This window comes from Momordica charantia (genome assembly GCF_013281855.1).
Source record: "Momordica charantia cultivar OHB3-1 chromosome 5 unlocalized genomic scaffold, Mcharantia_2.0 BLBB01000005.1, whole genome shotgun sequence".
NCBI classification, from domain to species: domain Eukaryota; kingdom Viridiplantae; phylum Streptophyta; class Magnoliopsida; order Cucurbitales; family Cucurbitaceae; genus Momordica; species Momordica charantia.
In genome coordinates this window covers 24,634,642-24,912,221 of record NW_028275163.1, presented here as the reverse complement: position 1 = coordinate 24,912,221, position 277,580 = coordinate 24,634,642, and the positions used below count along the sequence as shown (strand labels likewise).

The 277,580-nt window shown below is 32.9% G+C and overlaps 35 protein-coding genes, 3 long non-coding RNA genes and 2 pseudogenes across 77 annotated transcripts in view; 20 read left to right on the top strand and 20 right to left on the bottom strand.

Annotated features, from left to right (window-relative positions):
• Window positions 1-886, top strand: part of MSFC1 (Mitochondrial substrate carrier family protein) — a 3,716-nt gene extending 2,830 nt beyond the window's left edge. Inside the window, exon 2 of the mRNA XM_022290032.2 lies at window positions 1-886. This exon is cut by the window's left edge and continues 34 nt beyond it. Coding sequence (XP_022145724.1) covers window positions 1-503 — 503 coding nt within the window. The 3' untranslated portion in view covers window positions 504-886.
• A 989-nt stretch (window positions 887-1,875) lies between these two features.
• Window positions 1,876-5,295, top strand: LOC111015067 (ERBB-3 BINDING PROTEIN 1). Its single transcript, XM_022289982.2, has 8 exons — window positions 1,876-2,150; window positions 2,296-2,380; window positions 2,530-2,679; window positions 2,769-2,922; window positions 3,787-4,139; window positions 4,223-4,314; window positions 4,400-4,579; window positions 4,977-5,295. The coding sequence occupies exons 1-8, from the start codon at window positions 2,060-2,062 to the stop codon at window positions 5,057-5,059; spliced, it is 1,188 nt and encodes a 395-aa protein (XP_022145674.1). The 5' UTR covers window positions 1,876-2,059; the 3' UTR covers window positions 5,060-5,295.
• A 1,220-nt stretch (window positions 5,296-6,515) lies between these two features.
• On the bottom strand, window positions 6,516-10,158 carry LOC111014959 (UvrABC system C protein). Of its 3 annotated transcripts, none has more exons than XM_022289839.2 (6): window positions 9,997-10,158; window positions 9,874-9,924; window positions 8,844-8,981; window positions 7,088-7,149; window positions 6,925-6,983; window positions 6,516-6,845 (listed from the first exon to the last, which is right to left on the bottom strand). In XM_022289839.2, the coding sequence occupies exons 3-6, from the start codon at window positions 8,918-8,920 to the stop codon at window positions 6,828-6,830; spliced, it is 216 nt and encodes a 71-aa protein (XP_022145531.1). In that variant the 5' UTR covers window positions 8,921-8,981; window positions 9,874-9,924; window positions 9,997-10,158; the 3' UTR covers window positions 6,516-6,827. The 3 variants fall into 3 exon arrangements, with proteins under 3 accessions (XP_022145531.1, XP_022145532.1, XP_022145533.1); XM_022289840.2 differs by having other exon boundaries at window positions 9,874-9,919; window positions 9,997-10,156; XM_022289841.2 differs by lacking the exons at window positions 9,874-9,924; window positions 9,997-10,158 and adding an exon at window positions 9,197-9,325.
• An 829-nt stretch (window positions 10,159-10,987) lies between these two features.
• On the top strand, window positions 10,988-13,226 carry CXIP2 (CAX-interacting protein 2). Its single transcript, XM_022290060.2, is given in 3 exon segments — window positions 10,988-11,063; window positions 11,066-11,388; window positions 12,561-13,226. Coding segments are annotated over 3 exon segments (888 nt in total). The 5' UTR covers window positions 10,988-11,002; the 3' UTR covers window positions 13,065-13,226.
• Window positions 13,227-13,795: 569 nt separating this feature from the next.
• SAC8 (SAC domain-containing protein 8) lies at window positions 13,796-21,752 on the top strand. Its single transcript, XM_088123989.1, has 20 exons — window positions 13,796-14,111; window positions 14,912-14,986; window positions 15,310-15,437; window positions 15,537-15,628; window positions 15,783-15,840; window positions 17,088-17,144; window positions 17,230-17,261; window positions 17,618-17,700; window positions 17,791-17,897; window positions 18,169-18,255; window positions 18,341-18,418; window positions 18,769-18,833; window positions 19,805-19,903; window positions 20,017-20,116; window positions 20,216-20,324; window positions 20,443-20,515; window positions 20,600-20,693; window positions 20,778-20,864; window positions 20,979-21,045; window positions 21,433-21,752. The coding sequence occupies exons 1-20, from the start codon at window positions 13,958-13,960 to the stop codon at window positions 21,558-21,560; spliced, it is 1,773 nt and encodes a 590-aa protein (XP_087980115.1). The 5' UTR covers window positions 13,796-13,957; the 3' UTR covers window positions 21,561-21,752.
• A 4,057-nt stretch (window positions 21,753-25,809) lies between these two features.
• Window positions 25,810-27,118, top strand: LOC148211583 (protein ZW2-like). The gene has a single exon (XM_088124079.1). It carries the CDS (start codon window positions 26,075-26,077, stop codon window positions 26,774-26,776), a length of 702 nt encoding a protein of 233 aa, XP_087980205.1. The 5' UTR covers window positions 25,810-26,074; the 3' UTR covers window positions 26,777-27,118.
• A 711-nt stretch (window positions 27,119-27,829) lies between these two features.
• ACX4 (acyl-CoA oxidase 4) lies at window positions 27,830-32,981 on the bottom strand. 2 transcript variants are annotated; one of them, XM_022289909.2, is made up of 13 exons: window positions 32,753-32,981; window positions 32,140-32,244; window positions 31,527-31,633; window positions 31,269-31,346; window positions 31,068-31,191; window positions 30,859-30,932; window positions 30,716-30,775; window positions 30,496-30,605; window positions 29,699-29,858; window positions 29,023-29,099; window positions 28,757-28,928; window positions 28,582-28,674; window positions 27,830-28,236 (listed from the first exon to the last, which is right to left on the bottom strand). In XM_022289909.2, the coding sequence occupies exons 1-13, from the start codon at window positions 32,763-32,765 to the stop codon at window positions 28,099-28,101; spliced, it is 1,311 nt and encodes a 436-aa protein (XP_022145601.1). In that variant the 5' UTR covers window positions 32,766-32,981; the 3' UTR covers window positions 27,830-28,098. The 2 variants fall into 2 exon arrangements, with proteins under 2 accessions (XP_022145601.1, XP_087980204.1); XM_088124078.1 differs by lacking the exons at window positions 31,269-31,346; window positions 31,527-31,633; window positions 32,140-32,244; window positions 32,753-32,981 and having other exon boundaries at window positions 27,830-27,958; window positions 28,056-28,236; window positions 31,068-31,210.
• A 5,733-nt stretch (window positions 32,982-38,714) lies between these two features.
• On the top strand, window positions 38,715-42,138 carry LOC111015058 (immune-associated nucleotide-binding protein 9). Its single transcript, XM_022289971.2, has 4 exons — window positions 38,715-38,957; window positions 39,247-39,450; window positions 39,577-39,836; window positions 41,773-42,138. Exons 1-4 carry the CDS (start codon window positions 38,765-38,767, stop codon window positions 41,968-41,970), a joined length of 855 nt encoding a protein of 284 aa, XP_022145663.1. The 5' UTR covers window positions 38,715-38,764; the 3' UTR covers window positions 41,971-42,138.
• Window positions 42,139-42,923: 785 nt separating this feature from the next.
• On the top strand, window positions 42,924-52,157 carry LOC111015012 (uncharacterized). The gene is made up of 24 exons (XM_022289914.2): window positions 42,924-43,151; window positions 43,752-43,882; window positions 44,220-44,304; window positions 44,399-44,452; window positions 45,187-45,278; window positions 45,396-45,499; window positions 45,766-45,847; window positions 46,454-46,913; window positions 47,305-47,643; window positions 47,743-47,946; window positions 48,030-48,128; window positions 48,214-48,286; window positions 48,821-48,948; window positions 49,029-49,326; window positions 49,423-49,658; window positions 49,741-49,862; window positions 50,052-50,169; window positions 50,280-50,335; window positions 50,429-50,522; window positions 50,604-50,793; window positions 50,878-50,940; window positions 51,034-51,137; window positions 51,206-51,268; window positions 51,629-52,157. The coding sequence occupies exons 1-24, from the start codon at window positions 43,107-43,109 to the stop codon at window positions 51,734-51,736; spliced, it is 3,348 nt and encodes a 1,115-aa protein (XP_022145606.1). The 5' UTR covers window positions 42,924-43,106; the 3' UTR covers window positions 51,737-52,157.
• Window positions 52,158-53,574: 1,417 nt separating this feature from the next.
• On the bottom strand, window positions 53,575-56,121 carry LOC111015112 (selT-like protein). Its single transcript, XM_022290035.2, has 4 exons — window positions 55,854-56,121; window positions 55,683-55,756; window positions 54,092-54,407; window positions 53,575-54,024 (listed from the first exon to the last, which is right to left on the bottom strand). The coding sequence occupies exons 1-4, from the start codon at window positions 56,025-56,027 to the stop codon at window positions 53,908-53,910; spliced, it is 681 nt and encodes a 226-aa protein (XP_022145727.1). The 5' UTR covers window positions 56,028-56,121; the 3' UTR covers window positions 53,575-53,907.
• A 1,571-nt stretch (window positions 56,122-57,692) lies between these two features.
• On the top strand, window positions 57,693-59,238 carry ACI1 (ALC-interacting protein 1). The gene is made up of 2 exons (XM_022289961.2): window positions 57,693-58,673; window positions 58,744-59,238. The coding sequence occupies exons 1-2, from the start codon at window positions 57,830-57,832 to the stop codon at window positions 58,974-58,976; spliced, it is 1,077 nt and encodes a 358-aa protein (XP_022145653.1). The 5' UTR covers window positions 57,693-57,829; the 3' UTR covers window positions 58,977-59,238.
• A 5,825-nt stretch (window positions 59,239-65,063) lies between these two features.
• Window positions 65,064-66,268, bottom strand: LOC111014958 (trihelix transcription factor GT-3b). The gene is made up of 2 exons (XM_022289838.2): window positions 65,900-66,268; window positions 65,064-65,805 (listed from the first exon to the last, which is right to left on the bottom strand). The coding sequence occupies exons 1-2, from the start codon at window positions 66,221-66,223 to the stop codon at window positions 65,230-65,232; spliced, it is 900 nt and encodes a 299-aa protein (XP_022145530.1). The 5' UTR covers window positions 66,224-66,268; the 3' UTR covers window positions 65,064-65,229.
• A 9,069-nt stretch (window positions 66,269-75,337) lies between these two features.
• On the top strand, window positions 75,338-79,159 carry CPK13 (calcium-dependent protein kinase 13). The gene is made up of 7 exons (XM_022290036.2): window positions 75,338-76,241; window positions 76,979-77,122; window positions 77,273-77,425; window positions 77,651-77,766; window positions 77,845-78,012; window positions 78,397-78,627; window positions 78,731-79,159. The coding sequence occupies exons 1-7, from the start codon at window positions 75,620-75,622 to the stop codon at window positions 78,878-78,880; spliced, it is 1,584 nt and encodes a 527-aa protein (XP_022145728.1). The 5' UTR covers window positions 75,338-75,619; the 3' UTR covers window positions 78,881-79,159.
• A 13,501-nt stretch (window positions 79,160-92,660) lies between these two features.
• On the top strand, window positions 92,661-95,054 carry LOC111014978 (jasmonate-induced oxygenase 2). Its single transcript, XM_022289863.2, has 3 exons — window positions 92,661-93,207; window positions 93,865-94,198; window positions 94,631-95,054. Exons 1-3 carry the CDS (start codon window positions 92,714-92,716, stop codon window positions 94,871-94,873), a joined length of 1,071 nt encoding a protein of 356 aa, XP_022145555.1. The 5' UTR covers window positions 92,661-92,713; the 3' UTR covers window positions 94,874-95,054.
• Window positions 95,055-103,506: 8,452 nt separating this feature from the next.
• Window positions 103,507-106,243, bottom strand: LOC111015091 (PHD finger protein ALFIN-LIKE 1). Its single transcript, XM_022290006.2, has 5 exons — window positions 105,916-106,243; window positions 105,797-105,829; window positions 105,091-105,313; window positions 104,579-104,699; window positions 103,507-104,062 (listed from the first exon to the last, which is right to left on the bottom strand). The coding sequence occupies exons 1-5, from the start codon at window positions 106,004-106,006 to the stop codon at window positions 103,811-103,813; spliced, it is 720 nt and encodes a 239-aa protein (XP_022145698.1). The 5' UTR covers window positions 106,007-106,243; the 3' UTR covers window positions 103,507-103,810.
• A 1,280-nt stretch (window positions 106,244-107,523) lies between these two features.
• LOC111015114 (uncharacterized) lies at window positions 107,524-110,420 on the bottom strand. 2 transcript variants are annotated; one of them, XM_088124119.1, is made up of 4 exons: window positions 110,145-110,420; window positions 109,571-109,989; window positions 107,949-108,396; window positions 107,524-107,795 (listed from the first exon to the last, which is right to left on the bottom strand). In XM_088124119.1, exons 1-3 carry the CDS (start codon window positions 110,307-110,309, stop codon window positions 107,955-107,957), a joined length of 1,026 nt encoding a protein of 341 aa, XP_087980245.1. In that variant the 5' UTR covers window positions 110,310-110,420; the 3' UTR covers window positions 107,524-107,795; window positions 107,949-107,954. The 2 variants fall into 2 exon arrangements, with proteins under 2 accessions (XP_087980245.1, XP_022145729.1); XM_022290037.2 differs by lacking the exon at window positions 107,524-107,795 and having other exon boundaries at window positions 107,803-108,396.
• Window positions 110,421-111,906: 1,486 nt separating this feature from the next.
• On the top strand, window positions 111,907-114,608 carry LOC111014985 (uncharacterized). Its single transcript, XM_022289872.2, has 6 exons — window positions 111,907-112,487; window positions 113,056-113,184; window positions 113,279-113,399; window positions 113,482-113,563; window positions 113,926-114,079; window positions 114,175-114,608. Exons 1-6 carry the CDS (start codon window positions 112,185-112,187, stop codon window positions 114,289-114,291), a joined length of 906 nt encoding a protein of 301 aa, XP_022145564.1. The 5' UTR covers window positions 111,907-112,184; the 3' UTR covers window positions 114,292-114,608.
• Window positions 114,609-114,759: 151 nt separating this feature from the next.
• Window positions 114,760-116,363, top strand: LOC111014986 (Rhodanese/Cell cycle control phosphatase superfamily protein). Its single transcript, XM_022289873.2, has 2 exons — window positions 114,760-115,266; window positions 116,070-116,363. Exons 1-2 carry the CDS (start codon window positions 114,821-114,823, stop codon window positions 116,269-116,271), a joined length of 648 nt encoding a protein of 215 aa, XP_022145565.1. The 5' UTR covers window positions 114,760-114,820; the 3' UTR covers window positions 116,272-116,363.
• Window positions 116,364-116,395: 32 nt separating this feature from the next.
• Window positions 116,396-117,756, bottom strand: RSR4 (Aldolase-type TIM barrel family protein). Its single transcript, XM_022289871.2, has one exon. The coding sequence runs from the start codon at window positions 117,608-117,610 to the stop codon at window positions 116,684-116,686; it is 927 nt and encodes a 308-aa protein (XP_022145563.1). The 5' UTR covers window positions 117,611-117,756; the 3' UTR covers window positions 116,396-116,683.
• A 4,145-nt stretch (window positions 117,757-121,901) lies between these two features.
• LOC111014943 (GDSL esterase/lipase WDL1) lies at window positions 121,902-125,129 on the bottom strand. Of its 5 annotated transcripts, none has more exons than XM_022289818.2 (8): window positions 124,962-125,121; window positions 124,738-124,871; window positions 124,251-124,328; window positions 123,754-123,894; window positions 123,592-123,668; window positions 123,339-123,485; window positions 123,084-123,239; window positions 121,902-122,205 (listed from the first exon to the last, which is right to left on the bottom strand). In XM_022289818.2, the coding sequence occupies exons 2-7, from the start codon at window positions 124,846-124,848 to the stop codon at window positions 123,101-123,103; spliced, it is 693 nt and encodes a 230-aa protein (XP_022145510.1). In that variant the 5' UTR covers window positions 124,849-124,871; window positions 124,962-125,121; the 3' UTR covers window positions 121,902-122,205; window positions 123,084-123,100. The 5 variants fall into 5 exon arrangements, with proteins under 5 accessions (XP_022145510.1, XP_022145511.1, XP_022145512.1 ...); XM_022289819.1 differs by having other exon boundaries at window positions 124,738-124,864; window positions 124,962-125,117; XM_022289820.2 differs by having other exon boundaries at window positions 124,738-124,856; window positions 124,962-125,116.
• An 8,743-nt stretch (window positions 125,130-133,872) lies between these two features.
• LOC111014944 (vacuolar cation/proton exchanger 3) lies at window positions 133,873-138,822 on the top strand. The gene is made up of 13 exons (XM_088124452.1): window positions 133,873-133,876; window positions 134,894-135,039; window positions 135,107-135,190; window positions 135,279-135,346; window positions 135,456-135,484; window positions 136,004-136,200; window positions 136,805-137,020; window positions 137,214-137,345; window positions 137,512-137,628; window positions 137,764-137,817; window positions 138,025-138,141; window positions 138,433-138,514; window positions 138,624-138,822. The coding sequence occupies exons 1-13, from the start codon at window positions 133,873-133,875 to the stop codon at window positions 138,662-138,664; spliced, it is 1,287 nt and encodes a 428-aa protein (XP_087980578.1). The 3' UTR covers window positions 138,665-138,822.
• Window positions 138,823-141,781: 2,959 nt separating this feature from the next.
• Window positions 141,782-144,548, bottom strand: LOC111014946 (GDSL esterase/lipase WDL1). Its single transcript, XM_022289825.2, has 7 exons — window positions 144,363-144,548; window positions 144,035-144,164; window positions 143,121-143,198; window positions 142,662-142,790; window positions 142,471-142,544; window positions 142,224-142,367; window positions 141,782-142,135 (listed from the first exon to the last, which is right to left on the bottom strand). Exons 1-7 carry the CDS (start codon window positions 144,476-144,478, stop codon window positions 142,006-142,008), a joined length of 801 nt encoding a protein of 266 aa, XP_022145517.1. The 5' UTR covers window positions 144,479-144,548; the 3' UTR covers window positions 141,782-142,005.
• A 6,482-nt stretch (window positions 144,549-151,030) lies between these two features.
• Window positions 151,031-153,899, bottom strand: LOC111014945 (GDSL esterase/lipase CPRD49). The gene is made up of 7 exons (XM_022289824.2): window positions 153,720-153,899; window positions 153,388-153,517; window positions 152,485-152,562; window positions 151,812-151,940; window positions 151,571-151,644; window positions 151,337-151,480; window positions 151,031-151,237 (listed from the first exon to the last, which is right to left on the bottom strand). Exons 1-7 carry the CDS (start codon window positions 153,833-153,835, stop codon window positions 151,108-151,110), a joined length of 801 nt encoding a protein of 266 aa, XP_022145516.1. The 5' UTR covers window positions 153,836-153,899; the 3' UTR covers window positions 151,031-151,107.
• Window positions 153,900-169,683: 15,784 nt separating this feature from the next.
• LOC111014947 (GDSL esterase/lipase CPRD49) lies at window positions 169,684-172,291 on the bottom strand. Its single transcript, XM_022289826.2, has 7 exons — window positions 172,110-172,291; window positions 171,782-171,911; window positions 171,463-171,540; window positions 170,700-170,840; window positions 170,452-170,525; window positions 170,207-170,350; window positions 169,684-170,103 (listed from the first exon to the last, which is right to left on the bottom strand). The coding sequence occupies exons 1-7, from the start codon at window positions 172,223-172,225 to the stop codon at window positions 169,926-169,928; spliced, it is 861 nt and encodes a 286-aa protein (XP_022145518.1). The 5' UTR covers window positions 172,226-172,291; the 3' UTR covers window positions 169,684-169,925.
• Window positions 172,292-174,523: 2,232 nt separating this feature from the next.
• On the bottom strand, window positions 174,524-177,978 carry LOC111015107 (uncharacterized). 2 transcript variants are annotated; one of them, XR_015790923.1, is made up of 4 exons: window positions 177,765-177,978; window positions 175,832-175,875; window positions 175,182-175,307; window positions 174,524-175,003 (listed from the first exon to the last, which is right to left on the bottom strand). It is a non-coding gene; the product is annotated as an uncharacterized LOC111015107 (long non-coding RNA). The 2 variants fall into 2 exon arrangements; XR_002601982.2 differs by lacking the exon at window positions 175,832-175,875.
• Window positions 177,979-184,520: 6,542 nt separating this feature from the next.
• LOC111014934 (GDSL esterase/lipase CPRD49) lies at window positions 184,521-187,550 on the bottom strand. The gene is made up of 7 exons (XM_022289805.2): window positions 187,334-187,550; window positions 187,010-187,139; window positions 186,194-186,271; window positions 185,448-185,576; window positions 185,183-185,256; window positions 184,940-185,083; window positions 184,521-184,841 (listed from the first exon to the last, which is right to left on the bottom strand). The coding sequence occupies exons 1-7, from the start codon at window positions 187,447-187,449 to the stop codon at window positions 184,664-184,666; spliced, it is 849 nt and encodes a 282-aa protein (XP_022145497.1). The 5' UTR covers window positions 187,450-187,550; the 3' UTR covers window positions 184,521-184,663.
• Window positions 187,551-190,457: 2,907 nt separating this feature from the next.
• On the bottom strand, window positions 190,458-193,163 carry LOC111014935 (GDSL esterase/lipase CPRD49). Its single transcript, XM_022289806.2, has 7 exons — window positions 192,977-193,163; window positions 192,730-192,859; window positions 192,423-192,500; window positions 191,467-191,607; window positions 191,162-191,235; window positions 190,916-191,059; window positions 190,458-190,812 (listed from the first exon to the last, which is right to left on the bottom strand). The coding sequence occupies exons 1-7, from the start codon at window positions 193,090-193,092 to the stop codon at window positions 190,635-190,637; spliced, it is 861 nt and encodes a 286-aa protein (XP_022145498.2). The 5' UTR covers window positions 193,093-193,163; the 3' UTR covers window positions 190,458-190,634.
• Window positions 193,164-198,742: 5,579 nt separating this feature from the next.
• On the bottom strand, window positions 198,743-202,796 carry LOC111015064 (GDSL esterase/lipase WDL1). Its single transcript, XM_022289978.2, has 8 exons — window positions 202,730-202,796; window positions 202,492-202,624; window positions 201,542-201,671; window positions 201,265-201,342; window positions 200,413-200,547; window positions 199,879-199,952; window positions 199,631-199,774; window positions 198,743-199,541 (listed from the first exon to the last, which is right to left on the bottom strand). Exons 1-8 carry the CDS (start codon window positions 202,755-202,757, stop codon window positions 199,373-199,375), a joined length of 891 nt encoding a protein of 296 aa, XP_022145670.1. The 5' UTR covers window positions 202,758-202,796; the 3' UTR covers window positions 198,743-199,372.
• A 5,869-nt stretch (window positions 202,797-208,665) lies between these two features.
• Window positions 208,666-213,314, top strand: LOC111015093 (putative envelope ADP,ATP carrier protein, chloroplastic). Of its 3 annotated transcripts, none has more exons than XM_022290008.2 (10): window positions 208,666-209,168; window positions 209,491-209,547; window positions 210,189-210,251; window positions 210,458-210,514; window positions 210,594-210,677; window positions 211,533-211,601; window positions 211,717-211,829; window positions 211,911-212,080; window positions 212,575-212,653; window positions 213,081-213,314. In XM_022290008.2, exons 1-10 carry the CDS (start codon window positions 208,797-208,799, stop codon window positions 213,229-213,231), a joined length of 1,215 nt encoding a protein of 404 aa, XP_022145700.2. In that variant the 5' UTR covers window positions 208,666-208,796; the 3' UTR covers window positions 213,232-213,314. The 3 variants fall into 3 exon arrangements, with proteins under 3 accessions (XP_022145700.2, XP_022145701.2, XP_087980605.1); XM_022290009.2 differs by having other exon boundaries at window positions 208,667-209,168; window positions 213,105-213,314; XM_088124479.1 differs by lacking the exon at window positions 208,666-209,168 and adding an exon at window positions 209,289-209,379.
• Window positions 213,315-214,251: 937 nt separating this feature from the next.
• LOC111015061 (uncharacterized) lies at window positions 214,252-235,055 on the top strand. 9 transcript variants are annotated; one of them, XR_015790825.1, is made up of 9 exons: window positions 214,258-214,872; window positions 214,979-215,101; window positions 215,207-215,555; window positions 215,704-215,788; window positions 215,869-215,967; window positions 216,046-216,154; window positions 224,837-224,903; window positions 232,527-232,651; window positions 234,719-235,055. It is a non-coding gene; the product is annotated as an uncharacterized LOC111015061 (long non-coding RNA). The 9 variants fall into 9 exon arrangements; XR_015790822.1 differs by having other exon boundaries at window positions 214,265-214,872; window positions 215,207-215,427; XR_015790819.1 differs by having other exon boundaries at window positions 214,267-214,872; window positions 215,207-215,427; window positions 215,582-215,788.
• Window positions 226,166-229,240, top strand: LOC148211582 (uncharacterized). The gene is made up of 2 exons (XR_015790826.1): window positions 226,166-226,991; window positions 227,115-229,240. It is a non-coding gene; the product is annotated as an uncharacterized LOC148211582 (long non-coding RNA).
• Window positions 235,056-236,440: 1,385 nt separating the features above from the next.
• AIRP2 (RING/U-box superfamily protein) lies at window positions 236,441-238,880 on the top strand. 6 transcript variants are annotated; one of them, XM_088123879.1, is made up of 6 exons: window positions 236,441-236,656; window positions 236,725-236,862; window positions 237,740-237,872; window positions 238,043-238,109; window positions 238,208-238,442; window positions 238,562-238,880. In XM_088123879.1, the coding sequence occupies exons 2-6, from the start codon at window positions 236,798-236,800 to the stop codon at window positions 238,770-238,772; spliced, it is 711 nt and encodes a 236-aa protein (XP_087980005.1). In that variant the 5' UTR covers window positions 236,441-236,656; window positions 236,725-236,797; the 3' UTR covers window positions 238,773-238,880. The 6 variants fall into 6 exon arrangements, with proteins under 6 accessions (XP_087980005.1, XP_022145746.1, XP_022145745.1 ...); XM_022290054.2 differs by having other exon boundaries at window positions 236,442-236,624; window positions 237,722-237,872; XM_022290053.2 differs by having other exon boundaries at window positions 236,442-236,656; window positions 236,734-236,862; window positions 237,722-237,872.
• Window positions 238,881-239,030: 150 nt separating this feature from the next.
• Window positions 239,031-242,035, top strand: LOC111015126 (chlorophyll a-b binding protein CP29.1, chloroplastic-like; annotated as a pseudogene). The gene is made up of 3 exons (XR_015790792.1): window positions 239,031-239,215; window positions 239,327-241,024; window positions 241,515-242,035. The product of XR_015790792.1 is annotated as a chlorophyll a-b binding protein CP29.1, chloroplastic-like (transcript).
• Window positions 242,036-243,117: 1,082 nt separating this feature from the next.
• LOC111014939 (Peptidase S24/S26A/S26B/S26C family protein) lies at window positions 243,118-245,310 on the top strand. Of its 2 annotated transcripts, none has more exons than XM_088124657.1 (5): window positions 243,118-243,411; window positions 243,544-243,779; window positions 243,852-243,924; window positions 244,544-244,709; window positions 244,966-245,310. In XM_088124657.1, exons 2-5 carry the CDS (start codon window positions 243,614-243,616, stop codon window positions 245,068-245,070), a joined length of 510 nt encoding a protein of 169 aa, XP_087980783.1. In that variant the 5' UTR covers window positions 243,118-243,411; window positions 243,544-243,613; the 3' UTR covers window positions 245,071-245,310. The 2 variants fall into 2 exon arrangements, with proteins under 2 accessions (XP_087980783.1, XP_022145503.1); XM_022289811.2 differs by having other exon boundaries at window positions 243,120-243,411; window positions 243,561-243,779.
• A 624-nt stretch (window positions 245,311-245,934) lies between these two features.
• On the top strand, window positions 245,935-253,992 carry LOC111015002 (cold-responsive protein kinase 1). Of its 6 annotated transcripts, none has more exons than XM_022289895.2 (11): window positions 245,935-246,138; window positions 246,278-246,329; window positions 246,461-246,554; window positions 247,594-247,656; window positions 248,599-248,664; window positions 250,703-251,107; window positions 251,458-251,573; window positions 251,694-251,904; window positions 252,143-252,380; window positions 252,963-253,113; window positions 253,438-253,992. In XM_022289895.2, exons 6-11 carry the CDS (start codon window positions 251,020-251,022, stop codon window positions 253,795-253,797), a joined length of 1,164 nt encoding a protein of 387 aa, XP_022145587.1. In that variant the 5' UTR covers window positions 245,935-246,138; window positions 246,278-246,329; window positions 246,461-246,554; window positions 247,594-247,656; window positions 248,599-248,664; window positions 250,703-251,019; the 3' UTR covers window positions 253,798-253,992. The 6 variants fall into 6 exon arrangements, with proteins under 6 accessions (XP_022145587.1, XP_022145589.1, XP_022145591.1 ...); XM_022289897.2 differs by having other exon boundaries at window positions 245,935-246,329; window positions 250,703-250,835; window positions 250,967-251,107; XM_022289899.2 differs by having other exon boundaries at window positions 245,935-246,329; window positions 250,967-251,107.
• Window positions 253,993-255,427: 1,435 nt separating this feature from the next.
• Window positions 255,428-259,649, bottom strand: LOC111015001 (Carbohydrate-binding-like fold). Of its 8 annotated transcripts, none has more exons than XM_088124650.1 (8): window positions 259,327-259,648; window positions 258,650-258,689; window positions 258,411-258,571; window positions 257,502-258,308; window positions 256,330-256,745; window positions 256,162-256,221; window positions 255,578-255,708; window positions 255,428-255,488 (listed from the first exon to the last, which is right to left on the bottom strand). In XM_088124650.1, exons 1-5 carry the CDS (start codon window positions 259,546-259,548, stop codon window positions 256,488-256,490), a joined length of 1,488 nt encoding a protein of 495 aa, XP_087980776.1. In that variant the 5' UTR covers window positions 259,549-259,648; the 3' UTR covers window positions 255,428-255,488; window positions 255,578-255,708; window positions 256,162-256,221; window positions 256,330-256,487. The 8 variants fall into 8 exon arrangements, with proteins under 8 accessions (XP_087980776.1, XP_087980779.1, XP_087980781.1 ...); XM_088124653.1 differs by having other exon boundaries at window positions 255,578-255,666; XM_088124655.1 differs by having other exon boundaries at window positions 255,428-255,708; window positions 256,316-256,745; window positions 259,327-259,649.
• Window positions 259,650-260,607: 958 nt separating this feature from the next.
• LOC111014928 (uncharacterized) lies at window positions 260,608-264,157 on the bottom strand. Its single transcript, XM_088124648.1, is given in 6 exon segments — window positions 260,608-261,289; window positions 261,387-261,623; window positions 261,626-262,334; window positions 262,336-262,759; window positions 262,761-263,866; window positions 263,868-264,157. Coding segments are annotated over 6 exon segments (3,099 nt in total). The 5' UTR covers window positions 264,066-264,157; the 3' UTR covers window positions 260,608-260,864.
• A 3,022-nt stretch (window positions 264,158-267,179) lies between these two features.
• Window positions 267,180-267,767, bottom strand: LOC148211581 (putative receptor-like protein kinase At3g47110). Its single transcript, XM_088123791.1, has one exon. The coding sequence runs from the start codon at window positions 267,732-267,734 to the stop codon at window positions 267,345-267,347; it is 390 nt and encodes a 129-aa protein (XP_087979917.1). The 5' UTR covers window positions 267,735-267,767; the 3' UTR covers window positions 267,180-267,344.
• LOC148211580 (uncharacterized) lies at window positions 267,740-271,605 on the bottom strand (annotated as a pseudogene).
• A 1,419-nt stretch (window positions 271,606-273,024) lies between these two features.
• Window positions 273,025-277,106, bottom strand: LOC111015046 (uncharacterized). 2 transcript variants are annotated; one of them, XR_002601974.2, is made up of 3 exons: window positions 274,009-277,102; window positions 273,444-273,915; window positions 273,025-273,359 (listed from the first exon to the last, which is right to left on the bottom strand). XR_002601974.2 is itself a non-coding variant. In XM_022289955.2 (3 exons), the coding sequence occupies exons 1-2, from the start codon at window positions 276,698-276,700 to the stop codon at window positions 273,497-273,499; spliced, it is 3,111 nt and encodes a 1,036-aa protein (XP_022145647.1). In that variant the 5' UTR covers window positions 276,701-277,106; the 3' UTR covers window positions 273,025-273,359; window positions 273,474-273,496. The 2 variants fall into 2 exon arrangements, 1 of the variants encoding a protein (XP_022145647.1); XM_022289955.2 differs by having other exon boundaries at window positions 273,474-273,915; window positions 274,009-277,106.
• Window positions 277,107-277,580: the final 474 nt, after the last annotated feature.

Below are 277,580 nucleotides of genomic sequence, written 5' to 3'. Positions count from 1 at the left end.
TAAGTCCTGAGCTTCTCAAGTATAAGGGTCCAGTGCACTGTGCTCGAATGATCATTCGAGAAGAAGGCCTCCTAGGGCTTTGGGCTGGGGCTGCCCCTACGGTCATGCGCAATGGAACAAATCAGGCTGCCATGTTTACTGCCAAGAATGCTTTTGATGTTGTTCTTTGGAACAGACACGAAGGAGATGGGAAAGTCCTCCAACCATGGCAGTCTATGGTATCGGGATTCCTAGCAGGCACGGCAGGGCCTATATGCACGGGTCCTTTCGATGTTGTGAAAACTAGGCTTATGGCCCAGAGTCGAGGAAGGGGTGAACTCAAGTACAAAGGCATGTTCCATGCTATCAGAACGATATACGCAGAGGAGGGACTTTTAGCTTTATGGAAAGGGCTGCTGCCCCGACTCATGAGGATTCCACCAGGGCAAGCCATTGTGTGGGCAGTGGCTGATCAAATTATTGGCTTGTATGAGAGGAGACAACTTCATGATGTTCCCATATGAATACTAAGCACATTTTTTGGGTTGCTTTACTATAAAGTCCACTGCAGATACAGTTTCAGCAATCATCTAAATAACCATGAGTTTGGCGACTCTTGTCTTCAAATGTTGGAAAAATATCATAGACTGGTAGTTTCTTAGAAATTTTAGTGCTGTTTACTTTGTGGTAGTACTAATTCTTTGGTTACAATTATTGGACTTCTTTAGGAGTATAATGGCTTCTTTCTTGATGATGATATAATTCCTTCTGGGTCTGCCTGGAGGCTGGAGTAAACATTGTCATTGAAAGGAATTGAATTTTGAGAAAAGGGAACTGTAATTTGATTTGTTGAAAGGTGTTGCTTGTGTATATAATCATCGCCATTTAAATCATTTCATCCTTCTTATATATGTTGTTAGATGACAGTATCAGATTTATGGTTTGTATGGGTGCAAATCCAATCCCTTTGATTTTTTATGAGAAAAGAATTTTCCAGCCAGCTGGATGGTCAAAGTATAGATGAGATTTGAATTATAATTTTGTTAAGTAAAGAAAATTGGATTGGACGTGTAGAAAAAAAAATGTTAGAAAATTTGCACAATTCACTAAAATTCGGTAAAGGTCAAATTTTGGTTTATGCTATTATATTGGCAACCATTGGTAGTAAATTTAAATAAAAATTTACGAGGCGACTAAGATGATTTAGTTCATTTCACAAAATTTTAATAAAAGAAAAAATATAAATGTATATATATAATTTTTTGTAAAATATAAAATTATGTATTAAATTTTAATAGTCTAAGTTTATACTTTTCAAGACTAATATAGACAGTATTAAAAGATATGAAATTTAGAGATGGAAAAAGGAAATTAATTTTTTATTTTTATTTTTTAGACAAGGGAGAGAGGGTGTTGGATAAAATTAGTATAACATATCTAGCGTATTTATAGTAAAGTTTTTAAAGAAAATTTGAAAGGTTTTAATTAGAAAAGAATAACAATGAAAGGAGGTTAATATAAAATTGAAATTAAGGACGAGTATTTTCTTTGTGAATTTTCCATACATATATATTAAAATATTACATATTATATTGGGAAAGATTCACCCAACATGTATTTAGGCCGGCCACTACTTAGACATATTTCATGACTTCTATTCAGTATTTAAATGTAATTAAAAAATTAATCAGCTTTAAATATTATTTTGGGAAACATGTGATTGAAAGAGAAAAAAAAAAGTGAAAGCAGAATAAATGGAAAAATAGACGCAAATACAAAATATGTTTTACATTTACCTTAAAATCTCCATAAGCGGTGGGCCCATGGCACCATCGCGAAGAAAAAAACACATCACAACCAAAACCCTAGACCATAATTGGAAACGAAATCTTATATAAGTAAACCAAACGCGGCCTCTCCGATTGTAACCCTAAATCCTTCTCGTGCTGGGTCTGAGCCACTCTCATTCCTTCCTTGTCTTCTCTTTCCAGCTTCAAACCTTTATCCGAATTAGCTTCACTTCTTCTCTCCGCCGTTTTCAGTCTTCGCCGGCAGATTTTCTTTCGAGGGTTCTTGGAAGATGTCGGACGAGGAGAGGGAGGAGAAGGAGCTCGATCTTACTTCTCCTGAAGTAGTCACCAAATACAAGAGTGCCGCTGAAATTGCCAACAGTAATTCTCTCTCTCACTTATTTTTTTTCCCTTTTAATGTCTGTGATTTGGGTAATCGAGCTCTGATTCAGTAGATGTTTCTATTAAAAATTGGTGTATGTTACGTGGAAACGAGTTTCTAAGTGATCAAATGATAATTTTGCAGAGGCATTGCAGTTGGTAATATCGGAATGCAAACCAAAAGCTAAGATTGTTGATGTTTGCGAGAAGGGCGATTCGTTCATCAGAGAGTAAGAGTTTTGTTTTCTTAAGTCAAAGAATTTATTAACTTTTCAATGGCATTAGCCATTAGTAGTTCTTTGCTTTCATTGCTATTCGTATTTGATTCTGATTCTAATTAATAGGGTCTTCCCTCTATGTATCTGTCTTTGGCATATAGACAAACTGGCAACATGTACAAAAATGTTAAGAAGAAGATTGAAAGAGGCGTTGCTTTTCCAACTTGCATTTCTGTGAACAACACTGTTTGTCACTTCTCACCGCTTTCTAGCGACGAGACCCTGTTTGAAGAGGGCGATATTCTTAAAATGTAAGCTAATTCGCCGCCTTTTGATAGTTTGGTTGTTGTCCCATTGATGATGGAAGAATAAACCATATTGGAATTTTGTGTTAATGCAGTGATTTGGGTTGTCATATTGACGGCTTTATTGCTGTAGTTGCTCATACTCATGTGCTGCAAGAAGGTCCCGTTACAGGAAGAGCTGCTGATGTAATTGCAGCTGCAAACACTGCAGCCGAAGTTGCCTTGAGGCTTGTGAGGCCTGGAAAAAAGGTAACCTGTTAAGCTGTTGTAAATAAATTTGTTTATTCGTTTCGACATTTTATCAACATTTGGGTCTTCTATAGACATGATCTTTGTTTTAATATTTGGAATAGATATGATTTTCTGTTATATGAATGATTTGTTTTTCTGCTTGAAATGGCAACTTTGCCGAGGTGATCGTTTGCTGATTCTTTTGATTTCCTCTTTTCCCTGTTTCCTACATGGACTGTGGCCATACTTGGAATAACTTTAGGTGCGCGTTATTTGTAGTCAAACCTAACGTTCAACGTTGGCCCAAATAATTTGCTTTATTGTTCCTGTTCTCTTGATGTAAAAATTTCATCTGTTATTAGAACACTTTTTCCTACATTGTGTTTGTGTGGCAACATGATCTCTACTTGATGATAACTATAATGGCTATGGATTGTATCCGGTGATGCCTTTTCATGTCATAGTTACACTGATAGAGCATCATGGGCTTATGGTTATTTTGTTACAATGTTTTGGAACCTGGGAAAAGTAGAGTTTTTTTTCCATCTGTTGTTAGAACTTCGTCTACACTGCCTTTGCAGCGAAACATGGTCTCTACATGATGATAACTACGATGGCTATGGATTGCATCCGATGAAGCCTTTTCATGTCATAGTTACACTGATAGAGTACCATAATTTTATTACGAGGTTTAAGAACCTTTGTATACAAATGTATGCATGTTTATAATGCTGCTTTACTCGTTTTATTTCAAAATGTGCCAACTTGATATAACCATGTGTATAATCTTATGAAAAATTAGGGTAAATGGCGGTCGTTTTAATTCCCTGTTATTTTTCTTTCCCATTTCTGTCACTTATTTGTTGAGGCCCTATTTTCCAGAACAAGGATGTTACAGATGCAATTCAAAAGGTTGCTGCTTCTTACGACTGCAAAATCGTTGAAGGTGTTCTTAGCCATCAGATGAAGCAGTTTGTGATTGATGGGAACAAGGTTGTACTGAGTGTTGCCAATCCTGAGACAAGAGTTGATGAAGCGGAGTTCGAGGAGAATGAGGTGTACTCGATAGATATAGTTACAAGCACGGGAGAAGGAAAGCCTAGGTTGTTGGATGAGAAGCAGACAACTATTTATAAGAGAGCTGTGGACAGGAACTATCATTTAAAAATGAAATCTTCTAGATTTATTTTCAGTGAAATAACTCAGAAGTTTCCCATAATGCCATTCACGGCAAGGTTCGTTACGCTTCTCATATTGTTACTATTGATGTTTTCCGTATTTGGCTTCTACTGTTATGTTTATAAATTTATACTAGCAGGGCTTTGGAAGAGAAAAGGGCTCGGCTTGGATTGGTGGAATGTGTTAACCATGATCTTTTGCAGCCATATCCTGTTCTTCATGAGAAGCCTGGTGAGACTAATAATGTCTGAGCTTCATTTTGGTCTAAGCTTTTCGAGTCTGCTTTTGCTGCATGACTGATTTCTGTGTTTATCAGGCGATTATGTTGCTCATATCAAATTCACCGTGTTGCTGATGCCCAACGGATCGGATCGAGTCACATCTCATCCTCTGCAAGAGCTGCAGCCCACAAAAACATTAGATGATCCTGAAATCAAGGCGTGGTTAGCATTGGGCACGAAGACAAAGAAAAAGGGCGGTGGGAAGAAGAAGAAAGGTTAGCTTTTAAAGGATGCACATTTTTTAAAATCTTGATATCAGGGGTGCACATCCGTGGCAAATGGCGTTGGTTTTGGGTTACATTTGAAAACGAGAAAAATCAGTTTCCAAAACCAACCAATTGGGTTTGGTAAGGTCAATTTTGGTCAACCATTATTTTGCAACGACGTCCTATTAGGGTGCACTAGAACGATAGTGTTTTTAAAAGTAGTCAGTTGGTCAGACTTCAGAGAATGCTCTTTCGACCACTCCGATTAACTGGCATATCAGTTTTGCGCAATGTCGGTTTGGTCAGGTTTTCAAGGTTGGATGTGAAGTCGCATTTGTTAGCAAACATTTAGCCAGAGTAGGTGATATGTTGTTTCTCATAGAATTTCAACCCATTGCTGTTGCAGGTAAGAAGAGCGATAAAATAGAAGAGCCCACTGATGGCGAGCCTATGGATGCCACAGCCAATGGCGCTGCATCCCAAGAATGAACTTCCACACTCCCAAAAAACAGAAACACAAAAACAAAGAAAAACAGAGAAATTGTGGTGGGTTTTGTTTTTTCTTCGAATCTGGCTCTGTATCTCATTTGTATACGATGAGGATGATGCCAGAGTAAAGTGGTGAACGTTCCTTATTGGGTATTTATTAATGAATCCCTCTCTCTTTTATGTATGGTCGTACACATACTTCTTCAAATTGATCTTTTGAATGATTTTTTTTTTCATATGTTTGGAAATGATACTTTTCATCTACATGGTATATTGGAGATGTTGATTTTTTTTATTTATAGAACTATATTTTTTAGATAAATATAGAAAAATATTGATATATATTTGATGGCAATATTTCTAGGTAGCATTTTGTTTGGATTATAATTTTTATTCGACTGTATTGTAACGATTATTTCAAACGGTAGGATTGGAACTGGCAGTTGTTTAAAGCTTTAGATGTTTATTAGTTAAAATTAAATAAAATTTTGCCAAATAAATTTGAGGATAAGTTGGTTCATTTTACATTACCATACTAAAATGATAAAAAAAAGGGTAGTGGTGCAGGAGATTTGGAGGGTAAATTGCAAGTGTGAGGGCCATCACTTTTTCGATTGGCTGGACCAAAGCCCATAATTCTGCTAGCGATTATTGGACGGAAAGCTCATTATTTACTAACTGGAAGAAACCTATAGTTCAATACTTCTTGATATACGTCATTTTTTATATTTTGAATAATTCTCAAGAAAAAGAAAGTATATTTTTAATAGTTTTCATTCTGGCTTTAGATTAATGTTAAAGTGTTCGTTCTTATTATTATTATTATTTTGAAACAAGAGTTTTTATTGTTTTTTTTTTTTTTAATATTTTGACCACATCATGTACAGTGTGCATTAATTAACCTTTGGATATTTCTCAGAAAAAAAAAATCTTTGGATGCACACACTAGTATTCTTGTAAAGCGTTGGTAGTAACTCTCAACTCTACAGTAATACCTATATGAATGGTGCAAATATTTTTCCTTTCGCCCCTCTTCTCTCTAACATCGATCTCGAATTAAACAATTAAAATGTTGGACGATGAACTGAAACAACCCAGGGTTTTGGTACCAACTGTGTTCATATTTTGCTATGCATCGATTTGAAGAGGTGAGAAGCGATCTTAAGCATTGGTCATCCAATATGGTTCCTATGAATGATCTTTTTTTTCTTCTTTTTTTTTTCTGAATGCCTTTAGAAATCTACTATTTCCCTAAGAACAAGAAATGAATGTTCCCATAATGCAACCCCACGATCAATCCCGTTTAAAACGAATCTCTTCAACGTGGGCCTAAGTAAATTCCGATTTTGATCTGCTACGAAATTTGATAAGCTCAGATCAAAATGGCAGAGAAAACGTGTTTCGTTTCACGATTGAAAGCAGAACATATTGAATTGCTACGCTTAGTTTCATGACATGCTTAAAAGTCTGATCCAATCCAATTGTGTTAATAGAGCAAAGAAGCAGGTTACAGAAGCATACGTCACGGCATCACTAAGTTTTGCAAGAACGAAGTTGGTCGTTCAGGCACCGGTGATCACTGATCAGGCTCCAAGTACATATCTAAAGTTCTGTTATAAATAATATTATTCAATAATACATGGAAAGAGATGGCTGTAAACATTTCTCCGGGTAATCTTCAACTTCATCTACAAGAGCAAACGGATTTTGAATTTTGGAACAGGATTTACATCATGTTGCAGTAACAGTTAACACATTCCTTTCTGCATTACTGGTTCTTGAAAGACTGCAAGAAAATCAAACAAGCATTAGGAAATCCCTAGCTGTTCAAAGGTTAAAAAATAAAAATGTAAGAAGCAGCTCACCTCGAAATTTTTAGACAGATCTTTCACCTGTTCCGCAAGTTCTTGCTTCTTCTGTGCAGCTGCAAGACAATTCCAAATTCTCGTTGCATAAGTTAAATCAGCTCAACAACCAACAGGAGGAGTTAAATCGACACGAATGAAGCGAAAACAGTAACGTTTCTACCCTTGTTAGATATATCCTCGATTTGTTTTGATGTCCTCACCGCAAACCTTTGAAACGAACGGCTGGAAAAGGAAAATGAGATAATGAAGAATTGCTCAACAATGAACGGTTTAGTAACCACTAAACAACGTTGCGAGTATAGTTATGTAAACAAATGTGACTTTTCAGTTTTCACTAAGCTTGAACGTGTTCGATTCAATGGCAGAAATGCAAGGGAAAGAATGCCTCAAAGGCTCAACTCTTAAAAACATAATTGATATGATCTACTCCACAATCATTACGAGCCTACGAAGTCAACTTAGCTACAGTTCAAACAGGTGAGTAAGAGAGACCATCGTGGTGAGAACAGAGACACTATTCAGTATTCCAGAGGCCAAAATAACAACAGTTGGTTGAAGCCGCTTGATACAATTTTGAACAGAACAAAGAACGACATGAATATAAATAAAGGGGACAGTGAATAAAAGGAATTGTGTAAACATAATATATAAAAAAAAAAGAAAAAAATTCAGTTACAGAAGTTAAAATCCAAGGTACTGGCAATCTAAGGTAGTGCGACCCAGATCACAGCCCTTCTATTCATAATATACACATGACATAAGAGTAATTTAAGGACAATGAATTAACAAGATTAAATGGCATAGTCTTTACAACATTTGCTACTGTGGTCATCCCTACAGTGGTTAAATACTTAAATTATATTATAGCTTTTCTATTGACTAATTGGTTAGAATTAACATATAATTTTTCTTATTCAAGAGAGAGCTTTTCTGTTTTGTGGGATCACATTGTGTTAGTGGCTCTATCTAGGTATAAGCTTTCTAAAAAGTTTTCTACCTTTGAACTTCTTTTCTTTTTCTTTTTTTTTTTACGATATTCATGAGCGTCCGGGCCAACTTACGCGTAGCTCGACTAATCTCACGGAGCAACCGCATGACCCTACAACATTTGGTGTCGGGAAACACATAGGAATTACTAATTCCTAAGGTACTTCCTTATCTTCAATGAAGCTTTCCTCCCCTGCTACTTTAGCATAATGTATGCTTCCAATAAAATAACCTTCTATGAAAAAAACAATACCACTACCCAATGGCTTAAATTCAGCTCGATATTGATCTAATATGATACCAAAGAAAAAAGAGTCTGAGTTCAAATCTTAGTTATGTTTTCTTTATTCCATTCTATATTACTAATAACTGAACTGACCACGCACATGAAAAAATATGAAAGGATTAAAAAATTACACCAACCCAACTGCTTAGCTTTCCATTCTAGCAGTGATTTAACAAACATAGATCAGAAATTAAATATGAGAAATAGAAAACGGATCTGCAGCGAAATTTTCTGAAATCTCCTAATGTGCACGCACAGCCATTTTAGCAGCAGATAAACCAACTTCTTATGTTTATAAGATTAAATTTTCTCTAAGCCTAACCGCTGAAGTTGCCCCTTCTAGCAGTTCTTTAACAAACATATATAATACATAAATTCTATAGAAAACGGGGAAAAAACAGAAACAAAAAATTGTAGCAAAAATTTCTCAAATCTCTACATCTGCACGGCCAACCATTTCGGCAGCAGATGAACACATAAGAAAATTTGAGTATGTTTTGCTTCAATGGAACGAGCCAAATAGGAACTAATTGGTCCCTCTGGCCAGAGAATGAAGCTTCTTATCAAATATCATCACATCTAATTCAAATACAAGCATGAGGAGAAACATCCTGTAATGCAATTAAGCCTGAAAACTAGTTACCTGTTCGCAAGACTATCGACGAGCAGTTCATTCACGAGATAAGAAACTACTCTGTTTATGAAATTTCCACCCGCCATGCTCTTTTCCACGGATTAAAATAAATCAACAGCAATTCAGAAGCTTGCTTGATGTGTATGCCTGTTATGATAGAAGAAGATTACAGAAACTGATTTTAGCTTTCTTTTAGAACCAACAAAATTGGCATAGACTATAAAAATTCGTAGAACGTAAAGCAGATAAAAGCAAGCAGAACAGGTTACGCAAAATTCTTCGATCGATGAAATATAATGCATAAAAAGGGATTTGCAATCAAATAAAGTCGATCGAAACGGATAAATTCCGGAAACTGCTACCTAAACAATGTTGTCGCGCGGATGATGGTTCGATACCCTAGTTCTTCGATGATTCTTCCTACGCGGGAGCAAGATATCTCGTAGTCTTATTTTAGGTAAAATAATAAATAAATAAAAACTCAACATTTTTCCAATATTTCAAAAACACCATTATTCTTTAAAAGAATATTCAACTATCAGGAGTTGATTGGGTTTGGAGCTATTTTAAGTTCAACCCTATCTCTTTTAGTTCGGTTCTATCGTAAACATGCAGTTTGAGAGATCAAACTTCCAACTAAAGTTGGAGATATATATCAATTACCGTTTAATATCCATGGAAATAACCATATTTTTATCTTGCCATGACAGGGGAAAAAACATATACTCACATCAAGCACCTACTTAATATCCATTGAAATATAAAAGAAGACATGAAATCAAAGATTCAGCCATCTAAACATTAAAACATTAATAATATTCATAAATCACAATCTAAGAACAGTGACATAATGTAAAGTTTTTTTTGTTGTTGTTGTTTATCTTTCTCATTAAATAAAAAAATAGAATCTCACAAAGATATTGCTAGGGGAAAGGGGTCAATAAAACAATGGTGCAAATGCAGAATTGCAAATAGAGACGACATATGCAAGTTCAAAATAAAATACCAAGTAATTCAAATGAAAAGGAAAAAAAGTTACCAATTTCAGATTCCGAATCTTGAAGAATTTAGAGTGTGAAGTCGGCCTACTCTGCATAAGAAACAGAAATTTAGATTTTTGTGAGAAAAAAAGAATTATTGAAATATTAGAGAGAGAACTTACCGAAATAGAAGCACCGAGTGCTCGCTTTGAAGAAAGAGGAAGAGACGAAAATGCGAAGAAAAGAACGTGCTGTGCTGTGCTTGCTGTTCTGTGTTTGCTGAGAAGACGAAGATGGCGGGAGACGCTGAGTGCTGAGAAATGTGAGTCGTGAGAAATCAGAAAAATAAAAGGTTAAGTTTGTAATAAACAAAATTAAAAAAAAATTAAAAACCCTAATTTAAATGGGCTGGGCTTTTCTGTTTAGTTACACCGGTTGGGTCCAAGCCGAAAAACCATGTGGGTTGGGTTGACCGATTTTTTTCAAGCCTTCAGCTTATTTGAACACTTTTTTTAAGTACATGGAACACTCTTAACTTCAACACTACCTTTTATCTTTGTTCAAAAAATACCTATAAGCAAACATAGAGTATTCATCTTTATAGGTTAGGTTGGGGCACTTTTTAGACTCAACCCGATCGCTTGATTATAAACTTATTCGATCCAAATAATTCTTATTAAATAATAAACTCAATCCAATCTAACTACGAAATATTTGGGTTGAGTTGGTTCAAGTTATTCAGGTCACTCATTCAAAGTACTGTATTAAAAAGAAAAAAAGCCATAGCTTAAGTCACTAGATATCAACATCTCTCCTCTACGAATTATAGATTGAAATCTTATATCTTAGTTCACCTCGAGCATAACTCGAGGAGTTAGGTAAATCCAAACATAATTTATTAGATAAGACATGTATCATAATTTTAAAATCAATATTTTGTTTGTCAAAAAAAACGAGGAAAAAAAAACCCTCCTCACAGCGTCACCGTTGAAGTTGGGCCAAGGGCCACTGGCTACCAGTCATTCCCTATGTTGGGCCGTCCAAGGCATGACTTGAAGTTGGGCCTAGGACTGGGCCCACACGTGCTAAAATTTCGTACAACGCACAATTTCACCGACAGCGTCACCGTTGGATTAAAAACAGTTTTCTCTGAAGCCCGGCGTGGCAGCTTCACCTTTGATTCTTCCAATGGCTGCCATCAACCTTCCTCTAATCCACACCCCTCCGTCTCTTCAGATTTTTCAGCAAAATATTCTCAAAATACTTCCAAATTATCGACGCTCTCTCAGCCTACTCCTCCTCCTCTCCTCTCCAGTTCCCCCAAGCTCTGCAGTACAGCCAAATCTCGCGCTTCTATATTGATCGCTTTTGCTGCCAAGAACCTCTCGGAGACTGACCGCATCTCCGTGCCGGAGACCGCCGGCGAAATTGCCGGAGAATTTCCTCCCGATGCTGGTGTTTATGCCGTTTACGACAAGGACGGCGACGTTCAGTTCATTGGCATTACGCGGAACATAGCGGGAAGCGTCGTCAGTCACAGGAAATCGGTACCGGAGCTTTGCGTCGCCGTCAAGGTAGGAGAGGTCTTGTGGTTGTCTGAATTGTTCATTGTGTTTGCCTCTTTCTTTTTGCCATTTTCAGCCCTAATTGTCTGGTGGGAAGGTTTATTGACGTTCAGTGGCATGTATGATGAATTGAAAATTAGTAATCCGGAAAAGGTTTCTTTTGGTGTAAGAAAAAGTTTTGTGTATATCTTTCGTTATAGTCTCTAAGGGAGTGATGTCTCAATTTTTTTTTCCAATCAAGCCTTGGAAATTTAGTCTAGTCTAGGCTTCTTAATTTTCATCTGGCTTGTAATGATACATCTGCATCCTAATCAAGTAGTCTTACTCGGGCTCTGCTGCTGGTAATTGCTGCATTACTGACCAACTCAAGCTTCACTCATCAGTTCATTGGTTGAAATGGTGTAAAAGATAGCTGGATTGAGGGGAATCCATATAAATTGTAATTTAGGGACGGGAGATCGATGATTGCTGCTTAACACAAGAAAATTTGATTTTCACTTGCTGCAGTTTAAAAATCTTGTAGTTCTTTGCTTGGGCATGTATTTCAATGCTTTATGGTGTGGTAGCTGAAAGTAAGTACTGCCCAGCGTCCTGTCAACTACACTTCATCAAATTTTCTTGAAGGGGATTTCATCAGCTCTTTGAATTACAACCATTTGAGTGGCAGTTGCCTTTGCCCCAGTTGGTAAGGGCTTGGGCTTGGGGTCTCTTAGTCATACTGACATAGAGGTCTCAAGTTCGAATATTCTAGTGAGTTTAATATCAAAAACCCTTGATGTCTTGCAGGTCTGTGCCTTGGGGTGGGCACGGGTGCCTCTAGGTATGGGGGAGGAGTGTTTCAATTCCTAGTTATAAAATGAAAAAAATATGAAAAACCATTTGAGTGGCAGTTACATGTTGACTTGATCATATTTTTGGGCAATTGGTTAATGTGTATAGGAATGATACTCAATACTTATCGACCTTATTCTCCACATTCTAATGCTTGCCATTCTCCAGTGATTTAACTTCGTATGCTAGGTAGGTATTGTTTTGGCAAGCACATTAGAAATGAGGCATACTGTGTTTTTTTTCCTTCTGTCTTGATGGGAGTTGTGATAGAATTCAAGTTTTCTATGCAGCTACGGAACTCAATGATCTTAGTTAACCTTTCTATTTCTTGATTGTGCAACTCTGTGCAGTTTGGAGTAGTAGATGAACCTGATAGAACAACCTTAGCACAAGCATGGAAGTCATGGATGGAAGAACACATAAAAGCCACCGGTAAGGTACCACCAGGTAATGAATCTGGTAATGCCACATGGACAAGGCAGCCACCGAAGAAGAAGCCGGATCTGAGGTTGACACCCGGTCGACACGTTGAACTTACCGTCCCGTTGGAAGAACTCATCGACAAATTGGTAAAGGAGAACAAGGTTGTCGCATTCATCAAGGGTTCGAGAAGTGCACCATTATGCGGTTTCTCGCAAAGGGTAATCGGCATTCTTGAAGCTGAAGGCGTAGATTATGAGAGCGTCGATGTACTCGATGAAGAATACAACAACGGGCTGAGGGAATCTCTCAAAATATACAGCAACTGGCCTACATTTCCTCAAATCTTTGTGGGTGGCCAATTAATTGGAGGTTGTGACATTCTTAGTTCTATGCATGAACAAGGTCAACTTGCTGGGCTGTTCAAGAATTGACTATCAAACTTTTAACTTTCAGAAACTAATATTTTGTTTAAGTGAGAGTTGAAAGGAGATGAGATTCTGCTTGTTTTCATGCTTTCCCAGTTGCTCCATAGAAGTGTAGTTTAAAGTTTTCATCAAGTTGAACAACTATAAGATAAGAGCTCTTTTTTCTTATTCTATTTCTTTTATTTATATTTCCTCTCCAAGTGGGAGCTCAAGTTTTGGGGTATTAAATTATGTATTTTAACTCCAATTTAGTAAATGGTTGAAGCTAAAATCATCAAAATGTGAACCCGTCAAAGCGAGCATAGTTCAGTTGTAATTGATATATATCTTCAATCAAAACATTGTGAGTTTGAATCTCCTCCCCCACACATTGTAGTAAAAGATAGGCGTCTTAACCACTTAAGTTATGTTCGGTTTGACTGGGTATTATTATTAATGATAAAGAAATTTATGTTGTTTCATGGATTTTTCAGCAGTGTTGCATTAAACTGTATATAAACAAAAAAGAAAACTCTACACGGTAGCCAAATTTTTACCTATGGATCTGCGGCTTAGTGGATTCCCAAATCTTATGAAACAATAATAAATTATGTAAATAATAAAATTTCTTTTGACAATTTTTTTGAGTCAACTGATGGTCGTTGAACTATTCAACGAAATGAAAAATGATGATCGTTAAACAAAATTATACATTGAATCAATAAGTTTATGGTCGTTGAATTTATTTGGTAAAGAGATATGATTAAAATTTAGAATGATGATATGACCGTAAAACTGCGCTGACATGACTCGAGCTTTCTTAAATGGTTAATCCATTTTCTGTATACCAGATGGGTCAAAATCAATCTCCCCATGGTTTTTCTGTATAGATTTTTCTTCTGCTTCTTTCGATAAAGAACATGGACGGCGGATCATCTTCTTGCGAGAGATTCAAGCTCTACGATCAGCTGGAACTGCACGAATTTCAGGATAGGTTCGTTGTAAGGTCTGTGGAATTGGCCAGTCGAGGTTTCTCGATCAATCGCGGAGATGGAAATATCGAACCGCTTAATTGTAAGAATTTTCTTTTTTCTTTTCCCTCGATGAATTCAGGTTCCCGAAGTAGTTTGGTAGATGAGGAAATAAAGTATTAGGAAAATGAAGATTCTGAAGGATTTGTATAGTTAATGATTGGCATTCTAACAATGAATTGGCTTCCGAATTTTGTGTCCGATGCCGAAATCAAGTTTTATGAGATACCGAATTTCAGGTCCTCTCTTCTTTCAGTTATTCGTTGCGACAAAAATGAATTCCATCATATTTATATGTTGAACTCTTTGATTTATTCGGGTTTCCTGCCTGAATTACTCTTAAACGTGTTTCCAGTAAGCATTTCACAGCTGTTTTGTTGCTATCTTTTGATATTCGAACAGTATTGGCACTTGAATGTCCCAAATTCATCAGATATTTCCATAAACAACTTCCTTTTCGCATCAGTCCGAGAAATCTTGAAGGATCCGATGCGAAATAATTGAACTCATTCACTTCTTTCTTCTACATTTGTTGTTCTTAATATTCATAAATGACAATAATGATAATTATCTGGCGGAAGCTACTCTATCTAAATCTGAAGCAGGTCATAGAGTGACATAACGTTTGTAAACTAACTTCATTATCCACAAGAACTCAGTTGCTATAAGTGCAAACCTAACCATCTAGCTCTTCTTTGTAAGGCGTGAGAAATATTCCTGCCTATAGTATCTTAATCATATAAATTTTTAGCTGATGTTAATTTATAAAACTTCTCAAGAAACTACCAATTTTATGCCCGTTTGGGTCATACTAAGAATAGTTTGAATGTCTCATTGTTACAGGTGATACTTGTTCTGGCAATGCAACAAAGATCTCCACAATTTATGGGGTGGCTGGGACAATAAGATTAGTTGCAGGTAATTGCTTGTGATGAATGTTGGATTCATGTTCTTGTCTGTATGATTTTATTGTTATAATCTGTTCGGGTTGGAAAAGGAAGCATATGATGCTATCTGCATGATCATGATTTAATATTGTATCTGCAGCCATGTTCTGCATTTTACTAATATAATTCAATGCGCTTAGCTTCACAAATCTTGTTCATTTAATTTTTTATGAACAAAAAGCGAGTATGAAGTAGCTACCAGCTCACTTGATGAGCAGCCTGACATTCTTGAGAAGTAAGAACATATGATATTTTCTTTGCTTCCTGCTTTCGATTCTTCACGTCGTTGTGTAGGAGTATACATGCTTGTGATAACTTCGAGGAAAGAAGTAGGAAACTTCCTTGGTTTCCCTGTTTTTCAAGTAACGTCTATGAAGTTCCTCTCTTGTGACGAGGCTTTGAAGCTTTCAACTTCTCAAGAAGTAAGCTTCTTCTTTTAGCCTTCGATAATAATTATTTGACATCTCTTCTTGTGCAGTCAAAATCACATTTAAATCCTCACTATCGTTTCTTTTAAGCAGAAAAGAGATGAAGCTTATTTCCTGACTTTGTTGAAAACAGTGGAAACGACTCCGGGGTTGTACTATTCCTATCAAACAGATATAACGTTGAAGTAAATGCTTCTCTCCTCCAGCAGCTTTTTAAATATTGTCTCTTAATGTTATCATTATGGATTCATGGTTTGTGGTTGCTCCGGATCTTAGTTCTGCTTCAGACTTTGTCATTTATTTCTTATGTTGTATGATGCCTCCAATTGCTTGTATCAGCTTACAGAGAAGGTGTAAGTTCACTGAAGGATGGACGGCAAAACCACTTTGGAAGCAGGTAAGTTGGGATGTGGAATTTGATTACTATTTGGAAAGAAAAACATATATCTTGTTTAGTAATCTGTGAATTTGTTAAGGACAACGGTATCCCTCGTCCCCACGTATCTCCACAATGGTATGATATTGTCCTCTTTGAGCATAGCTCTCACAGCTTTGTTTTTGGTTTCACCTAAAAGGCCTCATACCAATGGAGATAATTGTCCTATCTTATGTCCATGGTCATTCCCTTTCCTAACCAATGTGGGACTTTATTTGCAATCACCTTACAAACCCAATAATCCTCCCCTCGAACAAAGTACCACCGAGCCTCTCCTCAAGTAGTCACTCATCCATCTACTCTCGAAAACCAAACGAGAGCTTGCTCTTATCCAAGGCTCCAGGCACACCTTGATAGAGCACACTCACGGATTACACCATGACCACACCTTCCGAGACTCACAACTTCTTTGTTTGGCACCCGACGATTCACCGACTCAGTTAGGTTTAGACCATGGCTCTGATACCACTTGTTAAGGACAACGGTACCCCTCGTAAAACACGTATCTCCACAATGGTATGATATTGTCCGCTTTGGGCATAGCCCTCATGGCTTTGCTTTTGATTTCACCCAAAAGACCTCATACCAATGGATATAATTGTCCTCTCTTATATACCCATGATCATTCTCTTCCCTAGTCAATATGGGACTTTGTTTGCAATCACCTTACAAACCCAACAGAATTTCATTTCAATATGCAATGAGCTTTGGAAGACTTAAAGCACTGAATAGTGAATGATGTTTGTTGAAAAAAAAATTAGGCATATTTTATTGATAACAATTCTTTGGAATTTCCAAGTTTCCAACTCTCTCTCTCTCTTTCACACGCACAAAAGGAGCAGCTCTGCTAGCTCACACTGTTCCATACCGAGTCAATGGAAGTTACATTTTTCTTACCTTGAACGGCTTTCCTCAATAATGTTGCTTCTATCCATCCTCTGATGATTCCTGTATTGTTTATTTATTTTTCTTAATTAGCTAGGCAACCAATGAGTTTCATATATAATCATACGCAACTTTGATTTCTATAATATCTGTCATTTCCAATTGTTTCTTCCTCCTGCTATCATCAAAATCAATGTCTTTTTGCATTTCTTTGACTTTGATGCATTTGCCCTTTTGTTTATCATCCCCTATTTAATTTAGATTGTGATGAATTTTTTATTTGATAATAGAATTGAATGCTTACTGTTTTCTCTATATTTCAGGCTGACCCTCGATTCATTTGGAATAAAAACCTTCTAGTGGACCTTATTGAGTTTAAGGTATGACTTATTCACAAGTTCTCGTGACTCATTAATTTGTTTATTATTCTTTTTATTGATGACAAAATGTTGTTCTTCTTTGCAGCTTGACGAGTTCATCATTCCATTACTGCAAGGAAATATCCTAAATTTCTAATTCATATGCACTTTAGAGGCTGTCTGGGAGACTGTTTTCAACTTTCTCTCTTGCTAGAAAACATTCGGTAGAAATATGTCTAGAGGGTTTTTGTAGAAGTTGTTTCTCTCATATCTTCTTTTAGTTCATTCTCACGTACGACCAGTTTTAACTTGATTTTTTCTTCCAAAGCTATAGATTTGTAAATGATTAACTTCATGTTTTAAATAATCTTGACCTTTAGAAACATTCTCCAAAAAATTTATGCAAATATTTCGTTAGAGGAAATTAAAGGTTCTATAGAAAGTTGAATTTTTTTCTCTTATTGGAGCCATAAACCAAACCTTAACAAAACCGTAAGCTTCCAGGCTGTACAGCTGAAGCTAAAAGAGTCGCCTGCTCAACTAACGTTAGTTTCAAGGCGCTGTACTCGTCGGCTAGGTAAATTTTAAGGAGATTGCTAATACTTAAACAGATTTATGGCTGTTTGAAAAATATTAATTATTTTGTGGATGATTATTGATTATATAGGAACGAGAATGTGGAGAAGGGGAGCCAATCTTGAAGGTGACACAGCCAATTTTATTGAAACTGAGCAACTAGTGGAGCATGGAGGTTTCAAAGCTTCACTACTGCAGGTATTTCTTCTTGCCGAATATAATTGGTCAACTTGAAACTTCTGCTTTAACGGTAGTTGAACTATCTTCAAGTAATAAACCTCCAATTGACAATACTATGATGGATGCCTTAGAATAGGTTTATTTAGATATGCCAATTAGGATTTAAAAAAATGGGTTTTCCTTTTGATAAACATGAATAATTTTTTTTTTTTTTTAATTCATAAGTTCAATATCTTTAAGCTCAGTCCAACTAGTTTATCTTTACCAATATTTTCTCTCTATTTTTCAGATTCGAGGTTCAATTCCTCTACTTTGGGAACAAATTGTTGATTTAAGCTATAAACCTCACCTTAAAATTGTGAATCATGAGGAAACGGTATATTTCAACTTTTCCGCTTCTTTCTTTAATTGAATGCATAAGAGTTTCCCTCATCAATGCCCATTACTTTTCTTACATACAGTCGAAAGTTGTGGAACGCCACTTTTTTGATCTTTCACAACGATATGGAGAGACAATAGCAGTCGACTTAACAGATAAAGTACCATTTTTCTCCCTTTCCTTTCATGCTAATAAGATACATCCACATGCATCAAGATTGCCTTTGTAAGCTTCAGGAAGTCACACTTTCCAGACGCATATATTTCCTAGTTGTTTCCTTCTAATAATTTGGAGAACCAAACGGTATTACTTAGAATTTTCTTCAAATTGTTTTTCTAATTATGTCTGGTTATAATCCATAATTTATTGTTCCAGCTGTTTAAGTTATATCATCTACATTTGCCAAAATACACACGTTTTAATCTTTCTTTTACAAGCCTCATGCTGTAACTCACATTTCTGATTTTCCAACGAACTAATATAACTTTCTTTAATAACTTGCTATTTCAGCATGGTGAAGAAGGTCAATTGAGTGCAGCGTTTGCTGCTGAAATGCAAAACCTGCCAAATGTGAGGTATAATAAATATATGGAATCTAGTAAGTCAAGTGTTGCACCTGGACGAATCCAGAGGATAGAAGTCAGGCTTCTAGTAGGCCCCTATATATACAGATCTATTTTTTTCAATAAATAAGAAACTAAATTTTTCGTTAGTGCGATGACAAGTGCAAGATGGGAACATAAAAACATTCCCCTCAAATTTAGGAGCTTACAAGAAGCCCAAGACCTATGCAGCTTAGCTCACAAAATCAAGTTCTTAGTAGTTAACTTGTTCAATATTTCTGTTTACGATCTTTGTTTCTAATTAGTTTCTGTGTATGCCCCTCGTGTATTAGATTTAATTAGCTGAAACATTCCTTCTACCTTCCCAATTATCGTCCTCTCTTACCTCTATCCTACATCACAACATCTAAATATCTTTATCACGTCACTTATAGAGCTTGAGCATTAGTTGCTTGATCCACAATTTGATCCTTGAGTTTGAAACATATTGACGAAAGTTGCGTCATGTTAGGGATTCAGTTTTCTTGGTTGGCAATTATCGAAATTATTGTTTTTGAGGGGGACGTGACCACAGTTGTACTATATTTTCTGGATATGCAGGTCTTCCCTCCATCCTTCACCACTTCTAAACATCTCCGTCCAACCACTTCCAGAGTTAAAGCTGTTTCTTGTTCCCACAATTTGTCGGATTACAGTCTTGCGTTTTAAATATATTGAAAAAGTTAGCCTAATCTTATGGATTCAGTTATTGGTTGTGGAGGTTTGAAATTTTTGTCTTTTGACGAGGTGGTGGCCACCACACATAATGATATATTTTCTAGATATGCGTGTGTTTTAGTACTCCAAAGAATGTAGTATCAATTTACACCAGATGTGGTAACCATTTGAATGGCGTAGCCATCACAACATCTGGTTTTATATGCATGTATTTATTTTTTATTATTTGAGAAAATGAAACAGCGCCCCTCGTATATCTGTTGCAGATATGTCCCCTTTGATTTTCATCATATATGTGGCAGCTCAAAGTTTGAGAACCTGCAGCTTTTATACGATCAAATCTCAGAGGATTTTGAAAACCAAGGGTAATATGGATGGAAATACCGGATACAACTCCTTAATTATTAAGAATGCAAAAACCCAGGTATGCTGGCTATCCATAATTCTGTTTTTAATCGTTACTGTTCCAGCTGAGCAGATACCTCCTCATAGATCCAGAGGGGAACATACTTCAGGAGCAAAAGGGCGTTATTAGATCTAACTGCATTGATTGTCTGGATAGAACAAATGTTACTCAGGTGTGTGAGAAGAGGATGTACTTCACTTCAACCGTTTTACAACATGTGCTAAAATATAATCGTGTTCATTATCTTACATTGTTTCACTCTCTTTAACAGTGTTTCCTGGCTCAGAAAACTCTTACTAAGCAGTTGCAGAGGATCGGACTACTTACATCTGCCGAGTGCATTACGACGTTGGATGAAGATTACACAAAGTTTAGAACATGTATGCCTTCTGTTTCATTAGATCTGTAGACTTAGAAGCCTGCATGACTTCATTAAACCTTCAAGTCTCATCTACATAAAGTCACGCATATCTACTAATCTCTGTATTATCTTCATAGCGTGGGGTGAACAAGGTGATGAGATAAGTCTCGAGTACGCTGGTACTCATGCTTTGAAAGGAGACTTAGTGAGGTGAACCTGACTTGAATTCATTATTATGAAAAAAAAAAGTAAACTGTTTAAGTACTTACAGTAAATGGAACTTTCGTTGTGCAGATATGGAAAACAGACTTTTGCCGGAGTAATCAAAGATGGGATGAGTGCTATTTCCAGATATTATCTAAATAACTTCCACGACGGAGTTCGGCAGGCAAGTTTCGGTAGATCTTATGAGTGTCTGTGGTTTGAATGAATATAACTCCATTTCTAAAGAAACGCTTCTTATCTTGTCCAGGATGCACTAGATCTTATATGTGGTCACTATAATATCATCAAGCATGGTCCTTCACCATTCCAGCTGAATGGATTTGAATCATTATCTGTAAGTATTATATCCTATTCTGTACTTTGATTTGCCCGCTACGTATCAGTGTGGGTGATGCGATTATTTTTTAAATCCATCTCTAGATATTAGTTTGTTTACTTGATCATGCAGTATCTCCCAGTAGCATCAGCTCTAGTGGTTGGAGGTTTGACTCTTACATCACTCACGCTTCAGCAAGGTATGAATATTATAGATTTAAACACTATTTCGGTCTTTGTACATTTGACATTTGTTTAGTTTGGTCTTTGTACATTTGACATTTGTTTAGTTTCGTCAATGTTCTTTTAAAACGTTCATTTTAATCTCTGTACTTTCAAGTTTTGTTCCTTTAGTCTATTACTTTCAAAACGTTTGTTCTGGTTCTTGTAGTTTTAAAGTGTGATTTATTTGGTTAATTCAAGAAATTTAGCGAGTTTTATCGGGTGAAGTGTTAAAATTATGATGAAAAGAAGTGAGATGAAAATGAAAATGAAAAGATCAAAATAGACGTTTTAAACCAATACTATATTACTGTCTATCATTTCGTGAAGCATATTCTTACGAAGATTAAAATTTTGTGTTATAGCGGGAAGAAACGCCCAGCAATTCATGTCATCTGTGCTGTGGGCTGGCGTTACTGCTGGGGTGATGGCAGTGGTTAAAGCAAATGGCAGACAGTTCTGTTCTAGGCCTCGCTTGTGCAGCCTCCGCTGAATTCAAAATCCATCCTTCAGTTCCACTATTCAGACAACAACAAACACCAAAAACTCCACGTCGGCGTCACATTATCGTAGGCTTTGTAATTTATGAACACACAAAATTACCGCTGATTTATTGTAACTCAAGAAGTCGTGAGTTTGAATCTTTTACCCCTATTTGTTGTATTAAAAAAAATAAATTTACCTATGACATGGCCTAGATTTTTAAATAGGAGTAAGATTCTTAAAAAGAGAATTGTTTTTTAGTACAATATATTGAAGAAGTGATTCGAACCCACCACCTCTTAGCTAGAGGTATATATCAATTATCGTTGAACTATACTCACCTTGACTTAAAAAAAAAATCGTTAAATTATAAAAGAGCCCTAAAAGATTAAAAAAAAAAATTGAAAAGAATAATAAAATAAATTGGGAGTAGGGTCGGTTCCGTTGGCATCTCTTCGTTGGTTTTGACCGGTGTGTGTGGTCCTTAGCAGTTAGTATAAAGCCACATACATTGATACACTTCATTCTTCCTTATTCAATGTATAGGTTGGCATCATTTTTCGTGCTAAATTTAGTGGACGAACAGTTGCCCACAAATGTAACCCTCTCTGCTCAACTGGTGGCCAACGCAAAAATAAGAAATATCATCTATTAAGACGCTTGCAATTTAATGGTCAATTTTATGGGTCAAATCGAACCTAGTTTAGCAATAATTGATATATGTCTCTAATAAAGAGGTTGTGAATTCGAACTCTCGCCCCTACACATTGCTAAAAAAACGTCATTTTTATTGTTAATTTGAGTATAGTTCAGTGATAATTGACATCTACTACTTTCTTTGAAGTCGGAGGTTAAAAGAAAAAAAATTATCATTTTTATGGTCGTTATTTACCAAATTAAATATATTTTTCTCTATCTCTCTTGTAAATTTTTCTTTTTAATACAACTTGTAGTGTAGAGATTTGAACTCACAACCTTTTGATTGGAGATTAATGCCTTAACTAGTTGAACTAAGCTCGAGTTGACTCTCTCGTAAATTTGACCGTTGTAGGAATAGTTATAATATTGATTTTTTCTTTTTAGTTTAACAAATGTGAAATGGTGATAAAATAATATATGCATAATCTATTAAATTATATTCAAATTAATTTCTCAAGCTAAAGACTTGTTAGATATAAACTAGCTAAGTATTTATCTCGTGATCCTCATCTTAGTTGTCTCAAAAAATATAAATACCTATAGTATTCTGGAAAGCCAGATATTTGAACTTACCACCTTTAAAAAAAATTACTTATATTTAACCAGGGGTAAGAGTATATATAGAACGAAAAACTGAAGAATACAACCCAAATTGGCAAGTAACCAGGTTGATATTTTCATAACCAAAATTTTACCTTGGTTCGCAAGTTGCGAATTGACCTTGTCAGATATTAAAAAAAAAAATTATATATATATATATAGGTTTTATTTGTTTTCACACGTGTCAACAGCCCAAGCCCAACAAGAACATGTTTCATGGGCCCACAAGTAGTGTTTCTGTTTCATGAGTTTTGCTTCGAGTGTTCCAACTTTCTCACAACTCATCTCATCCTCTCACCGCAACCGCACAAGGTAGGGTTTCATAATTCTTTTTCTTCCTTTCAATTTTCACTTCTCTCTTCTCTTTTACTAATCTCATTGTTGGCGTTTGTTATTGTGTTCATCTTTGATCTCGATTATTCACTTTAATTTGCTATTTGTGTGTTCCTTTCGAAAAATATTTGGCTTTTTAGGAGGAATTTTGTCCACTCCACTATTTAATATTTGACAACTCATATTTTTTAAAACATTTTTTGTTTTTTTGTATTTCTCTCTCCTAGTTGTCAAATATTTAATGGTAGTGTGGACAAGATTCATCTAAGTAATGAGCCAAATATTTTTCGTTCCTTAATTGTAATATTTTTGCATGTACGATGAGAAAAGTTCATCTTGATCTAGATGTCTTACTCAATTACTTTCCAGAAAAATAAAATAAGAGAAATAAAGCACTAAAATAATCCATAATTATTCCGATTCATGCTCGAATACAATCGAATGTTTTATCTAATTAAGCACAAAACAAAATTCATAACTGATTTGAAATATCTTTTTCAAGTGAACTCAAAATATAATTCAATGCTTAAGCCAGCCACACCAGGTAGCTCTCATCGCTTCGACAATCCAGAGTGCTCCTGTTCTACAAGACCTCAAAAATATTATATTTGGTTCCATCCTATGAACAATTCTAAAGTATGAAATTTCATAATTTATTCTTTACATTCTTTTAAGTAAAAGTTAAGAGGATAGAAATTCCATTTAATTTTAGCAAAGAATAATTAAGTCAAGTTGGGTGAAAAAAATCTCAGAGTTAGGTGTAATAAGGATAATATTTAACTTATTTAATGAGAGTAAGAACAAGATTAGATCTAATATTATCTCTGGTTGAATTATATTTTTAAAATACTATTGTTACGAGTAGAATTAGATCCTATTTTTAGTTTGTAAAGGTTGTGTTTATCTGCTCCTTTCACGTGGCCATCAGTAGTTCTTCCAATTGTCGTTGAAGTTTGGTGTAAGCTTCTCAGCCAAGTATTCTCCCGGATCCTCAACCTCAACGTACCCGACGGCTCCACCGCTTGTTCATCTACAGAATTTTAATTAGTTGTCTTTAAGATTAATATATTTTATTATTAGAATAAAAACTAATGGTGCTTGTTTATTTTCCTTTTTCGTTTTTCCCCTTCTTGATAATTTTTAATTTTCGCCGATTTCGATGGTTAAAAATATGATTTGTTTGGGGAAGGAAATACCCTGTACACGTGGAAGACCCTCATTGGTGCTCCAAGATGGCTCATGAGTCATCCCAGCTCGGATAGCCGAGATGGCTGCCACCAACGCCGACGAAAGCTAAGTATGAGGGCCGAGGTGAACCTGGCCCAGGTCCGACCTACCGGGGAGCTCGGTAGGGGCCGATGTGAGCAACTGTCTGCGGCGTGATTATCGGGCGTAACCGTCGGTCCCGAGATCACCGGGTGTAACCGACGGTCCCGAGATTACCGAATGTAACCGTCGCGAGATTAGCGGGACCACCACCCATAAATAGAGGACCACACTCCCCCGATCAGGTACGATGATCTCTGGCTTCGAACTAAACTTGGAATCCGACCTATACTGACTTGATCGTCGGAGTGCTCACCTTTTTGTGCAGGTCCGCCCGAGTGTTCAGGTCGGTCCGAAGGTCGAGTTCGAGCTACAATCAGGAACACACTGCTGTGCAAATCCTTGCATAAACATGATTGAATAACTACGACTGACTCAGAAACTGGTATTTGACACCAAAAGTTGTCGATATCTTTTGGTTTTACCTCAAAATTTTCGAACGCGAAAGATTGTAATGTTGATGAGGTTGTACCGACGAGACTCGCAAGTTTTCGGCCAGTGGTACCGTCGCAGCCGATTGGACCTCCACTCGTGGGAGCTGCAACGACACCGTTTTGCCAAATCCCCGGGCAGTGGACAAAATATAAACACTTTCTTTTGAAAATATGATATATATATATATATATATATAAACACTTCGCCACGTGGCGTAAAGATTGACCTGTTGAATTTCTCTCTCCTAAATTCCACTTGTTTACGTTTGTCCGTTTTCTTCGTTGCTCTAGACTTGCCCTCACCTTAGTATGATTAATTAAAGCAATTAATTATCGATCAACGTTCATCTTCTTGTCTATCGTCACCAATCATGGTATTACCGAAGGTAGTGAGTACCTAACTTTCTTGTATTTATACTTGAGTACTCTTTATTTTTTACAAAAACAAAAGTGGTATATTTTTTAATCATATTTGTCAAAAATTTAACGAAGATCAAAAAGAAATCTCAAAATGAATGGTAACTGTTAAATATTATTCTTAAAGTGCATCATTTAGGGGTAGAGAGAACATTTACTCAAACTCTAACTACTTAAATAGTTAAAAGTGTAAAATCTATCAGACTACTTAAATGGTTAAAAGTGTAAATCTATCTGTTTCTAATAATCAGAAAAGATTTGAAATCTGTCAACGTCAGAATCTTTAAATACGAGTTTAAAACTACGTAAGTATGCCAACTGTAATCTTTACTTTGACGTATAGGTGATCCATTTAATAGATTAATGGTACAACAATATTGAATAACAGTATAGAATAATCAGCCACGTTGTTTCAAAAAGAATAAATTAGATTAGAGCAAAGCAAAACCCACCTGAAAAACTTCCTCGGTTCCACCGTAGGTTGCTCTTTTTAATCATAAAAATTTCTACGTACACAACTCGTTTTGGTATAAGAAACTAAAAACGAAAACCCAAAGGGGAAAGTTTCCTCCACAACTTGAATTTTGCATCCACACATATCGTCCTATATATTCAAAATTCTGTGTCACTCTCTTTCTTTCTCATTCTCTCTCTCTCTCTCTCTATCTCTAGGCCATCAACCGCCACCTCTTTGTCTCGCTGTCTCTCTCTCTAAATGTCAGGAGACCAATACAATGCTGACTCATTCCATACGTTTTTCGAAGGCTGGCTCCACCGTCAACAACAATATCTCGACGAGCTTCTCTCCGCCGCAAGCCGCCGCCACGTCACCACCGACGACGAGCTCCAAGAATTGATCTCTCGGATCCTCGGCCACTACGAGGAGTACTACGAGAAGAAATCGAGAATTGCGCTGAGAGATGTGTTTCTGGTGTTCTCCCCGACCTGGTTCACCACCTACGAGAGGAGCCTCCTCTGGATCGGCGGCTTCCGGCCGGGGCTTATTTTCCGGCTCGTCGGCGACTCGATAGACGACATGTCGGACGAGCAGAGGCAGAGAATAAGGCGGCTTAGGGACGACATGAAGATCGAGGAGCGGGTGCTGAACAATGACTTGGCGAAGATCCAAGAAAGAGTGGCGGCGCCGCCTTTGCTGGAGATTTTCCGGATGGGTGACCGCGACGGAGCGAGCGGCGGCGAGCCGGAAATGGCCGCCATGAAGGCGGCGTTCCAGTCGGTGCTGGCGAGTGCCGATTTTTCGAGAAGAGACACGGCATTGAAAGTGGTGGAGATTCTTACTCCGCCGCAGACCGTCAAATTCTGGGCCTCCGTGGCTCAGCTGCAGCTCAGAATCAGAGCCGCCGGCTTACAGAAAGACGCCGATAGAAGAGATCCGAGTTGTGGGGGTGTTCAGTAAGTTTTAATTTGGGGTTTTTTTTTTCTTTTTTTTTTTTGGGTGCAAGATTACAAGATTAGATTTGGTGTGGGTTTTGCTTTTGATCTGTTTCGTTAGGAGTTGAGTGTTGTAGGTTAGGGGATGGATTTTTATGAGCTTTTTTGGTGGCTGCATGCGACGTCGTCTTGAGTAGTCAATGGATTATATCTCCGGCGCCACGGTGGCGCAGTTAGATCATGGAAACGGCGTCGTCTTCGCAGTGTCAGCTGTGTGCAACATTTTCGCCTGCTTTCTCATCTAAATACCGTACAAGTGATGGTTGGTTTGGTTTTGCCTACCGCCTCAGTCGTCTTGCCTATTTCACCTTCGGATAAAATTTAGGTGCTTACGGTACCCAAAATTTGACGTCACCCGTAAGCACCTCAATTTTATTTTTCATTTCTTCCCACTTTATATTATGTTTTAGTATCGTAAATTTTATGAGAAAAATACTAAGATATTTATCATCTTTAAAAAGTTGAACAACTCTTTGTTTTAGGAAAAAATCTGCCCCAACAGAACAGTGCTAACCAATGTGATAAATATCTAAAAATTTTAACAACTCTTTTGTTTTAGAAAAAAAATCTGCCCCAAAAGAAGAGGGCTAACCAATGTTCAAGTTCATGGTGCTGTTTGAAAATTGAAATTATTATTATTATTATTTTTACACTATATAAGTACTTTTTCTTTTTCTTTTTTCTTTTTTTAAGTTTCTATGAATTTGTACATAGTTTGGTTTTTTAGTTTTTTTCTTTCATTATTTGAAGCTTTGCATGTACTGTTTCATGATATATGTTACAATTTTTCATTAATCATGATATAAATCTAATTTTGTTTTGAAACCAAATCAAAACAAGACCTTCTTGTACATATGCTTTTCTGGACCATTAATTTAAATTCATTATCTGAAAACCAGGTGATTTTCTGGTGACATGAATATTAAATTTTAGCATCTATGAACAGAATTGAATATTGGTATTTATGTCAACTTCATACCCTTTCAAACAGCTTTATCTCTTGTTCTTGTCGCTGTAATTCTGTAGGCAACTCCAAGAGCTCTGCCCTTATTGCGAAAATATATTGAGAATTTACGTTCAGGAGTTGTTTCTTTACAGAATTCAAATGGTGGAAGTAAATAATATCCGATGTGATGACCGAACCGAACTTGGGTTGCCATTTTATGCACCACAAAGAACAATTAATCAAAATTTAAACTAAATACTTACTATATTTACTAACTAATGTTTTATTGTAGACTCACCAGCCAGTGTGCTCAGCAAATTCACAATTTAGGAATACAAAGATTAAAGGCGGCTTCTTTTGGTTAGAGCAGCAGCAGCTGGCTTGAAACTGGCAAGACCAGTGATTTCCCTGCCAGTCACCAAGCTGTTGATGTCGTAGGTACCCTCGTAAGTATAGATTGGTTCCAAATCACAGAACGCCTGCGGGGTTCAGAAAAATGAGAAATTGACCTTCTAAGACCGATAATGATTCATTCTCTTAAAACTTCGTCAATCTCATTCTCATTCCGCACTCCTCCACGTATTTTCAATAATTACTTCACAATTGCCTACCTCAATCCTTTTCCACTCATTATATATATGACAAATCTCCCTAACAACTTTTCTAACTAATTACTAATATACTTGATATCTTAATAATATCCCTAATTCTATCCCCATACTCTCAATTTACAAGTAAATCATTTTCTATCACATACTAAATACACAAGTAAATCGTTTTCTGTCAATATCCAACATATAAATCAAGAGGTGAACATTGCAAACCTTTGCAACGAGAAAGTCTGATAAAATCCCATTGCCTCCAAGCAACTCACGTCCAAGAGCAACGGTTTCCCTAGCCCTCAGGGTGATCCATGCCTGATACCAATATAAGAAACAAATATTAATTCAATATAATTAAATATTCATCAAGTTATTTAGGTTTAATCCAAGCTCTAACCTTCCCCAAGCTAGCTTGACCTGGAGTCATCGTGCCCTTCTCGTATAATTTGCAAAGTCGCCAACCAACAAGGAACATTGCCTGAACATTTCCCAGCATGAGGACAAGTTTCTGTTGGTTAACTTGAAAAGCTGCTAATGGTGCTCCAAATTGTTCCCTCTCCTTCAAATATCTGGATTCCTTAGATATTAGATCACATAATGCCAATATCTTGCAGTAATAGATCAATCAGAAGAATAGTGACAAAAAATGTCTGTTATACCTACCTATGACACATGTCATAAACGCCCATTGCTATGCCAATGGGTTGCCAAGCAACCATTACACGTGAGACGGCTAGAACCTGTCCCATAAATAAAAAAAATATAACAATAGAACTAGTAAAAATGTTGATAAAAAAAAAAAATAATTTCAATCAGGGTGTAAAGATGTTGATAAAAAGAAAAACAATAACTGACTTTAAGATTTTCCATAATGTCAGTGAGGTTCATGATGTATTGCTTTTGGTCATATTTCGAATCATACACGAGCGTCCAAAATCCTTTACCGAGTATGGGCAAATGAGTAGGAAAATCTTAAGCATGAAAATTTTTATACAACCAAAAATGTGGGGCAGACAGTAAAATCTGAGATTATCAACTGAACCTTAATTTCCTTTTGCCGAGCTAAATTAAAAAAATCTATAACTCCAAAGGACACAGTTGTACAACCGGTAGAAAAGATCCTGTAGCCTTACTAAACTAAAAATTAGAATGTAATAAATTCTTGAAGCCACCGACAATGATATATCCTTTTTCATCAAGAGCAATAAAGACACGACTGGTAAACGTACCCTTGCAGGTATGACTTACTTTCTAACACGTGCATACAAGTTGAAGTGTGGAACAAAACAAGAACAAAATGAACATAAAAATTAAAAAGAATTTTTTAAAAAATTATTACCTTGTTTGTATCCTTGAAAGAATTTACACCAGGTAATCTATCTTCGTCAGGCACAAAAACTTTATTCATCACAATGTCTCCATTTTGAACAATCCGCAAACCAATTTTATTTTCTATCTTTGTAACCACCAGGCCAGGGGCATTTTTCTTCATTATAAATCTGGAGGGGGGCAAAAAAAAACACCCAGAGTCCATGAAGAAAAATTATATGGGTACAAATGATTGCAAATGTAAGAGCAAAAATCTCATCAAAATTAGTTAGAATAGTTTATATGTATCAACTCAAGAATTTAGAATCGTCCAAATGATATGGCCCAGTGAAATTACTGTAAAACACATAATCTTGTAAGTAAATTTTGGATTTCTGGTTTCTCCTAAATGACATTTTTCAGGCTAATTCCAGCATGTGACATGTAACAGAGGGAGGTATGAGTGTAAAATGAATCTGCAGAAGTCTTAAGTACTACTGTGCACTTGAGTGATGAGGAAACTGCTGATCATGGGAGGGGGGGAAGAAAAGACATCCTGGAAAATGGAAATCTTGTGGGCAGGACACAGAAGTTAAATATTTATGAGTACCACAGGGAGGATAAAGAAATTAACTGCAAAAGATACGTGATTACAGATAATAGGAAAGCAAGTAATGCAAAAATGTTCAAAATTTATTAGTTTTATTTTACAATCAAGTTGAGAAATGGGGACTCATCTGCATGTCTCATACATGCTTTATGTAAATACTTGGCGATCACTCCAATAAGTGAAGTGAGGAGCATTCTTTATGTAAACCTTGTACTTACCCATTTATTTCATTTGTAATTGTATTCCTGGCAAAAATAATCAATAAATCAGCAAAAGTACTGTTCCCTATCCAGCGTTTTTTGCCCTCTATCAACCAACCTCCTTCAACCTGGTTGTCTCAATGTCGCAGAAAGGAACACAGAAAAAGTTTTAAGAGGGGTTAAGAGCGCCATTTCTAGAGTCAGAAATGTACAGACAAGAAAGTGAAGAGCGCTATACCTTTGTTGCTGTTGTTCTTAAACCACTGGCATCACTTCCATTTTCAGGTTCAGTCAAAGCCTACAGACGTGGGAAGAAATCATTTAATTGACGGAAAATTAAGCACGTGCTATGAAATTCAAGCCCAACAACGAGCTCCTTACCCAACAAGCAATAGTGTCTAACTTTGCCAAGGAAGGTAAATATTTATGCTTTTGCTCCTCCGATCCACAAAGAGCTATTATTGAGGAACAATAGAAATTATATGAAGTCTTGAACACTTAAGCATAAATGTCTATTAAAAACCAAGGGTATTAATGTACAGTTCCTCAGTATGACAACTGAGAGTGAGAGGTAACTCTCAAATACTAACCTATAGTGAGCATTGCCAGGGAAGAATGCACCAGAATGAAAGTAGAACAACTTGCATCAACTCTAGCCACTTCGGCAGTAGCAACAGCACTTCCAGTAATGGAGAGACCAGGACACCCGTAACCCTGATAGGCCAAAAATTCAGCTACTAAAACAATTTAACATAAACTTGAGAGTTGACACAGAAATGAAAAGTAAGTACCTTGATCGTACCGCCGGCAATGCACAAGTTACCAAGTTTCGGGACGACATGAAATGGGAACTCTGCCTTCTCCCAATACTGAAAAGGTAAGACCAGATCAACAGACTTGTAGAGTTCTAGTTTATACAAGCAGAGAGACACAGACATATACAAATAATAAAACTTGAAGGTGAATTAGCAACCAAGGCTTAGTCCACGTTTTTTAGTACACAAACATGTTTCATTTTCTTCAAAGAGTTGAGAGCACAAAAATAGCACCTGTGTCATAATTGGAGCAATTTCTTTTTCCACGCACTGTCTCACTTTCTTTCTGAGAGCTTGCTCCTCGGGAGTCAATAGGCCGTTGAACTGATAGTAGTCCGAGACTGTAATTATTCAAAACCAAAATTCAAGGATGGGAAACAAAAACAAACAAACAAAACCGGTAAACCCTTGCTACTCAGATCCTAAAAGTGCAGTGATTATGGATCCTTTTTTTTCTTTTTGATAACTGGGAGTCGGAGCTTGCTCCCTATACCCAAGGGCACCTGCACTCGCCTCAAGGCTCAGACCCGGAATACATCAAAGGTTTTTAGTATTAAGCTCACAAGGAGGTTCAAACTTGAGACCTCTAAGGACCAAGAAACTCTAAACTCTTGCCAAGGGGACTGGCCCTTGGGGACATTGACTGTGGATATTTAAAAAAACGTGTTTTCTTAAATGCAAAGTGCACGGCATAAGAGATGTGTAACAGTGGTAGCAAAAGTTCCCCAGTAAATGTGCATTCTAATACACTGTAAAGAAATGGATGGAGTTAGACAAAATGTAAATGCATGAGCTAAAGCCTTTCAGAAATAGAGATGCTACGAGCAGTGGAGATCAGAGTTATAACCGGAAGGAGGAAAAGCAGATGCAGAAGTTGCTTGTGGGAATGCAACAGAAACATCCAGAGCCGGTAAACCGAAGTAAGAACTTCTTGAATTCTTGTCGTTATCATCTGCAATATTTCGTCAATTTTACAGAAGAATAAAATGGTCAATAATCATAGAAGAAAATCCAAACTTCAGACACTGATAACCATTGAAGAACTCGACTGCACGAATAGAATTAAAAGGAATTTGACAGTAAAATTATTAGCAGAGACAAAATCGCAATTACGGCAAAGCTAAGAAACTCAACGTGAGGCAAAGTGTAAACTGAGAATTTGAAGCGTCCGGCGAATAAAAAATTCATCATTCGTCCCGCGAACAAAATCAACAATCACATACAAACTTCCATCTCACTCCCAGGTTCTTGACAAATCAGAAATCAATCAAATAGATGAAATGAATCTTCATTCTGAATATGTCTAAATCCGCCATAACACAACAGCAGCGAAAACAAAACTAGCTATATTGCACTGATCAAGCGTCATACCATATTTAAACAAAATTTCCGATAACGCATCATAAATTCTTAGATCAAACTCATAAAAATCAGACTCGGAGTCAACAAATCCACCGCACCTTGGCGATTCATTTTCGCTGCCGATCGTCGTGTCAAAAGTAGAGGCTACTGAGCTGGAGTGAACTGAAGAATTAAAACCCACCTCGTATCTTGTTACTCGAAACGCGACGATGGAATGGAGAAGAACAGAGAGATGGAGGGAACCGATAGCTCTCTCTCTCTCTCTCTCTCTCTCTCTCTCTCTCTCTCTCTCTCTCTCTCTCTCTCTCTCTCTCTAATGCCGCGAGGAAATGGCGGAAGCGCCGATTCGAACCGGCAAATATACGCGAGGTGGACCAGGTGGCTGCTTACCTGCGAATGGGATGGGAGTTATCGGCACGCAATTCTAAGCTCTTTCTAAGTATTTTATCAAGCTTCGAAATTTCGCAACCAAAAATATCGATAAAATTTTAGAAATTAGAATTTATGGAAATTATTTAAATTAATTAATAAATTATAATTAATATTGACCATTTTTAATTACCATACATAAAAGTAATAGTAATAATATTTAGATGTAAATGTTAAAGTTTGAGCAAAATGATGGCACCTTTATTTAATTAAGTGCGGAAAGTGATATAACGTGATTTGGTAAACATGGTTTAGATATGGTCGGATAAAATACATTTTGCTTTAAATTCCATATTTAGTAATACATGGATGACGACCATAGAATTTAAGTTTAAGTATCTTTTTTTTTTATTTCCTCATCATGCAATTGTAATGTAGTTTAAAAATTTTTAGAAAAAACCTGAATTGATCAAATCGATAAAAATAAATTTTGACCGAATGGATCAACATTACTTCTATTATCGTATAATTGAGAGAATTTGACTTCAAATATTTTAAAATATTTTTTGATATAAAGTATTAAAAAATAAAAATATATATTTATATGTTGATATGATTTTCTTTATCTTTTTTTTTTTACTTGTAAAAAATTTATTGATGGCAATAAATGTTAGAGATAATATCTTCGGATGACTGTTTCAGAAACTTATTTACATAAATGTCTAAATTTTACACTTTTAGATTTATGCCGTTAGGTTTTTAATTTAATTTCATATTTACCCCTATTGATTGCATTTTCATTTATTAATGAATTTGGATTTTTTGAAATATAAAATTGTTATTTCCATAAATTAATATCATGTGGGCCTCAATATTATCCCAATTCAAATTCCTTAATTCTCTCCTCCAAATCCCTCATCCATTGTTTCCGATTTTCTTGTTCGTTCACTTCCAAGTTTTCTCGTTTTTTCTTCCGTTTTTTCTTCTTCGTCCACTGCCCAGCACGTCCTTGTATAAAGTATAACATATTGAATATATAATATACCCGATATAACATAGACTAAACCTTATGAGATATAAAATTTATCCGATGTAAATCCTTAACGGTATATATCCAATAGATTTTTAACTTTGAATCACCATTAGTATATATCGACATACATCTTGAGATATAATATATATCTTTATCTAAACACTATATATCACCACACATACGTTACTCATAACAAACAAATAAAGAAAAATATACTCGTATATACCAATGTAATACCAAAAGTCATATATAAACTTGAGATATATTATATATCCTAATACATTTTCCATGGAAATTGTTTCACCGTTATATATGGAAATATTTTAATCTAGATATATATTATATATCATAATCAGTATGACTATATTATATATATTGAAATATACATTGTTATAAAGGAACCAAAGAGTAGCAGATAGAAAGAGATAGAAAGAGATAATGGGAACCAAAGAGTAGCAGGTTCTGTAAAAAAAAAAAAGAAACCTAAATTGAGCATATACAATAAGAAATATATACCTCGATTCTGTGCAAAATTGAAACGATGTTGCCCGATAAATGCGACGGAGGCCGCCGGAGATGAGAAACTTGGGTACGTAGCCGGTGACGAAGAAGTAGCCGGTGACAATAAAAAAGGAAGATGTTGCCCTATAAATGCGATGGAGACGTAGCCGGTGACGATGTTGCCCTATAAATGCGACGGAGGACGCCAGATTAATCTTCTGAAAGAATGGAGATTGGAAGCTTGAAGATGAGAAATTTTATGAAACAGCCACCGGAGATGCGAACGTTGGGTTTGAGTCGAAGCGGTGAGGAGGGAGATGAAGTGGTTACGAAAAATGGGTTTCTAAAAATAGTGGGTTACCAAATTCGTGGGTTGTAAAAATCTCAATTAGCTTAATTTTAGTGATTTTGGTATATTTTAATAAATATTAACCAATTTCATATTTTATTAATGATTTAATATTGGGATGGATATATTAGTAATTTCTATTATGGATACCATCTATTTTGGAAATTATGTGAGAGAAAAGTGTAAATTCTTCAACTTTCAATCCTTTTATGTAATTGGTTCTCTTAAATAAACCATCTATGTACTAATCCCTAAATGTTACCTATAGAAAATATTTGTGCAACGATATTGCCGTACTTTCTTATTTTCTTTTTTTTAATATTCCAGCTCACGATTTTTTGTGGGAGATAATGAATATTTTTAGTGTTGGTAGATTCTATGCTAGTTTTAGTACGATGCCAAGTCGACATGAGTATCTATATTGATAAAATGAAGTTAATGATAAAAACAATTTTATTTTCTTTGAATTTTTTTAATACAGCTGGAAATTCACGACTTTCCGGTAAATATAACTGCCTTAAATCTACTCAATTATGCTTCACTTTGGTCTTTTCTTTATCCTAGAAGACTTTTTCTTATTTAGGATTTTGGACGGAGATGAAAATAAATTCCATGCGCCCACACTATATGTCCATCCTTATCCTTATCGTACACCTCATCCACGATTTTAATGACAAAATTAAGGTTCCAGGTTCGCCCGACCCTTAATAAGTATGCCTGTGCCATAAAAATAAATGATATCTTTAAGTTTCATTTATGAAGATTTATCAATTAGTTTTCCAAACCAAATCATACTTATATGATTACAATTAAAGTGCGTATAATATCTGCTGACCACAAATATAAATTAGATAATTTTTTAATTTTTTTAGAAAATATAAATAACATATTATTTTTTTCTGCATTTCTATCTCCTAATTGTTGAAGCGAGCATAACTCAGTATTAATTGGAATATATCTCCAATTACGAGGTTGTGAGTTCCACCCCCACATGTTGTATCAAAAAAATTATTAAAAATTTACTCGTGTTTATCAAAAGACGATGAGTATTGACAGATAAATACTAAGTAACAAAAATCTCGCTCTTTGAAAAAGTAGAGTGTTCAAATGAGTGGTAGATATGGTAAGACTACGAGTGTCCGTGGGTTGAGATGAGGTTGAGTAGAAGAGTGTTTTTAGACCTAACTCAATTGTTGAGGTGGTAAATTTATTCCATCCAAAGAACTCTTATTTAATAATGAAATTCAACTCAATCACACCATTAAATTATTTGTATTTAGTTTATTTAAATTATCCATGGTCACTCAAATAAATACTAATATTATAAAATTGAGTTCAAGTTCCCTAAATCAATAGGTTATTTATGGGGTGAAAATTACACTAAAAAACTTAAAAAATTATGTTTAAAGTTGTTGGATTATAAGAATCAAATTATTTAATAAAATAAATATATCTAAATATTAATAAGGTATAATAAGTGAAATAAATGATTTAAATTAATAATAAATTCGGATTGATGATTCAACCTAAATTTAATTTATGTTAGTAAACTGTTTGACCAATCCAACTCGTTTTCATCCTAGTTTTTGACCATCTCTACATAAAACCATGAAGAAAAAAGGTGATAATTTAATGAACCGTTTGATCTAGTCATTGTGAGTTGTGAGTAGTGGACTGGTAGTGCAAGTCCTCCACCAGTCTGGCAATGGAGGTTAAGAGCTTTTTATTTTTCTTAAAAATAGTTTTTAGATGTTTATCAATATTAATAACTAAAAAGAAATGAATACATAGAAAGAAATATATATACACACACAATATAGCTATCCATTTTTAATTGTAATAACTAGGAGAATATTACATACCACACACCTAAACATTATTCTTTTTTTAAGAGCAAAAGTGAACTTTGGATTTGGTGTTTATTTAGTCTTGAAAAAATACTTTCGGTCTTTAAAATTTGAAAAATAATTATAAATAATTCAGAGTAGTCATGAAAGTACGAGAACCACTCCACCAATACATTTTCCTCCATCATCATGTCCGTTATGGTACCGTTTTTCTTTTCAAATATAAAACTATTTTACATATGGAGAGAGAGGGAAACACGACAAGTAGTGAGAGATGGCGGCAGGCATCACCGTAGGAGAGAAAAATGAATAACAACATGTTTGTGAGTGATTTTATCAGGTTTACAAATTACTCCCATTTCAAAATGACATGTTTGAAATTAATTTTCTAAGTAATTTAAAAAGAGAAAATCTAAAATCACTTGTACTCATTTTCAATCAATCATTTGGAAGGTGATTCTCAACCGGTGTTGGACCCTGTCCTCGAGAAATTCAGCACGATGAGAACTTGGAATTGGATACTGGAAAACAATCGTTATTGGAGTCAACATTTTCGTAATTTTTTTTTGTCTTAGAAAAGGAAATTAGTTTTAAAATAGTTATTGTTTTAAGTCTCAATTTTGTTCATCTATTTCACATTATTTTCATCTTAAATTTTGGGAATTCTTTTTATTTCTATAATTTTTGTCTCTCCTCTCTAAACTTTTTTTTTTCTAATTTCTTTGTAATATCTCTCTAAATTTTAGTCCATCGTCTATTTTTTCTAAGTTTATTTCCCTTTCTAAATTGTTGTCTTTTTTAAATTTCACTCTAAGAATTTTGTTATTCTCTAAATTTATTCTCTTTCTAAATATTAATGGCTGAAAATCATTTTTAATTATATGAAAATTATTTGATAAACGTGTAATCAAATAATGTTAAAATAATATATAATAATCCCTTCACAATCATTAGATCTCTATTACTAATTGCGCATTATAAAATCAATTCTCAAACATATATCCTAGGAGAAAAAGAGAGGACGGGCCCTTTGAATTAAACTTTTCCTTGCCATAATGATTCAGCCGGTGCACAGTCGGTGCATGGCGAACGAAACGGTTCATCAAGCCATTTCTCGCCTCAACCCCTAAATAGGAAGTTGGAAGATGGAGAAGAAATTGATCCAATAAGAGAAATATATATAATATAAAAATAATATTTTTTTGACACTTCATCTATAATATTCACATGTCACTATAATCAAATGGAAAAATTAGAGTATACATACTTCTTTTATTCACTACTTGCCACATCAACATCTTGTCAAACATGGTTTGGAGTCTACCAATATTAAAAAAATTATCTATAAATAAATCGTTGGATGAATAAATAATGTATGATACTCTCTTGGTACTAGATTTTTTATCAATCAAATAAGGAAAAATTATAGTACGGAGTACTGTACTCCTTTGTTCAGATTAGGAAAAATTATGGTACTTAAATAGGTCGTATTATATAATATAAAAATATTACTTAAGGACATGTCAAAATGTGAATGAGATGAATTTGTACCGATTGAATTATATTGAGATGGTACAAAAATTTAAAAGATGGATGATGAAATATATTAACAAAATAATAATTTTTGTCACCTCGTTGTTAACAACTTTTAATAATTTTTCATGAAATAATCTCATCATTGAGATTTTTTTAGTACATTAAACAGAAATTAGAGAATAAAAACACTAAAGGGCAAAATTGGGAATTACTTGACACACATTAGGGATAGTTTTGTATTTACCCGTTTGACCTGTGATTCCTTACCTTCCTTTTATTCTTTTGGAGGAAATTCCTTAATTATCTTATCCGCTCCATTGGGATATATACCTTGAGTGCTTTCACTCTGCTTTCATTTCAATTTACTCATCAAAGTGACAATGACCGCGAAGCTTTATGGCTGTATAAAAGCGGTAAAAAAAATATAAGAAATTCACCATAGTAAATTTGGGCTTCAAATTAATTAAGTAATTAAATGGCAGATGTTGGTGCCCTAACTCTTGTGTTACTGGGTCGCACTGGGAATGGAAAAAGTGCAACCGCAAACAGTATTGTGGGAAAGAAGGTGTTCAAGTCACGCAAAAGTTCTTCCGGCGTTACCAGAAGTGCTGAGTTGCATACGTGTGTGCGGAAAGATGGTCAGGTCATCAATGTCATCGACACCCCCGGTAACAAATATCTGATTAATTAATTGCTTTAACTTATATAATTTTGCTTCTCTATTTTGTTTCTAGACAATTACAAAATTAACCACACACATAATCCTTAAATTAAATAATATATAATTAAATACGGAGGTAGTTACATAAATCGAGTATAAAATTTTATAAAATTAAAATTCGAATAGAGATAGGATAAAACATAAATATAAAAAGTTTAAGGAAGGACCAAACAAAATTAAATATACAAATCTCTGAGGTTGGTCTCTCACATGCAAGTATGTAATGCAATGTGCAGGAATATTTGATCTATCCTCAGGAGCAGATTACACCGCGCGAGAAATCGTGAAATGTATCGATCTGGCAAGTGGGGGAATTCACGCGGTTCTTTTGATTTTCTCGGTCCGAACCCGGTTCTCCCAAGAGGAAGAAGCCACCATCCGAATCCTACAATCTATATTCGGAAGCAAAATTGTGGACTACGCCATTGTAGTCTTCACAGGTGGAATATTTATATCGAGGTTCTATCTTAAAATTAAAGTTAATTGGCTATGAAATTAGTAGTTTATATACTTATATAAACATTTTGTTTACGTGATTTGATTTTTTCAATGTGAGATTTTGGCAGGTGGTGACGAACTGGAAGATGATGACATCACGCTAGAAGATTACTTGGGCAGCGACTGTCCTGTGGCTTTGAAGGATATTCTTGCAATATGCAAGAATCGGTGTGTTCTTTTCGATAACAAAACCAGAAGTGGAACGAAGAATGCAGAACAAGTGGGAAAGCTTTTGGCAATGGTGAAGGAAGTGGTGGTGCAAAATGGAGGACAACCCTACACACACGGCTTGTTTTCTGATCTCAAGCTTCAGGAGAAGTTGAATGAGGTAACTAGGTGGACTACCCACCTTGTATTAAAATTTTGTAAATATGAATTAAAATGATCATTTTTTTAAACTATGAGATTAAAACAAATATTTATACTAAAATTAACTGAAATTTTATACTAAAATGAACTTAAATTAAAAGTATAGAAACAAAATGAATAGTAACCTTAATTCTTTCTTCTTCTTAGTTTCTAAAATTATAGGTATAAAAATTAAATTCCCAATATATAATCATTTCCTTTTTTTATTTTTTATTTTATATTTTTTAAAAACAAGCTTAGAAACGCACCAAATAAAAAAACAAGCTTAGAAACATGCCAAATTTTTGAATATATATATTTATATAGTTTTCAAATTTTTCTTTTCGTTTTTTAAATTTAAAAAAGAGTTTAAATATATTTTCAAGAGAGGTGTTTACCTTATTAATGAAATGGTACAAAAACAAACAATAATTTATAAAAATAGAAAACGTTATTAAACGAGGACACGTTTCATAACCATTTCGTTTTCTATTTTGATTTTTTTTTTTTTTTTAAAAATAAGATCGTTCCATAACCAATTCAATTTTCTGTTTTTTGTTTTTCAATCAACATTTTGAAATTCGATGTAACTTAAAAAAAAAAGTTTTAAAAAACATGTTTTTGTTTTTTTTCTTCTAATACTCAATTTTTTTTCCTTTCTCATATTTATCTCTAAAAAATTTATTTCTCTCTAAAAAATTTTTATTTTTAAATTTCTCTCTACAAGCTTATTTCTTTTCTCTCCAAATTTTCATATTTTGAATATTTATTATTATTTGTCCATTTCCAAACTTTTTTGTATTTTTGTTTCTTTTTCCAACCTTTAAAAAATTTATATTTTTCCCAATTCTTTTCTCTCTAAAATTCCATCTTTTATAACGTTTCTTTCTATTTGTAATCTATTTTTTCTTCTTAAAATTATATATTTTATTTTATTCTTCAAATTTCTTTTACTATAACTTTTATTTATTTTTGTATTTATTTATTTTCTCTAAAAATTATATTTTGAATCTTGTTCTTATCTCTAAATTTGTTTTCACCGTAATTTTTCCCTTTCTTTATAATTTCTTTTTTTCTATAATATATCTTTTCCTCCCGATTTACTTTTTTTCTCTAAAATTTTTCTCTTTGTCTTTAACTTTTCTTTCACTATTTTTTTTCTAAATCTTTTTATTTCTCTCTAAAATTTATCTTCCAAAAGTTTATTTACATTTATCTAAACTGTTATTTTCATGTCTCTACATTAGGAGATGACAAAAATTTCTGCAGGATTGGGTTCCAAAAAATAGAAAATGCATATCCCGACCCCGTCCCCACCCCCGATTCTATTTTTTTAATAATTAATATATATTTATTACACTTTTTTATACTTAAATTCTAAAACTAATTAAAAACAGTAATAAAACTAATAATTTTTCTCGATAACATCTCTCGGACCCAAGAACGAGGTGGAGACGAAGACTGAAAATTTTCACGAGCATGAGAATGGGGGAGAACATCCTCACTCGCCTCCACACTATTGTCATCTCTACTCTACATAAAATTTCTCTCTCTAATATGTATTTTCAATTTTCTAACTTTTAAAAAAAAAAACAAAAAATGGTTATTAAACATATTTAAAAAAAACAAAAAATGGTTATTAAACATATATGATTTTTGTTTTTTAAAATCATAAAACTAAAAACCAAAAACAAAAAACAAGAAAAATAAAAACTAAAATGGTTATCAAACGGACCTTTGATATTTTATGATTATTGTGTCGTCTAAAACTTTATAAAACCATCTAATAAATTCTTAAAGTTTTTTTTAAGTTTTATTTTTTTGGTCTAATAGGACGATATTAGCTACGATTTAAAAAATTTATGAGTTGAATTTGTAATTTAAGTTATGACGTTAAGTTTTGAGTTTTTTGTTAGGTAAAGGGGAAGCTTGAACAACAGTTAGTAGAAGAAAGAGAAGCGAGACTGAAAGCGGAAGAAAGAATGCAACAAATACATAAAGAAACTGGGGATGAAATTCGAAACCTCAATGAGTCTCTACGTCTCGCCCTTCAAAGGCCGATAAACGTAAAGGTTGAGTCGAGTCCTCCTCCATCTACTTGCCGTATTCTTTGAGTCCCAAAATCATTATATTGAAGTGTGACACCATTAATTAATATAATTATCATATTTGCATAATATGTATGTATCAAATGCAATTAAACAAAGGGTTGAATAAGGGCAGCTACTTGTGTTGTAATGTCCAAAGATTGTTGTAATAAATTATTACCGTGTCTTATATTATAGACGGATTTATAATTTGTCTTAACAGACAAGCTTGCCATTTAAGTCGAACTTGGTTAAGATATTATAAAATTTAAAAATATTACACTATTAATGAGGAGAGTAGACTCAAATATTTGACCTATAAAAAAAATTGACGAAGATGAATTTAAATTATTCTAATTCTGTAAACAATTATTTCACGATAATCATCCAAATTATAAAATAAAACTGTTTTTTCAGACTTCTGATGGACTATTGAAATATAAATAGTTGAATTTTTGCAATTTTGTTTAGTAAGGCATTTAATAATCTACATAGGCAAGTCGTTGTCATATTGAATGTCACGTTTTGGTTTACAAAAAAAAAAAGTCACCATTTTCCTTACGTGGCAATAGATAGATATTTTCCCATTGAACTAATTTATTTTAAAGTGGAGTAAAATAATGACAGATTTTGAGGTGAGTAAATGTAAAACATAAATTAAGTACAATTTTACTGTTTAACTAAATTACAGGGACAAAAAATTAAAACATTTTAAATTATAAAAATAACTAAAATTAAATCTAAATCATAGAAATTAAATTAATAATTTAATTTCATGATTGGAAGTACATGTCAAATACCGTCAGTTATGCCCCTTTGAAAAATAATTTCAGATTATCATATCTATAAATCTAGTGAGTATATAGATAAATATGAGTATATTTAACAAAAAAAAATAAATATAAATATAAAAATTAGCTCAATTGGTTAAAAAAAAAGAAAAAAAAAAGAGAAAGTACAGATGGCGTTCCGCGCGCAAAAATTAGAAATCAATAACGATAAGCGTTCCCGCAGAGAATATTACGAAGAAGAGAGTGCGAGTGGAATGCCCATTGACTTGAAAGTTAGGAGTGAAAACCGATGAATCCACGCGTTCAGCCATCATCGGAATGATTATCGGCCATATTCCAAGGAAGAAATCGACGGAGTGAGGTTGATCAATCATGTTTGCCAAGAGATTGTTGCAGAAGGCCATTCACCATACTCAGGTATCGTCTTCTACGTTCCCTCCTCGCAGTGGCCGTTGTTTCTTCCATCAGTTTCTACTTCTAGCTGCCTGATTCTATTTCGACATGGATAGCGATATTCGAATTCATCAACAATGCTGATAATCTAGGGTTTTCTTAGCTCAAAATTGATGAAATCCACAACCTGTAGAGGCTTCGAATATAATCGTTTAGGGAGCTAATCTTAGCGTACATTTCAGCATCTCGTTTACCTCACAGACGAGTAATGGAAGACATATTCCACTTGATGAAATCCGCAACCCACAGAGGCGACGAATATCATCGTTTAAGGAACTAGTCTTAGCGTGTATTTTCAACGTCTTGGTTAAGTCTCAAGCTTTGCACAATATAGGTATTACTGGTCAATTAAGAAACGAGGAAGAGATATCGTGTGTAACAACTCTTTTGCATTTTTTTCGTTACTGCTCTTGGCGGGCGATCTTTGACGTCTTCTTTTTTACGTTGTGGCATCCTTTCACGTGCAATGCTGTTAGCTATTTTTCGTTTGATCACGGAGCCGTACTCAATTTTTAACTAATCAGATACACCATGGCCATTTGTTTTCATATTTTCTCCGTTCAGCATGCTGTACAGCGTGGTAGTTTAACACCGGAGGACTTGGATCTCAGAGTTGCGGTTCACTATGGCATCCCGTCAACTGCATCCATTCTTGCTTTTGACTCCATCCAGCGGCTTCTGGCCATTGGAACACTGTGAGTTGGTCCTCTCTGTTACTTGTAAATTGTGTTGAAGCGAGTAGCTTGTCACCTGCATCTTAACTATGAATAGCGTGTTCTCCAGCTATTCAGGTTTTTTTCCCTTTCTTTTTCCTGTTCGATGTGGTGATCTCATTACGGGTATAAAAGAATTTGCCAATAAGTTTTTGGCCTATCTTATATGTTATGCAAGATCATCGTGATTTTATCCCATGGAATCTATGGCACCTTGAAGTTGGAGGAGTGAGGGTTTGACTTTGATACGTGTATTAGTAGAAATCGATAACAGGAAAATTGAAGTCATCTCAACTGAAAGATGATGTTTTCATGTCAGGGATGGAAGAATAAAAGTGATTGGTGGAGATGGTATAGAAGGGCTTCTTATGTCCCCAAACCAATCGCCTTACAAGTACTTAGAGGTAAAAATTGTGCAGTTTTTAAAAGTGAGTTATAAACTGATCACTTCTTTCCCATTTAGTTGCAACGGAACTGATAGTGCATTTATTCTTACAGTTTCTACAGAATGAAGGTTATTTAGTCAGCATCTCCAATGACAATGAAATTCAGGTATTGAATCTTCACTAACCAAGTAGTTTTGAATTCTTGATAACCATGATGAGATACTAGCCTTCACATCTATATCATGAATCAAATCAATAACAATCTTGAACCACACTATCTTGTTTACTCCTACATTGCATTCTTAAGTTTACACATTTCAGCGTCAATAAAATTGCCAAGACAGTGAGTTAATGTTGGTTTTCTGTTTATCTATAGCAGTGTTATTAGATAATATCAGCAAACTCTCCTCTCCAGTCTCATCATGAAAGTAGTTGACTAGGATTTGCAAGCGTCAAAAAATTGTATTCCTTAGTAATGAGGTTTTTCAGATTACTTTTTTGGATGGCAAGATACTGCTGTGCATCAAAAGTTTCTATAAAAGCAGAATAGAAAAACTCTTCCTTGCCTGCATTAAGATTTCAAACATGTTGTCAAACTTAGTGGGGATGCTCCCTCCAGTATGAGCGAACCTTTTCGGAACTGGTGAGGAACGGGCGCCATGAGACTAGCCCGAATCCAACCATGTTCTATTTCTCACGCCCTTCCCAACAATTGAACCTTGTCTTGCTGTGTCTAAACCTTCCTCTTTGGAGAAGAAATGGACGTTGCGAAAATATACCACGATTGGCGTAGTCGCTCATAGGGACATATCTATCCGTCTCGAGTTTACATTTTAAGTGGATGCAAATTTGTCTATGTAGGAAATGTTTCAGTATTAGTTGTTTTTTTTTTCATGGCAGGTCTGGAATCTGGACAGCAGGTCTATAGTATGCTGTTTGCAGTGGGAATCAAATATAACTGCTTTTTCTGTTGTTGGTGGCTCCCACTTCATGTATACCAACTACTTATGCACCATCTTATTCAGCTTTCAATTGACCAATAGCTGGAAATTGATCTGTTAAAAAAAAACAAAAGAAAAGAAAATAAACAATTATTCGATAACATGCAGGTATATCGGGGATGAGTATGGTTTAATGTCAGTGATCAAGTTTGATGCTGAAGATGAAAAACTTCTGCACTTGCCATACCATATTTCTGCAACTTCTATCAGCGGTAATGTCTGCTGTTTTATTCAGTCAGAGACATTATTATCTAGTTCATAGAAATGCATGATGTATAATTCTGCTTCTGGTTCAATTTCCTTCTTGATGGTTATTCCATATTGCATGGGCGACTTTTTGAAAAAGGAACAAAAGTAAAAATAGTGGGGGATAGTTGCATGAGCAAAATGCGGTAACTCAGATGTTCAGTGCATTTTACTTTTACTTCAGGCGTATTCCCATACCATACTAACTTTTCAACATCTTTTTTGGCCATAGATGTTGCAGGGTTTCCATTTCCTGATGATCAACTCTCACCTGTTATTGGAGTTCTTCACCATTCTTCTTCTATTGGGACTAGGCAAGAAACTTGCACGGAATGCATTAACTTTATTAATTTCTGTTATCTTCTTTGATTTTGGATTAGAAACATTGGTACTATAGGTTATTATTTTTTCTATTGCCAATAATGAATGGTCAGTTGTTAAACCATGTTCTTAGATTTAGTATGTTGCCTGTGAAGCAGTCTCATGAATATGGGACAAACATTACACGAATATGATGATTTATCATTTCCTAAAAAGTTAGGACACAAGTATGGACACGTTGAAGATACATTTATAATTGTTTCTTTTTCACCATGTTTAATATTTGAACGCACTTTAATTTTTTAATGTAATATACTTAAAATTCATATTTAAAGCATTCATATTTGCACTTAAATAAATTATAAGAAACTAATTACAAAATTTTATTGACGCAACATTTTATTACAGAAATTTGCTCATGGTTACAAAAAACTATCTTTAAAACATAGTCTATAGAAGCTGTAATTTTATCCTTAAATAATAATTCCAATATTTCTCATTTAGATACCATTTGATTTCTTTATTATTACATTTTTTTTTTCTCTTACGTGAAGTTCGGCACTTTCTTCTTCTAATTTTAGTTTGTGTTGTTCTTTCAGTGTTTTGATAGCATATGCAAATGGCTTGTTTTTACTTTGGGACATCTCAAGAGGTGTAGTTCTTTTTGTTGGAGGTGGAAAGGATCTACAGTTGAATGATGGACTTGATGAATCATCAAGCAAAGTGGATGATGACATTCCAATTGATATTCTGGAAAATAGTTTAGCAGACAAAGAGATAAGTGCCCTCTGTTGGGCATCCTCCAATGGATCAATTCTTGCTGTGGGATATATAGATGGAGATATCTTATTCTGGAAAACGTCAATTACTGCTTCTAGTAGAGGTCAACAAGGTTCGCCATTATCTAAAGGTGTTGTTAGGCTACAATTATCATCTTCAGAAAAAAGACTTCCTGTTATTGTCTTGCATTGGTCTGGAAACTGTAGAGCACCTAATGATTGTGATGGGCAGTTATTCATCTATGGCGGTGATGAGATAGGATCTGAAGAAGTTTTAACGGTGTGTTATTTCATTCCAACTCTTATACATTGCTTTGTCATTTCTATGGTTCCTTTGTATACTTGGATGTGGTTAATGAGTAAAAGGATAATCTCCGACGACATTCACATCTCAAGCAGTAATTAAATTGCAAATGTCTTCTTCACTTGTACTGTCATTGGAAGGCTAAATTTTGAGTAAAAAATGACAATTCTCAATTATTTGACAGCATTGTTCTCTAATGAGATTTATGCAGGTAGATAGTGAAAACATTAATTTTCTCGCTATTTTCATCTTTTTTATTAACTTTCTATTGAAGATTACAATATTGACCTTTTTAGTAATGGTCTGTATTATGAAAATGCCTTTTTTGGAATCGGGTATGTTAGTTTTATGTTTTGACTTTCAACAGGTTTTAACCATTAAGTGGTCACCTGGAATGGAGGTTTTGAGATGTGCTGGTCGTACAGAGCTCAAACTTCATGGCTCTTTTGCAGATATGATCTTGTTGCCAAGTCCTGGTGCTGCCGGGAATGGTCCTAAAGCAGATCTTTTTGTGCTTACAAACCCTGGGAAACTGCACTTTTATGACGAAAGTACACTGTCAGCAATAATAGGTAATACAGACAGCAAACCATCAATCTCCCCACTGGAGTTTCCTGCAACGATACCTACAGCAGAGCCATCCATGACCACATCAAAGCTTGTTAAGTTGCCCACTGGGGGATCCTTGACAAAGATTTTATCTGAGGTATTGTATTTACTGCCCTTTATATGAACATCTCTCTCTTCTGCTCTGTTTGTGTGCCCTCAATTATACTCCCTTGACTTCAACAATTTGCTTTCTTAGCTAGCCCTGACGAAGCTTAGTTCAGCAGCAATTCAAGCTCCTAGTGCAAAGTGGCCGTTGACTGGAGGAATACCCTGTCAGTTGTCTACAGTGAAAGATGATAAAGTTGAGAGGGTTTACTTAGCAGGTTATGCTGATGGTTCCATACGCGTTTGGGATTCCACCCATCCTGTCTTTTCCTTTATGTGCCATTTAGATGCTGAGGTTAGAGCTCCAAATAAGCTCTGTTATTTTTCTGATGGAAGGAAATGATTTAAGCCTTATTATTAATGCTATATATTTGGCAGTTGGAAGGTATAAAGATTGCTGGTTCATGTGCTCCTGTATTAAAACTGGACTTCTGCCGTGCTACTGCTTGTTTAGCTGTTGGCAATGAATGTGGTCTGGTTAGAAATCTTTTGTTTTTGGATAAGATCGGGCTTCTAATATTCTTTTGTACTTATTGTTTCCTTGCTGAACTAACTTCAATAGGTGCGGGTTTATGACCTTAAAGGCAGTGCTGATGAGAAAAGCTTTTACTTTGTTACTGAATCTAGACGTGAAGGTAATCTAATTTGTAAATTCTTCCCCTCCCTCCTTTTTCTTCAGGAAGGGGAAAAAATTACCTTCGCTATACATGCTAACAATCTCACATAGAATTTGGAAACTAGGACCTCAATATTTATAGAATGGATCCTGCATGTTTAACTAAAATTTCATGTGATTTATTATTCTTAAAGAACCAAATGTTTTGTCGAGGTTAAAGTTTGGATTGGTTGAAGGCGAGCCATTGATATTGTGAACAGTTTAGCCTCTGCATTAAAACTTCAACCTTTTTCCAGGTCGGGAGTACAATATCAAAAAATTACAAGACAGTTTGCAAATTAGAGCATAGATAATCATTTTGTTAAGTTAATGCCAGCTTGTAAATTATTGTAAGAGGTTGAATCTAAGATTGCTATGCTTCTCGTAGTATTCTTCATGTCCTTGTTTCAATGGAAAATGGTAGGCCATGTATCTGGATTATCTTTGCTACTTAATTTTAAATATTTTTACTAGAAACCTATGTACTAATAAATATGGTCAACTTGTTCCACAGTTCACAGTCTGCTTCAAGGGAAAGGACCTCATTGTAGAGCTGTTTTTTCTCTCCTAAATTCCCCAATTCAAGCGTTGAAGTTTTCTAAATGTGGAGTTAAACTTGGTGTGGGGTATGGAAGTGGTCGTGTAAGGATTCTCCATAACTGAACTTTTTAACTTTACTTTCTTATATGGGGACTGTGAGCTTGTGTTTTTTTTTTTTTCAGATTGCAGTGCTCGACATTTCTTCATCATCAGTTTTATTCTTTAAGGAAGGCATATCTAACTCAAGCTCTCCCATTATTTCAATGATTTGGGAAGAAAATTCTGCTGCTACTCAAGGCCCTTTAAAGAGCCCCAGGCACTCAGGAGCCAAATCTGCAGTCAACTATGCAGAAGAAACGTTATTTATCTTAACCAAGGATGCAAAAATCAATGTTTTCGATGGTACTGCCTGTGACGTGATCAGCCCTCGCCCGTGGCATTTGAAAAGGGAATCAATTGCAATTTCAATGTATGTTATAGGCAAGTATTAAATCCATCCTGACAAGATAATAAGAAAATAGAAACTTTGGGCATGTGTACCTTTGTCATTTCAAGGTTTTTCATTCTTGTATCCAGAGGGTGGTATTTCTGTATCTGGATCTCCCGATGAAAAGTATACCGAGGCATCCCAAAATCCTACTTTCAAAAGTGGAGCTGTTCCAGGCAGTGGTTCAGCTGGATCAAATTTGCATGAACACCAACATCACCCTTCTGCAGAAACACCATGCTGTGCCGAAAAGTTTCTTGATTCATTTGTTCTACTTTGTTGTGAAGATTCATTGCACTTGTACTCAGTTAAATCTATAATTCAGGTTCTTCTATGTCTTTTCATCTTTTCTATTCTTTCATTGTTGTTTTGCTTCAATTGCTAACTGAAGGCTCTTATTATAACAGGGAAATAACAAACCCATTCGTAAAGTGAAACATTCAAAATGTTGCTGGACTACTACTTTTATGATCAAAGAAAGAGATCTTGGAGTAGTTTTGTTGTTTCAGTCCGGTGTTATTGAAATAAGGTAAGGAGCTAGCCTTTTTCACTTAATTTGCTAATGTTATTAGATGTTGTGTAGGCTTGATTACTTTATTTATGCCAGAGCAACCCTACCAGATTGGATAAATATAAAATTGTTCATTTATTAGTCATATACATTTAGGTACTATTGTTGTTTATTTGATTGTTGATGCTGATCTCAAATTTTCACTAGATCGTTGCCAGATTTAGAGTTGCTGAAAGAAAGCTCCCTTCAATCGATTCTAATGTGGAATTTTAAAGCAAACATGGACAAAATTTCAAGTTCTTCCGAACATGGGCAGATTGTGCTGGTATGCTTGCTAGTATATATTTTCAGTCAGAAAATGACATGCTTTTTAGAATATTTAGCAGGCTTCGTGCTTTTAAAGACTTATTTGGAACATCCTCCTTGAGTTTATAGGTCAATAGGGGCGAGGTAGCATTCCTCTCTCTGTTATCTAATGAAAACAAGTTCAGGTACCGTACTGTGACGTTCTTTTAATTGGCATGATGTAATATAAGTTAAATCATGAAAGAGGAATAGACAACTAAACAGTTTGCTGTTTTTAGGATTCCTGATTCCTTGCCTAGTCTTCATGATAAAGTTCTTGCTGCTGCCGCTGATGTTGCTTTTAGTGTTTCATCGTATCAGAAAAAAAATCAGGTTTGAAGATGATGTTTCCCTTTTTCTATTAAAGCATATATGATTTTCATCCAGCCTCAAGTTATAAGTGTGTTGCTGCAGCATCATTCAACGGGGATATTAGGTAGCATTGTCAAAGGCTTCAAAGGGGAGAAAATGGCCCCTACTGTGGATTTTTGCACTACTCGTGAATCTTATTGCGCTCATCTGGAAGACATATTTCTGAAGCCTCCTTTCTCAGATTCATCTTCGGCTCTTAAAAATACCAAGGAAGTTGAAGAACTCAGCATAGGTTCTGCTCTAAACTAGTCTCATAAGCCAGATTATTGTTTCTTGCTGAATTTTTTCAGTTACTGTTTGCTTTCTTTTGAATTAGATGATATTAAAATAGATGATGAACCACCGCCAGCAGCATCTACTTCATCCAATGAGGTTAAAGGTATAACCCAACTGAATCCGGATCTCACAAGAGTATTTTAAGTTACAGTTTCGTCTTTATTACAGATTAGTAAATTATGTGCTTTTTATGCAGAAGAGAAAACAGAAAGGCAAAGATTGTTTGGAGATGGGAACGATGACTGGAAGCCTAAAACTAGAACAACTGAAGAAATTTTAGCTACATACAAATTTTCCGGGGTAATTACAGATGAGAACTACTTTGATTCAAGTTTTTTTCCCCCCTCTAATGTAACAACGAAATGTAGGATGCTTCTTTGGCTGCTGCACATGCAAGAAACAAACTTCTAGAGAGGCAGGAAAAACTAGAGGTACGTATAAAGCTGCTATTTCACGCAAGGCGTTTTATGGAATAGCAAAACTCATATAATAGAGAGGATCAATTACCAATTTGGCTTGCTCCCTTTTAAGAAGGAAATCTGTTAAAAGGTAATTAAAAGCCCAAGTGGCATGAACGTTGGCGCTTATTTGAGTAAAATTTAGGGCAAAGTCATGATGTGAATACGTATGTTACTACGTGCTGTGATTAGTGAAGGAGCTAAAACTCAATTGTCATTCCCGCTCTTCCTTTTTCTCCCCTTCAGCATTCATTAGTTGTTACGCATATGTTCAACTTTCAGGATACACACACGTCACAAATCGTGCTTCACTTTAGTTTTTTTGTTTTGTAGAAACTGAGTAAGCGCACAGAAGACCTGCGAAATGGTGCGGAAGACTTTGCTTCATTGGCAAATGAGCTTGTAAAGACGATGGAAAAGCGAAAGTGGTGGAACATATGATAAACATATCTGGGTTCATAGGTATTTATCTCTTCGCAACTCCTCTGGCCCTTGAGCATGAGCTACCAATACCAAGTAGTCAGCAAGGATTAGACGTGCAGAAGGCGGCGGGTCGATCTGAGTGTCATAGTTTATTGTGAACTCGAATCAACACACACTCATTAGTGGAAGTGGAGTTGAGTTCTGTGGGTGAATATGGAGTTTTGGAGTTTCTAAGATGTGCATGTAATTGTTAAATAAATATTTTTACCATCGTGTGAGTAATTCTATTACGAGGCTTATTTATTTATCATGTGAAGCCGGTAGTTGCAGAGGTCGTAAAAATGTTGTGGATGATGATGCCAAAGCCAGAGGTTCACTCCCATCACCGGGATAGGTATGGTGCCATCCCCTTTCATTGTTATATGTGTTTATTCTTAAATTGGCTTGCTTCCTCATTGTTGTATGTTTAACGACTTAAAAAACTTCTCTTAGTTTTTAGAAGTTAGCTTTAATTTTGATAACTTCATTAGGTAGTAGCAGGTCAAGAATATACTAGTAAAAATAGTGTTTATAAGCCTATGTTTTAAAAAATAAAAAACAAAATGGGATGTTGAGATATAGAAAATAATACTAATAAGTCTTCGGATTACAAATTGTTTAGTAAGAATGATCAGTCAGTATATCGCAACTATGAAATAATTTCTGCTCAATTTCTCTATAAAAAATAATATAGTAGTGCTCTAAACATCAATTTATTTATCTTTTAAATATTATATTATTACTTGTATTTTCATTTTTCTTAGTTTAGTCCGCGTAGCCTCAAATTTTCATTTTGATCTAAGATCATTCTAGTTCATTTTCATTTCTTTTTGTTTTTGGTCAAATTTTTATAAATGTAGCAGTAAATTTATCAAAGTTGAAATTACAAGGCCAAAACGAATCAAAGTTAAAAATAGAAAACCAAAACAGTATTGAAAATGTAATATGATTTTATTGTAAATAAGAGACTATTAATTTATTACTAACAAATTCTGGCCGATTTCAGATCAAACTAATTTTAACAAAAATCATGAATTAATTCAATAAAATAAAATTTATTTGAACTCAATTTTTCTAGTTTGAACCCTTACTGCTCAAACATTGCTGTCATCAAGTCATTGAGTTAGTGACATCATAAAAAAGTCGACTGTCTATATTAAATAATGATGTCATAATGCATGTGATCGATTATAAAATTTATTTAATCTCATAACCCTCTCCCATCGTCAAGCCCCCTCTACTTCTCCCATCCCTTCCCTTTACTCCTTTCCTCTTGCAGACTATAATATAAAATCAAGAAACCTTGTCCTATCATCGAAAGGTAGACCAAAAAACATCACATCATCATTGGTTAATGGATTAGGACTGTTTAAACCCATTTCCTATAGACTACGAAACAAAATGGAGATTTTAGACTAAAATGACAACTGAAAAAAAAACAATCTAACACCAAAAACAGATTGGGATAATCTAATAGAAACTTAAAAGAATGGAATATCATCTAGCATTCTGATTAAGATGAAGATTTTGAAAATTAAAGGCCAAAGAAAAGGAATTCTTCTTGCTACCAATATGGAGATTAGGATGGGCATTATAAACCAAGATGACTGTTGTAACAAATTTAAAATTCCTAAATGAAGTCCAACAAACCAATCAAACTTATAAATTTGTCATTATGAATTAAGCAATTGAAGATATAATATAGAATTAGTCGCAATAAAAGCAAACGTGTAACCACACATTAATTTTAAAACAGCTTGCTCTAATTATTCGAGCAGAAAGTCAAAAGTCTACTGTGAATCTTAACTTAAACTATCTCTGTCCAAAATCTCATGAAGTGTTTTTATGTAAAGGAGAATTACTTTCAGGAGAATTTTTCAAACATATTACAGACATGTCCATTGCTATTTTGGGGTAAAAACTCAAAGGCCTTTTCTTCTTTTTGAGAGGACATGAATTTGAAACTTTAAAATTTTGATTTCCTAAGAAAGGTAATAGGGAGTAATGTTTAGTATATGACGAATAGACATATAGAAACTGAATCTCTCTCCATATACAGCCTCCCTTCTTAGCTATTATGAACTTGGATTAGATTGTCTAGACTTCACCGGTTGCTAATTTGATGGCAATGATCACAAGAAGTGACATACCTATGACCAAACGCCTCCAGAATTGTCAATGATTCTGGACTCGGAAAGTTTCCTTCCAATAAGATCTCTCAACTCAATCTCACCCGGAAATCTCTGCTCCTTCAACTTAGAGAAGACCTTCAGACAAAAGGATATTATCAATAAACAGTCGTCTCACCAGAATAAGCTTTCAAAAGAATCTTACCATTTCACCATCACAATATACTTCGAAGGCTCCGGAACTTTGTAAGAATGACTGGATAAAATTTCCAAACAGCCAAGTGCTTGCAATGCTTCCAAACCTATTTGCACGCAAGGAGTAGTACCAAGGTGGTGGTGCCATCCCCAACCTAGGAAAAATCTGTTCGCCAGCCATTATTGTTGCAATAATTCCAAATTGAACAACGGGTACTACTTTGCTAAGAAGGCGCTTTGGGAGTGGTGGGGGGTAATTTGCCAAAATAACTTCAACTCCAGGAAATGATGACTCCAGCATATTTTTCATGGTTATTGCAGTACCTCTGCCACAAGAAGTGTAAAACCGTTTAACATCAAGCATTTCCACAAACCGAGATAATATGATCGAACCAACTACATTTAAGAGAGCAAACCCCAAAACGTATGGATCAAATGCATGCACACAGCTTCTTATCATTTCTTGTAGGGAAAAGAAAAATCTCTTGAGCACATATCAGAGTTCACAGACTGAAAGACAATTATGGTTACAAAATAACTAACACCTTCAATTAGTGCCTGTTAGATGTTTCTTTTGTACAATTAGGGAAGATACAATATTTACTCCATGGAGAACATTGGCATAGTCTATTGGCCCACTTGGAATCACGAATGAAATTCTCTTCCATATTATCTTGGGTATCAACGATAAAATTATGAAGTAAATTCTATCATAATAAGAATAACTCTTGTTCATGTTTTATCCCAGACCCAAAGCTAAGCGAGCATGCAACATTAACCTGCTTTTCAGCCTATACGAAATTGAGCTTGCAAAACATAATCTATTGAAGTTATAAATAAGTTCGTTCAATTAAAATCTCAAGCAGCAGGTGTCAACTATTGAAACATTGGAACTTCCATTTCTCTGTCTTGTTCCAAATCAGATAACCTAACACAGTAAAGTTGGCTCCAAATGGAATTATTACAAATTATTTCTGAATTGAGGTCTGCAACTGTGTTCGTTTAAGACTCGTGTCTTTAACAAGAAAAATACATTCATAGAGGAACAACAGTGAAGATTCAAGAGTTCAACAAGTTTTTTTTTTTTTTTTTTTAATTATAATGACACTCAACAACCGCTACAGAGTAGAAAAATTTTAATATCTGTTCAATCGAGGAAGTTAACGATGATAAAAGAAACTTGCGCTAAAAAAAACTAAGAAATCAAGTTTAAAGGAACAACAACAGCGAAGATTCCAAAGTACAACCAATTTATCATCATAATCAACCACTAGAGAGTAGAGACCCCGAAATGATTGTTCAATCGAGGAAGTTAAAGATAATAAAAGAAACCTGTGCTTAGGGAGAGAAAAAAAAAATCTGAGGTTTAAAAAAAAACAACAATAGTGAAAATTCAAGAGTAAAACCATTTTTTCGTCATAATAATTCTCAACAGCCACTAGAGAGTAGCGAAATTGAAATATCTGTTTTACTTCACTGTTAGTTCACTGCAAATTCAGCTAGCGAAATAAGAGTCGATGAGAAAAAAGTAGGAAAGGAAAATCACATAAACGTTTGATTCACTCGCTTTCCGCACAAAATGAAATCAAAGGAGGAACTACCTGTAAGAACAAGAAACACAGAAGTTGATATTAACAATGCTGCCGTAGCCAATTCCTCCGTTTCCGCTCCGTTTCTGCATTCCAAAACGAGACGACAAAATTAAGTCGCTGAATTACCACAAAAGAACAACAAAAATCAAGAACAGTTCAATCAAACATGAAATCATTCACCTCCGTAGGAAATTCAGGCGGTTCCTGGATGACTGCTTGAGATTTAGGCTGGTAGTGAACTCGAGCTGGAGGGCGATGGACGGGTTTAGGAGGCGGCGGAGTGAAAAGGTTCACAATATCAGTAAAAAGCAGAAAGATCGGCAACCCTAACAGAACTACCTGAGCGCGATCCATGGAATCAACGATTCAAGTCTCGAGAACCAGAGGATTTCGAGTCCAAGAAAGACGAAGGGAAAATGTTAGAGGAAGTGAAGAACTCGCCGACGAAAATATGAAGCCAAGTGAAGGCTAAAATTGTCCTCCAGAACTTCCTTTGCCGGGCTTTCGGAACGGTTATACAGCTGGGCCGTAACACGGCCCATCCGGCCCGATAAACATTCCAAAGTGAGGCCCAATGCAGTACGGGCTTGAAGAAAACAAAAGGCCCAAGTTTCCGCCAGGCCAAAAATCTAAATGAGAAAAGGCCCAATCAAGGAACGCGGGTAGTCAACAAAGTCGGCAGGTCTAATAAGATTCTGCGTGAGTCTCCGTCTTCAGACAGGAATGCCAAGAAGTCAATAACTACGGCACGTGGTACGGACAATAAATCAAAATAGGAATAAATGTTATTTAATTTGAGGAAAAAAAATATCCAATCAATGGAATAAACAATTTAACATCAAAGACTCATGCACCACGCTATTCCCATTCTTCTAGAAAGAGTTTCCTATATTTAGATATAAGATAAGAGCCTTGTTAAAAGAAGAAAAACAATTAATTTCATTAAAATTCAATCGTTGAAATAGCTTTTTCTTATAGAATAGAAAAAGAAGGAGTGAATTATCTTTCTTTTTTTTTTCCTGAGTACAACGTGTTGGGGAGAGGATTCGAACTCATAATTCTTGAATCTTGATTAGGGTTTTATCCTCTCTTAATTGTCTTGTACTAAAAAAAATTATTTACAAAAATTAAGATTTTAAAATTTTCCTAGAATTCTCATCCTAAGCATACAATTCATATACATCATATTTATTGAACTCAAAAGAAAAAGAAAAAAAAGAAAATTTATCCTCTAATTTTCCCCCTCTTTTCACTCTCTCTCTCATTTAAATTCATATACCTCATATTTATCAAATTCGAAGGAAAAAAAGATATTCTCCTCTAATTTATCCCCTCTTTTCAAATGTTTAAATCGAAAGGTTATGCACACATATATATAATTAGAAAAAGTGTCCAAATTTAAGATTTTGCCTTAAATATACATATTTTGTTTGTTTTACCTTTGCTTTTAAAGTATTGTTAATTCAAATCATCCTCTTCGTTTTAATAAATAAGTAAATTTAGATTTTTCAACCTCAAATTTATTTATTAAAAGTGATGAGGAATAATATTATTATCATATGAGTAGATGGCAACTAGGATTTTGTTTTTATATATTTTGTTGACTGTAATTAAATTTGTGACTAGAAAAAATTTTGAGAATAAAATTATCATAGAGGTGTCATTGGTCAAGAGAAATTATAGTTAATTGAGAAAAAATAAGTTTAAACTCCATGATAACCATATATCTTAAGAATTAGTAATTCTTATATATTTTCAGCACCAAATGTTAAAGAATATATAGTTTTGAATTCGTTAAGGAGAAATATTATAACTATTTGTTATTACTTTATTTACTTTTTAGTAGTGAAAGGGTTGATGAGATGGGAGACAAAAGCCATGAAAGGGAAGTTTGTCTTAAGCTCTTGATTAGCTCTATTGTACAGTGTATGCGGTAGCTGATAGGCTGGTCAGGCATTGGCGCTACCTTTAGCCATTTCTTTTACCCTATTTTATGGTGTGAATTCAACCACCTAAAAGCTCCTCTATGATCCTCCCTTGTCTCTTTCTACCGACCCTACTCTTCATAATCCCCACTTCCAAATTTTCTCCCTAAATTCTCCTCCAACGTCGCTTTTCCAAATTCTCTCTCTTTGTCCCTCACTGCACATTTCACAATGCCCAACTCCGGCCAACCCAATCCCGGCTGCTTTTCCGGCATGCTGCGGCGGCTCTTATGCACCGGCAATCTCCCCACTCACCCATCCGACGCCCTGAACGAACCACAGTTAGAAAAGGCCGCCGAGGCTAAACCCGGGCCGGGCGTGGTGGCTCGGTTGATGGGCTTGAGTTCGCTGCCGGACGCCAATTGGGTCCCGAACCACCGAGCCCCGGGTGCGGTCCCGCGCAGCAAATCCGTGAACTTCGCGGATTATCTGCTGCACTTTGACTCGAGTCAAGCCCACCACCGCCGAGTCCGAACCTCCGCGTCGTTTCGTGAGGTCCCACCGTTGAATCCACACAACGATTTCTTGGTTCTGTACACGAAGGATTATTTCGACGGCTACGAAGCGGAAATTGAGTCCAATTTGAAGGAACCCGAAACGCACCGTTTGAGAGAAGCTAAACAGGGGAAGGAATTGCAGAGCAGTAATGTGAAGAAGAAGAAGAAGAATTCGAGAAATGAATTCAAAATTTCGAAGCTGAAAAACGAGCCAAGAAGGGAAGTTGGTAAGGATTTCTCCAAGAAGAACAGAAAATGCAGCTCCAATAAAGATTCGGTCTCTGTTTTACCGTCGTGTAAATACAAACAGAGTGTTACTAAAAAACTTGGCGCTGCGAATTTGAAATCTCCGCAGAAGAAGCCACCGAAACAGAAGGAAGTAGCCATTGGAACAGAGGTAAAAAAGAAGATAAAGAATAATTCTCTTCGACATGTCGGAACGAAACCCGACCCGGAATCCGACCCGGACAATTCCAGCCCGATTTCGGTCCTCGATGACGGCGGATTCGATTTCTCGGGTAATACTTCTAAATCCAGAGTAATTAATTATTATTATTACCTTTTTTTTTAACGCGTGAATTTCTGCAGATGAGCGGAGCTCGCCGAAGACGGAGGGGGGATTAGAGAAATGTCAGACCGGCGGCGACCGGAGCGAGGAGGAGGTGGGAAGGAGCTGCAGGTTGGCAGATGAAGATATAAGAGAGGCGAATTGGAGTGTGAAGAATGTGTGGGAATATGAAGCGTTAGAAGAATTATGCATGGAGCTTGAACGACATGTCGTCAATGTATTGTTGGTTCAGACCCTAGATGACCTTGTGTAGGCTGTTGATATGTACCTACTGCAATTCCTTAATAAAGACAACACATCTGTAATCTGTAAATAAGCCCATCTACAGACCTTCTTAGGGTTCACAGTCATGGATTTTTCATTCTTTGGATAAAATGTCATATTTTTTTTTAATTTTAATTTTTAAAAAATTTCTCAAACATATTAGAATAGTATGGTACTCTAAGTAAAAAAAGAATTGTTTGTTCAAAAGATGGATTTCACTTCCTATAATAGAGCATGATTGTTTGGGTTAATTTTTTTGAACCAAACTAGAATGTATGTGTTGTAAATTTATCAAAAATTTGTGACCCAGCCATATGATATATCCAACCCAACTCGACTATGAAACACAACTGTTTGACAAACTCTTCGTATAAAGCTGCTATGGTGATCAAGCTATTCACATTTGGATGACGTAATAAATGTCTTATCCACCTAAACTAGGTTCAAATTGATGTCTAATTGTTGAGTGAAATAGTATCCAAATAGATATATTTGTATATGGAGTTTTAAATAATTAATATAACATATTTTTAATTGATTAGTTTGATTAAATGGATTTTAATTATTTGGTTTGTATAAGTCCAAATTTATGTTAGATCACACAACAATCTCGATACTCTTTTAATTTCTAAATAAGGTGTTTTCTCACAAAAAAAGTATTAAAAAAAAAAGCCTTGCGGTCATTTCTCAGTCCTCTCTGTTGCCAGCTGGTTATTCCAAATTGCCACCGACTTGGCCCATGGGCCTCATTTAACAACCGGTCCATTGTTTACACCCTGCACAGGCCCAAACTAAAGAATTGTTTAAAACTGAAATTTTTATTTTTATTTAATGAAAACATAATTATATTTGGTAACTGTTTATTGTTTTTTACTCTCTCTTTACTTTTTTCTATTGAAAAAAAAAAAACTAAAACAAGTTTGGTAACCACCAATTATTTCTCCTCCTTCAAATTTCAAGTTTTAAATCTAAATTTTTTTTAAGTTTAATTTTTTAAATTAAGCCTTCAACATTTCTATGTTATATTTATTTTTTTTAATATCTATTATGTATTTGATGCATGAACCCGAGACAATAATATTGTTTTCAAATTTAAACAATTTTAGAAAGAAAACAAAAAACAGTAACGCAGTATTTTAGCGTAAAGGTTGGAATAAGATCAATCCCACTTAGTTTACTTGGAAATGGATAAGTTGAAGGTGACAATTGCATTTTTATTTAAACAAAAACGTACTAAACTAAATAGAAAATTTTGTCCAAATAAACATAACTTAACAATAATTGATATAAATCTACACCGAACATATTGTGAGTTCTATTCCTACCAAACATATTGTACTAAAAAAATTAGAAAATTTTATCTTAGAATAAATAAATGGAGAGAATCTTCATCTAAGAAAAGAAGAGAGAGAGAGAACAGACAAATACACAGAAATCAAAATGCCACAGTACATTACTGATTTTGTACAGCCAGCTAGATTATGCCTTTCCTTTTCTTTCTACTTTCTAATTTTGTTGCTTAGTCCTTTGAAAATAGAAATTAGGCTACAGACAAAATAAATGACCAGTAGAGTACATTACGTACAGATTATTACCTTTTTTCCCTTCTAAGTTTCAACATTCCTACCAGCTAGTTTTTCCTTTATGATTTTTAACATTTCTTTTTAGTTTCTAATTTTGAATTTTTAATCCTAAAAGTTATGTTATAGAAAAATATAGTACCACGCTGATCAAAATGAGATGGATTCACAATATATTAAATAATAAAAATGAATTGATAATATTTCTAAATTTTCTAATCATTTTAGGTGAAACAAAAAATAATCCTAAGATCTAACTCATATTATTACGAATCTTTGTTTTTTTAACTAACTACTTCGCTTAACTTCTTGATTGATACTATTTTCATTCATTAATAAGTAAATCCTAAAATACAGTTGTGCGGTGGGAAAACTCATCCAATAATTATCTAATAATATCAAAGTTCCTATATGATTATGTTCCCTCGTCCGCCAATATTTTTGTTATTCTCATAATAAACATTATGATTTATAAGTTAGAATAGGAAAAAAGAAAGAAAATATATATATATATATATATATATCAAGATCAGTCCAAACATTTGACGTGGGAAGGTTGACCATTGGATATAGAAAAAAGAATAAAAGTCAGCAATAGTTTGTACGAATAAATTTAATCCGGGACCCACTGAAGCTTGTTTCCCATTTATGCGGAGGGTCCACATGATGACGTTTTTACGATGCTAACCCCGCTTTGTCAAACCCGTAGTGTAGCTATAGATTCCATATGGAAGAGGTCTTGTAGGTCATTTGACATATATATTTGTGTTTAATTTACTTGGTAAGAAAGTGCTTCATTTTCAAACAAATAATATTCTTTTTTAGAAAACAAATAATATTTACTTTAGCCGTTGAATGCCGATCGAATTAATTCAAACCATATATTATATTTGAGTTAGGTTTACATTGAAATACATTTGTCGTTTTTTCAACGTCGTTTTTAAAAACGAATGTAAGAAAAAAACATACATTAGAGCTCATCGAAGTGTATTTAAAGCAAAGCTAAATACAAATAATATGTCAACCTTTTTCTTTATAAAAATAACATGTCACCTTGATTATATTTGAAGAAAAAAATAATGTTGAAGACAGGTGGGGAATATGATTAAATATTTTCGAGTATGGGGTAGAACAACTCTCCACATATCTCTATAATGGTATAATATCATCTACTTTACTTTTAGTCTTACTCAAAACATCTCCGTACCAATAAATATAGTTATTATAATTATCTAACATGTATTGAGTTCATTCCGTTGTGAAGCCTCAAGATGGACTTTTTTGCCCTCCTGACAATAAACTCAAAAATCAATCAGTTAGAAAGTATGAGCGTAAAGAAAATAATTGCATCTTGTAATTATTTCTTATTCTTTATTTTTCTTTTTCTTTTATCGAAGAGAAGAAAGTAGCAACTAAATTAAAAATTTTAAAAGAAAAGTTTATATAAAAATTAATTTTTAATTGAATATTCAACTTTTTATATTATTATTACTTTTTAATATTTATTATGCATTTTATAAGTATCAAGAATGTTAAAACAATATATATTTTTGTGTCTTGGAAAAAATAAAAAAGGGGAATCATAAATAAGAAATTTATTTTTATTATTTTCCAAAATTTCTATATATTTTGCGAACACGAGAACATTGCCAAAATGATACTAAATTTTAAAAAAACACGAGAACATTACCAAAATGACACTAAATTATAAAAAATGTCTTTAGTATGTGTAGTTGGTTTCATCTTTACTCTTAGGATTCCAAAAATTTCAGTTTTACAACAAACTTTTAATCTATCTTTTGGATATAAGTTGAAACATTTTAAATTGTCAAGGGCATATTGAAATCCAATAGTATTGAAACAAAAATAAATTATCCAAAATTACCCTAAAGCTGGTTTCAATTTTGTCCATGACATTTTAAAACTTTTAACTTTTACTCCCAATTAAGAAATTGAAGAAAAATTAGAACTTCCAAAAATTGAAACTACCTACAAATATTAAAGGTGTTTTTGTATAATTTAGCGAAAAATTTATTAATCAAGGTCATTTTGGTAAGTTTAATGTTTTCTATTTTATGTATTTTGAGAAACAGGTACTGCATTTTTTCAGTTCTCTTAACTGCAGCTTGCAAAGCCTAATTATGACCGTAATTGAAGCGAGAATAAAGGGAATAGAATGTTGCTATTATAAATGCTTAATATCCCAACTGTATTAGAAAAAGGTTTATTAAACTAATTAAAAAAAATTAAAAGGATCGGACCATGTGAAACTCAATCGACAAGATTTTTTGGGACTGATGAGATTCATGTATTATATAGTCTTCATTTCTCCAGCCAATTTAAGGAACCCAATTTCGGAAGAAAATTATTGTACGAAAAATATTTTTTTATTGTCAGATATTTCCTACCAAAGAAAATATAATAATTAAAAACAAGAATAAACTAATTCAAAAGAGAAAAAAAAATCAAAATACGGTATCAGAATGTTACTATTGCAATAATACTAAGAATACAGACCTCAACAAAGCTCAAGTAGTTAATTTTTTTTTTTCATATTTTTTGCTAAGATTTTTCTTCATTTATATAGGATTTGAAATTGTTGGGGGTATGATATATTTAATTAGAATTAGAATAAAAAAACTAGAAATAAAATAGCTCAACAAAACATTTATATAAAAGATAAATAATTTTATTTGTCGTTTTTTGTTCTCACAAAATGTCTCCTTTTATTTCATTGTTCTCATTATCACAATTTGCCTTAGATTTTTCGTTTTAAAAAAGTCATAAATAGTAGAAAAGAGGAAACAGAAGCTGTTAGCAAAGAAACATACATTTTATACCTTTCATATATCCTTCTATTTTATATTTTATGTTATATTTTTTTACTCATAAAATTTATTTCTATTTCTTTATTTTAGTTTTTTAACCATCATTTGATACATGTTTGAATTACGAAGTTTAAATTCTCTCGTAGCTCTACTCTAATGATATAGAATCATTAGTCCCTGTGAATAATTTCTTCGAGAAATTGGTTTGCATTTAATTAGGGCCATCGAGACTAATCTAAAAAATAAAATAAAAACAAATATTGAAGCAGTAATTTAATTTAACCCCAACAAAAAGAAAACCTAGGAGCACTCTATGGGACAACATGGTGTGTCGGTGAAATAATATTAATAATTAATTGGAAGTGAAGTTACTGTGCAATTGCTGAAAGAAACACGGTTTGGCCAATTTCTGTAACCAAGCTGGATATCATAACGAAACTTCTGGATCATCACATGTTCTTATACGTTGATTTCTTCCGATAGAAGAAATAAAAAAAAAATATCGCATTATATTTTCTGTTTGTGCAGCAAGAAAAGAAAATTAACAACATCATGGGAAAATGGCAACGAGGAAGCCAAAAAAAAGAAAAAAAACTGAGCTTATCATTTATCAAACTGTGAAAGAAAATTGAAATCAGCTGTCCCATTATTTTCCAACTAATCCTCGAATTATCAACTCTAGCAAATAGATTCCTAATTTTGTAGCAGGCGAAGAAGAAATTTGTATCTAATTTCGAGTACGAAATATAGAAAAATGCAATTTTATCACGCAACAACATTGAAAAAAATGGGCATTACTTCAAGGATTGGGAAGAAGTAATCATTTAGAAGAGACAACTTTGGATTCTATCCAACATATTCATACAATACCATGATCTTCCTTTTTATATTCAACAATATATATAATTAAATAACATTGTAGATTATTTCATATCTCCCTCAAATTATGTCCGTCACAAAATAATTAACAATATGCAAAATATATATAGTACGAAATTATTAAATATACACAATTAAATCAAAATATGAATGATGAGATGACTATGTATAGTCCAATCCTCTTCCTATAAACCCCTTAGATATTATTAGAAGGGTTCATAGGGTTGGAACAAAACATCCCTCATCCCCTCTCTCTGCTCCTAAACGAGATTTCTCGTCCTATTCGGGGCAGATCCTCACAGGACGCAAAAAAATGAACACTTTGTTGGGTTTGTAAAGAAAATGTAAACAATTTTCCACATTGACAAGAGAAGAGCATGATTCATGATATATAGATGAAGATAATTAAATCTATTGGTACGAGGTTTTTGCGGAGATTATACTTAGGATACCGTTGTTCTTTATAAACCTAGTTTTGTTTCACAATCAAAACCATCACATATATACAAGCAATTTGTTGGCAAACTAGTTTCAAGTCACGACTTCACAAACAATAATTGGGACGATGGAAGAAGATAAAAGCACAAGTGATACTTCTAATTTGTGTATTTAACTTATGTAAACAATAACACACACAACCTTATTTGAGTAAAACATCATGTCAAACTCAAATAATAGAGATATATTTATATGGTAGGATTTTGATTAATTGCTTGCACAACAAAACAAGTTAATGTCTGTGATCAAAAGGGGGAAAAAAAGCTTTGATTGATTATCACAAGAAAAAAGTAAACTCAAACCCCCCATTTAATTATATGAACTTATAACACATATGAGGCAAAAAAACAAGTATCTAGAGGGATTGATTGCAAAATAATCAAGGAAAAGAGAAGTTTAATAATAAATTGAAAAAAAAAACTTGAAAATATGAGAGAAAGAGAAGTAGTATACAGTACTAGATATTATGGTGGTGATGATCTGATCTTGAGAGCTTTGTTAACAAAGCTGTGATTAAGGCATCTCTTTTATCAGCCCTAGCTTCCTCTCTCGTCCTTCTTTGCTCCTCTCTCTCTCTCCATCTTCTCTCCAACATTACTCTCTCCTGCTCTAAAGCTTCCATATTTCTCCTCCATTCAATTTCCCTAATTTGCCTCTCTTTTTCCCTCGCCTCGAACGCCTCCCGCCATTGCACCTCCATTTGCATCTGCTGGTTCATGAATTCCTCCAGTATCTCCTTCAGATGGTTTATGCTACTGCTTCCGCTCCCGCCCCCGCCTGTCGCTGCCGCTTTTGCCTTCTTCCTCTTTCTGCTGCTAACTTTGGTGTCTGCGACGCCCTCGCTGTCGTCGTTTTCTTCGTCGTCGTCGGACGATAGTGCGGCCATCGTTGTCGTCTTCTTCCTCGATCCGCTGCCGCCGCTCTCGGCCTCCGCCAATAGTATCCGTTGCATTCGGGCTCCGAATATCGCTTGTAGTTCCGTGTAGAACGGGAACTGCTGCCTTGAGATTTCTGGCTCCATTGTTTCACAACCCTGCATAAGAAGTTACTGATACTGATATCTTATTTTTATTAATTTTTAAAATATTAATTGAATGGAAATTAATTGAATGATTAAGTGTAAAAACCTTATAACGGGTAACGAGGTTTTTCCATTTGCATTTGCACTGTTCAGCGCTGCGATTGAAACCCTTTTGCTTCATTTTGGAGGCGGTGAGTTCCCACAAGAGCTTGTTGCGTTTGGTCTCCATGAAAGCCTGATCCAGCTCCGCTCTGATCATCAGGAACTCCTTCGTCTCTTGAATACTCCATTGAGGGAATCTGTCGGCGGCGGCGGCTTGGTCGGCGGCGAGGGGTAGATTCTGGTGGAGATGCGGCGGCGGGTGTTGCAGGTGTTGCTGTTGCTGGTGGTGGAGGTGAAGAAGGGGATGATGAGGATGGTGCCCTTCCATGACTACCAAAAACTCGAGAAAATTATATAGATATCTGAAAGAGAGAGAGAAAAAAAAAAGGATCGTCTTCGGAGGAAAGAAAGAGAAAGGGAAAATTTTTAATATGTGGGTTGGTGTGAAAACCAAGTGTGAACTCGTAAAAAAGAGGGCAAAAAAAAAAAAAAAGAAACCATGGGAGAGAAATGGAAATGGAAATGGATCGTCTTTTTCTTTTTTTCTTTTCTTTTTTTTTTTTGGTTGGGCTTTTGTTGGCTTCTTAATTCCATCGTGTAATCTCTATACGCGGAAACTCAAGTTTCTCTCTCTAAAAGTATTGTGTGTCTCTCTCTAAAAGTATTGTGTGTCTCTCTCTCTAGCTTTTGGGCGCATACCCATTTGTTCCCATTGCGTTTGCGCGTCGTCAGCCTTACGAGAATGTCCTTTATTCTAATTTCTACGCGACTACAAGTTTACAACTTCATGTCCAAGCTTCTCCGTCTTTTTTTTTTAATTGTTTTTTTCAATTTCACTTTAGTTTAATAATATAATAAATTGCGAGAGTGGAACGTCGCAGAAAGTAAATTAAAATTTGGTAAACAGCATTTTGGTTTTGAAAAGTTTATTTTGAGTGTTGTGATTTTAAATTTTTATTTATTTATTTATTTTAGTTTATGCAGTTTCAAAATATATATAGTTTGAAAAAATAATCAATTTGATTTATTTTGGTCAAAATTTAATATTATTTTTTACACAATAGAAATTCTTTTACTCGAATTTATGATTATATTTGAATAAATTTAATTAGCGGAGTGTTCGTATTAAAGTTATAGTCCAAATAAATGAGATAAAATAGAAATAAAAGATTAAAATAGTCAAAATGAACGTAACTACGACGATAATTGACATGTATGTTCAATAAAAAAATTAAATAATTATTTTTTAAGAGTAAAAAGATGAAAATTAATGTTTTGAAATTCAGGAATGCAAAAAGAAACAGACCGGTATTTAAACCAACAAATTTTCTATTTGTTTTACTTCCTCTCCACCGTACCTTCTCTGACACGTATTTTGACTCCATTTTTTCTTCAGTTTATATTTACACATGATTTCAACTTTAGTTAAATATAATGTTTTTGACCCTTAACTTTAATTCACATTTGAAAAATATTTTCTTAATTTTAAGTCTATCATTATTATTATTATTTTTATTTCTAATCCCTCTGGAATTTTTTTTCCCTTTGTTATGAGCCATGCTAGAGAAAATTTTAAGATTTAGATGAAAACTCTTTATTGATAAATATATTTTGTTGGAGAAAGTTAACTTGACAACAAAAATAATAATTTAAGCTTTTTTAATGACAAAGATATAAAGGGGTGTGAAAGATCTGAACAATAATAATTATATATATTTCAAATCAATTGAACTTTTGGGAGTTGAGCTATTATTTATGGACAATTGCAATATTTTATAGGTAAATAATTTATTTAAAATGATAAATTTGATTTTAAACCTTATTTTTGTTAAACTTATATAATGTCTCGTTGGTCAGTAGAATTCCTATAACATTCATATCTAAAATATTTCGATTAAAAATACTTATAATTTTTTCTTAATAATTATACGTAAAAAAAAAGAAAAAAAGAAAAAACTTCTTTAGAGGGTCTTGTTGCTGATTGGATATCGTTTTAATAAAATCAGGAACGCGGTATTCTGTGACTTGATGTCCCCACGTAGGAAAGCCTACCACGTGTGTCCACGTGGCACACATGCAGCCACCACAAGGGAAAGGCTGTCGGACCCACAGGTCTTATAGTTCACACTGACCAATTCCAAGTCATTGCTCAAAATGATTGACCCCACATCGTCCACGTCAGCCATGTCCACCGTGGCCTTCGATTCCGAACCCGCCACGTATTCAGAAGGTGGAGGGGCAACTTGGGAACAAAAAATGACCTAGAAGAATTTTATTTTACAAAAGTACCCTCGAGTTTTCTTGAACGACACGTCGTCTCTAACCGACTTTAATACAGGAACAGGATGCGCCGAGTAAAAATCTTGAGTTGGTCAAAAGAAATTCTTTTACATTGACCGTCGTCTTGAAATTTCTACGGTTTTGTGTGGGATCCGCCCGACTGCTGAGCTGGCGAGTTGTTTTTTTCCGTAAAAGACAGTGCAGCACCTTGATTCACTTCTACCAAATTCCCATCCAGCAAGGGTAAAATCTGTAATTTAACATCTACTGAGATTTGACTGGGAAGAGCTTTATCAAAAGAGAGAAGGAAAAAAAAAAGAAATTGAAGTTGATTACGCTTGTTTTAAACTTTTCTTTCCATACGTTATTAAAAAATTTTGTAAAATGTCTTTTCTTCCATTGATTTGATTTTTTCAGCACAATCATGTTTCATAACTCTCTTATCCTGACTCCAATATAGATATAGTGGTTCTTTTCAATTTTTTAATCTCGACGAATTTATTGAGTTATGATAGTACATTAATATTTATGGATTTTATTTTGAAATTAATTGATAATAAAAAAAGTAGTTCATGTATATTATAAATCTTTATTATATTTATTTTGAAAATTAGGTGAGATATGTTTATTAATTTTTTTTAACAAATAATCCATTTAAATATATTGTAGGACCTACATCCTAAAAAAAGAGTTATATGATTGTAGGATACATAAAATTCTAACTTTGCTTCTTAGATCATCGAAATTCATCCATGATAAAAACAAAATTATATATGTTATTATTAACGTACGTATCAAAGAAATTAGTATATACAACTTTCATTATATTATAAATATTTATATTCACAAATTTGAGACTTGGGAGAAAATCATGATATCACAATTACATTTTGTCATAGTAAAGCCCAACTTGGATTTGAATATCTCACGGTGCGTAAGAGATTGTTCAGTAATTGGGCTTGATAAGTACTTTGTTTTGTAGAAAAAATATATATATAAAAACAACTTGTCCTTTTCAAACTATTTTATAATTTTTAAAACATAGTGCCTTCAATATTTGTAAGCTAATGCGAGCACAACTTTATAAAATAATATTTAAAATTTACTATATGCAAAATAGAGTTTAAATTTGCAAACTATCCCTCTACAACTTAAGAAGTATTCGATTAGTACAACACATTTGAATTAGGTAAATTTGGTCTATGAATTTGTCATTCGTAAAGGATTAATATATAATTTAAGATGTGGGATTTGGAAATCTTGATCAGGATGACTTAGATTTGAATAAGGATAAGATTGACAAATCTTATAGATTAAGTAAACTTGCCAATGAATTGGAGTGAAAAAATCTCAATAATAGGTTATAAAAATAGGAAGATGTAACGTATTGGGAAAGAACCACAGAATTTAAAGAGACAGTGAGAGAATTGACTTCAATTTTGTGATTGCTTGGGGAGGAAGCTCGAAAAGTGAGCCACAAGCTTATGAGAGAGATTTTTTAGTATTTAAACTGTAAACTTAAAATATTATTTTCTTCTCTGTATTTAAATATTTGTTTTGGTTTCTATATTTTTAATTTTGGTTTATTTTAGGTTTTATAATTTAAAAATATTCATTTTGATCATGCGCAGATTCAGAATTTTCGTTCAGGCACTTAATATAAAATTAAGTAAACACGCTTATTAACGAACTTGGTCTCAAACAATACAATTATAAATCGTGGATCTAGAACTTTATGTTGGGAGATTGCATAAAAATAATTTGAACACAGGGATATGTATTTAGTTTATATATTTTGATAATAATTGGTAAATTTTAAATTTATTTTCATTTAAAGCTTCAGTGCAAGGCTTAATAGATTTAACTTAAAAAAATTATAATAAATTAAACTTTCAATTTTAACTCTAATAAATTTTTTTTGCATCTAATTAAGTTTTTTAACAAATAGATTTTTTTTGTTAAGAGAATATAAACTAATAGATACAAAATAATACAATAAAAAATAATCATTATTTATAAAAATAATTATAAGAATTAAAGAAAAAGAATACAGTAATAAAAAATAAAAAAGAAGTGTACAAACTTGTGGGCAGAGAGATTTGAACGGTGAACGCGAACGGGGCTTGAGCGCTGGAGACCAGGAGCAGTAGATATTTCTTCGCTAAAATTGATACAACATATATATCAAACAACTACTCTCAAGAGGCTCGAGCTCCCTATGCGTCCAACGTTTCATCCACTATGGAGTCTATGTACTTTTGAAAAGTTATCATTTTAGTCTCTATTTGTAAAATTTTACAAAAATTTTATAGACATTTTAAGAATATATTAAATGTAGTATCCTGTTAAAATTGTGATTGAAAAAATGAGATTTAAAATAAAATCAAAGGACCGAAATGATCACATTTTAAAATATCCGATCAAAACAAACATTTTAAATATTTTAAATATAAAAGGACTTGAACCAAAGTTGGGAGTACATGAACGAAAAGGAATCAAAATTGGAAGTTGAGCAACCAAAATATTTTTTAACCAAAATAATATGTATTTTTGAAATATAAACTTAATAAAAGAATGTTTGATAATTATTTTTTTTAATGTAAATAAATTATTTTCTTGTAAAACAATAATTATTAATCATATAATTCTAAAATTATCTTCTTGTTGAACTAAATTATGGTGACATTCCAAAACTTTAATTGGATCCATCTAGTGGTAAATGAAATTGGGATGAAGAGTACATTTTCTATGTTCGTTTTAGAACTTAAAAATTCTTTTCCTGACTCTTCGATTGGTATCAGAGATACGTTTCTTAACCATTTAAGTTATGCTCGACTTGGTATTTTCGTTATTAATATCAAATATTATAACTACTTCATTTAGAAAATATTAAAAGAAAAAGGATGAAAAAAAAAAAAAGACATAGGGGAAGATGGAAATATGTGTGCACAAGGGAGACCAGAATTCCAATATTACCATTTAAACGCTTTGATTCACAGTAAAATCGAAACGTCACACATGCCACGTCAGTGTGTGACATCAATCCTTTAAAGACCAATATTTATTTTCTTTTACTTCTTTTTTTCTTCTTTCTTTTGGACAGGTTTATTTTCTCTAACAAAGTTAAAATGGGAAAAAAAAAAGGAAAAGTCCATTGTCAAAAGGAGAAATTATTGGAGGGAACGACAACTTAGCTACAAAATATATATTTTTTTTTTGAGGAATTAGTTGCAAAATATAGCTGATAAAATATGTTCAACTTCCTTTGCAAAATATATATATATATATATATAACTTCCAAAGTCAAAGCAAAGATTTTTCAATACAACAAGTTAGTTTGACCCTAGTTTACTGAATATATATACGATACCTATTATATTTTCTAAGGTTAAAAATTGGCTCGCATTTCCAATAAGAGTAGGTATGCATTTTGTTTGAACACATTTTCTTTAAATCTATATATATTTACTAATGAGCCAACTTAGGATAATGAGTTGACTATTGTGATCAAATTAATTCTTATAAACAGGTTAACAATGATTAAAAAAAATAGTCGAGTAATCAATATAATTAGAAATGTTACCAATTAGTAAATCTAGTCTAAATTTTATTAAAAGATAGGAAAAAAAATATAATGTAAGTCCTTTATTTTGCGTATCTAAAGTTTCCTCATTTTGTGTTTAGTCAAAAGTAAAAATAAAGCAATTTTATAACGGTTTCCATTTTCATGTGTTCCAAATAATAAATCAAATTATCTTCAAATGCTAACATTTCAAACAAATCAATTAATTTATTTTTTTTTTCAAAAACCCTATTTGGTCAAAGATGTTCCCTGCAGAATCAAGTGCATTAGTGGAAAAATCATCACTTAGGTAATGAAAGGCATTTGATAGGATAATGAAACTTTTTTTAATAAAAAAGATAGGCCAAATATCACATCGAGTTCATTGGTCTTTACACCCAAATAAGGTTTTCCAAGTGTTCAAAATAACTGATTCTCTCTGTCTCTTTAATGGGTCTAATTCAAATTAATTATCATACCCACATATGATTTAGTGAGACAATTTGATCAACAAAAGCTAAAATAATTAAAATATATGATTGTTGGGAGGGTATCTTGAATTGACTCAAAGAGGAAAAGAAAAAAAGGATGTACCTTATTTTATTCTAAAAATTTCTTGATTTGATACATATTATAAATTTATTTATATGGGGAAGACTAGGCAAAATGCAAAATGGAGAATTTAATTTAAAGTGAGATGTATTGTATAAAAAATTGATACTAAAAAAGGGGAAAACGGGGAAAGAAATAAAGAGATTTCCCCCTCCATAATTAATCCTATGGCCTATTTTTTTTTATAACCTAAATATGAGACCCAATATAATTTATCTTGTTTATGCATATTTTTTTCCGTTATGGTAAAATTTAATTATAATATTGATCGTGAACATAATAAATAATTATACATTGATTGTATAAACTGTTCAAATTAAGGATTATATTGACACAAGCTATAATGTATTAGTTCTTAATATTTACTGAATGTTCTCTCACTTTTCTAGAAGTAAAAATGAAATTGACTAGCTCTTAGAGAACATCCTTATTTAATGTCTCTTGTCATGATCCGTATAACCAATAGATTGGACGAAATGCTATGCAATTGTGCGAATAAAACGTCAAAAAAGCTTTCGAAAGGGCCAATATAAGAAGGTTACATTATTCTTGTTGACAGCTTATTTGAAAATTTTCCTCTTGGTGTGGTCCAAACCATAGCCCAATTGAACACTAGGTGACATCAAATTGAGGTGTGTAGGGGCTCCAATTTTTTTGGTTGGTTTCAACACACAAGGGCGTGTTTGGAAGCCATGAAAAACAACCCAAAAGATGCCCTTTTAAAAGCTCTTTCTTTCGAAATTTCTATGGGATTTGTTTTGTTTATTTAATTATTTAATTATTTTTTGATTTTTGGTGTGGGTAAAGGGGATATAATATGTAATGAAAGAGCTAATTAATTAATTAAGCTTGTGAATGAAGCTGAGTCTAGAAAATGCAAGGGAAGCCAAACATAAAAAGGGGGGGAAGGCGGTGGTTGGAGTACCAAACCAGACCCACAAAACAAACAGACAATCGGTCCTCTCTTAATCCATTGCTTAACTTTTTTTTTTCTTTTTTAAAAGATATTTAAGATGGATCCGACAGTTTGAGATTGAGGTACGAAAGGAACAAAGAGACAAGTCGAAAAGACGGTAAAAGAACACCTAGAAGAAAGACGATAACAACATATTAAAGTAAACAACTACATACTTTTTAAACAAGACAAAACATAACAGTAATTCATTTGTGAAAATAAATTTCAAATAGAATTTATCATTTGTCGGAATCTATAACGAACATAATCATGCCAACTACAAGCACATGCATAAATATAATGCTGTGAATAAGATGCAAAATAATCGGAGGCTAGACGAGAAACACATCCTATACTTGTCCTAAAATTACGTTCTCTTCGAATATGAGATATAGTGGTAACCCAAACATCACTCTTTCTAACGCTGTAGTTGTTTTTTTTTTCCTTCTTCTCATACTCCTCCCATCATCCTTTATGACCCTAATTAATTCCACATGTTTTCTTTTCTGCCCCTCTTTTTTTTTTTTTCACTTTCTTAAGATTTCTTTTACGGTTCTCAGACTTTTTGGCTCATGTATTAAATTTCCTTTTTCGTTTTTGTTCAATAGGGGTAAATTATATTTAACTTTGGTATTTGAAATTCATATTCTAACGGTGGATTTTGTTAATCACATGGCCATATAAACTGAATTTTTTAACCCACCACACGTCATACGCTTGTTTTTACCAATACTAAATTACATAAGTTGCCAAAACTCAACTTTTAAAAATTACAAGAGAGTAATAAATTAGATTAGGGTAAGAAGAGAATTGAGAGATAAACCATATATTATTATGATATGCTCATCGCACTGGAAAAATGAAGCAAATGTTACATGATAAGTTGATGCAGCCACTAATAAACCATATGGGTGGCAAATAGCCATAAATTTAACATCAACAAAAAAAAAATAATTAGCAAACTGAAAATAAAGAAGTAAAAAAAATGCATAATGACCAATATTCTAATAGTTTAACAAATTTATCTAAATATAAATTAATGCTACAGAGTTTAGGCTTTTAAATTGTTTTTGTAGTATGATAAATAGAGGAGGATGATTCAAATTCATGACCTTATGATCAGATGTTTCTATTGACTATACATTTAAATCCTTAATTACAGAAGTAATCTATTTTATATTCAAACATCTACCTAATATAATATTATATTGCTTTATATTTGTACATTGATTTGACATAAGAAAACCAAATATATATTAATTATGAGTTCGTAGATGTGGAAACAAAATAGAGAGCAAGAAAAAGATTATCAAATGCCTTAGTTGACGTATAAGCACATTTACAAATTATAACAGCCTATTTACACTAATAGAAGACTAGTTTTTGAAAGACAAATCTCAAATTAAAAATTGAAAGAAATAAATATAAAGTAAAACTAACTAAAACAACATAATCTAGCCATATATATTCATTCATTTGTTACTCTATAGATTGAACAAGACCAGAAAAGATATCTCAAAAAAAAAAAAAAACAATACCAGAAAAGAATAATTCTAAATTCAATAAAATGTAAAAATTTGATTTATTAATTCCGAAAGAATGGACGGGAAGAATTAGAATTTAAAAAGAGAGAGAGAGAGAGAAGAATAATTTTATGGAAGAAAAATGAATAATCCATAAAACGAGGGACAAAGTAGCAAAGTGAAATAATAAATTAGCGGTTATCATTCTGTCTGTATTCGAGGTGTTCGATTAACGAGAAAAAAAAAAGAGATAAAAACTCAAGAGAACAAAAAGAGAGAGAGTAATTAAGAAATTAAAAAAAAAATTAGGGGAAAAAAACAAAGGAAATTAAGCCCCATCTCAACATCACCATGTTCCCACAGAACGGCCCCGTTCCGACCGTTCAACCTTCTTCGCGTAGCCGACAAAATTCCCTGACCCCAAAAGACGACGATTAAAAATGAATCAATTAATTAAATTATCATGTAATTACCTTAAATATATATTAAATTCCATCAAAAGACGGTTCCTCTTCGAAAGCGTCTGAGCCGTTACCCCGTACTACTCACTACTGTCTCTACTTCAACAGTGACTCTCTCTCTCTCTCTCTCTCTCTCTCTCATTGTTCTTCTGCGGTTCCATTTCCCTGACATTACTCTTTGATTTGCCTTCACGGGGAAATGCCTCGCTCTCTCTCTTCTCTCTCTCACTCTTAGGGTTAGGGTTTCGGCATTATGGTGTGAAAGCCCTGTGAGCTGGTTTGGGCTGAGGGTTTTGGGAGATCCGCGCGAGATTGAGGTTTTTCTAGCGTGATGGGGAATTGTTGCAGATCTCCCGCGGCTGTTGCGAGAGAGGATGTGAAATCGAGCTTTTCGGGGCAGGATCACAGCCGTCGAGACTCCAATGCCGGGAAGAAGGCGCCGGTTACGGTCTTGAATGGTGTGCCGAAGGAGAATATTGAGGACAAGTATTTGGTGGATCGGGAGCTCGGACGAGGTGAGTTCGGTGTTACCTACCTCTGTATAGACCGGCAAACGAGGGATTTATTGGCTTGTAAGAGTATTTCTAAGCGGAAGTTGAGGACGGCTGTGGACATTGACGATGTGAGGCGTGAAGTGGCAATTATGAAGCACTTGCCTAAGAATTCGAGCATTGTGAGCTTGAAGGAGGCGTGTGAGGACGAGAATGCTGTGCATTTGGTGATGGAATTATGCGAGGGTGGAGAGCTTTTTGATCGGATTGTGGCGAGAGGACATTACACGGAGCGAGCAGCTGCGGCTGTTATGAGAACAATCGTTGAGGTTGTGCAACTGTGTCACAAGCATGGGGTAATCCATAGAGACTTGAAACCTGAGAATTTCTTGTTTGCCAACAAGAAGGAGAATTCCCCTCTCAAGGCAATCGATTTTGGATTATCGATATTCTTCAAGCCAGGTTAGAATTTTGATTGGAATGTAGCATGTTACAATATAACTTCGAAGCTCTATATTTGCAAAAACTAGCGACTCCTGGATTGGTATGATTGCAATTTTTCAAGTCGTTCTGCTCTCTGCGTTTTTTACAATTGAATTAATTGGTCACAGAATTGAGCTAAAAATAATCACTTCTAGTCGAAATTTGTTCTGCCATATTTACCAGGACCTCATCTAGAGTTGTTTGTATGTGTCAAATTTTGATTTCTTGGCCCCACTTGATAGCAAGAGATTTAAAATGCGGTTCAACAGCTGTCATTTCATCAGATCCTGGAATTGTTTTTCTGGCCATGAATGAATAAAAATTTGGAGCTTATCTTTCGACAGATAAGGACATGATCTTCTTGACCATCCTGTGCTACGAAGTTTCACATGTTTCGCTAAAAGTCTTACGTAGTTCAATGAGCTCTAAGCTGTATAAATACATTATGGCTGTTTACCTGCCGTCTGATGGACGTTATGAACTTATATACTATACATACCGGTTAGTAATCCCGTATTGTAGGTGGGGAGAGCTATGAGAAAAGGTCAACTTTACAGCTCTTTGTTCAGAATTTATGGAAAAATATGATGTATTTTGAATCTTATGTACTTGATCTATACGTGCACATAATTTTTACTTTTACTTTCAATACTATTGACCTTTTCTTCATTCTCTGGGGATGGATGTAATCTGACTAATTTTTACCAAAATTATAGGCGAAAAGTTCTCAGAAATTGTGGGAAGTCCATATTACATGGCGCCAGAGGTTTTGAAGCGAAATTATGGACCAGAAATAGACATATGGAGTGCAGGGGTTATTTTATACATCTTGTTGTGCGGAGTTCCTCCCTTTTGGGCTGGTAATAATTAATTACATAGTGTCCCATGTACGGATATACTAAAATTATTCACAATAATGTCTGATTACTTGGCTTTCATGTTCCAAGGTATAATGTTTATAGCTAAATAAAACAGAGTGCTGTGTTGACTTGAGTGTACATTTTACATAGAGACTGAACAAGGGGTGGCTCAAGCTATTCTCCGTGGACTGATAGATTTCAAACGCGATCCATGGCCCAGTATCTCAGAGACTGCTAAAAGTCTTGTCAAGCAAATGTTGGAGCCAGATCCAAAGCTTCGCTTGACTGCAAAGCAAGTTCTTGGTAATTTACATATTCTGACTTCTGTCGCATTAAGTGGCAATAGGAATTTTCTTGTTAATATGACTATATTGTTGAAAACTGTTATGATTCACTTAAAGATGATGAGAAACTCATCTTTTACTGATGTATTTACGTATTCTAGTTATAACTCCATGTGTAATAATTAGATAGGTGATTCATTGAAAATTCCATTAGTTGCTTCATTTCTGGTTTATCTGCATACAGATCATCCTTGGCTCCAAAATATCAAAAAAGCTCCAAATGTTCCACTTGGCGATGTTGTCAAATCAAGGCTCAAGCAGTTTTCCATGATGAACAGATTTAAAAGAAAGGCTCTACGGGTTGGTTAAATGCCTTCAAAGATTGTTTTGCTTTTTGATTAATGTATCTGTAACATAATTCAATGGACTCCTTAACAGGTAATTGCTGATTTTTTATCCACCGAAGAAGTCGAAGATATCAAAGAAATGTTCAAGAAGATTGACACTGATAATGATGGTATTGTTAATATTGAAGAACTGAAGGCTGGCGTTCACAACTTAAGCTCTCAACTTGCCGAGTCTGAAATTCAGATGTTAATAGAAGCTGTGAGTCTATACTTGTTTAGCATGTCCATTTTTGTGCTCTAGTTTAATAAGCCCCTAATCGAGTTTAAAGTTTCTTTCCTCCATAATTTTGGGAGTATGAGATCACATTGAGATAACGTTGTACTGAAATTTACTATTGTAGGCATACCTGTATCAATGTCTTTTCACATCTTTGAGAGCACTTTTCCAAAGAATATCCAGTGTTCATAGTGTCACAAATTTCTGTCTGTGTGTGCAGCATGGAAACATGTGTAGAAAGACAAATACCTCTTTTTTAACACATAAAAATCTACCATGGGAATGCAACTTGATGAAGAATTATAATCTTGCTTAATAGATTTTTCTATTCCACACTTTGAATGATTTGATGCTGCTTGGCAACAGGTTGATAACAATGGGAAAGGCACTTTGGACTATGGAGAATTTGTTGCAGTGTCTCTTCATCTACAGAAAATGGCAAATGATGAGCACCTTAGGAAGGCGTTTTCCTACTTCGATAAGGATGGAAACGGTTACATCGAGCCAGATGAACTTCGTGATGCTTTAGTAGAAGATGGAGCAGATGATTGTACAGATGTTGCAAATGACATCTTTCAGGAAGTGGATACAAACAAGGTGAAGAAGATTGATCTGGTTCCTTTATTTACCTATTTATTATTTTTTGACTCTGTAAATTTAAAATATCTATCCAACTGATATCGAAGTCAATAAAATGCAGGACGGGCTTATAAGTTACGATGAATTCGTGGCAATGATGAAAACAGGAACAGATTGGAGGAAGGCTTCTCGGCATTACTCGAGAGGGAGATTTAACAGTCTCAGCATCAAGCTGATGAAAGATGGATCACTAAACTTGGGGAGTGAATAATACAACAATCCCTTGGAGTGGAGAGTTTGCATTTGGTTTCTTCACATAGAGAAGCACTGTAACATTGGGCTTACATCTGAAGTTGCTTTCTTTTGTGATTATTTGTTGGGTGCCCGGCCCCTTCGATTAGGACGTGGCGGCCCAGTAGCGCCATTGAAGGCCCAGTATGTCTCTAATTGGCCCCACCGAAAATGTTATGTAAAATGTGATGCCATGTAGTTAACAGTACAGGCTTGTATGATACACTTACACTACTTTTCTAATGCTCTCGGTTTAACATCCACTTGATTTATTTCTCCAGACTTCAAGTCGGAGCTGAAAGCCTGTTCTTCCTTTCTCTAAGCATTTATTGGGCCTCTTAGGTGGGCCCTCTCTCTCCTTCATTAGACAGTAATTAATGTTTTGGGCTAGGGCCTATTAAGGCCCAATAGACTCTAGCTCCGACTTTGTTGCGCCACTTGCTACCTTTACTTTACTCTTCATTTAATGGGTTACTGATTATATAATGACATTCACGTGAACTAGTGAAATTATATAGGAAATACAATTTTTATATTTTATAAATGACTTTTTTTTTTTACAGAATATTTCACATGATTTTAAAGGCATATAATTTACAAAATCGTCTACATTTACTACGTAGCATTATTATTTTTAATAAAGTTAAGTACTGTAACATAATCTATTAAAGTTAAAAAATTAATAACATGAATTAATGAGTACAACATCAAGTGACTTAATTCTTTTAAAGTCTTAAAAAAAATAGTAGCTTCAATTAAATAGAAGGATCTAAGTTGCAATTAAAATCATTACTATATTTATTTATTTATCTATTGTAAGGTGAGTGGGCTAAAGAAGATCTATCAGATTCTTGTAGTTGTCATGTAAAGAGGATTTTCTTCGAAGCCCAACTGAAAATTTTTTGGACGCTATTTGTGCCACGCTTTATTTATTTATTTATTATTTTTAAAGTTAGAAGAAGATATGGTGAAGAATTTATTTATCTATTAATATTAAATAATCTTTAATTAATGTGAATAATTGAAAAGATTATAAATATAGCAATAATGATAATACATCTATTTGTATAGTGAAGTTATTAAGCTGTACAGAAAAGGCCCAAAGCCAATCCCAGAGAATAGTGAAGCTTCATAGGGTCTTTCTGTCCAGGTGCAGGTAGTCCACATCTTCACAGAGTATGTTCAAGTCACGTCACCTCGATCTCATGTCTCATAACTGAACCGACTCCTTGCGTGACGAGCCGACCAAGCTTCATAGAAATCTTCTTCTATTTGGTTGTTGAGTTGATTAGCTTCGTCTGGGGCTCAGCTCTAGTCTCCGACAGACTCCAAGACAACACGTCGTGATTCACGACCACCTCAAAAAGTCGTTGATGTCTTGTCGGGAATATTGTGGGGGAAGTCGCATATAAATAGAATCTATTGACTCTGTCTTCAGGTACGCGAACATCCTTTTTCTCTCTAGAGCAACTCGGATTCTTCCTGACTTTGGCATCGGAGTGTTCTCTGTTTTGCAGGTCACCTGTCCAGTCGACTCCAGCTCGTCCGCTTGGTCAGCTTGACTTCCGAGCAGAGGTTCGGGCCTTGGTCAAATTTGTAATCAATTATCTACCTTGAGATCTCAAGTTCGAATCCTATACTGGTCATAGAGTTGATCAACTCAGACAACGAGCTTTGATTATAGAAATACACTAACATAAGTCACACAACATCGATTTTGAAAAAAAATATGGTTGTTTATTCTAACAGAAAAACGAAAATGGTACGTTTTTTTTCTTCATCGTTTTCCCAGTCCCCCATGCGCCATGGTGGCAGAAAAGCCCACGAGGCGCAGGATGACTGTCTTTAATCCTTTTTTTTCCCGATGATAAATCTTCTGATTTCAGTTTTATAATAAAACTTATTAACATTCACTAAAAATCGGGTTCTTTTATAATTTAACCTTAATCTTTGAAAAATTATTAAAACATAAGTATAGAGAATTTATTTAATAAGTATAGAGAATTTATTTTCTTAATCAGTTCCAGCCATTATTGACACAATATTTGGATAAGACCTTGAGTAGTATTATTTAATGAGCAGAAAGTTTAAAATAGTTGCCTAGTAATAACATTATATTTGCTATATTCTATTATTTGAATAATATCAATGATATAATAGTTGAGTTAAGAGTGGAGGATATAATGTAACGTGGTGACGATTTCAACCTTTAAACTACCCAATTTCATATCTAAAGTTTCAACCCCTTATCGTCCAAAAGAAAGTTCGTCCAGTTCGAAAAAGGGCAAAGAAAAAAAAAACTCAAACAAAGGATCATTTAATAAATTATGAGACATTGGCAAGAATATTTAAAACCTGTTTAAAAATCTTAAGACACTGAAATGGGCATCAGCCAATAGGGTACCACGACAGGCTTTTGTCACATAATAACATTATCATCTCAGCTACTTTTTTTGTGTTCAACTTAGAATGTTTGTCTGAAACCACACTATTCACTAACTTTAAGTGGTTTCCTCAATAGTGCTTCTTATTCATTTAGAGTCTTGATGTGCCTTTCTTTCTTCATGTTTACATTTTTCAAATCAAAATAAATCGATACTTATTTTTGTCCTGGCTCAAATTTATCGTAATAATGGATGAAGTAGGAATTTGAACCTCTAACTTCTCATAATATTACTTTATGCCTTAATCAGTTGAATTATAATCAAATTAGCATGTCAGCGTATTGTTTAAGAAAGAAGACATACAAACAACAATTCAACTCAATTTAACTGTTGCTATAATGTTGACCGTAAATGTTTCTAATTCCTTGTCGGTAAATAATCATTTTCTTTCTTTTTTTTTTGGATGTAGAAAATTGTACACATCATATGATTGAAAGTTAATGATTCTATCCAAAATTCAATTAAGAGGTTGTCACAGAAAAGCTCGTGTGAGATTGAAAATTCGTTAGAGCATAATAATTATGAACCAATTAACCATATATATTGGTGCACTTACCTATGTTAACTTAAATAGTGGATATTTTTCAAAAAAAATTTGTTGGTAAAGTAGAGTCCAACTAATATGAATATGTTGTACAATCTTTTTTAAATGAAAAATAAAATTAGAGGGAAAGAAAAGCAATAAAGGAAAAACATTTTTCTACCCTTTTTTTAAATAAAAAAAAATATATAGATGGAGAGGGGGGAGCCCCCTCTCATCTTTATATGTATGATTATGGAGGGATTCTTTCCTTGTAGAAAGAAAGAAAAACTCTCTTCTTTTAGAAGGATCTTGAGTGAAACCATGATACCTTGCATCTCTATTGGCTTTAATTAATTAATTAATTAATGGGAAACATATATAATTTGGTACATATTAACAAAATATAAAACCATTTCACCTAAATTTTAGCATTCCTCTAATTAAGGAAATAACAACTAATTGATATTTTATATTATTTTTAGAATCTTACTTTGCGTTTTAATAATGATTAGTTTTGTTGTTGTTGTAATGAGAGGGTAAAAAATTCGTTCTCTATAATTGTTTAGATCTTATTTTATTTTGCGTATCTTTTATTGTGTTCGGATGATGGTTAAGATTCATGCACTTTTATGAATTATGATCTCAAATTTAGGTTCGAGTGAGACGTTATATCTTATTTTATTTTGCAAATCTTATATTATTTGTAAATGATTGTAAGAGGTTCATGCACTAATTTTTAATGATGGTCAGAAATTAGTGTTTAAGAGAGTCAATATCTTATTTTACTTTGCGAGATTCTTGCTCGACAGAAAAGAATATGACAAAATATAGGTGTATATTCCCCAAGAAAGAGAGATGCCACCCAACATAAATAAATAAATAAATAAATATATATATATATACACACATATGTGAAACAATATATTAAATGCTTGAATTGACCCTATCTTAAATTATAATTTACTAATTAAGATTTATAGAGATTTTGTTAATTAATTTTATTTTAGGTAACGGCTTACTTAAATGGATCAACTTAGTTAACTTAACCATTTTTCTTTTTAGTCATGTGAAGTAGGAATTTGAACTCACAACTTTTTGATTTGATTGAAGATAGGTACCTTAACCAGTTGAGTGAGGCTTGATTTGGTTTTAATTAACACATCCATTAAAAACAAACCAAATATGAATTACAACCTAACTAACCATTAAAAACAAGAAATAATTAAATTTATTTTAGCCTAATGACTCAAGTAACATATTGCATGGAGTTTAATAGTGGATTGGTACTATAAATGCAAAAAGAAAGTTGGTCCAATGGACGACAGAGACTCTACTCCACAAATCTACTAGTTAGTGTAAGACTTATTAAAGATGACGCAGTGGTAGGGACGTTAAACCTTGTAGTATGATCACCTACTATGAAATCTTGTATCCGAGCCCTACATATACCTAAATTATTAATATATATTGAGAATAGATAATGTTGTCGGAATATCTAAACTTAAAATAGACTTAAAGCGTTAAGCTATCCTAGGGCTGGATTTGTGAAAATATAAAACATGACATTATAAAGTAGGCCTATGTTTAGGTACATGGTTTTGCTTTTATCCCAAGTTTTTACCAATTATATATACTATACGAATTCAAATATATATAATTATCTCTTAGGATACTCTACTTTTACAAATTAATACATGCTTGCTACATAATTATTATTATTATTTTTTTTGGTTTCTATAATCCATTCCTTTAACCAACAAAGAAATACTCAATTTGGTGTGCTTTGGATTTTTATTTCATTAGTTTTCAGTTCCGTTGTCTGTTCAATAATTTTTAGTCCAACTATGGGTTTAGTTTATTTTTCATAAAACTCAGATTTCTGACTTCAATTTTAGCTATGAAAAAGGAAATTAAACCGAGCCAATAAAAAAAAAAAATATATATATATATATATATATACATTCCTAATTCGTTCTTCTATACCATCGATCGAGATAGATAAAAAATTATTAAAATCGTGAACCAAACATATGAACATGACATATTATTAGGGTTGCAACTTTTTTGGACCACCACCAATGAAGAAATGTGTGCGCATGACAGGCGCAGCTAAATCCACAGTGCCGACTCGATGAATCCACACCGCTGTTTCTGCTGCAGAATGTGCAAAATATGTTTCATAACTTTTTCCAATTTTATTTTTGGAATATTAACCCCACAAAGCACTTTTTTCTTTTTTCGAAAGAAAAGAAAAAGAAAAAAAGTAGTTATGAATTCATGCAATCAAGTAATTGATATTGGGGAATTACGTAACTGTGTCTAGCTAACATCATGCATGGTTCTTGTTGATTTGGCTGCATCTGCTTGTCTTTTTCATCTCTTGCTAATTATACACGATGTTTTTTCTTCTTTCCTTTTATTGAGAGAAATTATTTGAGAGCTAGAACAATATATGATTTACAATGATTCTATATTGGATATATAAAAAAATAATTAGAAATTTTAAACCTGCATCGAGTAATTATAAAACGAAGTAAAAATGAAAGTAAAGAGAAAAGAATTACACAAAAGATTCATACAAATTCATCCATGGCCATAACTGAACTTTATTTTATTATTGTGGAGTTTTTAAATGTTTGTATATATAAAAATTAAAGATCAATAGACCTTAACTTCTGCCCACCCTGCGATGCAAGCCCTCGAAAAGAGCTTTATATATTACTTTTTTGATATCGGTAAGTTTTCAAGTCATGTTAGACACCTCTCGACTAATCTCATGGGAGAACAATCTGACCATTCTACCTTTGGTTGCTAAAAAAATACATAAAAAATTAGTTCTTCGGCAGGTGGCTCATCATAGGTTTAAACCAATTTTCTTTAAAATTCTTTTAACTTACTTTGATCCCTTTGTTGGACTAACCAGCCAATCCGTGATGATTTATATTATATATATATATATATATATATATATATATATATAATTCTTTAATGTTCGTAAGTTTTCATATTACTTTTAAATAATGATGACGTGGTTAACAATTAATGAAAATAATATCTATACTACTATAATGTTAAAAAGTTTTTCCAACCAAAACAACTTAGTAGTAATTGACATATATTTCCAATCAAGAGATCGTGAGTTCGATTGAGTTTCTTTTTTTTTTAAAAGACGATGAATTTTCTAATATTAGTTCCCTCGCGCCTCTCATTTTGCTCCTTAGTCTTTTCATAGGCTATATTTTCAAATAAATTCAAATCTCATGTATAATTTAAAAACTCTTTAACCTACGATATTCAAAAGTTACTAATATTTTGACTAATTAAATTAGGATCATGTAAATATCTTTATAGAAAAGTCTTGATTTTAAAAGTTTTGTTAGAATTGTCAACACATGAGCTTTGCTCAGTGTGTTAGCATTTGAATGTGATTATTAAGAGGGATGAGTTTAAATCTTACCCCACTTATTGTTCTAAAAAAAAGTTTGGTTAGAGTTTTGAAAAAATATATAATTTTTAAATCAAATAAAATATTAGTTATTAAAACTCATTCTTAAATATTAAAAAGATGACCAAGCAGTCTTTAAAAAAATTAAAATTGATACACAATAATTAAAATTTTATAGAAATGATGAATTTAAATAAGAAAAGAAAATTAGAGACGAATTAATGTGCCTTATTTTTGAAAGAGATCTGAGAAGTACCTGTTTACTTTTACGCTGCAGCCTGAAAATCATATAGACAGAAAGAGAGAGATAATTACAAACAAGCAATATTGGCCTCCCTACCCAATTAATTGCATTGACTTTTTAATTGTTTAAAAAAAAAAAAACTGACTGATACTTACATATTCGCGTGATATTATTAAAAATTAAAAACCCAAAAAAAAAAAAAAAAGGTTTTGTTTTAGGGTTGTGATCAGTAATATAAGGAGTTGTTTGGATGTCTCCATCAGTTTTTTTGGATAGTGGGTTTGTCGACCCCGTTATTGTTGTGGTCATAATTCACATGTTCCACCAAACAAGGCCCTCCTTCTTAGCTGCTACTCAAAGGGCTTCCCACTCACTCTGCATTCTCATTGCCAGCCAAACCCTAAAAGTGCTTCGGTATCTCTCTTTCTTTCTCGTACAACATAATGTTAAGGACGACGGTACTCTCGTATCTCAACTATCTTTATAATGGTATGATATTGTCTGCTTTGAGCATTAACCCTCACGGCTTTACTTTTAGTTTCCCTCAAAAGACTTCGTACCAATAGAGATAATTGTTTGTTAAGAATCTATATTGATAAGATAAGAGACCTAACAATAGTTTATAATATAAGTGAGCTACTCCTCTCGTTTCTAATTGGTTTTGAGATGAAATCTCATTAAAAAAAATTTCTTTTTTTTTTATCCGTGAGTGTCCAGGGTTAGCTTACGCGCACCTCTACTAATCTCACAGGGTAATCGCCTGACCCTACAACACATTTGGCGTCGGGAAACACATAGGAATTACTAATTCCTACCATCATGGGGTTTGAAATCTCATGAATATTGACATTATAACAGAGCGTAAACACTCAAATGAGCATGCATAAGATAAGACTTTGTTTGCCGTAAGACTTTGTTTGCCGTCCTTATAAACCCAACACATAAAGCTGTGTTGCATTTTTTTTATTCTGGAACTTAACAAAAGTTTATAAATACATGGGTTACTTGATCTCTAATAATCAATTAGTTTTAAAATGAAATTCTATGAATATTGAAATGGTACCAACATCAACAAGTTCAAATGATCAGTATTTAGTAAAAAAAAAAAAGATATGAATTAATTAGGACTTTAACAAAGGTCTATAAATACACTGGTGATCAATTAATTTTGAGATGAAACCCTATTGATGTTAAGACATCGGGATGAGATATGGTTTTGCATAGTACAATTAAAGTTGGCTTTGTCTGTTGTCAAACCATAGTTTTTATCTCACAATCTGTTGAAAACCTTTTTCTAATTTTTTTTTTATAATTTACTTCCTCATCCATAATTCACTCTAGAAGTTGCCTTTATTTTAAGGTAGAAGGCACTGATCAAGTGCAAAGTAAAGTAACTTTGTATGTTTATCATATCTAATTTTTCCTCCAAACATGATTAAAAAGTACCTAAAGAGCAAGAAAAATAATGGTTGGTTAATTCTACACGAACTATATAAATCCTTTTATGTTATATTATAAAATTTAGCTACAATTAGAATTCTACGAAGATAATTTTGACTAGTTTACGAGAGAGAGAGAATTTACAAACGAGTATCGATAGATTTTTTTGTTGTCTTCTTGTTCAGCAACCAAATGAAATCTTTGAGCAATTCTTAAACAACTTAAGCTTAGATTGCAATGATTCATTACATTGCAAAATTTATAAACGCGTATTAATTATATAAACTTAGACGTTAAATACTTATATAAATTCAAAACGTTTTCAAAACGTTTCTTACGCATGAAAAATGAAAAACAAGAGATGATGATATTATCAAACAAGTCCTAAATTAATATAAATTCCACGTCATACTACGATAGGTGTGTTGCAAGAGGAAAATATCTGCTTCTTGATTAAATGGTAAAATTATGAAAGGTCATCAATCTATGTATATATCAAATGAAAATGTCGGTTTGAAAACAAGTGCTACAAAACATTTTGGGGACCAGTTTTCTATCAACTCAAAACATACACATCTTGATGTTATTCAAAGTACAGAGCCCTGATTAAAATCGATAAATTTTTTCTATGAATATCTTATAATTGAGATTAGCAATATTCAAACATATGCCATTGTCGCTTATAGATGTATGTTATTGGGTTAGCTAAATGACAAATAAGTTAGACTATACAATAAATATAAATTATATATCTCCATTTTTATTTAACTTTTTTTGAACAAATCAGACCATACAAATTAAGATGTGCTTGAAACCATTGTTTTGTGCTTTACTTTTTTATTAGGAAGTCTTAAATTGTACGTTTCTTTCAAATTCAATTAGACCAATGACTTTCTTGGACAACTTTTTATATTGATGTTCGTGACAAGTTTAAGGGATTGTTTCGCATGTCATCTTGCATTCGTTTCTTGTTTTTGGATTCACTATCAAATCGAATGAGTGAATATGTGGTTGGCTGATTTGTTTTTAATTTTTTTTTTAAGATTCTAAAAATAAAATTGTGATGTTTTTAGTACTTCTCGACTTTAGATAATTGAAACTTTAAAATCTAGAATTACATTTAAAAAGATAAAAATATTGATAAATACATTATTTCAAGTTATTTTCTTCGTCAAAACTAAAATATATAATAGATAATATAATATAATATAAATTATATAATATTGTAAAATAATAATTATAGATAATTTATAACAAATAAATTAATAAATTAATTAATAATATTTTAAATGGAATTATTACTAAACGTGTTGAATTAGTTTTTAAATTGAGATTCAATTTTCAAATCTGTTATCAAACATAAATTCGAAAATATTAAAAACATGAAATAAACTTTGTTTTCATTGAATTCTTTGTTTTTCGATCACCAACCAAATACACCCTAAATGGAACCAGATGCTCTTATTTTACGACGGTAAAATACACCCTAAAAAACATGAAATCCATCCCACTCATATAGTTGGACTAAGTTAGATTATAAAATTTGTTTTAATGAGTTGAATTGTGTTGAATAATTCAAATAAATTAAAAATTTATCAGTTGAGTTGTTTCATATCTTCTCTCAAAATTAGTTTGAGTTGAATAACTTGATTAAAAATTACTTTTTTTTTTATTTACACCCGACGTATCTTTTTAATTCTATTTCATTAGAAAATTCTTTTTAGATTAATTACTATCTAAAAGCTCGTAGGAAATAATTTCCCAAGTATATAGCATACTTCTTTCATAAGAAAGTAATTTCTTAAGCATATAGTATACTTTTTTATAATATTATAAAAATTGACGAGTCTTTTAATCAAATCTAATAAAAATATAAGATGTTCGAAAGATTAATTCTCATATATAATATAATCATCTCAAACCTTTTATTTTTCTTCTTTTAATAAGTGGATTGATCGTGTAATCAATTAAAAGTACTTCACTTTTGACTATACTAATTTTGAATCGTAACGATGGAAAACTCTATCATGCGTTTAAAGAATGAGTTTTGTAAATTTTTTAATTTGATTGCGAGACTTTTGCAACCCCGACAAGTTTATTTAATTTTTGTGCTATCACTCAAAATAAGTTCAAGATGTCCATTATCTATATTAATTTATATTTATGGGTATGGCCCAATTTAAAATCATGTCTAGTATATATATTTTAATCATTGTCTAAAGACTTCTAATTCGGCCGCTATTTAAATTATATTTATTTATTTGGAGTTATATATATTTTTATATTCTTAAAAGGAAAAATTAGGATTTTCGTAACCATATGCATAAGCCAACTTTTAAATATTAAATTACAGTCTTTGAGTTTGAAGGGAGCTTGATATTTTGAATTGGTATTTATTTCTTTAAACTAATACTTGGACTATAAGGATTGGTGGCATTTTTCAAAATTACCTTCAATATATCAATTTATTTAAATTCAGTCCTTCCATTAAAAAAAAGGTTAAAAACATGTAACATTAAAGTATAAGTTTATTATTTGCAGAATGGATATTACCAATCACCCAAAACTAAAATTTGTGTCCACACATGTCTACACTTATGAATAACCCAAAATCCACATAAGAACTCATTCACACAGAATAACAAATAAATAATCCACTACATTTTCCCTCTCACTTTAAACTAAATTAAACTCCTCATTAATTGTTTCATTACTTGAATAAAACAAAATTAAAAAAGAAATGATGTGAGAAATCGAACGATGAGAAAGATTGGGAGAGTGAGAGAGATATTTAGAGATATCTGGTCCATACACTAAAAAATCTAGAGAATCAACTTCAAATGAACAATTTTTAGTTGCGGAAGAAACATGGATAAATTATTTAAAAATAATTTCATACATCAATAATAAAATTGAAAGTTCTTTTTAAAAAGGGTGGAAATTAAAAATTTTCAAACGCATTGAGGATCAATCTATACAGATTTTCTCAGAAAAAGAAAACAAAATAGTTTATGAATATTTTGCTTGAGATACTTGTCCAAACTATTTTCTACCGTGGTATGATATTGTTCGTTTTGAACATAACGGTCACGGCTTTGATGTTGATTTCACTTCAAATATCTCATAGGAATAAAACATTCTCTTTCCTAATCAATATAGGACTTTATTTGTACACTATACAGACCTAATAACAAAGACCTTGAACTTTGTAGTATACCTCCCATGAAATTTTAGTTAAGTTCAAACTTTACACTGTTTTCAAACTTGTTTTTTGTTTCTGTAGTAATTTTAGATGTCCATATTTTTAAAGAATTTAAAAGATAAAATATTTTGATCGACATATTCATATCTTTGCAATTTTTTTTTTTTTTTTTTTTTTTGGAACCAGAGAGGAGTATGATAGAAAGAAAATGTGTTTGCTAACTGAAATAATAAAAGTTGGGCTTTGAAAATGTTCCCCGCCCCACCCCCGCATCTTAAATATCACGTGCTATATTCCATTTGTGGCCAATATTTCGCACGTGTTCTTATGACATAAATCCCATCGATGTTCCAGTCCTGTGAATGTCGGCCAAACGTTATCCTTGTCTTTTTTTATTTTTATATATTCTATTAACTTTCTCCTACTATTGAACCACTCTAGCAACCTCCCTTTCTCTTATCTCTAATTTAATTAAATTTCTCACGATCTAATCACAATTTTAATAAATAAATAAACAGAACAAAAAAAAAACCATAAAATGTAGTACAATCCCAAGATAATTTATTGAAGTATAAATGAACAAAATCTCACTTATAACACATGGTAATTATTGTTAATTTGGACATCATATTAATTTAGCTCTTACCATTTTGAAAGTTTCAATTTAATTCTTATGGGTTCAACTTAGTTTCAATTTCATTTCAATAATTTTAAAATTTTTGTCTCTCTCATTTAGTCAAATTTTACAAATCATATTTATCATTATTAATGCATTCTTTTGTGTGACAATAAATTGATAATTTGTATTTGACCAACTATATATTAGTTAATTATATTTGAGTTTAGCATTAAATTGAGAGGAGATGAAATATTTGAAATTATATGAACCAAATTAAAATTATAGAACCAAATTTATAACATAACCAAAAATTTACCAAAATTGACTAACACATGTTACATAAATTCGATGGTCGCCACTTTAGAGAGAGAGAGAGAGAGAGAGAGAGAGAGAGAGAGAGAGAGAGAGAGAGAGAGAGAGAGAGAGAGAGAGAGAGGGATCGTCCGACACAAAAAAAAAAGGTTTTACTGTACGTTTGGCTTGTGTTCACATTTTGACAAGAGATGTACGAAATATTAATTAATTAATTACTGAGTAGCAAATTAGTAATGTACCTTCTTATCCGTTATCCCATCCTAAAGAGAAATAAAATATTATATTAAATTTCTGAAGTCGAAAAACGACAAGTCGACAAGGTAGGTAAGAGAAAAACATGAAAAGCTTTACTAGTTTGTATATTTGATATTTGTGAAACGGTCAATAAATACATTATTATTATTATTATTATTATTATTATTCTCCAAAGCACTAAGTTTGAGGATAATCAGAGGCAACTATTAAGCCGACACATCGAAAGTAGTCAAGAAAAGTTCCCTCCGAAACCATTCCCACTTCAGAACGACAATACAACCATGAAGGCTTTCCTCCCGCCTTTACCCATAAAACCAACCAGAAAACCGGCGCCCGCTTACTGTCCAGTTTCATTTGGATCCGAGTGGATTCTACTCTTCAGAGTGTTTGAAGTAATTCTGTTGGTTTTTTTTTTTAATATAACAAATTGAGAATATGAAAGTTCCTCTAAAAGAATGAGTAAATGAAAATTATAGTTATGTTCATGTGGACAATTTTAGCTATTTATTAACATGTTTGAGAAAAATTTGACATGACTATAATTATTTTCATTAATGTTAAAATCAATTTCATATATATTAACATTCACAAGTGATTTGAAAATTTTTGAGGGTGTGTTTGGGAGTGATGAGAGTAATTTTGAAAAAAAAAATTTAAGAATAATTGAGTTTCCCAAATTACAACCCAATTAGTGATACTTTAAACATCAATTTTAAGAGATTTTATGTTTTCCTAAAATCAATTTTTTAATTTGTCAAACATGATCAATGGAAAGCAAAATCACTCCCAAACATATCCTTAATTATCTTAAATGATTTCCAATACCAAAATAAGCATATCTCAGCGGTAATTGACATATACCTCCAACCAAGATGTTGAAACAAATGATTCTAAAAAATAAGTTTCACATAATGTTATTGGTGCTCAACGGTAATCATCAACTATAATCAAATCTCACTACTTACTTAAAAAAAAAAAAAAAAAAGCCTTGGAACGTAGGATTCTTGAAGGTTTAATTTAATGGACGAAGATCCTCATGTGTGCGCAGGCCACTAGTGTCAGACCACACAGAAAATAATTTTTTTTTTTAATTCTTTTTTCATGCCATCTGGTTTGGAGTAAACCAAGTTTTTCACGGCGCCGAAATTAGGTAGCTAGTAGCACTAGCAACCGTATCGAATCTTTTTTTTTTTTTCCATCACATGTACTGCATTATTTATAATTATCTAGGTGGCTCCCCTGTGGCCAAATTCCCTATAAATAAGTGCAGTAATCGAGAGCCTTAGAATCCACAGAACACAAAAGAGAGATAAGAGAGAGAGAAAAATGAGCAACTGTTTGCAGAGTTGGCCGGAGCCGGTGGTGTGCGTGCAGTCGCTGGCGGAGAGCGGAATAAGGAAGATTCCGGGGAGGTACGTGAAGCCGCCGTCTGAGAGGCCGGCTTCGGGGGCTGAGGTGGCGGAGAACATTCCGGTGGTGGACCTGGAGAAGCTGTGTAGCTCGGAGTCGGCGGTGAGGGCGGCGGCGGCGAGGGAGATGGCGGCGGCGTGTAGAGAGTGGGGATTTTTCCACATAATAAATCACGGAATTGGGGAGGAGATGATGGAGAGCGTGAAGGGGATGTGGAGGGAGTTTTTTGATCAGCCGTTGGATTTGAAGAAGAAATACGCCAATTCGCCCACCACCTACGAAGGATACGGCAGCCGTTTGGGGATCCAAAAGGGAGCCATTTTGGATTGGAGTGATTATTTTTTCTTGAATTTTAAGCCTTCTTCCATCAGGAACCCAGCCAAGTGGCCTTCTCACCCCACTTTCTCCAAGTAGGTTTCCATTTTCTTAATTTCTTTCTTTTTCTTCTCCCCTCCCACGCTTCGACTAACCACCGCTAAAAATTTGACAGCACAAAATATCTCTTTTCAAATATTTTTCTTTTCTGTTCGTAAAAAATTGAACGATAGTTTTGTCATATCTCAAGCATATGAGTCATCTGGTTGATGTTTCAAGTTAGATAAGTTTTTTTTGAAAATCTTGTTTAATTATTTGTTATGGTTATGGGGAGTAGGTTGGCACATGTTAGTTAAGCAGTGAACAAAAGTTAATATCTATGTTACTTATTTTGGGGGCTTTAATTTGGTTGTTAAGTCGCCGATGAAACCAATCTTTGGTGGTTATGTTTGGAACAGAAGAACATATGATTAGTCATTTTCGGAGTTGTCGGAGGGAAGTAAAGTGTACAATTTGTAATTGTAAGCTTCAATTTGTCCAATTATGTCGTCAAACCAACCCCCTTTTCCCACAAGTATTAAACTCTATTTATAGAAATCACAAACCAAAAAGTATAAATTGTTTTTTCTTTAAAAAAATTCAAATTCTCAACCTTAACTGGTTAAGTCTCACCCCATCGAAGGAATATTTTTAGGGTTTATTATTATCATTATTATTATTATTCTAATACATGCTATTTTGTTATTTTGCAGGAAATTAATAGAAGAATATGGGGATGAAGTGGTGAAGCTAGGTGGGAAAGTATTGAAGGAACTGTCATTGAGCTTAGGGTTGGAAGAAGATTATCTAATGAAGGCATTTGGAGGAGAAAATGGAATAGGGGCATGCATGAGGGTGAACATGTATCCCAAGTGCCCGCAGCCGGACCTCACCCTCGGCCTCTCCCCACACTCCGATCCCGGTGGTATCACCATTCTCTTGCCCGATCACGACGTCCCTGGCCTCCAAGTTCTCCACGGACGCCATTGGGTCACTGTTCACCCTATTCCTAATGCCTTGATCGTCAACATTGGTGACCAAATTGAGGTCTCATTCTCCCTTCTCTTCTATCACTAAATTACAAGTTTAAATCTGAACTTTTATAAATATGTCTGGTAGATATTTAAATTTTCAAGTTTGCGTCTATGAACTAAGAAAAATGTCTAATACATCTAAGACTTCATCAACGGTGTTTTAGAATCGATTAAAGTCAGCCTTTTTCGTTGATGTTCGAACAACCAACTATGATATTAAATCGTTTGACTATGCAACTCAAAAGTTTGATCTTCTTCTTCATTAAAGTAGATTTAATATGTTTTCATTTGCTCGAGTCACAATTGAAATCTCACATCAATCGATAGTTGAGATTGTCGTAGATTTATAAATTCTGAGTTTTGTTTAATTGTCACCATATGTTGAATGGTATTATTTTTAAAATTTGAGGAAACTTATGTTTATGTTTTTTGGAATGATTATTAGGTGCTGAGCAATGCGATCTACAAAAGTGTGAAACATAGGGTGATGGCAAATTCAAACAAGGATCGAGTATCGTTGGCCTTCTTCTACAATCCAAAAAGCGATATGGTGATTGAACCAGCCAAGAAGCTTGTGAGTGAGGGAAAACCAGCTCGTTTCCCTCCCATGACCTTCGATGAATATAGACTTCACATTAGGAAGAGGGGTCCTTCGTGGAACTTAGAACAATCTCTTGAATCCACTTAATTAGAATTAATAATAATCTTAATGTGTAATTGTGTATGGCCTTGGCCTGGGTTTTAAATTTTATCCAAGTAATATTATCTATATATTATATTGTTAGAGCGTTTCCTCTTTCTTTGCCTTTTCAAATGTACCACCATTTGCCATTGTCAATGTTAGAATTTGTGTTCCCCTTTGTCCTGAATATCAGTACATTGTCTATCCTGTCACAAATAATAATAATAATAATAATAAAATAAAATTTATGATCACGTTCTCTCTACGTCTCCCTTTATTTGACTCCTCCAACATCAACACCACCAAAAAAACATGCAAATTTTAATTTGATAACGACTTTATTTTCTACTTTTGGAAAATTGTGATTGTTTATCCGTAAATTTCTTTTCTTTTTTTTCTCTTTTCCACATTTTGAGAGAAAAAAGGACAAAATTATTATAACATTCGTCAACTTGAAGTTACTTTTGTTAAGTTACTTTTGTTGGGATTGGTGTGGAGCCAAGTTGACGGTGGACCAAGCTAGGGTCGAGTCAGGATCGAGCCGGGATGTAGAAAGAGTGAAAAATGGAAGAGGGGCGCTACAGAAGCCGAGAGGACAGTGTTGTGGTGCTACCATTCAAAATCATAATAATAAATAAAACATGTGCGTGAAACATTTTGACATTGTTGGTCGTAGAGTTGAGATGCTACGCTCAACGTCTCAACGCTACAACGTTTTATAAAAAGGGTTTTTTAATTTGTTTTAGGTTTAACCATCAAAACAAAAGGAGAGGCAACCGTGGGTTTCAAGGGCAGCTGATTTTGAGCAGATTTGTATGGCAAATCAGAGGCAATAGCTCAAATTGACAGTACACAGGAAGGGTAAATCGAGATCGACATTTGGGTAAATTGTATCTTGATTATTTCATTTCCTTTACCTAAATATATTGGGGTTAAATACTTAGAAGCTAGACTTTGGTTGAGATCTCTAGAGAGCAAATATCTGTGAGGAGATATATTTGAGAGTGTTTGTATCCAATTTCGTATTATAGTGGAATCCATATCTGGACATAGCCCATGGGTGAACGAGTATAAATTTGTTGTGTCGTTTTATCGCTTTCCCAAGATTTCTCTTTATTAATAGGAATGAGAAATTGTGTTTGTAGCATCTAATTTCCCTGAAAACTTTAAATTAGATCCAAGATTTCACTTCTATCCTTCAAATATGTATTTGAACAAGTTTGTAATTAAAATGAGGGAAGTAAATGATGTGACTAGCTACTGAGTTGTAAATGGAGTAGGAATAGACATATATAACTTAAAAAAAAAAAACTGATTATCAATGCTTGTCACAATTGCTCTCCATTTTTTAAAATGTCAAGTTTGCTACTTCATTTATAGCTCAACTATCACGTTAGTTTTTGTCACTCCATTTTAACTATAAAATTATTCAAAAAGTGTAATTCAACAACCTTGGCATTTTGAATAATTTAGCCAAAAAAAGAGATAAAAAAGAAATTTTTTTTAATACAACATGTAGGGTGAGAATTAAATTCATAATCTTTGTTGGGAATATATGACAATTACTGCTGTATTGTACTTTTTTTGACCAAAAAAAATCTTTGAAAATTATATAAATGTTTAACTCATTATACAGCTTTTTCAAAACAACTTTGTTTTTCGGGTTCTAAATGTTGACAAGATTTTAAATTCATTTTCAAAAAGAATAATTTAAATGTAACTCATATAAATTTTATAAACAAAATAAAATCATTATATGGAATGAACCTAGATTATATTACATACACTCCATGAAAAATAAAATAAAATAGGTGCTGTGATTGAGTAATACATAGAAAAGTTGTATGCTAATTTTAGCTTTATGATATGGTTCAAATTTTCAACTTCTTTTTCGTCTGTATTGATTTGGGTAACAAAATCAATCATTTCAAAAGTTTTCAAATCTTTTCCCTTTGCGTGATCAATTAGAACTGTCACGATGAAAGGAGATTTTTCAGATGCCTTTTTATTTTTGCTAGTTTAAAGTTTGACAACTTTTTATCTCAAAAAGAAAAAAAAAATTGACCCCTTTTTCATTTTCATTCAATACCAATTAAAGTGATCTTCCTTTTCTTTTTTTTTTTTTTTTTACTCCAATTAAAGTGATCTTCCTTATCACTTTATTAACCAATGTGGGCACTAAAATGTCTACCCTCTATGATGGAAACTTAACCAAATAATATTCAAACTACCCAAATTGATTTTGGTCAATGAATGCATTTAAAACATGTGCTCAATTTTTAATAGGGTGTTACATAAATAATATTAATTAGGACCAATATTTTTTTATTAAGTACTATACTATTAATTAGGACCATCTTTTTAAACCTTAAAACTTAATAGCCACTAATCTAGTTGGACGTTGAAAGTTATCGTTTTATCGTTTATGTTTCTTTGTACTTTTAGTTACAACAACAAAATTATTATGGTCAATAAGCCATCTTACTCATTCCCTGCCGAGGTTTAATTTTCCATCTCTATGTTTGTTGTACTAAAAAGGTAAAATTATTGTGTGCAATATATATCTTTAAATTTTAAGACTTCATTATTGGATAAACTCCTTGATAACTACTTTATTTTTCGCTTTTCATTTAATAAAAATAAGTTTAGAAATATTACTTTCACCGTGTTGTTATATAATTTTAATAAATATTTACAAAACCAAAATTTGAAAATACAAAGGAGTAATTTTCAAAATTTTGTTTTATTTTAAAATGGCTTAGAATTCAAATTCAAATATTCTTTCAAGAGAGATGGAAAAATTATTAATGAATCTGTACAAAAACAAACATAATTTTAAAAACAGACAATTAAAAACAAAATGGCTATCAAACCGACAACTTAATATTTTGTCCATCATTTCAATAATATTTTAATTTAACATGGTATGGTTTGTTTTTGTTGAGAACATAAATATTACTTTAATTTTAATGAGCAATAAAATAAATAAAGCAAAATTATCTCAATTAAAAGTAGGTTTAAAATTTTAAAATTATATAAATGATAAATAGGTAAATAATAATAATAATAATAATGGTCAAGTTGTTGGGAAAAATCCCCTACTTCTACGCAGGAATAAGAAGAAAATAACTGAGAAATTTAAAGAAAGCAATAAAATAAAGAAACACAAGAATTAACGTGAAAAACTCCGAGAAAAAAACCACGGCCCACAAGGGAAAATCCACTATGTGAAAAATTATTACAATCACACAGATTTCTCTCCCCGACCCCAATTACACAAAACACTCTTTCAAAGCAAATACCGCTCAGTTAACTAGAGTCAGTATATCAGACTTAAAATATTTCAATTGGGAGGATTAAAATCCAAGCCCATGAGCTGCTTTTATAGTAGTTGAAACACATTTCCTCCTCGTACTTTTCCGATGTGAGACAACTTCTAGCACATGGAGACCATCGTTGTATTCTTGGAATGTTGGACAACTTTAATTCCAATATTTTGTCAAAACCCAACACAAGCTACCATGTTTCGATACCCTAAAGATATTAGGCACAAAATAAGATAGTTTTATTTTTAAAAATTAATAAGATGTAATTTTGTTAATAAAATTAGGTTCGGCAGCAAGATTGTGGGCTCCTCGTTGGAGCTTTCCCAATAATTAATGACATATTTGACGTTGAAAGTTATTAGCAGCACGATGTTTTCATTTTGGTCTAAAAAGTTTTCACAATAAAATAATTTTATATGTATTTTGTAGTTCAACTTTATATGTAAAATCGTTGGGAATCGACCTTTTTTCCAACGCATTTTTTTAATTGAAAAAATTCATTCTTAACTTTTTAAAGATTTTTCTCGATATTTTTATAGTTTTCGTTGTTAAAAGTTAATCACTTCTATTTTGTAATTTAAAATTTTCAATAAATATGATTAACAAGACTTGCTCTCAATCACTATGTTTTATTATCACAAAGGTACATCTTTTTTTTTGGCCAATAAATAGTGCTTATAAAATGAATATTGATGAAAATTTTAAATCAATTAAACATTTTTGGTTTATTTATTATCTAGAAAATCAAAATTTTATAGATTAATATATATTATAGACTGAGTAGTAAATCTTCCGACTCCTTTTCAAATACGGAGTAAAATACACAAACTACTATTTGATAAAAATAATAATAATACTATTATATATTACCTTTAGTCCTCTTATACGTCTTTTTCTTTCTCTAAATTAAAAGTCTTTTTTATAAACAATATTGGATAACTTGTCAAAGTGACCTACCCAACTTGATATCAAATTCCTACCTATAGAAAAAAAAAACCCCTCATTTTAAACGTATCTTGTATTATCTCTAAATCCTTAATTCTCTTATACGTCTTTTTCTCCACCTGAATAAAAAGTCATTCTGCCATCCATTGCTACCTTAATTATCACAATGAATTATATATCTATCCCGACATCACATTCTTATACATTTAAAAAAATTAAACACACTCTAATATTAGATAAGTGAGGCACTATTGTACTATCTCTACATCTTTAATCTTTTAGTTCCTCGTTTTCTTCTCTCTTTAAATTAAAGTGGTTCTTCAATCAGTTCCGAACTTAATAGTCAAAGTAACTTTAATATCAAGTTGAACTAATTAAGATCTGAACTAAACTTGATTAAAATGATCGATTCATAGGAAGAGAAAAATAAGTAGGGGATATTATAATACCTTTATTATTAAATTAGTAATATTATTACATATTCTAATACTTTGATAAATTAAAATTGTCTTCCAAATTAAGTTATAAGTTAAATTTCATTTATATATTGTGCTTCCCATCTTCGTCGACTTTGAATGCCTCCCACATGGAATGCAGTCAAAACGCACGTTTTCCCTTTTTTTTTATTATTATTTTTCTTTCTTTCTTTCTTTGCAAAAAATCCATCTCTTGGATAGTAACCTAAATTGACACGGTCGATTTCACCCATCCTTTTTTTTAAGATATTCCAATATTCGTAACATAACCTTCATATTATACGACCATATAATATTTTTATATTTCAAGATTTTATATTTCCACCGACTTCGTAAAAAAGTGTAAATGATACAATAATTTATTCGTAAGGAATAAATATTAATATCTCGAAGTGAGGTGTTTAAATTTAATGAATAATGTATCGGAATTCAAACAAATCTTATATAAAGTTCTTTAATGTAAAAAAGTGTAAATGATACAATAATTTATTCGTAAGGAATAAATATTAATATCTCGAAGTGAGGTGTTTAAATTTAATGAATAATGTATCGGAATTCAAACAAATCTTATATAAAGTTCTTTAATGTAGAAATTCAAATCTTATGTTTGTACATTTTATTTATGATATTGGAAATTCAAATCTTATATTTGTACATTTTATTTATAATTAGTTAGACATGACATATAAATGGGAGGAAAAAAAACAAGATTACGTTGTATTTTCATTTGCTTTGAAATATTATTTTGATACAGGGATATAATTCTATGATGGTTCAGATCTAAAATTATTGGATTTAAAGTTTACGGTCCAAAATGAAATATAAGTAAAATTTTAGGACCAAAATAAAAATAAGGGGAGAAGAAAGCACCAAAGGATAATAATAAGTGGATTGGGGGATTCAAATTCATAAGAGCATAGTTATGGAAGAGCACTCTGAACGGATGGATCCTTGGGGAAAAGAGAGAAAAAGAAGGAAGAAAAATGGGACCAAATCACCAAATCACGTGCATGTTTGGTTATTTTGTTTCATTTTCTGTAACTTTGAAAATTCCTTATGTGACTTTTTTTATATTGTATTCAAATTGTGATAGGGACGCCAAGCGAATACCAACTCAACTTTCTTCTACAATCATTTTAAACATGCCAATTCTTAATTGTATCAAATTAATATATACCAACCTTTTAATTGTCAAAATTAGGTGTAACTGAAACTAGTTTTCATATGTGGATTCTTTGACTTTGCAATTTTGGATTATAAAGTTATTACACGTCTTTGGGTGGAAATATGGCATATATGGTACTACTACTTAGTTTCTAGAAACAAAAATCTAATGCATCTTTTGATAAAGATTTTTATCTTATTTTATTTTTTTGTTTAGCTAAAGATAGATATATGACTGAATGGAGTGGGCCCTGGGTATGGTCTTGGACCATTGTAGAAATTACGGGCCTGACGAAGTTGGGCAAAGCAGTCCGCCGAGAAGCGCAATTCGTCATTTTCGAATAATCGGGATGGATGAAGCTGGGCTTCTAACACTCATAATACCATATGGACTCGATCAAGAATTTTACGGTCTATGATCATTTAAGAATACCATTGGACTGAATTGGGTTTGGATCATTTCGGGAAATCAGCACTTCATAAAGTTGGGCGACAACACCACATATAAAGCCCAACTTTTATTATATCACGCACACTCAATGAAGTGGGCCCCACTAAATGGATCCATTTTATAAAATCTGGGTTTCGTGAGGTTTGGGCTTGAACTCAATTAAGTGGGCCCCACTAAATGGATCGTTTTATAAAATCTGGGAAGTTTTTTTTTTTAACAGGCTTACACTGGGTTAACAGAGAGTTATAGCCAACATTTATTTTTTTTTTAGAGATTAACATTTTATTTACTTTCTGATATTTATTTATGATTGTTGAGTCAATTTCGAATTATATTGGGAAAAATTACATTTCAAAGGAAAAAAAACTATTTTAAAAGTTGATGTATAATTTTAAGTATATTTCTCATAAATTTCCCAAAAAAATATCTCAAAAATAGAGTTGGAAATGTTAAATAAAGTCAACCAATTTAAACCAAAAATTAATGTCAATGATGGTTAAAGGCAATGTCTTGAAAAAAAAACAATAAAATCCTAGTGATGATTTTTGCTGGAAAGCAAATGGATGATAATGATTTTTGGAGGAAGAAGGTTTACAAAATAAATGGAAAGAAAGTAGGTTAATAGAGAAATTTGTTGAATTAATTATCATTATTTTATTACGGAAGTATATTTTATTAATTAATTAATATTCAAATGTTAAAATTTTAAGCATTAATAAATATATTTGCATGAAAATCAAATTATTAGTAAATCCAACTCTTTAAGTCTAGTAGGAGCCCAACTCCTATCTTATTAAGACTCAGTCCAGTGGGCCCGAATTATTGTATCCCATCATTTTGGAAGTTTTGGGTTTCGTAAAGTTGTGCTTAGCAAGCCCCTAGAAGCCCAACTCTAATTATGTCTTACCGACTCGATCAGGGTGGTCCCCGTTACGGTCTTGGATCATTTTAGAAAATATGGGCCTCCTGAAGTTGGACTAGCACATAATGTAAGCCCAAGTTACGGTCTTGGATCATTCACTGAAGTTGGGCTAAGCTTACCACATTTGAGCCCAACTCCATATTATATCATATGGACTCAATGGAGTGGGGGGTCATTTTTGAAAATCTGGACTTCATGAGATTGGGCTAATCACGCGAATTATGTGGCTTGACTCTTAGTATAGCATGTGGACTCAATTGAGAGGGCCCAAGTTACCATCTTGGTTCGTTTTATGAAATTTGGGCTTCATGATGTTGGTCTTATAGTTGGGCTTTTAGGTGGCCTGCTAAACTCAAATAACCAAGCCCAACTTTGATATCATTTTAGCTCAATGAATTGGGTCTCCCGTATGACCGTTTTAAGGAAAACTGGGGTGTTATAGTTGGGCTTAGAAAGCCACATAGAAGCCCTAGTCATTATCGCACATGGACAGTGGGCCACCGTTGTGGTTTTGGATCATCTTACAAAATCTGGGCTTTATGAAATTGGGCCGAGCAGGCACACAGAAGCCCAACTTTCACACATCTCGCCGCCTGATTTGTTGGTAGGTTTTCCACCACCGACTTTTTTTAATATTATTATTATTATTTTGGGAGCAAACTATCGACTTCTAAATTATAAACAAATAGCACATAATTAGATAAATATCAGGTTTTTAAATATTTTGTAGACGTATCACTTATCAATATTCAAATTTTGAAGGAAAAGAAATACTTAATAGAATATTATTTAGATTATTAAGAGCCGTATGATAACTATTTTATTTTTTCCATTTCTATTTTTTATAAATTAAACTTTGTTTTGCTATCTATTTTTTAAAATGGTTTTCAAAATGAAGCTAAAATTTAAAAACTAGAAAATGTTCAAAAAATTGTTTTTGCTACTAAATTTTCGTTAAGAATTCAAACTGTGTCTTAAACAAAGGTAAAAATATACCAAAGAATTTGCAAACAAATAAGCAAAAAATTTTAAAACAGAAAACGAAAAACAAAATAATTATCAAAATGGACCTTAATAAATTATTAAATTGTGACAAACAAAATATGATTCGTAACTATCGAATCATCATCCTTTGATATAGTAATAAGTGTCATACCCACGTGAACTTTAGATTGGCTTATGCTTAACTATCTAAAAACCGACTGTTTCCATTGTTAAAATAGGTATGGGGTGGATAGAGGAAGGCAGTGTCCTAAAACTGGTGCTTATTCTTCCCACTGAAACTGCATGACTTCTGCTCTCTCTCTCTCCATGACAGCAGCAGAAGCACACGTATTTGAGCATAATAAAGAACATAAGCAACAGTTTTGATGGATTCTTCTTCTAAGATAAAATAGAATCATGTTTGTAATGACAATTTGAAATACAAGTAGACCAGTGGATGTTGAGTAAGTCATCCTAAATTGAACAATATATTTATACTAATACTAGCATAATTAACTAAGGTGATATACTTTAAGGATCCAACACACACCTATGAGATAAACATATTAACTACAAATTCGTACATACAGAAAGGAATATTGCTACTATGCTTTCATTAGTCACTTAACTCACCAGACATCACGCTTTTCCGGCCCCCCGTCTTCCTTTTAGTTACTACTGCCTGCCCTTCTTCATGCTGCAAGATGGGCACTTGTATTGTTTGATATTATCAGCCTTAGCAGGCGTTATCTTTACGCACTTTCCGTGGTACCACCTTTCGCAGATGTCACAGCCAATCCAGAACTCGTCTGCACTGTAATTTTCACCACAGCTACCACAGAGGGTTTCGCTATGTTCGTCAACATCCTCCTCGCAACTCTGATCAGCAAGTTTTGGGTTGCTTTTCACCTGTCCATCATTGGATCTCTAGAATAGAGAGGTATCATGTTAATGGACAGTCAGAAGGTTTCACAAGAAACAGATTTATTACTGTTCCATCCATGTTCTTCAAAAAGACAAGACAGTAACATGTGAAGAAGTTAGGCCTCTTGACAGGTGCGGAGAGAAGGAAGGGGGCAGTTCCCCTCTCGATTTGTCAGTCTGAGATTAAGAAAATTGTATAAAAATTTTAAGATTTTAAAGTTCTGTCTCATTTGTCCCTTCATAATGGAAAGATTATACATGTAAAAAGTTGAAATACAAAATTTTACCCGTTCCCTAAGAAAAATTTTGGCTCCACCTATGCTGTTATATGTGATTAGACAGAAGTTATTTTCTCCAAAATTTAGTAAGATCAAAGCTTTTTGAAAATAAACAATTTCCCTAAAGGATAATAAACTTGTACCCATCCTGAGAAATGAGAATTTTCGTTGCATTGAATCCCGGGAGCGAATTGTACACAGAAAGTTCATTATGAAAAGAAAAAGAAAAAATCAACTTAACCTTTGCACTTCCTTGTGATCTGCTTCCACTATCTACACTAGGCCTCTCTTTGGCAGGCTTCCGTTCTGTCACAACTTCAAAGACAGTGGGAAGATCATTCATCAAGCTAAATAAACGCTTTCTGTAATTATATGATTAGTAAGACGGAAAAAGTTAGTTCACGGTTTCATAGAAAATAAAATCTGTATATAATCACGTAAAACAAACAGTTAAGTAGCTCTTCAACCTCCTCAAAGCATAATTATTCACAGCTATTGAAGGTAATATATCACAATAAGTTTTAGAAACCAAAGAAATTAGTGTGATTGCAAGAGATTCCTTTAGTTAAGAATATGTTATGGAGAGTATTTGCGAATAATGCCAGAAGAAACATTACAGTAAATTTTCATTAGCTATGAATTATAGAAGTTAACAAACATCATTGACAGATGTAGGATTCAGAAAAAGTTACATTGAGCAAACCCTGACTTAGAACCTGCAAGAAAAAGATCAAAAAAGAGTAGTTAGTTTACCTTTCATTTCGGTTAAGCCTTGCTCCAAGATAGAAAGCCACAGAGAGCAACCAGGAATCACTGTGTACAGCAACTAGTGAAAGCCAATCTTTTCGGTTCATGCCATCTCTTGCAAAATTAATTCCAAGTGCAGGCTCAGGAAGCTCTGGTGGAACCTCTTCCACTGGAAGAACCACTTCCCATGTTTCATTGGGATGTCCATATAGACACAAATTTTCCTTATCTGAAAAGGTATAAATCAAAGTGAAAACATATGAGAGGCATCAGAAATGATAGTAAATCACTAATCTCAGAGAAAAAATGAATACAAGGCAGTCAGCAACTCGGTATACCGAAACAAGAAAACCAATCAACACATTACACTATGCATCGGTTACCGGCTTAATTGGGATACAGAAAGTATATGGAAAAACATTTCCAGGATGTCAGATCAAGATCATAGAAAGTAGAATCCGAATTCAACTACAATCATCCAATTTGAAGCAATTGTTAATGTTATGTGACAAACGAAATTAGGAAAAAATTTTCTCAATTCATTAGGTATCAGAGGTTCGTTGATAAGTGACAACCAAGCAAATCTCATTTTCTCCATATTCTCTGTTCGTTAGGTTCACCAGAAACACGCAAATTTACATTTAGAGAAACAATACACTCCGTACAAAAATCAATTACAAACAGCTTCCCAGAATTAACAATTACGCAATACCTGGATCACACAGGCCATAGAATTCATCGACATCTGCAACAACAAAAAAGAAAACGAAAATCAGTGATCTCTGAGGAGAAAAGTAACATAAAGAAGAGAAAATTGAGAGGAAAAAGGACCGTGAGCGAGAGCTCGAACAAGACCGGCGCGGCGGCCGCTGTAATCTTTGAAAATTTCCTCGACGGTTTTGGGAGTGGAGGCCATTTCCATGGCGGATTGGAGATCTGAGAGCAGAGATTGGAATGGGAAGTCACATGAAGAAATGGAAATTGGGAGAAGGATTAGAAATGAATGGAGGAAGGACTAATGCATGAGTTTGGGAAGGAAGAGAGCGTAAGAGACAGAGATCCATGTAAACGTCAGCACCGAGACACAGAAGAACCGGAGGTTGGAATGTAAATTGACGCTACAGAATATTACTATTGCCACTCCACCCAAATTTTCACTTCCCGAACACTCCTTCTTCTTCTTTTTTTATTTTTATTTTTTATTTTAAATATTCATTCCAATTTTCACGTTCCGAAACTACCCATCCAAAAACAAAAACCGGCTTCATTTTTAAAAATTATCAAAACAAAACAAAACGAGAGAAGGATTTTTAGAACGTGGGTCTAGAACCAGTGGCCCAGAACGGGTACATGCAGCCCACAATAGGATTAAAACAAAAAATAATTATAATAAAAACAATATTTCACTTTGTCCCTTAATCATATTTTGTTTTTATTTGTGATTTTTCAGGTTTAAGATGTCGAAATTTCGAGGTCTATGCAAACGTGAAGAAAATATTTATAAAAGATTGATATTAATAGATATTTTTCTAAAAGGAATCACAAATTTTTAAAAAATATTTAAATTAACGAATAAGTATTTTATCACTTTTAAATAAGTTAAATTTCTTATTTATTAGTAACACATCCACTAATATTTTGTTGATATATATTTTTATATTTTTCATTTTTTTAATAAAATAAAAATGTTGATTCACCTCTTATGTCAATGTCAAATTTATCTTTAATTTTTCAATTTATTCTATATTCTGGATCTGGTATAGCACCTTTAAATTGACCAACTAGAAGAGCTATAAAATGGACAAGGCTGGAGTCGATCAGGAAAAAATTTAGAAGGGGCAAAATTTTACATTTTCACTTTTTATATAAATAATTTTAATAATTTTAAAAATTTAAGAAAAATTAAAAAAAAAAAAAAAACGCAGCCATTGCCTCCCTCCTGGCTCCTAAGTTCATATTGCATAAATGTATAGAAAGGTAGAAATTTTAAGGTCTTAAAACATAGACTACCTTACAAATAGGTAAGTTCTCCATAAAGGTAAAAAAACACCCCCAAAAAGTCGCAGTATAGTAAAGAATTAAGAAAAAAATATCTGCTAGAATTTACGCAATTATCTCTACTTTTTTGATAACTAGGAGTTGGATTAACTAGGAGTCGGAGCTATATCCAAAGGCACCTACGCCTAGATGAAAGATAGTACTGGGAAATAAGAAAAATTGAGATCAAGAATTAACATTAGCCAATCAAAACTACATTAAGCTGCAATGTAACCAATTGCTAATTATTGTCAGCTCGGTTAGACTCTAAATAGGAGTGAATCGGTGTCGGTTCTGGACACACCAGCGGTTTCAAATGTTCTAATATACCGGCCAACCGTCCTAAGACATACCATAGCCAAGGCCATACCAATTTCAGTGACAACATATTAATGCTCAAGCTGCGGGTAATGGGAAGTAACCATTGTTTTAATATAACAAAAGCAAAAACCAATCCGGTGGATGGACAAAGACATGAACCAGAATTATCAAAACCACAATAAAAGATGCAGCTTCCTCCACGTCATCAATGGTTACATCAACCCAATGAAAAAGGAAGCTACCAGAAGGGATGTGGGGGGGGGGGGGGGGGGGGGGGGACCTTTGGAAGGGCATGTTGGTATATGGTTTTCCATGATGAGATTTGACAATTGGCTCAGATTCAGAAATTGCAACTGTGAATGAATGAAATATTCAGTTTCATATTAAGCTCCTAAACCAAACAACTGTGTCTGATTCACTTATTAAATGGAACACAAACATGAACTTACTTCTCAGAACACTAAAGAAATGAAAACCATATATACGATGAATAGAGAACGAGTTACCATCTTTTATGAAGATGTTAATAACTGATTGATGCTCCTTCTTTGCTCTGACGTCAGTTTGATGGGGAACTCGATGTTGAACTTGATTCTCAAATTCCCCTTTCTAGAAGGTTCTTTTGAAATTGGCATCCCTTCCCCTCTGACAACTTCTTCATAACTGGGCCCAATGATTGAATTGATTGGGATTGTCAAATTTCGGCCATCAAGAGTAATCAGATGCACAGTGTAACCTGTTAGAGCTTCTACCAGAGAAATATTTTGGGTGGCAATAAGATCGTTGCCATCCCTTTTGAAAACTCTATGAGGCTTTTCATCGATGGTAAACACGAGGTCCGAGGTTATTGCTCTTGGTTGTTGATTTCCATTCTGTTGAAAAGTTATTTTAGTTCCCTTCTTCCATCCAGGCTTGATGTCTATTGTTAAGGCTTCCTCCACTGTAGTAGGTCTCCTGTACATAATAGCATCATAATATAGCTAGTATAGCAAGAACAATAATTAAGTGTTTGTCGCTAATTATCAATTAAATTATAATTCACGAACGTTAGAACCTCCTGACCAGTTGATACAAAAAGAGGTGAAGCTATAATTAAAGAAATCATTATTAAGTTCACACCAATACATCACCAGAGAATAATTTTGATCCCACAATGAATGGAGCCTTTTCCTTATCCAAAACAGTCCTTTCGTTGAGTTCAAGTGGAGCCAAAGGAATTAGGCTTACTTTCTGAACAGATTGTCTCAAAGAAGAAAGCGAAGAATGTTGTTTGTGCATCTGGGAAATGGGACAGACCAGCCAAATTCCATAAAAATCTTGTTCCAGAATCAAGAGTTGTAGTGAAAAAAAAAAAAAGGTGGTCTTGATTCTCTATACTTCAGTTTTGCAAATGATAGGGCATTGGGGAGACAAGTTAGCATAGGTTGGGATTCTCTTTTGGATTCTGCCTGACCTAGGGTTGTTTTTACTCCCATCAGAGGTTCCCACATGAAAACTTTTAACTTTCTTGGAGATAATTACCAAACCATGTGCACAAGCTGGGACAAAAAATTTGAAAGCTCTTGGAAATATCAAATAGGAAAGATTTGCAAGGAAATAGGAATCGTCAGAAGTAACTTTGATTTACATTTCAGGCAAAATAAATCTGTTTTATCCAATAAATAGAAAAGGTTATGCGTGCAAAGTCCTCCAATAAGTGATTAAGCAACCTTTTCTGTACTCTAGGACTCTCAGACCATTGGGGCCGTCAAAAAAATTCATAAATTCATTGGCAATATGTGCCCAAACTGAAAAGGGAAGGGGAATACCAACAAAAAGAAAAGGGGGAACACAACAACGACAGCTAACCTTTTCATATTATCATGACTCATTATACAATCATGTACATCTTAAGAGGAATTTGTAAAACATTAGTTGATACAAATTGAAACAGGTCTAAAATGACAAGAATAAGCCATAAAATCATGGAGTATGGTGAAGCATAATAATCACAATAAAGTCATTCTAGAGCTTCATTTCTAACAGAAGAATATGGCATTCAAAATAATCAGATCAAACTCGAAAAATGGGTTAATTATGTTACAAATAAATAAGCTCTTGAGTAAAATGTCTGTAGATAGAGACTAACCCACTAGCATCCATGACATCCTTAGAAATCTTCATCTTCTTCGCAGATCCATTGTATAGATCTTTTAAACTACACAGCAGAGTCTTCTCTATAGCGGCATTTTTGCTAGTCATATTACCGGAGGCCGCACCAGCCCCACGCCTGGAGGAGCCAGGTTTATCATCACCAAACAAACCCCGTGAAAATCCATAAGCAGCAGCACGAGGGTCATCCGTGCAGCCCACTCCTACAAAAGGATTGCGAAAACCGAACAACTCCGAAAACAAATCATCGGCACTTCTCGAGTTGAAGCCAAACATGGCCGACGGACCATGGTCAGTCGAGTTACTGCAACGGCCACCTGGAAATGGCGTTTGCCCCTTCAAACCCTCCTCTCCTAACTGATCATACAGAACTCGTCTCTGAGGATCACTCAGAACCTAAGAACAGACAGAGGAACAGAATCGATCAAAAACCTATGATACCTGACACAAGCTAACATTCAATGGAATCCTGGAGTGGAATTGATATTAATGCGAACTGCCTACAAAATTCGAAGGAGACACTACAATAGCAGAAGAATCGCGTATCTTACATCATAAGCCTCAGATATTTTCTTAAATCTGGCTTCGGCGTCTTTGTTGTTGTTAGGGTTCTTATCTGGATGCCACTTCATGGCGAGCTTCCTGTACGCTTTCTTCAAATCATCGTCGTTGGCATTGCGATCAACCTGAAGAATCTTGTAGTAATTCACGCCCATTTTTCTGTCGTCTTCTTTCTCTGTTTTCTCTCTTCTTCTGAACTCCGGCTCTGCAATTTGGAATACTCGGCCCTCTGGCCAGGTTGCAGTAATCTTGAACAAAAAATAGAAATATCTACGAATTATATATATCAAGCTACGAATATATTGTTGATCTTGATTTTTTCAAATATTTACTATATATTTTATTGTTAATTTATTCATCTTCCTAACTGCTTACCATTTTGATTACATGTCAAATTACTGTTGAGCTATGTTTTTGTTAACAATCATATATTTGATTATTTGTTTGATTATTACTTTTTTAATATTCTATATATTTATATAACTAAATCTTAATTGAAAATAGATGAAATTGAATTATGCTCGATTATAAATATATTATATTTCTTTTAGTACAAGAGACAGGGATCCAATTTCTAATCTCATGGGAGTTAGGTGGCTAATCTTATGTTTGCAATATATTATATATATTTTTTTTAAAATTTAACCAGGTATAGATTTTAGCATTGAGTTAGGTTTACGAATTGATACATTTATTATTTTATATTTATTTTATAATTTTTTATATGGATATTCTCCACATTAGCATTCCAATTCTGTCACTTCTCTTTTACAACAAATAATACACTTGTAGGAATATTTTCTAATAAATATATTTGTAACGTATTGATTGTTGATTTATCATTAAATTGATTATAATCTTTAAATTTTTTTTTTTGAAAAATAACCTATTAGATTGCATGACCTATAAAAAATTCAAATGCTTTTATAGCATTATATAAAATCGTAGTACAAACTTGAGAAAATAAAAACATATTTATATTTAACTAACTGTTCAGAGCTAATATGTGTGCTAAAAATTTGTCTTCTTTGAAAACAACTTTGAAGCTAGCTTTTAAGGATGGATCCACATTCCTAGATTTTCAATATCTTCAGAAATGATCTTAATTGCGGTTTGTGAATCAGATTAAAAAATAATTGGATTTGGTGGAGGTTGAGATGCTTAGCCGCCACAAAATCTTCATTTCAATGCCAGCTTAGAACTATCACATGCCTCAGTGACAGCTACTTGGGCCTGCTTTAATTGTGGCCCAACTTTTACGCCTGAGATTGCCCGGCACAGGGCCTGCTTAGTTTCTGGTCCAAATTTTCTAGCCTGAAATTTCTCGGCCCATTAAGTTTGCTCTAGTCTAGTTGATTCGGTACGAGGTCAATTTCCCTTTTTGTTAGTTTCTTTAGTCTGAAAATATTGAAAAAAAGATAAAGTGAATTGCTGACGTCATGCAATGAAATAACAACTCAATTAGGAGACCAAATCCAAATAAAACACTTATGAAAAATCCAAATAAGGAAAAAACAAAGCTATATAAATAATTGTTTGGAAATAATAACAATGATAGAAAAGTGGAGACATTAGATGGGGCCACGGAGCCCATCACGCGCAGCTTGACGTCTGACGACGATGTGGAATGGGGTTAGTTCATGAACCACCAAAATACTAAATATTCCTTTGCGCCAAAAAAAAAAAAACTAATATTATTTTATCAATAAATTGGAATAAATGATACCGTTCCTTGGCTGTAATAAAAGGATAATTATTATTAATTAAAAAAGTTATTTTAAGAAAGAAAGAAAAAGTAGGAAGCAGTCGTTGAAGCCGAGCCAAGGCGGCAAAAAGCGACCGGACCACCACCATCACCTGCCATCACCGCCACAATTCCGTCTGCCACAGAATTTTCAAATTGCTTTATGGCGTTTTTAATTATTGTCAATCGCTGAAAATGATAGAGAAAGAGAAGTAGAGCCGTGGATTCTACCTTTGGGATTCAGTCAATTTTGGGGATCTCTCTGTATCTGCGATTGGTGGTGGATATGGCGCAGATAGGTCAGACGGAGGTGTGTGCGCCGAGGTCTGTGCAAGTATGGCGAGCCTTAGTCGATTGGCTCTCTTTCTTTTGTCATATAATTGTTCAGATCGTGCGCGGTGCTCCTTCCTTGGCTCAGATTTTGTCCTATGTCGGTGTTAGATTCCCTCTTCTTGCCTCATCTGGGTCCTCTTTTAAGCCCTTGCCCGTCTCTGAACTACCTCTGCATCAGTTTTCAGCAACGAAAGTTAGCTCTCTCAGTGGTGTAGATGTTGGTGGAACTCAAGATCGCCCTCTGGAAAAGATTACGGTAATGCTCGTCTCGTCTTCTTCGTTCCTTCTATATTTGTTCGCAAAATGTGAGGCATGATTAATAACTCGGGACATTATTAAATCGTTGGGCACCGGAACGGAAACTGGCTTTATTTCAGTTTGCGACTCACTAATTTGCTGGTTAGTTTAAGATGTTCTGTGATTCGTACTTAGAAGTTAAATGTACTTCGTTGGGGCAATCGGCGTTGTAGAAATGTTAGATGATATAGCGTCGACATTGGTATTTGATTTCATAGTTTAGCTGTTGTATTGAATTAAATTGTAATTTCCGTTGGTAAGGGACTTCATTGACTGTTAACGTGCAAAATGATAGAGTAAGCGATTGATTTTGTAATTGAGTGGGATAGTGAAAATGCGTTCCTGCTGCATTTCTTTTAGTTATTTTTGCTATCTGTAATGGGAAACCTTTTGTTACATTGTTGAGAATAAATTCGAGACAATCTAAACATTTGGCTAATTTTATGAAGGAAAATCAAATCACGGTTACTATAATACTGTTATTCATTTGCCATTTTGTGATTTTAATACATCAATTGCGCATGCAGGTGGTTCTTGATTTGGATGAAACCTTAATATGTGCATATGAAACATCCAGTTTGCCTGCCGTTTTTCGCACTCAGGCAACTGAAGCTGGCTTGAATTGGTTTGAGCTGGAATGTGTCTCCTCGGACAAGGTACTTCTGGATTTCTGTCTCTAGGCTACAAAATATTTCTGAACTTCACTACAAATCTATATTTTATCGATTAATTTTGGTAGTTCTATTGAAGGAATATGAAGGAAAGCCAAAGGTCAGTCATGTGACTGTATTTGAACGGCCTGGATTGCATGAGTTCTTGCGTCAGGCTGCTGAATTTGCTGAACTCGTTTTATTCACTGCTGGCCTTGAAGGTTTGACATTGATTGATCAATATCTTTTGTGACTCTTCTCCTGTTAGTCCGTTATCATATGTGTTCTCTTGCGCATGTACAGGATATGCTAGACCACTGGTCGATAGGATAGATTCAGAGGGAAGATTCAGCCTTCGACTTTATCGACCATCAACGGTTAGCACGTAAGTATTTCTTCCAATTAGCAGAAATAATATTTCGGGTATAATATAAATTTACCTCTCTGTTGGGTTTAGAATCTAAGATTACTCTTGTCTGGGGTACTACACAATTAAGCAAGCATTTCATTCTATGAGAGATTTTATGTTCTAAGGTTTCACTTATGTTTTAGGCATTTCTTGATTCTTGGAAGCATCTTTTCAAGTAATTCATTTTAATGATGTACTTCATGTTCTAACGCATCTAAGTTTTTAGTTTTGTTCTGGCTGTTAAATATATACAGTCATGATATTGAAATAGTAACTGATAACTACGAACTTATAATGTTAAAGTTTCTTGATTCTTAAGATGTATCTGTAAATTGCAGAGAATACCGAGAACATGTTAAAGATCTATCATGTATACAGAGCGATCTCTCTCGAATTGTTATTATTGACAACAACCCTTTTAGTTTCTTGCTGCAACCATTGAATGGAATACCATGCATCCCGTTCTCTCCAGCACAGCCTTCTGATAATCAGGTAGCAGCTTCTCTTCTGATAACGCAATTTTCAAACTCATGATACATTTCATTAGATACTCACTTGCCCTTTGTTCTGTGATGTGCCTTCCTCAGCTTTTAGAGGTCCTCCTCCCGCTCCTCAAACGCCTCGCCCTGGAAAAAGACGTCAGACCGGTACTTTACGAAAAATTTCACATGCCTGAATGGTTTCAGATTCATGGAATTCCTTAGCCTGAGAAAATTACTACAAGACAGACAGTAGCTAGCATGTTAAGTACTGGAGCATGCTATGAAGTCAGTCAGCACATTCTTTCCATTTAGATCTTAGGTGAATTAAGAAGAAATTCATGAGATATATCCACAATGTATGTTATTTCAACCTTAGGTTAATATATTGATACAGCAAGACTGCAACCATTATAATAGCTGTACTCTTAAATCTTAATTCTTTTGTATAATTACCCTTTAGAACATCAAAGAGGAAATCAAACTTTGTAGCTTAAAATAAGCTCCCTTGCATTTTCAATACCATGCTTCTGTTTACTTGAGATATCAGCATACTCTCAAAGGAAAAACATTGGTGATATTCATGCATGAACTCCAGTGGGCTTCTTCATGGAATGGAGAAGGCCCATGAAAATGGTTCTCATCTTATGGAGGAAACTTAAGGGCCTGTTTGTCTGGCACCATTTTGAACAAAAGTGACAGCGAAGCCGCCATTTGGCATTGGATAAGTTGAGACCTGAGGCTGAGAACAACCATGGCGGTGCAACTCAGCAATGTTTACGGTACACCCATCACCCAGCGAACAGCGGCGCCGCTGATCGGGCGGCGAACGGCCACATCTCTGGTGAGAGCGGTGGCCGGAAATGCTCAGGAGCTCCTGAAGTCTGGCGAGGTTCAGGCGATTAGTCCAAAGGAGGCGGCGGCGGCCATGGATTCCGAGGGGTTCAGGCTTCTGGACATTAGGCCGGAGTGGGAGTGGGAGAAAGCTAGAGTGAGAGAGTCGATTCATGTGGCGCTGTTTGTGAAGGACGAAGACAATGGACCGATTAGTCTTGTGAAGAAATGGGTGCATTTTGGGTACATTGGACTGTGGACTGGCCAGTATCTGACGACCTTCAATCCTGATTTTAATCGGAAAGTGGAGGAGGTTGTTCCTGATAAGAACGCCAAGCTCCTTGTAGCTTGTGGCGAAGGGCTAAGGTGAGATTAATTTTCTTTCTTTCTTTATTATTTATTTTTTTCTCAATTCATGAATTCTTTTTAGTGGTGTGCCTTTCTTGTGGTTGCCAATGTTTCTTAGGCTAATTCCTCCCTTTCAAGTATTGAATCAGTACCCTTTTTCTTCACTCGGGAAGGCTTTCTCTTTCTTTTTTTGGCAAGAAAGAGAAACTGGGCTGTATGGGAGATTTGACTTTTCTTTTTTTCCTGTTGATTTTAAAATATCATGAAAATCCATCGTACTCTCCTGCTGATCAGAATTTAGAACTCAGTATTTGAAGCGATGCGTTCACTTGATTTGATTTCTTAAATCTAAACGCAGCTGTGGCCCGTAGAAAGAAGAACAAAACTTGGGTACTCTTAACGGGTTATTTTTGTGCTGTTAAATTTTTCACAAATAAGAGAAAAATGCATTTTTCAAAAAACTTAAAAAGCTAAACTTTTAAATTTTTGTTAATAGTCTGTTAAAAAAGGGTCAAATATTATTTCAATTTATTGCTAGCTAGCCTCTTGGGCCTATATTATCTTATGTGCCAAAAAGTGAAGTAAATAAATAGGTACTAGTACTATAGGTTAGCACTAGAAATATTTCCTGCAAGTACCAAATGAAGCTTATGCGAGGACTGGAGAGAATAGTGAAAGATTAGGTCCAAAATTTTTTTTTCAATCCAGCACACATTTGACGTTTTTACTTACCATAAACGTAAACATGTGAACATTTTATCATAAGGTAAAAAATTATTTTCCCTTCTCGTTCGGTTTTCACTGTGCTTTGCAAGTTTTAGGTCTTTGATCGCAGTGTCGAAGTTATACAAAGAAGGTTACAAGAACTTGGGGTGGTTAGCCGGAGGCTTCAATCGTTCCGGCGAGAGTGACTTTCCGGCCGTCGAAGGGCCAGAGAAATTACAATACGCAACAATCGGGGGAGTTTCTTACTACTTCCTCCAATTGCTTATCATCTTGCAAGCCGTGGGTAAAACCCGCTGAGGCCATCCATTCGTTTTTAATTCCTTTTAGTTTTTTGTATGATTTTACAACTACATTGTTCTGAATCAAAACTAAATCTAGATTTCTAACCAGCACCTCTTCATTTTAAGAGACAATGGGGAAATTATACGCATAATTATCTTGTTCTGGTCTTGATAAATCCAATAAATTCGAAGGTGCAGAAACCACCAGAAATGAAACACAGAGGATTAAAAGTAACATTACAATTCAAGATGTTCAAGAAGGATTAAAGAGAGGATGCGAAAGAAATTCAATCCAAACAGGAAATCAAATTTCTTATAGCTAGCTATATGTTTAGACGTAAATTTTGAGAAACTACAAGTTCCCAGATCCAGAGAAAAGGATTCGAAATTGTCATACCAAGGCGTGCATAATCGCCGGAGAAGACGAACTACTCCGATCGATTGGCGAACCTTTCGACCTTATCGTTCAAGTTCAGTCCGACCATTGCCTCGCCAAGCCCACAGCTCACGTCCGCCAGCACCTCCGGATCATTGTAATGAGTAACGGCCTGCACAATCGCTCTGGCTCGCCTCGCCGGGTCGCCGCTCTTGAACACGCCGGAACCGACGAATACTCCGTCGCAACCAAGCTGCATCATCAGCGCCGCATCGGCCGGCGTAGCCACTCCACCGGCCGCGAAGTGAACCACCGGGAGCCTCCCGAGCTGCTTCGTCTGCAGCACCAAATCGTACGGCGCAGCGATCTTCTTCGCGAACGAGAACACCTCATCGTCGTCCATGTTCCTCAACAACCTGATGTCCCCCATCACAGACCTCACGTGCCGCACCGCCTCGATGATATTGCCGGTTCCAGCCTCGCCCTTGGTTCTGATCATGGCCGCCCCTTCGCGAATGCGCCGCAGCGCCTCGCCGAGGTTGCGACAGCCGCAAACGAAAGGAATGCGGAAATTGTGCTTGTTGATGTGGTTCTCGTCGTCGGCCAGAGTAAGCACTTCGCTCTCGTCGACGTAATCGATACCAATGGCCTCGAGAATCTGCGCTTCGACGAAGTGGCCAATTCGAGCCTTCGCCATGACCGGAATCGTGACGGCTTGTTTGATTTCCTTGATAAGTTGAGGGTCGCTCATTCTGGCGACGCCGCCTTGAGCTCGGATGTCGGCGGGGACGCGTTCAAGAGCCATAACGGCGCAGGCTCCGGCCTCCTCGGCGACGCGTGCCTGCTCGGCGTTGACGACGTCCATGATTACGCCGCCGCGGAGCATTTGCGCCAAACCTACTTTCACAGAGAAGGGGGATTGCTTCGTCTCGGCAAGAGCTCCGTTCCCGTAGACGGCTACAACTCCGGATCCTGCCATTTCCGCCGGGAAATTAAGCTACAGAGAAGAAGAATTAGAGTTTGAATTACCAAAATCCAAAAAAATCCAAGAAAAAAAAATTAAGGCGGCGTATCAGAGCGCAGTGGAAGGCAGAAGAAGAAGAAAGAGGTGACGAGAGATTGGGGCAGAGAAAGCTGCTTAAGTAATGGTTGTTCTGGAATGATCTTATCGAGAAGCGTGTTCTCCACGTCAAGGCTCCGCGCGTGGGATAAAAAAACCTCCCCGAGGGCTGAGTGGGGGTTAGAATCGATCTTGATGATAAAGTATTTGAATCCAACGGTCGTAAACGAGAGATGAGGGGGCGTTAGAGTGGACGTGCCTTCCATATTCATCACCGAATTGAAGCCTGAAGCCCTTGTTTTGCGCACCAGGAACTTGATACGTGGGGAGCGGTGGTTCGTTGGTTTTTTTTTTTCGAAAAACATGGTGCTTTTATTAGGAAAAAAAAGTTTAAATAGTTTTTGATCTCATCACTCCAGTTCATTTAAAATTTTTACTTTAGTCTACATTCTTTTAATTTTTTTAAAAAATAGATTAAACTAGACATGTTTTTTTTAAGTATAAAGTTAAAATGAATCCAATATAAAAAGTATAGAGATCAAATAATATTTAAACTAAGAAAATTTATATGAAGGTAATCAATTCTCAATTAGTCTCCCCTTTTAATTTTTTTGGCTAAATAATTTGTTAGTAATTCTTCAATTTAATAATGTATGTTTACCTTCATTCATATATATATATAGTACTATAAATTGAGTGATATATTTAGTACAATAAATTGTGTTTATCACTAAGCTATACCAATGTTAACTTACCTTCATATTAATTTTATTTATTAAGCTATGTTAAAATTTGTATTTGACTAGTAATTTTTTTAGGAGATACAATGAATCTTTGTTCTACCCAATTCTTCCTATATCCTACAAAATAGGAAGGTAGTGGTTACACATTTGTTAGACATAGGCTCCCTACCTTATAAATCTAAGGTCCTTTCTTTTATCAATGTGGGATCCTTAACATCTAAAAATACAATCCAAGAACATTTTCACACATACATGCATCTTCTGTAAAACTACTTTTAATGTGTCTTGATAGTGGGCCGCATCTTTTATTTTTTCCCTTTCTTTTAGTACATATAGGGGTGGGGATTCGAGGTCAACCTTTTGGTCGGAAATAAGATAATCAATTGAGCTATGCTTAGGTTGGTTGAGACATATCTTTTCTATGGACAACGTTTACGAACATGCCTCAATCCACAATTTATAAGTTTTTCTTACCACTTTATTTTAATGTTGTTTTATATTAAAGTAACTATCTTTATTGATTATTTGAGAAATTCCACATACTACATTTTCAACCATGTTCTAACTTCTAACAGTTTCTGAAACTGGTAAAAATTGCCTCAAACTTACCTTTAATGACCGACAAGAAGAAAACATATAAGAGAATATGTAACATTCTGAACATGTTTTGTCCTCACTCAGATGCTTCCTAGTAAAACCACTAGAGGTCACCCAATCGAAGATTGCTCCAAGTCAGACACTATTAACTTTGAAGTTTTTCTTACGATTGGTTACTGAAAAAGGAGGTGCACCCTTGTTAATATAGGCAATAACTATCAATTTTTTTAAGCATTTCTTGCTCATTCTCCTATGATCTCAAGATCTCCCTCATTCGGATATGGTATCGGTTCATTCATGTATCCCTCCTTTTTACTCGAGTGTCGGGAAAAATTATTGAAGTATGAGTTTGTAACCGCAAAACATTGGGAAAAAAAGAAAATTTCAGAAGTGTAAATTATGATTGAATGGAAAAAACAATTTCCCAATAAATTAGACGACAAGATGAGTGAGTAGAAAGAATTAACAAGAGACACATCACGTGACCATTTGTTCTAGTTTTGTCAAGTAAATGTCTATAAAGAAGATATGGTAGGTTTTATCAAAGAAAGTTTACAATAGCAATTTCCATATATGTATTCGAAGATATGTATTGGGTTCTTTGCTAGAGTCATGGACACTCAGCGTGGTCCTTCTTTTTGGCACGTGGACTAATACACGATACAATACTAAAACTAAAATACAAAACAATTCTTACAGCGAGATTTTTATTTGTTTATTTATTTATTTTGTTTAAAGGAACTCTTCGTTGAAAAACTAAACACCTATTACGTGGTCACCATGAATGAAACCAGGTGACAATAGGGTGGAGCACAACATAGCCATGAGTGAGGTTGAACGTATTCCAAGCTTGGATTGTGCTGGATGTACATCGTACGAATTATCTTGCCAACATGTCACCAAATGCACGGCGAGCTACATGAATCCAATAACAAAATGATCCGGTATTAGGATTGTCCATCATACTCAAGCAAGTACGCATTAGAACTCTTCTTCGGCTCAATACCATCTTGATCTAAATACCAATTTAACCAAGGCATGTTTACAACATTCCATTGGTATAAACTCTCGGTGCAAGTTGTCACCCCAACCGGATCCTATCACCTTAGCGGTTTAGTCCAATACTAGCAAGATTATTTTGACTAGAATCACACATCAACAATAATAACTAACATAAAATTTTTCAAATATAGCATGAGTTTATTTTTTTTTGTTTCATATTAATTAGAATTAGACTTTAAATAATTAGATTGGGTAACTTTTATAAAATATGAAATATTCTACCGTATTTGAAAAATAAATGTTTATTTTAGACTATTTACATAAATGTGATAAGAGTAAAAATAAGGCAGAATACTATACAACCAACGTGTGGTCCAAAAAAAGAAAATTTGTGGTTGAATTTTCTATAATTCAAATGGTTTGAATAATTAAATCATTAATTTCACTCTCGAACTTTTTTCTTAATTATTATCGTTAACTCCAGAGAATAAGATAGACGGTCCTTGCCATATTAGATTGAAATTAATTGTCCAAAATAACTTTAGAATGTAGTTTGAATTCACAACGTTGACCGTAGAGGATTGTTCCGTTTGAAAGCTATTCCTCAAATTTTAAAAAGAGAAAAAAAAAGAGAAGAAAACTCTTATTTTCTTTTTCTGCTAATTTGTCATCCAAGTAAAATAAGGTATCCTGATAAATACAATTTAATTGAATAGAATTTATCCTCGGAAATTGAATTTAGAAAATGTAAAATAATATTATAGGTGGGGATGAAGCAAGTGCAGGGTGCCTCTCATTCCCAATCTCTCCTGACACTCCTTTCCCTCCACAATTAACAAACCACGAAAGTGAGAAACAGAGAGAGAGACGTGTTCAACTTTATTTTACTCAATTTAATTTATAATTCTTTCTTTTTTTGTCAGTCCCAATGCTATCAATTACGTCACTTCCCATTTGTTTCTATTTGATTTTCTTTTATTTAGTGAAATTTTGATTCGTCGTACAATTGAGTCAAAGTTTGTCAAAATTTAATATTAGTTAGTCAACTCTTAAAGTTGATGTTGGGAAGAAGATTCGGTCCAGATTCATTTTTCTTTTTTCTTTTTTACTCGTTCCCCAATCTATTTTGAATTCCTTTTTCTCTAACTTTTTGTAATAATTTAATGTATTATATTCTCAGTAGCCGCCCTCTTTTTTAGTACAAATATGACAGCCGCCTCTTTTTAAGTACCATGTAAATTGTCTAAACAAGAATTCTTAAACATCGAACAATCAGAGTTATTATTCACTACATCAAAAAAAAAATTTCATGAATAAAAGATTTAAATTCATTAGAAAATAAAAAATATGCATGTTGGATGAAATGGTTGTTACTATCTATTACAATAACGAATCATTGGTTTAACTGAATAAAATAGATAGACCTTCATCTTCGTCTTAGGTAGGTGGAGAGTCAATATTCAAATACTAAGCTAAAATCATATTTATACCCCCTTATAGAGATAAATTTTATACCTCTACAAATAATAAACTCTCTATTTTTAATGTTTAACATATTAATTTGACACATTTTATCGAGTATAACTCAATTGGTTAAAATATATATTTTCATGTGTTTAGTTCAAATAATAATGATTATACTTTTTTTGACACATTTTAAGGTGTACAAACTTTAATTGAAAAAAATACTCACCGTACCTATCATTAGAATAATTTTTGTGGTTATTTCATCTTCAAATGTCAAGCAGTGTATGGCAAGAGGTGGTTGAGAATAAAATTAATCCATGGTTTCAAGTATGTAAGATTTTTTATTATAATTATTTAAAATTAGTGTTCAATCATTTAAAAGTCTCAAAATAAAAATTAGATAAATCAATAATTTACATGTTGATATTTTATTTATTTAATCTACAGTGCAGACGTACATCATGTAGATTTTGTAACTCTATTTCGAGTTTCGACAGCCTTATAAGACTTGCTTGTTTAAAAGAAAAACGCTAAATCTAGAAAGCCACTACAACTGGGCTATTTTGATCACTTTAGAAGCCCAATAAACCATGCGTATGAACCGAGCCCAATAACGAAGCCCATTACATATGCTCCACACAACATTGGCAGAGTCGCAGTATGTGATCCAAAAGTAGCAGTCCTGGATTTTCTACTCTTTTATCCCTGCATTTACACGTCATCATTTCAATTTTAATTTGTTAAACCCTCATAAATTAAACTCGAGGACAAAACGGTAATTGGACAGGTAACGTTATTTGAAGATCAGTTGAAAATTAAAAAAGCAGTTCAACCTTTTTTCTTTTTCCATTTTATTTACCCCATTTTAATATATTTTTTTAATCTATCAGCTAAAATTTTAGCCTTAAATTACATAAATTACATAAATTACAACATATATATATATATATATCACCCACTTGAATTTTGCCCTTTGTTTCAAAAAGGCTTATATTCTTGCAAAAGTTTCAATATTATTCTTACCTTTCCTAAAAATGTTTAAAATATCATTTAAGTGAATATCCTTTAATATCTTAAAGGAAAATTTTACGTGACCGAAATTAAAACAACTTAATAATCAACGTACCTTTGTTATGAAAGATTAAGTATTTTTTAAACAAATAGCAAAATTCAAGGATTTTTCTCTCTTTTTTTTTTTTGAATTTAGCAAAATTCAAGCTTAAAAAGAACAAATGTCTTACATATAAAAGTGATTAAACTTAGTTGTAAGAATGGGTAAAACTTTAGTTTGATTGATAACCGTTTCATTTTTACTTTTCTGTTTTTAATCTCATTGGTAAGTTTTTACCTCTCTCAAATTCAAAAACAAAAACAAAATTTTAGAAACTATATACATATATATATACATATTCACAATTTGCCTAAAAATATTTATAGAAACCATATAACAAAATAAATGAAAACATGGGTGAAAATAATGTTTTTAAGCTTAATTTTTTAAAAAACAGAAAACCAAAGGTTATGGCATTAGAAAATAGATGTATTCACAGGTTTTCTTCGATGTAAAAGAAGAATCAATTTACCATTTCCAGTCAGGAGGCTAGTTTAGACCAACATAATCGAATTCAATTGGCAATGATTTCCAGTTCAAGCTTGGTTCCCAGTCTGCCTCCTCCAGAACCTTCAAAATTTCCTCTGCAATTATCTGGCTCCCTTCTGCTGTAAAATGGATTCCATCCCTGAAATTCAACCCAAACAACAAACACCTGATTCAATCTATTGCTGTTAAGCCAGCAGCCAGCGAGAAAGATCCCCCATTAAACGCTATATGAACTAACGTGAAGCAAGAAGTGAGCCAGTCATCTCTCTTCTGGATTGCTGTCCACATATCTATGCATTTCACGTCTATCTTCTTGCAAAGTTCTACACAAGCCTCTGCATATTTCCGACAAGTCTCCATTGTTCGACGTTCGGCTATATCCGCGCTGCCTCAACCAGGAAACAAAACGAGGCATTGGGATTGAAAAGGCAAGGCAGGCAAAAACAGAGGATAAGTTCATCAAAATAACCAATATAACATGTGCACCGCACCTCAATTTTTCTTTCATTAGAGCACAGTTCACGGGCGGAGCCGTGAGGAAGATGACACGGGTTTTCTCCGATAGGCTCTGAGAGAGTGTTCAACAAGACGATTGAGCAAGAAAAAGTTCACTGATGCTTGAATCTAGATTAATGTTTAAGGAAGTAGTTCACCTTGAGATGGAGGGCAATGGTCCTCATATTCTCAATGTATTCAGGAAGTGGCACATGAGAGCCAGGGCAAGAATGGTCAGGAAGCACTGAATCATTACCACCAAAGTAGACTATCACTAATGAAGGTTGGATGGCACTGTCCTGCGAGACAACAGATTTTAAGAACAATAAATCAAATCGACCCAACTCAGCAAGAGCTATGATATTTAGGAAACGGTACTTTGAACTACTTTTGTTAAGAATGTTTATAAAAGATTAAATATATTCGATCCTATCAGCATGAGCTGTTGGGTTTAGACTTTTAGTATCAAACCAGAAAATTTCTATGTTCAATTATTGTCATATCTAAACTCAATTATTCATCATAAACCATGAATTACTATTTCATTTTTTTAAAAGACGCTTTGCAAAAAGCTTGTTGAGTTATTTTACTGCCTCTTCAATCCTCGAAACAAAAGTTTCCTCAACATTATGCGATCACAAGCACAACTGTGTACCTTTGGAAAGATTTTATGCAAGACCTGCAGAGCCTGTCTTGAATTCCAACCACCATAGCCGCGCAACAGGATATCTGCCTGTGGAGTTGTATTAAGAATTTAGTATGGAATGCAATAAAGATATACATGAACCACAAATTGAGCTCTCGGAACGGACCAAAATTTCATCCATGGCAAAAAATTATTCTCTCCGATCAAAACGAAGGTGAGAAATGGTTAGAAATCCGGAAGAACTCGAGAAATGCGATGGAAATTCATAAAAAGAAGTCTTCCCATTTAAAGGAAGATGAGCAAATGTGAGTGATAGAGATCCACTCGAATTTTCTCCATTTAAAGGAAGAGACGGTGAATTCTACTCTACAACTTTGCGATTTTCGGTCGCTAAACTTCAAAATACGAAACCGTGGAGAATAAACAGAAAACGTGGAATTGAAGCAAAAACAGGACGGAACTCAAAAAGCTCCACAACGAGACTAACAACAAATACCTTACGGGCGTACAAATCGGCAAGAAAAGCACCCCATCCGCCATGGCGATAGCTTAACTCGACTATGGAAGAACCAAATAGCACGAAAAGAGGTCTCGAAGGGCCTACCATTTCTGCTCCTACAATACTAAATTCTATATAGAAATAAACGGCTGATTGAATTGAAGATGAACAATCATAGAACAATTTCGTTTGAAATTTAGTTTGGTAATCGATAAACAAACCCGATGGTGGTCGCTATTGATCTGACGCGGAGGTACTGCGTGCTTTTTCGCTACAACCATGAACAGAAGCAGTCTCTCTGAATTCTGATTTCACAATCACTCGTCGTCGTCGCCTCACGGACCCTCGGAGACCTCCGCCCTATTTTATAGGTTTAGTTTAACATACTATTTTTGGGGAAATTTTCTTATCCTCTCGTGAATAAATTCGCATTCATCCTCCGTTTAAACTGTGCCACGTGTAAGGCATGTTCATTAACTGTTTTTTTTGAATAGTAAAATGTGTTTTTTTCTTTTTTCTTTTTTTTTTAATATCGAGAATAGTAAAATTTGTTGATTACTGTACAATTAAAAAATATATAAATTTAACTGGTTTCCACGACTCCACATATTTTAAATAAAAATTATCTACAAAAGTTTACATTCCCACTCATTTTTAACGGTAGGTTTTCTCTTACTAATTATTAGATTTTATTACTTAACCTTATTATTATTATTTTTTTAGTTTTCCATTTTTGTTTATTGATTGTTATTTTAAAAACTTTTATGCAGCGTCACTTCTCTCCTTCTTCATTTTTATTTGTACTAGTGTATTACCACGTGCAATGCACGTATAAATTTTTTTAATTATAAGGTAACTTAAATTTTATATAATTTCACGTAAAATATTTTAAGTATAATTATTTTAAAAAATAATTAAGATTAATTTTTATATATATTTATTATTATTGACAACTAATTACTAATAATAAAATGTACTATTTATAATTATTTTTAAAATATATTATTTATAGTTAATTGTTAATGATATATTTTGTAAATAAATAAATTAAAAGTAAAGGAAAAAATTATATATTTATAAAAAAGTAAATAGGTATTTTAATATTTTTATTTTAAAATTATTTCAACCTAATATGGGTCCTTTATTTTATTTTTTTAATATTTTGTTTGTTTATTAAATATTTGTTTATGGCTGACATTTTGTTGTATATGTTGAATTTTTTAACTAAAACTAAATTAGTTTATTGATTTAATTTTATATTATAATTAAAATTATTAAAGAAAAATTCTTCAAATTATAATATTAGAAAATAAAATGACCAAAAGTTTTATATTCCACCTTTTACGATTCTATACAAATTATTGTTTATAATTAATTTATTAATTAAACATTTTTTTTATATACTGGCTTCTATGATTGTTTTTTTTTTCAACAATAAGAACATGAGCTTGTAATTATCTATATTTTAAACAAATATTCTAAATAAAATTGCTAAAAAAAACATTCCAAATAAAAAAAATACACTAAACAATAAAAAACATTAGTAAAAAAAAAGTCCAAATCCTAAACTAAATAAAATTGTTAAAAAAAGAAACATTCCAAATAAAAAACACACTAATTAGAAAAATAACAATAGTAACAAAAAAAAATCCAAGTACTTACTATAAACTCATCTTTTAGAGTAAATATGTTCATTTTTTAAGATTGCTTGACAAATACTATTATTCAACTTTGTAAAATTGTGGAATAGTAATGTTACAAACCTAGTATTCGAGATATGTAGATTCAACATATGCCTCTCTTGCAACTTGATGAATATGTCACAAATATCTCGATATGTTTTCAATATTGAATATCTTTGAGAGATATTTCAACGAACTAAGAATAAAAAAGTATTGAAACTTGTGAAAAACATGTAGAAGAAAACCTATTTTTATAGTAGCAGAGGATAAAACGTTACAAAAGCTTTTCAAATTCTAAAACTCTTGAAATTCTAGTATGAATTTTAATTAAAGAAAAAATTAATTTTATGTTGTTGGAAAACTTTTTGCATTCTAACCTTTTATATTCCATACATTTATAGTATTGATAACTAATAATTAATAATTAATTTAATATTTGTAATAATATATTAATGGTATAATTTGTAAATTTGTAAATTTAGTAAAGGACAAAGGTGTCTAAAAATGTTTTTCCTACATCCTAGCTTTTTAATATAGTATAGATATTTCTCTGCCCATGTAAAACTATTTTGTATTTTGTATTTTTATTTTCTTTTCATATATAAATAAAAGAAAATATATATTTTCCAAGTGAGATGTATATTTTTTTAGTAAATATAGAATGAGTATTCAAACCTACCACATTAGTTGGAAAGTGGGATCCACCTAAGCAAAAATCTCCTATTGAATTCTAATTATTAAATGTGACTATTTATTTTACTTGCTCTAAAAATAATGTCTTAATTTAATTTAAAGTTTTGTTAAGGGACTATTTTTAAAATTTTTATTTTATTTAATGGTAGCGAAATGTGGTTGATTGGATTTATTAAACGATGTGTTATTTAACATTTAAATAGTGCTAATTAATATAAAATAGTATGTTTAAATACCATATATCTGTCTTTTGGATAGTATTTTAGACATTTTAAAATGTTAGCAACCAAATTGGAAAAAGAATAGCAACCAAATTGGAAAGAGAACGTTAAAAAGTTAGTTAGGATTGAATCAGGATCATTGTATTTGTAGCTCAATTTTTATATATATTTATAAAAATGTCATCCTCTTTTTTATTTTATAAATACGACAAAATATTTGGATTTTTATTTTTGAAATTTTTGTTATTCCAATTTTACCCTTATGACATTTGGTATACGCTCATGAATATCTGATATACGTCTGATGGATGTATATCTTTGATATACTTCTGATCTACATCTGATGTACATCTAATGTACCTCTGATATATATCAGATGTACGTATTATACATCTAATAAACATATAATGTATCTCTAATTTATTTCAATAAATATCATGGTTATATCAAAGCTATATCAATAATAAATTAGATGCATATTAAGTATAAATTACAAATGTATCAATGTTATATTAGTGGTAAATCATATAATCATATAAGAAGTTATATTAGTAGATATCATAGTTATATCAATGGTAAATTAGAGGCATATCAAGTATATATCACAGATATAAAAGTGTTATATCAACATGGTAAATAAATGGTAAATTATATAATCATACAAGAACTTATATCAGTGGGTATCATAGTTATATCACATGTATATCAATGGTAAACCTTGTTAAAAGTTATATTAGTAGATATCATAGTTATATCATAAGTAAATCAATTGCATGTCAGTATTATATCAATGGTATATAAAAGGCATATCAATTATATATCACACATATACCAATGACAAATCAATAAATAACAAATAATATAATCATATAAAAAGTTATATTAGTGGATATTATAGTTATATTAATGATATATCAGTTATATATCAGAGGTATATCAAGTATATATGAAATATATATATTAGTGCTATATCAGTGCTACAAGGGTAAATTTGGCATTTTATTATTGGACCTCTGTATTTTCTAAAAACTGTGTTATATTTGCAAAGTTAAAATGTAGATTCTAAATTTGTTATTTCCTTTAATTTTTTTTAACCATATTTACAATTGCCCTTTGTCATTGAACAAAATGGGTTGATCTTAAAAATATAAGTCTTGTTCATGCGTGGATTATGCTCTCCCAGTTCCTCCCGCGGTCCGCACCAAGCTTGATTACCAGTGACTCGAAGACCTGCAAAACCGAACAAGCCTAGATTGGTGTAACTCTTGTCACACGGGCTTCGATGTCTAAGTTAGCAAGGGAAGTAGTTGAGTGATAGAATTCAAGGGTAGAATTTGACTTGCCTTAGGATTAAGCTATACGACCTATTTATAGCACTCAATAGGTTCTAAATCCTTCTGTTGTGCCCTAATTTGTTGTCGCAGGACCCAAGGTGCATGGAGATCAGAGGAGGTCGAATACCGGGCTTGGCAATGGGTCGAGCCCGGCTCAACACGGTTCGATTGGTCCGATCCGTTCGGTAATCTCTTTTCTCGTGCCCTGTTGTTTTTCCTTTGTATAACAAGTCCAGAGTGAACAATTTTTAAGAAATTATTTTGAAATAGAGGTATCAATGTCAATCATGCCTATAAATATTTATATATTATTTTACCATTAAAACTGCTATACTTTTAAAATTTAATTATTACCTATTTTCTAATTCATCAATTTAATATGATTATTTACCAATTTCTCTCTTTTGAGATTAAAAAATAATACTATTTTCTTTATTTTTAATTTTTAAAAAATGTAAATGAAATATTTTCAATAAGTAATAAATAAAAACCACTCTAAAAATGAATGTTTTTAGTCTATGTAGAAATATTTTATTTGAAATAAACAATAAAATATTCTCAATAATTAACTGATAATATATTTAATTTAAAGTCCAAAATATATTTCTTTCATTCATTATAAATGGTTAAAATTAATACAGTAAATAAAAAATAAATTAAAATAAATATTATAAAAGTCTAATATCTATAATATTAATTTTTTTATAATAGTACTATAAATAAAATTATAATAGTAACATATTATGTTTATTAATACACTACACAAATAAATATAATATAGATTTAAATAAGCTAACTTGAGCATAGCTCACAGCAACTCTCACATCACAAGGTCGTGATGTTGTATTAAAAATAGAAAGTAAATTCAATTTTTAAATGTTAAATTATGAATACCTATTTTTTTTTAAAGTTAGATAACTTCAATGCTAAAAATTTAAATAGGATTTTTATTAAGTAAAATATATTTCTTATTTTTTATTGATTCCTATCCACTAAAAAAGAAACAATTTGAGTAGGAAAATTAATTTTAAATACATGAAATTTTAAATGCACCAAAAATTTAATAAGTATACCGTACTTTAAATGAGTTTGAATTTTAAAAATCTTATAAGTTTTTCAAAACCATAAAACGAAATTCTCTTCCATAGTTATTTCATCAACAAAACTTGAATTATATTCATTGTTGATCGGTTTATACACACTTAATTTTCTTTTATTGTCTAAAAAAATTATTTTTGTTACCATTATTAATAAAAAAAATAGTAATTACTATATTATATTTTAAAAAGCTAATGAAAGAAAAAAAGGCAAGTTTTTTTTTATAAGTGAGAGATAGTTGCCTTTTCTTAAATATCCCTTTAAAATTGTGAATACAGACGAGGAATTTTAAATCACCCCAAAAGTTAGTGAATATATTTATAAAAATAAAAACCTTTAAATTAGTGTACTAAATGTCTCTTCACACATCGACATCGACACCTAGAAAAAAATTATTTTTTTTTCCTCATCAACGATGATATAGTAAAATATCGTCAAAAAATCGTAAAAATATCAATATTTCAAAGATATTTATCAAATATCGTTAAAAGAATAATTTACTCAATAGTCTGGCCAAAACCCCAATCCAACTGGATAGATGAAGAAAGTGAGGGGGGCTGGATAGACGAGGAACGTTGGGGATGGGGGGCTCCCCTCTCCCCAGTCCCTCCTCCATGTGGGATTGAGTCCCTTTTCATGTGGAATTGTTGGGCATCTGGGGGGTACGCCACTTTTTTTTTTTTTTTTTCTTTTTTCTTCTGATGATAATAATATTACTATTATTTTATTATTTAAATTTATCTGGCTAGTATTTATTTTCTATTGATCCTAATTTTTTCTTTTCAAATTTAATTACAAATTTTTCTAACCTATCCTTCTATTTTTAATAATGGTACATGTGTATGTGTATATTATATATATCAATATTTTTTACCTTATTCAATTAGGTAACTAAACACTAAATTTAGTTATAAATTACAAATTATCAATAAAATATAACTAAGCACTATTCGACTTCAATTTACTAATTAAAATTATTTCCATCAATCTTCATTATCTTATTCCGATATTTCTATCGACATCGACATTTTCATATGTAAGTTACTCAATACATGTGAGGGTTAGAAGTGATTAATTATAGCTTAATTAAGCTACAATTAAAATTCTTTTTACTAATTAAAACAAATTTTCTTAAATTTCACAATTTTCATGACTTTTTCCCAAATATCCATCGACATCGACATGTCCGTAAAACCGAGATCTCGATATTTTTATCGATATCGACATTTCAAATCTTACTTTAAACATCCCGCCAAGTGTTGTGAATGTAAAAAAAAAAAGCTATTAAAAAAAGTGTTGTGAATTAAGAAGGGAAAAGGGGAAAAAAGAACAAGAAAAAGAAAAAGAAAAAGAAAAAGAAAACGCCACCACTTGGAAAAAGAAGACACCTATTCCTATATTTGCTCTTTATTCCCATATAATAAAATGAAAACTTCTCTTTCTTTCGCACAATAATAAAATGAAACGAACCACAAAATAATCGTGCTATTTAAAATAATTGATTAATCGAAAGAATCCAATCTTCAATCATATTATATAGTTGATTAATTAAAATTATGAACCTTCCAAGAATATATATATAGATACATGCATGCATACACATATATTGAAATCTTGATCTCTTGATCAATATATATATCTTAACTGGTTGAATTATACTTTGACTCTTTATATATTTATATATATTTTTATACAAATAGTATCACTCTTTTCTTATTATTATTTTACGAAGCAATTCAACTACAATCTATGACGTTCTTAAAGGAAAAAAATACGTGTTATGAAGTTTTTTTTTTGAATGAATAGATCTATCAATATTTTAGTTTTTACCTTTTTTTTTAGGAAATAATATTTTAAAATTTTAACAAAAGAAGTTCCTATCCTTCAACCTTTGAAAAGAATGGTTAGAGAAATTTAAAAAAAAAAAGAACAATTTGAAAATAACGACTAAAGTTTAATGCAACCTACTTTTTTCTAGGTAATTCAAATATCGACGAATTGGCAATTGTTAGTTAAACTATTTATTTAGATAAATACACAAAATTTAAATACAATAAAAAAGATTTATTTATTTGACCCTCTAAAATGCTACTAAATTATTATTTTCTATAAGTGTTGTTAAAGTTCCTTTTTTTTAATGTAAAATTTTAAAATAAGAAAACAAATTTCGATTAGCATTTTAATTTAATTTTAGACTCGTTCAATTTGAACTCTTGTTGGGTTAATGTTAATTATTTCCTATCTTCAAGGATAGCTTGGATGGCTTGAGGCCTCAAAAAATATCCTTAAAATCTTGGGTTCAAGTTACGTGGAACAAGCAATGACCCTTACATGGAACTATTCTCTCTCGAGCAAATAGATCAGGTAATTAGTACGGATCACTTTCTCTTTTTTGCAAGTCCCTCCATTCGTCGATCACACCAATTCCGAACTTCACCATCTTTGGTCATTTTCTTAATCAAACATTCTTGATATTTTGTTTCAATAATTAAATAACGATAAAACACGTATATAAAAATTAATGTTAAATGAGTGTTTTCTTTTTCTCTTTTCAAGTTGAACAATGATCTTCAAACCTAGAAAAAGAATGTCTTAACAAGTTGGAAGATCATATATTTGCGTTGACTTTCATCAAAATTAAAAAACAAAACCTCACCGTTCAAATTCTAATACAGATGAAAGACTTTTTTCAGTATAATAACATATAGGAGTGCGAATTCGAACTCAATCTTTTAATCAATTATATATCTATATATCAATCTTATTCACATAAGAAATGACGAACATATGAAAGTTTTGGAATATTATTTTCGGACACTAAAGCGAAACTCGTTCTTACCACAAACTTTTAATAATATAGTTGTAATATAACGTGCGACTATCTCCACTGTAGAAACAGGGGAAAAACAAAAAGGTAAATTCACTAATAAAGGCTTTTAAAAAATAAGCTTTTCTACACATGTATGGTCCAAACTAAGGAGTTTAGGCAAGGAAGAGGGAAAGAAAAAATCGAGTTCTGCGAATTGGTCGTTTTAGAAGAAGAACAAAAAATCTCAAGTTGGAAGAAATTTTTGTTTGTTTTTAATGTCAAGGTGGAATAATTATGAAGGGAGGTTGTTGAAACGTGGTGTCCAATGCTAAAATCGAGAGTGGAAACGAGGGAGGGAGATGCATTTGCATGGGACACAAATGACAAATGTTTGGATACTTTGGATTTGGAGGTTTCTTTTTTCTCTTTATATTTTGGTTTATTTGGACTTGCATGCTTCTAAAATATTTATTTTGATTCATGTATTTTTAATTTTTTTTTATCTATCGTAGTCTCTATACTTTCGAAAGGTTCATTTTGCTCTGTTCATTATATTTTCTATTCAATACGACACATACTCAATTTTTTTTTTTAAATATAGTCATAATTTTATATTAAATATGTTTCTAAAATATTTATTTTGATTCATGTATTTTTAATTTTTTTTTATCTATCGTAGTCTCTATACTTTCGAAAGGTTCATTTTGCTCTGTTTATTATATTTTCTATTCAATACGACACATACTCAATTTTTTGTTTCTAAAATATTTATTTTGATTCATGTATTTTTAATTTTTTTTTATCTATCGTAGTCTCTATACTTTCGAAAGGTTCATTTTGCTCTGTTCATTATATTTTCTATTCAATACGACACATACTCAATTTTTTTTTTAAATATAGTCATAATTTTATATTAAATAGTTTATGTGGTTTATATAACTTGTGTTAAAATTTTACAAATAGAGATTAAATAACTAATTATTCCAAGGTAATGGTTCATTTAGTTATTGTTTCATTAATATATTTGAATACATGACATTGTATTGCTAATTTTTTTTAGTACAACAAATAGAGATGAGAGATTCGAACTCATGACCTATTGATCAAAGACAAATGTCAACTACCGCTGAGCTAACATTGTATTGCTGACTTAAATATTACCTGATACATTAACACATAAAATTCAACTCTTTCAAGCAAAATTCGACCAATCAAAATTTTCTTTTCTAATGATATGTCAATGTGTCGAAATATGTTAATAAAGTATGTTAAGACTGTTTCTTTAATATAACGATATGTGTAAGTAGAAATTCGAATGCACGACCATTTAGTCAGAGAAATATAGTGCTCAAATAAGCTATCAAATTAAGACTTATAGTGAAGAATCCTATCTCATCCTCCCACCCCCAATTACAAAATAATAAAAATAAAAATTTGTACCTCATCAATTGGGTCGTAAAACCTAATAGGCCATGGGCTTATGGGCCATCTGATCTTATAGCCCACGTTAAGATGCCTACCCTTTTTTCAGCTCAGTTATGTAAACGAAATAACAAAACATAATGGTTAGGTTGTAGATATCTCATTATACATAATCACAATGAAGTATATGTAATCATTTTTAAGGAAAATATATGATAATTTTTTTAAGTAAATAACATCATAAATGTGAGGGTCAACATGTTAAAAATACATAGGACAATAATTATTCCTACTAATCTTATATCTAATAGTTGAACTAAAAAAATAACATCTTATTATTACGTTAGAAAATAGGTAACTTTAAATATATTAATATTGTTTCCTTCCTAGATGAATTTGAATTTTAGATTTAAATTTAGTTCATTTAATAATATCCTTTTCATAAATTAAATGGTTAATTATTAATTCAAAAAAATTTATAACCATTGTATTGTTGAATAGTTCACCGATTATTGATGTCAATACATCTTTTAGTCATAAATATTACCTTAACCAGTTGAGTTATATACAAATAGATAATATTTATATATTTATTTATCATATTATTGTATATACTCCTTTTTTTTAATAGACTTCCATTGTAAGTTTGAATTATGAATAAATCAAATTTAGAAAGACCGGCGCTGAAAGAGAGAAACTTTCCCTAGAAACTTCTTTTTACATACACATGATGATACGTACTTAACATATTATATATAAATAAATAGAGGAAAAATATACTTAAAAAAAAGAAAAGAATAGTAAACGCTTTCCATTTCCAATTTTACACTATAAAAAAAAAAAGAAACAAATTGTATCAACGAACTTTTGCAAGGTGACTTTCAATTTCACAAGGCCTCCGTTTTCGTACCGTACTACGTGTTGCAGCTGATCATGGATCTCGAACCAGGAACGCCGATCTTGGAAAACGGCGTCGTCAAGGGTTCGCTGAGGCACGGTCGGACGGCTCACAACGTGTCGTCCTCCACGCTGCGGAAAAGGTCCGATTTAGCCCTCGTTTCCAAGGTTCGTTTCGGTTGCCTAAGGGTTTTTCTTGTGAATCTCCAGGAGGTCATTTTGGGGACCAGGATTTGTGTACTTTTTCCGGCGATTCCGGCGGCTATTTTGGCCGCCTCCTTTGGCTTCGGAAGAGTAAGTGGAATATTCCGACACGTGTGCTTTTGATATTTTTATGTTTGAGACACAATTGCCCCTCTGATTGCTTGAAATTATATTTCAGCCATGGGTTTTCGTTCTTAGCTTATTGGGCCTCGCTCCACTTGCTGAACGCCTCAGCTTTCTGACCGAGTAAGCCTGAAACGGTCTTTCCATTTCTTTTAATTAATCAAATAATATTTAACGTAATTAATTTCCTACATTTTTCATTAATGTAATTGTAACATGCATTAAATTGCAGACAAATCTCGTACTTCACCGGCCCAACAGGTAAATTTCTTTCCTTTAATAACCCAGCATTAGTCTTTAATCTCTAAGATCAATGAAGGTTACTTTTGTCATTTCCCTTGACAATTGCTACCAACGCCGACGCCCATTTTGGCTCTCCTTCCCTTTCAGTTTCTTAGTCCAAATTATTTCACATAATAATTATTTTTTGTTTTTTTAATCACGACAAGACATCAGAATAGTTAGTTAGTCGGTCTTTGTGAAATGATGGGTTATTTTGATTAAATTACTTCTTATTTTTGTTTTTTAGAGAAATAAGTATAAAAAATTATTTTAAACGTTATAAATATCTCCAAGTCGTTTCACATAATAATCGAGTTTTTTTTGAAAAATTTAAGATGTAAATTGTAATTAAATGTAGATTTATTTGTATTCTTTACTATATATGTGGTGTGATAATTTGAATTTCATGCTTAAATAAAAAGGTAGACATCGTTATCAATGTTGACTTTGATCAAATTAATATGTTTATGCTTTGGAATTTTGGTGTATTTTTTTTAGTTGGTGGGCTACTAAATGCAACATGTGGCAACGCCACGGAGCTAATAATAGCAATATTTGCTCTTAGTAAGCATAAGATTGAGTTGGTGAAGTATTCTCTTGTGGGATCGGTTCTTTCAAACCTTCTTCTAGTTCTTGGATCCTCCCTCTTCTTTGGTGGCATCGTCAATCTTAAAAAGGAGCAAATTTATGATCGAGTAATTTTCTACATTTTATTTATCTTTTTTTTTTCCATGTATTCCAATAGTTTCACATCTCGGGAGTTGGGTTAGTAACAAATCTCTATAATTCAACCTTTTATATATATAGTCTCTCAATTCTAATATTTAGAAAGACAAAATGAAGATAATGACCATAATATCATAACTTTTCAATATAAAGTAGATCCAGGTATCTTTTCATAATTTTAGTATCCATACCTCAAAACATTCGTTTTGACTTTTCTACTCTAAAAATTTTATTTTCATTTCTTTGATAAAATTTTTAACCAGTTAATGGTTTTTTTTAAAAATATTGTAGGACTCTACCGTCAAATGTTTTTTCTTTTTATTATGTGCTGAATTTATATTAGAATTTTGCAAACAAAACTAAAACAATCCCATTTTAAAAATATTGGAATCAAAATGAGTAAACATGGACCAAAATATTATTTGAATCCTTTGAAAAAAAAATTTGAATCAATAATTGGAACCTAAAAAGTCGATTGTCTCCCTGCTTGGTTCGTAAGTGTATTTTGTGATAGACTTAAAAAAAAAACAAAGTAAAAAGAAAAGTGGTTGCATATATTATTTTCGTTGACAGAGGCAAGCTGAGGTGAACTCGCAGATGCTGTTGTTGGCGCTTCTATGCTTTTCGCTTCCGTTGCTGTTCCGTTACGCCGGAGCGTCTGCTGACGTGGCCGGAGTTGGTAGGCTCCGATTGTCTAGAGCCGGTAGTATAGTAATGTTGGTGGCATACTTCGCCTACTTGAGCTTTCAACTCTTGCCTCATCATCGCCAATTGTTTGAAGAAGACAAGGTAATTAATTAACCAACCAAAATAAAACTGATCGAAAAATCCAAACAAAAACTTTGAGTTCAAACACATAAACATGATTTCTCGTTCTGCTTCGATCTCTTAAGGATGAATAAACCACCACTCAATCCAAAAATTTAAGTCGATGGATTAGGTAAATTTAATTCATATATTGGATATCTAATATTCTGATCAGGAACCGTATGAATACGATGACGACGTTGTGGAAGAGGTTCCGACGATAGGAATGTGGAGCACGGTGGCGTGGCTGGTGATTGTTACTATTATTGTTGCTTTATTGTCTGAGTACGTCGTGGCTACAATTGAGGTAATTGCAAAAACATTAACAAATTTGAGAATAAAATTGTGCATATAATATAAATAAATCCTTCAAGTACTTATTAAATATATAGGAGTTAAATTTTATTTTCGTATGCACAATTCTCAGTTAATAAAGTTGTAATGTTTCATGTTACATGAAATTAATTAATCAGGATGCATCAGAAACTTGGGGTTTATCAGTTGGGTTCCTTAGCATAATCTTACTACCAATAGTTGGAAATGCAGCTGAGCATGCAGGAGCTGTCATTTTCGCTTATAAAAACAAGTTGGTAAGCCCTTAATTAATTAATACCCTTAATTAATTAATATAATTCCCATTTCCCATTATCATGTGATATATATATATATATATATATATATATATATAACTTTAAATTTTATCACATTTTGGTGGCAAAATGCAGGATATAACTTTAGGTGTTGCTTTAGGGTCTGCAACTCAAATTGCTATGTTTGTGGTAAGAAATAATTTAGGGGTTGGTTTGATAAAATTTTTATTTCTTAATTGTTTCTTTTTTTTTTTTTGAGAAATTTTTATTTATAGCTTATTCTTCAAGAACTAATTAATTACTATAATTTAAAAGAGAGCATAGAATTGAAGGAAGTGGGAAGAAAATTAGCTTATTGGGTTAATTAATGCCTCCTTATTTCTTCTTAAATTTCAGGTTCCTTTATGTGTAATAGTTGCTTGGGTTATGGGAATGAATATGGATCTTGATTTTAATATCCTTCAAACTGCCTCTCTTGCTCTTTCAATAATGGCTTCATCATCCATTTTACAGGTACACTTTTTCTAGATTTATAATGCTTCTTGTTTTTCATTTTGTGAAAAAAATTTAAAATTATCTATTTTTTTCCGACTAAATATATGCATTAGCGATGACTACAATTTAATTTTTTTTTATTTTTAGTTTAAATCTCTCACCGTGAGTGAATGTTAAAAAATTGGTTGTCCATGATATATGATATATAAGAAGGGTCTAAATTGAGAAAAATATATATTTAGTTAATTATTTTAAAAAAATTAATGAAGAAATCATTTGTGCGCTAATTTTGTGCTTCTTATTAAATAGGAGGGAACTTCTCACTACTTGAAGGGACTTATTCTCCTTCTGTTCTATGTTGTCATTGCAACATGTTTTTTCTTAACCAATGGTGCGTCCTCAAACTAATATCCTCAATAACATTATGATATCACGTTTTGACATTTCTTGAATTTTATTTTATTATTATTTTTTTAATGTTGATGTAACTTTTTTTCTAGAGGACATTACAATCGTCAATTCCGAGACGTCAAATGCCTAGCCAATATTTACGTGGAGAATAGTAGATTTATTATTTGGAATTATTGGGATTTGACCTTCGACCTCAAAAGAAAAAATAAGTACCCATCATCATTATTCTATATTTGACTGAACATTTAAAATATTAAATTATATATATATATATATATATATATAAATTGTATAATGTAAGATTATTGGACAAATTTCAAGAGTTATTCAAATCTACTCAATATTGTACATAGGTTTCTCCTTCATCATTTCTCTCTAAGCTGTAATAGACTAACATTTACTCAGTCGATTTACATGTTAATAGTTTATTTATTTGACCTAGTTTACATATATATATATATATTTTTTTTTTTTCTTTTGCCATTCTTATAAGATTTGCTTATCTGAAATGTCTCGGGCTCGAGTAGCTACGAGATGGGCTACTTTGACCGCTGGAGGAGCCCAATGAAGCATGGGTATGGGCTGAGCCCAAGTAATTAGACCCATTAAACAGAAGAGGGCAAAACGGTAATTCAACAGCTAAAACCGAACTACCACACAGTGACTACAGTCTACAGGCATTTGAAGATCAATTAAAATTAGGAAAAGAAAAAACAGTATCAACAATAATAAAAGTGTATCAATGGACCGTTTGGTAACTTTCTATTTGCTGTTAATTGTTTCTCGTCTATTTTAATTAAAAAAAAATGGAATTCTTTTTTTTAATAATGTCATTTTTGAAACTTATTCCAGATATATGCCACTGCAAATAAAGCTTAGAAAAAATAAATAAACTTTTGGCCTTTGCAGAAAAAAAAAAATAAAGCTTAGAAAATTGTTGTAGACGACCTATGAAGTGGCGTATGGCGCCAATCTAACGCCACATTTGATTTTTTTTTTCAAAAATTAAAACTAGGTCGTTTCTTCAAGACATGATCAAGTTGGCGGGCATATATGGTCGTCTCTTTCAGAGATGGTAACAGTACTTAAAAAAAAAGAAAAAACCTATTAACATTATATATATATATATATATAACATCGCCCGCTAAAGCATCATTCATAAAACGAAATTTCTATTGCAGATAATTTACTGTTGGCTAAATTATTTTAACTAACACAATTCAACCAATTAAAACATAAACAATAATTTATAAGTTTGGATCCTACTGATAGGCCGCCATTTATAGAAGTTTAAAAAGAGAACATAGAATGTAGAGCCGTAGTTAAAATTAATCTAGAATGATGTCCAAGCCTTCAAAATCAAAGGAACTAGTCCTACGATATGTTCGAATTCAGGTGGTATGTATCTTGCGTCCAAGTTTGGAGTCCAATTCATCTTGTTGATCGTATTCTTAATTTCTTCAAAAACCATGCGGCTTCCTTCTTCATTAAAATGAATTCCATCTCTGAAATTGAAAAAAAAAAATTATATATATATATATATATATAAAATATCTTTTTCGCATGTAATTCTTTAAAAAAAATTTAAGATTTTATTATGAACTAACCTAAAGAAAGTTTGCCAATTATTGTTCTTCTGAACGACACGAAACAAATTAATATATTGAACGCCTATCACCCTACAAACGTCAATTAATGCATCCGCATAGATCTCAAGGTTCTCCATCGTTCGAAACTTCCTAAATTCCGAGTTGAGTCAATTAAGAAAACAAAATAATATCAGGCGAGGAAAAATAACATTAATTGAAGTATGTTAAACAAATTCAATAAATATATGATTCTACACTCGCACCTAATTTGCTTACTTTTTATCGGTGGTAGTGTCAGGAAGATACTGCGAGTCGTTATCGAGAAGCACTGAAAAATGAAGCTATTTTTTAGATAGTAAAACATCATAGGTAGGAGGCGTGAAAGTAGTGTTACCAATCCAACAAAACAAAAGGCAAAATGGGATTAGATTTAAGGGATAGTTGACCTTGATATGGTTGGCAATCTTGTCCGCGAATTTATCAACTGTTACGTTAAAAACAATGGTTGCATCATTACCACCCAAGTAGACTATCAACAGAGATGGTTGGATGATTGAATCCTAGCGCAACAAATTGAGATCTTAACAACTGTATATATGGTTAAGAAAAAAAAAGTTATTGAATTTAAAAAATTTCTAATAAATGTTTAAATTTTCAATTTTGCACCTAATAGATAAGGGTGTTTGTGGGATTGGGTAGGGACGAGGAACTCCCTCATCCCCATCCCCGGCCGATATTTAAATCTCCATCCCGTGAAATTTTTCATTATTGGATTATGAGCTTTTATATATATATATATATATATGAGAAAACTTTGAAAGTTCAAGAACTTATTTGACATTTAGAAGTTTAAAGAATTGTCAGACATTTTTAAAAATTAGAAACTTTTTAGACACAATTCAAAGTTGAAGAACATATTAAACACTTATTAATTAGTTGAGTTTATTAATTAGTTGAGTTGTGCTCAATTATGCCATCGCGTTGCAACTATATAAGAATGTAGGATCAAATTAATTGTCATTTTGAGAAAGGTGGAGATGTCTACAATGATATAATTTACTTTTTTAGTTCAATAATTACAAATGTGGAGAATCAAATCATCATCATTAGTGATAGGGGAATTACAAATAACAGAGGTAAATGAAGTAAATATTGAGAAAACAAACACGTAATCAATTTGGTTGAGGCGTGTGTATATCGCTCTTTTAAGAGATTCAAGCCCTCTGCGGTGGGTATTTCTTTATCAACCACCGGTGCAACAGGTATTCTCTGGCCTGTCCTCTCCAGGATACAACAACCAACTGAAACGTTGTGCAGCTTAAACCACCATGCAAAAGCAAAGTAGAGAAAGTAACAAATATAGAAGATATGTTGAATGGGTTGTATCTTGAGAGTTTAGGGGGAGAGGTAGTTATAAGAAACTTCATGGTGTAACTTAATAGAAAATTTAATAAGTTTCTTTTAATTTATTTTAAAATACGTTTTACAAAATTTGATAAAACATCTCAATCCTTAAACTCTCAAATTAAATAAAAAGAAACTCATATTTAAATAAATATTAAAATGTAACACCAATTAGAAATTGTAATAGAGTAAAACCACAACACAATAGTGACTACGGTTATTTAAAGATCAACTATATTAAAAAAGAAACAGTATCCACAAAAATAAAAATATTTAATTATGAATAAGTTTGGTAACATTCTATTTCTTTGGCAGATAATTATTGTTGGCTAAATTATTTTAATAATAATCAAACACAATTCAACTAATTAAAACATAAGCAATAATTTATATTTTTGGATCCCACCGACGGTCCATCCTTTATTGAAATCTAAGATGAGAGCATAGTTGAATCATCAAATTCAAAGGAACGTAGTCCTTAGATATCTTCAAATTCAATTGGCATGGCTCTCGCATCCAAGTTTGGAGTCCAATTCTTCTTGTTAATCATATTCTTAATTTCATCAAAAGCTGCTCTACTTCCTTTTTCGTTAAAATGGACTCCATCCCTGAAATAAAGAAATATATATATAATATATTATCTGCCATTTGAATATAATTTTTTCTTCTAAATTCAAGGTTATGTGGTGAACTAACCTGAAGAAAGTTAGCCAATCTTCTTTATTCTGAATGGCCCGAAACAAATCAACATATTCAACACCTAACTTCTTACAAATATCAATTAATGCATCCGCATAGAGTTCAAGATTCTCCATCGTTCGAAGCTTCTCAAGTCCCGGCCTGAAGTCATGTCAAGAAAATAAAATGATATGAGGCGAGGAAAAATAACATTAATTGAAGCATGTTAAACAAATTCAATAAATATATGATTCTATACACTCACATAAGCTGTTTAAGTTGCTCACTGTTTATCGGTGGTGGTGTGAGGAAGATGCTGCGAGTCGTTGTCGAGAGGCACTGTTATTCAAGACGATTAAACTTTGTGTAACTATAATAATTTTATTTTTACTGTTTAAAATAGATACATCTAAATGAAAGCTATTTTTTAGATATTAAAACATAAGAATAGTTGACCTTGATATGATCGACAATCTTGGTCATGTTGTCCGTGAATCTATCAAGTGGCACGGAATTAGGAAAATTAATGGATGCATCATTACCACCAAAGTAGACTATCACCAGAGCAGGTTGGATGGTTGAATCCTAATTCAATAATTAACCCAAATTAACAAAAATATCATACATAACTTACTTCCCAATCCTTTTAAAGTCTTTTGTGAAGACACTATATAAGGTTAAAAAACGAGTTGTTGAAAATTTAAAAAAGTTATCTTAATAAATATTCAAAATTTCAATTCTGTATGTACAGGTAAGAAGAGTGTTTACAAGATTGAGTAGGGATGGGGAACTTCCATGTCCATCCCTCCCCATCTCGTGAAATTTTCCACTATTAAATTAGGGGCTTTTATATCTTAATGTCAAAAGTAGGAGATGCATTTGCTTAACATTATGAGCAGCATAGTTTTGGCGTACCTTTGGAAAGACTTTATCCACAACTTTTAGAGCCTGGTCTGAACTCCAACCAGCATAGCCACGTAAAATAACATCTGCCTGTGGAGTTTGGATTAAAATAAACGAGTGTTAAAAATCCACAATTAAAAATTAAATTTATCTTTTAACCCATTAGGTTTAGCCTTTGGAATTTAGTAGCAATTTAATATAGTAATCGCTAATTAAAAGTAAAAACTCATGTGTTCCAACAATATTATTTCTTCTCTATAGATATCAATAGTCGTCAAAGTTCAAGATATCGATGTCGATGAAAATCTTGAGGTCTCGATTTTACGAATCGATAGATAATTTTATTAGTTAAATTTAATTTTAAAGTTTGTTTTTATTTTTAAATCAATATTTTTTTATAATTGAGTTTTTAAGATTTTGTTAGATTTTTTACAATTAAATTTAGCTTTTTTAATCTTTTAAAATAATTTTGACAAAAAAGACCACGTTCAAATCGAGTAAAAGAAACGGCTTCAAATGTCTGAGTCCACTTACCGATCCTTCGATTCCCGTCCCGTTACGAATTTACAAAATTAAAGAAAAGGAGTGAGAACAAAGGAAAAAGGAAGAAAATTATGCACCCAAACAAACACCGTTCCTCTCTCTCTTTATACTCACATATGTTTGTGTTTTTCTCTAATCTATTTCCACGAACCTGCTTTTGGGTCTTGTGTTTTCTTCCTTAAATTTTCTTTCTCTGTTGCATGCTTTTTAACTTTGGATTATTTCATGCGTCGGATGAGAGAAAAATAGGAAGCCTAAAAACAAAAAAGCGATATTTTTGTCGACATGTCGATGACAAAGGGGAAAAAGGATTTTCCACCCATGTCAATATTGAGCCATTTTTAGAACCATGGTGTTAACCAAAGACAAAAGCATCAATATACCTGGCGGGCATACAAATTGGCAATATCAGCACCCCATCCTTTATCGTCAAAACTGAACTGAACTATGGAAGAGCCAAAGATGACGAATTTAGGTCTCACTGGTCCAACCATTTTTGTTCTCCATCCATGACTGAAGTAAATAAAACGAGAATAACATTTGTTATAGTATCTTATTCTTACTCATAGTTTAGCTACAATATCTTATCTTAATCTACGTAATTATCTTCATTCCCTTGTTACAATAGATTATGAGTTATGATTATTAACATTAACTGTGATCTATAGTATAAAAACTACACCAAAACAAAGATGGATTATGCTTAATTACCGTGACAAAGCACTGGGAAAATGTATACTCAAGGAAGGACGCTGGCTTGGATGTTGCTTTGGGAGTTGGCATCTACCCGAACCAACTCGGAGCGGATTCAACAGGGAGCAGCTCATTTTTTGGTTGCGCAGATGGTCACTTGGAGGAAAATTAAGGATCTATGAATGTTCTACATCTACCCTTCTGTTGTTTCTTTTTATAGAAATTGTTAATTTCCGCACGTGCTTTTTAAACTTAATTGCTATTTCGAGTTTTTTTCAATTATATAATTAATTTTGATATTTGTTATCTCTGTTAAGTTTGGTGGCCGTTAGGTGCTGAACGTCATGAATTCACGATTCATCTTCGAGGCTGGATCAACAAATACATCCAAAAATATATAATAATAATAATAATAATAATAATAATAATAATAATAAAGCCAGTAGGTAGCGTGTCGATTTTTTTAAACAAAAAAAATTGTACAGTTGGTCCAAGTTTATCAATATTCATGAGATTTCATCACAAAACCAATTGATAATAAGAGGAGTAGTCCACGTCTATTATAAACCATTGTAAGCTGGTTCATTTTCTGTTCGATGTGAGATCTTTAACATGTCCTCGATCGTGGCTCTTTTGACTTATCAATCTTGATCGGATCCCATTTCTAAATCGATTGCTTGTTTGATTGTAAGATCTATTTTTTTTTGTTTAGCGTGAGATCCTTAACAAATAAAATTCATTGTTTATTGTTCAATAGAAGTTAAAGTTTCTACCAAATTATTTTTCAACTACTCTATCAGATTATTCTTTAACTGCTCTACCAAATTATGACTTTGTGGTTGAGGTGATAATATAGATTATTAAGGTAATAGTACATATATACCTCATATAAATAGAAAATCGTGTTGTTTATATAAGAATGGATAGAAGAATATTTGTAGACTCTAATAAAAAAAATTAGAAAGAAATTATATTTATTATTGTATAGAAACAACTAAATGACAAATAATAATTAAAAGAAAAGTTACTATTATTGTTAAATAAAAATTAAGAATTTCTATCTAATTATTCTTCAATTACTCTACCAACTATATTGATTGGGTAATAATAAAAATTGTTAGGGCCATAGTACGTAAAATCGTGTCTAAGAATGAATAGAAAAATATCTAAAGACTCAGAATAATTAGAAAAAATTTCTATCTATTATTTAATGGAAACGACTAAATGTCAAATAACAACTAAAACAAAACTTACGATTATTTTTTATTAGAAATTAAACAAAATTCAACAAATTATTCTTCAACATATCTAAAAGTGAAAAAACAAAATTAAAGTGAATAAATAGACACCAAATTTAATTAAAGTGAATAAATAGACACGGAATTTTCTTTTAAAGGAAATGAAGATATTTGGAGATCCATCCAATGCGCTAATGTCCTTGTGGTTGTTCACGAAATTTAGTTGTTTCCATTAAATAATAGATAGAAATTAAATGGTTTATTATTGATTAAAAAAAGTTTATTAACAATTATGTTGTTTAATAGTTCGTGGATTATTTATGTGAATTGTTAATAATTTGCCAGATTATTGTTGTATTTTTTAAGTCCCAACCCATCAACTTAAGTTTTTGGGTTGAATGATTAGTTATTCATCTTTAATAAGTTGAATTATGAATAAATGAAATTTAGAAACGTTGGACTGAACGACATATACTTTTCCTAGAAACTTCTTTTTACATACATGACCATACGTACTTAACATATTATATATAAATAAATAAATAAGAAATATATACTTAAAGAAAATAGTAAACCCTTTCGATTTCCAATTTTCCACCATAAAAAAAAATTGCATTAACGAACTTTTTTGCATGATGATTTGTTCCTGACAATATCTCTAAAGAGGTCGTCAAATCCAAGATTGCTCACATTATCGAAAAGAAAATGTGAATCTTATTAGTATATATCTAGTAATTATCAATTCGTTTAAGCTTTTGATCTTAGTCATGCTTCCATGATCTCAAGATCCCTCTCATTAAAATGTAGCGCGGGTTCATCTATTCTCTTAAACATCACACAATAGAAATAATTATCATGATCAATCCATTTTCTAATGAACGTACGACTTTGTTATCATTAATTTCTTACAACTCTAATATGGATTCCATCACAGAAATGAGGGAAGAGCGACAAAGTTGTTTGATTTGAAATGAAAAAATAATAGTAAATTAACCAATGAACTCAAATTTGGTACCACATACATTGGATTCTCTCTGAGTTGCAGACCTGATCTCATTATCGAAAAAATTAAAGTTGGAGATAAAGAGAGTTGTTTTTTCTTCTTTTATTTTAGCAGCCACTAGCTCCGACTGAAAGAGATACATATATAATGTAGTTCATACTAGCGAGGGAGAGCAACATGATTTGATTAAGAACAAACAGATTTTTCTGTATTTTATCTTTCTATAAATTTCAAAACAGGAGGTGGCCCGGATAGTTTAGAATGATGGTATTAAATATCCGTCGATATGTCCATCTATTGTATCTATGGTTCGACATTGACATTAGGGTTAAATCGGCATTTCCATCCTATTACAAAAGAATTGACCGAATATGAAAAATTAATATATACATTCTATTAATATTAATATTTTTAACTTATTTAGAAATAGAAAAATGTTTATTTGTTAATTTAAATATTTTTTACGATTTTTTAATTTATCTAATTTTTATGTAAATATCCATCCATCGACATTTTGTTTGAAATTGAGACCTTAACATTTCCATCTAAAACCTTGTTTAAAACTAGAAGATCTAATATCGATACACAAAACATATTTTTCAATATATTTTATAAATATCAATGTTTGAAAATAAATGTATAAAAGGGTGCTCCGGTGGGCGTATAACCTAAATTTATAAATTATAGCTTATGCTTTAACTAGTATAATTGCCCTCAATTACGTTAAGGTGTTGCCTCTATGATCAAATTGATTGCCATTTTGAGAAAGATTTAGATGTCTATAATAATATAATTTACGTTTTTTAGTTCGATAATTACGAATGTGGAGGATCGAACTAATATGGTAAAACTAGGAGGACAAAAGATTTAAGTCAAACAAGTGAGAGCCGCGGTTGTTGTTTTTTTTTTTCAAATAAACAATAATAACAAATAATCAAGTGGTTTTTTAGTTCAATAATTATAAATGTGGAGGATGAAACTAATATGGCAAAACTAGGAGGGCAAAAGATTCAAGTCAAACAAGTGAGAGCGACAAATTTTTTTTTTTTAATAAATAATAATAAGAAATGATCAGGTGGTTTTTTAGTTCAATAATTACAATGGGGGATCACACTAATATAGCAAAACTAGAAGGGTAAAATAATGATTTAAGTCAAACAAGGTGAGAGCAACAACTTTTTTTTTTTTAAACAATAATAACAAATGATCAAGTGGTCCTTTAGTTCAATAATTACAATCATGTGAGAGCAACAACTCTTCTCTCTCTTTTTTTTTTAACAATAATAACAAATGATCAAGTGATTTTTTAGTTCATGATTACGAATGTAGAGGATCAAACTAACATGATAAGACTACAAATGATTTTAAGTCAAACAAGGTGAGAGCAACAACTTTTTTTTTTTTTAACGATAATAACAAATGATCAAGTGGTTTTTTAGTTCAATAATTGTGAATGTGGAGGATCAAATTAACATGGCAAAACTAGGAGGGCAAAAATATTAAGTCAAACAAGGTGAGAGCGACATCTTTAAATGTTGACAAATTAGGTTTTGTGACAAAAAAAAAACATTCAAAATCGTTTCTTGACAATTAAATGTTGACATTATTAAGTATATCATGATAGTTTTAAATTGTCGTTGTAAACCTTTCCGTGACATATATCGAATGTCATTGTTTAATGTTGCATAACATTTTTAAGTTGTCATTATACAATTTTTTGTGATAGTTAAAACTGGCAATATTGACTGTTAAAACTATCACTACAAAAGTTTTCATGATAATTATAAATAGTCATTTAAAAAAAATTCATGTCAATCTTTAACTGTCGTTAAATACTAGTTCATGACAATTTATAAACTGTCGTCTTTAGGTATTTATTTACAGGAGAACAAAAATATTTGATTGTTTAATTAACACTTATAAATTGTAATTAAATGACTTTATGTGACATTTATTACTTGTGATGGAAAATCTATTGATGACAAACTATAACTGTAATTGTAAATACATTTTTCAAATTTGTCATCTTCCCCTCTCTCTTGATGCCTTAATAGATGACAGTTATATAATTGTCATGAATTATGTTAATGAAAGAATTTAACTGTCATTGAAGGCCGACTTTCTACTAGTGTTTTAGTTCAATAATTATGAATGTGGATGATCAAACTAACAATAGTTTTTTTTTTTTGTAATAAACAATAATAACGAATGATCAAGTGAGTTTTTAGTTCAATAATTACGAATGTGGAGGATCAAACTAACATGACAAAACTAGGAGGACAAAATGATTCAAGTCAAACAAGGTGAGAGGAAAGTTAGTTCTTTTTTTCTTCTTCTTTTTAAATAAACAATAATAATAAATGATCAAGTGGTTTTTTAGTTTAATAATTGCAAATGTGGAGGATGAAACTAATATGGCAACATGATTTAAGTCAAACAGAATAGCTTTTATTTTATTTTTATTTTTAATAAACAATAATAACAAATGATCAAGTGGGTGTTTAGTTCAATAATTACGAATGTGGAGGATCAAACTAACGTGATAAAACTAGTAGGGCAAAATGATTCAAGTCAAACAAGGTGAGAGCGACAGTTAGTTTTTCTTTTTTCTTCTTCTTCTTTTTAAATAAACAATAATAACAAATGATCAAGTGGTTTTTTAGTTCAATAATTACAAATGTGGAGGATCAAACTAATATGGCAAAACAAAAAGGGCAAAATGATTTAAGTCAAACAAGGTGAGAGCAATAGCTTTTTTTTATAATAAACAATAATAACAAATGATCAAGTGGTTTTTTAGTTCAATAATTACGAATGTGGAGGATCAAACTAACATGACAAAACTAGGAGGGCAAAAAGATTCAAGAACAAAGTGGGAGCTAGCGACAACGTTTTTTTTCTTTTTTCTTTTAAATAAATAATAATAACAAATGATCAAGTGACCTCAAATTTGGTACCACATACATTGAATGGTGTATGCGGTTATTGTAAAAAATAAGGTTGAGAGATTAAAGAGAGGTTTTTTCTTATTTTCTTTTAGCAGACACAAGAGTTAAAAAGAGGACGAATTTAGGTCTTAAAACGAGAATCAATATTTGTTACAATATTGTAGATTTCATTTATGGCTGAGCTAAGCTAATATTATCATAAATTTTGTTAGTTTGCAACAATATATACAGACACGTTGATAAGTTTTGCTTAATTTAGGGTTTCAAGCTCAATTTGAGAAAATAAAGAAATTGGTAGAATCGAGTGGATGGGGTGTTGTTAGAAATAATATTTCTCACTCGATTTGATTTATAAAATAAGATAGAAAATAGTTATGGGATGGTTTTACGTCCTAGCTAAAAGTTTTTGGCTTGTTTTAGTTTATAAATATTCTGGAAAAAAGTTCACAGATCTAGAACAAAAGACAATTCTGTTTGAGTTCATTTGATAATTTGCTAGGTATTGTTTATTTAAAAAAATAGACGACTCGATTTTTCAAACCCAAAATTTTCTAAAATTTTCGTGTCTTTGGTAAAGATATCATATTAATATTTATAGAGTTCTATCTTAAAACAAATTGATAATGAGAGGAGTAGTGTATGTATAAACCTTGTAAACCTTTTTTGTATCGTTTATCTTTTTCAACGTAGGATCTTTAATATGATATCGCGACTTGTTATTTCCTCCCCATTTATTATGATTTCCACCTGTTGGGTTTTATTGCAATTTTTCAAATCCATGAGGGGAATGTTGAAATACTCGTAAATGTATTAAATCTACCCAACCCATCAACTTAAATTTTTGGGTTGAATGATGTTTATTTATCTTCAACACTTAAACTTTTGGGTTGAATGAGGTAGGGTAGTTTTTTATGCCAATTGAATTCGGAAATAAGGAAGGACTGAATTTGAAGGCTCAATACTCAAATTTTAACTACTATTTTCTGCTATATTTTTAAAATAAAAAAAAGGTGTTGGTGTAGATGAGTGTGACCTAAATCTATAAATTATAAATTAAACTTTAATTTGTTGAGTTGTACTCAATTATGCCATCGCGTTGCAATTATATAAGAATGTAGGATCAAATTGATTGTCATTTTGAGAAAGATTGGAGATGTCTACAATGATATAATTTACGTTTTTAGTTCAATAATTACAGATGTGGAGGATCAAACCATCATCATTTGAAATCGTACTAGAGTAAAACTAATAGAACAAAATAGTAGTTGAATAGCTAACTCACGAGGAGAAACCAAACCACCAACTAGAGCATGACAACACAATAGTGTCTACGGTTATGTAAAGATCAACTATGTTAAAAAAAAACAATATCCACAAAAATAAAAATGTTTAATTATGAACTAGTTTGGTAACGTTCTATTTTTTCTTTTTTGCAGATAATTATTATTGGCTAAATTATTTTAAGGATAATCGAATACAATTCAACTAATTAAAACATAAGCAGAAAGTCTGTCCTTTATTGAAGTCTAAAAAGAGAGCATAGAAAGTCTTCAAAGTAAAAAGGAACGTAGTCCTCAGATATGCTCATATTCAGTTGACATGGATTTCGCATCCAAGGGTGGGTTCCAATTACTCCTGTTAATCGAAGTCTTAATTTCATCAAAAACTACCCTGCTTCCTTTTTCATTAAAATGGACTCCATCCCTGAAATTGACAAGAAAGAAATATACATATATAAAATATCTTTTATGCCATTTGAATGTAATTTTTTCTACTAGATTTAAAGTTACATGGTGAACCCACCTGAAGAAAGTTAGCCAATCATCATTCCTCTGAATGACCCGAAACAAATCAATATATTCAACACCTATCTTCCTACAAACGTCAATTAACGCATCCGAATAGATCTCAAGATTCTCCATCGTTCGAACCTTCTCAAGTCCCGGCCTGAGTCATGTCAAGAAAACAAAATGATATGAGGTCATTAATTGAAGCGTGTTAAATGAATTCTATAAATATATGATTCTATACACTCACATCTGTTGTTTAAGTTGTTCACTGTTTACGGGCGGTGGTGTGAGGAAGATGCTACGAGTGGTTGTTGAGAGACACTAAAGAAAGTTATTCAAGACGATTAGGCTCCGTATAGCTATAATAATTTTATTTTTACTATTTAAAATAGATAGATTTAAATGAAAGCTATTTTATAGATACAGTAGTGTTACCAATACAACAAAACAAAAAGTAAAATGGGGATTAGATTTAAGGGATAGTTGACCGTGATATGTTCGGCAATCTTGGTCATGTTGTCGATGTATTCATCAACTGGCACGGAATTAGGAAAATTAATGGCTGCATCATTACCACCAAAGTAGACTATCACCAGAGCAGGTTGGGTGGTTGAATCCTAATGCACACCAAATTGAGATCTTAACAACTCGATCAATTCAATAAGTAAACCCAATTAACAAAAACTATCCCAATTTACTTCCCAATCCTTTTATTAACACATTATATATGGTTAAAAAACGAGTTTTTGAAACTTTAAAAAATTATCTAATAATTGTTCACATTTTCAATTCTATATCTAATAAATAAATAACAAAGAGGGTTTACAGGACTGAGTAAGTATCAGGAACTTCTTTGTCCATCCCCACCCCCTATTTAAATCTCCATCCGTGAAATTCTATTAGATTAGGAGTTTTTATACATATATATATATACTAGAAAACTTTGAAAGTTTACAAACCTAAAACATACCATTTTGAAGTCCAAGAACATACTAAACACTTTAATGATTTATTTAAAAAAAATTGTTTTAAGTTTAATAACTAAACTGGTAACTTTAACCAATATTAAATATACTCCTACCAATTATAAAATAAAAAATTGAGTTTAGTGGTGATTGAAGGTAATGTCAAAAGTATGAGATATATTTGCTTAACATGTACCTTTGGAAATATTTTATCCACAACCTGTATAGCCTGGCTTGAACTCCAGCCAGCATAGCCACGTAAAATGACATCGGCCTGTGGAAAATAAACGAGCGTTAGAAATCCACCATTAAAATTAAGTTTATTTTTAACCTATTAGGTTTAGCATTTGGAATTTAGTAGCAATTTAATATAGTAATCACTAATTAAAAGTAAAAAATCATGTGTTCCAACAACATTATTTCTTCTCTATGGATATCGATAATCACCAAGGTTTAAGATATCGATGTCGATGAAAATCTCGAGGTCTCGATTTTACGTACATGTCGATATCGATAGATATTTCGTGAAGGTCCAACAAGATTTTTTTTTTTATGAATTTGTTTTAAGATTTTATTAGTTAAATTTAATTTTAAAGTTTGTTTTTATTTTTATATCAATTTTTTTATATTAGATTTTTTTAAGATTTTGTTAGATTTCTTACCGTTAAATTTAGTTTTTTTTTTTAATAATTTAGTTTTATTATTTTTGTCAAAAAAGACCACGTTGAAATCCAGTGAAAAAAAACCACTTCAAATGTCTGGGTCCACTTATTCCGTCATTCAATTCGCGTTACGAATTTACAAAATTCAAGAGAAGGAGGGAGAAGAAAGGAAAAACGAAGAAAATTATGCACCCAAACTCTTTATATTCACATAGGTTTGTGTTTTCTTCCTTAAATTTTCTTTCTCCATTGCATGCTTTTTAACTTCACTTTCTGAATTATTTCATGCATCCGATGGAAGAAAAATAGGAAGCCTGAACAAAAAAAACTTTTGTTGACATGTCGACGACAAAGAGGAAAAATGATTTTTCACCCGTATCAATATTAATCGATTTTTAGAACCATGGTGTTAGCCAAAGACAAAAGCATCAATATACCTGACGGGCATACAAATTGGCAATATCAGCACCCCATCCTTTATCATCAAAACTGAACTGAACTATGGAAGAACCAAAGAGGACGAATTTAGGTCTCACCGGTCCAACCATTTTTGTTCTCCATCCACGACTGAAATAAATAAAATGAGAATCAACATTTGTTACAGTATCAGTATCTTATTCTTACTCATAGTTTAGCTATAATATCTTATATTAATCTACTTAATTATCTCAATTTCCTTGTCAAAATATATTATGGGTCATGATTAACGTTAACCGTGATCTATAATATAAAAACCACATCAAAATAGATGTGGGTTATGCTTAATTACCGTGACAGAGCTCCGGGAAACTGTATACTCAACGAAGGACGAAGGCTTGGATGTTGCTTCGGGAGTTGGCATCTACCCGAACCAACTTGGAGCGGATTCAACAAGGAGCAGCTCATTTTTCGGTTGAGCAGATGGTCACTTAGAGGAAAAATAAGGATCTATGATTGTTCTACGTCTACCCCTCTCTTGTCTCTTTTTATAGAAATAGTTAACTTCCGCACGTGCTTTTTAAACTTAATTGCTTAATTAATTTTGATATTTGTTACCTCTGTTTGTTTGGTGGCGTTGGGTGCTCACCATCGTGAATTCACGATTCATGCACGAGATTGGATCAACAAATACATCCAAAATAATAATAATAATAAAGCCACTAGATATGGTGTCCGTTCTTTTTTTTTTTTTTTAAGAAATGTATAGTTAGTTCACTATATCAATATTTACAGGTTTCATCTAAAATTAATTAGTAATAAAGGGAGTAACTCATGTCTATTATAAAACATGTTCATTTCATTTTTAATGTGAGATCCTTAACATGTCCTCGATCGTGGTTCTTTTGACTTATCGATATTTGTCGGATTCAATTTTTGGATCAGTTATTCGTTTGAGCGTTTTGGACTCTGATATCATATTAATATTGATGAGTTTCATCTCAAAACCAATTGACAATAAGAAAAGTAACTGATGTCTATTATTAACTTTTGTAAGAAAATATATGTCCTCAGGGAGAGAAAAAAAAAAAGAATTGTGGCTGCAGAAAGAAAAGAAGAAAAAATAGCACTGTCCTTTGCAGAGAAGAAAATAAAGAAAAAGAAAAAGAAAAAAAGAGGAGTGTGTGGATCGGAAAGAACAACGACAAAAGCACTGTATTGGATTCCACTCGCTTTTCTTCCCCTCCCTCATTCACATGATTCACATTAATTACGTTTGGTTTTCTTATCCTATTGTCCTCTTATTATTAATATTTTAAATAATCTTTTAAAAAAAAATTAATTCAATTCCCTATTCTCGAGGATAAGTCACCGTCTGCGGGATTAAATTCCTAAAAAGAATATTTTTAAAATTCTTTAAAATCAAAATGAACCGAAACAGGAAAGTAAAATAATATTTTAACCTTATGACAGTAAAACATGATTAAGGTTTTTTAATATATATACACACGTGTAATATTAATATTAATTATTTTTTACTTATTTAGAAATAGAAAAATATTTATTTATTAATTTAAATCTTTTTTATGATTTTTTAATTTCTCTAATTTTTACATAAATATCCATCGACATCGACATTTTGTCTAAATTTCTATGAGATTGAGGCATCAACATTTCTATGAATATGGACATCTAAAACCTTGTTTAGAACTAGAAGATCTAATATCGATACGCAAAACATATTTTTCAATATATTTTATAAATATGGATGTTTGAAAATAAATTCTAATCACAATACTTAGTTAATACTTGGTTATAACTTGTCAAAAAAAGTTTAAAAATATTATATGTTTTCTTTTGTCACTTTTAGGGATTGAGTCAATTTTACCAGAGAAGGAAGCCGCATCGTAAATTTTTGTGAAATTAATTAAGAAGGTGATTAATTAATCGGACAAATCCGATGCCATTGGTTGCTGGATCCATGCTCTTCGCTCTCTTTTTAAACTTCAATACAGGGGTGCTGTGGTGGGTATAACCTAAATTTATAGATTATAGCTTATGCTTTAATTAGTATAATTGTTCTTGATTACGTTATGGTATTGTCTCTATGATCAAATTGATTGTCATTTCGAGAAAGATTTAGATGTCTATAATAATATATTTTAACTTTTTTAGTTCAAGGGCAAAAAGATTCAAGTCGAACCAAAGTGAGAGCGACAACGTTTTTTTTTTCTTTTTTAAATAAACAATAATAAGAAATGATCAAGTAACCTCAAAGTTGGTACCACATACATTGAATGGTACCTGTCGTTATTGTAAAAAATAAGGTTGGGGGATTAAAGAGAGTTGTTTTTTCTTATTTTCTTTTAGCAGCCACTCCAACTGGAAAGAGATAGAGAGACAATGTAGTTCACACGGGGGGAGGGAGAGCAGCACGATTTAATTAAGAACAAATTATAACTTATAGTTTAATGAGTTGAATTGTGTTCAATTACTAATCACTTGCAACTATATAAGAATATATGATCAAATTGATTGCCATTTGAGAAAGATTGAGTATTAATATAATCTATAATTTTTTAGTCCAATAATTGCATATGTGGAGGATTAAACTATCAGTATTTGAACAACTAACTCACGAGCAATAGTGAGAATTGGTTTGTTATTTAAGATCAATTAAAATTAAAAAAAAAAACAGTATCCAAAAAAGTCAAATATATAAGTATGAACTGGTTTGGTAACGTTCTACTTCTTTGAAAGATAATTATTTAATTTAATAATACAATTCAACTAGTTAAAGCATAAGAAATAATTTAGTTTGGATCCCACCAACCATCTGCCCTTTATTGAAGTCTAAAATGAGAGTATAGAATAGTACTTAAAATTAATGTAGAATGAAGCTGGAGCCTTCAAAGGCATAGGAACTCAGTCCTTCGATATTTTCGAATTCAATTGGCATGGATTCTGCGGCCAAGCTTGGTACCCAATTTACCCTGTTAATCACATTCCTAATTTCACCAAAAACTGCGCGGCTTCCTTCTTCTGTAAAATGGACTTCATCCCTAAAATTGACAAAAGGAAAAAAATATAAGGAATATATATATATATATATATATATATATATATAATATTTTGTCCGTCATTTGAATGTAATTTTTCTCCAAACTTTAAGGTTATATCATGAACTAATTTGAAGAAAGTTAGTCAATCATCTCTCTTCTGAAGGGCACGAAACAAATCAACATATTCAATGTCTATATCCCTACAAATGCTAATCATTGCACCCGTATAAATCTCAAGATTCTCCATAGTTCGAAGCTTCTCAAGTCCCGACCTAAGTCAATAAATAAAACAAAATAACATGAGGCAAGGAAAAATAATATAAATTGAAGCATGTTTATCGAATTCAATAAATATATGATTCTACACTCACATCAACTCTCTTATTTGCTCACTGTTTATCGATGGTGGTGTGATGAAGATGCTGCGAGTCGTTGTCAAGAGGCTCGAAGAATGTTATTCAAGAGGATTAGGCTCTGTGTTGAAAATAAGGAAAAATAATATAAATTGAAGTATGTTTATCGAATTCAATAAATATATAACCATTTTGTTTTTATTGTTGAAAATAGATACATTTAAATGAAAGTTATTTTTTAAATATAAAAACATAAGATCTAAGAAATGGAAGTAGTCAATGAAATTAGGTTGTATGGATAATTGATATGGAAGACAATCTTGGTCATGTTGTTGAAGAATTTAGGAACTGGCACGTGACTACTGTCCGGAAAAGGAATGAGTGCATCATTACCACCAAAGTAGACTATAACCAGAGAAGGTTGGATGATTGAATCCCAACGTACAACAAATAGAGATCTTAACAACAACGTTATATATAGCTTCAATGCATAGACCCAATTAATAAAAAACTATCATAATTTACTTCCCAATCAAGTATTTCTACTAATTAAGATATTATATGTGGTTAAAAAAAAGGAATTATTGAATTTAAAAAATATCTAAATTTTCAATTTGGTATCTAACAGGTCTGATATGGTCTGTAAGAGACTTTATCGAGGCTTTATGCAACAACCCCTCAACTATACCTACCTTTCATAATACGTATGGCGTTGCATTCGTGCACTCATTCTCTTTTTTTAGCTTTCCTCCACCTAGAATTTCCTGGTCCTGGGGCTTGCGTTCCTTACTTCAGTCTGTCTTTCAGTATACTGGCCATCTTCTTCTTAATGGCTGCCTGGCTGCCTGCCATCTTCCTTGTCGCCGTCCTTTGGCTTGGCTTGAAAAACCTTTTGCATTTCTTTCATTTTATAGAAACTTGTGATGCACTTCTATCTGGGACATTACTACCACGGCGACTATCGACCCGAGCCCAAAGAAGAAAAAGAACGGACTAAAGCGAGGAGTTCATTGGCCATACATAGTGAAGGGGGATGGGGGTCAGCCTCTTTCATGAGTTCATTGGCCATACATAGTGAAGGGGGATGGGGGTCAACCTCTTTCATGACCCATGGTCTGCTTTAAGCATAACCCTCACGACTTTGCTTTTAGTTTCACCCAAAAGACCTCATATCAATGGACATAATTGTTCTCTCTTATATACCAAAGAACGCTCACTTTCCTAGCCAATGTGAGACTTTGTTTGAACTCCTTACAAACCAAACAATCATCGACTCGGACAAAGTGCCACTTGTATGTTGCCTCGAATAGTCATGCAACTCATCTTACTCTCGGTAGGCAACATGAGCTGCTTCTATTTAACACATCCAGATAGAGCACTTGCTACACGAACTACATTGTGGGAACATCTGAAGTCGTTCTATCGCACCCTGAATCTCCTCCCCTCAAACAAAGATACACTATTCTTCCTATCAGTCTACTCGACTCTGATAGCCTTCCTATCAATCTACCTCGACTTGATAGGACATGTTTTGCTCTTCAGCCGAGAATATAGTATGTCATTGCTCGCAACTACAAGCACTTTTCTTCCGATTTAGAGATTAATCAACAAGTTCTGTAATGACTATTATGCTCACCAATCACTCTTGTTCGGCTTTCGAGGATTCCTCCCACGTAGCTAGGTTTAGACTGTGGCTCTAATACCACTCTTTATCTGACATCCCAGAGGCTGATCATTCTTTCAGGGCTTTATGAATATCTTCTTGTATGTAAGAAGATCTATAATTTGCATCTCCCAGAACCCAAAATTCTCCCATCAAATCTCAACCCCCCCTCGAAGTAATGATATGACTTTTGACTGGATCCAATGATACTGCAACCTTACAGCGCTCATACCACTTGTTAAGGATAACGGTATCACTCATACCCCAAGTATCTCTAAAATGGTATGATACTGTCCACTTTGGGCATAACCCCCATGACTTTGCTTTTGATTTCACCCAAAAGGCCTCATACCAATTGAGATAATCGTCCTCTCTTATATACTATGGAACGCTCCATTTCGTAGCCAACACGGGACTTTATTTGCACTCCTTACAAACCCAACAATTCATCCACAGGTTCAACATTTATCCACATCAGGCTGTTTTTAACGATGAGCAAACAGACAGAGATGGATGAGCAAGTGATAGCAATCATCAGGCTGTGTTTGACAATGAATGTGGCAAGTCTCGTGGCGAGCTAGAAAACAGCAATGGGACCGATGAAGGCTTTGACTAACAGGTATGAAAAACCTTCATCCAACAGCAAGGTGTATTTCATCACGAGATACTTCAACATCCACATGGAGGAGGGTACCTTAGTGAACTCCCACATAAATGAGGTTACTGATATGTTGAACAAGTTGGAATCGATGAAGATTACTTTTTCAGAGGAGGTGAAGACAATAAAACTACTGTCCTCTTTGCCATACAATTGGGAGACGATGAAGACAGTAGTGTAGGATTTGTTAGGGGACAAGAGTTCGAAATTTTCAGATATATTTGATGTTGCAATTGTTGAGGAGGTTCGCAAAAAGGGAGTGTGAAGAATTCCGCATCCACTTCTGGAGGGGAGAATAATTTAGAATCAGCATTGGTAACTCACAGCAGAGGTAAAGGGAAGATTAGCTATAAAGGAAAGCAGCAGTATGGTAGCCAGAAGAGTGGGAGTAGCAGTAGAGATGTGAAGTGTTTTTACTGCCACAAGAAGAGACACATTAAGAGTGTTGCTACAAGTTTGCGACGTGGAGCGGTCGACTTTTTTCCGAAAGGAGAAAAATTGACCGACCACCAAGTTTTTATTTATAGGGTGTGACCGGCCACCCAAAATACATGGATAAGTTGATCTCCATAAAAAGACTTTTTAGGTTCGGGGTCTTTTAGGTATGGGGAAGCTATTAACACCCCACAATACTCGTTCAATAAACGATAATTTATTTTGTCATGCAGATAAATAATACTTTTATTTTTATTTTTAAATGTCCCATGATTTATTAATAATGAGTAGCTCAAAGCCGAGAATTTTAATTATTTGAATTTAAATTGACCTCCCAAAATAAATTGATTATCTCAGCAATATAGAATCGACCTTCTCAAATTCTCCAATTTTGGTCATAGAAAAAAATAATAATAATGATAAGGATTTGATTCGTTAATAATGTCAACCTTTTTCAGGATCAAATTCCTTTATAACATTGTTCTTTTTTATTATTTGAAAAAACTTATTTACAACAAAGTTTTCCTTTTAAAACAAAAATTGCAAAAACGAAATATATATAATAACTTTTTTTTTTTTTTTGCAAAATGGATTGATAAATAAAATTGTAAAAAAAAAAAGAAAATTTCATCTTTCTTTAGGAAAAGATATTGGAGATCAAATCTTGACCTCCCGAAATAATACCTTTACCCTCGGCCTCCCGAATATTCCAAGGTTACATGGTTGGGAAAATTTTCTTTAGAAAATAAACGAATTGTTTTTTTTTTAAAACCATATTGTTTTTTTTTTAAAAAAAAAAAACTATCATTCCCAAATAAATTTGTACCTTTAATAATCTACCTAATCTATACAAGAACATGGATAGAACAAATACCATAAAAAAGGACTTAATATAAACACGATAGGATACAAACAAATTTACACAAAAATTAGACTAAACCATACACATAACAACTCAATATGCGCAATTAAAAAGAAAAAAAAAACTCAATGTGCAAATACTTATTTCATGCCATAATTTGGAAACAATATTAGCAAACAAACAAAAGAAAATAAATTCTACATGGACTAAATAAAAAAAAAATTCTACACACAAGGCAAGGACTAATGAAGCGGGAAAAAGAATTTAAGTATAAATATTCATGATTAAAACCAATGAATTTTGAAACCACAATTCTGAGCCAATTTAAAACCCATAATGTTTAAAGCTCCAAAATCCAGATGATATTCTTACAATTTCACCCCACAAATAAGCTAAATTTTCGTTTAGAACCATTCACGTATTCACATATTATAGCAAACATAATTTTTGTAATCCCAACACTCACTTTTACTCACCCGCTTTTACCAGTCAAGTAGTGGTATTGTCGTGAATCGGTATGTGCTAGAACGGGGTCGCTGTTCGGGAATTGCCGATCATGATTTAGCAACTTATAAAGGCAGATATACTGATAGAGGGGTGCTACTCACCAATTGTGAGTATGCTCCAAGGATGTCAGTTGCAAGAAACATAGAGATGGTCTGAAAGGTGGTTATTGGATGTTAGGTCGTTGAATTTTTCTTTCTTTCTTTCTTTTTTTTGTTTTTTCGTAAAAATCGATTTCTCTCCCCTTTTCTCTCAAACTCTACCCCTATTTATTGCAAACTAGAATCAATCATTAAAATATCAAACCTTCAAACAAAACTATTTTTGTTATACTAAGATATTAAAAGATTAATATTTTACCAAATTTGTCAAATCAAATCAAAAAGTTTTTCCAACCAAAAAAGAAAAGTTTTATTTTTTGTTTTACCAAATTTGCCAAATAAAATTAAAAAGTTTTTTTTCCAGAAAAGAAAAATTTTATTTTATTTCTCTAAAAGATTTTATTTTAAGAAAACAAGGGTGTCAAAATATCTTTTTTTTTAATTGTTTATTTTTTTATTACTTTTTTTTATATAAAACATCAAAAAGGAAAATATTTGGCATAAAAAAAAATAAAAGTTCTTCAAAGAATTATTATGAATAAAAGAAAATGATAAATTAAATTAAATTAATAAAAAGAACAATGAGAATGGTTATTCTACTAATGTCGCAGAAATAGTAGAAGAGTTTATGGCTTGTGTTGAGAGCGACTCGGTAGATCGATCATTAGACTGGGTTTTGGACATTGCACCATCGATACATGTATCTTCAAACATAAAGTGGTTCACATATTTTACAAGTCAGCCCGACGAGGTAAGGATGGGGAATGAGAGTATCTCCAAGGTTAGAGGAATTAGAGATGTATATTTGAAGACCGATGGGGGAAAAGAGTTTGTGTTGAGAGCCGCCAAGTATTTTCTAGGTTCAGAAAAAATTCATTACCTGTTGAAAAACTGGATGATGATGGTTATAGGACTGAGTTCGCAGAGGGTAGCTGGAAACTTTTGAGGGGATCCGAGGTAGTGGCAGTGGGCAACAAAGAAGCTTTAGTGTATGTGTCTAAATTTAAGGTTGCCAGGGGATCTGAGAGATAGATGATGCATAGGGCTACAAATGGTTTAGGGCGAGACTTGAAAGAATGAGCAGCATTGACAACTAAGACAGAAGAAGAAATTTTGCCACAAGTTCAAGTACGACAATTGGGAAGTAAAGGAAAGGGAAAGGGGAGTAGCTTATTGAGTTGTTCAAAAGCTTATCAGTTTCGAGTCCAAGTTGTTAAGCAGTTTGGCATGCTAATGAAGTCACGTAGGCGAAGGAGTGCATCGAGGAAGAAGACTATAGTGGGTTCTAAAGTCAAGGATAATGTCTTTAGAGTGGAAATTGACTTGAATGGGAGTGTCAAATCATCAGAGGGGAGATCTACCTTCAAAGGTTGTTGGGTTCGATGGTGAAAGGAAGCATCATAGACCACTTAGATTGAGTGGGCGAGCGCGTGGATGTGTCTCTAGTGCCTAGGAAACAAGACCACGTAGGATTGCGCAGTCTTGGAGCAATCATGGACAGAGCTTGGTTTGGGCCGAGCAGTTGTTGATCAACTACTATTGGTGCAGTCAAAACTGAGCCTTGGTGGGGTTGCCAAGATGATTCGACATTGTTGGTGTAGTGGGAGGCAAGATCGATGTTTTGTCTCAAAGTGGGAGATTCTTGGGATAATGGTGCCAAAACCGGAAACTCACGTCCTATGAAGAAAAAGATTTTCAACACTACTACAGATTCCTACAAGGAGTAGGATATTGCTTTCTTGTAAGGATTATAATATTGTTTTTCCTATAAGCATTAGGATATTTGGCCTCGTATGAATAGAGTCATTTTGTTAAGGTTTTATTTGTACATAATCAAAATGAAAGAGACTGGACGTAGCCCATAAACTGTTGGGGTGAACCAATATAAATTATCGTGTCGTTTTATACTTTTCCCTTATTTGTGTTGTGTCTCTGAGAATCTAATTTCCCAATACAGGTAGGGACAAGGAAGCCTTCCTCGTCCCCATTACCACCCCTATTTCAATCTTCATCTTGTGAAACTTCCCACTCTAGGATTAGCGGTTTTTACATATGTATTAGACACCTCTGAACCTATTAGGCACCTTCTAAAGATAGAGAACTATTGGACGTTTCTTTAAGTTTTGAGACCTATTAAATATAATTTTGAAAGTTATTTGGAAACTTTTTAGACACCACTTGAAATTCAAGAACATATCAAACATTTTTTAAGGTTTAACTATTTATTTAAAAAAAAAATTTAAAGTTCAAGAACTAAACTTGTAACTTAAATAATATTTAAATATACTCGAACCAATCATAAAAAGTACTTATCTTGAAACTTGATAACAAAATAGTTACGTAGTCCAAACTTTAAGGATCAAAAATATATTTTAGTAAAAAAAAAAAATTATAAATTTAGTTGTAATTTAAGGTAATGTTAGGAGATACACTCACAGTGTACCTTTTGCAAGATTTGATGAGCCTGGCTTGAGTTCCAACCACCATAGCTACATAAAATGACATCTGCATGTGGAGTTGCATTAAGATAAACGACCGTTAGAAATGTACGAGTATGAATTCAAAATTAAATTTATCTTTTAACTCATTGAGTTCAGTATATGAAATTTAGTAGCAATTTAATATAGTAATTACTAATTAAAAGTCGAAAATTATTATTCGAATAACATTATTTTTTCTCAACGAATATTGATAGTGACCTGTTGAAAATAAAAAATCTCAACTAGAGACAAAAGAATCAATACACTTGATGGAAATATAAATTGGCAATAGCACCCCATCCTCTATCGTCAAAGTTGTATTGAACTATGGAAGAAATAAAAAAGACAAATTTAGGTCTCACCAGTCCAACCATTTTTGTTCGCCATCCAAAGCTGAAGCAAATAAAATGAGAATCAATATTTATATATAGTACGTTACTCTCACTCTTTAGATTAACTACAATATATGTTATCTTAATCTACATAATTATTTCCTTACCTAGTCAAAATAAATCATGAGCTATGATTAGTATAAAAACTACACCAGAATAGATATGAACTATGCTTAATTACCGCGACAAAGTTCCGGAAAAATGTGTACTGGGCTTGGATGTTGCTTTGGGAGTTGGCATTATTTAGTTGCGCAGATGGAAGGATCTCTACCCCTATGTTGTTTCTATTATATAGAACTATTTTGTGACCTCTTGTTCAGTCTGGTGGCTTTTTTTTTTTAGTATAATATGTTGGAGTGGGTTCGAACTCACAATCTCTTAGTTGGAGATATGTACTAAAGTTATGCTCGTTTTGGCAGTTTGATGGTAGTTAGGTGAGAGACTTCATCATTGTTATATGGCACCGGTCTAAAATATCTAAAGGAATTGAATTAGAATGAGCAAAAACATTAATGTTCTGGATCCAAGTGTGGTTAATTATTCTTAAAGATCGTCCTAGCTCATTGATTGATATATTTCTTTCAATACATCGAATCCACTACTTTTTAGTCAAAGACATATGTCTTAAACAATTCTATTATGTTCAAGTTTAACTGTGAATTGATAATTTCTTTAATAATAGACATAAAGTGGTACCGCCAATTTTTGTTACTTTTAGTATATCAAACATTTATACCAATAAAGTAGCATACCCAAATATAAACCCAAAAGAAACGTAAGTTTGTAATTAATCAATAAATTATTATTTTTCAACGAATATTTTAAATAAAAAATACAATAATTATAAAACGACAATAAAAAAAAATAATAGTAACTGAAAAAAAAAAACCTACTTATACACTCGAACCTTCCAATCGATTTAATCACTTAATCATTATTATTCAAATTTCATACACACGAGCTTCAATATGTTCATATAAGTCGCAATCAGAATATTCAAACTGACATTTCGAACGAACAAGCTTCGTTTTACCCTTTTTATCTTTCTCGTTTGTTTTGGCCTTTTTAACTTTTGAGATAATTGCTTTTCTACTTGGCTTGTACTTGCCCATAAAAGTGTTCTTTCTCTGTACTCTGCTCATCATCATGATTTATGCACTACAACAAATACATAAAAAATAAAATAAATAATAATAATAATAATAAAGGTAGTCGGGTTCCCTTTTTTCAAATTAAAGGAAAAAGAAAAAAGACAACGTACAGTTGGTCCGAGTGGCTACACAAAGCAAAAGCAAAGAAGAAAAAGCAGCTCTGTCCTTTGCAGAAAATAAATAAATAATAATAATAATATTATTATTATTATTATTTAATAGTAATAAAAACTCTGGCTCTGCCCTGTTTTAGATTGGAAAGAACACAACGATAAAAGCATTCTATTGGATTCCCCTTGCTTTTCTTTCCCTCCCTAAGCATTCAATTTTTTCGATTAAGATATCCCGTGTATGGATTAAATTTATTCAACTCATTAACTAAAATTTTTGAGTTGAGTGGTGATTTATTCATCTTTTAACATAGTTTCACAATGGGATGAATCAATTCTTGACCCTCTTATTATTATTATTAATATTTTAAATAATTTTTCTAAAAGAATTTTAATTTAGTTCTTAATTCTCAAGAATGAGTCACTATTTAGATGATTAAATTCCTAAAAAGAATATATTAAAAATTCTTTAAATAACCTAAAAATACTATAATGTCGTTAAATAGTGATCAAAATTGTCCACTTTTTAAATGTATAAGGACAGAAACGAAAATTTTGAAAGTACAAAGACTAAAATGAATCGAAGTTGAAAGAGCAGAAATCAAAATGAACATTTTGAAATAGGGACCAAAAACTACTTTTTCCCAATGTTTTCTGAAAATGTCGGGAATAACAATTTTAAAAATGCCTAAAATATGTCCTACCAACTTTTGTTTGACGTTTTTAAAAAATGTCAGTAGGTGGCTTACTTATTCTGATGTTTCCTATAAAATGTTGGGAAAAGTGGTTTTTTCCCGACGACATGAATTTCGTAGGAAAAAAAGCCTTATCTCGTCGACTTTTCAAGCATGGGCAAAAATACTGTCAAGAAAATCATGAATTGTCGTATTGAAGATAGAGAAACTAAAATTAACCAAAGTTGAAAATATAATAACAAAATATAATTTTAAATCTATTATATGCCATATTAGTAAAATAAGATAAGGTTTTTTTTTTTTAATTGGTATATGTATATTTCTATAAGATTTGGTAGAATGGAGCTTTATTTTAGGTGAGGTAAGTAATGTTTTAATAAGCTAAGTTACATCTTTCTAATTAGAAATTTACTGGTTGATTTGTACCTCCTTTTATTTTTTAAGCTCAACAAGGTGTGAGTGAGCCTTTGACTTTTAGGGGAAGTAATATTTTGACTAGTTGGATTGTACTTTTTAAATTGGAGATTTATTTATTAATTTGAACATCTTATTATTATTATTATTATTTTAAGTTCAACAAGGTGTGAGTCGGGCTCGAGCCTTAGACTTTTAAGTAGGTATATAACGTCTTGATTAGTTATGAGTTATACTTTTTAGATTGAAGGTATATAATGTCTCAAATTCTCATCCCCACATTTAAGAAAGAGTTAAAATCATAAATTGATTTTTAAAGTATCAAAATCAATTATGCTTATCTCGTGACTCTCAAACTCATCATATCTATTTTAGTATCTTCATTTAATTGAATTATTTCAAATAAGAACCTAATATTCTATTTATACTAACATAATTCCTAATCATAATTCAAATAGAAAATCCAATTCAAAATTACATCGTAATTAAACTATATCTCGATCTAAATCTAATAATTATTCAAATAACATTATCTAATAACATAATATAATGAATAATATGATAGTTAGAAAAGTTCTATTTTGTACGAGTTTCACTTCGTGCAAAATTGTACACAAATTTGATGTGATTTATCTATCAAAATTTGCTCTCACTTCTGTCTTGTAAAAAGAAATTTTGTATTATGTAGCCGCACACCATTAAACTGAAAAACAAAAATGCACCTTGACTATATCAAGTTTTTAAATGTCGATATTGATGAAAATGTCGAAGTCTCGATTTCATGAAAATATCAATAGAAAATATCAAAAAAATGTCGATGTCGACAGATATTTCTGTAAAAGTTAGAAAAATTTAAAAATGGTTAAAAATATTTAAATTAACCAATAAATATTTTCCTATTTCTAAATTTGTTAAAATAATATATATTAATATTACGTATTATTAGTGACATTTTGTTGATATTTTTTTATATTTTGTTGATTTTATTGTACTATAATGAAAATGTCGATTTATCTCTAATATCCATGTCGAACTCGAGAAAACACGGATATGTTAATGAAAATGTCGACGTATCCACGAATATTCAGAACGATGACTATAACACAATAATAGCATGGCCTACTAACTTTATGGTACGAAGTCTTCGAGAAATTTGGTTGGAAAAGCTTTGCTTTTCTACTTCATCCAATATTTTACACGACTTTCAAGTTTCACATAGTCCATCCATCAAAATTTGTTTTCATTTCATTTTCTTGGAGAGAACAAAGACCACGAATTCAGAAGGGGGCCCAAAAGATCCAGATCTAGGCCCAATACCGAATTCCGAGCCGATTAATGGGAAATATTGGGCCCAAGTTCCATATAGTTACATGGGTATGAAAACTTTAAGGTAAAGTTTGTATTTCAAGTTCGCTAGCATGTCATATCTAATTGGCTAATTGTTCCTCTTCTAAGCTTTAATTCAAATGCTGCAATTAATACTCAAAAAAAGAAAAAAGAAATTCTAATGCTGCAATACTAAAAATAATGATCTGCCAAAGTCCAATAGATATTTGGAGAAGCTACGATGACTACTTTTGTCCAATGCTCCAAATACAATATTTCCCCTCAAGCTTGATTCAAATTTTAAATATATTTTTAAATGCTATATATATCTCATAAAAAAAACATAGCGTAACCAAATTATTGATAATCACTTAAAATTAATTTACACTACTCTTATACCAATTGATTTTGAGACGGAACTCTATGAATAGTAATATGGTATCAGAGCACAAAATGCTCAAACGAGCATTCCGTCCAAAATGAGATCAAGATCTACGGGCCAAAAGAGACATGATCTTGAAGTGCATGTTATGGATGATAAGAGACCTGATAATAGTTTATAATAGAAGTGGGTTACCCTTCTCATTATTTACTAGTTTTAAGATGGAACCAAAGAATATTAATAGTGGGAAAATACTTGCGTCCTCAACAATGATAAGGAGGACAAATCGCCATTAAATTTTTAACAATTAAAAGAGAGAAAGGAAAATATAATTTTTTTTTAAAATAATAATGAGTTGTTTAATAGTGTTGTCGCTAGGTAAGAATAAGAGCATAAAATCAATTAAAAATCGAACGAAAGATACCATAATTTCTTTTTTTTTTTTTCTGTTCATAACATTCAAGAGTCTAAAAGTGTTCGGTTTTGATCATCGGTTTTGTTGATGCAGAAATTTAGCCTCCTAAGATCTCGCCAAATTTGCACCAATGTTCTAGAATAAAAGGATCGATGAGACCTGTAAAACAGAATAGTACTAAGACCAGTGTGGCTCTAGCCACACAGGCTCTGATGCTTAAGTTAAAATCGGAGGAGTTGAGTATAAAGTGTAGAGTGTTGTGAGCATACCTTTAGAGTTTAGCTTACTCTCCCATTTATAGAGGTCGAATCCTATTCCCTTTAGGATTTACATAAGTTGAATCCTAATGCACTTAGGAGATCTAGACGGAGTGGGCCTCATGCTTGCTTCGGGTCTGTTCCTTTCATTGTGGGCTTGAGGTCGAATCGAGAGTCGAGGTGGGATGGTTCGGGATGAACCGTTAGGGTTCCCGACCCCCTTTCCTGGTTCGTACCCACTTCTTGGCTTTCTTCCGGTCTCATGTCGTCTAGTTGAATCTCGCTTATTTCTCTATAATAGGTTTCATTCAAATCGTTACAACGAGTACTCCAAGTACCTCCAAACATATCAACAATAATTAGATATTGTCCGTTTTGCTTTTAGTTCCACCCAAAATGCATAATTATCAAGGTAAATAATTGTCTTTATCTACGAGTCATAATCACCCCCTTTTCTAATTTAACATACGACTTTACTTGTACACCTTACAACCTCGAATATAAATATACGGCAGGAATTTACATGAATCACGGGAATTTTCAGGGATGAAGTCCATTTTACTAGAGGAGGAAGCAACGTCTTAATTTTTTGATGAAATTAATTAAGAAGGGGTTTAATCGGGCAAATTGAATACGAAGCTTGGCTGTGGGATCCATGCCAATTGAATTCGAAAATAACTAAGGCCCACATTCCTTTGCCTTTGAAGGCTCCAGCCTCATTCTAAGATTAATTTTAATTAATACTCTCTGCTCACTTTTTAAACTTTAATAAAGCGGTAGTTGTGGGTGGGTGTAACCTATTAGCTTATGTTGTAATTAGTTGAATTGTGTTTAATTATAGCATGATTATCAACTATATAAAAAGATATGATCAAATTGATTGCCAATGTCTGTAATGATATAATTTAAGTTCTTTTTAAAAAATGATATAATTTAAAATAATTGCGGATTTAGAGGATGAAATCATCCCCATTTGAAATTGTAATATGCAAAACAAAGAAGGCAAAACCGTAATTGAACAGCTAACTATCACAAACCAAACCACCAAAGACAATGTTGACTACGGTTATTTATGAAGATTGATTTAAAATTATTACAAAAGGAAAAACGAAACAGTATCCAAAAAAATAAAAATGCATCATTTTCGTTCTATGATAGAGATAATTATTGTTGGCTAAACTATTTAACATAACACAATTCTACTAATTAAAGCATAAATAATAATTTATAAGTTTGGATCCACCGACGGCTGGTCCTTTGTTGAGGTCTAAAAAATAGAGATTGAACAGTAGTTAAAATTAATCTAGAATGATGCTCGAGCCTTCAAAGTCAAAGGAACGTAGTCCTGTGTTATTTCCGAATTCAATTGGCATGGATCCCACAGCCAAGCTTGGTACCCAATTTGCCCTGTTAATCGTATTCTTAATTTCATCAAAAACTACGCGGCTTCCTTCTTCTGTAAAATGGACACCATCCCTGAAATTGACAAAAATAAGTAAATAAATATATATGTAATATTTTTTCTGCCGTATAAAATGTAACCTTTTCTCCTAAATTTAACGTTATATTGTGAACTAACGTGAAGAAGGTTAGCCAATCTTCTCTCTTTTGAACAGCCCTAAACAAATCAACATATTCAACGCCTATCTCCCTACAAATGTCAATTAACGCATCTGTATAGATCTCAAGATTCTCCATCGTTCGAAGCTTCTCAAGTCCTGGCCTGGGTCAATCAAGAAAACAAAATGATATGAGGTAAGGAAAAATAACATGAATTGAAGCATGTTTATCGAACTCAATAAATATATGATTATACACACTCACAATAGCTCTCTAATTTGATCACTGTTTACCGGTGGTGGTGTGAGGAAGATGCTGCGAGTCGTTGTCGAGAGGCTCTGAAGAATGTTATTCAAGACGATTAGGCTATGTGTAACTATAATCATTTTGTTTTTACTGTTTAAAATAGATACATTTAAATGAAAGTTATTTTATTTTAAAGGAGAGAAGTGAAAGTAGTATTTATCAATCCAATAAAACAAAGAAAATGAGATTAGATTTTAGCAGTTGACCTTGATATGGCAGGCAATCTTGGTCATGTTATCAATGAATTGAGGAAGTGGCACGTGACTACCGCCCGGAAAAGGAAGGGGAATGATTGCATCATTACCACCAAAATAGACTATCGCTAGAGAAGGTTGGATGATTGAATCCTACCGTGCAGGAAATAGAGATCTTAATAACATTATATATAGCTTCATAATTCAATATGTTGACCCAATTAACTAAAAACTATCATAATTTACTTCCCAATCCTTTAGAAAAGACTTTATATATGAAAAAAAATATATCTTCAATTTTAAAAATATTTGATGAATGTCTAAATTTTCAATTTTGAATCTAAGAGGTAGAGCGCTTACAGAACATGGTAGGGATAAGTAATCCTTCCTTGTTTCCACCCCACTCAGAGGGACGAGGAACCATCCCACCCCCTATTTCTAATCTTCATCTGGTGAAATTTCCCATTATACGATTAGGAGTTTTTATATACGTATTAGACTCATTTGAATAAAAATTTATTAGATACAATTTTAAAAGTTGATAAACATTTTAGTTAGACACACCTCGGAGTTCAAGAACCTATTTAAAAATTTTTTAAAATTTAATAATTTATTTAAAAAGATTCTTAAAGGGTGAACAACAAACTTATAACTTAATCAATAAAATATAGTCAAACCAATTATAAAAAAAAAAAATTGAGCTTAGTGGTGATTTTCAAGGTAATGTCAAAAGTGGGAGATAAACTCTCATGAGGAGCACAGTACACTTGTGTACCTTTGGAAAAACTTCATCCACGACCTGTAGAGCTTGACTTGAATTCCAACCAGCATAGCCACGTAAAATAACATCTGCCTGTAGAGTTGCGTTAAGATAAACGATCGTTAGAAATCTGCGAGTATGAACTAAAAATTAAATTTATCTTAACAACCCACTAAGCGTAGTATATTTGGAATTTAGTAGTAGTTTAATATAGTAATTACTAATTAAAAGTCGAAAATCATGTATTCCAACAACATTATTTCTTCTCAACGAATATTGATAGTCGCTCGTTGAAAATAAGAAATCTCGACTAGAGACAAATGAATCAATTTACCTGACGGGCATACAAATTGGCAATATCAGCACCCCATCCTCTATCGTCAAAGCTGTACTGAACTATAGAAGAACCAAAGAGAACGAATTTAGGTCTCACTGGTCCTACCATTTTTGCTCTCCATCCGCAACTGAATCAAGTAAAACGATAATCAATATTTTGTTACAGTATCTTATTCTTACTCTTTAGTTTAGCTACAATTTCTTATCCTAATCTAATTAATGATGTCCATTTCCTAGTCAAAATAAATCATGGGTGATGAGTAACATTAACCGTGATCTATAGCATAAAAACTACACCAAAATAGATATGGATTATGCTTAATTACCGCGACAAAGCTCCGGGAAAATGTATACTCAACGAAGGACGAAGGCTCGGATGTTGCTTCGGGAGTTGGCATCTACTCGAACCAACTTGGAGCGGATTCAACAAGGAGCAGCTCATTTTTTGGTTGCGCAGATGGTCACTTGGAGGAAAAATAAGGATCTATGTTTGTTCTACATCTACCCATCTCTTGTTTCTCTTTTATAGAACAAGTTCATTTCCCCACCTTTTTTTTTTAAACTTAATTGCTATTTTGAGTTTTTTTTATTATATAATTCATTTTGATATTTATTACGTCTATTCAGTTTGGTGGCTGTTAAGTGGGACTTCGTTGTCCTTATATCATATGACAGCTATCTATAAAATCTAAGGGAATTAGATTAGAGTGACCAATGAATCTTCAATCTTTTACTGGAAAATGTACCTTAAACAATTTAATTAGGTTCAAATTTAGATGTAATTTGATAGATTTTTTTAGTACAATATAGGCCAATTTTTATTACTTTTAATATATCAATCATTTTTACCAATAAAGTAGCATACACAAATTTGAACACAAAGAAATATAAGTTTGTAACTAATCAATAAATTATTATATTTTCAACAAATATTTTAAATAGAAAATACATTAATTATAAAACGACCATTAAAAAATATCTGTAATTAAAAAAAATTAAAACTTAGCTATGCACTCTATGATTTCAAATATCCATCAACATGTCTACATTTCTATCGACATATCCATGTTTTCATGGATTCGACATCAACATGACGGGTAAATCGATATTTTCATCATAGTACAAGAAAATTGATAAAATATAAAAAAATATCAACAAAAGATCACTAATATATACATACTATTAATATTAATTATTTTAATATGATTTAGAAATCTGAAAATTTTTATTTGTTAATTTAAATATTTTTTTACTATTTTTTAATTTTTCTAACTTTTAGAAAAATATCTATCAACATTGATATTTTATCGATACTTTTATGAAATTGAAACTTCGACATTTTCTTCAAGATCGACATTTAAAATCTTGACGGACTCACGACCCAAATTTACTCACTTTTGTCTCTCTCTGTACTCTGCTTATTCAGACGAGACTGGATCAACCAGACAACAAATAAAAAAATAATAAAGCCAGTTGGTGGCGTGTCCGTTTTTTCAAAAAAAAAAACATACAGTGGGTCCCACATTCACGTGATCCACGTAAATTTTGACCTATAAAATGGTCGGTTTTCTATCCTCTTGTCCTCTTACTGTTATTAATATTTTAAAAGAAATTTAATTCAATACGATTCTTATTTCTCAACGATAAGTCACTATTTGCCTGATTAAATTCCTAAAAAGAATATTTTAAAAATTATTTAAATCATCTAATAAGAGATACTATAATATTGTTAAAATAGAGATTAAAATTATCACTTTTAAAAAATTCAGAAACCAAAATAAACATTTTAAGAGTGAAAACCAAAATGAATTCAATACATAGAAAAAAATAGTAATTTAACCGTATTATATATCATATCAATAAAATAAGATTAAGGGTTTTTTTTAATGTGTATACATATAGGAGATTTATTTTAGACAAGTAAATAATGTTTGACCAGTTGAGTTATAATTTAAAAATTTTGTTGGATAATTTGAACCTCCTTTTTATTTTTTCTAAACTCAACAAGGGACCGAAGACGTAAATAATATTTTAACCTCTTATCATTTTCCCTTATTCGTTTCTTTTCTTTTCTTTTCCATTTTCCTTTCCTCTATCTTTTCAATCTCTTTTTAACTCAGTCCTTTGCTGCATGGCCACATGGCATTTCTTCCTCCAACGTTTACAAATTAGAGAGAGAGAGAGAGAGAGAGAGAGAGAGAGAGAGAGAGAGAGAGAGAGAGAGGTCGGTACAAAATTTAAAATACTTCTGATTTTTTACCCACCGAAATTAAAGGGTTGGTTTTTGTGTCAGTTTTGGCCGACGGTCCAGTCCTATTCGATATGGGTAGAATTAAATATTTTACTATATTATAAAATATATTTTTTTAAATAATAATATTCATATTTAAAATATCATTTAAAGTCAAAACGATAATACTTCAACGATAATTGAGATATACTTCCAATCAAAAGACTGCAAGTTCAAATCCCCTCCCTAACATGTTGTACTCAAAAAATAAATATAAAAAATAAAAAATCATTCTTGACAACTACTGAAATATTGATAGTTCATTCATTCTTTTTGTTTTTTTTTTAATTCTATGTCTATGTTGTTTTTCTCTACCTTACTTGTCTAACAATTTAATTGATGAAAACATAGTTATCAAGTATGGTGATCAGCACAAGAACATAGAGACTTTAATTTTAATCACTTTCATTGTTCGAAAAAAGAATAGAAACAGTATCCACAAAAATAAAATGTATCAAGTATGAACCAATTTGGTAACCTTCTATTTATTTTGTGATATAGATAATTATTGTTGGCTAAACTATTTTAACATAACACAATTCAACTAATTAAAGCATAAACAATAATTTATAAGTTTGGATCTCATCCACAATCAGTCCTTTATTGAAGCCTAAAAAGAGAACATAGAGCGGTAGTGAAAATTAATCTAGAATGATGTTCGATCCTTCAAAGGCAAAGGAACGTAGTCATACGATATTTTCGAATTCAATTCGCATGGATCCCACAGCCAAACTTGGTACCCAATTCGCCCGATTAATCGCCGTCTTATTTCATCAAAAACTACTTGGCTTCGTTCTTCTGTAAAATGGACTCCATCCCGAAATGACAAAATATATAAATATATATAATATTTTTTCCGCAATTTGAGTATAATCTTTTCTCATACCGGCAGTGGTGTAAGGAAGATGCTGCGAATGTTGTCAGGAGGCTCTGAAGAATGTTATTTAAGACAATTAGGCTCTACGTAACAATAATCCTTTTATTTTTCTGTTTAAAATAAATACATTTAAATGGAAGTTATTTTATTTTAGATGTGAGAATGAAAGTAGTGTTTACCGATCTAAGGAAACAAAAAGGAAAATAGGATTAGATTTTAGGGGTAGTTGACCTTGATATGGCAGGCAATCTTGGTCATGTTATCGATGAATTGAGGAAGTGGCACGTGACTACCGCCTGGAAAAGGAAGAAGACCGCCAAAGTAGACTATAACCAGAGAAGGTTGGATGATTGAATCCTAGCGTGCAAGAAAATAGAGATCTTAACAACATTATATATAGCTTCATAATTCAATATGTTGACCCAATTAACTAAAAACTAACCTAATTTGTCTCCCAATCCTTTAAAAGTCATTCTAGCAAGACATTATATATGTAAAGATAAAAAAAATTATTGAATTTAGAAAATATTTAATGAAGGTGTAAATTTTCAATTTTGTATCTAAGAGGTAAGAGCGTTTAGGGAGTAGGGTCCTCGTCCCCATCCCATCTCGGATGGACAAGGAAGCCTTCGTCATCTCCATCCTGTCCCCGACTTCAATCCATCTTGTGAAATTTCCCATTATAGGATTAGGAGTTTTTATATATGTATTAGACCCCCTTGAACCTATTAGACATTTTCTAAAGTTTAGAGAATTATTTAGACGTTTCTTAAAGTTTAATAATTTATTAGATACAAATTTGAAATTTCATAAACTTTTTAGCTAGACACAACTCAAAGTTCAATAACATATTTAACATTATGAGAAGCACAACTGTATACCTTTGGAAAGACTTCATCCACAACCCATGTAAAATGACATCTGCCTATGGAGTTGCATTAAGGTAAATGATGTTAGAAATCTACGAGTATGAATTAAAAATTAAATTTATCTTAACCCATTAAGTTTAGTATTTGAAATTTAGTAGCAGTTTGATATGGTGATTACTAATTAAAAGTCGAAAATCATGTGTTGGAACAACAATATTTCTTCTCAACGAATATTGATAGTTGCTTGTTGAAAATAAAAAATCTCGACGGACATACAAATTGACAATATTAGCACCCCATCCTCTATCTTCAAAGCTGTACTGAACTATGGAAGAACCAAAGAGAACGAATTTAGGTCTTATCGGTCCTACGATTTTTGCTCTACATCCACGACCAAATCAAATAAAATGAGAATCGATATTTATATACAGTATCTTATTTTTACTCTTTGATTAGCTAGAATATCTTATCCTAATTTAGTTAAGGTCGGTTTGATAACCATTTATGTTTTTAATTTTTGCTTTTTCTATTTTTTATGTTTTTTACTTTTAGTTTTCTGTGTTTAAAAAACAAAAACCATATACATTTCATATATTTTTTTTTTTAAACAAAAAACCAAAGTAATCATTTTTAGTTTTCTGTTTTTAATAGTTAGAAAGTTAAAAATATATATCATAGAGAGAAAATTCTATATAAATTAGTAGAGATGGCAATGATATGGGGCGGGGGTGAGGATGTCCTATCCCATTCTCATGCTTGGGAAAAATTTTAATCCATGTCTCCAGCTTGTTCTTTAGTCGAGGAATCGAGATCCAGAATCCTTATTTGGGGATATTCGTGGGAAAAATTACCAGTTTTAATAATTATTTTTAGAATTTAAAAAATAAAAAAGTGTAACAAATATATGCTAATTATTTTTAGAATTATTATTTACTAGTATAAATAATTAGTTTTAAAAATATTTGATATTTTATTCACAATTTAATAAATATGTAAATAAAATATATATTAATTCTTTTTAAAATGGAATGGGGATGAGATCGGGACATGCATTTCCTAATCTTGGAGCAAGACTAACCTTATGGGAACTATTGTGCTTAATGTAAAAGCATGAAAATACAAGTTTAGAGAGGTGCAAATAAACTTTTGAAAGATAAATTTTAAAGTGATAAAGAAAAAGATTTAGAAAAAATAATTAGTGAAAGAAAAGTGAAAAAAGGAAGAGTAAAATTGAGAGGAAAATATACATTAAGGAAAAAAGAAAAAAGAAAAATTATAATAAGAAAAAATTTAGAGATAAAAACAAGATTCAAAATATACTTGTATTGGACAACAAAAATCTTTTATGTATTTAAAAATATGTTATCTGTTTTTTAAAATTTTGAAATATAACACAAATTTTCATTTATATTAGTATTAATTCAGAAACTCATATCAATAGTATATCAAATGTAAATTACATATATATTGTAAGTACATTAGACACTCATATGAACAGTATATTAGATGTATATCAGATACATATATCAGTAGTTAGATATATTACTGATATATTACAGATGTATATCATTTAGGTAAAGTTGTCATTTTAACACTATACCCCCATATATATATATATATATATATATATATATTTTAAGTGTTATATTTGAGAAAATTAAATGTGGTTGCTATTTTGCTAATTCTACTAAATGTTTTTGCCGTATTTGCAATTGTCCAAAAAAAAAAGACTATTAGAAGGAAAAAATGAGATTCAAGAAATAGAAAATTGAATTGGTTATCAAGTGTCTTTGTTTTTCAAAAACTAAAAACCAAAACAAGAAACGAAATAGTCAACAGGCTCTTAATTAACTCTATTCTCTTATCAAAATAAATCATGATTATAATTGACGTTAACCATGTTCTATAGTATAAAAACTACACGATATGAGTTATGCTTAATTACCGCAACAAAACTCTGGAAAAGTGTATACTCAAAGTAGGACGAAGGCTTGGATGTTGTTCCGGGAGTTGACATCTGCCGAACCAACTTGGAGCGGATTCAACAAGGAGCAGCTCAATTTTTAGCTGCGCAGATGGTCACTTAGAGGAAAATTAAGGATCCGTGAATCTTCTACATCTACCCCATCTCTTGTTTCTCCTTTATACAATTAGTTCATTACCGCACTTTTTTTTTTTTTAACTTAATTGCTATTTTATTATTTTATTATTAAATAATTAATTTTGATATGTGTGACCTCTGTTCAGTTTGGTTAACGGTTGGGTGGAGGACTTCATTGTCTTTAGATCATATGGCAGCTGTCTTAAAATATTTAAGGGAATTGAATTAGGAGTGACCAAAAATATTAAGGGCTTTGGAAAAGTTTTTTTTTTTTCTTTTCTTCTTTTCACTTCAGATTCATTGAATCAAAAGTGAATATGCATTTATCATGATTTTAAAACTATTTCATATACCGTAGAAATTCTGAAAATTAGTTTTTATATTTGAGTGTTTTTAGATTCAAAATTTGAAATTTTTAAGATGCAGAATTACATTAAAAATGATAAAAATTTTGATAAATATATTAATTTATATCATAAACTCATTAAAACAGGTAATGTATTCTAAATTATATAACCTTTAATATAAATAAATATACAAAATTCATAAAAAATATTAATTAATTAATATAAATTTAGAATAAACTAAAATTTAGTTTGTAATTCTTTCTAGTTTACGCAACAATATATATGTGAAAATGCAAGAATACAATTATGTTTTGATTGAATCTTTTGTTTCTAAATTTCTGTTTACCCATCAAACTCTAATATGGAGTTTTTTTTTCATGGTTCATGCACGAGACTGCATCGACAAACACATCCAAAAAATTAAAAAAAAAAAGTTTTAAAAAAATAATAAAGCCAGTCGGTGGGGTGTCCGTTATCTCAGAATAATAAAAAATAAAATAAAATAAAATTAGAAAAAAAATCTACGGCGATAGCACTGTATTGGACAATGGACTCCACTAGCTTTTCTTATCCTCCCTCGTTCACGTGATTCACGTCAATTTCTATTCTACTGTCCTCTTATTATTATTAATATTTTAAATAATTATTTTCTTAAGAAATTTAATTAAATTTTTAATTCTCAAGGATAAGTCACTATTTATATATGGTTAAATTCCTATAAAGATTATTTTAAAAAGTCTTTAAATCACCTACAAAATATTATAATATTTATAAAATAGGGACTAAAATTATCAGTTTTTAAAATTATAGAAATGAAAACGAACGTTTGAAAATACATAGATTAAAATGAATCAAAGTTGAATGGACTAAAGTTGAAAGTACGATGATCAAAATAGTATTTTAACCCTATTATCTGTCATATTAATAAAATAGAATCAATGTTTTTTTAATGTATATATTATATATATATATATATATATATTTTTTAATTTTTGGTAGAACGAAAATTTATTTTAGATTAGTTGAGTTACATTTTTTAAATTAGAGATTTATTTGTCGATTTGAACCTCCTTTTATTTTCTAAGCTCAACAGGATGTGAGTGGAACGTCGAAGCTTCGACTGACGGAAGTAGTATTTTGACTAGTTGAGTTATATTTTTAAATTGAAGATTTATTTATTAATTTGAACATCATTTTATAATTTTATTTTTAAATTCAATAAAGTGTGAGTCATTCAAACATTAACTTTTAAGGAGGTATGTAATGTATTGACTAGTTGAAATTCTTTTTATTTTTCTATTTTTTGAAGTCCAACAAATTGTTTAATTGAAAAATAATTTGAATATTCAATTTTAGATAAATAACTGATGTCTTCGCTAGCTGAATTATGTTTATTTTGGATACTTCAACCAGGTTGATTGAAATCTCTTTCTTACCTTTGTAATGTTAGAATCTTTTCTTAAACATCTCCCCGAAGTTGCAAATCTCAAAAAGAAATTGTAAAATATTTCGAAACATTAATAATAAGCTATTCAGTTGAACCCGAATTTATTTTTCCATCCACACTTTTCATTTCTTTTCTTTTCGATTTTCTCAATCTTTTATCTAAATCCTTGCTGCATGGCCGACTATGCAATGGCATTTCTTCCACCGAAGTTTAAATAGAAACGGGTAAAAAATAAAATTTTGGTCCAGAATTTGACTATACGTATTTATTTGATTCCTAAGTTTTAAAAAGTCTCAAATTTTTAGAACATGATTCTAAATGGTCTCTAAACTTATTTGATTGTTAGTTGACTAACGAAAATATGACGTGATATAATTGAGTTGGCAAATTTTTAAAGGATAAAATTTGACTCCTCACTAGTAAGGAATAACCTTGTCCTTACTGGTGAGGAGTCAAGTTTTAAATATGGGCTATTGAATTGGTGGAACTTCGAGAGAAGTGGATTTTTTAAAAAATTAAAATGTTGATGGGGGAAAGGGCATTTAGGAAGATAGAAGAAAATGAAAAAAAAAAGTAAACATAAAATAATATTGTTGAGGATAAAACCTGAGTAGGACACGCATCCATTCCCTAGTGGGAGCGAGACCACGCCCGTAGTAGGAGAGGGCGTACATTGTCGGTATCAAAGGGCGCACCCTATAACTGTAAGGGACGAGTCTGTGAACCATAGAGGCGCTATCACCCTGTGATTGTTGGTTTTGCCACCAAAGTTGAATGGTAGGTTTTCGTGTCAGTTTTGACTATCAATGTCCATGGGGTTTCCATCTCATAACCAATTAGTCATGATAAGAGTAGTTCATGTTTATTATAAACCACTGTAATGTTCTTTTACCTTTCAACGTAGAATCCTTAACATTCGTAGACCTATTGAGGTTCACTCCTATTGAATATGGGTGAAATTCCATATTATAAAAATATTTTTGTAATAATAATACTTGCATTTAATATATCATTTCAAGCCAACATGAACTTAGCTGACAACCTATCTCCCATCATGGGATTATGAGTTTGAGTCCTGCCTAAGTTGGTCTACTAAAAAAGAAATAATAAAATAATATATCATTCCAAACTTATGCGGTGCATGCATTTTTAATGACAAAACCGATTCACAGGATTTATCAGGTAAATGAAGAAATTAGCCACCAAATAAGTAGTAAAAAAAAAAAAAAAAGCTAAAATGTTATTTGAGAAAATTTATGCCGACCATTAAAAAGAACAAGATTTAACTGTTGTGGGTTGAGTACCAATCTCTAATGGTGACAATTATTGAAATATTGATAATTTATTACTATTTTTAAAATTCCATGTTTTTGTTATATTTTGGTCAATACAAGATAAGCATTGACCGATCTCCCCCTGTATATTTTACGAATTAAAATTTATTAGTACAGGCTCTAGATCTTTTAAGGAGCTAATTGTCGAAATTTTGCAAATTAATTAGGTAATTAAAAAGTGAATTGTAAAATCTAATGCTCCGCACCTTCCCACCTTATTAGTCGAATCATACCCTTAACCCAAAATAATCACTCATTACTCTCACATGAGTTCTAACTCATCGTAGAGCATTTGACCGAGCTCACAATGTTAGTACAACATGTAGGGGTGAGGGATCGAACTCACAACTTCTAGATTATGGATATATGTCAATTACAGTTGAGTTATGTTCGCTTTGACATGTATTTAAGATAATAGATATTACTCATAATAATTCCTTTCAAATATTAAGAGTAAATGAAGATATTATATAATTTAATTGACGTTTATTACTTAATTGCATAAAATTGTTTATTAGTCAATGAGTACGTTAATTTATTTAAATTATAAAATTATAAATAAAAGTAAATAAACTTAATAAAAGAAAATATATGAAAAAATAACGAAGGGGGCAAAAATGTTAACATAAGGTTCCTTCAATATGAGAATCATGGAAACTCATGTTTCAAAAGAGCATCCAAAACAACTCGGATGCCTACCACATTCCTGCAAAACAAATATGGAAATCCAGATGTCCGTTTCATGGAAAAGACGAAGTTGATAGATATTTCATAAAAAAAAAAATATAGAAATGGTGCAAATATCGCATTAGTAGTATGAACCATCCAACACGATTAAAAAATGATACCAAACTTAAATGACCAGTTCTTTCTACAATGGATTAATAAAGAGGTTTTAACTTTAACTTGTGTTGCCCGTGATCCACCTTTGGTAAACTATGGCAAATTTCTCCAACTTGTCGTACCAATCGAGGGAATCTCCAAAGTCCCACGGCACATTACAGTGACAATCAGATTTCGACACGTGGACATGACAACAGAAAAGTTCTACCTTTTACAAGTTTGACTTCGTTTAAATTTGTACTTAATTTTCACGTGATTTATCTATAACATTTTCCTCTCACTTTGTCTTCTGTAGCCCGACATCATTAAACTAAAGAACAAAAATGTACCTTCACTTTAACACATTAATGGCCTAACCCACTAACTTTATGATATGAAGTCTTTCAAGAAATTATTTGCTTGGAAAAGCTTTTCTTTTTCATATGTTCTACTTCATCCAATCTTTTACACGAGTTTCACATAGTCTGCCCATCAAAACTTGTTCTCATTTCAATTTCTCGAAGGCAAAAAAAAGATGGAGCAACTGGAAAAATGGCTAAAATAAATTAGCGGTTTTAAAAAATGACAAAAAATATTAAGTTACTATAAAAATGACTAATGGCATATTTTTCTAAAATCATAAAATTTATTTGGGACAAATATAACCTTGAAACAAAATATAAACAAAGGCTTGATTTTAGAAATTTTTTCAAAACTAAACAAATCATATCAATAAATAAAAGTCTAACATTTGAAATTTGAGAAAAACACAAAAGTCACCTTAGGATCATGATGAAGACGAGGATGATGTTGGAGAATTCATAAAATAACAACAAAAAAAAAAGAAAATAATAAAGAATATATAAATTAGTGAAATAAAAGATTTTTTAGGACAAAAAGTTGTAAATATAATTTTATAAATTTATACCATTTGAGCAAAAAAAAATTGAGCAATAAAAAATTGACTAAAAATCACTTCGTGGATAGAAGGCGTCGATACCTGAAAAATGATTTCTACCTAGCGAGGAAGATGTTTCTATCACACATTTACAAATCAATGCATGTATGTAGACCAACCTTTTATATAAGTAGAACAAGTCATCCATTCTTGTTTTTAAAATGTATTTAAATGATGGTTCGTTTATAATAAAACGTTTTTCTAATATTCTAACTACTTTTCCTTTTTTTTTTTGCGAATATTTTTAGAGATGTCTCTGTATACTATAGAAACATCTAGGACTCACTACATCAAAATATCAATGTTTTATATTATTTAGCTTTTATTAATTTTTGTTTTCAAAATACACCCTAATTAGAATTATTATTGTAGTCCTAGAGTTATGGTTTTATAGTTGCTATATTAAAAATAATTTTGGAATGTTATCTACAACTTATCAAAGAAAATTACTTAAAAAATTGAATCATTTATTTATCTTATGTTTCTAGATTTATTCATATTCGTTGGTTCGTTAGTTATAGATTTTTTTTTTTGTTTACTTAACAAAAATATAAACAATAGGTGGGTGCAAATATTTTTTGAAGGGCTGTTTCAAAAAAAAAAATTTTTTTAGAGGTTCGGTATATATACTCATTGATGCAAATATTTAAACTAAACTATATAATATTTGTCAAAATGAGAATAGTTCAGCGATAGTTTGCATATATCTCCAACTAAGAGGTTGTAAGTTCAATCACCCACCTCCACATGTTGTACTAAAAGAAAAACTATATATTATTTGACACTGATAGAAATCTAAGTGCAAATATAGAGGTGTGGTAATTAGGCATATTTATATAGTGGTAAAAAAAATGTAAATAATTAAATTTGGGGTCAATGTCGGTATCAGTAGTTTGCATCAATATCAATCTACAAATAAGGAAGCTGCTTGTTAGTTTTAAATGAAATTAAGAGGTGATTAACCAAGCAAATTGCGTAGCAAGCTTCGTCGCGGGATCCATGCTAATTGAATTCAGAAATAATGAAGGGACTACATTCCTTTGCCTTTAGGCTCAAGCCTCATTTTAGATTAATTTAACTACTAATCTCTTCTCTCATTTTAAACTTCAATAAAAGGGTGGCTGCACATGGATGTGGCCTAAATCTATAAACTATAACTTATGCTTTAATTAGTTGAATTGTGCTCAATTATACCATCGCAAATAGGATACTCCGAGGGCTAGCTAATGACAGAGCAACTCCTCTTAATTGGAAAGCGATTCCGTCTACATACTAGGCTAAAAACGGGCACTTCAAGCAAAGTAGACTACGAATGTAAGTCTTCAATGTTAGGGGGTGAAAGCAAGATCCGAAAGGAAAGAGCTCTGTACTCGAGGGTGAGAAACCCATGAAATAGGTTGTCCCTAAAGCAGAAGTGAAATAAGGAAGGAAGCGGAGTCAAAAGATCATGTGCAAGAGCTGCTAGGAAAGTGCCTGATCAAAATGATTGTGGATTGAGATGTCTATAATTATATAATTTGCATTTTTTAGTTCAATTCTAAATATGGAGGATGAAACCATCAGGCAAAATGGTAATTGATCAACAACTAACTCACAAGGAGAAACCAAACCACCTACTAGCTAGAGCATGACAACACAATAGTGACTATGGTTTTTTGAACTAAAATTAAAAAAGAAACAGTATCCACAGAGAAAAAAAAAGATGGGCCAGTTTGTTATTATTTTAACTAACACAGTTCAACTAATTAAAGCATAAGCAATAATTTATAAGTAGAGAACTTGACAGTCTGCCCTTTATAGAAGTCTAAGAAGAGATCATAGAGCAATAGTTAAAATTAATCTAGAATGATGCCTGAGCCTTCAAAATTAAAGGTACGTAGTCCTCTGATATTTCCGAATTCAATTGGCATGGATCCTGCGGCCAAGCTTGGTACCCAATTTGCCCTGTTAATCAGCGTCTTAATTTCCTCAAAAACTACGTGGCTTCCTTTCTCATTAAAATGGACTCCATCTCTGAAATTGACAAAAAAGAAAAAATATATATATAATATTTTTACCGACATTTGAATGTAATTTTTTCTCCTAAATTTAAGGTTATATCATGAACTAACGTGAAGAAAGTTAGCCAATCATCTCTCCTCTGAACGGCACGAAACAAATCAACATATTCAACACCTATCTCCTTACAAATGTCAATTAACGCATCTGTATATTTCTCAAGATTCTCCATCGTTCGAAGCTTCTCAAGTCCCGGACTAGGTCAATAAAGAAAAAAAAATGCTATGAGGCAAGGCAAAATAACCTAAATTGAAGCATGTTTATTGAATTCAATAAATATATGATTCTACACTCACAACAGCTCTCTAATTTGCTCACTGTTTACTGGCGGTGGTGTGAGAAAGATGCCGCGAGTTGTTGTCGAGAGGTTCTGAAGAATGTTATTCAAGACGATTAGCCTTTGTGTAACTAGAATCATTTTGTTTTTAATGTTTAAAATAAATACATTTAAATGAAAGTTATTTTTTAGGTATTAAAACAGAAGATATGGGAAGTGAAAGTAGTGTTGGCAAACCTAACAAACAAAAAGCAAAATGAGATTAGATTTCAGGAGTAATTGACCTTGATATGGCTGGCAATCTTGGTCATGTTGACGGTAAATTCACTGAGTGGCACAGAAGTAGGGAAATTAATGACTGCATCATTACCACCAAAGTAGACTATCACTAGAGAAGGTTGGATGATTGAATCCTAACACACACCAAATTAAGATCTTAACAACATTATATATATAGCTTCAATTCAATAGATAGACCCAATTAACCAAAAACTATCATAATTTACTTTCATATCTTTAAAAGTATTTCTATTAAGACATTATATATGGTTTTGCTTAATTTAAAAATTGTCTAATATATGTTTAAATTTTAAATTTTGTATCTAACAGGTAAGGATTTACCCTATTGGGTAGGGATAGGGATAAGTGGTAGGGATAAGAAACTTCCTCGTTTTCATCCCTGCCCCCGTTTAAATCTTCATCCCGTAAAATTTCCCACTATTGGATTAGGAGTTTTTATAGATATATTAGGCAACTCTGAAAGCTCAAAAAAACTTATTATACGCTTTCTAAAGTCTAGTTGTTTCTAAAGTTTAGAAACTTTTTAGACCCAACTCGAAGTTCAAGAACATACTAAATACCTTTAAAATTTAATACTGTTATTTTAAAAAAAGTCTTAAAATTTAAGAACTAAACTTGTAACTTAACCGATATTAAATATAATAGAACCCATTATAAAATAAAAAACTAAGTTTAGTGGTCAAAATAGGAGATACATTTCCTTAACATTACGAGCAACAGAGCTGTGTACCTTTGGAAAGACTTCATCCACAACCTCTAGAGCCTGACTTGAATTCCAACCAGAATAGCCACGTAAAATGACATCTGCCTGTGGAGTTTGATTAAAATGAACTAGCGTTAGAAATCCAGTTTATCTTAACCCATTAGGTTTAGCATTTAGAATTTAGTAGCAATTTAATATAATAATTACCAATTAAAAGTAAAAAAATCATAAGTTACACCAATATTATTTCTTCTCAACAAATATGGATAGTGGTCAAAGTTCAATATGGCAATATTATTTTGACAAATATTTGAGTCCACTTATTCCGTCCTTTGGTTCACCACTTTTGCTCACATATTGATCCATGTCATTCACAACATTCTAGAGAGAGAATGAGAAGAAAGGAAAAATGAAGAAAATTATGCACCAAAACAAACATTTATTTCTTCTTCTTCCCCTCTCTCTTCATTATTAATTTCTTTTTGTTGTGTAAATTTCCCTCCACTCACGAAGTCGTCCTTTGGCCCATATCCACAAATGGGGTGGGGGTGCTATTTCTCTCTCTTCACATTTCTCTTCTTCCCCTCAAGTCTATTTCCCTCTTTTTCAAAGACCCTATTTTTCTGGCATAGATTTCCATGGATCCTCTCTTGGCTATTGTATTTTCCTCTTTTTAAGTTTTCTTCTTCTATCACTTGTCTTTTAGTTTCTAGTTTAACTTTATGAGTTATTTCATGCGTCCGAGGGAAGAAAAATAGGAAGCCTCGAGAGGGGAAAAAAAAGTGGCAGCGACATTTTTAGAACTCTAGTATTAACTAGAGAAAAAAAAAAGAATTAATATACCTGACGGGCATACAAATTGGCAATTTCAGCACCCCATCCCTTATCGGCAAAGCTGAACTGAACTATGGAAGAGCCAAAGACGACGAATTTAGGTCTCATCGGTCCAACCATTTTTGTTCTCCATCCACAACTAAAGCAAAGCAATGAGAATCAATATTTATACTACATAATCTTATTCTTACTCTGTAGATTAGCCACAATATCTTATCCTAATATATTTACTTATCTTCGTTCTCTAGTCAAAATAAATCATGGGTCAGGATTAACGTTAACCATTTATAATATAAAACTACACCAAAATAGATATGGGTTATGTTTAATTACCGTGATAAAGCTCCGGGAAATTGTGTACTCAACGAAGGACGAAGGCTCGGATGTTGCTTCGGGAGTTGGCATCTACCTGAACCAACTGGGAGCGGATTCAACAAGGAACAGCTCATTTTTTGGCTGCGCAGATCGATGGTCACTTAAGAAAAATGGTCACTTGTGAGAAGAATGGTCACTTGGGAAAATTAAGGATCTGTGAATGTTCTACATCTACCCTATCTGTTTCTCTTTTATAGAATACTTAATTACTGCACGTCTTTTTAAAACCTAATTGGTATTTTTTATTAAATAATTAATTTTGATATATTTGTGATCTTTGTTCAGTTTGGTGGCCGTTAGGTGGGGACTTCATCATCTTGGATAAATTGCAGCTGTCTAAAAAATCCCAGGGAACTAGAGTGACTAAATGCCACATCTCCTTTTTGCAATTTGATTGATTTTATGTTAATATATCGAATTTACAATTGGTAGGATACAAGTGCCTTATATTAAGGATCACACATTGAAAAGAAAATGAACCTTACAATAATTTCTAATCGACATGGACTACTCCTCTAACCAATTGGTTTTGAGATGGAACCCCATGAATATTAATATGGTATCAGAGCCCAAAAACGCTCAAATGAGCAACTAGTCCAAAAAATGGGATACACTCTTAGAGGTGTTGGTTGGGTTGGTGACATGATCCGTCCCAAAACACCTACCAGTTCTAGAACGAGTCGCGCGGACCACAGACCCCGATAAACTATGAAGTCCATGGTCAACTTCCTTTTTTAACCTTGACCTGAAACATTGACTAACAAGTTCTGAATGGATACATAAAAAATTATAATAATCTTTACATAACAACCAATTTTACCTACATTCTAAACATGCTGTTCTATTAAAAGGGCGATAACAGTTTTATAACAACTACATGTACGTTAGTGATATGCAAATCCTCAACTACTCTGAGTGGCAGAAGCTAAACTAAACTCAGATAATCAGGTACAGCCTGGGGGAAAAACAAAACATAAACAGTGAGCTGGGAAGGTCAGTGGGTGGTAGGTTAATAGGAAAATATTTTCGTAAAACTTTTTTCATAAACAACTGAAATTCAGTTTTTAAAACAAACTTCATAAAACTCAAGTAACAAACATTCTCATTTAGATTTCATAAAACAACTAAAAACTCAGTAGACTTTCTCAAGATCAAACTTGTAACAACAATTTCTTTCTAGGCAAACTGAAAAGACAATGCTCCCAAATCCAAGATTCGGATCAGGATTCGAAATTCCGATTTGGCCCTAATCACCCCAGCATTCCCCTGCGTCCCCTACGACCTAATTATGCCAATTTCTTAACCATGAAAATTTAATAATAGGATCTGCTCCCTCGTCTCTCTCGTCTCAAAGCGCCTTAAATTATTTGGCTCATTTAATTTATTTAATTTTTCATCTCAAAGCGTCTCTCTCATTTAATTTTTCTTTTAAATCCCAAGCTTCTTCACGTGTTATTGTTGTTTAAGTTATAGGAATTGATTTATGGATCTTGATTTTAGTATCCTTCACAGTTGAAAATACCTCCCTCGTCTTTAATAATGGCTTCATCATATGTATTTTAGTATTTTTATTGAATTGAATAATTTCAAATACTAATCTAATAATCTATTTATACTAACATAGTTCCTAACTGTGATTTAATCTATTTCAAAATTATATTCTAACCTAAACTATATCTTGATTCAAATTTAATAATAGTTAAAATAATATTATCTAATAATATAATCAAACAATTGATATGATAGTTAGAAAAGTTCCATTTTTTTTTTTACGTTCGTGTACATAATTTTCACGTGATTTATCTATCAAAATTTGCTCGGTCTTGTAAAAAGAAAATTTGAATTGTGTAGTCCCACATCATTAAACTGAAAAACAAAAAATGTACCTTCGACTTTAACACAATAATGGCCTGACACACAAACTTTATGATATGAAGTCTTCGAGAAATTTGGTTTGGAAAAGCTTTGCTTTTTAAATGTTCTACTCCATCCCATCTTTAACACGAGTTTAGTATCAAAGCGGACATAGCGGTAATTGACAGATCCATCAAAATTCCCCTTTTTTTAGTGACATGTTAATATTTTGAAATATGTTACAAAATATTACATAATCATAATGAAGTATATGTAATTTTTTAGGGAAAATATGTGATAATTTCTTTTAAGTATATTACATCCCGAATTTTGGATGAATTTGAATTTCAGATTTGAATTGTATTAGTTTTTTTTTAGTATAATAGTTCATTGTTTCACAATATCTTTCTTTTCGAGAAATTAAATGTTTTTTTTTAAATTAAATGGTTTATTATTATTAAAAAAAAGTTCATTAATTATTGAGTTATTTAATAGTTCACTAATCATTGATGTGCACCATCAACGTACCTTTTTATCGTAGATAATTATCTTAACCAATTGAACTGTGCTTATCTTGTCTCTCAACATTCATTTATATGTTTGTTCATCGTAATATTGTGTATATTCTTTTCATTTTTTAATAAACTTTCATTGTAGGTTGAATTATGAATAAATGAAATTTAGAAAAGACTGGTGCTGAAAGATAGAAACTTCTTGTTACATACCTGATGATACCTACTTGACATATTATATATAAATAAATAAATATGAAATATATACTAAAAAATAGTAAACGCTTTCCATTTCCAATTTAAAGAAAATGACATAAACTTCGAGGTGACTTTTTATTTCACATGCTTTCTAAGAATATTTGTTAGAAGGTGGTACGATTCAAGGTTGTTTCGAGTCAAGTATACAATCGAAATGAAAGATGCACTTTGTTACTATAGTTAGTAACCATCAATTCTTTTAAACTTTTTTAACCATGCTTCTATGATTTCAGAATCTCTCTTATCCGGATGTGGTGTCAATTCATTCATATACCACTCATCTCTTTACTCGAACATCATATAATAGAAATAATTGTCTTTACTTATATGTCATGATCACTCCTTTTTCTGACCTAACGTGCGACTTTGTTATGACTCCTTACAATCCCAATATAGATTTTTTATATGAATTTACATGAATCGTGAGAATGAGGAAGGGAAAGAAAAAAGATTTGAAAGAAACAATAATGATAGTAAATTAGTAAATTATCAAATATGAACTCAAATAGTTATTTTAATGCTAATCGAACACAGTTCAACTATTTAAAGCATAAGCAATAATTTATAAGTTTGGATCCCATCACAATAGGCCCTTTATTGAAGTCTAAAAAGGGAGCATGGAGCAGTAGTTAAAATTAATCCAGAATGATTCTTGAGCCTTCAAAGGTAAAGGAACCCAGTCTTCTGATATTTTCGAATTCAATTGGCATGGATCCCGCAGCCAAACTTGGTACCCAATTTGCCCTGTTAATCGTATTCTTAATTTCCTCAAAAACTACGCGACTTCCTTCTTCATTAAAATGGACTCCATCCCTGAAATTGACCAAATAAATTTATATAAACATATCAAAATATTCTTTCCGCCATTTGAATGTAATTTTTTATCCAAAATTTAAGGTCATTATCATGAACTAACGTGAAGAAAGTTAGCCAATCATCTCTCCTCTGAACGGCACGAAACAAATCAACATATTCAACGCCTATGTCCCTACAAATGTCAATTATCGCATCCGTATAGATCTCAAGATTCTCCATCGTTCGAAGCTTCTCAAGTCCCGGCCTGAGTCAATCAAGAAAACAAAATGATATGAAGCGAGGAAAAATCATATAAATTGAAGCATGTTTATCGAATTCAAATAAGTATATGATATTATACACTCACATCAGCTCTCTAATTTGCTCACTGTTTACCGGCGGTGGTGTGAGGAAGATGCTGCGAGTTGTTGCCGAGAGGCTCTGAAGAATGTTATTCAAGACCATTAGCCTCTGTGTAATTATAATCATTTTGTTTTTACTGTTTAAAACAGATACATTTAGATGAAAGCTATTTTTCAGATATTAAAACAGATACATTTAGATGAAAGCTATTTTCAGATATTAAAGCAGAAGAGGTAAGAAGTGAAAGTAATGTTTACCGATACAACCCAACAAAAAGCAAAATGGGATTAGATTTTAGGAGTAGTTGACCTTGATATGACAGACAATGTTGGTCATGTTGTTGATGAATTCAGGAAGTGGCACATGACTACCACCCGGAAAAGGAAGAGGAATGACTGCATCATTACCACCAAAGTATACTATAACCAGAGAAGGTTGGATGATTGAATCCTAACATATAACAAATAGAGCCGTTAACAATGTTATATATAGCTTCAATTCGATAGATAGATCCAATTAACCAAAAACTATCATAATTTACTTTCAAGTCCTTTAAAAGTCTTTCTATTAATTAAGACATGGTAAAAAAAAGGAGTTTTTAAATTGAAAAAATGTCTAATAAATGTGTAAACTTTCAATTTTGTATGTAACGGCAACGAAGTCAGTTGTTAACTTTGGGATAAGAGAAAATAGGAAGAATACCAAATAGGATTTCATTTTATTAAGTTACTTTATACAAAACTAATTATAAATAGCAGGAATAGGAAATCTAATTCAAATAATATAATAAAAACTAAATCTAATTCAAATCTAATTATAATTCAAATAATATTATCTAATACTCATTCCACCTATTTCAATCTCTATCATGTGAAATTTCCCACGGTAGATACCTCTATACCTATTAGACACTTTCTAAAGTTTAGAGAATTATCAGACGTTTTTTAAGTTTAGAAACTTTTTAGACACCACTCAAAGTTAAAAAACATATTAAATACTTTTTAAAGTTTATGATTTATTTAAAAAAATTGTTAAAGTTCAAGAACTAAACTTGTAATTTAAATAGTATTTAAATATACTTGAACCAATTATAAAAAATGTTAATTTTGAAATTTTAAAGACCAAATAGACATCTCTCCAAACTTTAACCACCACAAATATATTTTATCCAAAATAATTATAATTTTAGTTGTGACTTAAGTTAATGTTTAGATATACACTCGTTAGAAAGTTTTCCTTCACCCCATAGAAGCACAACAGTGTACCTTTGGAAAGATTTCATCCACGACTTGTAGTGCTCGGCTTGAATTCCAACCACCATAGCCACGTAAAATTACATCTGCCTGTGCAGTTGCGTCAAGATAAACCAGCCTTAGAAATCTACGGGTATTAATTAAAAGTTAAATTTATCTTAATCCATTCAAATTTAGTAGCACTTTAATATAGTAATTATTGATTAAAAGCCGAAAAATTAATCATGTATTCGAACAACATTATTTCTTCTCAATGAATATTGATAGTCGTTTGTTGAAAATAAAAAATTCCCGACTAGAGACAAAAGAATCAATATACCTGACGGGAATACAAATCGGCAATATCAGCACCCCATCCTCTATCGCCAAAGCTGAACTGAACTATAGAAGAACCAAACAGGACGAATTTAGGTCTCACCGGTCCTACCATTTTTGCTCTCCATCCATGACTGAATCAAATAAAACGAGAATCAATATTTGTTATAGTATATGGGTCATGATTGACGTTAACCGTGATCTATAGTATAAAACCTACACCGAAATAGATATGGGTTATGCTTCATTACCGCGACAGAGCTCCGGGAAAATGTGTACTCAACGAAGGACGAAGGCTCAGATGTTGCTTCGGGAGTTGGCATCTACCCGAACCAACTGGAACCGGATTCAACAAGGAGCAGCTCATTTTTTGGTTGCGCAGATGGTCACTGAGAGGAAAAATAAGGATCTGTGAATGTTCTACATCCTCACAGCCCATCTCTTGTTTCTCTTTTATAGAACTAGTTCCATTTAATTAATCTCTGCACGTCTTTCTAAAACTTAATTGCTATTTTGAGTTTTTTTTTATTATATAATTAATTTTGTTATTTGTGACCTCTGTTCAATTTGGAGACTTCATTGTCGTAAGGTCATAGGGCAGCTTTCTAAAAAAGAGAGGGAAAAGCGCGTGGTCGATCCCTCACTTGTTGATTGATTTTTTTTTTTTAATACAATCAAAGATCTTTTAATGAGAGACATGTACCTTGTTTGAATTTAACTGTGGATTGAAAGATTTGTTTAGTAGACATGGAGTGGTACGATAAATTTTAATATATCAAGCACTTTTACCAATAAAGTAGCCTACACAAATATGAACCCAAAGAAACATAAGTTTGTAATGAATCAATAAATTATTATTTTTCAAATAATATTTTAAATAAAAGAACAATAAAAAAAATAACTAAAAATAGCTCATTTTAAATAGATCAATAAGTTGTAGTATTTTTATCACACATTTTAAATTAAAAAAATAATTAAAAAGACCTAGTAACAACAAAAATCAAGACTCTAGTCATATGCTCATCTCTAAAATATATTTGCTCGTTTAATAATTCCTTGACAAATGTTATGGCTCAACGGAACTTGTAACATCACAAGTCTAGAATCTCGGATATAGTTTCATTTCGAGATACTTCCAAGATTGAAAAGTTCTTGAAAACAGTGATAATTGAGAGAATTGAAAAATAAATAAAGAAGGAAGATTTAAACTATGGGTAGAAAAATAGTGGAGGGAAACCTATTTTTAAGGTATATGATGAAAAATTACAAGAGTTTTGGAAAACTTTTGATACTCTATTATGAATTATAATTAAAGAAAAAAATTTTGTACTGCATGTATATATTTATATATAACAGTAGATTTGAGTAGTGGTAACTATACGTTAGAATACACCTATAAGTTAGAGATTGTTAGAACATCAATAAAGAAAATTAAATTGATCGTAGTTCATCAATTTAAACTTTTAGGTATATATTTCAAGGCTAAGTTATATATTTACCACTTACTTTTTATTTTCACATATTTGAATTTGGTCAAATTTCGAGTCACGTTACAAATAAATTTTTAATTAAGCATTTGAAATCTATTTAATGTTATCAACCAAATCATAACTCAACAGGTTAAGATATCTTTATCTGATCATAAAGTTGTGAGTTCAAATCTACACCTCTTTATATAATGTTGCATGAAATCAAGATGGATGGGACACGAGCTGTCATATTTCTTATAAAAACAAGCTGTGAAGGCCTTAATTAATATAATTCCCATCTTTTAGGATTATGATATATAGGTGATATTTAAGTCTCAATTGAATATATTTATTTTTCCTAAGAAAGGAAAATTCATTAAACAAAAGTGAAAGCCTCGTGGGCTACCATTGGAGGGATAACAATTGAATACTTCTGAATAATTTATATTTCCTTCTCTCTCCTTTCTCATTCACATGATTCACGTGAATTCCGATTAAATATGGATTTTTTCTGTCTTTAGTACCAGAGTGATCCATGTGCATTCTTAAATATGATTACCCATTTAATTATCGTTAAACTCTTGATAATTGGTTTTTCTTTTACAACTATTCTTAGTGCGTTTTATTTTATTTTATTTTTGTATTACAGCTATTAAATATTATTTCACGACAAACATGAATAACCTTTTGCAAAAAAAAAAAAAAAAAAAAAAGATAAACATGAATAAGATATATTAGTTTGGCCTTGGAAACCGGTAAGCAAGCAAGGCTAAAATTGATTGGTCTGGTAGTTGTTCAAGAATAAATTTTAAATATCAAATTGATAGCATTTTGGTGGGTTAAAAAAAAATAGCTTATCTAAATACATTCTCCATTTAAAAAAACAAATCAGAAGTCCTAACTAAATTTTTTAACTCAAAAAGTAATTTTATTCCAGGAATTGTAATAACAAGTAATTCTGAAAAACACTTTTATATCTTTTTTAATATTTGTCAATATTCAAAATATAGTTTTTCTTTTTTTGTTTACAAAAATATATGAAAAAAATAATAATAGTGCTAAAAGACTTAATAGAAAAATGAATTGTCGTTGAAAATGCTTGTTATTAAAATAAAACAAGAACTAATGAAGAACTCAACCACTCTTGAGTTATGCTCACTTTGATGATTTCGAATGATTAATATTTGATTTTAAAAGTGATTTTAGAATAACCGAATCAATAACATATAGTTGAAAAATTATTTAACAGCTGTTCATTAAGGAGTCGTTTCATTTTTTAAAAATTATGTTTGTTTTTGTACAATTTCATTGCGAAGTTTTTTAATTTTTTTTAAATTTGGTCTAGATTTTAAACATGTTTATAAAAATTAAATAAATACATAAGTGAAAGTAATGTTTATCTGGTTAAATTTTTAAAAATAAAAGTAAAAAAATTATTATGATAGAGAAACATGATTTTTATAATTAAATAATCAATCTAAATAATTTTAGTGAGGGAGCTGGACATAAACATTTTAAGAAGAGAAATAAAATTAGAAAGAGATCGAATATAAAATATTTAGAGAGAGATTACAAAATTTTTAGAAGAAAAAACATTTAGAGAGAAGAAACAAAATTATAGACCAATAGACACCAAAATTTTAGGAAGGAAAAAAATAATTTTTTTTTTCAAAATTTAATGTGAAATAGAAAGATAAACTTAAATTTTAAAACAGCTCACTTTTTATTAAATTTTACCAAAAATCACTTAAGCTTTCAAGGGGTTCATTCAAGACTTACTCGAACTATTACTAAACAGAAAATAAGAGTTTCGACTTCAACGTATCGGAATAGAGATAGGTAAAAAATAAATTTTCAATATTTGTGGATCACTGTCAAAGCGAATATAGTTCAATGGTAATTGGCATAAACCTCAAATTATGGAGTTGTGAGTTCAAAGCAAGTAAAATACTCAAACATATATTTTCTCTTTTGTTAAATATTTTAAAATGAAAATTTGAAATGTTGTTCGTGATATTTTTATTGTGGCTTTTAAAATATATTTGATAATTGGTGATTCAGGTTTCTCCTAACAATGAAACGCCATAACCATATGCAAATTTTGTTGTACATGACTCATCTGTTATAATTTCTTCTCATTTAGGTGAACTCAAAATTCACTCTTTCTAAATTCTCGATGGTGATTATTAGTCAACATCTATCTTTATTGATTTGCTCCCTCAAAATTTTCACACGTCAAATTTAAAAGAATTCGAAGAATTTCACTTGTTGCTAAAGAAGATTTTACGAACTAAAGGTTTACAAAAATAAGAAAGATCACAAAAATATAGAAATTTCATTCTACCAAGTCTACGTGTGCTTTTATATTCATATTAACTGCTACTAAAATGAGAAGCAATAACCTTGTCTGTTAAATGGGATTTCTTTGTATTTTGATTATTTTATTTTTAATTTTGTATTTTAGATTCAATAAGTTGTGGGTGGATTCGAACCTTAGAAAGTAAGTAATGTCTTGACTAATTAGAATATATTTTTTGGTCTAATCAATAATCTAGTTCGAACATTATTAAAATCTATTTTTTTGTAGTATTAAAAACTTACAAGAATGCATTTCCTAAAAAAAATGCAGAGGGTTAGAATTTCTTTTCTCTTTAAACATCTCCAAAAATTGCAAATCTAAAGAAGAAACTCTAAAACATTTCAAAAAATTGTGAAGTCTAAAAAAACAACTCTAAGAAGTAAAAAATGAATGTGTCTACCCTTTGAGAAAAGAGCAGTGGATTCTTAATACATGATGATATAATGTCCTGTTGTGACATTTTTATTATTTTTTTAATAATCATGAGTCTCTTTTTACTTAATTTGAGATCCATTTAAGTTTTGAGAGAATTTTACTAAATTGTGAAAAAAATCTATTTTAAAAAGAGAGTTAACAAAAACTTATTTATTACCTATTCCATGTAAGAGGTCCTGGGAAACTTTTTCTTCCTATTTTGTTCTTTTAATTTAAACATTTTTTTTCATTTCTTTCAAAATATTTTATCTCCATCTTTAAAAAAATTCAATTTTCTCAAATTAATTTTATCTCTCTCAAAAACTCTTCCTCTCAAAGCTTGAGCTTAGAATGTAAAGAGTTAAAATAGGTAAAGTTTTGTCCATCTTTTTCAATGAATTAATTAAGAAGTTATGACTTATTTTTAATTATAATTAATAAGGAATTTCAAAAGTTTCCTAATTTTTATTTTCCACGACTATATAAATAGTTTTTCTTACTCTTTCTCCCAACTTTTTCTTCATCAAAACTTGAGCTTCTTTTCTTTTCGGTATGTTTTTATCATTTAGTCAATGATTTGTGTTTTCTTATATTTTAGTTAGATTGTTTGATTCAATATTTAGCTTTTAGTTTTTTTTTCAATGCAATCTTAATAATTGTTATTTTAAAAAATAATAGATTACCTACCAGTAAGTAATTTATTCAAAAAGCCTAAGAGATCACGTACCTGCTTTTTTTTTTGTCATTTTTTTTTCAATAACTCAAATAAGAAATCAAAACAAAATTTTATTTCTTTTCATGTATTGTAATGTTTAGGGAAAAAAATATGAAAAATCCATGAATAGGTATTTTTTTCAAAAAAAATAAAATAAGTAATTTAAGTAAACAAAAAATTAAATTTTTATATTTTTAAACATTAAAATAAACACAAGTCATAACTCATTCTTTACTTTCTCCATTTTCTCTATTTTTCTCTTCCGAGAGCAATTGACCAAAATAGAAGTGTTCTTTGTTGTGGACAGACCAAGGATAACTGGTGCATCGAGAGTTAATAAAGAAAGACACATCGAGGACTTGAATCTCTTTAAAGAGAGTGAGATACTCACACCTTAACTTAATTGATTACATGTTTGTTTCTCAATATTTACTCCAATTAGAATAAACAAAAAATGTGGCAAATTAAATAGACAAGACAATAACACAAATATAAGGTACTATATAGCTGAAAGATAAAATATGGTGAACACCTAGTAATCGACTTTGATGGTTAGTTTTTTGATTTCTAATTATACCTTTTTATTAGTGTTTATTCTTTAAGATTTTTTAGTATAATTTTTTAATAATAAGTTTATATTAAATGTTTGTTTAATAAATATATTTTTTAAAGATTTTCTTATAAAAATTGGTTGAGATAAAAAATATTATGTATATTTTTATTTAATAAATTTTTTCCCTAACTTATAGATTTTGTTTGTTTTATTAATAAAGGTGGAAGGAATTTAGAGGACTTTGGCGTCTTGTATATATATATTTTGGTTGCAATCCAATAATGAAAAAAGCATTAAAAATCACCAAAATCTACAAATAATATTACAGTAATTAAAAAACATAACCATGCAATAATTTATTACGATTTTCAAGACTTATTGGCACTCCTCCAATGACATTTTTTAATTTCTACTTGGTGGGAAAAATTGATTACCAATAATATTTTCCCTTTCTCTGTTTTATTAAAAACTAAGTCACATACAACAATAAAAAAAAGATAGGAAAAGTACAGAAATGAGACGACAACGAGTTCTATAAATACAATGAATCTCACAAACGTCTCTCTAAATGTCACAACAATAGTCACCTAGCTTCTAAGTACTACAACAATAGTTATTTAGGAATACAGAATGAAAAACTTCACTAGTCTCACAAGAACGGATTGTTGACAATGCTCTACAAGTCAACGTTTTTTTTTCTTCTCCGTCAAATAACACCACTGTCGTCGCTCTCAATTTTGTGCACCAACACAAAATAGCCGCCACTATGATTTTTGTGCCTCAACACCTCGTGGCTCCAATATGGTTTGCACCGATCAAACCTAAATTTATGAATAACTTAATAGTTGAGGTTTGTGTTTATTATTTTTCTCTTGCAGACCCAACAACTGGCAGCAGCCTTAACCTTTATTTTTCTCTTTTAATTTTTCTTCCCCCATTGCTTTTGTCTTCAATCCCAACACCACTCTTGATTTTTATTTAAATTCTTAAACGATCCATACAGACAAACATTATTAAGCACAATTCAACGGAGTACAAAAGCAAACACAATATTTGATGAGTTTGGGTCCCTCTCCCACCCACCCCTTTATTGAAATTAAAAAAAAGTTCAACAAAGTTATCCATAAACACTTCAAATTAATCCAGAAGCACTTTTGCGCTATTAAAGCGAATGGGATGGATGTCTTCGTATTCCTTTGGCATCGATTGCCAGTGCAAGCTTGGTACCCACTCTGCCTCTTTCAACACCTTCAAAATTTCCTCTTCAACTGCCTCGCTTCCTTTTGGGTTAAAATGAACTCCATCCCTAAAATAAGTTTTAAAAAAAAAGTTATAATATTTTTGCTAACAAATTCAATTTAAAGGCATAGTAGGAACTATGAACTAGAAACCAACGTGAAGAAATTTTTCCAATCTGGTCTCCGCTGAATTGCATTAAACAAATCAATGTATTTAATGCCCAATTGCTTGCAAATATTAATAGTGCCTTCTGAATACTTCTCACAGTTCTCCATTGGTCGAAGTTTCTCCAATCCCGGACTGGGCCAATCAGAAAAAAAAAATCGCTATCAGCAATCCAAGAAATATAAAAATTCATGTTCATCGAATTCAATAATTAATATATATGATTTTGAAGTCTACACCTTATTTCGTGAAGTTGTTCACTGTTTACGGGCGGAACTGAGAGGAAGAGGCAACGAGTGGTCTCTGAGATGCCCTGAAGAGTGTTATACAATGTAAAGTCAAGTAACTCCACTTCTAAATATCTATCGACGCATTAATTTTTACATCAACGTGTTCACGTTTTCATGAATTCGACATCAATATGAAGGTAAATCGATATTTTCCATCGGTTACATAATATCAATATCATAGTAGAAAAAAATCGACAAAATATCAACAAAATGTCACTAATATATACAAAATATCAATATTTGTTATTTTTTAATTAAGTTAACGATTTTTTAATTTCTATAACTTTTACAGAAATATCCATCAACATCGACATTTTATCGATATTTCCATGAAATTGAGACCTCGACATTTCCATCGACATCGACATTTAAAACCTTGTTAGGTAACACACATTTGAAATTTTAGTTAATTTTTTTAAGTAAAAATTAAAAATGATTTTTTTAAAATTTTCAAAGAAAATAGAATATTTTAGGGTAGTTGACCTTGATATGGAGGGCGATCTGGGTCATGTTGTCGAGGAATTCACAATATGGCACGTGAGGGCTACCGGGAAAAGGAATCATTGCATCATTACCACCAAAGTAGACTATGGCCAAAGCAGGTTTGATGGGATTGTCCTAACACACCACCAATAGAGATATTAGTAACTTTTATTTAGAAGAGAAGTACCATATTTCATTAAAAGTATATGAAAAACATACATACAAAAAGAAGAGGTTTAGATGAAAGCACCCCAATTGAGAGAAATAATATATATATATATATATATATATATATATATATATATAGTAATTACAAAAGAGACTTGATTTTGAGAACCAAGTAGATAGAAAGACTATTTAGAAATTTATAAATAGAGATGTTAGTAATGGTTAGTAATTATAATGTGATTTTTTATCAGGTTAGTGAAGGTAAAGGTTAAAGAAGACATAGTTGTTAAATTTTTTTAAGAAAATGTCTAATAAATTTCTAAATTTTCAATTTTAGGTTTAATATTAGATCAAAATTTTTTACCTATTAAGTAAAAGAAAATGTCTAAAGACTTTGTTAGATAAAAAAAAAAATTGAAAGTTTTAGAATTGAATTATTTGACAATTTTTAGAGTTCGGGAATCCTATTAGACAATATTTCTTAAAGTTTAGAAACCTATTGACACAATTTTTAAAATTTAAAAATCTATTAGATACAGATTCGAAGGGTAAAGACTATGCACCTTTCAAAATTTTGATGATTTATTTAATAAAATTGTGAAGATTCAATAACCAAATTTGATTTCATTTTTTTTATAAAAAGTTTAGTTAGCATAATTATGAGAATGCACATAAGGTGTGTACCACTGGAAAGATTTCTTTCACAACTCTTAGAGCCTGTCTTGAATTCCAACCACCATAGCCTCGTAAAACCATATCTGCCTGTGGAGTTGCATTAGGAACTTTCATTAGGATTTAAAATAGAAAGGTATAAATTAAAAATTAAGTTTACCAAAATTCTTTTAAGTTTTTTTTAGTTGAGTGGCATTTTAATATAGGAATTAGAGTTGGAGATCATGCATTTAAACAACCTCATTTCATTTCCAATGAATAGAGATAAGAAAGTTAAGAGCAAAAATACCCTGCGAGCGTATAAATTGGCAAGACCAGCCCCCCATCCACCATCGTCAAAGCTGAACTCCACTATAGAAGAACCAAAGAAGACAAAGCGAGGTCTCACTGGCCCTACCATTTTCGCTCTCCATCCACCTCTAAAGCAAATGAAACAAGAATCAATATTTGTTGTAGTATCTTATTCTTACTCCACTCCACCGATTATCAATATTTGTATTTGTTACTCCTCAAGTTTACTCAATTATTTCCACTTTCCAAGTTTTTAAAAGTAGGTAGGGTCTTTAGTCTATTTTAAAATCCATTAACTACTACTAGTTTATAAATATATTATTAAATAGATCTCGAATAATTTTTTAATTTGAGATTAATCCAAATTGTTAATGATCTCCTTGGTTCGAGAAGGGATCGTCGAAGTTTTGAAATGAATAGAAAGACAATCTACTTTCATTAAGTGATAATCGAAAACAGAGGAACCTAAGTTTATAATAGACATGTACTACTATTCTATTGTCAATTGATTTTGAGATTAAACTCAATGAATATTAATACAAATCTGCTAGGTACCAAACACATATTCGAAAACTTAAAACATGCATGGAAGACAATTCTATTTTTCATTAAATTTCTTATTTTCAGATCATCAATCAATCACATTCTAATATTCTTGAAATTCACATTCGTGTACAATAGAACCCAACATTTTTTTTAATCGTTAGAACTACTTCAATCACTCTTTTTTAGTTCGTATTCATCCACATATTTTTTTTGGTGAATTCATAGGACCGACGTAAATAATTGATTCATTAATTTAATATACGTTAGTTTTAATATGGAAGTTTGATTGAGTTGATGCCAATAGATTGTGTTTAAAATTTGAGGTCTATTGGAATAGACCATAGTTGAGTTTAACCGTGGTCTTAATTAATTCGAAAAGAGATGGATTTAGGTTATGCTTACCGGGATGCAGCTCCGGGAAAACGTGCCTTCCATTGATTTGTCGGGAACAGTGAAGGACGAAGGTTTGGATCTTGCCTCGGGACTTGGTATCGACCCGACCCAACTGAAAACGGTTTCACCAATGAACTTTCACCTGAGATATTGAAGACAAGCATAGAGGTTAATTAGGACCCTAATTATATCACAGTGTAGAAAAGCATTTAACAACATCAAAATAATAATGTGTTTAGGAATTTACAATAAGAGAGGGAAATGAAGGAGTTCATTTTTTCCTTGGACAGATGGTACGAAGATTGAGGATCTGTTTCTCCCTTTTATATAACTACTGCATTACTCCAAGTTTTTTCTAAACATTTTTTAATTTTAGCTAACTTAATTGTTATTTTTGACTTTTTTTGTTATTAATTAGTTTCGCCAATAAATTATCAGCCCACTTGATTAGTTACTTCCTAATTACTTTTTGTTTATTTTCGTGGAATAAATTAACCTTTAATAGCCCTTTTTCCACAACTTTACGTTTTCTTGAGGAAAAAAAAATTAATAGTTTTATTATTGAACTCTAAGAAAATGATCGCCAACAATCCACACCCCCCACTTGTTCATTAAAAAAATAAATAGAAAATAAAACTAAGAAAATAAAAATGTAAAACTAAACTCATCAAAATAGGCATAAAAAACTATGTTTTTATTAATATTCATCGTTCAATCTCGAAACTAATTGACAATCGGAGGAGTAACCAGGTCTATTATAAACTATTGTTAAGTCTCTTACCTCTTCAATATGGGATCCTTATCAGTTTTATGGTATGATCACATACTAAATAACATGTAGATCAAGTATCTCTCGAACCTTGCTCTAAATTCAAGTTAGTATTGTTGCGGTAAAAATTTGGCCTCTTGGAATCACACCAAATTCACACCAATTGTTGAAAATGAAATCGAGAACGAACCTCAACCTACAAAATCAAATAACACTGAATATCGGTGTGGCGCTTGCCAGCTCTAATGCATAAGTTAGAATCAGAATAGTCAATTAAGAAGAGTATGATATTTCTGGTGTACCTTTAGGGTCACCACACCGACTCCAATGCATAAGTTAGAATCGGAATAGTCGATTAAGAAGAGTATGATATTTCTGGCGTACCTTTAGGGTTTAGTTTATTGTTATATTTATAGAGGTTGAATCCTGATGTCCTTACGAAGCATACCCTGTTGGGTTGTGGGCATCTTGTGGGCTGAATGTTGAACCAAGGGATTGATAGTCAGCAGTAGACTTCCTAGTAGACGAACCTGGTTGGCCGAAGCCATGCGAGGCCTTGGACCTGGTCAGTTGAACTTGGTCGGTCGAGACCATGTGGGGGCCCTGGACCTGGTCATACCTTAAGGTTGATCATGTTCTAGACTTAATTATGCCTGAACCTGGTCATACCTTGGACCTGATCATGTCCTGAGTCGATCATGCCTTGGATCTGACCATATCCTAATTGGTTTAGCCATGCCCTAGATCTGGTCATGCCTGGATCTAGTTTTGTCTTCAAAGTATGACATATTAATCTTAAATATCACTCAATTAAACATTGTATAAAGTTAGTTCCAGAATTAAATTGCTGTATTGGCTTATACATGATTTTGTTTCCTAACAAAAGAAACCCAACCCAAGCTTAAGCTTGTAATTGATCAATAAGTTGTCGTTTTTTTAACACACATTTTAAATTAAGAATAAAAACTAATTATAGAAGACAATAAAAGAAATAGTTGCAAAAAAAAAATCAAGACTCTAGCCATACACTGGTTCCTAAAATAGATTTGCTCACTTAATAATTCGTTGACAAATACTATTATTAACTTTATAAAAGTGAAATTATAACATTGCAAGTCTAGGATCTCCGATGTAGAGTTTCGACACATGCATCATTTGCAACTGGAATGTGTCAATCAAGATTGAAGAGTTTTTTAAAAGAGTGAACTAAGGTCATGTTTACTTACCAAGAATCGAAATGAGAATGAATTGAAATGAAAATCAATCGGAATTGAAATATTATTCCTTTGAATCGAAATGAGAATGAATCAAAATGAAAATCAATCGGAATTGGAATATTATTCCTTTGATGTTGTTTGCCAAAAATTTTATGGAATCAGAATCAGAATTCCTTTTATCTTGTTTGCTAAAACTGTGTGGAATCGAAATCGAAATCGAAAACAGATATATAACAATTACTAGTATACCTCTTTTCTTTATAGCTATTACAATTACACGTTAATTTTTTTAATTACAATAATAATTTATTTTATTACTATATTATTGATAGTAATTTATTTAATATTTATAAATAATAAATAATTAAAATATAAAAGTACATTCACTAAGATACTTTTTTTTTATTAAAACCATCATCATTTAATATTAAATTTTATTATTATAATATTTAATAATAATGTTATTAAAATTTATTATTATAATATTTAATGATAAGGAATTCTACTTTTAAAAAATCTACCGATATTAATTAATAATAACAAGATTAAATTAAAAATTAAAAATTAAAAAATTTAATATAAATTTATAATATCTTATAATAAAATCACACCGACTAATAAAATTGGTATAGATTTTTATTAGAAGAAAATTATTAGTAGTATAATGAAAAAGAAATAAAAAAGTATAAAATAATTAAATAAATAAGCTATAAGTCTCATTAATACATGAGAGAGAAATGATAAAAGTAGAAAAATGATTACAATAAATTTGTGGAGTCCATAAAATAAGAAATGTGAATGTGATTGATGCGGGTGCAGTAGATGAATATGATTGTCTCTATCTAAAAGATGAAAATGAAGAAATTTTACGGGTCTCACATTTGATTCTCATTCCTATTTTGAAGATGGATAAGAACACAAAGCTGCCATATTTGCTTATAAAAAACAAGCCGGCAAGCCCTTAATTAATATAATTCCCGTTGTCATGTTTTTTATTCTAAGTCTTACCTCCATAGGATTAGAATATAAGATTATAATATTGAAGTCTCACTTGGATCCTTCTGGATCATAGGACTCTCTCTCCACTATTTTATTTTCCCCTATCTCTTCTCTCTCATCCACATGATTCACGTGAATTCAATAATCGATTTGTTTCGAGACCGACTGAACCATGTGCATTCTTAAATATTGATTACCCATTTAATTATCAATAAACTCTTGATAATTGGTGTTTTTCTTTTTCTTTTACTTTTTTTAACTATTTTAGTGCGTTTTATATTTTTATAATACAACTATTAAATACTATCACACGATAAACATGAATAACGATATAACATTATCCAATTGGGCCTTGGAAACCGGTAAGCAAGCAAGCCTAAAAATGGTACGGTAGTTGTTCAATAATAGATTAATATTAAATTGATAGTGCATAAAATTTTCTTTGGTTCGTTACCTTCGGTTGCTGCAGTTACCCTGCCTTCGTATTTGGAGTTTGGAATGATTAATGTTTGGTTTCATTAGTGATCTTTGAATCATCAAATCAATAACGTATATTTGAAAATTTATTTTAAAACCATTTATCGGGGTTGATTGAAAATCATTTCATTTTTAGTTTTCTTTTGTTTGGAATTTATGCTTGTTTTTATATAATTTCATTACTAAGTTTTTGAGAATTTTTTTTTCAAAATCTCATCTAGATTTTGAAAATATTTATAAAATTTATATAACAAAAGAAATAATAAACATAAGAGTGAAAGTAATGTTTCTCAGCTTAATTTTTTAAAATAAAACGTAAAAATTAGAAAGACAAATAAAGTTAGAGAAACATGTCTATAAAGTTGGAGAGACAACAAATTTAGAAAGAAAAACAGGGAAATAGAAAGACAGACTTAAAATTTAAACAAATAAGAATTTAAGAACTAAGTATTTTATTAAATTTTTACCAAAAATTACTTGAAGAATTACCCCTCAAGCGACAGATTTCACTGAAAGTGACAAAATCACTCTCAAAATACTAAAAAAAAAAATTACAATTGAAGTTAGAAAATTCACTTGTATGAAGTTTTTAAAAACTCGTTGTATTAAACAATGGTCGTTGGCAATTTCGTAGAAATCTTGTTTCGTGGTTTTTATTTCGGAAATATATATATAATGTTAAATCTTTTAAAATATGTTCAAGTGTAAAGGTCTGACTTGGTCAAGATTAGACACGTGGGAAAGGTGATTTACTTCGTCGTGAAATAACCTGTACAAGAGGGGCAAAAAAGATTCTGACGCTCAAGTCAGCTCGGCTTCAATATCAAGTTCGAGATAAAATTTGATACTTGTATGCATAAGTGATGCCCTATATTTATGGATTAGGGATATGACAGGCGATTACAAGTATCGAGCAACAGGTCGAACGTGTTTTAAGTGGTGGGTCGAACTTGGATGTTAGTCGCTTCGCAAGGTGGCTCGTATAATAGATTTATGACTAAGTATGACACTTCAGAAGTCTCCAATGTGGCCTAAATTCTTGGGATTGTCGAGGTGGATCTATTTGCTTCCTCCACGTGGCGGGATGATTTTTGCCCCCCAAACATTGACCTCTCTCTAGCAAGTACGAGTTGAACTTGACAAAGAAGTTCTCTTGGGTTCGAAAATCTGCCTAAGTTAGTGATTTATGGGGTTAAGATGCATAATATGATTGTTGGAGGAAGACGATCGGTCGATACGATAGCTGTCAGAGTAATCGAGTGTTCTGACCCTTGGTATGTCACTCAATCTGAGCCGTTGACCTGATGACACTCTTCACCCTTTCGAAAAGGTGTATTGCTTGGAGAGAGTCAGATTCTGGATGAACGGGGAAACAATCTTCCATGGTGATGTAATCCTTTACAAATTACTTTCATTTCTAGGGCTTTGATATCATCTTTATCCCAAATGTTGCAGCACCAAGCTTTAATTGTTTGGCCTCTCCGATTTCTGATGATCTAGTCCAAACCACTGATATTCCTTCCCTCCCTCCCTATTTTTTCCTCCCATCTTGATTCACGTATAAAGAAAATTTTCTATACTAATAGATATACTACTCGTATTTATTACGTGTCATGTAGCGTAACATCATTTGAAAATAATATAGAATACAAGTATTAAATAATTATTTATAAATAAAAAGTTATAGTGTGAACAAATAAAATAACAAAGGAGTAGATATCACCGTAGTACCAGAAACTTTTCCATATTCATAGATTGAGTTGGATTCACATGTTTTTTAACACAATCAATGGTTTTTCTAAACAAACTTTATCAAATAATGATCTCAGTACAACCTAATCATAAAATATTTGAATTATGTTGGATCCGTTTATTCAAGTTACTCATTTAAAATATTATATAATAAAAAAATAAATACTAATATTTTAAATATTTGTTTATATATTGTCTGACATTTAATTTAAAACAATAAGTTATTTACCAAAGCGAGCACCGCTCTAACGATAATTGGCATAAGTGAATGTCTATTTTCATGGTGAAAAATTACATTAGTAAAACTTAAAAAAAGATATTTTTAAAAGTTGCTAGAAAATAAATAATATATAAAGACTGTCAAATGAAATAAATATATATATTTTTAACACCTTATAGATTTTTATTCAATAAATATTTTTACCCAAACTTAATAGATTTTGTTTGTTTTACTAGGATTCAAAAAAATAGGATGATTCTATAAATGAGTTGTTTAGTACTTTAGATCAAAGTAAATGAGTTGTGGTTTGTCCCAATTCTAGATGTACGAGATTAGGGAACCATTGGATAATAGGTGGGATAGGTAATTCTTCATTTGTCTAACTTTTGTTTTTAGTTTACTGTTTTTTCATCTTTGAAAATTTAATTTATAAATAATTAACTACTCTATTTATATGTTTCTTGTTTTGTTATTTACTTTTTAAAAATAATTTCAAAATTTATGACAAATTTCAAAAAGTTAAAAAAGTAGTTTTTATTTTTTTAAATTTGGCTAAAGTATTTAAACGTATTAGTAAGATTGAAAAAGAAGATGAAGATCAGGAGGCAGGTCCAATACCAAAATCTGGGCTCATTTCATATGGGCCGAGACAGAAGAAAAATCGAGTTTGGGAAATATCAGGCCCAAGCCCGACAAGTTCCCGGACGCCATCAACCAAAATATCTGGCTGCCAATTAGGATACACCTGTCAGCTACAAATTTCGGCTTTAGATTTTTCAGGCTTTGTTCGACTTCCTTTGATCCCTTGGTTTTCAACCTTTCGAGTTTCTTGTTACCGGTTACTCTGTTGTATGTAAGCCATTCAGTTCCGTTGAGGACCATGCGTGAAGACAAGAAACCTGTTATTGTGTGGCGAAATATTGGAAAGCTTGAAGCATCTGATCGTCGGATCTTCATCTTCAACACTACGGATTGTGGAGCACTGTGGAAAAGCAACAAGCAATTTGGCACCAGTGGTGGTAGTGGTAGCAACGGCGGTGGCGATGGCAGCCGTAAATTTGCCTGCATTACTTTGGTGAAAAAAAGAAACCGGAAGGAGTTCGCGCCGACGCCGGCTCAGCTGCTCAAGCATCCATTGTCGATTCTTGCTTTGGTGCACAGAGAAGCAACACTCTTCGCCGCTGGCGCCGTGTCGGGAGCGGCCTCTAAGGCTGCGACAGCACCGCTCGATCGCATCAAGCTTATTATGCAGGTTAGAGCCGCACTATTAACCTCCAACGTACGGCTTCACTATTTAATTCGTTATTGTTTGACAATGTTTTACGGCAACAGTCTTCGTTTGATTGCTGACGAGTTGCAGAGTATAATTTAAACGCGGAAATCTCCTAGATAACCTAGATTATATGGTCGCGGTTATTTGGATTTCGATGCTTTATTGTGCATCTATAAGGTCATTTAGGAAGGTTGAGTAGAAATCTGGACTTCATTACGTTTTCTCAAGTATACGTTAGATTGAGAGAGGTTTTGCTAATTCGTCTAACTTGTTTCGTACTCTGAAATTCACCTGTTTGCAGACTCATGGAGCAAGAATTGCGCAAGAAGGAGCTAAGAAGTCTATTGGTTTTATCGAGGTATGACAATAAGCACCTTAATAGGTAGTTACTAGTTACTACTCCGACATTTATTTGTTTTCCGTGGATGATTCTTGGCGCTACATCAGCACGCTGACGGTGCTACAAAATTGCTTTGATACGATTTTTGGCATCTTGCAACTCTTTCCTGTGTTTTTAGCTACTCTTCGCAGAAGATGGAGAAATAGGAGGGTGTTGTTTGATTACTAAACGTATTAGTGTGAGCATGGTAGTTTATGACTTGTTGACGCATTGGCAAGCGTTCCACAATAGTTTGTTTGCTATTTGTGCATGGTTTTTTATGTCTAAGGTGAGGTAAACATGAAGAACAGAGATGGAAAGAAATGTACATACGAGATAGGGTGGCAGAGGATAGTGGAAAGGATAAATTTGGTTTCAGAAATTCAATAAGATGGGATAAGGGAAAGGAGTCTAATGAGGATTTAAGGGGTGAAAGGCTGCCATCTGAGAGGACGAGCATTGTGACGAGAATGCTAATTGTTAAAATTCTTTTGATTAGTTAATATACTAACAAACTCTGTAAACTCCAATTGTTTTCTCAGTTCTATCTGTCGTCTTGTGTCAACCATATATGATTCTGCTATTTGTTTAATGGTGGTTTCTCCACGGGCTAATTGCAGGCAATAACAACCATAATAAAGGTGGAAGGAATTAGAGGGCTTTGGAAGGGAAACCTTCCTCAGGTTGTTGCTTTTGGTTAATTTCCTAATTTATTTTATCTTATTATTAATATTATAATTTTTCTGATGAGCTTTTTCAGCTTCAGAACAATTGCTATTGACATTATTAATAATTCTAACATAATCTTGCTTTCCCGATGTATTGCTAATTAGCTAGTTTAGGCTTTCGGGGTGTAATTCCTAGTTAGGGTCTCCCTTCAATGTTCCAGGTTATGCGCATCATACCATATAGTGCTATCCAACTCTTTGCCTATGAAAATTTTAAGGTAAAGTTTGTATTTCAAGATGTATCTTAAATAAGAATCACGTGTAGCAAAACTCAGTCATATATTCCTGAATTTATAGAATCTTTTCAGTGGAGAAGATGGTGAACTTTCTGTGATTGGAAGACTAGCTGCTGGTGCTTTTGCTGGCATGACATCCACCATCGTAAGCATGTCATTTCTAATTTGCTAATTGTTTCTTTTCCAAGTTTTAATTCTAAGGCTGCAATTCTACAGTGAAAAGAAGGGATCTGCCCTAGTCAAATAGATATCTGGAAAGTCCAGGATGCCTGCTTTTGTCCAGTACTCCAAATACAATATCACAACGAAAGTACAGTCTTTCCTTCTTTGTCAAACCAATTCTGTGGGTCACAACCTTCTTTGTCAACCCTCAAGCTCATCCTGCCCCCGTTCTTTCAAATTTTACCTTTCCACAAATTGATTCAACCCCAAAGATCCTTCCAAAGGCATAGAATATTAAATTGGGGAGAGGAAAAACGGTCACCTTGCAAAAAGAAGCCAAGGCCCATAAATCAAATACAAAAGAAGGGTGGACAAGCCCAAGCCCCTACCCTCAGATGTCTCGAGACAATGGTAAAAGCTCAAATCCACCAGAAAGTGTCAGGCTTCTCAATATCAAGCCCAGACAGCGCCTGATCAGAGGAGGGAACCTTATTCAGTCCCACAACCCAAAAGGAAGTGACCCCCTGAAGACTACCACCTTTGTTTTAGAGAGGAAGAACACTCAAAGATGTGATTAGCTTCTTTAGGCGGAGGGGGTTCTCTCCCTTTGCCTGCCCTTAGGTTGTCTGGCTTTTTTTCCTTCACAGTACAAAGTTTTTTTTTTTTTTTTTTAATTTTTAAATAATAAAACCTAATGCTGCAATTTGTCTCTCTCTTACTTATGCTCTTCTTCTGTTGAAGATTTTCAAGAATTCTTTTTCAGATCAGGATTTTACAATTTATGTTTCCTGACTGACCTTTTTTATATGCAATTGTTAACCACTTTTTATCTTTATAGATGACATATCCATTAGATGTTTTGAGGTTACGCTTGGCAGTTGACACAGGGTTACGAACAGCATCTGAGGTATTGTTGGCATATCCTTCTCTAGTCATGGAATCATGAAAGATAGTCTATTGTATATCAGTGTATGGGAGAAAGATTCTTCATATGCAAATAATGGATAATCTTTGGTTTCTAGATTTCATTAAGTATGCTACGAGAGGAAGGAATCGCATCCTACTTCAGTGGTCTTGGACCATCCCTTGTTGGCATAGCTCCTTATATTGCCGTGAACTTTTGCATTTTTGACTTGTAGGCGCTCATTGGTTCTTTCTTGGATTGTATTGAATGACAATAAAGATCTTCTATAACGATATGTTTTATGCATAATAGGGTAAAAAAATCTTTGCCAGAGGAAGTTCAAAGGAGAACTGAAACATCTTTCTTCACAGCCTTGCTCTCAGCTTCCCTTGCCACACTCATGTGCTATCCTTTGGACACCGTGAGAAGACAGATACAAATGAAGGGTACACCTTACAAGACAGTTTTGGATGCTTTTGCAGGTAATTTGGTTGTTTTTATTAACTTTGAATTGTGGCATTTTACGAGTGAAATCTGAGGTAGGTTTGGAGACTAGAACACACTTTGACATAGAATTACGTGCTTGGCCAATGTCCAAAGCTTATTCTGGTGTCATTGCCCATGTAAAAGTGGCAGGTTTCTCTCCAAACCTTTTCATGTCCTTAATTAATTCTAAACTACAGACTGGTTTCCATAGAACAGATATTCTTGTTTTTTATTTTTATTTTTTTTAATTTTTATTTTTATTTTTTTAACTATGAAACCACTTTATGTTAGAAACTCTGAGATGGGAGTGTAGATGGAATCCAGATTTATTTTGTTTCAGTATGGGGATCAAGTCTAATCGAGGAATTTAATATTTCTTTACATAATCGTAGTTAATCCCAGCAATCTAATCGAGCAAAGGGAGGAGAAAAAGTTTGCAGAGCTGTAATTTAGGAATCATTGGCTTAATTTTAGTTGATGTTTGATGCAGGTGTATGGGCTGCTGATGGATTTGTTGGATTCTACAGGGGTTTACTGCCCAACTTCCTGAAGAATCTACCAAGCAGCAGGTTTGTTTCATATCGGAATAATCTCTATATTAAAAAAAATCAATGTAGTTTTTGTTGCCGATGTTTTCCTTGCCTTACATTTGAAAAACTTTCCCATTCCTTTAATGATTCAAAAAACGTAGAACTGACTTGGATTTTTTCTTGAATGTACTAAATATGTTGTCTTGGTTTAAAATGGTTTGCGATAAATTTCTAGAATATAATCCTTTGTACTTTTTTTTTTTTTTGGTTGCAATCCAATAATAAACTAAACATTTAAAAATCACCAAAATCCATAAATAATGTCGCAGTAATTAAAAAACATGATCGTACAATAATTAAGCTTTTTTTTTTTGGGTTTATTTAATTTATATTACGATTCCCAAGCCTTATTGGCTCTCTTTCTTCAATTGCATTGTTTAATTTCCACTCTTGTTTTTTTGCTAAGCTGTCCTCCACTCCTTTACTGTAGCATCAAGCTTACCACATATGACCTTGTCAAGCGTCTAATCGTGACCAGTGAATATGAGTATCAGAGAATTATTGAGGAAAATCGCGCAAAGCATAAGCTGGAAGTCCCAGTGACTAAATTTTCCTGAATATTTATGACCAGAAAAAAATCCTGAATATTTGTTCTTATACCATGGTTCTTCTCCGTCTTTATATGTCAAGTTTTTTTTTATGCGGCTCCTATGGTATGATTTTTTGGGTTTTCTAATAGTTAAAAGAGGTATGAAAAAAGGGAGATACATCATATTCAACTATTAAAAAAAGGGAGATCACTCGGTGGATTTGAATTCTACCACCGACCATGTAAAATAACTGTGTTATAATAATTTAAATAGCGATGATGCATATGTAGGTGAATTTATTTTGATATATCCTTTAATCTTAAGAAAACACCATATTTTACGGTTAACTTCACTCATAAATTATAATGGTCCAAGTAAACATACCAAAAGGTTGTGAGTTCGATCTCTCATCTTACATGCTAAAAAAAAACTTATAGATTATAATGAATATTTATCTTTATTGAATGATCGATATTTTCTCATAAAAGATACGAACTACAAAGTACTGTTATGATTTCAATGACATATTTCGATAATGATTAAACAAAACTAAATTATCTGTCAATTTTTTCAACAATGTATTTTAGGGAAGCACGGAGAGAATAAAATTCTTCAATTTTTTAACAATAAACAGTTAATATGCTCGTAAGATTCTAAATATCATGAAGATGTCAACATTTTCATCATAGTACAAAAAAATAACAAAATGTCAAAACTATATAAAAAAAACATCATTAATATATACATAATATTGATATTAATTATTTTTAACTAATTTAAATATCTTTTACGATTTTTTAATTTTTCTAATTTTTACATAAATATTGATTGATATCGATATCTTATCGATATTTACATGAAATTAAGATATTGATAATTCAATCAGTATCGACATTTTAAAGCTTGCTCCGTTAAGAAAGAAAAATATATTAAAAAAAAAGAGAGATCCTTTTTTTTTTTCAAAAATTCAAAGATCTGTTAAATTGTCTCTTTTTATTTTTAAATAGAATTTTTGAGAAAATTTCGTCGTTAAATGTGATTTCTCTAAATTCGAAGAAGTTTCGAGAATTAAATGGAGTGAATCATCTACCGTCAGATTCATATCGAAGATAATTGCAGTTGCAGCTGCAGGAGATCAATTCCGAAGTTTACATCGGTTTTCTGAGATTACGTCACATCACACTTCCATTTATTACATAACTAGCCGTTTGATATTTATTTCATCATTGATGATCCCGTAAAATCCGGGAAATCAGTTATTAGAACCAACGGATACTTCTGCTTCAAGTCATTCACCGGTTCAACTTTCGGAGATGTGTTTCAGTGCAGACGAAGTTGTTTTTCATTCCCCCTCCCTCCCTCTTCCGTCTCCACAAAAGCGACCGTAAGCGCTCACAATGGCGTCAATAGAACGGAGGTCCGTTTTCATTTCATGGCTTCGATTTTCTCATGGTTTAGTTGAGTCTGAAGGAGATGGACGCTTTCTCTTTCTTTCTAATGGAGCCGGAGAATTCGTTCGCCATTTATCTATCGCAAGTTTCCTGAGGACATTAGTGTTGATGTTGCACATGAAGTCAGACGAGTTTCTGAGAATGGACACAAGAACTTGAAGGTGATTGTTGGAGTGGACGCGTCTGATCAAGAATCGAAGGGCTGCCGCTACTGCAGGTGATCGCTGTTCATCGTTCTTTAAGTTTATGCTGTTTCGTTTTCTTCTTTTTCCTCAAAAAGAATTCAATTCACATCGTTTTCTCTGTTATTTTTTCTCAAAAAGAAGTAGAGATCAGTCTGCACTTTACGGATCGGAAGGAACTAAAAGGTTTATGCCTCGTATATCAAAAGTCATCTTTTACCGGTAATTTCTTTAGAAGATCAGCAGTTAGCAACTGGAACAAGGGTAAGGAATTTCTGAAAATTTGTTCTTCTTGTCTGATATTGTGATTCAACTTCTTAATCGTCTTATAGTTATTTGGTTGAAGATCTGCATTGAATTCCTTTCCAGTTGTAACTGCCACAAACACTACTCCATTGCAATAAAAACGCCCGATAATGGAACCGGAGAATTTGTTCTTCACTTATCTATCGCAGTTAGTTCCCGAAGGACATTAATGTTGATGTTGAACCTGAAGTCAGATGAGTTTCTGAGAATTGACACAAGAACTTGAAGGTGATTGTGGGAGCAGACGCGTCTGAGCAAGAATCGAAGGGCTGCCTCTACTGCAGGTGACCACTGTTTATCATTTTCAAGCGCTTTTAGTTTATGCTGTTTTCACTTTCTCTGTTCTTTTTTCTCAAAATGATTTCTCCCTCGTATACCAAGAGTCAAGATCTTCTATTGTCTGTCTCATTCTGTGAGTTTTCTCTGACACTCTTCAAGCCAAGTCGAAGATCTTCCATCTTTCAGTGCTTATTTCGTTAGCACATCAGCAGTTAGCAGCCACGCTTTCTCCAAAGCGGAAAACAGGTAAGGAATTTCTGAAAGTTCGTTCTTCATGTCAGTTTTCTCGGACACTCTTCAAGCAAAGTTGAAGATGGAAATGAGATTAGCAATTAGCAGCCACGCTTTCTCCATGGTTGAAAACAGGTAAGGAATTTCTGACAATTTGTTCTTCATGCTGTATATTGTGTCGCAACTTCTGAATCATCTTATAATTATTTGTTTAGGAGGTTGAAGATCCGCATTGAATCCCTTTCCAGTTGAAAGTGCCAGAAACCCAACTTCATTGCAAGAAAGACCTGACATTGGCTATGAATCAGTTTGCGGTAATTGTTACTGCTTACTCTCCTTACTCTCCCTTTCCCATCTCTGACAATGATACCTGCTCTTGTGTTCATTTGTAGAGATTAGCTGATGGGGGCAGCAACCGTTGTTCTTGTGTTCTCTCCCCTCGGCTTATGGATTAATCAGACGTTGGCTTCGTTGTACACTCAGACATAATTCACAGCCCAAGTATGTCCTTCATCAGAAAACCATTTCGATTAAGAAGTATTTGTTTCTATTATTTAAAATAGCCCCACGTAAAAAGTAAGTTTTCATGTTATATGGTCTACCTTTACCTTTCTTTTTGTTTCTGTTTTCGCTAGAGTTTTCTTTCTTCTTTTTTTTTTTTTTGGGGGGGGGGGGGGGGGGGGGGGGGGGGGGGGGGAGGGGGAGGGGATAGTATGTGTGGGATAGATGTTGATTGCTGAGAGCTTAGATGCTTGGATATTACGTTAATGAGTTCATGGAATATTCCTCTTAACACTCCTATAATGCCACCAAATCCTATACTGCATACGAAAAAGAATGGTAGTCATAGAGTTTTAAATTCTTTGAACTCCCATCAAATAGTTGTAAAGTGATGGCCAAGTATTTTTCAAGGTTTGATGGGTCTCTCGACATTCAAAGAATTTGGTAAGTTTGTTAAGACTAGTGATCCTACGGTACTTGATGTGTCAGTCAAGATTGACTAACGATCAAAAGATTCTATCAGCAGAAATCAGAAGTTAGAATATGCTCCCAATCATGAATACTTTAACGAGTTGTCAGAGTATAAATGGTTTAGGAATAGATGGATATCTTAGGTAATGGAGTGCACCAAATGAAACGTTAATGAGTTTAGATGTTGATTGCTGAGAGCTTAGATGCTTGGATATTTACGTTAATGAGTTCATGGAATATTCCTCTTAACACTCCTATAATGCCACCAAATCCTATACTGCATACGAAAAAGAATGGTAGTCATAGAGTTTTAAATTCTTTGAACTCCCATCAAATAGTTGTAAAGTGATGGCCAAGTATTTTTCAAGGTTTGATGGGTCTCTCGACATTCAAAGAATTTGGTAAGTTTGTTAAGACTAGTGATCCTACGGTACTTGATGTGTCAGTCAAGATTGACTAACGATCAAAAGATTCTATCAGCAGAAATCAGAAGTTAGAATATGCTCCCAATCATGAATACTTTAACGAGTTGTCAGAGTATAAATGGTTTAGGAATAGATGGATATCTTAGGTAATGGAGTGCACCAAATGAAACGTTAATGAGTTTAGATGTTGATTGCTGAGAGCTTAGATGCTTGGATATTTACGTTAATGAGTTCATGGAATATTCCTCTTAACACTCCTATAATGCCACCAAATCCTATACTGCATACGAAAAAGAATGGTAGTCATAGAGTTTTAAATTCTTTGAACTCCCATCAAATAGTTGTAAAGTGATGGCCAAGTATTTTTCAAGGTTTGATGGGTCTCTCGACATTCAAAGAATTTGGTAAGTTTGTTAAGACTAGTGATCCTACGGTACTTGATGTGTTAGTCAAGATTGACTAACGATCAAAAGATTCTATCAGCAGAAATCAGAAGTTAGAATATGCTCCCAATCATGAATACTTTAACGAGTTGTCAGAGTATGAATGGTTTAGGAATAGATGGATATCTTAGGTAATGGAGTGCACCAAATGAAACGTATGTTTTCAGTTTCATAAATTGTAAACTTGGGACGTAAGGTTTGAAGGATGGGAGACCCATTGTGTCTTTTCTTGGTTGTTCCAACTGGGAATGCGTAAGACAAGGTGATATGTATGGGAGTGGTCCGAGTTGGATGCAGTAATGTTGGTGGAAGGATTCCAGATAGGTAACAAAGCTATTCACATTTTTTCATTTGTTGTTTTCAAACAAAACATTAGATTTTTTTGAATATGGGAGAGGAATTTGTCTAATTTCATTGAAGTTGTTAAAGTTTCATTATTCAAAGTTTTATTTCAAGGGAGGATGTTGGTGGAGGTTTCAATAGTGGACTTGTAGAGGATGTTATATGAAATTTTTGTGCGTGCCTTTAGCTTTTAACATTAGAGATGGTGATTTGTGGAGGCCATGGAGTGAAAGATATTGGGAGTGGATGCAGGAATGTTGGTGAAAGGATTTCAGATAGGTAATAAAACTTTTCACATCTTTCATTTGTAGTTACTAGTTTTCTTTTCAAACAAAACATTAGATTTTTTCGAATATGGGAGAGGAATTTGTCTAATTTCATTGAAGTTGTTAAAGCTTCATTGATCAAAGTTTAATTTCGAGGAGGGGAGGATGTGGAGGAGGTTTCAATAGTGGATTTGTAGAGGGTGGTATATGAAATTTTTGTGCGTGCCTTTAAGGTTTTAGCATTAGAGCTGGTGATTTGTGGAGGCCATGGAGTGAAAGATATTGGAAAGTGGAAAATGATTTCTTTGTTTAAAGGAGAAAGATTGTAACTATTTTGTTGGTAACTGCATACCATTCTTACATATATTTATTTACCAGTCTTTTGGATAAGTACAGTACACATGGAATTTGAACAGTACACCAATAAGTCACACGGTGAGATGGGACTACACATCTAGGTTGGCGGAAGGGTGCAGTATCAGTGTTGACCGGCAAAGTTGATTTGGAAAATTTGAGGGAATAAGTTGAATTATGATATGAATTTGTTGCTAAGATTGGAACGAGGGAAAACATGATGGTTCTCCAAGAATGTCCCTTTGGGGACATCTGATCTGAGGATGGTTCTCCTAGAATTATGCAGAATGAGAGTAATTTTAGGTACTTGGGGAAGGATTTCCAAATTTAGAAATAGAATTGGAACATAATTAACTTGGAGATGGAAAAAGATCTCGTTTAAGATACTTGGTATGGAGATGAACCCTTGATGTGTTATTTTCAAGAATTTTTTATGCAACTAATATTTTGATGTGCTGTGATTTTGTGGGGAACTTTTGATATGAGAAACTAGTGGTAGGAAGATTCTATATTGAGGAAATCTTATTTAAGAGGCCTATGAGTTTGTCGCACTTATAAATAGTGTTACTAATTTAAAGGGATTAGTAATTTAAACAAAGGGACCCTACTAACTAAAGAATTTTGAGATTTTATTTTTGGATGCATAGGTTAAGGAACGTTAAGTTACTTGGTCTGTTCAGGTGACTAAACAATTTTTTGGGTGGTGGAAGGATGTGGTATTGGCACCATCATTAGAAGTTGGATTGAAGAATGAATTTCTATTGGCAAGGTGGAAGTTGAGATTTCCAATGGAGCAGGATGAATAATTGCATTAAGTCTGGCTTGGAATGCACAAAGTAGTATTAAGAAGAATAAGAAGTTTTTAAGCTACTTGGTGGAGGATTTCAAGGTAAGAAATAGAATTGTGGAGCATAACCTTCAACCCCCTCGTAATATATTGGTGGGTGAAACAAGTATCGGTATTAGCATTCTGAGGTTTTCATGGAAGAATAGTTTTTTTTTGCACTTTCCAATACTTTGGCTCAAGTATAGACAAGTTAGGATTTGAAGAATGAATACCTATTGGAAAGCAGGATTTCGAGATACGCAATAGAGCAAGATTAATTGTTGCTTGTAAGTTTCAAATGCATGAAACCATGTGGTTCTCTAAGTATTAAGAAGAATGGGATATTGTTTAGGTACTTGATCAAGGATTTCCAAGTTAAGAAATAGGATCATATAACATAATTAAGTTTTTTAAATATGGAAAAGGAAAGTTGGATTTAGGATTGAAGAATTTGGGATTGAAGAATTAATTAGTATTGGCAAGTTGGATTTGGAGATTTCCAATGGAGCAAGATGAATACTTGCATTAGGTTTGATGTTGCAAGTGTTTGGAATGGGCAGAAATAGGATGGTGCACAAAGTAGTATTAAGAAGAATGAGAAGTTTTTTAGCTACTTGATCAAGGATTTCCAAGTTAAGAAATAGGATCAGAGCATAATTAAGTTTTTTAAATATGGAAAAGGAAAGTTGGATTTAGGATTGAAGAATTAATTAGTATTGGCAAGTTGGATTTGGAGATTTCCAATGGAGCAAGATGAATACTTGCATTAGGTTTGACGTTGCAAGTGTTTGGAATGGGCAAAAATAGGATGGTGCACAAAGTAAGTATTAAGAAGAATGAGAGGTTTTTTAGCTACTTGATCAAGGATTTCCAAGTTAAGAAATAGGATCAGAGCATAATTAAGTTTTTTAAATATGGAAAAGGAAAGTTGGATTTAGGATTGAAGAATTAATTAGTATTGGCAAGTTGGATTTGAAGATTTCCAATGGAGCAAGATGAATACTTGCATTAGGTTTGACGTTGCAAGTGTTTGGAATGGGCAAAAATAGGATGGTGCACAAAGTAGTATTAAGAAGAATAAGAAGTTTTTTAGCTACTTGGTGGAGGATTTTCAAGGTGAGAAATAGAATTGTGGAGCATAACCTTCAACCCCCTTGTAATATATTGATGGGTGCAACAAGTATCAGTATTAGCATTTTGAGGTTTTCATGGAAGAAATTGTTTAGGCACTTGTCGATATTTTGTCTCAAGTATAGACAAGTTAGGATTTGAAGAATGAATCCTCTTGGAAAGTAGGATTTCGAGATATACAATGGAGCAAGACTAATTGTTGGTTGTAAGTTTCAAATGAGTGAAACCATGTGGTTCTCTAAGTATTAAGAAGAATGGGATATCGTTTAGGTACTTGATCAAGGATTTCCAAGTTAAGAAATAGGATCGGAACACAATTAAGTTCTTTAAAAATGGGAAAGCAAGGTCTCAAGGTATTGGAAAGCAGGATTTCGAGATATTCAATGGAGCAAGATTAATTGTGGCTTGTAAGTTTCAAATGGGTGACATGTGCTTCTCTAGGTATTTAGAAGAATGGGATATCGTTTACGTACTTGATCAAGGATATCGAAGTTAAGAAATAGGAACATAACATAATTAAGTTTTTTAAATATGGGAAAGGAAAGTTGGATTTGGGATTGAAGAATTAATTAGTATTGGCACGTTCGATTTGGAGATTTCCAATGGAGCAAGGGGAATAATTGCATTAAGTTTGTGGTTGCAAGTGTTTGGAATGGGCAAAAACAGGATGGTGCACAAAGTAGTGTTAAGAAGAATAAGAAGTTTTTTTAGCTACTTGGTGGAGGATTTCCAAGGTAAGAAATAGAATTGTGGAGCATAACCTTCAACCCCCTTGTAATATATTGGTGGGTGCAACAAGTATCGGTATTAGCATTTGAGGTTTTCATGGAAGAAATTTTTTTTTACACTTGCCCAATACTTTGGCTCAAGTATAGACAAGTTAGGATTTGAAGAATTAATACCTATTTGAAAGTAGGATTTCGAGAAATTCAATGGACCAAGATTAATTGTTGCTTGTAAGTTTCAAATGGGTGAAACCATGTGGTTCTCTAAGTATTAAGAAGAATGGGATACTGTTTAGGTACTAGATCAAGGATTTCCAAGTTAAGAAATAGGATCAGAACATAATTAAGTTTTTTAAATATGGGAAAGGAAAGTTGGAATTGGGATTGAAGAATTAATTAGTATTGACAAGTTGGATTTGGAGATTTCCAATGGAGCAAGATGAATAATTGAATTAAGTTTGTCGTTGCAAGTTTTTGGAATGGGCAAAAACAGGATGGTGCACGAAGTGGTATTAAGAAGAATAAGAAGTTTTTTAGCTACTTGGTGGAGGATTTTCAACGTAAGAAATAGAATTGTGGAGTAACCTTCAACCCCCTTGTAATAATATATCGGTGGGTGCAACAAGTGTTGGTATTAGATTTTGAGGTTTTCATGGAAGAAATTTTTTTAGGCACTTGTCGATACTTTGTCTCTCAAGTATAGACAAGTTAGGATTTGAAGAATGAATACCTATTGAAAACAGGATTTCGAGATATGCAATGGTGCAAGATTAATTGTTGCTGGTAAGTTTTAAATGGTGAAACCATGTGGTTCTCTAAGTATTAAGAAGAATGGAATTATCACTTAGGTACTTGATCAAGGATTTCTAAGTTAAGAAATAGGATCATAACGTAATTAAGCTTTTTAAATATAGAAAAGGAAAAATATTATTTTTGAAGGATAGTTTGTAAGAAGATGAACCTTGATGTATTATTTTCAAGAATTCTTCAATGTGATAAATACGTTGTGTAATTGTGGCAGGGACTTTGGGCATGGGAAAATTATTAGGATTTTTATCTTTATTGGAACTCTCTTTGAAATGGTATTTGGGTTTGTTGCACTTTTAGAATGCTTGATTATTGATTATAGAATTAACTATGGGAACTGAAAATACTATTTCTTAATTTTCGGATAAGACAGTACTACAATGTGCAAGAATTTAAGTGTTCCTTTTGGATAAAGAAGAGAAGGAAAATGTTACAATATCAAGTACGACAACACAGCAATGTGCAGGAATTATAAATATTACTTTTGTATAAAGAAAATCAAGTCATTTGGTTGGTAGAAAGATGTGGTATTAGTATCAATATTTTGAGATCGGTCAATCTCAAGTATTTTCTTGTGATGGTCTGAAGTCCCTTTGTTAGGGATACCCAATCAAAAGGATGCTACTATTGGATAGAATTTTCCTTTTTTTTTTTTGTATGCAAAGGTGATGGAAAATTAAGTCATTTGGTGTGTTTGGGACTATAGATAGATTGTAGGGTGTGGTGGAAGGAAGTGTATTGGGTGGCACCTTGACAAGTTAGGAATGAAGCATAATTGTTTATTGGCAAGTTGTATTTTTTATTTCCAATGGAACAAGGTGTATTGGTGGTATCAAGTTTGTTGCTTGTAAATTTCATATGGGCAAAATCAGGATGGTTGTTGAAGTTTTTAACAAGAATGAGGATATTTTTAGTACTTGATGGAGGATTTTTAAGTTAAGAACTAGAATTTGAACATAATTAAGCTCTTAAAATTGGGGATAGATAAAGGAAATTAATCCTTGATGTGTTATTTTCCCGCTGGGCCCCCAAGAGACATCAAGAGTTTTTGGTATTAAGCTCGGAAGAAGGTTCGAACTTGAGACCTCTAAACCAGTGTTACCAAAGGGACCCCAAGCCCTTGCCAACTTGGCTGCCTCTTGGAGGCTGATGAACCAAGCAATTCTATTAGGATGGTTTGAGGTTTCTTTTAGTATTTCTATGAACATTACAAAGATGAAGTAAATGTTTAGAGAGAAATGAGGCAAATAAGGGGTGGGATGCAACAAAGGAGGTCCGCGAGGATGTTTTGCGGCAAGGAATTTGGGAAATAAATTGATATCTTCGTCTCAGTTGGATAAAGGATGAGAGAGTTGAGGTCTTTCCATGGATTGAGAAGCCTAAAGTGGCTATAAAAAGGGATGAGGGCTAAAGGATTTTATAGAGTTGTTGACAAAGGAATTAATGATTGGAATCGATATTTGTGGAGTTGTTGATGGTATAAGGTGTGCTGTATAATTTTATTATTTGATAGTGTTGGATTTATCAATATTAGTTGTCAATATTTAGTCTTTATTGTTGATATTCAGTCTTTATGGTGTTTATTACTTTCCTTGTTTGTAGTAGGTCATTCTCCTATATAAGAAGACCTAAGTTACATGTTTGAATCAAGGAGTATATTTTTTACTCTCTCAAATTAACATGGTATCAGAGCTTAGGAAGTAAACCCTAACTCTCAAAACCCTAGCCATCATCAAAAATACCAAACCCTAATTTTAAAACCCTAGCCGTCAATCAAAACCCTAGCTGTCAATCAAAACCCTAGCTGTCAATCAAAATCCTAGCCGGCATCCATTCCTCCTTCCGGTAAGTCTACCTCCGACGAACTCCCCACGGCAACGCAGTTGTTGCTGTCGATCCGTCGTCCTCACCGTTGATCTGCACCGGTGACATTCGCACAGATCCGCCGCTACTCCCATCCGCGACGCAACCTGTCGTTCGCCGGTCTCCGTCATCCGCACAGATCCACCGCGCCGTGACCCTTCATCAGTCGACCTCCGCGTCCCTTCGTCTGGTATTCGCGATCGCCCATCTCTGCCTGGCGCACATCCTTGCCGTCTTCGATGTGCCAGCACTCTTGTCGGTCGCCATCTTCTGCTCACAGTCGACCTCTTCTGCTCGCAGATCTCACCGCCGCCTCTGTAATCACCGTCAATCCTGTCCGTCGGAGATTTTCTAAGTATTGCATTGTTCAGGGCTTTGGTTCAAATCGGTCCGAGTTAGTTCATCTGCCGTAATTTATTCTGACTTGGTTCGACTCTCCTGGTTATGATTATCTCCTTTCTAATATCAATTTGTGGCCTGATTTGATTTGGTTAATTATTATCTGGTGGTGTGATTCTGTTGTCAGTTTTTGTTCAGGCAAAGTTGTTTAGGACAAGTTGTTTATTTAAAATGGTCCAAATCTCAACTGATAATGGTAGAGAAATGTTTGGTGATAGTCGTGGTGACTCAAGTATAGAGCTAATTCATCAAATCCTAAAATTGCTATCCTCCAATTTACCTTCTAATAACTCATGTGTATCCTTGACACAAACAGGTATTTATTCTAAGGCTTTCTCGTGTAGTAACTCAACTCCATGGATTATAGATTCTAGAGCTTCTAATCATATGACAAGTTCTTCTAATCTCTTTGAATCATACCTTCCTTCATATTCCAATGAAAAAGTTAGAATTGCATATGGTAGTTTTTCTTCTGTTGCAGGCAAAGGAACCATTAAATTGACTGAGACAATTTCGTTACAGTTTGTCCTTCATGTTCCACAATTAGCATGTAATATTTTATCTGTCAACCAACTTTCTAAAGATTCTAACTGTCGTGTTACTTTCTTTGAATCCCATTGTATTTTTCAGGATCAGAACTCGGAGATGATAATTGGCCGTGGTAGGATGATTGATGGTCTCTACTACTTTGATGAAGGTACCTTTAGTAATAAAATAACTCAAGGTCTTAGTAGTATTAGTTCTCTTTCTGTTAGGGAACAAATTATGCTTTGGCATCGTAGACTAGGACATCCCAGTTTTTTCTATTTAAAATATCTGTTTCCAAAGTTATTTAAGGGAATTGATTGTTCATCTTTTAATTGTGAAAGTTGTTTTTTAGCAAAAAATCATCGCTCCACATATTTTCCAAAACCTTATAAAGCTTTCAAACCATTTTACTTAATTCACAGTGATGTTTGGGGTCCTTCTAAAATCAATACTCATAGTGGAAGAAGATGGTTTATTACTTTCATTGACGATCATACTCGCCTGTCTTGGGTTTATTTAATGTCAAAAAAATCTGAGGTGAAAGACATTTTCAAAAACTTTTATGAGATGATTGAAACTCAATTTCAAACAAAAATTTGTATTTTACATTCTGATAATGGAACTGAGTATTTTAATGAGTTTTTGGGAAATTTTTTGAAAGAAAAAGGTATGGTTCATCAGTCTACTTGTCGGGATACTCCTCAACAAAATGGGATTGCTGAAAGAAAAAATAGGCATTTACTTGAAGTAGCACGTACTATAATGTTTTCTATGCATGTTCCAAAATATTTATGGGGGGAAGCGATTCTCACAGCGACCTACCTAATAAATAGGATGTCTACTAAAGTTTTAAATTTCAAAACTCCCATTGAGTCATTTAAAAATATTTTTCCAACATCCTGCATATATTCTGATCTACCTCTCAAAGTTTTTGGGTGTACTACTTACGTTCACACACCTAGTCATTTCAGGTTGAAACTTGACCCTTGCGCTATTAAATGTGTTTTCTTAGGCTATGCTTCAGGTAAAAAAGGTTACAAATGTTTTGATCCTCAGACAAAAATTTTTTTTGTGAGTATGGATCTGTCTTTCTTAGAAAATCAACCATATTTTACCCAAAATTCTCTTCAGGGGGAGAAAATGAATTTGGAAGATAATTTTTGGGATATTTCTGTTCCCCTTCCTAGTCCTACCTGTTTAAAATTTACTAGTCCTTCGATGCCAAGCATAGAAACTGTCCAATCAGGGGGAGAAATACTACAAAACGATTTTGCGAATCCTAGTTCTGAGTTAAAGTTTTATACTAGAAGGAAATTCAATCAGAGGAACCAAGATCAAATAGTTACTCCTTCACAAAGCCAATTTGAAACTCCGAGGAATGAAACTGAACTGTTTGATAATCCTCCCTCTTCAACATTGTCTGGTATTCCCTCTTCTTCAAATTTTCAAAATAATTCACCTGTTGTCTCTGACCTTGATGTTCCCATAGCCATTAGAAAAGGCGTTCGAAGTTGTACCAAATATCCTATTTCGAACTACATTTCATATGAAAAACTATCAAATAGTCATAAGGCATTCACATCTAGGATAACTAATTTGTTTGTTCCAAGGAATATACATGAAGCTTTAGAAGATCAAAATTGGAAACTAGCTGTCATGGAGGAGATGAATGCTCTAAAGCAAAACAGTACTTGGGAGATAGTAGAATTGCCAAAGGATAAGAAACTAGTGGGATGTAAATGGGTGTTTACCGTAAAATGTAATGCAAATGGTAGCATCGAGAGATACAAGGCTAGATTGGTAGCTAAAGGCTTCACACAAACCTACGGGATAGATTATCAGGAAACGTTTGCTCCTGTTGCAAAAATTAACTCTATTAGAGTTCTTTTGTCTCTTGCAATTAATTCAAATTGGCCTCTCCACCAGCTTGATGTGAAAAATGTTTTTCTCAATGGCAACCTTGAGGAAGAAGTTTTTATGGATTTGCCACCAGGTTTTGAAAAAGAACTCGGTTGGAATAAAATCTACAGATTAAAGAAATCTCTCTATGGCCTCAAACAGTCTCCTAGAGCTTGGTTCGAACGATTTGGAAAAGTCATATCGAGTTATGGATTTCTCCAGAGTCAAGCTGACCATACTATATTTTATAAACACTCTAAGAATAATAAAATCTCAATTCTGATTGTCTATGTAGATGATATTATTCTCACTGGTGATGATGAAGCAGGACTAGCTGGTCTCAAGAAAAATCTGGCAAGTGAGTTTCAAATCAAGGACCTGGGAACATTAAAATATTTTCTAGGAATGGAATTCGCAAGATCGAAGAAAGTTATATTCGTTAATCAAAGAAAATATGTTCTTGACTTACTTGGAGAAACAGGATTGCTTGGTTGCAGGATCGCAGAAACTCCTATTGAACCTAACTTGAAACTACAAGCAGCAAACGCAGAAGAAATAAAGGATAGAGAGCAATACTAGAGACTCGTGAGAAGATTAATTTATCTGTCACATACACGACCAGATATTGCATTTGCTGTAAGTATGGTAAGTCAATTCATGCATGCACCTGGACCAACTCATTTTGAAGTTGTCTATAGAATCTTGAGATATTTGAAGGGAACTCCTGGAAAAGGTATTTTATTCGAAAAGAATAACCACTTCCAAGTAGAAGTTTATACTGATGCAGATTGGGCTGGAAGTACTACCGACAGAAGGTCTACTTCTGGTTACTGTTCCTTTGTTGGAGGAAACCTAGTTACATGGAGGAGCAAAAAACAAAATGTAGTGGCCAGGAGTAGTGCTGAAGCAGAATTTAGAGCATTGGCTCATGGAATTTGTGTGGATCAAAAGGATACTTGAAGAATTGAAGATTCTTCAGCCGTCACCTATACGAATTTATTGTGACAATAAGTCTGCCATATCTATAGCTCATAACCCAGTGCTACATGACCGAACCAAACATATCGAGGTTGACAAACATTTTATTAAAGATAAGATTGATGCAGTTACAATATGTATCCCTTACCTTCCGACAACAGAGCAAATTGCCGATGTTTTAACCAAGGGACTTCCAAAGAAACAATTCGACAATTTAATAAGCAAGCTGGCTATGGACGACATCTTCAAACCAGCTTGAGGGGGAGTGTTGGATTTATCAATATTTGTGTAAATATTAGGTGTCAATATTAATTGTCAATATTTAGTCTTTATTGTTGATATTCAGTCTTTATGGTGTTTATTACTTTCCTTGTTTGTAGTAGGTCATTCTCCTACATAAGAAGACCTAAGTTACATGTTTGAATCAAGGAGTATATTTTCTACTCTCTCAAATTAACAGATAGACTAATAATGGCATTTTTATTGGAGCAAGATTAAACAAGACATTAAATCGTTAATGATAATTATTTGTAGAGAACTATGGAATGAAAGATATTGGAAAGATTATCAAAGTGGAAGATTATTTATTATTTGGAGGAGAATATTAAAACGTAGTTGATACTGGCATTCTTTACCTATTTTGTTGCTATCTTTCGGATACCAATTTAAAGGACATTAGTAATGGAAACAATTATCAGATTCTACTTTTGGATGTAGAGGTGAAGGATAATTAAGTCGCTTGGTGTGTTGGGGGTGGGTCTATACATTTTAAGGTGGTCGGAGGAATGTGGTATTGGCACCAGAATAAACAAGTTAGGATTTTAGAGTAAATTTATATTGCCTAGGTGGATTTGAAGATTTTCAATGGAACAAGATGAATCATCGTTGCTTGTAAGTTTTGATGGGCAATAGTTGGATGGTTCTCCAAGTATTAAGAAGAATGAGAAGTTTTTTAGGTACTTGGTGGAGCATTTCCAAGTTAGGAGATAGGATTTAAACATAATTATGTTTTTAAAATTGGGGATGGAAAAAATTCTTTAAAGGAGTTGAATCCTTGATGTGTTATTTTCAAGAATTTTCTATACAAAAAGTGTGTTGGTGCAATTGTGTTGGGGCTTTTTGGCGTGGGAAAACTAGGAGGAAGATTATCTAAGAATGCTATATAAGATAATGCTACGATGTGTGAAGATGTAGTTCTAGTAACATTTGGAGATTGATGGATGGAAGCATCTTTTTAGGATGATTTTGAGGTTTCTTTAAGAGATTTTATGGACGGTATGAAATAAATGTTTAGGAAAAAGGTGTAAGTTGAAATAAAATTAAAAGGATGATCAAAGTCTTTTTTCAAGAGATAGGCCAGGTATCTTGGTGTTTCAAGAGATAGGCATATGATTTGAAGTCTCGAATTTGTGGACAGCTACTTCCTTCTTGGGTTCCTTCTTGGACAGCTACTCCTTTCCTTTTGTCTACAGTCCAAGATGTTTCAAAGTTGGCTGCTCCTCCTCCCTCTAGTAATTATGAATTGTACTCCTTAGAGGATATTCCCGACTCTACTGGATTTTTTTTATTGTTTCCCCTAATAGGATCCATCATTTATCATGGTGCTATTCATTTCACTCTTTTTTTTTTTTAAAACAAGATACAAACTTCATATTGAAATCTCATTAAGGCTATATAAGACATTTTAAAAGGGATTATTTGGATTTTAGCGATGATTTGGTTTAGTCTCAGTTGCATCGATTCACTTGGAATGGAATCAAGATGACTTTGAAATTCGGCCTTCTCTTCTTTCTTCCGGAGCAAATTCCTCTTCCATTAATGCTAAGCTCATCATTAAAGAAGATCCATCAAATTTCTAGATACTATTGATCTTTCGTTGCATTGACTTGTTTTGACTAATGATCAAAAGATTCCATTAGCAAAGGCCAAAAGTTAGAATATGCTCCCAATCATGAATATTTTGTCAATTTGTAATCCAGTTGATTTGGTTTTTTACAAGTCGTCCAGTGTAGAAAGGGTTTTTGGAATAAATGAATTTCTTAGGTAATGGAGTGCACCAAACAAAACGTATGTTTTCATTTTCATAAATTGTTAACCAAAGGGACGTAGGTTTGAAGGATGGGAGAACCTATTGTGTCTTTTTATTGTTTGTTCTAACTGGAAATGAGTAACACAAGGTGATATGTATGGGAATGGATGCAGGAATTTTGGAAGGATTTCAGGTAGGTAATAAAGCTTTTCACATTACTCATTTGTAGTTTGGAAACGATACATTAGTTTTTTCCAAAGATGGGAGAGGAATTTGTCTAATTTCATTGAAGTGGTGAAAACATGTGAGGTTGCACCAAAGTTATCAGGTAATTTTAAGAAACCTTCATTGTTCAAATTTTAATGTCGAGGAAAGGAGAATGACTTGGAGGAGGTTTCAATAGTGAGATTTTTAGAGGATGGTATATGAAATTTTTGTGTGTGCCTTTAGGTTGTAACGAGACGGTGATTTGTGGAGGCCATGGAGTGAAAGATATTGGAAAAGTTGTCAAAGTGGAAAATGATTCTTTTGTCTAAAGGAGGAAGATTGTAACTATTTTGTTGGTAACTGGCAACCATTCTTACACTTTTTGTCTGTTTTTCCCATTTTTTGTCTGTTTTTTCAGAAAAGAAACGTACAAATGGAATTGGAACAGTACACAATTAAGTCACACCGTGAAATAGGACTACACATCTAGGTTGGTGGAAGGTTGTGGTATAGGAAATGACGTACAGCAAAGTGGATTTGGAAACTTTGATTGGAACAAGTTGAATTATGACATGAAATTTTTGCTAAGTTCGGAATGGGAAAAACAGGATGGTTCTCCAAGTATAAAGAAGAATGAGAATCTTTTTAGATACTTGGTGGAGGATTTCCAAGTTCATAAATAGAATTGGAACATAATTAACTTTTTTGAGATACTTGGCAAGTAGATGAACCTTTGATGTGTTATTTTTTGGAAAATCAGGAAGGAATGAATCAGCTTTTGAAGATAAGTTTTCAGCTATTGACATTTTGAGATTTATGGATGATACATTCTTTTATGGATTCAATGAACAGTACAAATATGAAATAAATGTTTAGGGAAAAGGTGAGACAGATATGGAATATATTGGGTGAAAAAATCAAGGGAGTCTTGCAAGAATATTTTGTTTCAGGAAGATGGGAATAAATAGCTACCCTCCATCCTCAAGGAAGGATGGGAATCGTAGTTTGTGGGGTTATTGATGGTATGAATTGGGCTGTGTTATGATGTTATATTGATAGACTAGTGATGGTATTTTTGGAGGAGCAAGATAAAGCAATAGTACTAGAATCCCTATTAAAGATGATGTGTAGAGAACTATGGATTGAAAGATATTGTAAAGATTATCAAAGTGGAGAATTATCTTTTTACTTGTAGGAGGATGATTAAAACTTTTTCAGCTTGTACTTCTGACATTCTCTATATATTTTGCTGCCTATCTTTTGGATACCACACAAAGGGATGCTACTTTTATGAAGAATTTTGAGATTTTATTTTGGATGCGATGGTCGAGGAAAATTAAGTCATTTGGTGTCTAGGGGACTAAACATTTTAGATCAAGTTTGTGCTTGCAAGTGTTTGGAATGGGAAAAAAAAATATGGTTCCCAAAGTAGTATTAAGAAGAATGAGAAGATTTTGAGGTACTTGGTTTGGTGGTCCTGTGGAGGATTTCCAAGTTGATAAATATAATTGGAGCATACCCTTCATCCAATGGAGCAAGATTAATTGTTTCATTAAATTGTTGCTTGTAAGTTGTAAGTTTCAAATGGGCAAAAGCAGGATGATGGTTCTCTAAGTATTAAGAAGAATTCTTTCAGGTGCCTGGTCAAGGATTGGAACATAATTAAGTTTGTTGCAATTTAAGAATGGTTATTGATTATTGAATTGAATAATGGGTTAAACTTCCAATAAGACAATGCTATAATTTGTAGAATCTCAAGCATATTTCTTGGATAAAAAAGAAGGCAAATGTTTGAGATTGATAAATCCAAGCATGTTATTTGGCAGGGATGGGGTCTAAAGGTTTCGTTTGGAATTATGATTTGTATGGGTTGTGGTTGTACAATGTTATAGCAGTTTTATTGGAGCAAGTTTAAGCAAGACTAGTGATCCCTTAAGAATGATGGTTTGTGTGGACATGAACCAATGAAAAGAATTTTCAGATTTTTTTGTTGGATGTAAAGGTGAAGTAAAATTATGTCATTTGCTGTATTTGAGACTTTACATTTTAGGGTTGTGGAAAGAAGTGGCATTGACACTACTACTAACAAGTTAGGATTGAAGAAGGATTTACTTTTGGCAAGGTAGATTTGCAGATTTCCAGTGGAACAAGATGAATTTTGGCATCAAGTTTGTTGCTTATAAGTTTCACATGGTCAAAGCAGGATGGTTCTCTAGGTATTAAGGAGAATCAGAATTTTTTTTAGTACTTAGTGTTGGATTTCCTATTAAAGTAGTAGAGTGGGATTGTGAAGGTTTGTCTGTTCTATGACATGAAAAGCAGTAGAGTTGAATCTGAATAGATCTAATTTAACGATTCAATCTAAGGAGACAAGGAAAAAATCAATCGAAGGATGATTTATATAGGTTAGATGATACATGTGTTTGTTTAATTTAAGTAGCTTTATTGAATTAACAGTATAGTTTAATTGTTTTCTTTTTTAGCTTATTCTTATGTTTGGTTATATCATTTGATCTACTATCTCGAACCCTCTAAACCAGCTATATTTTTTATTCATCTGCCACTAGATATGCTTCTAGCTTTACTATTTCTATTCATTCTTCTAGAATTTTGATTCAGTTACCATGCAAATTCCATTGATTGATGTATTTTTCTTTGTTTGATGTTGCTTCCTCTAAGAGGAGAATATCGTAGGCTCAATGGGATTCCCATTTCCAGAGCCCTATTTATTTATAGAAGGAAGAAAAAACTAAACATTTGGAAGATGATGTAATCTGATCCGACTACACCAAATAACTGGCAAGGTAATGTTCTTTATCCTCACTATGTTTTATGATTTGATAAGATGTTTGATTTGTTACCAAGGAAGTTTTAATGTTTAATAAAATTCACTTTTAACAAATTTTAGGTTAAATTATAAGTTCGATTCGTAAACTTTGAAGGTTGTGGCTAATAAATTTCTAAATTTTTAATGCAGTGTTTGAAGGTATCTAAAAAGTTAATTTCTATGTCTAAGACTTGAGACATTTTGAATTTAATAAAAATAGGGGATATGTCCAAGACTTGAACCTGAGATGGAAGGGTTACAAACTAGTTATACACCCACTACACCACTAGGAACTTTTTAACATAAAAACTACTATTACAAACAATATTTTTTTTTCCCAAACCGGACGACTATATTTTCATTTTAAAAAAAATTGACTGGCGCCACGTCATGGTCGTCTCTTCAAGCCTCACGTTTTTTACACCAGCATTATTTTTGGAATAAGTTTTCAAAGTTGTATTTTTTCCATCTTTTCTAATAAATCTGTATTATTTTAAAAATAAGTTTAATTAAAAACAATATTAAAAAAAAATCCGGGAAATAAGTGGGTCTCAAAAGTAATATTTCTCATGCCAATTTTCTACCAGGCAAGGCCATGGGAAAGAAAGACCAAAAACTTGAATAAACAAATCTTTATTTCACCTTTGAACAAATGAATTTTGATCTTTATTTATTATAAGGAGGGTGGTTAGTCATTATCATGAAGCCAAATTTTTATCAAAATTTCCCTTCCATTATTTGAACCACAGTATAGGAGCTCCTTCAAACCTCTTCTTATCTGACTTTTTTTATTTCAATATTAATTTTTTGTTTAAATACTACTTTTGGTCCATTCTAATTCATATATTTTCAAGTTTTTTCTTTTGAACATTCAATCGGTTCATTTTGATCTCTGTACTTTTGATAAGTAATCTTTTATTTCGATTGAGATTTTATTAACATTTCACTCACTATATTTTTTTAAAATGCATCCAATAAAATTGTATTAAGAAGTTTTTTGAAATTTGTATTAACATTTTGTAAATAGGTATCAAAGTAGTCGTTTTTTTTAAAGTAGATGGAAGTAGATATTTTGATAGTACAAAACTAAAATGAATAAAAATTTCAAGTACATGAGTGGGAGTGAACCAAAAGGACCAAAAATAATATTTAGACCTAATTTTTTTAATCCATGAAACTTTGAAATTGAAGTGTCTTTTGGTACGTTTTTCTTTTCAAAACTGCCATAGATTTTGCTGCTGCCTTTTTTTTTTTTTTAATCTTTTTACAATTCGTATAAAGTAATGATTAAGTGGAGTATATTGAGGGCCTGATCCTCAATAATTTTAATTCTCATTCATTGTATCTTCTTGGACAAGAGAGGTCTACCATTTTGTTGGGCAGAATCTCTGAAACTGTAGGAGATTTCAAGCATTGTTTAATATCTTTTTTAGTTTTTTATGCTATAAATCTTTTTAAAAATTATTTTACATCTCTTTGAAACTCCGGAAACTAACTTTAAGACCAAGTTTATGACTAAATATTACTGTTGTAATGACTAATTTGTGAACAGTGATTTTGGAAGCCTTTTACAGATTATTAGGATTGAATGAATATCTACTTGGCATTGTCTTTTTCCTTTCTTCTTTTTGAAACTTGTATTCGGATTATGTGGTCAAGTAGTGAAAATTTTGAAAATAATATTTTTAATATTTTCAAAGTTGGTTAGATTTTGAATTTGAAACTTTGAAATGTAAAACTACATTAAAAAGATAAGAAAAAAGGTAAATATATGATTTTCATATTATAAACACATTTTGTTTTTGTTTTTGTTTTTGTTAGAATTTGGGTGGTAAACATCTTAATTTACAAATATTACTAAATACTTAAAACAATTTTTTAAATTGAGATGTAATTTTTGAATTTGCTACCAAATATATAACTGAAGTTACTAAAATACATGACTAAAATTACTGAAATTATTGAATATGTTTTTTTTTTTCATATTTCTACTTTTAAATCACCGACCAACTGCGATCTAATTTGTGAATGGTACTTTTGAAAGCTTGACAGTTTCTTCAAAACATACATCTTCGGCAGAGAGAGAGGATTCAAGGGCCCAATTTTCCAGAAGCAAAAAGTAGCCTTTGACAAAATTACAATGGAATGTCTACTTTTCTTCACTCTGAATTTTCGAGGAAAATACCCCAATTGAATGGATGTCCTTTTGTAGTTGTATTTTCCACTTTACATAAGGGTGTTGGCTTTGCTTTGAACTAGAGTTATAAGGATTTTATTCTCTCTCTGAATTTTTGACAAATTAGGCACAATTTGTTTTCGGACAAATTATTATGTTGTTTCTCCCCAAATTATTCGGTATGTTATGAAAAATACATTTTGAATTTTTAGTCAATTTTTAAAATAGGAGTTAGTTTTTATGAACTAATGGGCTATTAGTTAATTTTATATTTAAATTCATAGTTTCCAGCATTCTTTTTCTAGAAGTTGGGAGTTTAATCTCTCATCTTCGCATTTATTATATTAAAAAAATTTAATGGGTCATTAAAAGTATTATCGAATTTTTAAACTTTAAATACGTTTGAATTTTTAGATGTTTTATTTATCTTATGTGATTTCCCCAAAGTTATTTCAATTTAGGTATTTACATTTTGTAATCTGGGGCCCGCTCTTTCTTCACCAATCAATCACCACAGGTACCGCTGGAATCTTCGCCCATGTACCCCGGAAAAATATAATAATTAATTAATTAATTAAAAAGCCATACGAAATGTGGGGCCGCGCCATACTCTACGGATGAGAACCAGCCATGCATGTTTGCCGCGTTTCATCGCAACTTAGCGCCTAATTTGAGGCCGTACACGTGTAACGAAAACTTACTATTAATTTACATGCTTTTAAAATATACTAAATGATGTCTAATTGTTTGGAAATTTCTCAATTTCATCTATAATTATTTAAACGAACGACTCTATAATCATTCTATTGAAAAATAGAGCTCCCAATGAAAACACACCGCATATTATTACAATGCTAGTTTAGTTTAACGATAATTGATATATATTTTTAATTAAGAAATTATGAGTTCAATGGTACTTAAATTAAAAAATATATATATATCTTATTATATATTAATATATTTAAACACACGTGCCTAAAGATGGATGTGGATCTTATGTGTTAAATAACTATTTTTGGTACAATAAATTAGAGCACGAGAGTTTGAAAATCTGATCTCAATAGAATAAATAGATATAATTATTGTTAAACTATTTTCATGTTGGCACGCTAGATAATACCCTAGTGATATGTTCAATGTGTTTATAAATATAACAATTTTATCACAATCAACTTTTGTTTTAACAAATTAAAAGAAAAACGACCTAATTGAGAATCTTTAGTAAGGTAAAATGACAAATTTTAAAAAGTAATAGGCTAAATCTAGAATTGCCCAAAGGTCAAGGACTTGTTTAGGTGTTCTTTATTTATTTATTTTTTCCATCGCACTGTGAGTGATACAATTCTGCTGCTGCTGCCGCCATGAGTACGTGACACGTCAGCGGAATGGTTGCCGAGAGGATATAACGAAATCCAATGAGATCTCGAAGTTGACTTCACTGTGACGGTAGCGGGTGAGAATAGCGTAATGGCGACGAAGAGAGGCAAGGAGTGTCAAGGAATTTGGAGGCAAGTGCGTGGGTATTTTAGTAAATTCAAATATCTGGAATCTACCTGCTTCTTCGTGGGTGACTATTAAAGCAACTCTGGTGGTTCTGTTACGTGTGCGCTAAGCGAAAGCCAAGTCAGTCCCACTTCCCTCCTCCACGGCTCTCTCACCTCTCGAATCGGAAATTTACTTCGAAAATCTGTCGGCGAAGAACCGCAGAGAAAATTGGAATTCATAATTTCATTCTTCGGCTTCTCCTTAGGGTGCGTTGTTGAACTCGAACGAGGTGTGAGCAATTCTCGCTTGGAGATGTCAGAGGTATTTGTTTGTGTTTGTTCTGTGAAAATCCGAATTTAATGGGAATTTTACTGATTGAATTGAATTAGATGAGGTAGGAGTTGCCGCTGCTGATACTGGAACTGGTGGATGGGAGTTTTTGACAGAGGAAATTGAGTCAAAATGCGGAAATCTTTCAAGGATTCCCTTAAGGCACTGGAGGCTGATATTCAGTTCGCCAATACCTTGTAATCTCTCTATAGGCTGTTCCACTTTCTTATTATATCATATTTCTTAACAAATTTTGTTACAGTCGCTCTGGAGTCTTCGAGAACTGCTATTGCAATGTTTGCATTTCTCATTTTTGGAAGTTGTCCGCGGTTTGATAGATTTCTGTGTTCGGAACAGCATCGAGTTTCAATATTTTGTATCTGATGATCTATATTTTCTGCATAGGTTAGATGGCACTCGTGTTGATTTCGTTTCTGTTAGAGTTTGGAGTTCTGGAAAATTGTTCCGAAAATAGTTCTCACTTATTGGCTGTGTTCGAGATTTATGCAGTCTGAAAGAGCTGTGAGGTTTAGGTTTTTTATATCATGATCTGTATGTTCCCTGTCTCTTAGTAGATTTGACGTTAGTCACTTCAATCTTATTTCATTTACAATTGGACTTGTTCTGCTCGCACTCAAATACATTGTTTCGTGCTCTAAGATCTCTTATACTGTTTATGGAAGATTCATTTATTAATGTTGTGTATTTGATTAATCTGAGTGTATACATTTTCTTCCTTTTCTGTGGGTCATCATGTATCTTAAAAGGGTTTGCGTACTGTCACATTTTCTTAGTCGTTTTGTGAGATATCTTCACTTCTTAGGATTGCATTGGCAACTGCTTAAATTGTTCTACTGCAATGATTTTTTTTTTTTAATTGCAAACTGGAGATTTTTGTTCTTTTAAGTTTGCACTTGTTCCAGCTGAGGTTTTTTTAATTCATAAACGTTGAAAAATTCCTTCTTCCCTATCAACGTTTACTCTCTTAGGCCATATATTTCTTTGTTTCTCTTTTCTGATCCATAAGCATTGAAAAAACACTAAAACTTTGAACAGGGCTTCTGATTATCCCAGGGAATATGATGGTGCATGCCTTCAGATGAGATTATCCTACAGCCCAGCTGCACAGTTCTTTCTCTTTTTCGTGCAATGGACTGATTGTCATCTTGCTGGTGCATTGGGTTTGCTCAGAATTCTAATATATAAGGTACTGCAGTCTGCATTACAAATGTTGCACTAGTGCCTTCTCCAGTCTGAGTGTGGTGATTGAAATAACTTCAAATTGACCACTAAGGATAAAAACCTGATGAAGTAGCTGATACTGCTTGGATTTACATTTATCTTGTCAAGCCTGTGAATGTACTGAATCTGTTCCAGGCATATGAAGACGGGAAGACTACCATGTCTATTCAAGAAAGAAAGGCTAGTCTCAAAGAGTTCTATGGTAAGTGGACTTGAAGACAAAAGCTGCCATTTCTTATACTTGAGGCGTATAAAAATTTGGAGTCTTGCGAAACCTATTTTTTAGTTTTGCAAATACAGGGGTGATCTTTCCATCTTTATTGCAACTTCAAGGAGGAATTAATGACATAGAAGACAGAAAACAGAGAGAAGTTTATGCTGCCAAATACAAAAGAAAAGATCAATTGGATAGAGGAAAGATCACTGAAATCGACTTGGAAAGAGAGGAGGAATGTGGAATTTGCATGGAGCTAAACTGCATGGTTGTATTGCCTAGTTGCAATCATTCAATGTGCATGAAGTGTTATAGAAGTTGGTAAGCTTTCTGCTGTTTTCATGTTGCCATCAAATACCAAATGACGGAGACTTATTTCTTTGCAAAAAGTGACTGAATTCTTTGGAGCTGATGTTTGCAACTTGTTATCTTGGTTTCAGGCGCACTCGGTCTCAATCATGTCCCTTCTGCCGTGACAGTCTCAAGAGAGTCAACTCTGGAGATCTTTGGATCTATACCGGTAGCAGTGAAATCGTCGACTTGTCCTTCATCTCTAGGGAAAATTTAAAGAGGCTTTTCATGTTCATTGATAAGTTGCCCCTCATTGTTCCAGATCCAAAACTCATCTCTTATTATCTGAACCACTATTAGACATTTCCAGGCTTGGACTGGAAATAATTTGTACATAAAGACTCTATTACCCAAGTTATTGTCCATAATTCTTATCAGTATAACATGCACATCTAAATTTAATGCTAATGTGTTCTCGTTTTGTATAACCTCTGTTATTTAATTTGCTTCTAATTAGCAAAAGATCTGCTATTACTTGCATGCTGAAGCTAACTCAAGTAAACTGAGCTCATTACTATCTATATCTTATCTAGGTTCTCTCAGAGACTAACTTTCCTCCAGGGCATTTGTTAACCTGAAAACAAATATGGGGTAGGGACTGTATAGATAGATGCTGTAATTGTAAAAGTCGCAGTTCGCATTCCAAAACCAGTTCGATTAATACAATAACAATCTATAGGATGATGGCATCGGGTTACGGCCTCAGTCACCAGGTTCTCAATCCTCAACTTCTTCCAGACATGGTATTGATAGACTACAAGCTTTGTAACAGCTTCCAATTTTTGAAATTTTTAGTTAATTGGGCAACACTATGACATAGAAGGAACTAACCATCTTAAATCTTTTAAATGCAGGAATTTTTGGAACAACCGCGTGTAGGAGCAATGGCAAATGCCTTGAAAGGATTATACTATTTTAGCAATAGGACAGGCACTTCGAGCATTGAATACCATGGACGCCGGTCCCATTCGAAGCAAACTTCTCGACTAACATAGAGTATTGAATTGGATTTTATTCAATTTGTTCGCAACTGACTACTAAACTGTAATGATCGAGAATTTAGAGATGGGATTTTCACTTTCCTTTTTGTGGGTGAAGCAGAAGACGGGGAGCATCAGCAATCATGAAAGCCCAAACCAAAGGCGTCGGAAGCCCGACCACTGTCCATTTCCTAGCAAAGGTGCAGGTTTTTACTTTCCTTCGCATGTCCTAGCAACTTTCCTTTGATCTATTTTCCATGTATTTATAGATGTATATTGAAAATTTTCACTTCATAATTCAACTAGAAAGACATCACTTACCCCTCTAATAATAGATGGAAGTTTGAACCCCCACCGAAACTAGGATGTCAACAATATTAACCAAATTAGAAATAGCATAACGCCTTCTAGAGCCACCTTAAGTGAGCAATAATACTAAAATGTCTTAGAAATAAGAACACTAAAACATGAGAATGGCAAAAATTATCTTTTCTGTTGTAACTTTAATGTCAGCGTTCATTACATCTATAATATGAAATTTGTCATTCTTATTCTGGTACTGTTCTGATTAGCATAAATCAGTGCAACACTATAACATCAAACAATAATTTTTGCATCTCTTAAACATGAGAATTATTTTGCACAATTATTTTTTCTCGGTAACATTTAGAAAAATAGGAAATGCTAACATTAGAAACTAGGATCCCCCGAATATAATTTTCATTGAATCTTGGATGGGAAAATTGTAGTTTCAAATTTTAATTAACCAGGTCAGATGAGGTTGGCTATATTACCATATGATATCATAGGACAAATATGCTGTCTGGCCAGCAAACTGAACAGATACAATCACAGCCAGAGCAATCGTAATTTGATAGGCACCAAAGAAACCAGATAAGGGGAAGATAAGGCACTGAGACTTTTTTCCCATCAGATGGATACACTTTCTTCATCTGACGGTCACAATTTCGTCACCCTGTGAAAATCTCCAAAGAGTGATCAAGTTTCCACTTCCCAATTCCATATAATAACTTCAATTACCATTACATCATCTACACCCCTCGAGCTTCTCTTTGCCATGGCTGCCACCACAAGCGCGGCTGCTGCATCCTCCTTCATTGGGACTTGCCTCCCCGTTGTCCCTCCAGGTCGGGTCAGGTGCAAGCCCGATTCGCATTCAATAAAAAAAATACCCCACAAAAGAGAGCATCAGAACCCAGTTCCGATCGTCGACTGTGGTACCCTGGAGCCATAGCACCCGAGTGGCTCGGCGGTAGCTTGGTGGGTGATTATGGGTTCGACCCATTTGGTTTGGGCAAACCAGCAGAATACCTTCAGTTCGACTTGGACTCTTTGGACCAGAACTTGGCTAAGAATGTTGCCGGTGATGTGATCAGTACCCGGTTTGAGAATGCAGATGTGAAATCGACCCGTTCCAGCTATTCAGTGAGGCATTTGGGTTGCAGAGGTTCTGTGAGTGCGAGCTCATCCATGGAAGGTGGGCTATGTTGGCCGCGCTCGGTGCTCTCAGTCGAGTGGCTCACCGGTGTTACTTGGCAAGACGCCGGAAAGGTACTTAAATATTGTTAAGAGTATTAATAGGAAAGTAGTGAGAATATTATTTAAGATACTCTGAATTACAAGTTTTCTCTCACGCTTTTTTCAGTTCAATAACTTATCACATGCAATCCTGAAAACTTTTGGTACATATGAGGCTCATATTAGTAGAACGATATTTCTAATTACTAAATCTTGGTTATGTTCACGGTTTTTGATAGAGGGAGTTAAAAGATTTAGAATTTGGCAGTTCTTGGAAGATAGACCGTATAAGAGATTCCTCGGGCAATGGGCATTGCTTGAGAAATTTGTAATTTCCTTCTTAATAGTATATTACCATTTCTAGTTTATGTTGATTTCTACTTCAAATTCTGGTTAAATTCTGTGAGATTTATTTAGTATTATAAATTTAGGCCCACGCTGAAAATGGATCATTTTGACAGTGGATAGAGTCCTCTATAAATTTTCAGAATAATTAGACTTAATTGCGAACCTGATGTTTCAGGTAGAGCTGGTGGAAGGATCCTCATATCTTGGGCAGCCACTTCCATTCTCTATATCGACATTGATATGGATCGAAATTCTGATGATTGGGTACATTTGAGTTCCAGAGAAACGCCAAGCTTGACCCAGAGAAGAGACTTTGCCCCCGGGGCAAGTACTTCGATCCACTCAGCCTGGCAACCGATCCCGAGAAGGCAGCGGCACTTCAATTGGCAGAGATCAAGCATGCTCGCCTCGCCATGGTTGCATTCCTCAGCTTTGTTGTTCAGGCTGCTGCCACTGGCAAAGGCCCGCTCGATAACTGGGCGTCGGGCGACTCACTTGAGTGACCCACTCCACACCACCATTATTGATACATTCTCTTCATCCTCTTAAATTGTTCAATCTCCTCGGTCTAGCTCTGGTTTGCGATGATATGGGCTGGGCAAATTATTTTTTATGTAATGTAAATTATTATGCTCGAAACTGTATTCCTAAGGAAGAATATTAATTGGTTCTTCGGTGAAGCGTGACATTTTGGCATTTCATAGCCTTTGTTTGAAGATGACACATAATATGATCGAGTGGTTGAAATGTTTGAAATTTAAGTAAAAAAAAAAAATGTAGTGGAAAAAATATGTATGTTTTTTGGCAAAGTGTATATATAAAAGGATATTCGAGCTTGGCAAAAATAGTGCAATTTAAAAAAGAAAAATTATTTATTTTTTTAGAAGTGATTTAGTTAATTTTATGTATAACGTCGATAATTGTAATAGAAGTTTTATTTTTTTAAAAATAAAAGCAACAAAAATCGAAGGCACGAGCACGAATAAAATGACAGATTAGATGGATTACCAGGCATTATTACATAACATTATTTAGAATGTCTAAAAAATTCAACTATGCAAATATATCTTGGTATAAGATTCAACTTTGTTCTAACTTCAAAGTAACTTTCTTTTTTTTCCTTTTTCTTTTTTCATTGAGTTCCACAATTGGTTAGGCAAAAGAATTTTATACTTGTATATACGTGAGGGACACTATCATCAATGTTCAAAGTGAACAATATTATATATTATGAAGACCTGTAATTGTAGTCCATTATCTCTGACAAGTTCAACAATACAAGTATAAAGATTAGAACTTGTTCTTTTTGAAAATATATTTATCAATCAATTAAGCTAAATATAGTTTTTCATGGTCAAAAGTTGCATTAAAATAACCTGTCAATCATGACAATACAAATGTTGAATTTTCATCATGCTTATTACTTTTTTTTTATAATTAATCTTCTAATGTTTATTATTAACTAGATATTTAAAATTACTTTTTCTATAAATATCATCACAAATACGAGATAAAATAAAATAATCTCTACTCCCTCTGGAGTAAAGTAGAATTTACATTGGATTAGTATGGACTTTTTTTTAGCACAATATATAATGTGCGTATGCGAATTTCAATACACAACTTTTTAACCAAAGACAAATGTGTTAATCAATTGAATTATATACGGGTATGAATTACTTTGCCAAGTAATTTTTTTGTTTATGTGTATATATTTTGGGAAGAAACTGTCTATAAATTAAACCTGATTTGATGCAAGCGCAATTAAGTAATTTTCAAAAGATTAAATGTTTAACTTCTATTTTTCTTTGCCGGTTGTGTTCGTTCGCGCCTTCGTCACTGTGTTAGGGTTTTGCTGTGAGGCAGTGCAGTGAACTCAAACGGACTCGGCCAACACTCTCTTCTCTTGAATCGTGCCATTTTTCTCCGCGTGGATTGCCCACCATTTCCTATCCTTATATATTCTTGAAGGAAGACTACAACACGCATAATTGGGCCGCTCGCCGGAGGATTTGCGGTGTCCGCGTGTTGCGTATTGTCAATTTTCAGCCAAAATCGGCGACTTCCATCAGGTAAATTTTCGTTGAAATTCCTCCGATCAGAGTTCGACATTTATGCGCTTTACTTTTATCGTGTTCCGAATCGACAAAAGACTGTTAGTTTGCCCTAGCTTCGAATTTTTTTGAGATCTTATTTCATTATAGATTTTTCCATGGTGCAGGTGCTGATCTCTTACTTCGCACTTGACATGCATCCATTTGGTATATTTAGGAAATGGCTAATCGGAGTTTAGTGTGGGGCGTTGCGAAGAAATGTTTCACATTTGGGATTATAGGCGTTACTGTTTCAGATCGTTATGCAAGTATTGTCCCTCTCCGGGGTGCTTCAATGTCTCCCACTTTCAACCCTAGAGCGACTTCTCAGGCGGGTGCAGTTACTGGTAATTTTCTGAACGAACCATTTTTGTAGTAGCAGGAATTGGGTACCATCTGATGCTTGGGTTTGGGTTCAGGTGACTACGTACTGGTTGAGAAATTTTGCCTTGAGAAGTACAAGTTTTCTCCTGGTGACGTGATCGTTTACTGGTTAGTTTCCCTCCATCGCTGTTAATATAGTCATCTGTATTGTGTTGTTCTGAACGTTTATCTTGTGTTTTGTGGTATTAGTTTTGAATTTCAATGTAGGCAAGATAATTTATCTGGGTTGGCCCTTCTTGATTGAATTTTGATCATAAGTAGTCTGTACATCCACTTGATTAAACATTTCACGTGTAGTGGACATATCACATTCAAACTCCCATTTATTAACTTCCCAATGCCATACATATGAAAATTAAAAATAAACAGAGAACTGGAAAATTAGAAGAGCTCAACCATGACTTTCATATTGGTTATTCTCTGTGAAAGAACCGAATACTGTGTCATAGGTCCTTAGTCATACTTAATCGATCTATCTCAAATTGTACGTAAATTGCTTTTACTTTTTTTTTTTTTAATTTAAAGCAACGTTGAGATCATAAAATGTTTTTCTCACCTAGATTATATGTTTATACTAGAGAAACGCAGAACATTGTCATTTTTACAGTCTTGTTTCTTGCAAAATGTTTTTGATCCACACTTCCTAACTTGTCACAAGTTTACTACTCTCAGATGCTTGAGCAATTTGTATAAATTTTTTCCTCCGGACGTTGTTGATCTATTGCAGCTCCCCTAGTAATTACAAGGAGAAACATGTGAAAAGAATTATTGCCTTACCAGGAGATTGGGTTGGAACTCGTCAAACATATGATGTTGTAAAGGTTCCAGAAGGACATTGTTGGGTTGAGGGCGATAACGCAGAATGCAGCATGGACTCGAGATCTTTTGGCCCAGTAAGATACCATCTACTTGGTTAGCATAGCATTGTGCTTCTTTTTGGGTGTTCTGTAGCGTCATACTTTTCAATGTTTAAAACTAAGTTACCGTATGAAGTAGCATTTTCAGCATAAACTCAAATATCATTTTCATGAAATGTTTTAGTGAAAAATTCTGACCTTTCTGAGTGCAACTCCTCTGTTGATGGATGTTTTATGCTTTTTACTTGACATGCCTGATCCAGCCTGACTGATGTAAGCTTTTTGCTTGCAGATACCAATGGGTTTGATTCAAGGGAGGGTGTCACATATCGTATGGCCACCTCAAAGAATTGGTGCTGTCGAGAGAAAATATCCTCAGGGGAGAATTAAGTCCTAATTTTACTAATACTAAAGCTCATAACCAGTTTTCTATGATCCCCCCTATTTGTGGCCTTTTGCTTCTTAGGTAGAAGTTTTCAGAAACTCGAGGCCTTTCCTGTAGCATTATTATTCTCTCTCTCTCTCTCACTCTCTATCTCTCTCTCATGTTATTTTTTCTTTATAACATACATTATTTACTTTCTTGGGGTATTTTCAATGTAATGCCCATGCTATAAGAAACCAACATTTTTAAGAATTGGCTCCTACGGGTTGGATTAAAGCAATTATGGAAAGCATTCAACTGTAAGGATGAATCGTAAAAGTAAATTTATTTTTCCTTAAAACCCACAATTTTGTGCTTCAAATTAATATATTCTTGTAGATGTTACAAAGGGCTCATTCCTTTTATTTTTATTTCCTCTTTTTTAATTAAAAAATATAATTGTATTTGGTAACTAGTATTTGTTCTTATTTTTTGTTTATCAGAAGAAAGAAACTTTGATTTTGTTGGAACGGAACCAAAAATTAGAAACTTTTTCTTTCTGTTTTTTTTTTCCTTTAAAATTTCTATATAATTTTGAAAATTGTTAAAAAATGAAGGCTGGAACACTGATTTTATAGCAAGAACGATCTAAATTATTTTTACTTCAAAAATTTATATTATTTACAGTTAGATTTGCACATATTTTTTGTAATTTGGTTTGGACGATACGCTGGGCCCGATGCTGCAGGCCCAGTTTAATTATTTTATTGGACCGGCATGTACGACCGAGGAGGCCCAAGTCCAATTCTGGCGGGTCTTTTCGAGACTCCCTGGAGAGTTGGCGGCAATTTCGCAGTTGAACTTTAATCTTTGACGTCGAACCGAGTTTCGCCGCAGGTACAGAAATCGAGAGGCTGTTCTCCTCTCATTTCTCACTTCAAAACCTGTAACGGATTTTGATCTTTTCAGTTTTCAGAAGACGATCTCCGATTTCAGGAGTATGAGGAATCTGCAGGCTCAAAGTCCTCGTGGTCGCTCCTCATTTTCCGCTGGATTTTCTTCTCGAAATCACAGTTTTAGGCTACGACTACAAGCAGTTGAGTTGAGTTCTCCGTTCGTTTCCTATACCCTGTATGATGAAATCGATTGTTCTGTATGTCTTACTTTCCACTTTATGGTGAATAATTTGCCAATGTTTAGCGTTTGAATCAATTCTTAGAGCTTATGTGAGAATGTGCAGATTATTTTCGCCTTTCCTGTGTACGCTTTCAGTGTTTCTTCGAAGAGAGATAGTAAGCTCACTCTACATTTGTTCCTTGAATTAGATCATTTAGATTTCAGTTCAGTATATGAACTTGGGATTTCCGATTTGATGATTTACTATGTTCTTGAATCTTGATACTGCTCTCTGTCGATTCGCAAGTTCGATACAGAAGACAGAAGCACCACTGACCATGACTGATAGTGATACCACCGAATTTCCGGATTTAGAACCAAATTGTGGCTGCATTTCGGAAGTAAGTAACTAGTTCTTTCTAGTATCAGTTGAATTGTTCGTTTCAGGTCGTTGTTGATATTCCTCTACTCTAGATATATATTTTTTTTGCAAAGGTCTACTCTAATTTTCTTATTTGGATGTCCTTGCTCTCAATTGTTGAACCTTCTGAGCTCTGATTACTAATTTCACCATTAGCTGGTCTTTACTTCTCTGGTAAATAGTAATCCTGTCACCAAATCTTGATATGTGGGCCGCTTCTGTTCAAGGCTTTGAGTAGAATCTCTGTTCTCCGTATACACCATGTGGAATAGTGTGGATGTTCGAAATTGTTGTCGTTGGCGTCATTGTATTGTTGGTTCATTTCATTTGAATCCTTGCATCAAGGCTAACAAGAAAAGCGACCTCTCTGAGACTCAGAGATCTTTTCTTCTGTGACCAAGTAGGCAGCAATAACTGTGAAGACTTGATCCCTATGGACATTACGGCATATGTTTGTGCTGCTCGCCAGCATTCTAACTTTCCATATTTTGATGAATGGCCACATCCAGAAATGATGAGGTGACAGTTGGCGCTAAACGTTCTTATTAGGATTAGAATGGTTGCAACTTCAAGTCACCAGGACTTGTTTTGGGAGATTGAGTTCATAACTATTTTTTCCTTTTGTTTTTTAAATTATTTTCAGAATTCTGATGGTACAATAGCTCGTGTGGTAGTTTAAGATTATGGCCCAAATTATTAGTCATGATCACATGCTTTTTATAAAGAAAAATAACATTAATTGTTCCACAGATTGTCTATAAAAATAAACTATAAAGAATATAACAAAACAGTATCTAAGAAGTAATCATCCAAAGTATGCGCACTAATTTTTCTTAAGAACCAAACACTATTTTTAAATTACAGCTTCTAAACAGTTGTATGACTTTTCATCTGTTCTATTTATTATTTTTTTTATGGTGTCAGACATTGTGTGAGCTGATTCGGACAAGAACAACCTTGTGGGAGGGGTAAAATCTTGTGATTTTTACTTTACCTAAAACTGTTCTTTTCCCATGCAGATTTTTTTGCGATGGTTATTTGGGAAGTCGCAGAAGACGGTGGCTCATCAGTTTGCTTAACAGGTAATATAAAGTAAATTGATATTGATATTGATTTTTAGCTTCCTGTGTTAGGTGGAGTTGTTGTACATGGTAGAAAGCCCATCCTTCAGATTATTTTCTATTTCTTTTTTAAATTGAGTGCTGGAGGGGTAAGTTTGAATATAGGATTTCTTGTTCAAGGTTTGTTAAACTTTGAGCAACAATAAATATAGATATATATCTTTTAAAGGAAGTGGTAATATATAATTAAAGCAAACAGTGACGGGTAACTTAAAATTGAAAAAAAAAATCAAATGATGGCATCTCATATATTTTATTGTCTATTGATCATTCATTCATTCATTCATTTTCTTTATTGGTGGTAATAACTTTTGACTATGAGATTCGTGTTGAAGGGTTCTTTTTTCTTAGTAAATATTGTGAACGTTATGTCATTATTGTCCATACCTCTTTCTTTTGAAAATAATTTAGTTTTCTCTCACCATTTCTCATTAGTATTTTATTCCTATTTTTAATTTAATGTTTTTTTATAAGGCAGTAAAGGAAAACATATAAATAAAGGTAATATTAGTGGTCGTGAAAATGTGAAAGAAAATTCAGAAGTAGAATACCAACTAAAATTTTCAAAATTTGAATACTGAGTGTTTGTCTAGAGAATTTTCTAAGATTATACTTGTGGACTTCAAATATTGGACTCTCTACTGTTCTCTCCTGCCCACTCCTCTCAATCTTCATTATATTTTGAATGATATTGTATTGAGAAATTGCATTCTATTTTATTCTTAGCGAACTCAAATTATTGCCACGGCAAGCATTATAGTTGTGTGTATGTATATAAGTCAGCTATTTTATTCTTCAAATAATACATGGTGGAAAATAGAATAAGATCTGGTTGTTCCCAAGCAATAAAATCTGGCTACATGGAACATACTCTAATGAATCCTTTTCTCTTTCCTTTTCCAGATTTTATCTCAGCTCTGCGTTCGCAACCGGTTCGCAGTGATTTTGTTTGGCCGTCTGTCAGTAGTGGTAACCAATTTTTTTCGTGCAAATTTTATTGTTGCATTTCTTCAGGGGAATTATAAAGGTGTTCCAGCCTCTAGGAACCCCCGGTGGAGAGTTATAGCCTCCAGTGGGTTAGAAAATTAATCTTTAAAAGGGATTAAAATAACCTCTTCTCCATTTTTCTTCTATAAATCTTTTCATCGCATAAAAAAATGTGGCAGTTAATAATAAAAATAGAAAGCAGTTAATTTAACTTGATTGAAATGTGCTATGTTTTAAAATTAATATGGGTAGTTAAGCATTTTCTGGAGGGCAACCGCAAGTCATATTTAATAATAAAAGTAGAATAGCCGTTAATTTAAAAAATTATTCGACGAATAAAGAAATAGAAAATGAGAATAGTAATTTATTATTTTTATTTATTTATTATGTATTTAAATTAATTGTTCATATGTAATCAATTATTAATTTTTCCTATTATAACTAGAGTGAAATATGCTAATTTTTTAAAATTAATATCCAAAATAATGAAAGGATATCGTTAATGGGTGACAAGTTATATATGCGAATATAGCAATAACTTTTTAGTTTTGGAAATATCTCAAAATTTTTAAAATTAGATTTTTCTTTTCTTTTTGTTATTTTGATTTTAGGTATATCGATTATGTAACTAATATATTAAATATAAAGTATATCACTGATATAATTGATATACTTAATATGAAATATAACAATCATACCAAATATATATCTTATATAATAAAAATATACTTCATTTTAGGTATATCATAGATACACTTCATTTCAAGTTTGACCTGCTTCATTTTAAATATATCACAAATTTTTCAAAATATTATATCATTGATACAACTAATATATTTGCTCCATTTTAAATATATCATTTTTTAAATATTATATAATTGATAATTGATATACTTTAACGTTACATAAAATCAAAATCATTTTAGCTATATCAGGTGTATAAGTGGATTTTTCTCGTAACTAAATTTTTGGACTGGCCCTCCATCTTTTTTGGTGTATATTTGCAAATCAAAATATTGCAGTCCTTATATTTTCGATTAACTTTTATTTTTTTTGCTGCAGTTATCTGAAAACACAATAACAAATAATAAACTGTTAACTTTTATTTTTATTTTTATTTTTTATTTTATTTTATTTTTTCTCATAATTAACTTTTTTTTTTAATAATATTGCAGTTAAGTTTTATTTTTTTGGTCTGTACTTTATGTGATTTTGTTTATCCAAAGAATAAACTGTTGTGAAGTGTGATTCGTATTTCCACGCAAGATTTGGACGGCAAAGGGCACAAATGACCTCTACCGTTTGGCACACCCAGCCCACGCCCAGCATCTGTATTCTAGAAATACAGACGGGCTTTGGAACTTTTTTTTCCTTTTTTTTATTTTAAAATATGATCATATGTGGAAGTGTAGATTTAAATTCAGACATTTTGGTCGAAATTAGGTTCTGTCAGAGATATACATCATTTGGTTAAGCTCAGATTGACCGACTTATTCTTAGAGAACTAGAAGTTAGAGCTGAGGTCAAATTACCTTTTGAACTTAATGCTCTGACCAAAAAAAGAGTGAACTTAAAAATGTGTTTGACACCAGTCAGCCTTTGAAATTAGAACCGATGTCAAATTACAATATGAACTTCTTGCTCTGACCTGAAAAAAGTAAACTGAAAAATGTGCTGACACCAGTCGGATTCTATGGCCAACCTGCTTCCGATCTTAGTTTATCGTGATATATTGACCAACCCAACAATTCTTTTTGATAAAGTTCGAAATATTTGTTGTTCCCCTACCTCTTTTTTCTATCATTTGCCATGAGTCCTCCCACCAACCCACCCAGGGAAACCCAGGAAAATTGAAATTTGACACGATCAACATAGGTTTCCATTCTAGAGGAGAGAAAAATTAGCCGCTATGAGACAATTCAGTCTCTACTGTAAATCATTCAACTTCTTTGATAATTTGGCCATTCCCTTTCGTGTTAACTCTTCTAAATTTGAGCAATTGCTATTTTCTTTTTCCTAGTTCCTGTTGAAATCACACATGGTTCGCATTCTTCCACATCCTTTCGACATTTTGGGCTGCGTTACCATTTAGACTTTTTGAGTGCCGACGCTTATGTTGGCTCATCATCGTTTCGACGACTCTCCTAATTGATGTAAGGGCTTCAAAAAATCTTTCTCGAGTATTGACAATTTTGTTGCGTTGAGTTGTGTTGTACAGCCATGTCTTCGTAGCAACATTTTTTGGCCGTGTCAATTGTCGTCAAGAAGCTCTTCGGTGTTTCAGGGGCGATTAAGGGTTGAAGAAAGGGATGTAATAAGTGGTTTGTGTGTAGATGAATGAAACTGTACATTGCAATGACTTCTTGTTGCTTTGCAATCCTGAATTGCTGTAAAGGAAATAGCAGCTCCGAGGAACCGGCCGAAGGTGAGAATCAGGTAACTTTATTTTTCTTTTGTAGATTCTAGGGCAAGAATATAATTATATGGTTATTCTTCAAATGGGTTTTCATAAATTCTGATACTTTGGTGACGCAAAAAAGGTTTCTCTAGATAAGTAATTACTTGGACAATTTGTTCCTTGTCAAAAAGAACGGATGGTTTGTGTCGAATAACGTCTGAACTGGTTTACTGATGGATTGACTCGAAATGGCAAATCTGGTGATGGTTGATAATGGATATCTTGGCATGCTCCCTATTCCTTTCATATCTCTTACCGTAGAAATCTGAGCCGAGTGAATCTCAAATTGAAATGATTTTTGCCTTGTACTTGGTTAGGAATTGCTGTTACCAACAATGTACGCATCTTTTCTTATAATTCATTGAGGTCAGCAACTGGTAATTTTCATCCATCAAGCAGAATAGGTGCTGGAGGTTATGGAGTTGTCTACAAAGTGAGACCAATGATAATCTTATTTTTATGGTTCTCTCCTGTAATTTCTTCCCTGTAGGTATCATTCCCATATAAATTCTGATGCCTTTTTGTAATCTGTCATTGATTTTTGTGACGACAGGGAGTTTTAAGGGATGGTACCCATGTTGCAGTCAAATCATTGTCTGCAGAATCAGCACAGGGAACTCGTGAATTTTTGACCGAGATAAATATGATATCGAATATACGACATCATAATCTCGTTGAACTGATTGGTTGTTGCATTGAAGGCAGTCATCGAATTTTGGTATATGAATACCTGGAGAACAACAGCCTTGCGAGTACTTTGCTTGGTAAGTTTTACAGAGCATTCAAGTTTGTTTTTTAATATATATCCTAGGTCAGTATAAATTTGTATCATGTTATATCTCTGAAAGTTTTTACTCTAGTTATACATCTTGTTTAAATCTGAAATTTCAGTGGATAACATGTGTTTCTTAATTAGCGTGTAAACAAATACTTGCTGTCTTATCTGTCTAGATGATGAAATTATCATCAGTGTATGATTATCAAAAGCAACTATTCATTCAGGTACAAAGAGTAAGCATGTGATTCTGGATTGGCCAAAGAGAGCTCAGATTTGTCTCGGTACAGCTCTTGGTCTTGCATTTCTACATGAAGAAGCTGAACTGTCCGTTGTGCATAGAGATATCAAGGCTAGCAATATACTTCTTGACAGAAACTTTCATCCTAAAATAGGTGACTTTGGGTTGGCTAAACTTTTCCCAGACAATGTTACTCATGTTAGTACTCGAGTTGCTGGAACTATGTAAGCACTCTATTTCAATTCTCTTGATCTTTGTCTTCTTAAGTATGCTGAGAGACACTTGTTTCCATCGTCTCTTTCATTATTTTTAGCAGAGTGTACAAAGTTTATCTTCTTTACTAATTGATTAGCTGCTTCATATTTGTAGTAACCTGTTGTCATAGATGGATAAGAAAGGAAATGTTGATCGCCACTAAAGGGCATTCTTTCTAGGCCATTAACATTTCTCTTTCTCTTTAAGAGTCGAGGAGATAGTCTTGAGTTTTCCCAATTTTTAACAGTTAATCAGCATTAGCTTTATTGCTTATGCTGTCTATTCAAAAACCAAAACTGACAAATATCTTCATTGGACCAATGAGTTTACTGAGTTTAAAATTGGTGCTGGGTGAAGTTGGGTGGTATATGAGTAGGTGCTTTGCATTCATAAGCTCAGGTAGTCATCCCAGTTTAATTTGCGATCATTAGTTTTGATTCTTCAGTCATCCATGCACCATTGAAATGAAAAAAAATACTAATTTCTTGATCTTTTTTGCATGATATTATGTTCCTCTTTAAACATTTTCCAACTATTTCATGTGCCTGCAGTGGATATTTGGCTCCTGAGTATGCACTTTTAGGACAGTTGACGAAGAAAGCAGATGTATACAGTTTTGGTGTGCTCATGCTGGAAGTAATTAGTGGAAGTAGCAGCAGTAAAACAGCATTTGGAGAAGAGTTATTGATTCTCGTGGAATGGGTACATTTCCAAAATTTTTTATCAAGAACTTACTGCTCATTCATTCATGGAATTGAATGTGACTTTGTTTCTACAAGTACTATTTAATAGTCACCAATGCTTGTAATTAATAAGATATGGATACTACATAAAGCCAAAGGATATGTGATTCTAATGTGTAGGATCAGAGTCAGGTAAACTAGACGAAGCTCATAAGATCTCATTTTTTGGCATCATCATTCATACATTTCATTTCATGTGTGAAATGGGTTTGAGATGTGGATTTATAATCATTTTCCATACAATATATTTTAGTATGATAAATTTGGTTTGTGCCACTCGTAGACTTGGAAATTAAAAGAGGAAGGACGGGTTGCAGAACTCATTGATCCGGAACTGATCGATTATCCGAAGGCCGAGGTGATGCGTTTCATCATAGTTGCACTGTTCTGTACCCAAGCAGCTGCAAATCAAAGACCAACCATGAAGCAGGTTGTGGAGATGCTTTCAAGAGAAGTACATCTGAACGAAAAACTATTGACAAAGCCAGGAGTATACAAAGGACACAGAAGTAGGAAGTTGAATGGTGCTGCTATTAGTTCAGAGGGAACATCCTCCTCCCATACAGATAAAGGTAAGCAAGCTATGAAGTCATCACTCCAATTTAATAGCGTAAATAGTTTGACTCAGATGCTTCCTAGGTGATACATAATCCCTGTTTCTAGTCCCCTTGTAATGTTTTAGTTCCAATCCTCTAGTTTGTTTTCCAAACTTGCTTGTGAGAAATCACTAAATTCCTGGTTTCTTTACCTTCACCAAAAATATTTAAATCACTAAATTCTCTGTGTAATGTGTATATGACATCTTTTAAATATTTTCATGCCTAAAGGCAATTCTTTCCTCTGTTCCCATACAACATTTTCAGCGGATGAAGAAAACTTGTGCCTCTAGTCCTATCTTGTTTTGCTTTTGTAAGCTCAACAGGGGCAGAAAGCATGGAGGCTTATTAGACCGTGGAGAATGGGCATTTTCAGGATTCATTTGGTAATGTTTTCGTTCATAGAAAGATTTCCAAAATTATTTAGGAAGTTTGGGGGAAAAGAAAAACAAGTTTCTTGTTTGTGATTCTCATTTCTAACAAAATCAAGTTTCTTTATTTTTTCAATAATAAGAAATGAAGATCAAGAAATAGTTATCAAATGAAATTATATTTTCCTTTATTAAAAAAAAACATGAAACAAGAAATAGAACATACCATAATTGTTCAGAAATTAAGGTTCCAAGTTGGTTCAGTTCGATCTTTAGTCCAAACAGCCAAATCGATTGGTTTGGTTCTATTTGTAAAGAGGATTGAACAAACAAACAATTAGGAATTGAGCCGGCTCGATTGGATTCTGTTCTTATTGATTACTTTTGTCGGTTCTGTGAGAGAGGAGGGTGGAAAATAGGTTTAAATGGTGGAAATTTTTTTATTACGGTAGTACTCATTCCTTCCATTCATAGTTTTGACACATTATTTGGTGATTATTTTTCTTAATATCACAAACAATGAACCGGAGTGATGTTATTAAGGTTTGTGTAGGAACCCATCCAAACCGACGAACTGACTGGTTCGGTTTGATTTCTTGAAGATCACAGTTTTTCAGATTGCTCTTTAAAAAACGACAAGTTCGGTTTGATTTTCACTCATTAATAAATCTTTAAATATCAAACATTAATAAATCTATAAGAATCGAGCCGATTCAATCCTAACATAAAACATGAAAATTACCCTACTCACACCCTTCCTAACTGTTCTCTTGCCCTCAAGCCCAGCCCCCTATAAGTTTCTAACCCTAAACCATATTTTTCTCCTTTTCTTCCCTTTTCAAATCTCTCTTTTCTCATCTCTCTCCAGCCAGCTCAATTTACTTTCCTTCATTTTAGTTCTACTTCGTTTTTCCCACTTCCGGTCGAGATCCAACATTCGCTCTCTTAGATATCCAATATATGAATTAAGTTTACCCAATCTATCAGTTTAAGCTTTTGGGTTGAGTAGTGGTTTCGATAATCACCAACGGAGAGATCTAATTTGAACTAAAATTATTTTGCCAAAAAAGAAAGAAAAAGTAGTTAAACCGAACCGAACCAGCAAGAACCAAAACAGACTGATTCGATATTTACCTGTTTAGAATGACTCAGAACTGAAGGGTTCTGTTCAGTCCGGTTCGACCAAAACCAGTGTCCGAATCAAACTACGCACAGTCCTCAAATATTTAACACGAAGAATTGAACCAAACCAACTCAATTTGAGTTAATTTAGTTTGATTCAATTTTTCACTCCCAGAAAGGATAAAGTTATAAACTCATCATTCAATTGACAAATCAGTTAACCCTGCAGATGTCATCCAAATTATCTGGAAAAAAAATGGTAATAATAAATACACGCCCAGACTCGTTGGCGTCGAATCGATTATCGAGGTAATGGTAGAATTAATAGGGAAACCTGCATTTAATTTGGTGTTGGATATGGAGAATTTGAGAAAGCCCATCACAATTCAAATATCAAAGCATCAACAGTTGACTTGTAGTCTCCTAGTAGAGCATGTGATGGACATCGTTTTGTGTTAGATCTACCTTGAAGTGAACAAAACAACATATAATTATTTACTACGCCAACCAACCCCAACGACCTGTGGCGTACGCTATATGTCAGCCTTTAATTATCAACTTTTCAACCATCCTCAAATGCGCCCTTCACACTAACGTGTCCTCAGAACATGTCTCATAAATAAATATTCATGCAATAAAGTAGAACAACTGTGACCCTAAATATTATTCTTTATTTCTAGAATATTGTAAACTATGAACTTGATCATGTTGCGTCTAATGCAGTTTCTAAATTCTAATGCAGCATGAAGGTAGAAATGATGGGGTTGATGATAGAATACGTCTGTCTGGCCTTGAAAACAGCACAATACATATATGTATATATAACAAGAGTTCTTGACAATGCAGGCAAATAAAGAACGTTTTAATTTGTATAAATTAAACATATACAATCCAAACGACTAAAAAGGCACAAATTACCAGAATCTTTCTTATAGTGCAGTTCAGATTCCGCTCCGCAGCTCAAAATTATTTACGCCCCTGTCAGAAATGATACAAATAGACATTCAGATTCAGAATGATTCATGAAATTTATCTCCGTTCAGAAATAATCAAATTAAAACAAATGCAGTACCTGAATTATCTTACCTGAGTAGCATACAATATAGTGAAGTTGGATCATATGTATTATGTACAATTTCTCCCAACCGCAGCCTGCATCCACCCAAAATTTCTTTGGGAGCAACATAGTACAGAGCCCAATATGAAATCCGGAAATCTTTTCCAGTGTTTCAATAAAGCTGATGCTAAAGAAATTTTAAATTGGCTAACAACTTCATTAGGGTTTTATGACCCCATGTCATGTCATTTTTAAGGATATCATTGTTGATTTCCTGCAAGTCGGAACGATTCTCAATTTTATTTTTGTCATCCTTTTGTCTAATTTCACTTTGGAGGCCGTCTTCTTTGTCATCTTCTTCATAGTCTTCTCCATAACTTAACTTCGCCTCGATCTCTTCTTCAGCCACAAGATAAGGGGTCTGTTTATGATTCATCTGTACGTTCTGAGATCAATACAAATGCAATACACTGAGGAATAAGAACATTATATAACACAGTATAACAGTATATGTGGTTGAATGAAGCATAGCATAACTATTGCAGGGAAGCAATTTCTGTGTAGACATGATGGTTGAAGTACAACACATTTCTCCGGATGAACTGATGCTTGTGCATATTTAGAGAATTGTAGTCTCGTGCTTCTGAAGTACCATCATAGTTGTTATCAAATATTACAAGGTGGCAGGTTCATTTGCAGTTAATGATAGTTATAGTAGGTAATGTGGTTGTATAATTTAAATCATGGCATTAGGAGAGAAATCACAGTTATGTTTCTTCATATAGAGAGAAGAAAACATGATTCTGCAGATATATAAAAGGTTACGTCAACATTTGATGACATGGAGAATGTTTGGTTCTGTGAAAGATTGGACTGCTTGTGATAAGAAATTGGAAGTAAAATGAAATTAAGATATAGAAATTGAAACTATAAGCCATAAAACTATGACAGCAATAGGCAGGGCTTAGTATCAGAAATTATACAAGATAACTTGGTTGGCCAATATTAAATTTCTTCTTATGCATAGATCGATTCGAAAAACATTCAAACTATCAAAATTCAAAGTTACGTCCTTTGTAGTAAGGATTTCTTAGAACAGTACAAGAAAAGGCGCACACAAATTGCAAGGACAATTTTTTTGGTAACAGGAATTGAAGCAGGAAAGACATGGTAAAAATAGGCCAGGCCATCAAGCTGTTACCTCAGGTAGTTCATGACCGTTAGATTCATTAATTCCATTGATGGAAACATCAGATTCGACTTCATGTTGAGGTGCTGCCTCATTTGATGTTGTTGGAGTTGGAGGTAAACCAGGAACTAGAATGGGAACTCTGCAGTTAATCGAGCTTTCTTGAACATCTGCATTCCCAAGGATCTTAACCGTTGCTCCTTTCTCATGACTCTCCGCAATTCCCTCTGTTATCTTTGTATCACTCTGGCATGTAAATGTTGACTCCCCATTTGAATTGCTGTATACTTCGCTGACGACCTTGTTACTTGAATTGAGAATGAAGCTCTCCTTCTGGTAGCTTATATTCTCTGCCACGATATTTTTGGCAGCAGAAATGTCACTAGCGTTCTCCTCTGGAAGTGAGATGTTACCAGCATCCTCATCTAATGCTGAGATATCACTACCATTTTCTTTTGAAGCTGAGATGATGCTGAAATCAATCAATTCTTCATGTGATTCCACTGATGATTTTTCTGCAATAGAAGTATCACCAAGAGCAACTGACGGTTCCTTATTTGTATTGTGGATCAGTCCTTCGTTTGGATCCACAATCATTAAATTTTCTGAGACAATAGGCGAATCCTCATTCTGGTTAACAACCTTTTCTTCTTCAGTTAGCGTCAGTGATTCAGTGCTATCCCAATCTTCAGAAACGACGATTGTATTAGTTGTTTCCCAGGGTTGAAATGTTCGATCAGGACCAGGTTGCCATACGACATTTCCAGTTTTTCCTTGAAGTACGAATTTGAACTGGATTGTTTTTCCAACAGGAATTTCCTAATTTGACAAAAATACATCATGACAAGATATCAGAATCGTCAATGAAGCTTATTTCTTCATATTGAGATTTTTATGCTCTTCGTGAATCTCTCTACTCACCACTTCTGCTGCCCATTGATGCCCATCTGCCCAGTTTAAAGGTATTGCACTTGTAACTTCCCAGGAGCCAATAACTGGATCGTCACCAACTACAAGGAATTGCTCCCCAAATGTGCACTCTTTTTGTAGCTGGAATTTGACACGAACTGTTTTCACTTGATCTGCATAAAAGGTGCCGGTATGAAAATGCTCAGGCTATTTTCAGAGGGAATAATTATTTATCAATCAAATTGACTTACTCGTGTCTTGATTCTCAACTGCATCATTCTGAGTATCTACCTGCAAAGAACAAGTTCTACCAAAATCAGAATGATCTTCTTAGCGTAATCCTTGCAACAATTTTTACCACAATCATTATTTTCTAGATTTTCTGGCATTAATTATCTCTTTCTTGACGCATCCGACGATACTTCGTTAGCCATCTTAGCTTCCGAAGTTTCTCTTATTCTTGCTCTGATCTAACTTAAACCTTTTCTCGCTCAAGGAAGGTTAACATGAAGAAACGATTCCTTTATTCAGTGAAAAAACTGATTTAATGTCGACATATACAAAGTAATTAAAAGAACAAGAACTTCGTTCAAAAACACAAGACGAAGGCGTAGCACTGCCTTCGTCTGTCAAAGACTTCCGTATTAGCAGAAATCGCAACTCATAAGGCGCCTTCTGAGACACAGTAGCTCAGTTTCCAAAGCTTAACTCTCGATCATTCATTCAAAGTCCACGAATAAGCAAAAACCGTGAAGAAAGTTCGCAAAGTTCAACTCTCGATCACTCACTCATTCAGAGTCCATAAATCAGCGAAAGAAAAAGGTGAAGTAACTAACACATTCCTCATTGAGTAATCCAAGATTCTTTATAAAAAAGAAAAGGAAAACAAGTGAAACCGTAGAACAATCAGGAAGCAAGAATTTCCGACCTGGTTATGAGAAGAGAGAGAGGTAAAGAACTGGATGCCTCCGCGGCGCAAAGATGGCAAATGCTGAAGTCCAGAAGAAGCAAATTTCGTAGGCGTCCGATAAGAGATGAATTCAGGTCCTCCACAAAGAAGACGCTCTCTCAGAGAACGAGAAGAAGCAGAGAAACGAGGAGGAGCTGTGTTGTTGGCGATAATGGAGTTGGAGGTCGCTAGGGTTTCCATCACTCTCAGAATCTCACTCTGATTCTGCTACTGACAGAGACTCTCAAAGGCCAAAGCTTCGGACTCGCGCCTTAATGGAGTTCTGGTGGTTACCATTATATAACGGTGGGACCCCGCCAGGATGAGGAACGGAAAACGATTTTTCACGTGCATCCAAGAACTGACACGTGCCTCACTGATGGCTGTAGCTTCACTAGGAAAATAGGAATAAATCCATGAATCTCATGGTACCCATTTCATTTCTTTTTTCTTCTGATTTTAACGATCCTCACGAAGAGGGATCGTAAAATAAATGGTGATAAGTGTTTTATTTTTTAGTTATATTTAAATTGATTACTCATTTTTGTTTTTGAAATAAACGCAAATAACAGATTAAACAAACGAAACATCAAAAAGGCAACGAATCTTAAAAGTCACGTAGGGTCAGAGTGTTCTTCAGACAAAATCACGAGCAACACCATTTACACTCTTTAAAATATGACGATAAACCTCAATAGCAGCAGTTTCGACCTCCTTTCTTGATGTCGTCAATGATCAACTTTGTTTATGTGATATTATTAGTTAATAGTTTACTAGAAATCGAACAACAAATTTGTTCTTGAACTTTTGGCTAGTCTTCTTAAAGAGACTTGATATAGTAACTTATAACAGGATAAGATATTATATTTTACATGTTTTAATTAATAACATGAAATAGTATATTTATAAAAAAAAATTAATGTAATTTAAAATTCAAAATATAAAAAATATTGAAAACACGATAAATGTTAGTTTCAAAATTTCTACTATTTAAATTACAGAATTCGAAAATAGTTTTCAAAATCAAATTTGCCAAATAAATATTTACTGAATCTATTTAATTCAGTAAATTTGAAAACAAGAATGGTATTCTCTCTATCTCCCATCACGTTATCTTTTTTGTCTAATTTTTTCCTATTTTCCAGCCCCCACAGCTCCCTACCTATCTCTCATGATTAGAGTACCTGAATTTAATTATAGAAATATTGTGCAATCCTGTTTGAAAAGAGGTACAGTAAATTAAATTAAAGGAGATCGAAATATTGCAAGGTCCATGTTAGATAGCAAAACAATATAATATTTTGTCTCAGTTTAATTATCTTACGAAGTATTAAAATGACAATAAAATCAACAAGGTAGAAAGAGGGACAAAATGTCACTTATCTCCATAGGAGCCTAAACGAAGATTCTCCGTCCTATGTAAGTCTGGTCCGTGCAAAGAAAATGAACATCCTTTACATACAGCCAATACAGTCGCATGCCTCTTAAGCTTGGAGAAACAACTATCTGTTGAACCTTTAGTTTGCCTTCTTAAACTTAAGATATGAGCTTCTAATTGCTTGTAATTTGTTAACAACATCCATGGATGTCCTCTCTCTTGGTATCAGTGAGGAGCAAGACAAGCTAATTTTCATTACGGAGATGAGACATTCTTCCATCCATATTGGTACGACTTTTCTACGATCTTCCTCATCCATGATCGTTGTTTCTTGTGTTTTGTCTTCATTTTCTTCCTTGTGTGGTCGTATTTCTTCATACAGTAGAGAAGGGTCGACTATGTCCAAGGCACTTTGAGGCAATGCCATTGTAGTGAACGCACGAATACCCATGTCATCGTCAAATATTTTGTCAGTAGGTCTTTTCCCAATCATCATTTCCAACAACAATATACCATAGCTAAAGATATCCCCTTCCATAGAAATTTTGCTACTAGTACCATATTCTACAAATGATCACGCACACAATATACAAAAAAGAAAAAGATCAATATCTAACGATTGCTATTAAAAGATGGCACAATTTAGATGAAAGGAAAATACCTGGTGGGATATATCCAGTCGAACCTTTGAGCGCAAGTGACATGGTCTCATTGAACGATAACTGATTTACTTCTTCCAATATGATTCTAGCTAACCCAAAATCTCCAACGTAGGCTACCATATCGTTGTCAAGCAACACATTGCTAGGCTTTAGATCACAATGCACAATAGGTGTTTCACAATGATTATGGAGATAATCTAATGCATTAACAATATCAATAGCAATATCCAATCTTTAATAAAACTCAACCTTCTTTGATTATGCCCATCATTTGCAGTGTGAAGCCAACAATCCAAGTTTCCGTTGGACATGAAAGGAAAGACTAAAGCTTTGAATTCATTTCCTTGTACAGCAATACTTGAGCAAGAAGCAATGACCTTGAGGAGATTCCGACGTCGTACTTTTATGAGAACTTTGCATTCATCAACAAAACTTTTGGAAGCACCCTGTTGTTGAAGGTTCATAACTTTAATGGCAACAATTGATCCATCACTTGAAAGAATACCTTTATACACATAACCAAAACTACCTGAACCAATCAAATTATCCCTAGAGAACCCGTCAGTCGATTTACTAAGTTCTAAATAAGAAATTTGTGGTTCAAAATCCTTAGGTGAAGATGAAGTTGAAAAATTCTTCTTCATCTTCTTAATCACAAAACACACGAAAATGATGCTAAGAAGAATAACGATGCATGTAACCGTCGATACTACAGGGATTAACACATTTGGTGCTCGAAACTTGTTGGATGAATGTGTTCGGTCAGATGTGCATGGAGGTAAACGTAATTCTCGCAAACCGTCACATAGATTTTTGTTTCCAATGATGGAAAACATGCTTGAATTGGAAAAAATCGCCTCTGTAGGCACTTTTCCCTCAAAATTATTATAGGATAGATTAAGATGCTTGAGGGAGAGAAACTTGCCAAAAAATTGAGGAATTGGCCCTTGACAAGTTGTTGCTTGAAAGATCTAGTACTTCCAAACCTCTCAAAGCTTCCAAAGACGAAGGAATTGTTCCCTCAAATCGATTACCATCCAAATCCAACCAAATTGTGCCAATACATTTACCAAGGCTATTTGGAATATCACCGGATAACATGTTCTTTGATACATCCAACACTGATAAACTAACTAGCTGGCCTACTTCATCATGCAATGGACCAGTAAGTGAGTTATGAGCCAAGGTCAAAATTATCGAAAGGGAAGACAGACCAAAAACTTCTTTGGGTATGGTGCCGCTGAGATTGTTATTAGAAAGGACAAGAGCTTGGAGGCCTTTGCATTGTCCTAAACTCGGCAGTATACTTCCATCAAGTTCGTTATCGTTCATGCGAAGCTCGATGATAAACGATAAGTTACCAATGGAGGATAATTGGGCCGGTTAGTTTGTTGCCCTGCAAAGTCAACCTTACCAAGTTCCCAAGCTTACCGATATTTGGGAGTACACTACCATTCATATGGTTATTTTCCAATCCAAGATTTTCCAAGTTAATCAAGTTTTCAATCCCAACAGGCATGCCTCCACTAAACATATTATCACCTAAGATTAGTCGTGTCAGCTGGTTGGTAAGGTTTCCAATAGATGGAGGCAATGTTCCTCCAAAATGATTCCCAGCAAGACTTAAAACGCTTAGGCTACTACAATTAGCCAAGAAACTGATAAAGTTTAAGTCACCCACTTTCCCACGTCCAAGTTTGTTGTCTTCAAAATTGAGTTTCACCAAGTGTTTTAAGCTCCCCAAGCCATCAGGTAGCGTTCCAGTGAGACTGTTCTCAGCAAAATCTAAGAACTGAAGACTGGACATGTTAGCCAAGGACGTCGGGATAGGCCCTCTAAAATTATTGACACCACCGACAAAGCCTCGAAGATTTGGAAGAGTAAATCCAACATTTGCTGGCAGAGTTCCTTGTAATTGATTTTGTGTGAGAGAAAGGTAAATCAAAGAAGTTATATTATAAATCGAAGCTGGCACCGTACCTGTCAAATAGTTCCAATAAACTGCAAAGTATTCCAATCTAGATAAACGTCCTAGTTCACTAGGAATGTTTCCTTGAAGATTGTTCTGTGCAAATGACATATGAAGTATGGAAGAAAAATTTCCTACCCAAGGTGGGATAGTTCCAGTGAGATTGTTTTTGTCAAACTTGAGCCGTTCCAATTTGGTCAACGTTAACAACTGGTTTGGAACATGACCTACGAGTCGATTCATATTTAACTCCAGAACAACAAGCTCAATACAATGACTTATATTCGTTGGAATCTCACCTTCGAAGTTATTGAAGGATAAATTGAGATGACGCAAAAGTAGTAACTGACCGAGCTCTTGAGGAATTCGGCCATGAAAGTTGTTGTGTCCCAGTCTGATCTCAGCGAGATGAGTAAGGTTTCCCAAAGAAGGTGGTATTGAACCAGTCAGTTCCCGAGCTTCCAAGTCCAAAACCAGCACTCTTCTGGTGGTGGTATTGCAAGTAACACCAAACCCAATCACAGAAATGTGAAGAATGGTTCCAAGAGCTCATGATTCGAAGTGGGTCGTTCAGTGTTCTACCTTTCAAGTCAAGTGGAGCTAAACGATCTGATTCATCTCCAAACGCCAAGCTGACCATGGACATCAGAAAGATATCATATAAAAGTATGCACAGAATCCTCTTGTTATTGCAGCAATGGTGCCTCATTCTTCTGGGAAATGCCGGATTTGTAATGGAAAGTTATCTAATCTATCAGTTTTCTTGGAAGGCAGTAGCTTTTTGGTTCAAATTTTGTTATTATCATTAAATGGCTGTTATGGTGGTAGATGGATCTGAGGAGAGTAAATGAACCAAACATCTTAGCTTGACCCCACCCCACTAAATACTTTTATGGATATCATTATTTCTCAAAATTAATAAAAGAAGAGAGAGTTTAAAATTTACTTACTTTTATGGTGATTTTGATGACATTTAAGTTTTCATCAAAGTTTAGGTTAGATTAGAATTTTAGTTTTTAATTTTTTATCCATGAATTTTAATAAGTGCCTAATAAATTTATGAACCAAAAACAAAACCAAGCTAATGGATCAGGATGCAATTGGCTCAGTTAATTTGTTCCCTTGCAATAACAAAATATCCAACTTCTGAAGCTTACCAAAATTATTCATATTTTTATATTCCAATCCAAGAACTTGCAAGCTCATATCCCATTAGATAAATATTAGCAACACTAATTCTTCATGTGAGTAGATAATTCAAATATGTTGACCTTAGACCCCACTACATGAATTCTAATTGGATGTAAACTTTGATTTGAAGGCCCTTGAGTTTATCTCGAATAAAAAAGAAGTCGGTATCTGTTTAGTTGCTAGCGTGTTGAAGAATCTTTTGTTGAAGTCTTGGTTATGTAGCTTGATGAAGTCTTCGGTTTGTTTGACGAAATTCGCAGCTTGATGAAGTTCGAAGCTGATGATTACAGACGATTTTGAATTTTCTTATGGCTTTGAATCTCCAATCTTGCTCTAGTGTGAATGGTCTTGTTATCGTATTCAGTCGTTTTCTTGACTTTCGTACCTTCTTCTTAGTCTTCGGCGCACTTTCACTGAATTCACTATTCTAAAGGAAGGAACCTGAGAGGAAGAATCCAATCTTTGAAAGGGAGGAAAATCAGCGATGTGATTTAGCCATTGGACGAGCATTAAGGGATTAGGACTTAGGGCATGACATTGGATGAATAGGAAAATGCTTCTGAATCACACCATGAAAAGTGACCACTTCTATTTATATTTTGTGTAACTTGGGTCCAATCCAAATTGATGCGGCATAATTTTAGGACACGTATAATTTTATAACGGGTTCAAAATACGATTTTAAATTTGTGGTGTGGCATTTATTAATTCGCCAATAAACAACAATATTAATTAATTCTTCACTTGGTGCAGTATCAATGTAATAAAACGAATTCCTTACTCCTGATCATCCTAGTTTAGCCACTGTTTGCTTAAATTTTTAATAAAGTGAGATCAAATTAGAAGTATGTTCTTTTAATTTTGAATAGTATTATGTTCTACCATTGTTAAAGAAATATGTAGACATCCATGGATACTTTTCAAAACTAATTAAATATAGCTTAAACTTTAATTTGAGTTTGACCAGTATTTTGATGAAATTTAAAGTCAAAGAAATGATTTCAATGAATAAAGTGCAAAATCTAAAATACAAGTTTACTTACCTTCAAAAGATCATTTTATTAATCATTTAACAACTTTTTGTTTTCTTTTTAAATAAAAACAAAAAAAAAATATAATGAATAATATAAATAAAATTGAAGTTGAAATTTGAAAAATAATTCTAAATATTAAGTAACATGAGTTCTTTAGTTACATTTATAAAAACAACTTGTCGAAGCGAGTATAGTTAAGTGATAATTGACATATATTTTTCACCAAGAGTTTGTGAGTTCAATCTCCAACACCCACTCTCACATATTGTACTAAAAAAACTAAAAGGAAGTTAATATAAATTTTATACTAAAATAATGGCAATCACTAATTAGTTAACTATTTCTTTATATTGATGAACAAAACATTTTTAAAATAAAATTTATGAATACTAAAATAAAGAACGAAATAAATATTATTTAATAAATTTACTTAATACCAAGATGTATTTCTGTCTCTAATTCCTTGGGCCCATCTTCTATTCACATCTTTACTTTCTCCGTGTTCTATTTCTATCACCCAACCCCCATGACCACTCTCATCAATTATTCGAGCGACTTGAATTCTTAAAATATCCAAAGTCAAGGTAGGAAGGAATTTAAAAAAAAAAATAGTCAAGGGAGAAAGATTATTGCATCTAGCCCGAGAAATCCTATGCTATGGTATAGATACTATTGTCATTTATTGTGTGTCATATCAACGTTATTAGAAAATGTTGTGAGATCCACCAACATTAAAGAATTATTTATAAAAGAAAGTTTGTGGTTTGAACAAAGAGAATGTAAGGAGTAAGTACTCTCGTAGTACCAGAAATCTTCCTCGGCGGGTTGGGAGACATGGTGGGAAAAAAAATATTTTGCTGCCAAATATAGTTGCACATATATCTATTGAACTTTTGACTTGTCTTCTTCAACTTGAGATGGGAACTTCTAATTGCCTGCAATTTATTGACAACAACATTCAAGCATGTCCTCTCTCTAGGTGACGTCAAAAAGCAAGATAGGCCATTTTGTAGGGGTAAACGATACAGAGATGCATTAGAGTATATTTTATAAAAATAAAAAGAAAATTATATTTATATAAAAAATATGTTCTACCAAAGACATAAAGTAGTTCCATTTAGGAACTTCTAATGGAGATATGTGAATACGTTAGGTTCTACAAAAAAAATTGTTTTTGCGTTAGTCAATTCAAAACCCGAAATCTTGTTGTGTTTCTTCGTATAGCTTAGAAGGGTCAACTATGTCCAAGCCACCCTCATTTCCAACAGTAGTATCTCATAGCTAAAGATATCTCCTTCCATGGAAATTCTTTCGTATTCTACAATTGATCATGCACATTATACTAACAAAAGATCAAGATCTAACGGTTGCTATTGAAACATGATAAAGTTTAGATGAAAGGGAAATATCTAGTGAGATATATTTGATTGAACCTTTGAGCACAATTGTATAATATAATTGAAAGAGGATTGATTTATTTCTTCCAGTATGATTCTAACTGACCCGTAATCCCAGCATGGAGTACCATATTGTTGTCAAGTAACACATTACTAATCTTTAGACTATAATGCATAGGTATTTCACAATGACGATGGAGATAATTAAAAATATACACATATTTATTATAAAATTAATTTTATTTATATAAAAAATTAAATAGTTTATTTAAGAAATAAAATTGTTGTGTTTCAAATGTAAGGACCATGCTTGTGAATTTTCCAGTAAGAACCCGTGACTTGCAGTCAAATATAGTCGCATGCCTCTTAAGCTTGGGGAAACAAATATCTGTTGAACATTTGGCTTGCCTTCTTAAACTTGAGATAGGAGTTTCTAATTGCCTGCAATTTATTAACAACGACATTCATGGATGTCCTCTCGCCAGGTGTTGTCGATGAGCAAGACAGGCCAATTCTCATTATCGAGTCTAGACATTCTTCCATCCATCTTGGTGCGAATTTTCTACGATCCTCCTCACTCATTATCGCTATTTCTTGTCCTATGTCTTCATTCTCTTCCTCTTGTTGGGTTTCTTCATACAGTAGAGAAGGATCGACTATGTTCAAAGCACCTTGAGGCAATGCCATTGCAGTGAACGCATGCATACCCACGTCATCATCAAATATGTTGTCAGTAGGGCTTTTCCTAATGATCATCTCCCACAACAATATACCCTAGCTAAAGATATCTTCTTCCATAGAAATTCTGCTACCATACTCTGCAATTGATCATCATGCACACATTATGCCAACAAAATATCAATATCTAATGGTTGTTATTGAAAGATGGCAAAGTTTAGATGAAAAGGAAATCTCTGGTGGGATATATCCCATCGAACCCTTGAGCACTAGTGACATGGTCTCACTAAAAGATGATTGATTTACTGCTTCCAACATGATTCTAAATAGCTCAAAGTCTCCAACATGGGCTACCATATTGTCAATTGCTAGACTTTAGATCACCATGCACAATAGGTATTTCACAAGGATTATGGAGATAATCTAATGCATTAGCAATATCAATTGCAATATCCAATCTTGGAATAAAACTCAAACTTCTTTGATTATGCCCATCATTTGCGGTGTGAAGCTAACAATCCAGGTTTCCATTGGACAGGAAAAGAAAGACTAAAGCTTTGAATTCATTTCGTTGTACATCAATACTTGAGCAAGAAGTAATGACCTTGAGGAGATTCTGATGTCGTACTTTTGTGAGAACTTTGCATTCATCAACAAAACTCTTGGAAGCACTCTGTTATCGAAGGTTCAGAACCTTAATGGCAACAATTGATCCATCATTTGAAAGAATACCTTCATACACAGAACCAAAACTACCCGAACCAATCAAATTATCCTTAGAGAACCCGTCAGTTGATTTATTAAGTTCTAGATAAGAAATTTGTGGTTCAAAATCTTTGGTTGAAGATGAAGTTGATGCATTCTTCTTCGACTTCTTAAGCATAAAACACACGAAAATGACACTCAGAAGAATAATAGTACATGCAAGAGTAGATACTACAGAAATTAACACATGAGTTGCCATAAACTTTTTCGATGAATGTGGATGGTTGTATGTGCATGGAGGTAAGTGTAACTCTTGCAAACCATCACACAGATTATTGTTTCCAAGGATGGAAAACATGCTTGAATTGGAAAAATTGCTTCTTTAGACACTTTTCCCTCAAAGTTATTATAGGATAGATTGAGATACCTGAGGGAGAGAAACTTGCCAAAGAATTGGGGAATCGACCCAGACAAGTTGTTGCTTGAAATATCTAATACTTCCAGACCTCTCAAAGCTTCCATAGATTCAGGAATTGTTCCCTCAAATCGATTATCATCCAGATACAAGTGAAGTGTGCCAATACATTTACCAATGCTACTCGGAATATTACCAGATAACATGTTCTCTGACACATCCAACTCTGATAAACTGACTAGCTCACCAACTTCATTTGGCAGTGGACCAGTAAGTGAGTTATGAGCCAAGGAAAAAAAGATTGAAAGGGAAGGGGAACTAAAAACTTCTTTGGGTATGGTGCCACTGAGGCTGTTATTAGACAGATCAAGAGCTTGGAGCCTGTTGCATTGTCCTAAGCTCAATCGGTTAGTTTGTTCCCATGCAAATACAAAGTTACCAAGTTCTGAAGCTTACCAATATTAGGATGGATACTGCCATTCATATGGTTGCATTCCAGTCCAAGAACTTGCACATTAATCAAGTTTTCAATCCATGCTGGGATGCCTCCACTTAACAAATTACCACCTAAGGTTAGGCTTATCAGCTGGTTTGAAAGGTTGCTAATAGATGGAGGCAATACTCCTCCAAAATGATTCCCAGCAAGACCCAATTTGCTTAGACTATTACAATTAGCCAAGAAACTGATAAAACTTAAGTCACTGACTTTCCCACTTCCAAGTCTGTGTCGTCAAAATTGAGTCTTTTAAGCTCCCCAAGGCATCAGGTAGTTTTCCAGTGAGATTGTTCTTAGAAAAATCTAATTCCTGAAGACGGGAGGCATTAGTAAAGGACATGGGAATAGGGTCGTTGAAATTATTGATAGCACCATAAAAGAACTGAAGATTGGGAAGAGCAAATTCGACATTTGGGGGTACAAGTACTTGCAATCTATTTTGAGTGAGAGAAAAGTAATTCAAAGAAGTTATATTATAGATCGAAGTTGGCACCGTACCTGTCAAATAGTTTGAATAAACTGTAAAGCATTCCAATCTAGATAGACATCCTAATTCACTAGGAATGTTTCCTCGAAAGTTGTTCTTCGCAAATGACAGACGAAATATTGAAGAAATATTTCCTATCCAACGTGGGATAGTTCCAATCAGATTGTTATCACCAAACCCGAGTAGTTTCAACTTGGTTAATGTCAACATCTGGTATGGAATCTAACCGACTAACTTATTAGCACCAAATGTAATAACAACAAGCTCAGTGCAATGGCTTATATTCGTTGGAATCTCACCGCTGAAGTTATTGAAAGATAAATTGAGATGATGCAATCGTAGAAATCGACCGAACTCTTTGGGAATTTGGCCACAGAAGTAGTTATCTCCCAACCTGATTTCAGTGAGATAAGTAAGATTTCCCCAAGACGATGGAATCGAACCCGTCAGATTTCGAGCTTCCAAGTTCAAAACCTTTACTCTTCCAAGGGTAATATTGCAAGTAATACCAATCCAATTACAGAAATGCATAGATTCATTCCAAGAGTTCATGATTTTGAGTGGGTCGTTGAGTACTCTACTTTTCAAGTCAAGTAGAGCCAAGCCATCGTATTCATTTCCAGAAGTAGGAATATTCACCAAAGCCGAAACAATGGAGAACAGAAAGATATCATATAAAAATATACACAGAATCTTCTTGCTATTGCAGAAATTGTGCCCCATCCTGCTAGGAAATGCTGGATTTGAGATTCAAGAAAACATTATCTTTCAGTTTACTTTGCAGGGATGAGGTTAAGCCAAATGGAATTTATAGGCTATGGTGGCTTTGAGGTACAAATTTTGAGTGGAAGTAATCAATTACATGCCTGGTAATAGACAAATTTGTGGAGATAGTTCTTCATTCCATGTGAAGATATGACTCAAATATCTTGACTTAGACCCCGACTAGATGAATACTAGTAATAGTAATTTTGTTAATCATTTAACTATTTCATTTTTAGTTTTTTAATTTGTTAGGTTACAATTATTTTCTCATCATTTCTTTTAGTTTTCTTTTTTTTTAACCTTTATTAAAGACGCATATGAGGTCTTGGCCCTATTTCAAAAATAAAAACAAAATTTTAAAAACTATTTGGGTGACTTAAAATATCCCAAAGTTGAGGTCAAGCTACAAATATCTCACGGAAATTTGTGGAGATAGTTGTTCATGTGAAGACTAGTCATAGTAATTTTTCATGTAAAGAGATGACTCGAACCCCACGGGATGAATACTAGTAATGATAATTTTATTAATCATTTAGGGTACGTTTGGTGAGTTCTTTGCTTTTGATTTTTCTTGTTTTTAGTTTTTAATTTTTGGTTTACCATATATGTTTGATAATCATTTTTTGTTTTTTGTCCTTGAAAAACAAAAACCAAACATGTTTGATAACCGTTTTTAATTTTCTGTTTTTAAAAAGTTAGAAAATTAAAAATATATATTAGAGATAGAAAATTCTAAGTAGAGTAGATATGATAATGGTGTGGGTGCGAGTGAGGGTACTCTCCTCCATTCTCGTGTTTGTGAAAATTGTTAATCTCCATCATCACCTTGTTCTTCAGTCTGAGAGATGTTCTCGAAAAAAATTATCGGTTTTAATTATTTTTAGAATTAAAAAACGTAATAAATATATATTAATTATTTAAAAAATAGAATTGGGGACGGGGTCGGGATATACGTTTCCTATTTTTTCGAGCTTGACCCTGCAATAAAAATTATACTGGAAAAAATTTAGAGATAAAAACAATATTAAAAATATAATTTTTAGAAAAAATAAATAAATACATAGATAAATAAAAGTTGCAGTGGAAGAAAATTGAACGAGAAAATAATGATAGAAAAATATATTAGAAAGAGAAAGAAAAGTTATAAAAGACGAAATGTTAGAAAGAAAAAAGTTCGAAAAAACATTAAATTTTTAGAGAGAAAAATAAAACTGATATGTTAGAAAAAGAATAAAAATAAAAATACATAGAGATAAAAAATTTGGAGACAGAAAGATAAATAATAATAAATATTCAGAGTAGGAAAGTTTTAGAGAAAAATAAATAAATTTTGTAAAAAGAAATTTAGAAATAAAAAAATTTTAGAGAGAAAAATTTTAGAGGAGAAAGAATTTTTTAAGAGATAAATATGAGAAATAAAAAATTTGAGTATTAAAAGAAAAATCAGATTTTGAAAACCAGACATTTGTTTTTGAAATTTTTTTTATTTTTTATTTTTTATTTTTTTTTGAAATTTACATAGAATTTCAAAATGGTTTTTTAAAAACCAAAAACATAAAATTGAATTTGTTATCAAGCAACTTTGTTTTTAAAAAATTAAAAAACAAAAACCAAAAACTAAAAATAAAATGGTTATCGATGCTCAACAATTTTATTTTTTGTTTTTTATTTTTTAAAATTATACTTATTTTTTCATCCTTTCTGTTGGTATACTCTTTTTACCTTTATTAAAGACTCATATGAGTTCTTAGCCATATTTCAAAAATAAAAATAAATTTTTAAAAACTATTTGAGTGACTTAAAATATCCCAAACTCCAAAGTCAAGGTCAAGCTAGCAGATATCTCTGGAAATTTGTGGAAAGAGTTGTTCATGTGAAGTCTGGTCATAGTCATTTTCCATGTAAAGAGATGACTTTGAAATCTCTTGATTAAGACCCCACTAGAAGAATACTAATACTAATTTTATTAATCATTTAACTATTTCCTGTTTAGCTTTTTATTTTTTAAAATTAGACTTATTTTCTCATCATTTCTTCCAGTATATTTTTCTTTTTTGAGTTATTAGCCATTTAAAAAAAAATAAAACAAATTTTTAAAAACTATTTGAAGACTTAAAATATCCCAAAGTCAAGGTCAAAGCTAGCAAATATCTCAGGGAAAAAAACGTCAAAAGGTAGCAAAACTACATCTAACCAGTAACCATTTGTGGAAGAAGGAAAAAAAAGAATAGAAAAACAGTAACTATTGTTGTACTAAAAAATTTATATTTGCTAAATCAACTTTAAAATAATTATTACAAGATTATCTTATTTCAAGAAAAATAAATAAATAATAAAAAATAAAAATTCTCAACTTTCCATTATTATAGCTAACAAAAAAAATGAAAGAGTCTACTTTGTAATTTATCTAAAAAAAAAAGAGTCTACTTTGTATCATTCTCAAAATTCATAAAATTGTTGAGTTCTGAAACGGACCGACTGTGTATATATCTCAAACAAATTTAAACCTCAAACATGATGTCATCATTAAAATATTTCATAATATAATGTAAGCTTCACAAAATAGAAAACCTATGAAATGAAAATTAACATATTCCAAGCATGAGACGGTAAAGACATCTAGAGGTTCAAATCTACTAACCCTACATTTATTGTACTAAAAAAATGAAGAGATGTATGAAGAGAATTTATTTATTACAGTATTCTTCCCACCTTATTGCTTGAACAAACTGATTTTTTTTGCAGATGAAACAACGTACCTTACTTTGACTTTTCCAAAAATATGTGGGCACCGAACATATCATTATATGATGTAACCACAACGGTAAGCAGTACCTGCAGACAAACAATTTGGAAAACAGAGATAAGGAAGGAAACTCGTTGATGACTTCTAATTCTGATTACCAAAAATAAACGAACCTGCAACTTCAATTTCTTTAATCTTCTTACACTATTAGCTTGTCTTCTTCTTCTTAAACTTGAGATAGATAGGAGCTTCTACATGCCTGCAATTTGTTCACCACAATCTTCATGGGCATCCTCTCTCTAGGTGTTGTTGAGGAGCATGATAGGCCAATTTTCATTACAGAAATTACACATTCTTCCATACTTCTTTGCTCAATTTCTCTACCATCTTCCTCACCCATTATCGCTATTTCTTGTATTTTGTCTTCATTCTCTTTCTCTTGTTGGCGTGTTTCTTCAAATAGCAAAGAAGGGTCAATTATGTCTAAGGCATGTTGGGGCAATGCCATTGCAATGTATAAATGAATATCCACACCATCACCAAAAACTTCATCAGTGGGTCTTTTTCCAGTGATCATTTCTAGTAGTAGAATTCCATAGCTGAAGATATCTCCTTCAATGGAAATTTTGCCACCAGTGCCATACTCTGCAATTGATCATTTATGATTATTCCAAGAAAAAGTCAGGATCTAATGGTTGATATTGAAATATGGTAAAGTTTGGATTGGAAGGGAAATACCTGGGGGGATGTATCCTATAGAACCCTTGAGTGCAAGTGACATGGTTTGTCCGAAGGAGGATTCATTTGATCCTTCCAAGATGAATCTAGCTAATCCGAAGTCTCCAACATGGGCCACCATATCATCATCAAGCAATACGTTGCCAGGCTTGAGATCACAGTGGACAATGGGTGTTTCACAATAATTATGGAGATAATCCATTGCATTGGCAATATCAATGGCAATGTTCAATCTCTGTATAAGGCTCAATCTTCTTTGATTTTTTCCAAGATGTGTAGGGTGAAGCCAACCGTCTAAGTTTCCGTTGGACATGAAATCGAAGACTAGAGCTTTGAATTCATTGCCTTCTTTGTCTGTACTTGAGCAAGAGGTTGCAATCTTGAGGAGATTCCGATGTCTTATGCTTGTTAGAGCTTTGCATTCATCGACAAAACTCTTAGAAGCACCTTGTTGTTGAAGGTTTAGAACCTTAATGGCAACAACTAATCCATCATTCGAAAGAACACCTTTATACACAGAACCAAAACTTCCTGAACCAATCAAATTCTCCACAGAGAACCCATTAGTTGATTTATTGAGTTCTAGGTAAGAAATCTGTGATGGTAAATCCTTGGAGGAAGATGAAGATAAAGCATTCTTCCTCGACTTCTTCAGCATAACAAACAGAAAAAGGATGCTCAAAAGAATTATTAGAAATGTGAGCGTGGATACCACAGGGGTTAACACATTTGGTGCTAGAAACTTGTAGGAATGTGTTCTATTATGTGTGCACGGAGGTAAATGCAATTCTTGCAGACCATCACATAGATTATTATTTCCAATTAGAGAAATCAAGGTAGAATTAGAAAAAATCCCTTCTTTGGGCACTTCCCCCTCCAAATTATTATAGGATAGATTAAGATGCTTGAGCAAAAGAAGCTTGCTAAGAAATTGAGGAATTGGTCCAGACAAGTTGTTACTTGAGAGATTTAGTTCTTCTAGACCTCTCAAAGCTTCCAAAGATCGAGGAATTGTTCCCTCAAATTGGTTACCCCCCATATACAATTGTTCCATGCTAATACACTTACCGAGGTTGCTAGGAATATCACCTGACAATTTGTTCTCTGATACATCTAATAGTGTTAAACTAACTAACTTGCCCACTTCGGATGCCAATGGACCAGTAAGTGAGTTATGATTCAAGGCTAAATAAATTGAAAGGGAAGAGAGACCGAGAACTTCCTTAGGTATGGTGCCGCTTAGGTAGTTACCAGAAAGGTCAAGAGCTTGGAGGCTTTTGCATCCGCCTAAGCTTGGTGGTATACTTCCCTCAAGTTTGTTATCCTCCATGAAGAGTTTAGTCAATGAAGATAAGTTACCAATGGAGGATGGAATTAGCCCAGTTAAGTCGTTACCATTCAAATGAAGAAAAACCAAGTTCTGAAGCTTCCCAATATTGGGAGGGACATTACCATTCACATAATTATATTCCAGTCCAAGAACTTGCAAGTTAATCAAGTTTTCAATCCCGGCAGGAATGCTTCCACTTAACATATTACTGCCTAAGGTTAGAATTGTCAGCTGGTTGGTAAGGTTTCCAATAGATGGAGGCAATGTTCCTCCCAGGCGATTCCTAGCAAGGCCCAAAACCCTTAGACTAGTACAATTAGCCAAGGACCTTATTAAATTCAAGTCACTAATTTTCCCACTTCCAAGTTGGTTGTCGTCAAAATTGAGTCTCACCAAGTCTGTTAAGATCCCCAAGTCATCAGGTAGCATTCCAGTGAGACTGTTCTCAGCAAAATCTAAAACTTGAAGATTGGAGATGTTCGCCAAGGACGTTGGAATAGGCCCTCTAAAATTATTGACACCACCAGCAAAGACTCGAAGATTGGGAAGAATAAATCCAACATTTGGTGGTAGAGTTCCTTGTAATCGATTTTGAGTAAGAGAAAAATAAGTAAGAGAAGTTATATTATAGATTGAAGGCGGTACTGTACCTATCAAATAGTTCCCATAAACTGTGAAGAATTCCAATTTAGATAGGTGACCTAGTTCACTGGGAATGTTCCCTTGAAAAGTGTTCAGCGCGAATGACAAATGAGATATGGAAGAAAAATTTCCTATCCAAGGTGGGATAGTTCCAGTCAGATTGTTACCGCCAAAACCAAGTCGTTCCAACTTGGTTAACGAAAGGAACTGGTAGGGAATCTGTCCTATAAGTCCATTGATACTTAACTCCAGAACAACAAGCTTAGTGCAATGACTTATATTCGCTGGAATCTCACCATCAAAGTTATTGAAGGATAAATTGAGATGACGTAAAAGGAGTAACTGACCCAACTCTTGGGGAATTCGGCCATGAAAGTTGTTGTCTCCTAATCTGATTTCAGTGAGATGAGTAAGGTTTCCCAACGAAGACGCTATTGAACCAGTCAGTTTCCGAGCTTCCAAATTCAAAACCAGCACTCTTCCAATAGTAGTATTGCAAGTAACACCAATCCAATCACAGAAATGCAAGGAATCATTCCAAGAGCTCATGATTCGAAGTGGGTCGTTCAGTATTCTACCTTTCAAGTCAAGTAGAGCTAAGCGATCTGATTCATCTCCTAAAGTGGGAATATTCCTAAACGCCGAGCTCATGGACATCAAAAAGATATCATATAGAAGTATACACAGAATCCTCTTGATATTGCAGCAATCGTGCCTCATCCTTCTGGGAAATGCCGGATTTGTAACTAACAGTACCTAATCTATCAGTTTTCTTGCAAGCATAAGCGTACCGAATAATCGGATAAGGCAGCAGCTTCTAGGGTCGAATTTTGTTTGGAAGTTATCATTTAATGGCTGTTAGCCGTTAGGTGGTAGATAAATATGAGGAGAGTTTTAAATGATACAAATATCTTAGCTTGACCCCACTCCACTAGATGTTTTTATGAATATTATTATTTTTCAAAATTAATAAAAGAAGAGATAGTTTTAAAATTTTATTTAAGTTTTATGGTGATTTTTATGGAATTTAAATTTATGTTAGATTACGAGTCCTTGAATTTTTTAGGGTTGCATCTAATAAATTGTCTAATAAATTACTGAATTTTTTTTCTAAATAATAGATCTTGAACTTTAAAGTGTCAAATAATTAACTGAATTTCAATTTTGTGTTAATAGATTTTTAACATATAAGACATAGCTAAATTCACGAAAATTATTAGATGTGGGTGAAGAACTTGTTAGATACAAAATTTACTGTCGTATCTAGTAGGTCAATAATTTAAAAAATGTTAAATCGTGAATCCATTAGACACAAATTTGAAAGTTCAAGAACTTACTAGACATTTTTAAAAGTTTAAGAATTTTAGACATCACAACTCAAAAAATAAACTTGTAATTTAACCAAAAAGTATGGTTTCGTTAGAAACAAAAAAAAAGTACAAAATCTGATATTCATAAATTACAAATTTAATTTCCTTTAAAATTATTTATTAATCATTTAATAGTTTTAATTTAAAAGGACAAAATTATAATGAATAATAAATAAAAGTAAAATATAATCGAAGTCAATATAATTATTTTAAAAATGATTCAAAATATT

What these genes read in the sequence shown, in the direction of transcription:
- LOC111015067 (XM_022289982.2), top strand. Translation starts at nt 2,060, where the DNA reads ATGTCGGACGAGGAGAGGGAGGAGAAGGAGCTCGATCTTACTTCTCCT. An exon ending in GAGGGCGATATTCTTAAAAT is followed by an intron (nt 2,680 to 2,768) that starts GTAAGCTAATTC and finishes GTGTTAATGCAG; the next exon opens with TGATTTGGGTTGTCATATTG. An exon ending in TGTTCTTCATGAGAAGCCTG is followed by an intron (nt 4,315 to 4,399) that starts GTGAGACTAATA and finishes TGTGTTTATCAG; the next exon opens with GCGATTATGTTGCTCATATC.
- LOC111014959 (XM_022289839.2), bottom strand. Translation starts at nt 8,920, where the DNA reads ATGGCGGGTGGAAATTTCATAAACAGAGTAGTTTCTTATCTCGTGAAT. An exon ending in GTCGATAGTCTTGCGAACAG is followed by an intron (nt 7,150 to 8,843) that starts GTAACTAGTTTT and finishes TTCCTTTTCCAG; the next exon opens with CCGTTCGTTTCAAAGGTTTG. An exon ending in CGAGGATATATCTAACAAGG is followed by an intron (nt 6,984 to 7,087) that starts GTAGAAACGTTA and finishes ATTGTCTTGCAG; the next exon opens with CTGCACAGAAGAAGCAAGAA.
- SAC8 (XM_088123989.1), top strand. Translation starts at nt 13,958, where the DNA reads ATGGACGGCGGATCATCTTCTTGCGAGAGATTCAAGCTCTACGATCAG. An exon ending in ATAGAACAAATGTTACTCAG is followed by an intron (nt 20,117 to 20,215) that starts GTGTGTGAGAAG and finishes TCTCTTTAACAG; the next exon opens with TGTTTCCTGGCTCAGAAAAC. An exon ending in TTGAAAGGAGACTTAGTGAG is followed by an intron (nt 20,516 to 20,599) that starts GTGAACCTGACT and finishes TTCGTTGTGCAG; the next exon opens with ATATGGAAAACAGACTTTTG.
- LOC148211583 (XM_088124079.1), top strand. Translation starts at nt 26,075, where the DNA reads ATGTCAGGAGACCAATACAATGCTGACTCATTCCATACGTTTTTCGAA.
- ACX4 (XM_022289909.2), bottom strand. An exon ending in TAGACACTATTGCTTGTTGG is followed by an intron (nt 30,776 to 30,858) that starts GTAAGGAGCTCG and finishes CCACGTCTGTAG; the next exon opens with GCTTTGACTGAACCTGAAAA. An exon ending in TAAGAACAACAGCAACAAAG is followed by an intron (nt 30,606 to 30,715) that starts GTATAGCGCTCT and finishes TGAGACAACCAG; the next exon opens with GTTGAAGGAGGTTGGTTGAT.
- LOC111015058 (XM_022289971.2), top strand. Translation starts at nt 38,765, where the DNA reads ATGGCAGATGTTGGTGCCCTAACTCTTGTGTTACTGGGTCGCACTGGG. An exon ending in CGCCATTGTAGTCTTCACAG is followed by an intron (nt 39,451 to 39,576) that starts GTGGAATATTTA and finishes AGATTTTGGCAG; the next exon opens with GTGGTGACGAACTGGAAGAT. An exon ending in TTCAGGAGAAGTTGAATGAG is followed by an intron (nt 39,837 to 41,772) that starts GTAACTAGGTGG and finishes GTTTTTTGTTAG; the next exon opens with GTAAAGGGGAAGCTTGAACA.
- LOC111015012 (XM_022289914.2), top strand. Translation starts at nt 43,107, where the DNA reads ATGTTTGCCAAGAGATTGTTGCAGAAGGCCATTCACCATACTCAG. An exon ending in TACTGAATCTAGACGTGAAG is followed by an intron (nt 48,287 to 48,820) that starts GTAATCTAATTT and finishes CTTGTTCCACAG; the next exon opens with TTCACAGTCTGCTTCAAGGG. An exon ending in AGAGGCAGGAAAAACTAGAG is followed by an intron (nt 51,269 to 51,628) that starts GTACGTATAAAG and finishes TTTGTTTTGTAG; the next exon opens with AAACTGAGTAAGCGCACAGA.
- LOC111015112 (XM_022290035.2), bottom strand. Translation starts at nt 56,027, where the DNA reads ATGGATCGCGCTCAGGTAGTTCTGTTAGGGTTGCCGATCTTTCTGCTT. An exon ending in TGTGTTTCTTGTTCTTACAG is followed by an intron (nt 54,408 to 55,682) that starts GTAGTTCCTCCT and finishes TTCTTGTGGCAG; the next exon opens with AGGTACTGCAATAACCATGA. An exon ending in TATATTGTGATGGTGAAATG is followed by an intron (nt 54,025 to 54,091) that starts GTAAGATTCTTT and finishes TTTTGTCTGAAG; the next exon opens with GTCTTCTCTAAGTTGAAGGA.
- ACI1 (XM_022289961.2), top strand. Translation starts at nt 57,830, where the DNA reads ATGCCCAACTCCGGCCAACCCAATCCCGGCTGCTTTTCCGGCATGCTG. An exon ending in CGGCGGATTCGATTTCTCGG is followed by an intron (nt 58,674 to 58,743) that starts GTAATACTTCTA and finishes GAATTTCTGCAG; the next exon opens with ATGAGCGGAGCTCGCCGAAG.
- LOC111014958 (XM_022289838.2), bottom strand. Translation starts at nt 66,223, where the DNA reads ATGGAAGGGCACCATCCTCATCATCCCCTTCTTCACCTCCACCACCAG. An exon ending in ACCTCGTTACCCGTTATAAG is followed by an intron (nt 65,806 to 65,899) that starts GTTTTTACACTT and finishes CTTCTTATGCAG; the next exon opens with GGTTGTGAAACAATGGAGCC.
- CPK13 (XM_022290036.2), top strand. Translation starts at nt 75,620, where the DNA reads ATGGGGAATTGTTGCAGATCTCCCGCGGCTGTTGCGAGAGAGGATGTG. An exon ending in ATCGATATTCTTCAAGCCAG is followed by an intron (nt 76,242 to 76,978) that starts GTTAGAATTTTG and finishes CCAAAATTATAG; the next exon opens with GCGAAAAGTTCTCAGAAATT. An exon ending in AGTTCCTCCCTTTTGGGCTG is followed by an intron (nt 77,123 to 77,272) that starts GTAATAATTAAT and finishes CATTTTACATAG; the next exon opens with AGACTGAACAAGGGGTGGCT.
- LOC111014978 (XM_022289863.2), top strand. Translation starts at nt 92,714, where the DNA reads ATGAGCAACTGTTTGCAGAGTTGGCCGGAGCCGGTGGTGTGCGTGCAG. An exon ending in TCTCACCCCACTTTCTCCAA is followed by an intron (nt 93,208 to 93,864) that starts GTAGGTTTCCAT and finishes GTTATTTTGCAG; the next exon opens with GAAATTAATAGAAGAATATG. An exon ending in ACATTGGTGACCAAATTGAG is followed by an intron (nt 94,199 to 94,630) that starts GTCTCATTCTCC and finishes AATGATTATTAG; the next exon opens with GTGCTGAGCAATGCGATCTA.
- LOC111015091 (XM_022290006.2), bottom strand. Translation starts at nt 106,006, where the DNA reads ATGGAAATGGCCTCCACTCCCAAAACCGTCGAGGAAATTTTCAAAGAT. An exon ending in CTATGGCCTGTGTGATCCAG is followed by an intron (nt 105,314 to 105,796) that starts GTATTGCGTAAT and finishes ATACCTTTTCAG; the next exon opens with ATAAGGAAAATTTGTGTCTA. An exon ending in GATCACAAGGAAGTGCAAAG is followed by an intron (nt 104,063 to 104,578) that starts GTTAAGTTGATT and finishes TCTCTATTCTAG; the next exon opens with AGATCCAATGATGGACAGGT.
- LOC111015114 (XM_088124119.1), bottom strand. Translation starts at nt 110,309, where the DNA reads ATGGGCGTGAATTACTACAAGATTCTTCAGGTTGATCGCAATGCCAAC. An exon ending in AAATATCTGAGGCTTATGAT is followed by an intron (nt 109,990 to 110,144) that starts GTAAGATACGCG and finishes GTCTGTTCTTAG; the next exon opens with GTTCTGAGTGATCCTCAGAG. An exon ending in GATGTCATGGATGCTAGTGG is followed by an intron (nt 108,397 to 109,570) that starts GTTAGTCTCTAT and finishes TATTATGTACAG; the next exon opens with GAGACCTACTACAGTGGAGG.
- LOC111014985 (XM_022289872.2), top strand. Translation starts at nt 112,185, where the DNA reads ATGGCGCAGATAGGTCAGACGGAGGTGTGTGCGCCGAGGTCTGTGCAA. An exon ending in AATGTGTCTCCTCGGACAAG is followed by an intron (nt 113,185 to 113,278) that starts GTACTTCTGGAT and finishes GTTCTATTGAAG; the next exon opens with GAATATGAAGGAAAGCCAAA. An exon ending in ATTCACTGCTGGCCTTGAAG is followed by an intron (nt 113,400 to 113,481) that starts GTTTGACATTGA and finishes GCGCATGTACAG; the next exon opens with GATATGCTAGACCACTGGTC.
- LOC111014986 (XM_022289873.2), top strand. Translation starts at nt 114,821, where the DNA reads ATGGCGGTGCAACTCAGCAATGTTTACGGTACACCCATCACCCAGCGA. An exon ending in GCTTGTGGCGAAGGGCTAAG is followed by an intron (nt 115,267 to 116,069) that starts GTGAGATTAATT and finishes TGCAAGTTTTAG; the next exon opens with GTCTTTGATCGCAGTGTCGA.
- RSR4 (XM_022289871.2), bottom strand. Translation starts at nt 117,610, where the DNA reads ATGGCAGGATCCGGAGTTGTAGCCGTCTACGGGAACGGAGCTCTTGCC.
- LOC111014943 (XM_022289818.2), bottom strand. Translation starts at nt 124,848, where the DNA reads ATGGTAGGCCCTTCGAGACCTCTTTTCGTGCTATTTGGTTCTTCCATA. An exon ending in CCGATTTGTACGCCCGTAAG is followed by an intron (nt 124,329 to 124,737) that starts GTATTTGTTGTT and finishes ACAACTCCACAG; the next exon opens with GCAGATATCCTGTTGCGCGG. An exon ending in TGCATAAAATCTTTCCAAAG is followed by an intron (nt 123,895 to 124,250) that starts GTACACAGTTGT and finishes GTTGTCTCGCAG; the next exon opens with GACAGTGCCATCCAACCTTC.
- LOC111014944 (XM_088124452.1), top strand. An exon ending in TCCTCCACGCTGCGGAAAAG is followed by an intron (nt 135,040 to 135,106) that starts GTCCGATTTAGC and finishes GTGAATCTCCAG; the next exon opens with GAGGTCATTTTGGGGACCAG. An exon ending in ACGTCGTGGCTACAATTGAG is followed by an intron (nt 137,346 to 137,511) that starts GTAATTGCAAAA and finishes TTAATTAATCAG; the next exon opens with GATGCATCAGAAACTTGGGG.
- LOC111014946 (XM_022289825.2), bottom strand. Translation starts at nt 144,478, where the DNA reads ATGAGCTGCTCCCTGTTGAATCCGCTCCGAGTTGGTTCGGGTAGATGC. An exon ending in AGATTGTCGATCATATCAAG is followed by an intron (nt 142,545 to 142,661) that starts GTCAACTATTCT and finishes CTTGAATAACAG; the next exon opens with TGCCTCTCGACAACGACTCG. An exon ending in GAGCAACTTAAACAGCTTAT is followed by an intron (nt 142,368 to 142,470) that starts GTGAGTGTATAG and finishes ACATGACTTCAG; the next exon opens with GCCGGGACTTGAGAAGCTTC.
- LOC111014945 (XM_022289824.2), bottom strand. Translation starts at nt 153,835, where the DNA reads ATGAGCTGCTCCTTGTTGAATCCGCTCCAAGTTGGTTCGGGTAGATGC. An exon ending in AGATTGCCGAACATATCACG is followed by an intron (nt 151,645 to 151,811) that starts GTCAACTATCCC and finishes AACTTTCTTTAG; the next exon opens with TGTCTCTCAACAACCACTCG. An exon ending in GATTGGCTAACTTTCTTCAG is followed by an intron (nt 151,238 to 151,336) that starts GTGGGTTCACCA and finishes TGTCAATTTCAG; the next exon opens with GGATGGAGTCCATTTTAATG.
- LOC111014947 (XM_022289826.2), bottom strand. Translation starts at nt 172,225, where the DNA reads ATGAGCTGCTCCTTGTTGAATCCGCTCCAAGTTGGTTCGAGTAGATGC. An exon ending in TTTCCCGGAGCTTTGTCGCG is followed by an intron (nt 171,912 to 172,109) that starts GTAATTAAGCAT and finishes TACTTGATTCAG; the next exon opens with TTGCGGATGGAGAGCAAAAA. An exon ending in AGATTGCCTGCCATATCAAG is followed by an intron (nt 170,526 to 170,699) that starts GTCAACTGCTAA and finishes AACATTCTTCAG; the next exon opens with AGCCTCTCGACAACGACTCG.
- LOC111014934 (XM_022289805.2), bottom strand. Translation starts at nt 187,449, where the DNA reads ATGAGCTGTTCCTTGTTGAATCCGCTCCCAGTTGGTTCAGGTAGATGC. An exon ending in TGGATGAAGTCTTTCCAAAG is followed by an intron (nt 185,577 to 186,193) that starts GTACACAGCTCT and finishes GGTGTGTGTTAG; the next exon opens with GATTCAATCATCCAACCTTC. An exon ending in GAGCAAATTAGAGAGCTGTT is followed by an intron (nt 185,084 to 185,182) that starts GTGAGTGTAGAA and finishes TTATTGACCTAG; the next exon opens with TCCGGGACTTGAGAAGCTTC.
- LOC111014935 (XM_022289806.2), bottom strand. Translation starts at nt 193,092, where the DNA reads ATGAGCTGCTCCTTGTTGAATCCGGTTCCAGTTGGTTCGGGTAGATGC. An exon ending in TGGATGAAATCTTTCCAAAG is followed by an intron (nt 191,608 to 192,422) that starts GTACACTGTTGT and finishes GTTATATGTTAG; the next exon opens with GATTCAATCATCCAACCTTC. An exon ending in GAGCAAATTAGAGAGCTGAT is followed by an intron (nt 191,060 to 191,161) that starts GTGAGTGTATAA and finishes TGATTGACTCAG; the next exon opens with GCCGGGACTTGAGAAGCTTC.
- LOC111015064 (XM_022289978.2), bottom strand. Translation starts at nt 202,757, where the DNA reads ATGAACTCCTTCATTTCCCTCTCTTATT. An exon ending in CTTCATTTCCCTCTCTTATT is followed by an intron (nt 202,625 to 202,729) that starts GTAAATTCCTAA and finishes TCAATATCTCAG; the next exon opens with GTGAAAGTTCATTGGTGAAA. An exon ending in CCAATTTATACGCTCGCAGG is followed by an intron (nt 201,343 to 201,541) that starts GTATTTTTGCTC and finishes GCAACTCCACAG; the next exon opens with GCAGATATGGTTTTACGAGG.
- LOC111015093 (XM_022290008.2), top strand. Translation starts at nt 208,797, where the DNA reads ATGCGTGAAGACAAGAAACCTGTTATTGTGTGGCGAAATATTGGAAAG. An exon ending in CTGGCATGACATCCACCATC is followed by an intron (nt 210,678 to 211,532) that starts GTAAGCATGTCA and finishes TTATCTTTATAG; the next exon opens with ATGACATATCCATTAGATGT. An exon ending in AGTTTTGGATGCTTTTGCAG is followed by an intron (nt 212,081 to 212,574) that starts GTAATTTGGTTG and finishes TGTTTGATGCAG; the next exon opens with GTGTATGGGCTGCTGATGGA.
- AIRP2 (XM_022290054.2), top strand. Translation starts at nt 236,798, where the DNA reads ATGCGGAAATCTTTCAAGGATTCCCTTAAGGCACTGGAGGCTGATATT. An exon ending in TCAGAATTCTAATATATAAG is followed by an intron (nt 237,873 to 238,042) that starts GTACTGCAGTCT and finishes AATCTGTTCCAG; the next exon opens with GCATATGAAGACGGGAAGAC. An exon ending in ATGAAGTGTTATAGAAGTTG is followed by an intron (nt 238,443 to 238,561) that starts GTAAGCTTTCTG and finishes TCTTGGTTTCAG; the next exon opens with GCGCACTCGGTCTCAATCAT.
- LOC111014939 (XM_088124657.1), top strand. Translation starts at nt 243,614, where the DNA reads ATGGCTAATCGGAGTTTAGTGTGGGGCGTTGCGAAGAAATGTTTCACA. An exon ending in TCAGGCGGGTGCAGTTACTG is followed by an intron (nt 243,780 to 243,851) that starts GTAATTTTCTGA and finishes GTTTGGGTTCAG; the next exon opens with GTGACTACGTACTGGTTGAG. An exon ending in GGTGACGTGATCGTTTACTG is followed by an intron (nt 243,925 to 244,543) that starts GTTAGTTTCCCT and finishes GATCTATTGCAG; the next exon opens with CTCCCCTAGTAATTACAAGG.
- LOC111015002 (XM_022289895.2), top strand. Translation starts at nt 251,020, where the DNA reads ATGAAACTGTACATTGCAATGACTTCTTGTTGCTTTGCAATCCTGAAT. An exon ending in CTCCGAGGAACCGGCCGAAG is followed by an intron (nt 251,108 to 251,457) that starts GTGAGAATCAGG and finishes GTACTTGGTTAG; the next exon opens with GAATTGCTGTTACCAACAAT. An exon ending in ACTCGAGTTGCTGGAACTAT is followed by an intron (nt 252,381 to 252,962) that starts GTAAGCACTCTA and finishes ATGTGCCTGCAG; the next exon opens with TGGATATTTGGCTCCTGAGT.
- LOC111015001 (XM_088124655.1), bottom strand. Translation starts at nt 259,548, where the DNA reads ATGGAAACCCTAGCGACCTCCAACTCCATTATCGCCAACAACACAGCT. An exon ending in CTCTCTCTTCTCATAACCAG is followed by an intron (nt 258,690 to 259,326) that starts GTCGGAAATTCT and finishes TGTTCTTTGCAG; the next exon opens with GTAGATACTCAGAATGATGC. An exon ending in AGTTGAGAATCAAGACACGA is followed by an intron (nt 258,572 to 258,649) that starts GTAAGTCAATTT and finishes CCTTTTATGCAG; the next exon opens with ATCAAGTGAAAACAGTTCGT.
- LOC148211581 (XM_088123791.1), bottom strand. Translation starts at nt 267,734, where the DNA reads ATGATCATTAGGAAAAGCCCTACTGACAACATATTTGATGATGACGTG.
- LOC111015046 (XM_022289955.2), bottom strand. Translation starts at nt 276,700, where the DNA reads ATGAGGCACGATTGCTGCAATATCAAGAGGATTCTGTGTATACTTCTA. An exon ending in TATAGGATACATCCCCCCAG is followed by an intron (nt 273,916 to 274,008) that starts GTATTTCCCTTC and finishes GATCAATTGCAG; the next exon opens with AGTATGGCACTGGTGGCAAA.